Here is a 288,358-nt window from a genome sequence, read left to right on the forward strand (position 1 = left end):
TTAATTTGCTGCTGTCCAATAGGGCGGGGAGGACTATATCTGGGACCTCCAGCATTTTCCAAAGTGCTTCTTCATACTTCCATGTTCAATTCTAAAAATTAATGGAATATTACAGCAACCCAGTAAAAAAAAGAGATCATTGATGTGTCAAATCTCAAAAGTTTAGATTTCTGTCTCCCACTGGGTAAAGAATACCAACCTACATTCTATACTGAACTGAACAGAAATTGGAAGATGATCTGGGAGGTACAGTGTGAGGAAAGTCATTTATGGAAAAAAAAAAGTCAGTTCTAGCCCTGAATCTGTCACATTATATTAGACCAACTCTAGCAGAAAAAAATATAGGTTTGGGAGCCAGATAGAACAAAAGTTGAATTTTAGTCCCTCTGCAAACAGAACAAAATTTTAATTCTAGTCTCTGTGCTAGCTGTGTGGCCTGGGGCAAGTCCCTAAATTTGGATTAATCCTACCTGATCATGCTGTTATACTACTGAGTTCCATTTGTCAATATATTTTTTTTAAATATATTTTATTGATTTTTTACAGAGAGGAAGGGAGAGAGATAGAGAGTTAGAAACATCGATGAGAGAGAAACATCGACCAGCTGCCTCCCGCACATCCCCCACTGGGGATATGCCCGCAACCCAGGTACATGCCCCCGACCGGAATCGAACCCGGGACCTTTCAGTCCGCAGGCCGATGCTCTATCCACTGAGCCAAACCGGTCTCGGCCATTTGTCAATATTTTATTTAGGATCTGTTTTATTAATAATTATAAGATTGGCCTGTCGTTGGCTTTTTTATACCGTTTACTTATTAATTTTGATACCAGCATTATACTAGTTTTATTAAATGAGTTGGATAACTTCCCATCTGCTTTGATACTTTGGAGCAATTTGTATAAATTAGCTAAAATTTTTTGTATATAAAATAGTTATCTATTCTTGATGTTTTGGTTCAGCTGGTCCATGAAGCCTCGGGCTTGAGAGGTTTTTCCAGGAGGGTCATTACCACTGTTTCAATCTCTGACTATTGATCTACTCAGGTTCTCTTTGTTGAGCAATTTTGGTCTTTATAGTTTAATGTGATTGATGTAAACAATTGTTATCTGGGGCTAGCTTTTTCCATTCTTTCTGTTATGTTTATGCATTCCTTCTTTCTTTTTTCTAGGTTATTCTTGTTTCAGGTTTGCCTTGAAAAAACAAAACAAACAAAAACCTTCTGGTCTTTTGACTTGCTCTTTCTGCCGCTCCCTTTATCATTTCCTTCCCACTGTTTCCTTTAGGTTTATTTTTGTTGCTGCTTTTCTAGCTTCTTAGATTATAAGCTTAGTTTATTGTCAAACTTTCCTGTTTTCTAATAAATGCTTTTTTCTTGAATAATGATGGTTTTAGTATTAAGTGCTTTCATTGGTATTCAATTTAAAATAGTTCTCAATTTCCACTTACTTCCTATTTAATCCAAGACTGTCTGTGTGTTGGTTAAATTCCAGTGGTCGTGATGATTTTATCCTTTTGTTAATTTCTAATTTCATGAACACAGCTTATATGTTAGTAAGTTTAAAAGTTTTTTTTGAGATTTCCTTTGAGACCTAATATATGGCCATTATATAGTGAATCTTCCCTATGTATTGGAAAATAATATGTATTCTTATTTGGGTATAAAGTTCTTTATGACTCTAATTGTTAAAATTGAAGGCTAGGGTCTGGAGGCAGAATAGGGAAAAGGAATATCCTTTCCTAGTTACCAGTAAATTCAAAGTGGGGGTCCTCCCAGTAAGATACATGAGGGGAGCCTGCCTGTCCCCCCTTACAATCCAGTGCTGCTGGCATCTGCAGAGGATATGTGAGAGGTAAGACCAGGTGATATAAATTGATACTCTTTTTGTAAATTAACTTTCCTTCCACCTTGACTGGGGCTACACGCTCTGACAATGGCAGGCAAGCAGTACCAATGTTATTATTGGTCAAGTTACCTGTGAAAAACTGAGTTCTGCATATAGAAGGCAGTTCCGGTCAGGGCACATGCCTGGGTTGCAGGCTCCATCCCCAGTGGGGGATGTGTGGGAGGCAACCAATTAATGATTCTCTCATCATTGATGTTTCTGTCTCTTTCTCTCACCCTCCTCTCCCTTACTTTCTGACATCAACAAATATATATATATATATATATATATATATATATATATATATAAAAATATATATTTTTAAAGTTTAAACACACATTTGAATGTTGACATTCTAACTAAGGATATGATGACACAGGGCTAGAACTAGGGTGTGGGGAGTGTGTCCTTGGCACAAAATTTAAAGAGGCACCCCCAAAGTGTCATTAAGATAAATACGATTTTAATGTAGTTATTTTAAAAATCAAAATTAATGCAAAAAAAATGCATGATGAACAGAATACCAACATTTTAAATAAAGAAAAAATTTGACCCTGTACGTCAAGGATTCACCTCACTTCACCTACCAGAGCCGTGGCTATGGGACGGTCAGCTGGTCAGGGGATGTCAGATGAGTTAGGCAGGACACAGGAGCTGCCATATCCCAGGACTCAGCGCAAGGTGGCTGGGCGGCCTTCATCGCGGGGCGTGGCTGATGCTAGGTCTGCTGCGGGCCACGTGGACCCAAAGACTTCCCATGATCTAACAGAAAGCCTCCCATGCTTCTAATTTAAACCAACAGGGAAAACCCCACAAATGCCTTTCAGCCCTACAAGTGAATTTGCAAAAGCAGTGTGAAACATCTACAACTCGTTTCCTTCGTGACAATCACCACAACAAAACCATCAATGACGCCAGCTTCCTCACTCTCAAGAAATGTGACAGTCACCACTTAAAAACCCACAGCAACATCTAAGATGACAACACGGGTCTCAACAAATATGACTTCTACCACCTTAAAGTCAACACCCCAAATCACAAGTGTTTCATAAAACACATCCCAGATGTCAACATCCGCCATGACCACAAACCCACAATAGTTCGGCAACATCTGTTTCTTCATCAATGGCAATCACAGCAACTATAAATTCTAAAGAAAATATAGGATCGAAATTTGATATTGGCAGCTTTGTCAGTGGTAACGCATTAACACTGGGAATTCTTCTGTCCTTTACTTTGGGTGCAAAATGCATCATTCAAGAAGAGGCATTTGGTACAGAACCACTGATGAACATGCTGCCATCATTTAAGGTCATCCAAGGACTAGGGGAAAGAAGATTGATACAACTCTATCAATAAATTAGGATTCCCTTTTTGAAAGTAGTATAAACAGGCCATGCATATAATGTACACTCTATTATATAAATGTGTAAAAATTCCTCATGATTACTAAAGGTAAAAAGGATTTGGTGTTGCCTGGCCAGTGTGGCTCAGTGGTTGAGCATCGACCTGTGTACAAGGAGGTCACAGCTGGATTCCCAGCAGGGCACATGCCCGGGTTGTGGGCTCAATCCCCTGTGGGGGGCATGCAGGAGGCAGCCAATGGATGATACTCTCTCATCATTGATGTTTCTATCTCTCCCTCTCTCTTCCTCTCTGAAATTAATAAAAACATTTTTTTTTTTTTAAAAAAAAGGGTTTGGTGTGGGTTTCAAATGAATATTTGGAGCATACAGTTAATGTGATGGTTATATTCACTTTTAGAAAATATGTAGTAAGACAAGTCGTGTCCCATTTTCTTGTGGTATTGGTCCCAAGGGCCAGTAATTGGCAGACATCATTAGGGAAGGGCATGGTGCCATCTGCGTGTACAAATAAGGAGCTTGCCACAGCACTGAGGGTGTTGATTGTCTTGGTTGCTCAGACAAAGAACTTCAGTGCTATTCAGAGCTGGACGTATCCTACTTACCAATGCCACTCTGCAGAAATTGTATGAGTAAACCAGGTCTTAACCATAATTTTAGTTTGTGTCTCTTCAGAAAGCATCAGTATTTTATGTTTTAAAGTTTAGTACTTGGTTTAGAAACAAAATGCACACCACTCCCCATCCAAAAAAATCAAATAAAACCAGAACCAATACCTCGGCTTAGCCCTGTCAGAGAGCCACTGGCAAGCCTGAGTTTTTATTAATAACTTCTTTCAAGCTTTCAATGACAGTTGATATAATTATCTTTTCCTCCCTTTGCAATTGAAATGTTGAACATGTAATGTTTTAAAGACTTAGTTGTGCCCTGGCTAGTGTGGCTCAGTTGGTTGAGTGTCATCCCATGCACCAAAAAGATGCTGGTTCGATTCCCAGTCAAGGGCACATGCCTGGATTATGGCTCAATTCCCTTTGGGGGAGTACAGGAGGCAGCCAGTCCATGTTTGGCTCTCACATTGATGTTTCTCTCCCTCTCCCATCCTCCCTCTCTAAAAACCAATAAGAGATATATATTTTTAAAAAGACTTAGTTGTAAGTGCAGTAAGTAATAATAAATTAGATTATTTGCTAGATTATTGGCTACTGTGAGAATATGGTCACCACTGGAAATTGCTTTATTTCAAAATCAGCCGTTATGAATCCAATCGAAAGAAGAGTCATAGAAACAGTAAGTAAAATTATTTGTTTTATGATTTATCTTCCGTGTCCAGTTTGGTTAGCTTATTATGCAATAGAAGTGAACTATCAGGTTTTTACTCTTGTGCCCTTTTACCATTAAAATTACCACGAAAATGGCAACAACAAAAAACCAGCTATTATGTATTTAGTGAATATTTTTAAGAGATGTAGAGCTGCTTTCAATATCTAGAAATGTTTAATGTAGTGAAAACACGCCTAACTTGAAAATAAAAACCCTTATATGATTTTCAAGGCAATGTTTAGAACTCCATAGTCAGAACTATAAACCCATTCTCTGTTTATCAAGCCAAGGTTTGTGGAGCTCCCTTTAAGCTCCTAAACATACAAGACGCATTTTTCTGCACTGTTGATTTTACTCAAAAACTTGGAGAAATGGCATTTTTACACTAAATCATCAATGTATTTTGGAATAAAGTCTGATGAAGTTTTAAAACAGGAATTGTTAAGAACAGGAAACTTCCTGCTTGCTTATTTGGGTATTCTTCAGACCACGCCTCTTCCTCCCCTGCTGAAGGGGAGGCACTTCGATGTATTATGTTAACAGAGAGAAAAAAGCACAGAATTGTAAGGACAACTATATCAGCAGACATATTTTGGAGTGTTTTCAGTTTTACAGTTTATATTCCAGCACTCAAAACAGGGTCAAGGTTTTTTCTGTGTGTGTGTGTTGTTGTTTTTCTTAATCTTTACAGAGTCAAGTTTTGACAAAAGAGGTTTTTAGTCATTGTAAATATTAAGATAATATTTCTATCTTAGATTGGCCAAAATGAGTCATGCCAAATTCTAATAGCCTAAAAATGGACTAAGATGTTCTAGTAAACATGCACCTACATTTAGTTAAATGTACCTTTTGTGATCAGCATTTGGTTTACAGAGAATATTTATATATTGAGAATCCTATCTAATAAAAGAGAAACATGGTAATTGGCATACAACCGCTACCCTTCCCATTGGCTAATCAGGGCGATATGCAAATTAACTGCCAGCCAAGATGGTGGCTGGCAGCCAGGCAGCTTAAACTGAACATGAGGCTTGCTTGATTCAGTGACGGAGGACTGCAACGTTCCCTGCCTGCCTTGCCGGCCTCTGAGCTTGCAGTTTAAGAAACATTGTAACAAATATAGAAGCTAAACAAAACCCCAGAAACCAGCTTTCAGACGGCTGGGATCTCAGAGCTGGAGTTGATACAGAGTTTCGATTATAGAACCTAAACAAACCAGATACCTACTTTCAGCAGCAGAGGCCTCAGAGCTGGAGCCACAGAGCTAAAGCTGGTCCAGAATAAAAGAAGAAAAAAAGGAGCAGTTGGGAGCTTCAGTTCCAGCCTGAAAACAGCCCTCAGCCCCTCACCCAGACTGGCCAGGCACCCCAGTGGGGACCCCCACCCTGAAGGGTGTGTGACCAGCTGCAAACAGCCATCATCCCCTCATCCAGGCTGGCCAGGCACCCCAGTGGGGACCCCCACCCTGATCCAGGACACCTGGCAAACCAGCCAGCCCCCACCCATGCACCAGGCTTCTATTCTATATAGTAAAAGGGTAATATGCCTCCCAGCACCGGATCAGCGGAGCCGAGAGGCCTCCCGGCACCGGGATCAGCGTGACAGGGGGAAGCGCCCAAACCCCCTGATCGCCCTGCGGCTCTGTGTGTGACAGGGTGCAGGGCCACAACCTCCCTATCCGCCCTGCTCTGTTCATGACAGGGGAAGGCGCCCCAACCCCTTGATCAGCCCTGCTCTGTGCCTGATAGGGGGGAGCACCCCAACCCCCTCATTGCCCTGTGGCTCTGTGTGTGACAGGGTGTGGTGCCTCAACCCCCTGATCAGCCCTGCTCTGTGTGTGACAGGGTGCGGTGCCCCAACCCCCCCACCCCACAGGCCCTGCTCTGTGTGTGATGGGATAGAGCCATAACCTCCCCATTGGCCCTGCCCTGAGTGTGAGAGTGGTGGCGCCCCAACCCCCTGATCGGCCCTGCTCTGTGGGTGATAGAGGGCGGCGCCCCAACCTCCTGATCCACCCTACTCTGTGAGTGACAGGGGGGAGCTCCTCAACCCCCTGATGGACCCTGCTCTGTGTGTGACAGGGGGGAGCTCCCCAACCCCCTGATGGGCCCTGCTCTGTGCGTGACAGGGGAAGGTGCCCCAACCCCTTGATCGGCCCTGCTCTGTGCGTGACAGGGGGTGGCGCAGCAACCTCCCCATCGACCCTGCCTTGAGTGTGAAAGGGGGCGGTGCCCCAACCCCCCAATTGGCCCTACCCTGAGCGTGACTGAGGGTGGCATCGCAACCTCCCAATCCGCCCTGCTCTGTGCATGACAGGGGGCAGCGCCCCAACTCCCCAATTGGCCCTGCTCTGAGCCTGACCAGGGGCTGCACCTAGGGATTGGGCCTACCCTCTGCCAGCCGGGAGCAGGCCTAAGCCAGCAGGGCATTATCTTCCGAGGGGTCCCAGACTGCGAGAGGGCACATGCTGGGCTGAGGGACGCCCCCCTTCCCCCCGAGTGCACTAATTTTTGTGCACCGGGCCTCTAGTTTTTATATAAAAGGATTATTCCTACTCTCTGCATTATGGTCAATTGAGATGATGAATCTAGATAAAAATTGTCCAAAATATTGACATGACAGGATGTATGTGACACATGCAGTATGGAGGAAATATTAATGAAACACATGTGTTTACATTCGTTTGAAAAAAGATGTGGGCTGACAGTTAAGTTCTCATTTACTAACTTAGATCTAACTGGTCTTTCAACTACTGCTTTCAGATCTTTGCAAAATATATTTAAAGATGTATTGTATAGAATGAGGCTTTTTACATTTAAATTATTTTGTCCCACCCTAGCCGGTTTGGCTCAGTGGATAGAGCGTCGGCCTGCAGACTGGAAGGTCCCAGGTTCGATTCTAGTCAAGGGAATGTACCTTTGTTGTGGGCACATCCCCAGTAGGAGGTGTGCAGGAGGCAGCTGATCAATGTTTCTCTCTCATCAATGTTTCTAACTATCCTTTTCCCTTCCTCTCTGTAAAAAAATCAATAAAATATGTATTTAAAAAATATTTAAAAAATTTGTTTTGTCCCTGCATTCTTAATATTTCAGTACTTCAACTCAGTCAGAACTTTGTAGATAGACCTGAAATTCTCTTGAGTACTTGTTTCTTTAGCACTTGAATATATAAAAAACACTTTTCTAAGTACTAAATGCCGTATGCCTTTAACATTTCCTGTGCTTTGGGTTTAAAATAATTTAGTTATGTCTTTTCTGTGTATATAAGTTTATAATTTGTTACTTTCATATACCAGTATATATATATATATATATATATATAGAGAGAGAGAGAGAGAGAGAGAGAGAGAGAGAGGGAGAAAGAGAGAGAGTCAGGTTTTGTTTTGTTATTGTTGTTTGTTTTGTTAATGTAAAAAACCATTGAAACCTGTAACACATTTTTATGAGTTTATTTGAGCCACACTGTCGACATATGCCAGGAAGCAGAACCTCACCGAATTGAGATAATGCTCCGGAGAATGGCGGGTTACATCTGTTTTATACATTGCAATTAAAGGAAAGGGATGTAGGTGGGTTACATGAAATCCATTGGTGATAGACTAGAGAGGTGGGAGAAAGCAAAGTGGGGAAACCCCTGGGATTGGATAAAAAGCAAAATGATAGACACATACTTAGGTGGGTGCAGGAACAATTAACATGATGATGAAGGAATTTGTGGCATCTGTCCTGATGCCCAGAATATTCGGTTGTGTCCCAGGGGCTCCAGAAAAAGAGAAATTACAAGTTACCCAGACATTTCAAAGGGTATCCTATCTAATAATAGACAAACATGGTAATTAACCGTACCTCCGACACACTTCCCATTGGCTAATCAGGGTGATATGCAAATTAACTGCCAACCAAGATGGCGGTTAACCGCCAACAAAGATGGCGGCTAATTTGCATACTTCAGGCAGGGCAGGACAGCGCCATCCCGCCTGCCCCGCTGCCATCTGGGCCTGCTACCTGTGACCCGGGCGGCAGGCAGCCCATATGGGACCCGACCCAGGGCTGGCCGGTGGGACCACAGCGATCCGCCACTGGACACGCCCACAAATGGCCCTCCCACAGGGATCCCTGGCTGGCGGGTGCTAATGCACCGATCCACCACTGGCCACGCAAACGACCGGCCCTCCTGCGGGGATCCCATGTTGGCAGGTGCTAATGCACCGATCAGACACCGGCTGCGCCCACAAACGGCCTTCCCATGGGGATCCCTGGCTGGCGGGTGCTAATGCACCGATCAGACACCAGCTGCGCCCACAAATGGCCTTCCCATGGGGATCCCAGGTTGGCAGGTGCTAATGCACCCATCCGTCAATGGCCACACCCACAAACGGCCCTCCCACGGGGATCCTGTGTTGGCAGGTGCTAATGCACCGATCAGCCACCGGCTGCGCCCACAAACGGCTTTCCCACGGGGATCCCGGGTTGGCAGGTGCTAATGCAGCAATCGCCACTGGCCACGCCCACAAATGGCCCTCCCACGGGGATCCCGTGTTGGCAGGTGCTAATGCACCGATCAGCCACCAGATGCACCCGGAAATGGCCCTCCCGTGGGGATCCCGGGTTGGCAGGTGCTAATGCACCGATCAGCCACTGGCTGCACCCACAAATGGCCCTCCTGATGGGATCCTGGGTTGGCGGGTGCTAATGCACCGGTCAGCCACCGGATGCACCCAGAAATGGCTCGCCTGGTTGGCGGGTGCTAATGCACCGATCCACCAATGGCCACGGCCACAAACAGCCCTCAGGCTTTTGACCCAGGCGGCAGGGACAGCGTGGCTCCTCTGTCATGCCCGCTTCCTCATGACAGTTTTGGAAACTGACAGCAGGAAGGAGGAAGTCCCACCCCCACAGAATCATCCAGAATCAGCCGTTAGTCACACAGCCCTCAGTGGCCTGACAGGCAGGACTCTCATTCACCTGCATCTCAGACCGTGTCAGTAGACAGATAGGACTATGTCCAAAGAAAAACAGTTGATACAAGGTAGTTCAATAGTAAATGGGGTCTTTGTAATGGTACCAGATTTATTATCAAAAGATTACTACCTAACATTATCGAAGCTGAAGTATTAACCGGATCTTCAGAGGGAGAGGTTGTATTGATTCCAAGAATTGATTTGTCCCCATCTGACAATGGCCTCCCATTTAAATTGATTCGACGACAGTTTCCTGTGATGCCAGCATTTGCAATGACTATTAATAAATCACAACAAACTCTAGACAGAGTAGGAATATTCCTACCTGAACCCGTTTTCGCACATGGTCAATTATATGTTGCTTTCTCTCGAGTTCAAAGAGCGTGTGATGTCAAAGTTAAAGTTGTAAATACTTTATCCCAAGGGAAATTAGTCAAGCACTCTGAAAGTGTTTTTACTCTTAATGTGGTATACAGGGAGATATTAGAATAAGCTTAATCACTTTATCAGTCATTATTTGCATCAGTGTTGTTTTTATATCATGAGTTTGTTGTTGTTATATCATTTTATTATTGTTTATTTATTAATAAAATTATGTATTATTTTCATATACATTGTACTCATTTCCTTTTATCTCTCACACTTTTATTATAGAGAAAGGGCAAATAGCAATATTAAAATATTTCCTCTAATTAATTCCCTTTCAATGTGCATGAATTTCGTGCACCGGGCCACTAGTCCTATCTAATAATAGAGAAACATGGTAATTAACCCTAACTTCGCTACCCTTCCCATTGGCTAATCAGCGAGCTATGCAAATTAACTGCCAACCAAGATGACGGCCGGCAGCCAGGCAGCTGAAGCGAACAGGAGTCTTGCTTGCTCCAGTGAAGGAGGAAGCTAAGGTTCCCCACCTGCCGCTGCTGGGCTCTGAGCTTGCACTCTAAGCAACTATGTTGCAATTATAGAAGCTAAACAAACCCCAGAAACCTGCTTTCAGCCGTCAGAGTTGGAATTGCAACAGAGTTTCAATTATAGAAGCCAAACAAACCCAGATACCTGCTTTCAGCAGCCGAGGTCTCAGAGCTGAAGCCGAGCCTCAGAGCTAAAGCTGGCTCTCAGCTCCAGTGACAGCCATAGAAGGTAAATAAATCCCAGAATAAAAAAGAAAAAAAGAAAAAAAGGAGAGGTTGGGAGCTTCAGTTAACTGCCAGCCTAAAAACGGCCCTCAGCCCCTCACCCAGACTGGCCAGGCACCCCAGTGGGGACCCCCACCCTAAAGGGGGTGCGACCAGCTGCAAAAAGCCATCATCCCCTCATCCAGGCTGGCCAGGCACCCAAGCGGGACCCCCACCCTGATCCGGGACACCCTTCAGGGCAAACCAGCTGACCCCCACCTGTGCACCAGGCCTCTATCCTATATAGTAACAGGGTAATATGCAAACTGACCCTAAGAGCAGAAGGACTGGGAATGACTGGTCACTATGACACACACTGCAGGAGCTCAATGCAGGAGCTGCCCCTGGTGGTCAGGGCACTCTCACATGGGAGGAGCTCTGTTCAGCCACAAACAAGGCTGATGGCTGCCAGTACAGCGGTGGTGGTGGGAGCCTCTCCTGCCTCCTCAGCAGCGCTAAGGATGTCCGACTGCAGTTTAGGCCTGCTCCCCGCTGGCAAGTGGACATCCCCCTAGGGCTGCCGGGCTGCCAGAGGGATGCCTGATTGCCATCTTAGGCCCAATCCCCTGGGGAGCGGGCCTAAGCCAGCAGGTGGTCATTCCCTGAGGGGTCCCAGACTGTGAGAGGGCACAGGCTGGGCTGAGGGGCCCCCTCCCCCCCGAGTGTACAAATTTTTGTGCACTGGGCCTCTAGTGTTATCATAGATGCAAAAAGACAGATAGGCTCAGTTAAGGTAAAGGTTGACCTTGTCAGTGAAGATACTGGCCTAGGATGTAACTACCCACCATAAAAGTTTTTAGTTAAAGTTTAATTTCAGGCCATCCTTTGTGGTTACTTTAGGTCTCTGAGTTTGCAAGACTGCCATGCAGGCCTTCCCTGAACCTGTCAGATTAGCATGTGGCCCCTTTTGTCCACAGTTATGTGTGGAAAACAGGGATGCAGACCAGTAATTTGCTTTGGAGTACATTTCCTAAGCATAAATTTATCTTTTTAATTATGTTACTTAAGCAAATGTCCAATTGTTTGCATTCCTAGAAAATGTATTTACTTGAATATAAAAGCAATCCAGATGTATATCTATATTAGGCAAAATCCAATCAATGATTTATAATTTCTTTGAAAATGAAATTCAAATACAGATAAATGAGAGTTGTCAGTATATTACAATGATAATTTTGTATTTCTCAGAAAAAAATTAAAGCAAATTTTTCTTTTTTCTTTTTATTATAATGACCAACTTTTAGTACTTTATTGTTCCTGAGATCTATTTTTAGAATAAAATTTTGTTCTCCAAGAATAGAAAAAAAAAGAAAGATAGGCTATGCAAGGTCAAGGCTTAAACCTTGGGGTCGTCTTCTATCTATATAAAAGGCTAATATGCAAAGTGTCCCCTCAGGAGTTCAACTGGGAGACCAGGAGTTTGATCACTCGCTATGATGTACGCTGACCACCAGGGGGCGGCACAGAACAAAGGAAGGCCCCAGCCAGCAGCCAGAAGGCCACAATCGGCCCTGATCGCCAGCCAGGCCTAGGGACACTCCCCATGCATGAATTTCATGCCCTGGGCCTCTAGTAGTTATATAATTAATTCCAGGCTTGAATTCTGACGTATGACCTTAGATAAGTTACTTAACCAATAAGATACAGCTTTTTCATCTTTAATGGAGGACTAATAATATAAAGTGTTTGTAATGATTAAACAAGGTAAAACAAAGTGCTTATGCATGGGCAGATTTAGGTTTGATGGAGCCTGAAGCTTATATTGAGAAGGCTAAAAAGGGCTAATTCCAATGTAACCCTGATATTTGGGGGGCTAGCAATTGGAATCCATGCCAGCAAGCTCAGTGTACATTCTTGATAACCTATAATTAAGTCATTACCTCCTTCCCAGAAACTGGTCTTGCAGAACCTGTTACAGAGGCCATAAAACTGTAAGCAGTACACTGCCCCGGAGGGAGGGTTAGTAACGCTGGCGCCAGGCCCTTGAAAAGGACCGAAAGCATAATCCATATTTGCGGGACAAAGACCACAGGGAGATATAAAAAGAAGCCCCCTGCATGTTTCGGTACTCAGATTTGGAAAGTTATTCCCTGAGTCCGCTGGCGTATTAAACAGTGTCACTCCTTTTCTCTAAAGCGTTGTTTGGTTTTCCTTTGGTCTTCTGCAACAATATAATTTGAGGGACCCTCTTTAAGAAAAACAATAAAAAATTAGAAATACAATATTGGCATGGTAATGATATGTATTTAGAATGAGAAAATAAGTCATAAATTACACATTTTATAAAAGCACATACCCATAAAAATAAAATATTTTTAAAAATGGGTTGCCCCTACACATCATTGTGATACTTGCCCCCCCCTGAAAGTTTCTTGGCTATATTCCCTTCAATTGCCTTTTCATAGGACAACAATTTTGTAATACTTTCTACAGAGAAAATAGAAAAGGTAATTGTCTTTTCTCAAACGTAACTGATTTACTTTTTATCATTGATATAAATTATATACTATATTTACATAAAAGTTTACATATATTGATATAAAAGTTTTATATTGATATAAAAGTTTAGAAAAATGTCTCTAAGCTTTAGGACTTGCTATTGATAATGTCATGTCAATTCTTATGATTATTCTTAAAATGGGGAAAACTGAAAACTTCCATCAAGCGTTTTTCATATACGAGTGGTAATATTTGGAAGAATACCTTGCACTGGCTTCTGGGTCCATTAATTTCAAATGTCATTTTTTTTTCACTAGCTACATACTTCTGGTAACTAGGGGGTCCACAAACTGCTGCAAGAGAACCTCTGGCCACCACAGATCAAAAGGGCTTACTGGGGACACTGTCCACACAGTGGCCCAGCACACATAGATCTTTTGGGTGCACAACAAACTTCACCACAGTGTAGGGGAACAATTACCCAACATGAGCGAGTTCATAAATACAGTACAGCCCCAGCCAGGTGGCTCAGTTGGTCGGAGCATGGTCCTGTGCACCAAAACGGTTGCAGGTTTGCCCTAACCAGTTTGGCACAGTGGATAGAGCATCGGCCTGCAGACCGAAAGGTCCCAGGTTCGATTCCGGTCAAGGGCATATACCTGGGTTGTGGGCACATCCCCAGCAGATGGGTATTTCTCTCTCTCGTCAATGAAACATGTCCTCATTCAGGATTAAAAATAATAATATAGCCCTAGCTGGTTTGGCTCAGTGGATATAGCATCAGCCATGGGCTGAAGGGTCCTGGGTTCGATAATGGTCAAAGACATGTACCTAGGTTGCAGGCTCCATCCTAGGCCCTGGTTGGGGCATGTGCAGGAGGCAGCCAATAGATGTGTCTCTCTCACATCGATGTTTCTCTCTGTCTCCACCCCTCCCTTCCACTCTCTCTAAAAAGTCAATGGAAAAATATCTTCAGGTGAGGATTAATAAAAAGAAAATAATAATAAAATAAGTACAACTTACAAATTGTACATTTGTAATATGTGTATACTTTGTATTATACATGTATATGGCCTTTGAACATTTGAATCTCTGCTCTCACTTTTCAGGAAAAAAACGTAAACAGCTTTATTGAGGTATAGTTTACATACCATAAATTTCACTCATTTAAAGTGAAATGATCTTTAGCAAGTTAACAGACTTATGCAACAATCACCACAATCCTCTCCCGAACATTTCCATCATCCCCAAAGATTCCTCATGCTCATTTGTGGCGCTGCCAATTCCACCCCTAGCCTCAGGCAATTACTAATCTACTTTCCATCTCTATAGACTTGCCTCTTCTGGACTTCTTATATAAATGGACTCACACTAGTTTTTGTTGTAAAGGCCCTTCCTGTGCTTGCTTTGCGTTTCTCTTTAGTCCTGAGGTCTAGGCTTTCCCTAGAGCATTTAACACAAGCACTTCCTGTCTTTGCACATTGTTCTTTCCTATCTGTAACCAGAGCTCCCACATGCTTTCTCGGGCACATTTCCCTTAAGCTGCTCTTGCAATATCTCTTCCTTTCCATTAGCATAATTTTATTTGCTGGTTGTCGACTGAGTCTCTAATGTGAAGCAACTACTGTGCTAGGCACTCGGGCACAAAGATTAATAAAGCCAAGCACCTGCCTTGCAGTTATAATCTAGCTGGAGAGCCCGATGTGAGTATAAATAAACAAAATGTGATACGTGCTGCAAAATCGGCAGGTCTTAAGTGCTATGAAACGGTTTGGAGTAATAGTAATAGCATTTACTGAGGAATTCTGTGTCATCAAAGTTGATTTAACTTAAGCTTCAGGGCTCTTCACTTGCACAAGCCTCTTCTAAGGCATTTGGAGGGTGTGTTCCTAGCAGTGTGTTCACCTGGTGAGATGTTTTTGTGATATTTCTAAAAGTAAGATATTTTCACTGAAATCAGTTAAGGCCACGATCTCCCTCCTGTATAACGACCCTCTGGCACAGCCACCCATGTATCAGGTGGCTCAGTGAACAGGGCCATTTGCAATATCCAGCAGAAAGTTGACTCAGAGACACATTTAGTTTGCGGTATTTTATGTGCCTTCCTGTCATTTCCAGTATTATTAAGTTATTGGTAGCCATGCCCCTGTAGAAATGCCTTCCAAGGATACCTCTGTCACCTACTGGACCAACCAAAAGTGCAGGCCAGAGACTGTACTGCAATATGCATGTTGCCAGAAGTATGTGGCTAATAATTAAGAAAGGACCTTTGAAATGAATGGACCCAGAAGCTAGTCTGTGGAATGCTCTTTCAAAGATTGCTGTTCTTATGTGAAAAACACTTGATGGAAGTTTCCCCAAATTTAAGAACAATTGTAAGAATTGACACAACATTACCAATAGTGAGCTATAAAGCTTAGGAACACTTTTCTCAACTATCAATGACATAAAACTAATCAGCAGGGGAGAACAGTTAGGGGCAATCAGGCAGGCAGGGGAGCAGTTAGGGGCATCAGGAAGGCAGGCAGAATGGTTAGGGGTGATCAGGCAGGCAGGCAGGTGAGTGGTTAGGAGCCAGTGGTCCCAGATTGCGAGAAGGATGTCCAACTGCCGGCTATTGGACATCTCCCTAGGGGTCCCAGATTGGAGAGGGGGCAGGCTGGGCTGAGAGAGACCCCCCCCACACACACACACACAAATTTCATGCACCGGGCCTCTAGTATAACATATAATAGACATGGTTATATGTCACATTTTCTCTATCCATTCTTCCTTCTGTGGACATTTAGGTTGTTTCCATATCTTGGCTATTAGAGAAAGGGGAACCCTGTACACTGTTAGTGGGGATGTAAGTTGCTGAAGTCATATGGAAAACAGTATGGAAGTTCTTCAAAAAATTAAAAATAGATCTGCCATAGATCCAGCAATCCCACTACTGGGTATATATCAAAAGGAAATGAAATCCGTATCTCAAAAAGATAGCTGTAGTCCCACTATTCATTGCAGAATTATGCATGACAGCCAACATAAAACCCTTCACTTTCTTTTGAAGCTCGAGCTAATAAAAGGAAAGAACTCAGGTAAATTACTTCCCTTGTGGACTTCCTGTTTAATGTTTCACTATCTGCCTGGGGCAATTTTATTTTGAAATGCAAAGGCAGTCCTGGCTGGGTAGCTCAGTTGGTTAGAGCTTCTACAGGGTATGCCCAGGTTTCAGGTTTGATGTCTGGTTAGGGCACGTACAAGAAGGAATGAATGCATAAATAAATGGAACAAGTTGATGTTTCTCTCTCTCTCCCTTCCTCTCTCTCTCTCTCTCTCTCTAAAAATCAATCGGAAAAAAGAAATGCAAATGCTAGTTAACACATGCATCTGCCTTTGAAACATTGTTTACAAAGTTTTTGCAGTCATAGAACCCTCCATCTGTTTTCAATAAAGAAAGGAGCTCGTCATCCGGAGAGCTTTGCCACTTGTTGCGTTGTTTGCCAGCATTGACTCATTAACTCAAGCCTCTTGCAGCTTTAGCAAATAAAAAACACAGGCTGCCCGGTTACATTTGAATTACAGATAAACAAAAATATCTCAAACGTTTCATATTTTTTTTTAAAAAGAATAAGTGTGACCCATGCAATAGTTGAGACATGCTTACATTTAAAAAATTAGTAGCTGTTCATCTGAAATTCAAATGTAACCGGGCTTCCTGTGTTTTATCTAGAAACTCTTTGTAAGATATGTGATAGCTTGGATTACGTTGCTATTAATTTCTTTGGGGGGGGGGCAGCTTCCAGCCTGGACCATTGAGAATGAAGCCCCTGATCTGGGGAACGCGAGCGGTAGTTCTGGGGGTGTAGCCCAGAGCAGCACTGCAGGGGCAGCGGGCACGCGGCTGGGCAGCGTTAGAAGACGAGGCCGTCAGATTGCTCCTAAATGCCAAAGCATCGGATTCCCCAGTTGTTGGGAAGACTAATTTCCAGTTCCTTAGCTCCTTCAATCAGAAGCATGCTTCAGCCCTAGCTGGTTTGGTTCAGTGGATAGAGCGTGGGCCTATGGACTGAAGGCAGGTGCAGAGGCGGCCTGGGGCGGGGGACCCCGCGCTCACAGCAGCCCCGCACAGCCTCCACATCAACTGAGCGCGGGAGGCTCCGCCGAACTTCCAGAGAGACGCCAGACGCCCCTTCAAGCCGCCCCCCCGTCCCCCGCCGCTTCCCCCCTGGAGAAGTCCGCTCTTAGAGCCCCGAGTGCCTGAATTAACGGCGGCTCCCCAATGGAGAGCAGCTCGCCAGGTGCGGTGGCCGCGGTGCCCCACCCCGCGCCGCCCCCGAAAGCCGCGGTGCGTAGGGCGCTTCGCTCGCCCCCCCCCCTTTTTTTTTTTGGTCGGAGGAGAGAAAACAGTCTCGCGCCGGGATGTGCACAGACGAGAAGTGGAGAGGGGCACACCCTCCGGCAGCCCGCCCAGCGGCGCGGGGGAGGCGGGCGGGGCGCCCACGCTGACGAGGCCGGCGGACGCGGACGGCGCCCCGCGCGGGCAGGATGCTGCTCCTGAGGGGCTCCCGCTGGTGGCGCCCGCGGCGGCCGCCGACGCCCAGCGCCCCGGGCCGAGCGGGGCCGCGGCCGCCGACGCCCCGGGTAAGAGCCGGCTACGCGGCGGGGGACTCGGGGCGGGGGGCGGCGGCTGGGAAAGTTTGGGGTCACTTGTGTGGAATGGAAGCCGAGCGGCCGCGAAGTTCACTTCGCCTCCGCGCGCGGGAGGACCCCCCGGTGGTCGCCGGGCCGCAGACGTGAGACGGGGAAAGCGGGGTGGGGGGGAATGCGCCGGGGGCCGATGGCGGGGAGGGCGGGAGGCGCGCGGGCCATCACCCCGACCTGATTGGGGTGCGGGGACCCCGGGGCTGCGGCGGGGACCGGCAGGAGACCCCGGAAGGCGGTTTCTCCGCGTCCCAGCCGTGGTCCCGAGGAAGTTTCCGGTGGTCGGTGCCCAAGGGGCTCACGCCCGACGGCCGAGTGCGCACGGTCCGGGGGACATCTCCACCCGGGAGCCCGAGCCTCCGCGCCCCGGGAGAGGGAGGGTAGCGCGCGCTGTTCCGGTGAATCACGAGCGTGTGTCGTGAGTAACAGTTGGCCTGACCCTGGCCCCGGGGTCTGCGTGGACCGTGGCGCGGAGCGAGGTGGGGGGTGCGCCCTGGAAGAGAGACAGGAAGCGGGCGCCTGCTGCGCGGGGCGCCCTCGGGGGCCGGGCGAGGGCCGCCCAGCAGAAGCCCCTCCCTCCAGCTGTGCAGCTCGCAAGGGCGTGGCTTCTGAGGTTCAGCCCCCACCCCCGCGTGAAATTAGTTTCCGATTGTTAAAAATATGGTTTAGCTTTTAGCCGTGCCGTTTGAAAGAAAAGCAGAAAGTATGCCATGCCGTTATCTTGTCACTTTCACTTCCTGTTTATTTCCCCCCTCCAGGCTCTCAAGGGCCTCCGAGTTCCGGATAGATGCAGAAAATATGTGGTGTGTGTGTGTGTGTGTGTGTGTGTGTGTGTGTGTGTGTGTGTCACGTCACACGGGTGATGAGCCCATGTTGTAACAAGGTTTGCGGGAGGCACATCTCACACAAGAGCGCGAACACGCAGTCATCACGCTTTTGAAACTACAAAAGGATCTTAAATGCATTTTTAAAACGCCTTCCCTGAGTGTTTGAAAGAGAACGAGGGAGGAGGGTGTTATGTTACTAATGCCTAGGAAAAGGGGCTAAACTCCTTAAGGTGTAAAATGTAGATGTAATAGAGTAGTTGGAGAGAGAGAGAGGCTCTTTCCACTTTGTAAAATGCATTTTTATGTGTCCCGCTTTACGAAGGTATAACAAACAGTAAGACAACACAATAGAAGGAGCACCCTTTAAACATATACACCCTTACCATATACACCATTTAAACATAAATGAATGACGCAATTTTTTTTTAATCAAATCTGACATTTTGAGTAGAATTTTTATGGAACCCAAGACTGGTTGCCCTTTCTGAAATGATCAACTCTAAGCCTCTTTTCCGGATTTCCCATCTGGTGTTCTATCTAGGGTAGTGCCATCGCATGCCCCAGCAAGAATGCAGGTGCTCTTTTAAAAGTAGGAAATTACACAGTGAGGCTTATTAGGCCTGATGTAGGGGAACAGTGGTTAGTACTTTGCCCCTAGGTAATCATTTTAAGAAGCCTTACATTTGACTGTTTCTAATTCGCAGGTTTTTAAGTCTTGACTGTCCATGCTATTAAGTAAATTTGCTGAACTTTAGAAGTGGAAATACTTCATTTTATTTGTCTGGTAAAAGATTCCCTACCCGGTTTGGCTCAGTGGATAGAGTGCAGGCCTGTGGACTGAGGGTCTTGGGTTCTATTCCTGTCAAGGGCACATGCCTGGGTTATGGGCTCAATCTCCAGTAGGGGGCGACAAGAAGCAGCCGATCAATGATTCTCTCATCATTGATTCTCTCTCTCTCTCCCTTTCCATTCTTCTCTGAAATCAGTTAAAAAATAAAAAGACTCCCCGAAGGACTAAAGACAGGCCTGTGAATTTGCTTCTATATATGCCTCTTTGAAATTGTACCATAAAGAAACTGATGGGAATATACTGACTGCTTAGGAGTTTTACCTAGGATTACTAAGATATTTCCTGCAAATCAAATTAACTGGCTGTAAGGACATTTTTCATCCTAAAGTCTCACTGTTTTGTGGTTGTCCCATTTGATGTGAAAAGCCCTGTGGCTAAAGATAAGTACTGCTTCTGTACATTTTTGCTACAAATATTCAGAACCCCTAGAGCAGTGGTTCTCAACTTTTTGGCCCTTTAAATACAGTTCCTCGTGTTGTGACTCAACCATAAAATTATTTTCGTTGTTACTTCATAACTGTAATGTTGCTACTGTTATGAATCGTAATGTAAATATCTGATATGCAGGATGGTCTTAGGCGACCTCTGTGAAAGGGTCGTTTGACCGCCAAAGGGGTCGCGACCCACAGGTTGAGAACCGCTGCCCTAGAGCCTATGAAAACAGCAGGGGGGCCGAAACCGGTTTGGCTCAGTGGATAGAGCGTCGACCTGTGGACTGAAGGGTCCCGGGTTCGATTTCGGTCAAGGGCATGCACCTGGGTTGCGGGCATATCCCCAGTAGGAGATGTGCAGGAGGCAGCTGATCGATGTTTCTCTCTCATCGATGTTTCTAACTCTCTATCTCTCTCCCTTCCTCTCTGTAAAAAATCAATAAAATATATTTAAAAAAAAATGAAAACAGCAGGGGGGAAAGACCAGTGATGTTTGCAACCTGACAGCTTGCAGTGATTTGTCAAGTGAGTATTCCCAGTTGTAGTCGGCCTTTTCTGAAATTATGAGTGTGCTTTATAGGACTTTACTAACTTTGAAAAAGATATAATGTTCATCCTTCACATGATCTGCTAGTGTTTTGTTTTTTGTTTTTTTTTGTGTGTGTGTGTGTGTGTGTGTGTGTGTGGAGGGGAGTTGGTTGAAATTGATATGTTAGTGTAACAGAATTGCATTTTGAAGAATAGATTGCACCTGAAACATAAGAGAGAAGGACCGTGTTGTCTTACCTTTCAAGGCTGGCCTGGTATCCATGGTTACGTTTTGGTGGCAGCATTTCTGCTTGTCAGCACTCTAGCTGCAGCGGTTGTCAGGGCAATCTGGCTCCTGCTGGCCTTTCCATACTCGGACTTAGGTTGGAGTGATTATGGCACCTGCTGAATTATCTGCTAAACAAAAACACTGGCTTAATTGCACCTTTCTCAATTTCAGTTTTTTGCTCCTTAGTTTGAGAAACTCCCTGATATGGTTTAAAGCCCCTAAGATAGCATATGAGTCTCCACATAAGCTATGTTTAAAACTTAAAATAAATTAAGTGTACTTTGCAGAAACGTTTAAGTATTGAGTGTGCCATTTTAAACTTCTAGAAACAAAGCATGTGCCTGTTTTAATCCCACCACAAAATGTTGATTTAGAAATTATTTTCATCTTTTGAATTTCACAGACATGTCATTCTTGTTTGATACTTTCCTGTCTAGTGTTTATAATAAGCACATTGTATTCCCTCTTTTGAGGACAGTGATTGGTTGTATGAAGCTGTGGTCTCAAAGGAATTCTAGACAGGTTTGTCTATTAAATATTAAACATTACCATCCTACCAGCACTTAAGTATTATATTAGTACTGGATACTTGTTTGTTTGTTTGTTTTGATTTAGGTTCTACTATTTATTGCAGCAAACTGTAAGCAAGGAAGTTATTTTGTATCTTGGCAGATACATATTTGTTGAATGAGGTACCTGTGAAACTAAGGTAGAAAACCTGAAACCATTATTAGTTGGTCCAACAGCTATATAAACTAAATGTGTTTACATCATAGAGTAGAAGTGGACAGCTTAGTTAGTTGGTATTAGACCAATTGGGACATCTGAATGCCGAACTGGCCCTGCCACCACTTAGCTCTGTGAACTTATCTAAGTCATTCAGTCTATTTGGGCCTGTTTTGAAAACAATGGGACTGGATTAAAAATTGCAACAAAAACTACAGAAAAACCATCATTCAGAACCACCTGAAATCTAGCTGAACAGAAGTCCTACCACTAAGGATATAAAGAATAGGCCACATCAAGACTGATAGGGGCGGAGATTCAGAACTGGCTGGCCCCACACCCACGTGTGGTGGATAAAAGTTGGGAGGGATATCTCACCTGCGGAGGTCCCTGCTGAAGATAGGGGTCCCAGTACCACAACAGGCCCTTCAGCCCAGGCTTCCAGTGCCAGGAAGAGAAGGCCCCGTAACTTCTGGCTGTAAAAACCAGCTGGGATTGTGGCTGAGTGCGACAGAGGGCTGCTGGAGTCCCAGCCATTCCTTTAACAGGCCCTGCACATGGATTGACTCAGACTCATTGCCTCTGAGCTCCAGCACTGGGGCAGCAACTTGAAAGGCACCAGAGATCTATGGGGAGGAACTGAATTATTTGGACATCAGGGAAAGAGCTGGGGGCCAATTTTCTGTTAGAAATGCTGGCAGAGGCCATTGTTCCTTTGATGAGCTCTTACCACACAGAACTGGCAGGTGGGTGCCATGGCTGAGTCTCCATCAACTTGGCTACCACTGTTTGCCCTGCCTTGGTGATTCCCTGAGACCCTGCCCCACCCAACTTTCAGGCCCTCCGAAGTTGTTGGCAGTGGCTTTTCCATACAAATGGCTTGTCTTGGCTCATGCTTCAGACTTTCTTAAAGTATCTCAAACAAGCAGCCCCTGGTTTTGGCATATTCTGTACCTTTCGCTCAGTGGCCCCAGGCCCAGCACTGGTGGCAGCTGGCCTTGGTTCACTGCTTGGCCTCTTCTGGGCACCTCCAAGCCCAGCACAAGTAGCAGCCATCTTCAGACCACTTTGTGACTCAAGCACGGTGGCCCTGGGCAGAACACAGGCAGTAGCTGACCTTGGCCTCACTTCCTGGGAGGCCCCAGAGCCAGCACACCCAGAGGACAGCTTCAGACCACATCAGAGCACCACCCAACCACTCCACAAGCGACATACTCAAGGGGAGTATGGTACCTACTCAGTAGGTACCAGAGTCCCATTGAAGTAAGTCCTGCTCTGTAGGGTGGGCCCCTGCACACCTTATCCTCCGCAGTGGTCACAGCTGATTGGCCTGGGGATATATCCCTCAACTTGATGTGCCAACAGCAATCCCCAAGGCTCAACTACAACAGGAGGGTACAGCCCCCACGGAGAGGGAGGGTGTACCTGGAACACCCAGCTCCGGGGAACAGGGAGGATGTGCCACTGGACCCTACAGGACACCTACTACATTAGGTCACTGTACCAAGCCTAGGAGATGTAGCAGCTCTACCTAGTACATAGAAAAAAACACAGGGAGGCTGCCAAAATGAGGAGACAAAGAAACATATCTTAAATGAAAGAACAGAACAAAACTACAGAAAAAGAACTAAACAAAATGGAGACAAGCAAACTACTAGATGCAGAGTTCAAAACACTGGTTGCAAGGATGCTCAATGAACTTAGGGGAAGAGTAGATAAATTTAGAACTTCAACAGCATAGAAAAGGACATGGAAACCATAAAAAAGAATCAGAAATGGATACACTAACTGAAAAAAGAATAATTTATAAGGAATCAACAATAGAGTAGATGAAGCCAAGAAACCAAACAGTGATTTGGAATGTAAGGAAGGAAAAAACATCTAATCAGAAGAGCAAAAAGAAAAAAATAATTTAAAAAATGAAGATAGTGTAAGCAGCCTATAGGACAGGGGTCCTCAAACTTTTTAAACAGGGTGCCAGTTCACTGTCCCTCAGACCGTTGGAGGGCCAGACTATAGTTTAAAAAAAACTATGAAAAAATTCCTATGCACACTGCACATATCTTATTTTGAAGTAAAAAAAACAAAACGGGAACAAATACAATATTTGTATTTGCATGTGGCCCGCGGGCCGTAGTTTGAGGACCCCTGCTATAGGACAACTTCTAGTGTACCAACATTTGCATTAGGGGGTGCCAGAAGGAGGAGAGAGAGAGAAAAAAAAATTGAAAACCTATTTGAGAAAAGTAATAACAGAAAACTTCCCTTTCTGGGGAAGGAAATAGTCCAGGAAGCACAGAGTGCCCCCAACAAGATGAATCCAAAAAGGCCCAGACCAAGACACAACATAATTAAAATGCAAAAGGTTAAAGACAGAGAACCTTAAAAGCAGCAAGAGAAAAGCAGTTAGCTACCTACAAGGGAGCTCTCATAAGACTGTCAGCTGATTTCTCAACAGAAACTTTGCAGGCAAGAAGGGATTGGCAAGAAATATTCCAAGTAATGAAAAGCAAGGATCTACAACCAAGATTACTCTATGTAGCAAAGCTTCATTTAGATAATTTAGAATTTAAAGACATATAAAGAGCTTCCCAGACAATAAAAAATTAAAGTTCATCACTACCAAACCAGTATTACTGAAATGTTAAAGTCTTTAAGAAGAAGAGGAGGAAAAAAAACCATACAAAACTTTGAACAATAAATGACAATCTACACTAATAAAAGAGAAACATGCAAATTGGTGTCACTCCGCTATGCCCACCAAGCAATCAGAGCGACTATGCAAATTAACTCAACAAAGATGGTGGTTAATTTGCATACACAGGCGTGGAGCGAATACTGAAGGCTCCAGCTGGAGTGAAGACTGAAGGCTGAAGCCAAGCCTCGCTGCGGCCGGACCAAAGGCCTGGGTCCCAGGTGCCGGAGGAAAAACGGTTCCAGGAGCCAGGGGAAGGAAGGCCTATTGTGCGAATCTTCGTGCATAGGGCTTCTAGTAAATATATACTTATCAACAGTTGAATCTGTAAAACAGTCCCTGGTCAGGTAGCTCAGTTGGTTAGAGGTTCACCAAGGTTGCAAGTTCAATTGTCAGTCAGAGCACATGCAAGAACCAACCAGTGAGCCCGGTTGGTGTGGCTTGGTTGAGCATCATCTCAAGCACAAGGGGGTCACCTAGGTTTGTGAGCATGATCCCCAGTAGGGGGCACACAGGAGGCAGCTGATCCATATTTCTCTCATCACTGTTTCTATCCCTCCCTCTCCCTTCCTCTCTCTGAAATCAATGAAAACATATTTTTTTTTAAATTGAGATTACAAAAAAAAAGCCTTGATGTACTATAAAAGGGCTGAACTAGAGAATTTTCAGAAGAAGTAAAATGCTTGGTACAAATAAAAAACAATCCTTAATTATAAAAAGGACCCTAGCCAGTTTGGCTCAAAGGATAGAGCATCAGCTCATGAACTGAAGGGTCCCAGGTTCGATAAAGGTCAAGAGCATGTACCTAGGTTGCAGGCTCCATCCCAGGCTCTGGTTGGAGCACTTGCGGGAGGCAGCCAGTTGATGTGTTTTTATCACATCGATGTTTCTCTTTCTCTGTCTCTCCCCCTCCCTTCCACTTTCTCTAAAAATTAATGGAAAAATATCTTGGGGTGAGGATTAACTGGGGTTGGGGGGGGGGATTAACCAATGAGTGCATAAGTAAGTGGAGCAAATTATCTGTTTCTCTCTCTTCCTTCCTCCCTCATTTCCTTTCTCCCTCCCTTCTTCTCTCCTTTACTCTTTCGTTGTCTCTAAAATCAATAAAAATTAAAAGTAAAATAAATTTACAAGCAGAACAGAACAGATTCATAGATACAGAGAACATTTTGAAGGTTGCCAGATGGGAGGGGGTTGGGGGTTGGATGAAAAAGGTGAAGAGATTAAGAAGTACAAAATTGGTAGTAACAGAATAGTCATGGGGATGTGAAGTACAGCACAGGGAATATGGTCAGTATTCTAATAACTGGTGTCAGGTGGGTACAAGATTTATCGGGATGATCACTTAGTAAGTTATATAATCTAATCATTTTGGTGTACACCTGAAACTAATATAATATTGTATGTCAACTGTAATTGAGCAATAAAAAATGATTAAAAAAAAAAGGGGGCTTATCTAATTGGTCTCAAAAGCCCTCTCCATGTCTAAAATTGCCATTTTGTTATTTTACCAGGGGATATAAGTATACCATTAAATACAATATTGTCAGTGTCAGTATGGTTGTCTTAATGGTTGAAAATCCTCTCTTTTATGATCTTAGGCAGTCAGTAGAGTGGCAGTTTTACCCAGTAGTTGTAATATTTCCTTTTCAAAAAAAAATAGAAATTTGTTTGATAGGTGAGCATTCATAATAGAATAGATTTAGTCTCACTTTAATACTTCATTCTGTCATTATCAGTGTTCTCATCTATGAAATGTTGCTTTTCAAGAGTATCTAGCATTAGAATTCTAAAACCATTATATAATAGCTAATCTATAGGCTGTAAACCAATCCTATATAATAAAAGGCTAATTGCAACTCAACCAAACAGTGGAATGACCGGTCACTATGATGCACACTGACCATCAGGGGGCAGACGCTCAACGCAGGAACTGGGAGCACACTGGGGGAGCACCACTCAGCCAGAAGCCAGGCTCACAGCTGGTGAGCGCAGCAGTGGTGGCGGGAGCCTCTCCCACCTCTGCAGTAGCACTAAGGTTGTCCCCTGGAGAGTGGGCCTACACCGTCAGTCGGACATCCCCTGAGGGCTCCCAGACTGCAAGAGGGTGCAGGCTGGGCTAAGGACCCCCCCCCCCCGCAGTGTGCAAATTTCGTGCACCGGGCCTCTAGTGCAGCGGTTCTCAACCTGTGGGTCACGACCCCTTTGAGGGTCGAACGACCCTTTCACAGGGGTCACCTAAGACCATCGGAAAACACATATATAATTACTTATTGTTTTTGTGATTAATCACTACGCTTTAATTATGTTCAACTTGTAACAATGAAAATACATCCTGCATATCAGATATTTACATGACGATTCATAACAGTAGCAAAATTATAGTTTTGAAGTAGCAACGAAAATAATTTTATGGTTGGGGGTCACTACAACATGAGGAACTGTATTAAAGGGTCGTGGCATTGGGAAGGTTGAGAACCACTGCTCTAGTGGATAATAAAACATGATCTCACATGTACAGTAGGCCCTCGGGTTACGTCCGAGTTCTGTTCCTACGGCACAGCGTAATGTGATTTTCACCGTAAGTCGGAACCCACCTACATAAGCACCTACGTCACTCACATGGAGCACATACACAGCAGTAATGAAATGAAACAGTAAAAATTTAAAAGATAACAATTCCTGACCTTTACTTGTGGTAAATAAATAATAAAAAACATAAAACACATATGTAAATACGTTGAAATGACAGAATTTTTTTTTTTTTATAAATAAGTGGGGATGGCCCTGACCGGTTTGGCTCAGTGGGTAGAGTGTCGGCCTGCGGACTCAAGGGTCCCAGGTTCGATTCCGGTCAAGGGCATGTACCTGGGTTGCGGGCATATCCCCAGTGGGGAGTGTGCAGGAGGCAGCTGATCGATATTTCTCTTTCATCAATGTTTCTGACTCTCTATCCCTCTCCCTTCCTCTCTGTAAAAAATCAATAAAGTATATTTTTAAAAAAATAAAAATAAGTGGGGATGGCGAATTAACCACAAAACGATGTACGTCAAGGCCAACGTAACCCAAGGACTGTCTGTATTCTAGAAGTATCTTCTTTTTTGATCCTGTTTAATTTACCACAGTATTAATTTTCTTGGATCTAAAAACATACCAGCTCTCTGTTCTCTGAGCTATATATCTTTTTGTTGCTGCTGTTAATCCTCACCCAAGGATATTTTTCTATTGATTTTTAGAAAGAGTGGACGGGAAGGAGAGAGAGAAACATCATTCTGAAAGAGACACATTGATTGGTTGCCTCCCGCACACACCCTGACCAGCAACCGAAGTACGTGACCTTGACTGGAATTGAATCTGAGACCCTTCAGTCCATGGGCTGACACTCTGTCCACTGAGCCAGACCTGCTAGGGCTGAGCTGTGTATGTAGATTGTGTGGTATGGGACCCTCCACAAATGTTCCCACTGAATTTTTCACACTGGCATTCCTTCTAAGAAACAGCCCTATGAAACATGGTGGTCAATTAAAAGGTGCCCTTTAAAAGGACCCATAGGACAGATTTCTGTCTAGTATTAGAATTGTTGAGTTCCTCCTGAGCAGATGTGGGGTTCATTGTCCAGATAGTGAAGTGTATAGCCAGTGGGGTTCTCTCCCTGCACTTGCTGCCAGGAAGATTAGGGGTCAAATTTTAGACCCACCTTCTAAAAAAATGTGAAAGACATTATGATATATGCATTTTATGTATTTGCTACACTCCTGGTTTCATCTACTCTACCTTCAATTTTTCTCCATTTGTGTCATCGTCCATTTTTCTGTGATCATGTTTTAATGGAACAAAGTGATATTTAAATAAGGATTGTAAGAAAAACTTAAAACCAGCTCTTTGGTGTTTGAACAAATATATTATTTTGAGTAGTTATGTGTCAGAGTGTGGCAAACTAATCTCTTTCTTGTTCAAGCAGTGTCCTTGGTGTTTTGCCCATAAAAAGTGCCCAGTTTTGATTGCACCGAGTTGAATTGCTGTGAGAATTTAATTTGAGGCTGTCTCCCTTAAAGAAATGTGATGGTATCCAAGTTGTCCACTCTCCTTCCACCCTCCTTTTTTCTTCTTAGTACCCTCACCTGCCCGAAGTCTTCCTGTTACTTTGCTACCTCTGCCATCCCCACCTGAATTAAAATATAGTTTGGGACAACTGCCAAGACCTGTAAATCTTTATTCTGAGAGTTTCCTATTTTTTTAACTCACAAATGGTGTTATTTAATTTTATTTATTATTTTGTTGTCATTTGATTTTAAATTATTTTTCTTTAGCTACAAGTTCATCATAAAGGGAATAGAAAGCATTTCAGTATAAGTTTCTGTTTGGCAGCTCTTTTGGGGATCATTAGATTTCTGTCTAGGATTTACAGTATTGGTGAGAAATGATATTGGTGAGAAATGGTATAAACTCTACAATATAAACAAAGCCCACTGTAGATAATTTCTCTGAATAGATTTGCAAGCAAGAAATAGGGACCTATAGGGAACTGTGAAAAGGAAGGCCAAAGTTGGAACTAGAGTTAAAATACGTGTAGCTGTGAGCAGAAACAAAAAGTGACATAAAACACTAAACCTCATATCAAGAAACCAACAGGTGTACAAAGCTATATTGTGTCAAACTTTAGGGAGAAAAGTCTGCAAGATTGACAAGGGTCAGCCCACAATGTGAGTTTTACCTGAGGGTCTTAAGATTTCAAGATTGAGTAGATGGTTCTGTTTGTCCAACTGCAATGGACACAGGTAGTAATCCTATTATATTCAACTCTACTGGGAACTCTCAACTATTTGGTTGTGGTAGGAGTATTTTTATAATGAACGCATTGCTTAAATCACAGTCCTGGGGCCTAAAGAGGAATTAGCTTATTTTCAGCCTCCTAGGCATAACAGTAAATAATAAATGCCCTGAACCTGACTGGAGGAAGGAAGAAGGTATCATTCTTTTTGACAAATCCTGTTGTTTCCCTCTCTTTCTCTCTCTCTCTCTCTCTCTCTCTCTCTCTCTCTCTCTCTCTCTCTCTCCATTAATGTTCATGTATGGCTGTCTTTTTTGCTAAACATTCTGTTTGTTTTGGGTATAGCGTTTCCTTCAGAGGCTGAATAGGATATTTAAAAAGGGGATTATAAAAGGTGTTGATAAATAACTGCTCTTTTTGCCAGTAATGCAGCTAGAATACAGCACGCATTTTTATTAGAGGCGACAGTAATGTGACCATAAACCTGGAAAAAATTAGTTTCAGAAAATGTTTCACAAACAGATCAACATAGCATTGGCTGACTAAGCCCTTGGTAGAGGATATTTGTCTTTAACATTTTATAATCTGATAACTCATTTCTGCAACTCTGCTTTGGGAATGTTTCAGATAATGTATAATAAAGCAATTTTTACTTTTCAGGAGAAAGTATGGTTTCTTTTGACCTTGTAAATACCTTGTTGTAGGTTTGTTAATAGTGAAACCATGCTGAACAAGCTTTAGAACAAGCTACAGTTGATTCCAAAATCATGTTCTGGCCTCATCCCTCCAGTCACACTTTATGTTCCATGCCTTATGCAACCCACAGTCAGCCATGCTGGACTAACACCTCTACCTGTGGCTGGTCATGTATTTTCATCCCTTCTTCTTACTATTTACGGTGTTCCCAGGTAGCATTGTCTCCCTTCCATCACCTTCTTGAATTCTATTCTTGCTCCAAGGCTGAGTGAGTTCCAGTACACACTCACCCTCACCGCACCCCAGTTTTGATGAGGCCTCTGTAGGACTCTGCCAGCAGAATTAATTACACGTTCTCTATATGTTCTCTTCAGGTCTTACCTTCTCAATTTCCTCTTCTCCACTTAATCTAGCCAGGGGATCACCTGAGGCATTTTTATCTCCTTTTTATCATATGAGCCTTGAATAATTAGAGATTTTTTAAAACGTTAAAGTAATCACACATATTGTATTTTTTTATAGAAAGAAAGCAGTAGTGTTAAATTATATGTTGGTTAATTGCTTTATTTCCACATCAGGATTTTTTGAAAGACATAATTAACATAATTTAATGAAAAAATTCTGTAAGGACAGCCTGTTGGATGAGTCTTTTCTTGCCCGTTTTAAAGTGTGATGACATGGAAAGGCAGCACTTGTCTCCACAGACAGGGGCTTCTCTAAAGGCAATTCTCAGAGCATTAGATCCTACTGGTTTTAGATTTATGAACTGCTGCAGTTGCCAAAAATTACCTGTGGTAGTACTAAAAGCTTAATCATTAAAGCTTAAATAATTTAGAGCATTAATTTTAAAATCAATTATAAAAGTGCTTATTTGTAAGATACAGCTTCTGGGCAAAATATAAAATTAACCTTTTGGAAATTAAACCCCCCAAAAGGAAAATAGATTTTGATTAGAAAACACATAGGTCTTCTCTGTAATAATGCCTCGGTTACCATGTAGAAGTGGAGCATGCTCCCCTTTGGGGCGTGATGCACACAGTGGGGGAAGGGAAAGGCTCTGGCTAGAGTTCCACAGGTCCTCTGTCTGAAGGTATTTATGTGGAGGCCTCAGGGGAGGATCCCAATAGAATATTCATCAGCTTCCCAGGTGTGTCCTCTCAGGGTTGTGGCCTCTACTGATTGATTGGCACCAGAACAGGGGGGTCGTTAGTCAATGCAACTGGTCCTGATGTCACCCATGGTGTCACTTGTTTGGTTTTGCTGCTTTTCTGGGCCTGAAGCTGAGGTTTTTGCCTTTTTATCCAAGCCTTGAGATCTCAGTGGAGGAGTTTTGGTGGCTCATGCTAAGTCTGAAAGCTTACTTCCAGTTGGCTCATGAGGGTCAAATAAATATCAGATAATAAATACTAACAGAATTCAGAGAAAGGACATTGTTATAAACTAGTGACCTGGTGCATGGATTCATGCACATTGAAAGGAAATTAATTAGAAGGTGGCCGGCGGGGTGGGACTGGCCAAGAGGGCCAGACACGCCCTAGAGCCAACCTCCCACCGTCCCTCCCTGGTGTCTGCGGAGTGAGCAGGGCCCCTCTGGCAGGTGGGGGCCCTTGGCCTGGCCTGGGAGGATCGGGCCGAAATTGGCTCTCTGACATCCCCTGAGGAGTCCCAGAGTGCGAGAGGGCACTCTGCAAAGTTGCTGTCATACAGGGTGTGGAACACAAATGCACGTAAGTGTGCAGTAAACCAGATTCGTGCTGACAGTGCCCCAGCAACAACATAACCCATGGCCGAAGGTGGAATTGTGCTGCCCCGCGAGAAATTGGACTTCCTTCTCTCTGGTTTCAGGGTGTGTCACCTGAGAACCGCTGCTGCCAAGTCACTGCAGCTCAGCAGCTCCTGTGTTGAGCGTCTGTCTCCTGGTGATCAGTTTGCATCCTAGCGACGTGTCAGACAGTGGGAGGACACCTAGCATATTAGCCTTTTATATATATAGATTGCAGAGTTGAAAAGAAGTGAGATTGCCCTAACTGGTTTGGCTCAGTGGATAGAGCGTCGGCCTGCGGACTGAGGGTCCCAGGTTCGATTCGGTCAAGGGCATGTACCTTGGTTGCGGGCATATCCCCAATGGGGAGTGTGCAGGAGGCAGGTGAATCAATGTTTCTCTCTCATCGATGTTTCTAACTCTCTATCCCTCTCCCTTCCTCTCTGTAAAAAAAATCAATAAAATATATTATAAAAAAAAAAAGTTCAAGGGAAAAAAAAAACACAACTAAAAAAAAAAAGTGAGATTTCACCTAAGCTCTGAGAGCAGGCCAAGGGTTTAGCAGACATATCTCAGTGGGAAGAATGGGAATAAGCGCAGAGTAGAGTCTGGAAAGGGTTTGGGGGTCTGGTAAGAACTCTGGCCAGTCTGATCAGGCTGCAGGAAGTATTCCCTGCAGCTCAAGTGTGGTCCTTGATCTGACTTAGATTGGAGTTTTAGATAGACCTCGTTATAAAATCTTACAGGAATTATGTTTACTGAATTAAACTCTGTCTCAGACTGCTATCTTGCAAAGCATTGTTTCCAGAAAAAACAAATTCTTTGTTCTTATCAGTTTGAAGAATTCTGGACTAAGCCACACCAAATTAAATGGGTTTCTTTATCACAAACTTTTGGGAACTTTACTTTGCTAATGGGCTTTGGGACAATCTGAGAGTGGGAAAAAGTTTGATCACAGATCTCTTTTGTTCTAAAGCATTCCTAATAACTCCTCTCAGAATAGTGGTCCACAGAATACAGTTTGGGAAAAATGTTTAACAAATTAGATTGGGGATGGATTCTGTTAAAAGATACATGAAATCCTGTTACTTCCTAGCCTTTCTTTCTCAGGCATAACTAATATTGCCCCTTTGGCTCTAGTGTATTGGACCATTTCTGAATGCTACATTCTTCAGTCTTCTTTGCAGCCAGTATGTGACTAAGTTCTGCATATCCTGCATGAGGAACCTGATTTCTCCTTTCTACCCTTTTGCCCCTCCCCTGGGCTGGAATGCATATGTGGAAGAGGTGAGCCAGCTGGACCCTGAACGGGCATATAGCCCTAGGGCAGTGATGGCGAACCTTTTGAGCTCGGCCTGTCAGCATTTTGAAAAACCCTGACTTAACTCTGGTGCCGTGTCACATACAGAATTTTTTTGATATTTGCAACCATAATAAAACAAAGACTTATATTTTTGATATTTATTTTATATATTTAAGTGCCATTTAACAAATAAAAATCAACCAAAAAAATGAGTTCGTGTGTCACCTCTGACACACGTGTCATAGGTTCGCCATCACTGCCCTAGGTGATGTGGAACAACTAGATAGAAGGGCCCTGGATCCCTGGACAACATGAATGTCATCTTACTTGCCCTCAACTGCCTACCTATTAGGAAAGCAAACACATCTCTTATTTGATTCCTATGTATTTTTCAGCAGATTAGGGTTATACCTAACCATGGGGCCACAGTGCCTGGCAGGTATGAAAGAAGGAAGAGAGTGGGAAGGCTGGGACTAAGATAATGAGTTTCTGCCCACAGTCAGAGGAAGAATCAGAATCCTGTGGTGAGTTCTCCTTACGGTGGGAGAAGTGACATGGCGGTGTGGTGAAGGTGAAGACTCGGCTAAGGAACGTTCAAGAAGCAGTGCACGGGCATAGGCGTTTATTCTGTGGGTTTATTTCTCTTTAGAATTATCCTTAAACTGTGGTACTATTTGTCTTTCATCTGAATTCAGCATTAGAACTTAGTATATATATGCTTTTCTTCCCTTTTCCTTTCCCAAACCTCCTCCTCCCCCTCCTCCTCCCTCCTTCTTTCTTCTTTCTTCTTCTTTCTCCTTTTCCTCCTCCTCCTCCTCCTCCTCCTCCTCCTCCTCCTCCTCCTCCTCCTCCTCCTCCTCCTTTTTAAAATGAATTTTCTGGTTAGAGTAAGCTTGTTGCTGAAACAGAAGACCCGACAATAATTAAACTTCCATATTTTTTAAAGCCAGTTTTTTTCTCTCAGGAAGTGGCTCTGAGGTGAACTTTTCAGGTTAGCAGTAGCTGTTCCACAGTCATTCAGGGACTTAAGCTGACCAGTTCTTCGATCATCTTCTATCAGCTGCCAGAGTCAAAAGAGCATAGAATATATTTTTTAGGCTTGCAAGGTGTTATGGGCTAGGCCTGGATGTATCACATAACACTGGTGCTCTTGTTCCATTGAATATTTCATTGAATATGTCAGATGACCACATTTAGCTACAAAGGGGCTGAGATATGTAGTTCTGGCTGGGAGTCACATTCCAGCTAAAACTTGATGACTGTGGAAGAGGGAGAATGGATTTTAGTGGAATTGAGCTGTTTCTGCCTTAGTCCTTTTCTTGGGCCAGAAACAGGACAGTTTTGTTGTTTTGTGGGCACTGAATTTCCAAGGCTCCAGTGAGCTTCATTTATACGTGTTCCATAGCAATAGATGTTGGGAAACAGGAAAACTTTATTTCTTTCTAGAAAACTTAAAAAGGAAATGGTGGAAATGCAGCATTTTAAATTTGGGCTGGAATAGGAACATTTGACACCTTGTTGGGCTCATTATAAACTGCCCTCTGGGCTGTAACTTAATAGGAAAGGGTGCATAGTCTCACTTGTACACTTTAAGCTAAGGAAGGGAGGAAAATAAATTCTAATGCTTCAGTTAGAAATTGAAGCCAGAATTCAAGTTATGCAACGATACCTGATAAGGAGGAAAAAAAGTGTAATTCAGAGAAGATGCTGATGATACGGTTTTAGGAAAGGACTTTCTTTAGAGGACTTGTAGTTATTAATAGATAAAGAAGAAAAGGAGAAAAGTAGAAGTTAGAAAAGTATCATGCATATCTAGTATGTGAATTTAATGACACTTTGTAGGCTAGCCTGTTATAAATTTAGTCTAGAAAAGGAAATCTTAAATTGATACTTAGGGTACTTGAAAGATGCTGTCTGTTAGTAAGAAATATGCCGTAGTACATAACACAATTTCACTGTAGTTCAGGGAATATTCAGAAAGAGATTTATTAAATGACCTTGTATAATGTCTCCTAATCACATTATTAATGACATCCTTTTGGCTTGAGGTATTAGAAATTTTTTCTTTACATTGCTTTTCATGTACTTCAGTATAATTGTTGTTCTATATAATGAAATGGCTAGATTGCCATAAAATACATTCCTTGAACTTGGACACTATATGTAATTGTCCATGAAACATAAATAAGACTTTAATAAGAGAGTTGTCCAAAGGGCTTTTATATATATAGTAATATACAAAATATATACAATAGGCAATATCCTATCTAATAAAAGAGAAACATGGTAATTGGCATACAACCGCTACCCTTCCCATTGGCTAACCAGGGCGACATGCAAATTAACTGCCAGCCAAGATGGCGGCTGGGAGCCAGGCAGCTTAAACTGAACATGAGGCTTGCTTGCTTCAGTGACGGAGGACTGCAACGTTCCCTGCCTGCCTTGCTGGACTCTGAGCTTGCAGTTTAAAAAACATTGTAACAAATACAGAAGCTAAACAAAACTCCAGAAACCAGCTTTCAGAGAGCTGGGATCTCAGAGCTGGAGTTGATACAGTGTTTTGATTATAGAACCGAAACAAACCAGATACCTGTTTTCAGCAGCTGAGGCTTCAGAGCTGGAGCCAAGCCTCAGAGCTAAAGCTGGTCCAGAATAAAAAGAAAAAAGAAAAAAAGGAGCAGTTGGGAGCTTCAGTCTCAGCCTGAAAACAACCCTCAGCCCCTCACCCAGACTGGCCAGGCACCCCAATGGGGATCCCCACCCTGAAGGGTGTGTGACCAGCTGCAAACAGCCATCATCCCCTCATCCAGGCTGGCCAGGCACCCCAGTGGGGACCCCACCCCGATCCAGGACACCCTTCAGGGCAAACCAGCCGGCCCCCACCCATGCACCAGGCCTCTATCCTATATAGTAAAAGGGTAATATGCCTCTCAGCACCGGGATCAGCATGACGGGGGCAGCGCCCAAACCCCCTGATCGCCCTGCGGCTCTGTGTGTGATGGGGTGGGGCCACAACCTCCCTATCCGCCCTGCTCTGTTCATGACAGGGTGTGGCGCCCCAACCCCTCCCCCCCCCACGGGCCCTGCTCTGTGTGTGATGGGGTAGAGCCATAACCTCCCCATCGGCCCTGCCCTGAGTGTGAGAGTGGCGGCGCCCCAACCACCTGATCGGCCCTGCTCTGTGGGTGATAGAGGGTGGTGCCCCAACCCCCCCCCCCCCACGGGCCCTGCTCTGTGTGTGATGGGGTAGAGCCATAACCTCCCCATCGGCCCTGCCCTGAGTGTGACAGTGGCGGTGCCTCAACCCCCTGATCGGCCCTGCTCTGTGGGTGATAGTGGGTGGCACCCCAACCCCCTGATCCGCCCTGCTCTGTGTGTGACGGGGCGGTGCCCCAACTCCCCTATTGGCCCTACTCTGTGAGTGATAGGGGGGAGCTCCTCAACCCCCTGATGGGCCCTGCTCTGTGCGTGACAGGGGGGAGCTCCTCAACCCCCTGATGGGCCCTGCTCTGTGCGTGACACAGGGGAGCTCCCCAACCCTCTGATCGACCCTGCTCTGTGCATGACAGGGGGCGGCGCCCCGACTCCCCAATCGGCCCTGCTCTGAGCCCGACCAGGGGCTGCACCTTGGGATTGGGCCTGCCCTCTGCCACCCGGGAGCAGGCCTAAGCCAGCAGGTCATTATCTCCCGAGGGGTCCCAGACTGCGAGAGGGCACAGGCCAGGCTGAGGGACCCCCCCCCCCCCGAGTGCACAAATTTTTGTGCACCGGGCCTCTAGTACATATATAATTAGAAATATATAATATTATCACTGATATGAATGTATTATGATATTATGAACTGTGCCTGTGCCTGTGCCTGACCTGGCAAGGACAAAACATAAAAGACGATGCCAGGCCCTGTGGAACTGTCTTTTTCTGGAGGTTTACTGTGCTCCTTCCACACTGCAACAGATTAACCTGGCGGTGGTAAGCACGTGTCCCCATCGCTGTAAGAGTAGTAGAGGAAAACCAGTTGAGCAGTGCTGGGAGAAGGCAGTTTCTCTTAATGAAGACAATAGTGGGATGAGTAAATCCTCGCTTGGACGTTAGTCGTGTGCAAAGGATGTGAGGGTTTCAGTTGATCCACAAGCCACCTAGGAACGCTGGATTTCCAGAACCCCGGTGTGGCTCTGACTGACTGAAGGGAGGTACAGCTATCTGATCACAGCAAGTGACCGTCCATTACGTTGTATCGGGCCTGTCACACGCGTCAGGGGTCTTGTGTTTTATGACTGGGGCAGTACTTTAGAAGGACTCTGACGAGTTGGTGGGGCAGAGGTATATGCAGAAGACAATTAAGATGTTGAGTGTTTATATAGGAGATGATTAAAGTGGCAGGATATTTTTTAATCTGGTGAAAAGAAGACAATGAAGAAGCAAAATGTTTGTTTTCAAATACGTGTGAAAGTATTACAGGATTTGCCAAAAGTAGGCTTATGTGAAAGTTTGTTTTTGTATTTATTTGTTAATTATTTTATTATTTTTCATATGAACAACTGTAGACCTACTTTTGCCCTACCCTGTATGTGAAAGAAAGTTGTCATTCTTTGTTGCTTCAGAGCAAGGATCACTCCTAAGAGTGGCAGAATTCCGCCCTGACCAGGTAGCTTAGTTGGTTAGAGCACATCCCAATGCGCCAAGGTTGTAGGTTTGATCCCCAGTCAGGGCCCATACAGGACTCAACCAGTGAATGCATAAATAAGTGGAACAACAAATCGATGTTTGTCTGTCTGTCTCTCTCTCTCAAATCAGTTAAATTTTTTTAAAGGGTGAGCAGAATTCAGCTCTATTTAAGAAACTATTTGTACATATTCTGATGATTCACCAATGGGTAGACCACTTCTTAAAGTTTATGACTCTTTAGTCACTAGAAGAATCGGGCAGCAGCTGGAGAAGCCGCCTCCCATGCTGCAGGAGCTTGCTCAGTGAACGCACCAGAACCAGAAAGCCACGCTCTTTCCTCCTGCAGTGTCTCCAGTGTCCCTAACAAAACTTTAGTGCCAACAAAAAAAAGGACATATTTTTGGGGCCAGTGACTATGCAATTAATGTGGAAATAACAAAGTGTGACCTCTCTTGGACAGAAATTTTGTCACTATAATGGATCTTTGGAACTGCATTAGTTTGAAATATCTTAATATTTATAATGTCCTGTTTACTTAAAGCGATTACACATTAGAAAAGGTCTTCTTTTAAGAGCCCAGATCCATTTTCACAGAGAAGTCAGAGGGTGAATTTGGAGCTTACAGGCAGTAAATCGATAACCACAGGGGGATGAGGCACTACCTGTGCAGTACGTGGGAGTGGCAGCTGCACGCACAAGCTTGGCCAACCTGGGCAGGCCACAGTGGAGGGAGACCGAGGCCAGACCAGGGCTGGGGCACTCGGTGGTAATTCTGATACACTGATGTAGTTTAGACCAAAAATCAGGGAAACAGTATTTAAATGTCCCAGGAGCAGAGAATCCAACCCAAAGGGGAAGAGAAATCTGGAGGGAAAAAAAAAAAGACACGAGACTTACAAGTAAATGACTAAGTTAGGTATGAAGATAAGGGGTGGATTATTGAGAAGCCAGGAAGTAGACTTAGGTAGGGGTGTAGGGACCTGGGTCAGGTCCAGATAAAAAAAATAGGTCAGCTAGGGTGACCTAAAGTACCTTTCGCCGCCTAATGTTCTCTGAGATCTCAGGTACACAGTCTTTTTTTATTTTTAATATATTTTTATTGATTTCAGAGAGGGAGGGAGAGGGAGAGATAGAAACATCAATGATGAGAGAGAATCATTGATTGGCTGCCTCCTGCACACCCTCTGCTAAGGATCGAGCCTGCAATTGGGCATGAGCCCTGACCCAGAATCAAACCATGACCTCTTGGTTCATAGGTCGATGCTCAACCACTGAACCACACTGGCCAGGCGTCTCTCTGCCTTTTGAACGGCATAGTCAGTCCAAGGGTAATGTCAGCCCTCCAGGAGTACTTGTCAACTTGACTTATTCCCAGACAAAACTATTGGTCAGGTGTGGCTCTGTCTCACTAGATGAGAAAATTCACTTCTAAATTCACTAGATCCCTGAGAATTTGTAAAGCAGAATATTGACCATAGGATGCAATCTGTGTGGGTGTTGAGCACTCAGTATATATGTGCCTAAAAATTGCTTCTTAGGTTCTGTGCAGGTTGTTGAAAAGTGTGGTTCTGTTGTGAGGGTTACAGTGGGGTCCAGCTTGCATGTGTTCTGCAGGAAAGTCACAGCAGTCTACCTGGTGTCCTGTTTGCATGAGGTTCTAAGCCAGTGGTTCTCAACCTTTTGGCCCTTTAAATGCAGTTCCTCATGTTGTGACCCAACCATAAAATTATTTTCGTTGCTACTTCATAACTGTAATGTTGCTACTGTTGTGAACATAATGTAAATATCTGATATGCAGGATGGTCTTAGGCGACCCATGTGAAAGGGTCGTTAGACCGCCAAAGGGGTCGCGACCCACAGGTTGAGAACCGCTGTATAAGCTTTCCCAAAGAACTGTGCGAGGAGGCACTGTGGGGCATATTGTTACTAGACGCTGGCATTATAGAGAGGGAGGGAAAGGCAGCCCTCTAGTCCCTGGAGAGAGTACCCCAGAAAGACAGAGCAGCTCAGCCTGAAGTGCGGATGGACGGGGGACTGGACAGGAAGGACAGGCGTCCCTGACTGGGACAGGTCAGGTGTGGTGGAGTATTGCTACTGACGTAGATATGAGTCTTTTGGAGTGAGTTTAAATCACAGGAAAATCTGGGTAAATTCTCTTAATTTTGATGTGGGCCCTTGATTTTCCATATTGCCAGTGACGCCTGATTAGAAAAGAGATTTGTTTGAGAACTTCACATTGACACTTCTCTCATTGAATTCCTTTTACTTTCCATAGCCAAATGGTTAATTTTATTTTGTTTTCTGAATTGGCATCAAAAGAAATAACTGTGAAGTATTTCAGTTGAGGAGTATATATTCAGTTGTTTAGAATATAGCCAGTCAGCTCTTCTTTATCAGCCAAAAGTTGTGCCAGGATAAGTAGGTTGAGTATTTATCATCTCTGAAGAATGTTTAAGTTTTAACTTTTGGATAAAAAAGCATGGAATGTTCTTGACATCTAAGGTCCCCCCCCCTCCAAAAAAAAAAGAAAAGAAAAAGAAAAAAGAAACCAGTTATCACTTTATATTTTGGGAGGGGGGGGGTTGGAATGTGAAAGTGGAGAAGGTAGAAGGTACTCTTAATGATGGATATTTAATTAAGTTATGTGGTCCAAGAACAGACTTGGATACCATGGCTTACCAGGTACAGTGGAATTTGAAGTTTTACTTCAGTGCTGAGCTTTGTTTGGGATTGAATGTCAAATCAGGTGAAACTTGTTTTGGAATGAAACTAAATTCATTCCACATTCCATCATCCCTTCCAGTTTTGATCCTCTTCTACCTCTTTTGCTCTGTGTCTTTTTAAAAAAATACGTTTTCGTTGATTTCAAAGAGAGAAAGCGAGAGGGAGGGAGAGCTAGAAACATCAATAATGAGAGAATCATCCACTGGCTGCCTCTTGCACACCCCACACTGGGGATCAAGCCCACAACATCAGGCATGTGCCCTGACTGGGAATCGAACCCTGGTTCACGGGTTGACGTTCAACCACTGAGCCACACCAGCTGGGCTCTATGTCTTATGTGATAGGAGAATCTTGGGAGTTATGGAAAACATCTGAACTATAGGAAACATTGTAGCCTTTATTCTTTTTTCCTCTGAAGTTAAGTATTTAAGCATATGTTTTTAGAATACCTAAGGTCTTGTACTGAAGTAGTTTTGAGGAAATGCTGTCTCAAAGGTCCTTGTTGGCGGCTCTGCCTTAGCATGTTCTCGGCTGAAACCTGGGAGTGGTGTTGAGGATTCACAGTCAGTTCACTGGGCTGGGCTGGCCCTGGGAGACCTGAGCGGTGCTGGCCAAACTTATACCTCCTGTTAAAACCATGTTAATGTTAATTTACAGTTGGAAATGTATATCATACGCAGGGCAGTGTTTTCCTGGTATGGAGGTATCTTGGAGATGCACATTGGGCAAGGACTTAGGGATGTATTATCTAGGCCAGTGGTCGGCAAACTGCGACTCGGCAAACTGCGGCCTGCAAGCCACATGCGGCTCTTTGGCCCCTTGAGTGTGGCTCTTCCACAAAATACCGACTTCTGCGCATGGGCCACGAAGTTTCAATCCCACTGTACATGCGCGCCTGCACGTGGTATTTTGTGGAAGAGCCACACTCAAGGAGCCAAAGAGCCGCATGTGGCCCGCGAGCCACTGTTTGCCGACCACGGATCTAGGCTATGATGAACAACTCATTTCCACTGTAGGAAATGCAGATTTTTGGTTATTAAATAGAAAAGGTGCTTTATTGCTGTTGAAGAGATCTAGATTGTAGATCTAGCTCTGCCACTTGCCTGTGTCCCCTTAGCAGTTCTTTTCATCTTTTAGGGCCCTGGTGCCTGCATCTGAAAAAGAAGAGATGCAAATAGGTGACTTATAGTCTGGGCCTTTGCACCTTCTGCAGCATTTTCCTTTTTTTTTTTTTATGCTTTTTCTTTTTCTTTTTTAAAAAATATATTTTATTGATTTTTTACAGAGAGGAAGGGAAAGGGATAGAGAGTTAGGAACATCGATGAGAGAGAAACATCGATCAGCTGCCTCCTGCACACCGCCTACTGGGGATGTGCCCGCAACCCAGGTACATGCCCTTGACCGGAATCGAACCTGGGACCCTTCAGTCCGCAGGCTGATGCTGTATCCACTGAGCCAAACTGGTTAGGGCTAAAAGCTATTTTTTAATTTTTTAAAATTAAATGTATTGGAGTCACCTTGGTTAATAGGATCATATAGGTTTCAAGTGTACATTTCTGTGATACAAGATCTGTATATTGCACTGTGTGCCCATTACCCAAAGTCAAATAATCTTCCTATTTTAGAGATAGTCCAACACAGTCATCTATCTGATGCTTGAGGGAGCCCACAATGATGTAAAAGTGATCAGCTCTTTGGGGCTGAAATATTGTGTTAGGTCCTTGGACATCCTTGGGTCCTATCAGCTATTGGTAGGAGTAGGTCTGGAGGGGCTGAGACAAACCCTGATTTCTGAACTTAGCTTTGAGAACAAGATCTGATTAGGATGGGCTAGAATTGAGAGCCAATGCCCCACCCCCAGGGGATTTGGATAATTTTGAGACATGTTTTTATTATATATTTTTTTAAATCCTCACCCTAGGTGATGTATTTTAATGAGGGGAGAGAGAGAGAGAGAGAGAGAGAGAGAGAGAGAGAGAGAGAGAGAGACTGCGATATGAGAGAGAAACTTTGATGTGAGAGAAAAACATTAATAGGTTGACTCCCATATGTGCCCTGACCAGGGATCAAAAACACAACCAAGGGCCCTGACTGGTTTGGCTCAGAGGATAGAGCGTCGGCCTGCGGACTCAAGGGTCCCGGGTTCGATTCCGGTCAGGGCCATGTACCCTGGTTGCGGGCACATCCCCAGTGGGGGGTATGCAGGAGGTAGTTGATCGATGTTTCTCTCTCATCGATGTTTCTAACTCTCTATCCCTTTCCCTTCCTCTGTAAAAAATCAATAAAATATATATTAAAAAAAACAACAACAAAACACAACCAAAGTATTTGCTCTGACCGGGAATCAAACCTTTTGGTGTTTGGGACAACACTTCAACCAACTGAGCCACCTGGCCAGAGCACGTTTTTATTATATTTTTTAACCTAAGGTCCCATATTCATCTCTCACCTCTGAGGAGGTGTTTTCTGTAAGACTAAATTATACTGAGGTCTTGTTAGCTTCCTAATGGGTGTTTCTTTTCTAACTTGCTTGTTGCTCTTATGTCTGTTGTTCTCTGCTATTTTTGTCAAGAACTATGAAGGGTTTGAGATGTTAGTGTACTTGTATAGTTATGTGATTACAGGCATATGTTGGCAACATTGGGGTTTGGTTCTGCAATAAAGCAAGTCGTCATCTTTTTGCTAGTAGAGGGTCTTGCCTGCAATTTGTAAAAAAAACCCCAAAAATGCAACATCTGTGAAGTGGTAAAATGCCTGTGTGTAGATGCAAACTGTAGAAAGATGAGGCATCTGGGTCAGAGTTGTTTATTGATAACAACCAGATCAACAACTTGGATACCATTGCAGCATTGGTACCCCATACCTGGGCCACAGGCAATGTGGAGAGAGGGCATGGAATGTCTCTAGGCAGGTGTCAGGTTTCCCCCATAGACAAGAGACAGAGAACAATGTCCCAAAAGGAAGGAGAAAAACCTTTCCTCCTTTGCAGTAGGGCGGAAAGGACCCTAGGTTCTTACCTTAACTTTTTGAAATGCAAATGCCCCTTTCTGAGGGCCAGATAAACATTGTAGGTTTTTATGCCTAGGAGACATCTCCAAACTCTTGGGCTTAGGTATATCTTCCTGGCTCTTTGTGAACTTAGCCTAGGGCAGGGGTGGGCAACCCCTGGCACGAGTGCCAAACATGGCACGCCAGTAACTTTTGCTGGCATGCGAAACCCTCTCTTATGATCTTCCATTTACATTTTTTTTCTTAATATCAATTTTTTAATTTTTCAGATAAATTCAGTGTAGGTGCATCTTAGATAAATGGATAATTTTGCTGGGGTCCAACCCCAGCAGGTCCAGGGGTCCCCAAAGGTGTGGACAGAGTCGGCGAAGAAGGAATGACACGGAGACAGCTGTTCAGTTGATCAGCAGCCTAGCCAGGATCTCTAGCCAAGTTCTGGTCAGGATCTCCAGCCACGTTCTGGTTAGGATCTCCAGCCAGGTTCGGTGTCCATGTTCTCTTGCTAGGTTCTCCAGCCAGGTTCTCCAGGTTCTCCAGCCAGGTTCTGTAGCCATGTTCCCTCGCTAGGTTCTCCAGCCAGGTGCAGTCACCAGGTTCTAGTCAGGTTCTCTTGCCATGTTCATCCAGGTTCTGTAGCCAGGTTCTGTCTCTAGGTTCTTCAGCCAGGTTCTCTTGCTAGGTTCTGTCTCTAGGTTCTGTCTCCAGTTTCTGTCCAGGATCTTTTGCCATGTTCTCTCCAGCGAAGTTCTTCTGTCTCTAGGTTCTGTGTAGGCTCTGTGTCTAGTTTCTGTCTTCTGTTGTCTTGTTACATCTGTATTTATACCAGTTGATTCCAATCCTATCAATCTCTATTCCAAAGGTTAGGGCGTTTCTTATCTCCATTCCAGGGAGTAAAGATTATGTAGCTTAAGCATGATTGTTCGTAGTTAAAGTGATTAATTACCCGCTTGGCACTTAGTTAAGGGGTTTTATTCCCTCCCTAACTTCAGGGGAAAATCCCTACCTGGGGAAACAACCTTTCTCAGAGAGGTGACCTTGGTTAAAACACATAGTGCCAAGAAGGTGAGCAAACATACTAAGAACAGTATGCCATATATGCCAGGTCGCTTGAAACAGCAAGGATGGACCGGCTCCCGGCATAATTTCACATAACAAGATATCTTAAAGACCATAGACATGGCTGACTTTGAAATGCAGTTGATTGAACTTCAGAGTAGCTCAATTTGGAAGCAGAAATTTATTGACCTTAGAGTTGACTTGGAAAACATTGAAAAAAAGCGATTAGAGACAGGAGTACCAGAGAGAAGTGTCAAAAACGAACTATTGAGGACTTGGAATGCCATTCCAGAAAATTTTTTCTATTTAAAAAACTTTGCAACAGCGTTACTCTCCATGTTTTCATCCATATACACTTGTGAATCTTTGTTCTCAGTGATGAATTTTCTTAAGTCTCATAATAGGAGTAGCATGACAGATGAAAGTAGTAGCTGGTGCATATCTCTGAAGGTCACAAAATATAAACCTGATGTAAAATCTCTGTCATCAGTGGTGCAGCAGCAAAAGTCCCACTGATAATATCAAATGGAGTCATAAAGTTTTCTGTCGGACTATCAGTGTACATGTATACATTAAAACATAATAAATGTATTTTTCATCATCATATACTGTGTTTTTGTCACTTGAATGAATTTTATTATTTCTTAAAAGTTCTTCACATACGTACACCTTAAGAGATATCAAGTAGGCGTAACATGTTCTCAAAGAATTAGGGTTGGCACGCAGAAGAATTTTGAGTCAGAGATTTTGCTGGTTTTGGCACGCACTCACAAAAAGGTTGCCCACCCCTGGCCTGGGGGCCCAGTCTGGGCTGTAATCGTTGGCCCTCTTGTGGAGAAAAGTTTTATCATTCCTTCCCAATCAGACCAATAAACTAGACAAATGGCTGTAGATCTAATCCTCATAGTATATGAAGAGTAAAAGGCATCTAGTCCAGTGATGGCGAACCTTTTGAGCTCGGCGTGTCAGCATTTTGAAAAACCCTAACTTAACTCTGGTGCCGTGTCACATATAGAAATTTTTTGATATTTGCAACCATAGCAAAACAAAGACTTATATTTTTGATATTTATTTTATATATTTAAGTGCCATTTAACAAAGAAAAATCAACCAAAAAAATGAGTTTGCATGTCACCTCTGACACGCGTGTCATAGGTTCGCCATCACTGATCTAGGGGAAGTGAAAGCAAACAGTCTATCCTTTTTCTTAAAAAAACAACAAATGTTTTTATTGATTTCAGAGAGGAGGGAGGGTGGGAGGGGGAGAGAGAGAGGATGAGGAAAAAACATCAATGATGAGAGAAAGAGAGAAACATCAATGATGAGAATCATTGATCGGCTGCCTCCCCTACATACCCCAGAGAGAGAGAAATATCAATGATGAGAGAGAATCATTGATCGGTTGCCTTCCCTGCACGCCCCACACTGGGGATTGAGCCCACAACCCAGTATGTGCCCTGACCAGGAATCGAACCGTGGTCTCCTGGTTCATAAGGTCAACACTCAACCACTGAGCCACTGGCCAGGCCAAACAGTCTTTATCTTTATATCTTACACTAGAGACCCAGCGCACGATTAAATCGTGCATGCATAGGGTCCCCTAGGCTTAGCCTGCCATCAGGGCCATGTCTGCCGCCCCGCGATGCCTCACACGTTCCATGGACGCTGCTGGTGCCCCATGATGCTTTGCTGATGCTGCCAGTGCCCGGGGGTGGGGGGTTGGGGGGCTGGGGGGAGGGCCTGAGAAGTGCTCCATGCACCTCCTGATGACTGGTTGTTTGGTCATTATGATCACTGGCCTTTTATAATATAGATATTTCCATGTCTCAGGAGGCCAGGGATTTTTACAGGAGCACTGAGAAATCCAGGGAAGTTTTAGTTCGCCATATCCACCAGGGATGCTGATACCATTCTGACACTCACTCTTTAATCAGTAACTTCATAGAGAAGCAAAAGGGGTAATTTAGTTGCTTACATATGAGTGAGGATTTCTTGAAATTGGGGCCAAATCTTGCTGTGAATTCTGTTTGATTCACATAGTCCTCACAGTCTAGGCATGTATTTCTTTTTTATCTCCGTTAAAAAAGGGCTGATGGTTTGAAGGCTGTTTCTTTGCACTGGTATCACTCATGCTGGAGAAAATGAAGCAGATGGCAAACTGGGGCATTTTAAATTCCACTGCTAGCTAACACTATCAAAAGGAAATAAAGCCCTGTGATTATGCTGTATTGATCAAGTGATTAAAATGAAAAGGGCGCATTTTGTAACAGACTTTTTCCTGTTCTCCTTGACTAGACTCATGACATGAAATTTTAGAATAGAATTACTATCATTTAGAATCAACTGCTTAGTAATTTTTCTCTCATTAATTTTGTTGGTCTTGTGCTAGATTAGTCTTTCCTGGCTGCTCTAACAAAATACCATAGACTGGATGGCTTAACCAACAGATACTCATTTCTCACAGTTCTATAAGCTGGGAAGTCCAAGATCAAGGAGCTGGCAGATTTGGTTCCTGGTGTGAGCCCACTTCCTGGCTTTCAGATAGCCGCCTTCTCTGATGTCTCTAACTCATCGTGTTAGGGCGCTAATCCCATTATGGAGGCTCCATCCTCATGACCTCCCAAAGGCCCTGCCTCCTAATAACATCACATTGGAGTTAGGGTTTTGGTGTATGGATTGCGGGGAGTGGGGTGGGGGTGGGGGTGGGGGGTTTACAAGTATTCAGTCTGTAACAGACGATTTGAGGGTGATTTCCAGTAAAAGATGGAAGGTTCAACAAATGCATATGCTTTTCTTCCTGAAATCCTAACAAAATAAGAATACAGGAATAAAAAGAGATAGAAACCCACGAATAAAGAAATTGGTAAAAGAGACACCAGCAACAAAGTGTTGGAGCTAGAAAACAGGGACAGATAGTGAGCCTGTATTGTTGCATAACAAAATTCACCAAAACGTAGTGGTTTAAATTCCCAGTTTCTATGGGTCAGGAATCCAGGCATGCTTCCGGGTGTTTCCAGGCGGAAGGCATGTTGTTGGCTGGAGCTGGAGTCGTGTCTCCAGGCTTCTAAGCTCACTTAGTGTTTTCTTCAGCAGGATTCAGTTTCTCACAGGGAATGATCTTTGGGCTGCATTTCTCCCTGGCTAGTGGCCAGAGGTTACACTCAATCCCTTGCTACATGGACCTCTCTAACACAGCAGCTTGCTTCATCAAAGCAGGCTAGCCAGGGGGCTGCAGGGCCAACCCAGCAGTGAAATCCTATCACTGTGACCTTATTGCATTTATTAGAAGCAAGTCACTGGGTCTTGCTCACAGGTTAACAATGGCAGAAATGCCAAGAACGGGATCACAGAGGGCCATCTTTTTTTTTTTTTAATTGAAATAGTGAGATAACTGCAGAGTCACAGATAGTTTGTAAGAAATAATACAGTGAGATCTGTGTACAGTTTACCTATTTCCCCGCAAAAGGCATTATTTTACAAAACTGGTATAATAGTAAAACCCAGGATGGTGATATTAACATTGATATAATCCATCAGCCTAATTCATATTTCCCATTTCTACTTGTGCTCCTATGTGTGTGTATGTGTTTAGTTCTATACAAGTTTGTACAGTTTTATCACATGTAGGTCTGTGTATCTATTACCACAATCAAGGATCCCTCATGTTAGAGGACTGAATTTAAAATCATATACCACAGTCCACCTAATGACCTTCATCCCTCCAGCATTCAAAAATACATCCACTCTCGCTCAAGGCCCCAAAGTCTCGTCCCATTACAGCATCAACTCAAAGTCCAGAATCGTGTCCTCTGAGTCATGTCCTGGCCTTTGAGTGCAGCACTTTCATCTGCCGGCCTTTGAAACAAAACAGACAGGCTGTCTGCTCCCAACACACTTGGTTGCTGATCTGATGACACCTCATTGGTGTGAAGCAGCAGCTGGGCCTGCAACTACTCCACCTTACTCTGGATCTTTCTAAGCTTCTCTGACTCCTGGGCCAGGTGTGTGTGTTTTGCTTTGTGAGGGAGGGTGCAGCTTCTGCAGAATCCCCATGTCATCAAGCTCAGAGGCAGCAGGGACTGACACGGATTTCAGCTCATCTTCATGGGCCCCAGGTTGTACTTGTGGCTTTTAGCTTGTTTTTTCTCTCCCTGCTTTGTATCTGTCTTCCTTTCCTGCCTGCCCTGCCCTGTGAACTTCAGCTCTAGCATCAGACATGAAGATGACAGCCCTATAGAAACCAATTAACCCAGCGGTTCTCAACCTGTGGGTCGTGACCCCTTTGGCGGTCGAACGACCCTTTCACAGGGGTTGCCTAAGACCATCCTGCATATCAGATATTTACATTATGATTCATAACAGTAGCAACATTATAGTTATGAAGTAGCAACGAAAATAATTTTATGGTTGGGTCACAACATGAGGAACTGAATTTAAAGGGCCAGAAGGTTGAGAACCACTGACACCAGTTCCCACAGTTGTTCAAAGCCAAGTCCTTGTAAGAAATCTCTGTGTAATCACACACATACACACACACACACACACACACATTCACAGTGGTTTGTTTCTTTGGTTGAACCCCCACTAATACACAGTTCAGAAAGCTGATGATGCCCAACCCAGCGATTCTCATCCTGTGGGTTGCGACCCCTTTGGGGGTCGAATGACCCTTTCACAGGGTCGCCTAAGACCATCGGAAAACACATATATAATTACATATTGTTTTTGTGATTAATCACTATGCTTTAATTATGTTCAATTTGTAACAATGAAAATACATCCTGCATATCAGATATTTACATGACGATTCATAACAGTAGCAAAATTACAGTTATGAAGTAGCAACGAAAATAATTTTATGGTGGGGGGTCACCACAACATGAGGAACTGTATTAAAGGGTCGTGGCATTAGGAAGGTTGAGAACCACTTCCCTAACCGGTATGGCTCAGTGGGTGGAGCATTGGCCTGCTGACTGAAGGGTTCCAGGTTTAATTCCGGTCAAGGGCATGTACCTTGGTTGTGGGCACATCCCCAGTGGGGGGTGTGCAGGAGGCAGTTGATTGATGTTTCTCTCTCATTGATGTTTCTAACTATCTCTCTCCCTTCCTCTCTGTAAAAAATCAATAAAATATATTTTACAAAAAGAAAGCTAATGATTAGGCAGTTATGGGGAAAGCCAAGAAACAACTAATTTATACCATTTAACTTAGGATTTGATGGAACAAGTATCTCTATAAATATGGGGTAAGTCGTGGGCTGTAAACATAAGCATTGTTTAAAAAGCTGTTTAAGAAGCTATTAGAACCCCAAACTCTCCTCTGTACAGCTGGGCAGGTGCCTCGTTCCTACCTGGAAGGAATCCCAGAGTTGTATTTCTTTGAGTTTGGGGACATCAGGCACAGAGGAGAACTAGCATATCCTATGGGACACAGGATAATTGAGTGAAAGTTAGCTTACTGAAATTGAGACTTCAGCCATCTTTATCGTATTACAGAATGTCGGCCTCCAGGACTGCATCCTTCAAGCGGATTGGAAGAGCCTCTTCTGGGGAATTTGGCCAACCTAACAGGAGAGACTTGATGCTGGTGTTTTATAAAGGCTTGAACGATATGCGGCATCCACAGCCAATAGGAGGGGATATGCTAACTGACTGTCCCACCCTCAAAGATGGCAGCACCCACAGCCCATAAGGAGGGAATATGTTAACTGACTGCCCTGCCCTCAAGGATGGCGGTGCCCACAGCCACAAGATGGCAACTCCCAGTCCCCTCAGCCCCCCAGTCACCCAGGGCTGGCCGAGGCTCAGGTAACCAGGGTCGGCCGAGGCTTGTGCTGCTGGCAGTGGCAGCAGCAGAGGTGTGATGGGGCATCGCCTTCCCCTGATTGCCGGGTCGCCTCCTGCCTCTGAGGGCTCCCAGACTGTGAGAGGGGGCAGGCCGGGCTGAGGGACCCCCCCTCCAGTGCATGAGTTTTCATGTACCATGCCTCTAGTATTTTGATATTTTCCTTTCAGTCTTTTCTCTGTGAAACAATCATGTTTGTACATAATTGTTCTTAAAAACATGTGCCAAAGTCTAAAGTACAAATGTGTACAGCAAGCGTGTTAAACTTACCGCCCATGGGTGGCATGCAGCCCACAGTGAATAAATTACAATTACAATACCCAAAAGAGAAATAGAAATTATTGTGGGGCAGTTGCCGGGGACAGTAAGAGTAAGGGTTGTTTACACACAGTATAAAACATGTTGCAAATAGGCTTTAACTCTAAAGGGACTGGGTCAGTCACATGTGTCTATGGGTCCTCAATGTCCAGAGCAATAGGCTGGTGATATTTGAAGAAGTTATTAAAGGGATTCGTAAATGCATTTGTACACTTTGCCTGAAGACAGAAATAAACTATGCCTCATGCATTTATGTATACTATCTTTCCAAAGTATGTAGATCAAGCATGTCAAACTCGAGGCCCGCGGGCCACATGTGGCCCACAATGAATATTTCTGTGGCCCTGCCAACATAATGGTATGTAAGAAACGTTTTAATAAAAATTTCGTAAGTTAATTTTTACAGTATCCTGTTATGCATAACTAGAGGCCCGGTGCACAAAATTCATGCTCTCGGGGGGCAGGGGGGAGGTGGGTTCCCTCAGCCTGGCCTGTGCCCCCTTGCAGTCTGGGAGCCCTCAGGGGATGTCCATAGGGAGCAGGCCTAAGCTGTTGGTTGGACAGCCTTAGTGCTGCCCTGCGGAGGCGGGAGAGGCTCCCACCACCACTGCTGCGCTCGCCAGCTGTAAGCCCGGCTTCTGGATGAGTGGTGCTCCCCCTGTTGGAGTGCACTGACCATCAGGGGGCAGTGCGCATCCCAGCAACCAGTCATTCTGCCGTTCAGTCGATTTGCATATTAGCCTTTTATTATATAGGATGATTAATAACAAACTACAATGTTCGTTAATGACTGATTACTGTAATTGTGTTGCATTCATTTCCCTTCCACGCCGGTGCACCATTTCACTCCACTAATACTAGCAGCAAGTATTTTAGCAGCCAATTGTCACATCATTAGTCTTGTACTGACTTGTTTGGTGTGCACAACAGGAAATATTTCACTTTCAGAGAATAAGAAAAATAGGTTTATTTGCGTTACACTTATTAAATTTGTGCATTTATTGAGTGGTAAGTTACTGTTTAAGAAAAAATATTAATTTTTATTAAAATGTTCTATTTTATGTTAACGATTACACATTTATTTCAGCCCTTTGTATTCAGCATGTCTCTATCGAAATAAACCTACATTTCTATGAAAATTGAAGCATTTGTTTTTTAGTGGCCCACATAAACTTAAACCTTGTTTAATTGGCCCATGTTAGCCTTTGAGTTTGACATGCTTAGTGTACAATATACTTTATGTATACTTTACATAGATTTGTTCTCTTCCAAGAAAGCAAGAACAAGTTATAAAATTGCAAATTATACATTTAAAAATATTTTTATTGATTTCAGAGAGCAAGGGAGAGGCGCAGAGAGATGGCAGCATCGATGATGAGAGAGAATCATCCGCTGCCTCCTGCACGCCCCCTGTTGGGGATAGAGCCTGAAACCTGGGCATGTGCCCTGACCGGGAATTGAACCCTGACCTCCTGGATCATAGGTTGATGCTCAACCATTGAGCCACACAGGCCAGGCCACTATATATAGTTTGGGACCTAACTTTCAAAGTATCATTATCATGAGTCTTTCCTTGTGTCATTAATATATTCTTGAAAACAATTTTAATGGATGCATAATAATCATATTACAGGTTTATAATTTATTTAACTCTTCAATTATTTTTGTACAGTTGAGTCGTTTCAGTTTTTGGCTGTTATAATGTTGCTTAACCTCTTTCTAGAGACAGAGTATAATTAGGTACTGTTGAGCCCACAATAAGGAATATGCAAAGATTTTCTTTTCCTATATTTGATCTACTTTTATATCTACTTTAGATAAAGATGCCCTCAAAACTATTTGGGGAAGGTCAAGATAAGTGTAACTTCCATTTAATCCTTGGAAAAGCCTGGGGAGACTTGTTTACACAGTTGTTTCTTGGTATTTTACATGTAGCAGATGCCTCTGGTCCTTGCACATCCACTTTGCCAGCCTCTAATTTCAGCCGTAGCTGTGGTGGCTAGGTTCTCGCAAATTCAGACTCACCTTCCACTGCTGGTGCTCTGCCTCAAACTCGCTTGTGCCCAGTCTTTCTGCATTCTGCTCCCGTGCGTTCTCCCCAGCACAGGAGCTAGGGAGCTTGCTGAGCCTGTGCACCACGTACAGTCTGCAAGAAGATCCGTGAGGATAATGAACTTCCCCTGGCCCCAGCGGCAGCCCTCAGCCAGGCTGAATGAATGCTCTGGCCTCCTGTCTTTCCGATGGACAATTCTGGGAGATATTCTAGACCAGTGGTTCTCAACCTGTGGGTCGCGACACCTTTGGGGGTCGAACAACCCTTTCACAGGGGTCGCCTACGACCATCGGAAAACACATATATAATTACATATTGTTTTTGTGATTAATCACTATGCTTTAATTATGTTCAATTTGTAACAATGAAATTGGGGGTCACCACAGCATGAGGAACTGTATTAAAGGGTCATGGCATTAGGAAGGTTGAGAACCACTGTTCTAAGTGCTTCTCATAGGTACTGTTGTCTATAGCAGTGACCTCAGTAATGCTCTTAGTTTTTTTTTCCTTCCCTGTGTCATGCCTCCCATTCTCTCACTCCTTAGTAAGATCACCTCCAAAATAAATGACTGCACCCAAATTCTTATCCTCTGCTCTACTTCCAGAGAAACCCAAACTAAGATTTATGTAATAACTGACTTTTTTGGTTACTATGTCTCTTATTAAATGTATACTCACTTTCACCTAAATAAATAGCAAGTGAGAAAATAGCTTGCTAACAAATTATGATTAGCAAAGATACAAAATCACTGGGCCAAAGTTAAGTAGGTCTGGTAGGAGAAATAAAATGTCACATGACTTACCTGATGGTGTGATTTTTCTAGTAAATACCACTAGTCTTTAAATAACTGCATTGTTTTAAAATGTACTTAAAGTAATGGTCTTTTTCCAGAACTCTTTCTTGCTGATGACGTACATGCAGCAAAGAGAATTGTCAACTTAATAATAAGCTTCTTACAGGACCTACTTATTACCATCCCCAAGCTGACTTCAGACACACCAGTAATCCCAGTTGTTTTTAAATCCATCTTTGAGAATTGGATCTCTTTCAATGTTGTATTGTTCCTCCTGAAATTATCAAAACCTTCAAGTCATAACTGGAGTTAGTCTCTGATTGTGTTTGGGGTCATCTTGCTTCTGCCTGAGAAATTACAATAATCTTAATAAAAGAGCAATCGTGCTGTTGTTGCACTGACTTAGTGCTAAGAACTTCACACGCCTAATCATCTTTAATGCTTATGTCATCCTGTGAGGTACTCTCCTGTGAGGTTATCTCCACTGTATAGATGAGGATACTTGAGGTTGTGAGAAGTTAACGTACCTATATCACATAGGTATTAAATTAAGTTTGGATGCCCATCCCTGCCTGCCCAAGGTAGCTGTGCCTTTAAATACTTCGTACTTCATTTCTCATCAGATAGTTTCTGAGGCCTTTAGGAAGGCCTGATGTCCCTGAGGTCAGTGTTCTAGGCACTGCTAGGTAAATTCATGGTCAACTACCAAGCATTATGTTCTTTTACTTTTTGTGCACAGATCCTGCAAGAGCCAGACAGATGCTTTGATAGCCTCTAACACCAACACAAATTTAAATTCTGGAACCCCACAGCAGAGGTGTGCAGAGTGACTCCTTCTGGCTCATCAACCCCAGTAACAGGTCAAGAGTGAGGCCTGTCCAATATCCCTGACTAATATAAATGCCAAAAGTCTTCAGCCACATATTAGAAAACCAAATTCAGCAATACGTTAAAAAGATCATACACCACGATCAAGTTAGATTTATTCCTCTTGGATGCAAGGCTGGTTCAATATCTGAAAGTCAATTGATGTGACATACTGCATAAGTAAAATGAAAGATAAAAATCATATGGTTATATTAATAGATGAAGAAAAAGCATTTCAAAAAAGCCAGCATCCACTTATGATAAAAACTCCCAGCAAAGTGGGAATAGAGGGAACATACCTCAACATAATTAAGGCCATTATGTGACAAACCCACAGCTAACATCACACTTATTGACAAAATACTAAATACGTTTTTCTTAAGATCAGGAACAAGACAAGGATGTCCAATGTCACCACATTTCTTCAACATAGTAGTGGAAGTCCAAACCACAGTAATCATACAAGGAAAAACCCCACAAAATCCCTGGTCGGGTAGCTTAGTTGGTTAGAACATTGCCCCAATATGCTGAAGTTGTGGGTTCACTCCCCAGTCAGGGCACATACAAGAATCAACCAATGAGTGCATAACATGGAGCAGCAAATGTTTATCACCCTCCGTCCCTCCCTCCCTTCCTTTCTCCCTCTCTCCCTTTCTTCTCTCTCCCTCTAAAATCAATTTTAAAAAAAGAAAATGCATCCAAATTGGAAAGAAAGAAGTAAAACTGTCATTATTTACAGATGACATCCTATATAATAAAGAGATAATATGCAAATTAACCCTCATGCCCTCACAAAATGGCTGCCTACTACCAGGCCGGCAGGGGGGTTAGTGAAGGACGACCAAACAACTGAACAAGCAGGTTGCATGGAGCAACCAGGCTGGCAGGGGTGTTAGTGAGGGACGACCAAATGACTGAACAAGCAAGCTGCGTGGGGTGAGCAGGCCGGCAGGGGGGTTAGTGAGGGATGACCAAATGCCTGAACAGGCTGTGTAGGGCGACCAGGCTGGCAGGGGATGGGCAGTTGGGGGCAACCAGGTCTGAGGCGGGGGGCAGTTGGGGGGGCCAGACAGGTAGGCAGGTGAACGATTAGGAGCCAGTGGATCAGGAATGTAAAAGGGATCCCAGGGATCGGGCCTAAACCGGCAGTTGGACATCACCTGAGGGGTCCCGGATGGGAGAGGGTGCAGGCTGGGCTGAGGGGACCCATGCATGAATTTCGTACACTGGACCTCTAGTAATACTATATCAAGAGAACCCCAAAGACTCCACCAAAAAACTGTTAGAACTAATAAATGAATTCAATAAAGTAGTAGGAAACAAAATTAATATTCAGAAATTGGTTATATTTTTATACACCAACTAGAGGCCTGGTGCACAAAATTCCTGCACTGGGGGGTGGGAGTCCCTCAGCCCAGCCTGCCCCTTCTCATAGTCCAGGAGCCCTAAGGGGATGGCCTAAGTTGCAGCCTGGCCGTGGAGGCTCAGAGCAGGTGCCCCGTGTGTGTGTGTGTGTGTGTGTGTGTGTGTGTCTGTGTCCGTGTCCGCTGGGGCCTTCCCTCCATCGCGTCAGAGGCTGGAGGCAAGCGTCCCATGTGTGTGTGTCCGCTGGGGGACTGCCCCCAGCCGTGTCACAGACGCTCGGAGCAGGCACCCTCTATGTTGATCTCTCAGGCTCAGGGCTGCATCCCGCCTCTCCTCCTGAGCTGGTCATGACCGTTAATGGAGTCTCGTCCTCATTTGCATATTACTTTTATATATCCTATCTAATAAAAGAGAAACATGGTAATTAGCCGTATATCCGCTACCCTTCCCATTGGCAAATCAGGGCGATATGCAAATTAACTGCCAGCCAAGATGGCGGCCGGCAGCCAGGCTACTGACACGAACATGAGGCTTGCTTGCTTCAGTGATGGAGGACTCCAACGTTCGCCGCCTGCCGCTGCTGGGCTCTGAGCTGCTAAGAAACATTGTTACAAATATAGAAGCTAAACAAAACCCCAGAAACCTGTTTTCAGTCAGCCGGGATATCAGAGGTAGAGTTGCAACAAAGCTTCAAATACAGAAAGTAAACAAAGCCAGAAACCTGCTTTCAGCAGCGAGGACTCACAGCTAAAGCCGGCTCTCAACTCCAGTGACAGCCATAAATCCAAATAAAAAAAAAAAGGAAAAAAGGAGCGGTTGGGAGCTTCAGTCACCTGCCAGCCTGAAAACGGCCCTCAGCCCCTCACCCAGACTGGCCAGGCACCCCAGTGGGGACCCCCACCCTGAAGGGTGTGTGACCAGCTGCAAACAGCCATCATTCCCTCACCCAGGCTGGCCAGGCACCCCAATGGGGACCCCCACCCTGATCCAGGACACCCTTCAGGGCAAACCGGCTGGCCCCCACCCATGCACCAGGCCTCTATCCTATATAGTAAAAGGGTAATATGCCTCCCAGCACCGGGATCAGCGGAGCTGAGAGGCCTCCTGGCACCGGGATCAGCGTGACAGGGGGCAGCGCCCAAACCCCTTGATCGCCCTGCGGCTCTGTGTGTGACAGGGGGTGGGGCCACAACCTCCCTATCCGCCCTGCTCTGTTCGTGACAGGGGAAGGCACCCCAACCCCCTGACGGCCCTGTGGCTCTGTGTGTGACAGGGTGCAGCCCCCCAACCCCCCGCATGGACCCTGCTCTGTGTGTGATGGGGTGCGGTGCCCCAACCCCCCCCCCCCATGGGCCCTGCTCTGTGTGTGACGGGGTAGAGCCATAACCTCCCCATCAGCCCTGCCCTGAGTGTGACAGGGGGTAGTGCCCCAACCCCCTGATTGGCTCTGCTCTGTGGGTGATGGGGCGGCGCCCCAACCTCCCCATCGACCATGCCTTGAGTGTGACAGGGGGCGGCGCCCCAACCCCCCAATTGGCCCTACCCTGAGTGTGACTGAGGGTGGCATCATAACCTCCTGATCGGCCTTGCTCTGTGCATGACAGGGGAGAGCTCCCCAAACCCCTGATCGGCCCTGCTCTGTGCGTGACAGGGGAGAGCTCCCCAAACCCCTGATCGGCCCTGCTCTGTGCGTGACAGGGTACGGAGCCCCACCCCCCTGATCGGCCCTGCTCTGTGTGTGACAGGGGAGAGCTCCCCAAACCCCTGATCGGCCCTGCTCTGTGCGTGACAGGGTACGGAGCCCCAACTCCCTGATTGGCCCTGCTCTGTGTGTGACAGTGGGTGGCGCCGCAACCTCCCCATCGACCCTGCCTTGAGTGTGACAGGGGGCGGCGCCCCAACCCCCCAATCGGCCCTACCCTGAGCGTGACTGAGGGTGGCATCGCAACCTCCCAATCCGCCCTGCTCTGTGTATGACAGGGTGCGGCACCTCAACTCCCCAGTCGGCCCTGCTCTGAGCCTGACCAGGGGCTGCACCTAGGGATTGGGCCTGCCCTCTGCCACCTGGGAGTGGGCCTAAGCCAGCAGGTCGTTATCTCCCGAGGGGTCCCAGACTGTGAGAGGGCACAAGTGGGGCTGAGGGACACCCCCCCCCCCCCGCCAGTGCACAAATTTTTGTGCACCGGGCCTCTAGTGTGTATATATGTGTGTGTGTGTGTATATATATATATATTTACATATATATATATACATATATATATATATATATATAGAGAGAGAGAGAGAGAGAGAGAGAGAGAGAGAGAGAGAGAGAATTAACTATCAAGAAAGGATGCCCTAACAGGTTTGGCTCAGTGGATAGAGCGTCGGCCTGCAGACTAAAGGGTCCCAGATTCAATTCCGGTCAAAGGCATGTACCTTGGTTGCGGGCAACATCCCCAGCAGGGGGTGTGCAGGAGGCAGCTGATCGATGTTTCTTTCTCTCTCATCAATGTTTCTAACTCTCTATCCCTCTCCCTTCCTCTCTGTAAAAAAATCAATAAAATATATTTTAAAAAAAGAAAGGGAAACTATGAAAACAATACCATTTATAATTGCATCCAAAAAATAATATAACTAGGAATAAATTTAAGGGGGTCAAAGACTTGTACTTGGAAAACTATCAAATGCTAAAGAAAGAAATTGAAGAAGATACAAATAAAGGATATATTGTGCTCATGTATTGGAAGAATTAACATCCTTAAAATGCCCATGCTACCCAAAGCAATCTATAGATTATTCAATGCAAACTCTATCAAAATGCCAGTAGCATTTTTTTTGCAGAACTTGAACAAAACATTTTTGAAAATATTTTTTAAAATATATTTTTATTGATTTCAGAGAGGAAGGGAGAGGAAGAGAGGGAGATAGAAACATCAGTGATGAGAGAGAATCATTGATCTGCTGCCTCCTGCATGCCCCCTACTGGGCATTGAGCCTGCAACCTGGGCATGTGCCCTGACCAGGGATCGAACCCTGATCTCCTGATTGATAAGTCACCACTCAAGCACTGAGCCACACTGGCTGAGCTAGAACAAATAATTTTAAAATTTATATAGAACCACAAAAGACCCTGTGCAACCACAGCAGTCTTGAGAAAGAGCAAAGTTGGAGATATCACACTACCTGATATCAAACTACTACAAGGCTCATATACCATGCAGAAATGTTGCAAGATTGATGGAGTGAAGGCTTTATTGCACTTTGAATTGCTGAGGAGAAAAAATATGTGAATTTAAATTCTTAGTATTTATTATAATACTGTGAGAGAAAGGAACCTAATGTTCTATAGTAGCTGCACACAGAAGAAATAAATTTTATTCCTCCAGATTTTACAGTACCATAATAAAATATGGGCAGAGTACATAAATAGAGCATTATCATTTTATACTTGTTTCTGCTTAATGCCAAGTCACAAAATTATAATGTCACTACCAGAATTAAGTAACAATGAAATGACTTCAGTGCACTTGTATCTCTATAGTTGATTCATAGAAAACATAAAAAAGTGGATTTATGGCATTATTAATAAATGTATGCTTTTCAATTACAAAAGGAATATGTGCTTACTGTAAACAGCTTAAAGAATTGGGGGACAAAAATTTATTCTTTATGTTCTCCCTCTTTTCCCACACCCAGTGGTATATAATACAACTTTGTTTATGTTAATGTGTTTTTTAAATTATTTCAGAGAGAGGAAGGGAGAGGGAGAGAGAGAGATAGAAACATCAATGAGAGAGAATCATTGATCGGCTGCTTACTGGGGATGGAGCCCACAACCCGGGCATGTGCCCTGACCAGGAATCAAACCGTCATCTCTCCTGGTTCAAAGGTCGACACTCAACCACTGGTCACACTGGCCAGGCCAACCAAGTTTATGTTAAACAAACAAAAGTAATAAGAATATAAAAGCATGTTTATGAAATTTGAAATGAAATATGTTAAATAACCAAATTATTTATTGGCAAAGAGTTTTGAATGGAGGGAAACTAAAGTGTTAAGGAAAACTTACTAGGAGTAAAGATCTTAAAGGAACTTTAGGATTTTGAAAAGCAATTGTGTGACTTCAGAGATGTTTCATTTTTTTTTATATATATATTTTAATGATTTTTTACAGAGAGGAAGGGAGAGGGATAGAGAGTTAGAAACATCAATGAGAGAGAAACATCGATCAGCTGCCTCCTGCACATCTCCTACTGGGGATGTGCCCGCAACCCAGGTACATGCCCTTGACCGGAATCGAACCTAGGACCCTTCAGTCCGCAGGCCGACACTCTATCCACCGAGCCAATCCGGTTTCGGCAGAGATGTTTCATTTTTAATAGAAATAGTACATGTTGGGATACTGAGATGGGGAAGAGTCAGGTGGGGCTGATATGAAGGGGAAGATGATTTTTGCCCTTCTGCTAAATTGGGGTTTTCCTGAGGCAGAGGGAGAGGAAGGTGAGGTTCGGAAGGGTTAAGAATCTGGGCAAGGGTCCTGCAGATGGAAGCAGGACTCAAACTCAGGCAGTCTAGCTCTGACCACAGCACACTTGTTTGGCTTTGTGGCTAGAATTTTAATAGGATAGAATTTAGAAAGAGGGCATTTGAGGACAAAGGCATGGAGCCAACAGAGTGTGAGACATGTGGAGCAGCAGTTTGGGGCTTGTTGCTGGAGGATTATTTGTGGGTGCTGTGTGATAGGGTCTCAAAGAAATTTAGATCGAGTTTCCTTCTTGATCCCCCTAAATTAAAATTCAGTCTGTTCTCTTGAGAAGTTTTAAGAGCTTAAGCTTTTCTCCAACCTAGACCTATGACACAACCTTATTATGAACATGACCATGAAGATGCAACACTATTATATGACCTGTATATTAAGGCTTATACCAAATGGCTCTTGTTGCGTTGGCTGTTGTCTGTTTTTTATTTGACAAGCTAAGGGAAAAGATGTCAGTACCCCTGACTACATAGTGAAGTATTGCATGTTTTAAAAATTCTTGCAGCACACAGGTTGAAAATAGCTGATCTAAAGCAATAATAGACTAGAACTCTTTGTCTGGGGTTTTAACTTTCAAAGGTTTTGCATGCTTCTGATGGAGTCCACCCCCTAGCCAATCCATTGTCCCCGGGCTAGACTGACAGACAAACACCTTCCCTGTGTCACCCTGACTTCACTGCGGATGTACTCCTCTTCCCCTTTGTTTGATCCCTTTCCCCAGTGATCTGTAGGGAATGGACCGTGGTTCCCTGGGGAGCGTGAAGCTGTAGCTTCCTGGTGAAGTTGCCCAGATGGCTATGCTTATAATGTCTGGCCTCCCCTTCGCTTTCTTTCTATTATTAATATTAATAAACTAGCTAATTGTGATGATAACTCTACCATCTAATTCCTAGACCTCATTCAAATTTTACCTTTCCCCCCCCTAATGTTCTTTATTGCTTCAAGACCTGAATCACAGTTGAATTTAGTTGCCATGTCTCCTTTAATCTGGAACAGTCACATTCTTTCCTTGACTTTCAATGATTTTCACTCCTTTGCAGACTTACGGTTATTTTGTAGAATGTCTCCCTTTGGATTTGTCTGCACTTCCTTGTGGTTTGATTCAGATGATACACCATTGTCAGGAATATCACAAAATTGATGCATGTATTATTTTTCATTGCAGGGTTTTACTTTGCCCCACTAATGATAATGTTCACTTTAATCACTTAACTAAGGTTGGTGTCTGCCAGACTTCTTCCCTTTGAAGTTACTATTGTTTCCTTTGGTGTTAATGCTTTTGTGTGGAGGCATATTAAAATGATGTAACTATCTTGTCTCTTATCAAACTTATTTATTTAAACTTGTTTCATGAGTGCATTTTCAAACTTTTTATTTACTTAACTAGAGGCCCAGTGCACGAAATTGTGCACAGGAGGTTTGTGGGGGGGGGGTGTGTGTCTCTCAGCCCTGCTTGCAATGATGCCAACGTCTTGCGCCCCGGCCTCTGGCCAGAGGCCCCTCCCTCCCTCAGCGTGGCCGGGGCACGGGATGCTGGGCTCGCGTCTCTGGGGTAACACCGCCAGCATCCTGCCCTGGCTGCTATGGGCACCGCCATCTTTGTGATGGAGTGATGGTTAATTTGCATATTACCCTTTTATTAGATAGTATTAGGATAAACTCATTGTTTCCTATTTCTTTTCTTTTTATTGCATTTATTGGGATGATGCTAGTTAACAAAATAATACAGGTTTCAGGTGCACAATTCTACACATTTCCTGTTTTTTTTCAGCCTGTTATTGTCATTTATTTTAATGCTCAGGTTGTTCCAGTTTTAACTATTGAGACTGCTTCTGAATCCTTTTGCTATGTCTCTTTTCCTTCATTGAGCACTTTCTTGCTCTCTAGTAAAGCAAGATGCTCCAGGTTTATGTTGTCCTTCTTATGCCATAATCCTGGAATTAGCCATTTCTCCAAGGAGCTCTGGTTCCTTCGGGATGAGAGTGGTATTTAGAAGCAAATATCTGGATGCTAGATATGCTCGTTGTTGGAAGTGCTACTGCTCATGGGTCCCCTCGGAAAGAGTATGTACAGTTACATAATAAGTATAAAATATAAATATATAAATTTAAAACATATATACATATATGCATCTTTGAAAAGTTTGATATTTATCTTGTTTTACTTATTTATATTTGCTTATAATTTTATATATTAAAAACCACAAATTCATACCAGTACTTCCATTATAGTACCACAGGATTCATTCTTATTTTCTTTCGTGCCATATGGTATCTCCCTTCTTTAACAGAACATATTTGACTTCCATTCTTGATATATTTTATCAGTTTTCCTAAGTGTGACAGTTTGTCATCTGTGCTACCACCATTTCCCCTTCCTCACTGGATTTGGGTTCTGATACCTTGTTCTGAGCCTACCTTTCATCAGAAGCCCCTTCCCCCCATTCAGGCTCTGCCACCCCACCCTCCTCACCATGTGCAGGCTCAGACTCCATGCTGGCTGCCCCTCTGCATGGATGCCCTCCAGCTACACTGAGACTCAGGCTCCCCCTACCAGGCCACTCCTCTCCCCACTCCATGAGTGACCTTTTCAGAATGACTCCTTAGAATGAAGAAGTTTTAAGAAGAAAAAATAAAATTAAATCTGTACCTGACACATTGTGGTGAAAGTAGAACCCCAGAAGTAGAAAGATGGGAGAAAATATTTAAATTTATAGAAGATGTGTTAATAGAGGCCAAAAGGCAAAGGATTGTCTTCAAGGGTCTTAGTGGAAATAATCAATCTGGAATTCTATATCCAATAAACTATCATTTCAACAAAATAAAGTCCGAGAGACTTAAAGAGTCTTATTGAGAGTTCTCTGGAAGAATAAAATTGAACACAGAAGAAAGTAGGATGCATGAAAAAAAATGGAGAGCAAAATAGTTAGAAATCTTACAGATGAATCTAACAAGTAATAATTATATATACCAATAGTCATGATGACAATTCGGAGAGTTCCAAAAAATAAAGTAAAATAGTTCCTTCTTAATGGTGATTAATGCAACTTAAGATCTTTATCACTGTTCAGTAGAAGGGTAGAGAAATTAACTTTACACTCTAAGCTAAGTAAGAATATTTCAAAATGTATAAGGCAAACATTAAAAGGATAGACAAACATACATGAACTTCCAAATTAATAGAGGGTGAAAGAGTATAAAAAACAACTAGTTCAATTGTCAGAAGACAAAAAGGAAGAAAGAAGCAAAGGAAAATCAGGATAAATAGCACAAAGTAAGATGGCAGATATCGAACTTTATCTGAAATAATAAATATAAATAGATTAAACTCAACAGTGAAAAGAACAGAATATATTAACATATTGAGGGTTTACTACCTATACATAGGATGTCATTGAAAACACTATTAAAAGCTGTAGTGAACAAAATTTAACACATAAGGAAGGGGTGGGAATGCAGAAGAAATGCTGAAGAAGGAAATGGGTAAAATATAAGCATAGAAAAATGAATAAAAACTCAATAATTTAAAACCCTGTTTTATGTGCCACTTAATGTGGAGTTCTATGGAATGTGTGAACCAAGCAAGTAAACCCCTTAGCTAGATCATTACTTTGTTTTGAAGCTTGTTCTTGGGTTCATTAGTTTTCCACCCTGTGGTGTGTCATGGTTTTTTTATAGAACCTCACACTGAGCTCCAAGCTTTTATCATTTATTTTGTTTTCTGTTTAAAAAAAAAAAATCTAACTGCTCTATAATAGCTCTCTGTTGATGAACTCTTCTGACTTCCCATTTATTAATTATAAATAATGTACTTTTAAGCCAATATGTTCTAATATTTCAATATGTTGGTAACAGACTGGAGTAGACAAGCAGATTAGTCTAATATCTTCTCTCTGGATTGTGATCCTTCATTATTTGCTCTCAAAAGCATTTTCTTGTTGAAATGAAAAAAGGAAAGAAGGAGAGAAGAAGGGAAGGAAAAAAGGAAGGATGAAAGAAATATTTACCAGAATATAATTTCAGGGGTCCTGCTGAGGTCAGTCTCCAGAGAATGAGGGCAGGACTGGCCTAAATGCCGAATGCTTAGAAGGGAGATAAATGTGACCCGGCTGAGAGAAAGATGGCTGAGATGTGGAAGTTATTGTCAGTTACTGTATGTAATGCTGTATGTATCACTTCCATTTCTGTTCTGCCTTAGTCATGTTGTGGATTAACTTCTTCGAATGCCTAGATCAAAAAGGTTTATTTCAATAATGATGATTCACGTAGTACCTGAGAGAGACTGAAGTATTTGTGTGTGCTACAGAATGGATTTTAATAGGAAGATTTAAAATCTAGAAGTCAGAAGAGTTCATCAAAAGGGTGGTAGTACATGAGTTCTGTGGGTTTTATGGTAAGAGAGTTAAGAGTTGACCATAGGTACACTGGACAGAGCTTTCCAGGCAAGGGTGGGAATAAGTACAAAGGCAAGGAAGTATGCAACAATGTGCCAAATTCAAGAAACTGCAATATGTTTGGCATCTAGAATACAGGATTGGCAGGTAGGTAATGCTGGGGAAGTAGGAATCAACTCATGGAATGTTTTATTTGGAATTGGTCTTTTTGCAAGAGAGAGCAAATAGAGGGCTTTAAATTTAGAAGTGGTTTGCTTAATGTGATTTTAATAGATCAGGGGTCCTCAAACTACGGCCCGCAGGCCACATGCAAATACAAATATTGTATTTGTTCCCGTTTTGTTTTTTTACTTCAAAATAAGATATGTGCAGTGTGCATAGGGATTTGTTCATAGTTTTTTTTTAAACTATAGTCCGGCCCTCCAACGGTCTGAGGGACAGTGAACTGGCCCCGTGTTTAAAAAGTTTGAGGACCCCTGGGATAGATCGTAATCTGGACGGGCTGGTGGGAGAAGCCAGTGAGGAAGCTGTTACAATGGTTTAGGTGAGATGGTGAGGATCTGAGCTAGGGCAGTAGAAGTGGCGCTAGAAAGGAGAGGTTGGATTTGAGGGCTCTGTGAAATAGAATCAGTAGGCCTTAGTGACAGTTCAGTTTTAACTACTGGTCTACCAGTACATCGAGGTAAGGAATAAAGGAGAGGCTCAGGTCTATGGAGGAACAAGAAAAACTCAGTTGAGATACCTGTGGCCTATCAGGGTGAGTCTCCAGCAAGAAGCTTGTTGCTCGTGATGCCAAAATATGTCTTTGTTTGATTCTGAACCTTTGAAAGTCTGCTTGGTTAGATGCAGAATACTACAAATCTGGGATTGTATTGAGTAAAGCAACATGAAGCAAAGAAAATATTCCTGGCCCTAGCCGGTTTGGCTCAGTGGATAGAGTGTTGGCCTGCGGACTGAAGGGTCCTGGGTTCGATTCTGGTGAGGGGCATATGCCCAGGTTGCCAGCTCAATCCCCAGTGTGTGTGTGTGCATGTGTGCGTGTGTGTGTGTGTGGGGGGGGGGCGGGGGGCTGCAGGAGGCAGCTGGTCAGTGATTCTCTCTCATCATTGATGTTTCTATCTCTCTATTCCTTTCCCTTCCTCTCTGAAATCAATAAAAAAAATTTTTTTAAAGTGGGGAGGGAAAATATTCCCCAAAGAAGTTTGAAAATACATTTTTAGGATCCTAAAATTGTTACAACTTTACGATTCAGTCATTCTGCAGTCTATCCTAAAGGAAAAAATGCAAACAAGGATTTATGTGCAAAGATGTTTGGAATCAGTTTAGTTGTAATGGTAAAAAGTTGAATACAGTACATAGAAAATAAACTGGAAGGTATACATCACTGTTAACTGTAATCATTTTAGATGATGGCATTTTTACTTTTGGCGATTTTTACTTTTTATTTTGAGAGTATGTGATTTATGGATTTTCTAAAATGATCATGCATTCATTTCTGACTAGGAAAAATATGTAAAAGTAGTATATAAAATGGAAATGTCCAACAATAGGTAAGTAGATTCTGGTACACCCATAGGATAAATGGTTATAGAGCTGTTTAAATAAAATAACTTAAAATAATGAGACATTTTTAATCAGGCAGATAAATCTTATAAAACATTAATGATCAGCTCTCAAATAACCCATTATGATCTTTTATGATATATATATATATATATATGAATGCATGCTGGCATAAAAGAATTCAGGTTGGTGGGATTGTGTATGCTTATTTTCTTTATTCTTAAAAAAGTTTCCTGGTTTATATAGGGCTTTTTGCTTCTTATTTTCTACTTTTAATGAAGTAGTCTGTTTTATTCTTTCTTCTTTTCTACCACTTTAGAAACTACAGACTAAGTGGTTTCCTTTCCTTAAGTGTTTAACATAAACACATATTTAATTAGTAGAGGCCCTGTGCACAAAATTCGTGCACTTGGGGGGTCCCTCAGCCCAGCCTGTGCCCTCTTGCAGTCCAGGGGCCCTTGGAGGATGTCCGGCTGACGGCTTAGGACCGCTCCTCCCTGGGGGGAGCGGTCCTAAGCCATCAGTCAGACATCCTTATCTCTGCCGTGGAGTGGGAGAGGCTCCTGCCACTGCTGCTGCACTCGCCAGCTGTGAGCTCAGCTTCTGTCTGAGCAGCTCTCCCCTTGTGGGAGTGCACTGACCACCAGGGGGCAGCTCCTGCGTTGAGCATCTGCCCCCTGGTGGTCAGTGCGCATCATAGAGAAAAATAGTTCCGCCGTTGGGCTGAAACTGGCTCTTTGACATCCCCCGAGGGGTCCCAGATTGCAAGCGGGTGCAGGCCAGGCCAAGGGACCCCACCCATGCATAATTGGGGCAGGGAGGGATGCTGGAGGGCTCCAGGGTGTGGCTGGCCTGCCTCACTCAGTCCCAATTGGCCAGACCCCAGCAGCAAGCAAACCTACCAGTGAGAGCATCTGCCTCCTGGTAATCAGTGCATATTATAGCAAGTGGTTGAGCAGCCTTAGCATATCATTAGCATATTATGCTTTGATTAGTTGAATGGCCGACTGGACGACCAGACACTTAGCATATTAGACTTTTATTATATAGGATAGCTTTTTAGACAAAGTCTCAAAGTTTTCATTATCTTTTCCCGCCCCTGAACATGACAGGGATTTTCACATGTTGTAGGAGTCCACTGAATATAATATACCAAATATTGTTTAGTATTTTTGTACTCATTTTAACACACAAACTGGCCTAAAGTTTTTTAACAGTAAATAGTTTATTTACCAACATGCTTTACAGCTTTGGTGTTTGTGTTAGTTTCCTGAGGCTTCCATGAACAAAGTACCTCAGACTGGGAGGGTTAAACAGATTTTTTGACTCACAGTTTCTGGAAACGGAGATGTCAGCAGTGTTGGTTTCTTCTAAGGCCTCTCTCCTTGGCTTGTAGATGGTCATTGTTAGGGTTTGGCGGTTGATGCGGGCTGTGAAAGAATTCACAACTCAAAGAGATGCAGAGGGGGAGTTTATTTTCCTTTCCAAGAGAGCTGTCAATACAGGGCAGGCAATAAAGAGTAGCCTGCTCTTTTAAGCAGAGGCTGTTGCTAAGTGACGGTGAAGGCAGGGGAATTCTGTTGAGGTCCAGTAGATAGAAATCTGGGGTTGTCTTGAAAAGTTATAGTTTGTTGCTTTCCAAGAGACAGTCCAGCAGTACTTAGGAGCTATCGTAACAGTATTTTTCCCAAGCCTGTAAAACATGCTTAGAGCAAAAGTTCTGAAGAATTCAAAAAAGGCTTATTTGAAGGGGAAGGAGGGAAGGGAACTTTCTACTAACTAGAAACTCCTTGGTGCAAATTATCCCTGAGATGTGAAAACAGTCGGGAGGAGGTGGATGCAAGAATGTGGCCTTGCTTCTGAGAATGACAGTCTGCAGCTTCTTTTATGCGTTTGGAATGAAGAAGGGGAGGTAAGGAAGATTACAGAAGTGGGAGGAAGGAAGGCTGGAAATTCCCTAGGATTGGATTACAGGATAGTTAACAGGATTGTGCTCTCTTGAGGGGGGGGCGGGGGTGGTCTGAAAAAGAGGCATTTCAATGGACAGGGCTAGCTTAAGGCAAAGATAAACCATTTACTAAAGAGGGTATATGCCTGAGGCATGACTACCCACTATGACCTGCCCAGGTAGAAATTTATGATCAGATCACCCTTTAAGGTTACTGTTGGTTAAATTTCTTATAGACCTCTTTTTCTATCCACAACCTTATGATATGAAGGGACCAAGCAGATGTTACATCCAATTAAAAGGAAAAATAAAACAGCACAGAGTTATATGGAAAGAAGAATGTTAAGATGAATTGCAAATGGATATAAAACTGGTATTTCCACAGTGGGGAGAAAGTCAGATCACTACCAGGTTGGACAGAATTTACATACCTATCAGTTTCCTACAGTTAACAAATAGTTGCTAGTTGCAAAATGCCTCCAAACCAATGAACAGGGATAAACTGTGATCACTTGGAAACATGTGCTGTGGACAATGCATAAGTTTGCACTGAAACATTTTCTTTTTTCCTGCAGGACTCAGAACCCCCTTGGCTGTCCACTTGAGCCTGCTTATCACATTGTGTTTCTCTTTTGTTTTTGGGAACGTGGAAATACATTGTGTTTGAGCATGGAGCACAGGGGGCCCTTAATCTTGACTGAAAATTGCATCTTTGTTTTCTTAATAATAAAAAAAGGTATTTAATCTAAATGGTGACATCACTCTAGAAGCAACCTGATCTTGTTGCTTGGCCCCAATGTGTAATCATTATACAGCTCCTTTCCACTAATGGCTGCTGTCCTTTTACTTTGAAACTCAAACAGATCTCTCCCATATTAATATTTTCCCTCTTGTAGTCTTCTAATCATAGCCCAGGCTCTACCCTCCACCCCCACCCCCAACATGTTCCCTTCTTTATCTCACAGCCCATTTCTTCTGAACCCTCTGGCTGTCAAAGATCACAGTAGCTGGTACATCTTTTTAATAGTTATTTTATTGATTTGAGAGAGAGAGAGAGAGCGAGAGATCGATTTGTTGTTCTACTTATTTACGCATTCATTGGTTGACTCTTGTATGTGCCCTGACCAGAGATCAAACCCACAACTTTGGCATACCAGGAAGATCCTCTAACCAACTGAGCTACCTGGTCAGGATGTACTTGGTATATCTTGAAGCTGGAATCCCATCTTAGTTCTGACTGCAAAGCCTGTACTTTTTCTGATGTCGTAGCCAGCCGGAAAGAGGAAAAGGCATTTGAGTTGGACCTTGAGAGGGAATGACAGTTAGGTAGAAGTAGATAAAGAAAGCACTTTAATGACACAAAGCACATTTGCCTGGGGCCCAAGTTCCTCCTGCATGGAATAAATAGTGATAAAGCTGGGAGGTGAGTTAGCCGTTAGGCATGTGTTATGCCTTGCTCTTGCTTAATGCTTTGTTTTAATCTTTACATCAGCTCTGCAAGAAAGCTGTTGCTATCCTCACCTCACCCTTGAGAAAACTGAAGCACAGAGTGGTCCCTCTTACAATTTACCTGGAACCACTCAGCTGTTAAGTGGCTGAATTAAATTTAGAATCCCCTTCTTTTCAACCCTGGGGTCTTTATTCTTTCTACTTCATATAAGGCTAAGGGGTTTTAAGCAGGGGTATGAAGTGGTTAGAATTATATTTAGGAAAGATAGTGATGAAAGGGAAGCCGCAGTCAGCTTTTTGACCTGATACTATCATTTGAAGGCCTGAACCCTTAACCCAGCACTAAAATGTGGAATTAAATGCAGAAACTTAAGTGCCTTGAAAGCCATTGAGCGTCAGCTACTCGTAATGTGGTCTACACATCTGCAACTTCAGTATAATCCTGGGGTTTATTAAAAATGCAAATTCTAGCCGAAACCGGTTTGGCTCAGTGGATGGAGCGTCGGCCTGCGGACTGAAGGGTCCCGGGTTCGATTCCGGTCAGGGGCATGTACCTGGGTTGCGGGCATATCCCCAGTAGGAGATGTGCAGGAGGCAGCTGATCGATGTTTCTCTCTCATCGATGTTTCTAACTATCTCTCTCCCTTCCTCTCTGTAAAAAATCAATAAAATATATTTTTTAAAAAAATGCAAATTCTATATACACTCTTACCTTAGACTTATTAGAACAAAAATCCCTGGGCGTGGAGTCCAGGGATCTGAGTTTTAAGCCCTCCCTCCAGGTGATTGTTAGTCACACAAATGCTTGATAAAGCCCTGATAATTTTCCCTGGCCTCTCTGCCTTTCCGCATTTCCTGGTGTTACCAGCAAGACAGCAAGATCTCAGTTCTTGTCTTCTTGAAGGAAAGAGTTCAGTCAAGAGACAAAGTGCAGCAAAACAAGCAAGAATTTATTGGCCACAGCAAAAACACATTTAGAACAGTGAACTAAGGACAGGCATGGAAGAAGCAACAGGGGAGCCGAGGGGGGGCTGCTTTGGCTCACTGGGAAGTCAGAGAAAAGAGGACCTTGGAGATCGGTTCAGGGGTTTAGCCCAGAACAAAATGCCTCTGCCCATTGCTCCTCTGGTTGCAAGTCTTGAGGGGCCTGTTAGAGTTTACACCTGTGTGGAGAGGTGAGGGGAAAGGGTTGGCACAGGCATGCTCACCTGGGGGAGTGGGAGGGATGCGTCCTTTGTGTTGAGGGTGTTCATCTCTCTCTTGCAGGTGGAAATCTTAGGGGAGGTCTCTGGGGAGGGTCTCACTATAACATCAGCTTTCCAGGTGTGCTCTTTCAGGGTTATGTTCTCCTCTGATTGGCCGGCACCAGGGCTGGAGTCATTAGTCACTGCAGCTGGTCCTGAGGCAGCCACGGAGTCACTTGTCTGGTTTTGCTGCTTTTCTGGGCCCGGAGCTGAAATACAACTGAGGCCTAGATGTTATGTGAACACTTTTTTAACTACTTATTCATCGTTTTAAACATGTAAAGGAAACCACTCAGTTTGTGATTTCTAAACTAGTAGAAAAGCAGAAAGAATAGGATGAACTTTTTCATAGAAAGTAAAAATAAGAAGCTAAAAGCCCTATCTACATATATAAAAGACTAAGCGACCATCCTACCGTTCGACCGGTTGACCATCTGACCGGTAGCTATGACGTGCACTGACTACCAGGGGGCAGATTCTCAATGCAGGAGCTGCCAAGCTGCGGTGACTTGGCAGTGGCGGTTCTCAGGTGACGCACCCAGAACCAGAGAGGAGGGAGCCCAATTATGGGATGCACCACCTGAGGACCGCCCTCTCGAAATCTGGGACCCCTCGGGGGATGTCAGAGAGCTGGTTTTAGCATGATCCCCGCAGGCCTGGCAGAGGGACCCCACCTGCCAGAGGGACCTTGCTCTCTCCGCAGATGACCTTTGAGCCACAGTGCCACCCCAGGTGCGGCCAGTCAGGGAAGGACCGTGGGAGGTTGGCTTCAGGGCATGTCCAGCCCGTCTCGCCCAGTCCTGCCCTGCTGGCCACCTTCTAATTAATTTCCTTTCAATGTGCACGAATCCGTGCACTGAGGCACTAGTAGAAACCAGAAGACCGTCAGCAGAGCTTTCTGTGATGAAGAAAATGCTCTCTTCCTGTGCTGTCCAGCAGCAGCCACTCTGCACAAAGAGCTATGGAGCACTGGAAATGGGGCCCAGGTGACTGAGAAACTGAATTTTTAGGGTTACTTAATTTTAATTAATTTAAAATAAATGGCCACATGTGACTAGTGACTACCAAATCGGACAACACAGACCTACCAAGAGCAGTACTTATCAAAGTGTGCTGTGCAGGAGAATCACCTGGGGATCTTGTTAAACTGCAGATTCTAATCCAAGCAGTCTGGGTGGGGTCTGTGATTCCGTATTGCTAGTCAGCTCCTAGAGCGTGCTGATGCTTCTGGCTCGGGGTCCCGACTTGGAGATGCAAATACCTAGAACATACTTGCATCCGTTTATTTTAGATGATCTACTAAAAGGAAGAACCAACTTTAAAAATTGCCTCAGAACTCTAGCGTTTTTCAGAGTCCTCTCACCCCGAGGGGAGAACCTGGTCCTGGTGTCAGTGCTGCAGCTCACCCGTGTAGCAGGCAGCCAGCCCTGCGGCCGGAAAGGGTGAGGGAGGTCCCCCAGGGCGGACCCAGGCCTGTGCAGGAAGCTGGGCTTTTCATTATGCTCGCCTCATAAGGTTAAAAGGAATCTTGCGGCAAAGGTACTTCCTCCAACTTTCCCACTTTTTCTAAAAGAAAAAATAATCTTTCTTACAGGTTTTGTGTGTGAAGCCGTGTGGAAGTCTGAAATGCTATCGAGCACATCTTTACAGCACAGTGGCGCCACCTGATGGTAAGCTTTCAGAGCACTTCTTTGATTCCTATGCTGATTTAGTGCCATTCTTCCAAATCAAATGAGAGTGTGAGTTTTGAGCAAAACCGACTTTTCTTGCATTCCCCCACCCCATGCCACCCTGCGTCTGGCTCTGTTCAGTTCCTCCCTTTTCTGTTCCCCTGATATCGCTGATGTCTTTTGGCAAACTTCCACCCCAGCAATCAGAACACTTACAGATGAATGAGAAACGTTTCTGCCCTCAAAAACTTAACTATTTACCTAGGAAGACCCTAAGATAATCATAATAAAGTGTGATATATGCTATGATAAAACATCATAGAATGGTAGGGAAATTTGTAAACCATAGTATGGTGAAGGCACTATAGGAGCCATGCAAATGATTGCAGGAATTCAGGAGCTTATGAATACATGGTTAAGCATTCCTTTTAGAGGTTTTGTATTTTAAAGTTACCTTTATAAAAAGTAAATTTTATCTATTTTTATATTGTCTTTTTTTTTCTTAACAGAAGTAACAGTTAGTTATAGACATGGACTGCCCTTGATAACACTCACTCTACCATCCAGAAATGAACGCTGTCAATTTGTAGTCAAACCAATGTTATCAACAGTTGGTTCGTTTCTTCAGGACCTACAAAATGAAGATAAAGGTGTCAAAAATGCAGCCATCTTCACAGCAGGTATATATATATCTATATTTTTTCAACTTTGTCTTTTTCTCTTTTTCCTTCTTTACTTTTTAAGGAAGAAATTGATTCTTTAATTATTCTTTCCATCACCATTTATCCCCACTATACACTTTCGACCTCCAGCCACCGCAATCACCACACTGTTGTCCGTGTCCATGAGTTCTTCCTCTTTTTTTTTTTTTCTCAATCCTTCCATCTCCCACACAATACTTCACTAAAGCTGTCTGCCTGCTCTCTATCGATGAGCCTGTCTCTGTTTTGTTTGATAGTTCAGTTTATTAAATTCCACATATGAGTGAAATCATAGGTACTTGTCTTTCTCTGACTGGCTTATTTAATTTAGCATAATGATCTCCAGGTCCATCCATGCAGTTGCAAAGGGTAAAATTTTCTTTCTTCTTACAGCTGAGTACTATTTCATTATATAAATGTATCACACTTTTTTATCCACTCATCTACTGATCTACTAGGGCTGCTTCCAAATCTTGCTATTGTAAATAACTCGGCATATATTATTTCAAATTAGTGTTTTGGCTTTCTTCAGATAAATTCCCTGGAGTAGAATTGCTGGGTCATAAGGCAGTTCCACTTTTAATTTTTTGAGATGATTCTTTATATCATAAACTAGAGGCCCAGTGCATGAAATTCGTGCACGAGGGGGTGGGGGGAGGGAGGAGGAGTCCCTCAACCCTGCCTGCCCTCTCTCACAGTCCAGGAGCCCTCAGGTATGTCCTCCTCTGCGGGAGGCGACCGGGCTGATCAGGGGGAGGCGCTGCCCCCATCACCCTGCTGCTGCTGCCACTGCCAGCTGCTGGCCCTCGGCCCTTGCTTCTTAGTGCTGGCCCCGCCCTCCGCCCACTGGTGGGTGGGGGGCAATCTGGGGCCAGGCCGGCTGGGGGAGGGGCTGTAGGTGGTTGAGGCACAGCAGGTTGCACCCCATCCAGCTTCTGTGGACTGGGCCTGCGCTGCTGCCTCTGTGGCTACCTCTGCGAAAGGGGCAGCACTGGGACCAGGCCGCACTATGGAAGGGGGTGTGGCACCACCTTCTCGCTGCCTCTGCCAAGGGGCCGTGGTGCTGGACTGGCGGTGCTGGCTCGGCCCGTCCCTCCTGTGTGAGCGCCAAATCTGCCTGCCCTTCCCGCGTGGTGCTGGCTTTAGGCCCTCACAGCCGCTGTGGCTTTGTCCGGATGGATGTCCAGAAGACATCCACCCTAATTAGCATATTACCCTTTTATTAGTATAGATGGTTGGTCTTCACTGAGACCTTTTAGAATCAGTAATATTAATTAGTGCACGTTTTGATTACTTATTTCATAAACTTAGCCCTGAGTAAATTTTATTTCATTTTATTTTGTTTTTGAATTTTTATGGGTTTATTTGAGCCAAAACTCAGCCCTGAGAAAATTTTAGTGACATGGTCATCAGTGTGTAATTTTCAGCAAAATTTGAATAACATTTTATATTTCTTTGCCATCAATAAGAAATTTACTTGTTTTAAAAAAATTCAAATGCTGGCATTGTCCTGAATAATGTTTTAAAATGTAGTTTCAATGATTAAAATATCCAGTGAACAATTAAAATACACAAATGGTTTATTTGTCTTTGTTATACAGCAGTTTCAATCTAGTATGCTTTTTGACAGAATTGGTTCTCAGGAAGAATATACTTTTTTTTAAAAATTTCGTTTTATTGCTTAAAGTATTACAGAGAGTATTACATATGTCTCCTTTTTATTTTCCCCCTTGACCTTCCCCCAGCCTCCCCTACCCCCCAGTGTCTTGTGTCCATTGGTTATGCTTATATGAAGAATATACTTTTTAAAAAAATGGAACACTTACCGAATTTGTTTGTCATCCTTGTGCAGAGGTCATGCTGATCTTCTTTGGATCATTCCCATTTTAGTCTATGTGCTGCCAAAGCGAGCACTACATATTTTTAAAAACCAGCATAGGTGGTTAATCATTTAGAAATTTTAAATTTAAAATATGGCTTTTAGCCTTGTTGGTGTGGTTCAGTGGTTGAGTGTCGACTTATGAACCAGGAGGTCACGGTTCCATTCCCAGTCAGGGCACATGCCTGGGTTGCGGGCTTGTGCAGAACATCATCATTGGTGTTTCTACCTTTCTTCCTCTTTCTGAAATCAATAAAATCATATTTAAAATGTAGCTTTTATGTCCTTGTGCTCTGATATGGCCTTAGACTTACTGCCCCTAAAATAGAATAAAGGATTGTTTATTATTTATAAATGAATAAATTGGCATTGTTATTTTATGGTAGTACTGGAGGCCTGGTGCATGAAATTCATGCACTCAGGGTGGAGGTGTCCCTCAGCCCGGCCTTTACCCTCTCACAGTCGTGGAGGCAGGGGAGGCTTCTGCCACTGTTGCTGCATTCCCCAGACATGAGCCCAGCTTCTGGCTGAGCAGCGCTCCCCCTGTGGGTGCACACTGACCATTAGGGGCAGCTTCTGCATTGAGCATCTGCCCCCTGGTGGTCAGTGCACATCATAGCGACTGGTTGTTCCGCTGTTTGGTCGATTTGCATATTAGCCTTTTATTATATAGGATTCCATACTTAGAATAAGCTTATTTAAAAGTTGAATACTGGTACAGTTTTGAAAAGGAAATAAACATTCTTCTCCCCTATCAAAGTTCAGAACTAATAAAAGGATAGATAGAGAAGTTGGAAAATCAAGATTAATTACTCAACAAATATTTATTGAGCACTAACTTATACCAGGCACTATTCTAGATGTGAGAGGTAGCACAAAGAAAAACTCCTGCTCTTGTGGAGTTTACATTTTAAAGGGAGAAAGAAACAAGGTGAAGAAATAAAATATATAAAATATTAGGTAAGTGAAATGGAGAAAAATAAAGCAGAGTGGGGTGGGGAGTGTGTGTGTGTGTGTGTGTGTGTGTGTGTGTGTGTGTGTGTGTGTGTGTTGGGGTGGAAGGCTTGCTAAGGTCACATTTGAAGAGGACCTGGAAGAGATGAGAGAGCTCTGTAGGTGGGAGAAGAGTCTCCAGGCAGAGGCCCTGAGTGGGAGCCAACCCCTCTGCTGCGAAGGAGGGAGCTGGATGGAAGTAGGTGGAGAGGGGCAGAGTGTGGAAAACTTTGTTGAATGTTATTGTGAGGACTTTGGATTTAAGTGGAAGAGGAGCTTTTTTCCTGGTAAAACCAGAATCAGAGAGTAGGGTTTTAGCCCAATGGCCACGATGGCCTAATACTCCATCCCTGAACTTGATAGACATTCCCCCCAGTCACAGGAGCAGTGAACACCCATGGACCTCCCCCACAGGGCTTGCCTTCCTAAGCTTCTGAGAGCAGGTAGATGCAGACCTAGAGCACAGTGCCTGCCTGGTAGGTAGCATGTATTCAGTAAGTGCTTGTTAAATGAATGAAATAAAGAGGTTAAAGCAAGGATGGTTGTGCACCCTGCTTATTAATAAAAAATAGGTTGAGCAGCTTTGAAACATACTAGTAAAGCACAAAGAAAAGACTAGAAATCTTAGAGAAAGGGGACTTTTGGGTTGAGTGAAAACACTTATTGGGGTTAAATCAATACTTGCTCAGGAATAGGGGAAAAATTTTGACACTTTATCATTATTAGCTCCTTCAAAGTATTCCATGCCAGCCTTTTGCTGTTCCCACATTAGTATAAAGGATAATGTAGTACTTCAACTGAGAAATCATATGCAGTTTGTTTTTTTATAGTAATGCTTTAAGGAGTTGAAGTCATTTTGCCCGTCAGTTTGGCTCGGTGGATAGAGCATTGGCCTGCGGACTGAAGGGTCCCAGGTTCAATTCTGGTAAAGGACATGTATCTCGGTTGCCCAGGCCCTGGGCAGGGTGAGTGCCAGAGGCAGCCAATCGATGTGTTTCTCTCACATCAATATTTCTCTCTTTCTCTCTCTCTTCCGCTCTCTCTAAAAATCAATGGAAAAAATATCCTCGGGTGAGGATTAAAGAAATAAAAGAGTTGAAGTCATTTAAACATACATTTTTAAATGACACAAAATCAGATGAAACTATTAGTGTGTTGTTGATCTTTTTAAAAAGAGGCTCTGGTGGAAAACAGTATGGAGTTTCCTCAAAAAATTAAAAATGGAGCTACCTTTTGGAATATATCCTCAGAATCCCAAAACACCAATCAAAAGAAAGATATGCATCCCTGTGTTCATAGCAGCACAGTTTACAATAGCCAAGATCTGGAAACGACCCAGTGCCCACCAGCAGAGGAGTGGTGAAAAGCTGTGGTACATTTACACAATGGAATACTACATGGCTATAAAAAAGAGGGAACTCTTAACCTATGCAACAGCATGGATAGACCTGGAGATGCCGCATTCTTTTGCAGTGAGGGTTCAGGAATCTGGAGAAGGGGCTGCGACATAAATGGATATACTAGACAAGAAATACAAATTTGGAAGGCATGGGGAGCCAGGCGGAGGCCTCACCCTCTAGTGACGTGGGCTCCCTGAATGTCTGGACCCATGGCTTTTTATTTACATATTCTGCCCTTTAACAAAGCAGACGCACACATCAAAGGTTTGGTAAACAATAAAGGATTATCAGGTTAGGGGAATTACCCTCAGCTGTTTGGCCAGCAGCAGGGTAATATAATGCTGATATTCAGCCCTGCTGAATATCAAAGCCCATCAGCCTTTAGAGGACTTTTCACATTTATTATGACCCGCTGGGCTTGGCCTCCAGCATGGAGAGTATTATGCTAAGCCAGTCAGAGAAAGACAAGTACCATATGATCTCACTGACATGTGGAATCTAATGAACAAAATCGGCTGATGAATGAAATGGAACCAGGAGCATGGATGCATGGAACAGTCTGGCCGGTGCCAGAGGAGAGCGGGTGTGAGTGACTGAGTAAAAAAGGTGAAGGGATTAGCTAAAGAACATATATGCGTACCCCATGGACACACAGTAGTGGGGTGACAGCCAAGGGAGGGGAAGGCAGAGGTGGGTGAAGGTGGGCAGGCAAAGCAGAGAGAGAATGGGGACACCTGCAATAATGTCAACATTTAAATGTTTTAAATTTAAAAATAAATAAAAGCAGTGTGCCAAATAAAATAAATAAAACGAGGCTCAGTGGGTGGAATTTGCCTGCATTTAGTTTGGGCATGAAAAGAGTGTTCACAGTTTTGCCCATGCTGTGGGTTGAATTATTTGGCAGTTCCTCAGAAAATGATCTCACCTCAGCTGATAAACAGGAGATAGACAGCCAAATGCCAGGAACAGACGCAGGTGCAGGCTTGAATTGCTGCCTCTGGAACAAAAGAACGACAGAGGAGCAGACGGGAGGCAGGCGACCAGGGTCTTCCTGATTTCACTGGCAGTATTACTGCCGTCACACACATACTAATGTAGCTGAAATAGCTCCAGGGTAATGTAGCCAAGCAAATGCCAGGCCAGGAAAAATACTCATCCTCGACTTGATGTGACTACTTATATCACTGTTCTGAAGGAGTAATGATAGAAAGAGAAACTCCTACACAGCACCAGCCTTTTACTTACTGTTCAATGACTTTGCTTTCTTCACATCTGGGTTACATTAAAGTTTAATTCAAAAGTATAATAACACAAACGAGGCGATGTGGGAAGCTGTGCAAAAGCACACGGAGGTTAAAATTTTCCAAGAGATTTTTTTCCTGAAATGTTCCTAGAATATTTGTAATGACTGTTAGACGCTCTTTCCACCTCCATACAATACACCACAGAAATGCAGATTTACTCCTTAGGTTTAATTATGTTTATTACTATCTCTGCCACCCCCACCGTTGGTAGCTTTGCCTCTCTTTATCCTTCCCAGACTAGAAAGGGGGGGAGCCCTGTGTGTGGTGGTGTGTGGTACTGTTTGCCTACCAAGTTTTAACAAACACAAATCAATCACCTATAGTAATTAAAAATAAGAGAAAGACAGGCTTTTAAAAATGGTATGACCTGTTGGACTTGGCTGTAAGCAACGGAAATGTAAGCATCGGCAGACTCTGAGATTGGGATTGCCAGAAAGCCAGGCTCAGAAGAGGGCAGGAACCGAGGGAGACACAGCAGACCAGGTTGGCCCAGGAGCAGCCTGATGAGCTCTGTTGTGACATCCCCAGCCTACAGCTGCCACCTCACCTTCTCTGGCCTTGCTGTAACAGTTTCCACCTCCCCTGAATCTTTCCGTGACTGTCTGCAGATACAGTCTCCCTAGGGACATCAGTCTGGATCCCAGCCTGGCTGGCAGAGAGAGAGGAAGCACCTGCCTGCTCTGCATGGTCCAGTGAGATGAACAGTAGAGCAAAAGGAAAGATTCCTCCCAATGGGAACAGTGTTGGGTATAGGGAGCTCCCACTACTGTTCTATAAAGACCTGGGTTAGTAAGTATTTCTCTATATATTGGGGAAAGGTTCTTACTGCTCTAAAACAAGAATATATTTTTGCATTGTTTTCTCTTTCAGATGGCAGCGAGATTGCAACTTCAACTTTGATGGGATTTTTGCTAATGAATGATTTTAAACTTGTCATTAATAAAATAACATACGATGTACAATGCCCCAAGCAAGGTAAGAAACACAGTTATGCAACCATCTTAACATTTCCCTGGAAGCTGTGGGACTTTTATAGGAAGGTAGCTTATCTTAACGGATCTTTTAAAATCACCAAATGACCAAGAAGCTTTGGAGAGCCGTGTTTAAACTTTTCTAGTAGAGGTGTTAGTGATCAGTAGAAGTTGCCTAGCAGGACATTTAGTCTCATACACTCTTCTTAGACTTTTAAGACTTGACTTTAGGAACTTGACATTAATAATCTGACATTATTGTGTTAGAAAGTAGGCTGGAAAATCATGAACTCAAATGTGTATTGTTGCACAGCTCTTAACTCTTTTTTAAAAATAGACTTTATTTTCTAGAGTAGTTTTAGGTCCCTAGCAAGATTGAGCAGATAGTACAGAGTTCCCATATACAGAGTGCCCACCTCCCCACAGCCTCCCCTATTATCAAGCACCACAATGGTACATTTATTACAACCCATGAACCTACATTGGCATGTCATCATCACTCAAGTCCCACAGTTGGCATTAGGGCTCACTTTAAATGTTGTACATTGTGATGTATATCCATTATTATAGAATTACTAGAGGCCCGGTGCACGAAATTTGTGCGGGGGGGGGGGTCCCCTCAGCCCTGCCTGCACCCTCTCCAATCCAGGACCCCTCGGGGGATGTCTGCTGGTTTAGGCCTGATCCAGGGATCGGGCCTAAACCGGCAGTCGAACATCCCTCTCACAGTTCTGGACTGCTGGCTCCTAATCGCTCACCTGCTTGCCTGCCTGGTTGCCCCTAACTGCCCCCCTGCTGGCCTGGTTTTCTCCAACTGCCCCCTCCCTGCCGGCCTGTTCACTCCTAACTGCCCCCCCCACCCCCCCTCCGCCAGCCTGGTCGCCCCCAACTGCCCTCCCCTGCCCCCACTGGCCTGGTCGCCCCACGCAGCCTGCTTGTTCAGTCATTTGGTCATCCCTCACTAATCCCCTGCCAGCCTGGTCGTAGGCAGCCATCTTGTGAGGGCATGGGGTTAATTTGCATATTACCTCTTTATTATATAGGATTTTAATGCTTTTGGTTTATCCACTATTGTAGTATTATACAGAGTGGTTTCACTGCCAAAAAAAAAAAAAAAATCTTCTGTGTTCTGCCTATTCATTCCTCTCTACACCCCCAACCCATGACAACCATTGATCTTTTTCTGTCTCCATAGTTTTGCCTTTTCCAGAATGTTATACAGTTGGAACCATACAATATGTAATCTTTTCAGATTAGCCTTCCTAAATAAGTACTATGAATATAAGTTTTCTCCAAGTATTTCATGGCTTGATAACTTATTTCTATTTAGTGCTGAATTCTATTCTATTGTCTGAATGTATCACAGTTTATTTATCCATTCACCTACTGAAGGATATCTTAATGTTTTCAAGTTTTGACAATTTTTAAAAACTTTTATTTATTGATTTGAGAGAGAGACATTGATTTGTTGTTCCACTTATATATGCATACATTGGTTGATTCTTGTATGTGCCCTGACAGGGGATTAAACCCCCAATCTTGGGGTATCAGGGAAACACTCTAACCAACTGAGCTACAATTATGAATAAAGTGGCTGTAAACATTTGTGTGCAGGTTTTTGTGTGGACATAAGTTTTCAATTCATTTGGGTAAATACCAAGGAACATGATTGCTGGATTGTATAGTAAGAGTATGTTTAGTTTTATGAGAAACTGGCATATTTTCTTCTGAAATAACTGTACTATTTTGCATTCCCATAGACAGTGAATGAGAGTTATTGTTGCTCCACATTCTCATCAGCATTGACTGTTGTCAGTGTTTTGGATGTTGCCCCTTCTAATAGATAGTATAGTCATAAATCGTTCTTTTTTTTTGTCATAAATCATTCTTGTTTTAATTTGCAATTACCTATTAACATATGATTTCAAATGGTTACTTGCCTTCTGTATATCTTTGGTGAGGTGTCTTTGGCCCATTTTTTAAGCAGGTTGTTCATTTTCTTGTTGGTTTGACAGGGTTGGGGAACCTTTTTACTGCCAAGGGCCATTTGGATATTTATAACATCATTTGCAGACCATACAAAATTATCAACTTAAAAATTAGCCTGCTATATTTGGTCAAACATTTAATCAACTCCCCCCTAATGCCTTGGCGGGGCCAGACCAAATGATTTATTGATTTTTTACAGAGAGGAAGGGAGACAGATAGAAAGTCAGAAACATCGATGAGAGAGAAACATCGATCAGCCGCTTCTTGCACATTCCCCACTGGGGATGTGCCTGCAACCCAGGTACATGCCCCTGACCGGAATCGAACCTGGGACCTTTCAGTCCGCAGGCCAACGCTCTATCCACTGAGCCAAACCGGTTTCAGCAGACCAAATGATTTAAGGCCCTCGGGTTGGATGTTCTCCACCCCTCCTTTAAGAGGACACCTGGGTTGACAGCAACCCTCAGTCTCACCTGGACAGAATCCCTGCTCGTTTTCACAGCCAGATGTTGTGGGGACTCTTCTTTCTGGCACTGGTGCTAAGGGCTGGGGAGCCTGGTGTGGGACTGGGAACCCCTCATTCCTCTGGGGGACCTCTGCAACCAAGATACCCTGCCCTGTTCTTAACCGCTACATGTGGGTCTGGGACCAGCCCATTTTGCATCTCCACCTCTGTTACCAGTCTCAACATGGCTTCTTCTTTAAATCCTTATAGTTCTATTTAGCTGGTCATCAGGTGGATTTCAAGGGTGATTGCTTTATAATTTAGCTTTAATATTGATGTGGTCATGGGAGGAGGTGAGCACAGATTTTACCTACTCCATCATCTTGACCAGAAGCCTCAGTTGCTATCAACCTCTGCCTTACCAGTAGTCACCGGCCTATTTCTTTCTTAATACGTTTGTCTTTTTTGTTCCTTTTTTTTATTTTATTAGCTAAGGCTTGTGGTATGATTTTGAAAAGAATGGTGAGAGGAGACATCTTGCTCTTTTCCTTGTTTTAGTAGGGAATCTTCGAGTTTTCCACCATTAAATACTATGTCATATGTTTTATCAAGTTTAGGAAGTTCCCCTCTCTTCCTGATTTGCTGATTTTGTCAAATGCTTTTCTGTTGATATGATCATGTGATTTTTCTTCTTTAGCCTGTTGATGTGATGGATTGCATGATTTGATTTTCAAATGCTGAGTCAGCCTTTCATATCTGCGATAAATCCCACTTGGTCAAGGTGCATAATTCTTTTTATACATTGTTGGATTTAATCTGCTTATATATTGTTGAGGATTTTTGTTAATGCTTTCTATTTGTTGCCATTGTTCTTTGTTTCTAATTTTGTCTTTCATGGGTTCTCTGCTTTTTGTGGTTTTTATTGAACATTTATATTATTCTATTGTCTTAGTATATCAGTAATGCTTTTTAAATTTTTCCTAGTGGTTGCTCTAGATTTTGCAATATATATTTAAAAATAATCCAAGTCTACTTTCACAGGCATTGCAAATACCTTATAATAACCACATATTTCTTTTTTTTTTTATAAGTATTTGAATTGGCTTTGGTATATTTGTTAACACATTTTATTTTATTTTTTAAACCCATGTTTTTATTGATTTCATAGAGGAAGGGAAAGGGAGAGAGAGATAGAAACATCAATGATAAGAGGCAATCATTGATCGGCTGCCTCCTGCACACCCCCAACTGGGGATTGAGCCCATAACCCAGGCATGTGCACTTGACCAGAATCGAACCTGGGACCCTATAGTCCACAGGCCAATGATCTGTCCACTGAGCTAAACCAGCTAGGGCATAACCTCATATTTCTAATTCTTCTCTCCCACTCATTGTCATTCATTTCATGTATATATAAGCTATCACTATTGAATATATTTTTGCTATCATTATTTTGAACAAACTGTTCTGTTATATCTATATATATAAAAGGCTAAGTGACCAACTGTACATTTGTCCAACAGTCCGACTGACCGGCCAGTACATATGATACCCACTGGCAATTTAAAAATAAAAGTTGACTCGCACATGCATGATACATATAAAGCTCTTGCTGGCACCAGCCAGCAGTGTGTTTCGATCTGTCATTGTCTATTGTGAATTTGGTTGTTTTTGTTGACATTTGAGTGATGATTCCATCAATTCAACGGATGATGTTGAAAAGGAAAATTTTCCCATTGAATTTCTTAATAGTATTACTCCTTCGGGAATGCCACATCATAAATTAAAATTGAAAGTAGGGCCCTAACCGGTTTGGCTCAGTGGATAGAGCATCGGCCTGCAGACTGAAAGGTCCCAGGTTTGATTCCAGTCAAGGGCATGTACCTTAGTTGCAGGCACATCCCCAGTAGGAGGTGTGCAGGAGGCAGCTGATCGATGTTTCTCTCTCATTGATGTTTCTCTCTATCCCTCTCCCTTCCTCTCTGTAAAAAATCAATAAAATATATCTTTTTAAAAAAATTGAAACTAGGTGCAATTATCATGCTACTGAGAAATCTTAATAGTAAATGGGGTCTTTGTAATGGTACTAGATTTATTATCACAAGATTGTGACCTAACATAATTGAAGCTGAAGTATTAATAGGATCTGCGGAAGGAGAGGTTGTTCTGATTTCAAGAATTGATTTGTCCCCACCTGACACTGGCCTCCCATTTAAATTAATTCAACGACAGTTTCCCATGATGCCATCATTTGCGATAACTGTTAATAAATCACAAGGACAAACTCTAGACAGAATAGGAATAGTACTACCTGAACCTGTTTTTGGACGTGGTCAGTTATATGTTGCTTTCTCTCAAGTTCAGAGAGTGTGTGATGTTAAAGTTAAAGTTGTAAATACTTCATCACAAGGGAAATTAGTCAAGCACTCTGAAAGTGTTTTTACTCTTAAGGTGGTATACAGGGAAATATTAGAATAAGTTTAATCAATTTATCAGTCATTGTTTTTATCAATGTTTTTATATCATGTTTTTATTGTTTTTATATCATGTCTTTGTTATATCATTGTTATTGTTTACTTAATCAATTTACATATTACTTTCATATACATTTTACTAATTTTCTTTCACCTCCGACACTTCTATTATAGAGAAAGGGTGAATAGCGATATCAAAATATTTCTTCTAATTAATTTCCTTTCAATGTGCACAAATCCGTGCACCAGGCCACTAGTCAATTAAGAATAAGGAAAAAAGAAAACTAAGTTTTGATTGTATCTCCCCTTATACTTTCTTTAATGTAGAATTCCTTTCTTTATGTAGATTTAAGTTTCTGACATGTATCATTTTTCTTCCCTGAAGATCTTTTAACATTTCTTGCAAAGTAGATGTACTAGCAACAAATTTCCCCTATTTTTGTTTGAGAGTCTTCATTTTTCTTTCACTTTTTTTAAAAAAATATATTTTATTGATTTTTTACAGAGAGGAAGGGAGAGAGATAGAGAGTTAGAAACACTGATGAGAGAGAAACATCGGTCAGCTGCCTCCTGCACATCCCCCACTGGGGAAGTGCCCGCAACCCAGGCACATGCCCTTGACCGGAATCGAACCCGGGACCTTTTAGTCCGCAGGCCGAGGCTCTATCCACTGAGCCAAACCAGTTTTGGCTTTCTTTCACTTTTGAAGGATACAGAATTCTAGGTTGGTGGTTATTTTCTGTAAACACTTTGAATATTTCACTCTACTCCCTTCTTGTATAGTTTCATAGAAGTCAGATGTATCATAACTTTTTTCATTTTTATTAAATATTTTTGTTTATTATTTATTTTTTATTTCTCCGTATACTCTTCTACTGCCCCCCTTTCCCTTTGTAGATATAACTTTATCTTTGCTCTTCTATAGGTCAAGGAGACAGTCTATGTCAAGTGACACAAAATGTTTATCTGAGTTCAATGGCAAGCACTTTTGCCTACACTCTTTCAGAAATGTGGGCATTGCAGAATTCATATGTTGCATTATAAATTTAAATGTTTGTCTCTGGTATCTCCTAAAAAACGCCAAAAATGAGAGGGAATTATTGGTAAGGTGTTTTTTTCCTCTGCCTTTTTTCAAGATTTTTTCTTTCTCTTACTGATTTTCTTTAATTTGTCTCCTTGACCAAACTTTAGTCCAGCTGGTCAGAGCCCTCTCCTTAGTTAGGCCTCACCTTGGCCTGTAAAAACTGGACACTCTCAGAACAATAGATTTTGCCCCCCACATCCCCCCTAACCCTCCCCCCCCCCCCCCCCCCACACACACACTAAAAGACTTGAATAAACACCAGCATAGTTTCTAACAGCTCAAGGCCATATCCCAGGGATGATGAAATGTTTGCCTGAGAAAGCTCAACACTTTCAGGAGAATTTACTGTTTGTTCCAGTGAAAGCCTGTTGATAGTCAGATAGGTCTGAGCGCCCTCTCAGAGCAATAACTGTAAGAAGCTTGCAGTTATAAACCCTTTCTCTACTCCTATCACCGGAGCTGTCTCCTTAGGAACCAGAGAGGCTATTCTTTGCAAAGCAGACATTCAAGGAAATAACTCTCGCTCTCCCAGCCTGGTGGGCCCCTTGCTCTGGCAAGCGCCAGTTAACAAATCCAAATGGCCTCATTAACCACCTCCCATTCTCACTTTTTGTAAATTTCCACTTCCATGACTCTGCTTAAGCCCCTGATGCTCCCATCTCTCCCTTAAAATGCTCAGTCACCACCCTGACCGGTGTGGCTCAGTGGATAGAGCGTCGGCCTACGGACTGAGGGGTCCCGGGTTCGATTCCAGTCAAGGGCATGTACCTTGGTTGCGGGCACATCCCCAGTGGGGAGTGTGCAGGAGGCAGCTGATCGATGCTTCTCTCTCATCGATGTTTCTGACTCCCTAGCCCTCTCTCTTCCTCTCTGTAAAAAAAATCAATAAAATATATTTTTTAAAAAATGCCCAGTCACCTCTGGGCAAATAGAAGTTGAGTTCAGTTCCCGCGAGATCCTCTTCCCTGTGCAGTGGTTACTGAATAAAGTCTGTCTTTACCGTTTTTAACTAGTGTCTGGCTTTTTTTTTTTTTTTTTTGTCTTTGATACACGCCACAGCTTTGGACACAATCATGGCCCATCTATACCTTTCTTCTGTATGGAGACCTTTTAAATATCAGTATATTTTTCATCAAAACAAAAGGGCCCTGACTGTTCTGCAAATCTCAAAAGCCTAGAAGGGACCTTCTGGTTTTCACCTCTTTGAGGCAGCGTTAACTTATAATGTGGAAGGGATTAAAGACCACAATAAGTCTGGAAGAAATGGGTGGAGGTGGAAGAGAAATAACTGCAGGCCTCTTGGCAAAACCTGAAAAATCGCTGGGCTAGTAGTGACTCCAGGAGCCTAAGCCTCTGCAGTTGTTGGCTGCTGCTTGGCGGGGAGGTCCTTCCTCTCACCTTGTCCCCTCCCTCAGGTTCTCTCCCTCGCCGAGGAACAGTTACAGTCCTCGGAAAGGTATCATGACAGCCCAGTTTCATGTGAATTCCTAGATCCGTAGAGGTGAAAGGATGAGAGAAATCCATAATCAAAAGAATCAACGCTGTGTTAAAGACTTGGTCATGGCGACTTGTCAGTCTGAACCTCTTGCTGTAAAGAGCTTACACTTGAATTGCTTTTCAAATGTATATTACACATCTCTTTACATGTTTGTACACCGGCTTCCCTCCCCTGTGGACCCTAAAATAATTTTTGGATAGTTGGTTGGAGGGTGGGGGGAGGGGTCTTGGGTGGAACTCAGGAATAAAAGCGAGCCCATGAACGAATGTGTTACAAACGAAGGTGAGGTATTCACCTGGGTCCAGCTCATGGATGTTCCCCTTACTCTTCCTGTATGAAGATTTTTAAAGAAACAGCAAGTCTTATAACAAAGAAAAAAGCCAAACAGAAACATAGTGATTTTAAGCCTACTGTCTGGTAATTTATCGTTCCAAATTGTCTTTGTGTGAGAGGGACGAGCGCGATCACCTGAGATGGGAAGAAGGGCCCATCCAAACGCTTCCCAGGAGTAAGGAGGGCTGATGGGCCAGCCGCGGGGGCCGGCCGCAGGGAATCAGATGTGGGTCCCTGGACTTGCAGACTCTGGAGGGAAAAAATGTGGTGACTGCCTTATGTTTCCCTTGTGTCTTTTCTCAGAAAGACCGAGTAGTGAGCACGCCACTGAGCTGGAAAATATGAAATCCTTGGTTCACAGACTGTTTACAGCCTTGCATTTAGAAGAGTTTCAGAAAAAGAGAGAGCACCATTTACTGGAGGAAATCGACCACCTGAAGGGACAGCTGCAGCCCCTCGAACAGGTTAGGAAACATCACAGTTGAGTCTGAAAAATAATACCCAGCTTTTATTGAGTGCTGTCCACGGGAGCATTTTTCTACAAACTGAGGTGAGCCATTCACCTGGGTTCTGGCAATGGGTAGTCCCCTTCCTCTTCCTGTATGAAGATTTTTAAAGAAACAGCAGGTCATATTACGAAGAAAAATCTTAGTTTGAATGATTTGCATGTACTCATGTTCTCCTTTAATCCTCACAGTGAGCCACGAGTTTGGTAGTGTTATCTTTCTCATTCTTCAGATGGGGAAACGGAGACAGCAAAGGCACATAGCTAGTCCGTAGAGCCAGAACCTGGACTCCGGTGGTCTGACTCTAGAGCTGCCGTCTTAAACTCAGCCCTGCTTCCTCCACGGAGGGCCGTGGTGTCTCTGTAAATGAGTATGATGGGAGCTGGGATGCACTAGCTGCACTGTTACCCCAGCTTCTCTATCGGAGAATAGGCTCAGGGCCCCAGCTCTGCTTAACCGAACTGCACGTGGAAAGTTAGTGGTGGCTTCCTAACATCTGAGGTTAATCAGTGGTGGAGAAAAAAGTAACTTTTCGGGGGAGGAGGTGGTGGAGTCTGTTGTAATTGAAGGGAAAAACTGCATTTCTTAAATCTGTGATTCTACTTGTGATTTTGAAAAAGAGTAGGTGTATGTATAACTTTGTATATGAATAGAAAATTTCTGGAGATAAAATAAACTTAATAGTGATTAACTCTTAGGATATTTAGGGATGGCAGAGAGGGGGACTTTTTACTATTATTTATTAGATTATATACCTACATTTTAATTTTTCTTTTTAAAAAATTGGTGATATGTTTATCAAGATTAAAAAAGTTGGCCAAAGGGAAGTTTTCTCCCACTGTCCTCCCAGTACCATATCCCCACACCTGTGAACCATCTCAGATTTTATGTGCAAATGCAAATATGTTATTTTTTCCCTTTTTCAGAAAAGGACATGGGCTATTACACACTATCCTTACATTTTTTCACTAACAGTATCCAAGCATACTTCACTTTATTTCTCTTGGTTTTATTGTGCTTCACAGATACTGCTTTTTTTTTTTTTTTTTTTTTTTGGAAATTGAAGGTAAGACCCTCTACCAGCAAAAAGATAACAATTTGCCAAAGGCTCAGGTGATAGTTAATAATTTTGGAAATAAAGTGTTTTTAAATTAAGGTATGTACATTGCTTTTTTAGATGCAATACTGTTGCACACTTAGTAGACTGCAGTATAGTGTAAACATAACTTTTATATGCACTGGGAAACCAAAAAATCCACGTGACTCACTTTATTGCAGTGTTCACTTCATGGTGGTGGTCTGCAGCTGAGCCTGCTATATGCTGGACCTGTGCCTACATCCTGGAGAGAGCGCCATAGGGCTGCATAGAGGGCTTCTTCATTACAACTGCATAGTAGCTTGTGGATAGATGGATAATTTTAGGTCTTCTCATCTTAAAAATGAACCTGTCATGAATCACACGTGTGCAGGAGCACCTGTAGGATGAATTTCCAGAAGTGAAATTGCTGGGTTGAAGGAAATCAGCATGCAATTTTAGGGAGGGTTCAGAGGATGGCTTTTGAGTTTTCATTGTATACTCATCTATTCTATTTAAAAAATTTTTATGAGCAGGTATGACTCTTATAATTCAAAAAGTAATTTATTAGTGAACTGATTAATGTATATGGTTTATAAATTCTGAGTTTTCATAAATCAGGCTTCTTTAAAGTAACAGACATGCATTATTTTTGTCCCTTTTCTTGTAAACTGAGTTAGCCATCTTTTTATTTTTCTCAGATGAAAGCTAAAATTGAAGCTCGCTCAGCAGCTAAAACCAGTGGACTCCTGTGGGCTGGATTGGCGCTGCTGTCTGTTCAGGGTGGGGCCTTGGCCTGGCTCACTTGGTGGGTGTACTCCTGGGATATAATGGAACCAGTTACATACTTCATCACATTTGCAAATTCCATGGTCTTTTTTGCATACTTTCTAGTCACTCGACAGGTGAGTACTTTGTTAGGAAAATGGTAAGTTAGCACATCTGCAAATAATTCCTTATCTAAGTCAAGTAATGAGCAATAAAGCCTTTTTATTTACTGAGTTATTGCTATCTGGGTTGTTATAAGCTGATAAATTTTCTTGTTCTTTGTCATGAGGATAGAGATTTATATTCAGCCCAGAGAAACTATATGTAACTTCTGTAGAAAAATAAATATTACAACCCAGAGATTCCTCCATTGAGATAACATATTAAATGTATGATCTTTGTTCCCTCATCTAGAAATAAAATTGAATTTGTATTGCAAAACACCCAGTGTTAGGGTCGCCGAAGGAAGAATGCACGAGGCCAAAAGGGGTAAAGAATTATTAATTTATTGTTACATCTGTGAGCAGAAGGGCTGAGACCAAATGGCATCAGCGGGGCAGAGTAGGGGGAGCGAGATATTTATGTCTCTTGTAAAGGTCAGTCACAGTAGCTGGTCAGACCAGGTGCAGGTGGGGGCCAGGTGTAGGCAGTTCACTGGAAACTGAATTTCGTTAATCCTGAAACCTATAATGAGAATAATAGGAAAATCACCGGGAGGGGCAAGAGCCCCCGGCAGGGCATAATGGAGCGAAAGAATGTGCCTAACACCCAGTAACTTCAGCTTTATCTCGTGATTATTTTGCCAGAAATCTCCATTTCTCTCTTTCTCCCAGTATGTGTGATTCGCTTCCCAGCTGGTTTGCTTTTGAAAGTAGCAGCTGATTCCAAATGAGACTAAATGTTTTCCTTGTGTTGCCTTATGCTTGCTCTGGTAGCTACTGCAAATATTTTACTCATCTGCCTTTGCTTTAGTGTTGCTAAGGCATGTATCTTTCTTGCAGAGGCATTATGTTCATTTAAAACATGTTCTCTTTTTTTAGGATTATACTTACTCCGCTGTTAAGAGTAGGCATTTTCTGCACTTCTTTTATAAGAAATCAAAGCAACAGCATTTTGATGTGGTGCAATATAACAAGTTAAAAGAAGATCTTGCTAAGGTACTTTACTGCAAACACAGCACCTTATAGAGCTGGTCTTGTATGGGAGCCAGAGCTTAGTGTCAAGAAAATATAATTGGTGGTTTATTGTCACCGGTTAAATTGCGGTTTGTTCTGTGAAATATTTGACTTGTCTGATACTATTCCATATCCTACAGTTTTATTGTGTTCTGTATTTGACATGGTGATAGCTTTAAATGTGTATGTGAAAATGTCTTAAATGACTTTGAGATAGTAAAATAATAGTTTCCAGTAGAAATCTTTTTTCTAGGTGAGTGTGTGTTTTTAAAGAAAACAACCCAATATCAGGCTCATTTGCAATTTGTCACCTATTAAGAACATAAAAGAAAGAATTCTAGGAAAGTGGACACTATAAAAGAATTTTAAGCTCTTAAAGGCATTTGCATGTTCTCCCTAAAACTAAGAGAATCAGTGTGGTATTCCTCCTTCAATGTTTTCCAGCTGTCAGATGAGCAAATAGAGGTGCTTACTGGTATACACAGTTAGAAAGTTGGGAAACCAGGGTATGAACCAAAACATTGTCTCCGGAGCCTATTTCTTAGGTAGCTTTTAGGCCTATTTTTTAGGCCTCCCAGTGGACTCATTAGCTTGTTCAGATGGCAACTTCTCAACATGTAACTAAATTTTAAATTTCTCTTAGTAATTTTATAAGAAAAAAGTTCTGATAACAATATCTTCTATTGCTCAATGTATACTCATTTAATAGCCAGTAAGCATCATATCTTTTGTTACCTGTACCTTCTCAACTATCCATTCCTCAATTGAGAAACACACACCAGATATTACTAAAATTAAATTAATAATCCAAAAATTAGAGTTAAAGAGACTTATTTTTTATTTCATATTATCACTACTTAGGAGAAATATAATGATGCTTTAAAAAAATTAGTGGATACTCTTCCATTTGAATGATTCAATCCAAGAAGACTAAGGAAAGTTCTTCCAACTAGTTTATATATAGAACTGGGCATTTTAAGACTTAAAGGAGCACTCTGTAAAGTATTAATTTTTTAAGGTAATAAAGTTGAAGGGAAAAAGGGAAGCTGACAGGTTACAGAGTGGATTCTTTTTTGGTTTTGTTCTCTTTAAATTTTTTGTTAATCCTCACCGGAGGATATTTTTTTCCATTGATTTTTAGAGAGAATGGGAGGGTGGGAGGGAGGAAAAGAAGGAGGGAGAGGGAAGAAACAGAGAAACATTGATGTGAGAAAGACCTATCGATTGGTTGCCTCCTCCATGAGCCCCAATCAGGGGTCAGAGATTGAACCTGTAACCCAGGTACCTGCCCTTGACTGGGAATCAAACCCAGAACCCTTCAGTCCATGGGCCAGCACTCTCACCACTGAATCACACTTGAAAACCCATTATAAATGGAAGAACTAGTATAACAAGAACTGTAAGAACATGTTAGAAACCTTAAACTCACCTCTTAGGAAAGGATCCATATAAATTGAAAGATTGTCGGCATTTGTCACTAGTAATTTAGTATATCTATTGACCTAAGCAGTGGTTCTCAACCTTCCTAATGCCACGACCCTTTAATACAGTTGCTCATGTTGTGGTGACCCCCAACCATAAAATTATTTTTGTTGCTACTTCATAACTGTAATTTTGCTACTGTTATTAATCGTAATGTAAATATCTGATATGTAGCTTGTATTTTTATTGTTCGCGACCCACAGGTTGAGAACCGCTGAAAGGAGACATTTTCTCCCCAGCAGTCATGCTGATGTGTTTCCTATCCTTTCTGATCAAGGACTTTTTCTTTTCTTGTTGACAGGCTAATGAATCCCTGAACCGGTTACGCCGCTCTCTCTATTTGCAAACACAAGTAGAGGAACTCAATGAAAAGAATTAATCTTACATTTTTAATGTCATTGAATTTTTTCATTATGTGTTGATTTTACAACTTAGAAACTGGAACTTTTTGAGTTTTGAATTTGACTGTTTCAGTGTCTTTTCTTAATAAAAGAAAATGCTTGCCAAATACTGGTATTCTTGTGAGTTGTACCTTGAGATTTTTGGTTTGTGGATTTTCACTGCTTGTTGAGGTTTAATGCTAGAAGGAGCTTGGATGCGATGCGATCATCAAAATCAAAGTGGCTGCTGGTGCAGTTGGCACTTAACGCTGAGAGTCTGTCCTGAGTTCACTGGCTGTGTGGAGGGGAAATGGGCATGTGTTTGACATTCACTTTTATTCTTAGGCTTTACTTAGAATCATCTTGTCATTTATTTATTTTTAAAAAGTTATTTTTAGCCCTAACCGGTTTGGCTCAGTGGATAGAGTGTCAGCCTGCGGACTGAAAGGTCCCAGGTTCGATTCCAGTCAAGGGCATGTACCTTGGTTGCGGGAACATCCCCATTGGGGAGTGTGCAGAAGGCAGCTGATCGATGTTTCTCTCTCATTGATGTTTCTTACTCTCTATCCCTCTCCCTTCCTCTCTGTAAAAAAACTAATAAAATACATATTTTTAAAAAGTTATTTTTATAATAATTGACATATTGTATTGTACTAGTTTCAGGTGCACAACATAGAGACTCAATGTTTAAATACTTTATAAAGTGATCACAATAAGTCTAATAACCATCTATCACTGTACATTCATTTCATTTTAAGTACATAGCTGTTGGAAGATTTTTATCATTATATTATAAAATGTCAGTTGAAATGTTTCATCTTAACTAATATTTATGGAGATAGATATTTTTATATGTTGCCAAATACTGTACTAGGTGCTTTACATATATATTATCTATAATCCTATGAGGTAACTAATTTTTATTCTCACCTGAGGACATGCCTTTATTGATTTTGTTCTATTGATTTATATTGCTTTTATTTGATTTTAGAGAGAGAGGAAGGGAGAGACAGAGAGAAACATCAATGTGAGAGAGACACATCGATTGGTTGCCTCCCACACAAGCCCCAACCACAGTTATGTGCCAATGACTGGAATCAAACCCGGGGCCCTACAGTCGCAGGTTTATGCACTATCCACTGAGCCAAACCTACCAGCACAGTAGCTACTTTTTAATCCCAATTTAATAATAAGGAAACTGAAGCTTAGGTTAATTTGCCCAAGTGCACACATTGCTGGAACATTAGGCATCAACCTATAGTAGGTCATAAATCTTTGTAAATTTACAACTAATAGTATTTAAGCTATTATCCAGGATTTCACTGTTTCAGTGTTTGACAAGGGTAATGATGACAGCCTGATATCATAGATTTGCTTAAAACAAACGACACCCTCAATGTTTTCAGGGTATATCTTTCAATCAGATCAGAGTCAGACTTACTGTATCTTAACTGCAACACAGTGATCACTTGCTATTTGTATCAGTATCTCTGAAACACGGAGATTCTGAATTAGCAATATATTAGGGTTTTATTACTTAGCTAAGAATATACACTAATTTTTTAAAATATATTTTTATTAATTTCAGAGGGGAAGGGAGAGGAAGAGAAATATCAATGATGAGAGAGAATCATTGATCAGCTGCCTTCTACACCTCCCCCTTCCCCCCCCCTCCCCCAACTGGGAATGGAGCCTGAAACTGGGGCATGTGCTCTAACCGGGAATCGAACTGTGACCTCCTGGTTCACAGATCGAAGCTCAAACACTAGGCCATGCCAGCTGGGCACACTAATGTTTTTTTTAATGAATATCACCTGGGAACTGAAAAGGGCTCCCAGATCCCAATTCCTCTGTGTGTGTGTGTGTGTGTGTGTGTTTTCCCACATCACAGATTCTTGGACACCCCCAGAGTGTCTGAGGACTCATCTCAATTCTGACACAATCTACATGGGGATAGAATGTGACTACAGCTTTAATAAACGCTCCCTCAAAGTCACCTGGCCTTGTGAAATTTTTTCTGCACAAAGTCAAGAACCCACATGTTAGTCGCCGGGCTGAGGGAGACCCATAACAGGGCCAGACTCCCTTTCCAGTGACAATGGCACATGGACGCTTTCTGGTTCTCCAACATGGAAGCTCTCTCCAAAAAAGGCCAACTGGTTGTCCTCCGGGTTTTTATATTTTTTAATTGATTTTTAGAGAGGAAGGGAGAGGGACAGAGAAACATCGATGTGAGAGCTGAACATTGATTGGCTGCCTCCCATACATGACTGGGAATCAAACCAGCAAGCTCTTGATGCACAAGACCCTGTCAACCAACTGAGCCACACCAGCCAGGGTGGGCCTCGTCTTTTGGGTGGAATTTGGGAAGGTGGGCTTCTCAGTCAGGGGACATATAACAGGTGGTGGGAGGAGTCCAGAAACTGGCCTTAGCTGTGTTTTGGTGGGATGCTTCTCTAACCAGAACTGAGCACATACAAAGAAAAGAAGTTGATTTCTTAAAACAGGTTGAACTGGGAGGATGGGGTCAGAATATGGAGGTGGGATTCTGGATTTAATATAGAAAACAGTAAATCCAGTGCGGGAGAGAAAGTGTGTGGGCTTTGGGGTCAGGCAGGTTCTGTCACTTATTAGCTAGAGATTGTAGGCAATTAACCTGACCTCTCATCAAAATAATTATAATACCATTGACTTGCATGAGAATAAAGTGAGAGAAAGTACTCTGAACATGCAAACCCAAGATAGATATTCTATAAGTGTCACACCTGAATGTAAGTTCCAGGAGAACAGAGATGGTGTGCTTTGTTTGCTGATGCACCCACCCCCGTGCCAATAGTATCTGGCCCATATTAGATACCCAAGAAAGAGGGAAAAGGCCTGTGGCATTTTCAGGTTAGTGCTGGGAGAGTAGAATGTGGAAAGGATGGCTTCTGAATTCTTGCACAGTCTAAAGGAACATCTGGGAAGAATTAGAGTAGGAACTGGCAAGCTATTACCTATGCCTATTTTTATAAATAAAGTTTTATTGACACACAACTGTGCTCATTTATTGACCATGGCTGTTTTTGCACTATAGTAGCAGAGTCGACTAGTTGCGATAGACAGTGTACCTGTCAAGCCTAACATATTTACTCTCTGGCTCTACAGAACAAATTTGCTGACCCCGGACAATTACCAAAGAATACTTCTATGTTTTTAGGGCTTCAGAAAATTAGTCATAAGAAAAATGAATTCTTACTAAAAATAGCTTCCTTTGATTTGTATCTTCCCACTTTACAAGGTAAAATACAAAGTTTAATTCGTATTCTTCAGAGAAGGAGCTGTGTATACATCACATTGCACTTTATGACACTGATTTCTGAGTACTGAGGGGACAACAAACAGTTCAGTGATAATAGACAGGACACTCTGACCTTTTCAATATTTAAAATGTTTCTCCAAATGGCACACGTCATTTGTGTTAAAACCTTAGAGATCAGTTATTTAAAGACAAAGAGCATATTATCTTTCTATTCATGTTCCAAGCTATAAGTCCAAATGGATTGAAACCAGAATTAAAGGCACCTAAACACATTACATGTTAATCTATATATATAAAAGCCTAAGCAAGCGAACGACTGGTCACTATGACACGCACTGACCATCAAGGGGCAGATGCTCAACACAGGAGCTGCCCCCTGGTGGTCAGTGCGCTCCCACAGCCAACCTCCTGCAGCCAGGTAACCTCCCACGGTCCCTCCCTCCAGCCAGCCAGCCCTGATCAGCCCCATAGGGCCAACTGGCCAACCCCCCCTGGTTCCTCCCCCCAGCCAGCCAGCCAGCCCCAATGACCCTGATTGAGCTGTCAAACCTCCTGCAGCCCCAGCTCTCCCCCCAGCCAGCCAACCTCTTGCAGCCCCTCCCCCACCAGCCAGACAACCTCCCATAGCCCCTCCCTCCACCGGCAAACCTCCCATGGCCCTGATCGCCAGCTAGGCTGAGGGACCCCATCTGTGCATGATTTCGTGCACCGGGCTTCTAGTCCTATATAAGCCTATCTAATAATAGACAAACATGGTAATTAACCATACCTCCGACACACTTCCCATTGGCTAATCAGGGCAATATGCAAATTAACTGCCAATCAAGATGGCAGCCGGCTGCCAGGCAGCTGAAGCAAACAGGAGGCTTACTTGCTCGAAGGAGGAAGCCAAGGTTCCCCACCTGCCGCTGCTGGGCTCTGAGCTTGCACTGTAAGATAAACAATGTTGCAATTATAGAAGCTAAACAAACCCCATGCTTTCAGCCAGCTGACTGAGCTGGAGTTGCAACAGTGTTTCAATTATAGAACCCAAACAAACCCAGATACCTGCTTTCAGCAGCCGAGGTCTCAGAGCTGGAGCCGAGCCTCAGAGCTAAAGCCGACTCTCAGTTCCAGTGACAGCCATAGATGGTAAATAAATCCCAGAATAAAAAAGAAAAAGAAAAAAAGGAGAGGTTGGGAGCTTCAGTTAACTGCCAGCCTGAAAACGGCCCTCAGCCCCTCACCCAGACTAACCAGGCAACCCAGTGGGGACCCCCACCCTGAAGGGTGTGTGACCAGCTGCAAACAGCCATCATCCCCTCATCCAGGCTGGCCAGGCACCCAAGCGGGACCCACACCCTGATCCAGGACACCCTTCAGGGCAAACCAGCTGGCCCCCACCCGTGCACCAGGCCTCTATCCTATATAGTAAAAGGGTAATATGCCTCCCAGCACCAGGATCAGCGGAGCCGCGAGGCCTCCCAAACCGGGATCAGCAGAGCCGCGAGGCCTCCTGGCACTGGAATCAGCGGAGCAGTGAGGCCTCACTGCCCCAGTGTCAAGCAGAGCCGCGAGGCCTCCTAGCACTGGGATCAGCGGAGCCGCGAGGCCTTCTGGCCCCTGGAGCAGCGGGACAGGGGGCAGCGCCCAAACCCCCTGATCGGCCCTGCTCTGTGCCTGATAGGGGGAGCTCCCCAACCCCCTGATCGGCCCTGCTCTGTGTGTGACACGGTGCTTAGCTCCAACCCCCGCATGGGTCCTGCTCTGTGTGTGACGGGGTGGAGCCGCAACCTCCCCATCGGCCCTGCCCTGAGTGTGACAGGGGGGAGTGCCCCAACCCCCTGATCGGCCCTGCTCTGTGGGTGACAGGGGGCGGTGCCCCAGCCCCCTGTCCCGCCCTGCTCTGTGGGTGACAGGGGCCGGTGCCCCAACTCCCCTATCGGCCCTACTCTGTGCATGACAGGGGGGAGCTCCACAACCCCCTGATCGGCCCTGCTCTGTGCATGACAGGGGGGAGCTCCCCAACCCCCTGATCGGCCCTGCTCTGTGCATGACAGGGAGGAGCTCCCCAACCCCCTGATCAGCCCTGCTCTGTATGTGACGGGGTGGCGCCGCAACCTCCCCATTGACCCTGCCTTGAGTGTGACAGGGGGCGGTGCCCCAACCCCCCAATCGGCCCTACCCTGAGCGTGACTGAGGGTGGCATCGCAACCTCCCAATCCTCCCTGCTCTGTGCATGACAGGGGGCGGTGCCCCAACTCCCCAATCAGTCTTTCTCTGAGCTCGACCAGGGGCTGCACCTAGGGATTGGGCCTGCTCTCTGCCACCTGGGAGCAGGCCTAAGCCAGCAGGTCGTTATCTCCCGAGGGGTCCCAGACTGCGAGAGGGCACAGGCAGGGCTGAGGGACCCCCCTCCCCTCCGAGTGCACAAATTTTTGTGCACCGGGCCTCTAGCCCTATATAATAAAAGAGAAACATGTAAATTAGTTATCCCTCCACTACGCTCAAGCCACACCCCACCAGCCAATGAAGAGTGAGTATGCAAATTAACCCAACAAAGATGGTGGGTAATTTGCATACACAGAGCAGAGTGGGAGAGCTGGAGGCTTGGGGGGACATGGCTCCCTTGGTTGGGGAAAACCCAGAGCATGGGGGAGCACCAGGAATGCTGGGAATCGTAGTTCTCCCAAGACACTAGAGCAAAGTGAGCCTGGAGCAAGTTACTGTTGTGGTTGGGGATGGAGGGAAAGCAAAGGTGAGAGACGTAAGTAAAATCAGAGTGTCTAGGAAAAATTAAAGGGAAGATATCCTAAAACTTCTAGGAAATCTCCACCAATGGAGCAAAGAAAAAAAAAGCCTCTATTATTCTGTGAGCAACAAACCAAACTGGGTTGGGGGTCTCAGACAATTCGTTCACATAATTGCAAAGACAGACAGAAACTCCCAGATTGGAGAGGGCTCCCCTGAGGGCTCCCAGATTGGAGAGGGTGCAGGTCGGGCTAAGGGATCCCCCCCCCCCCACTCCAACCCCTCCCACCCCCAGTGCATGAATCTTCATGCACTGGGCCCCTAGTTTTATTATAAAAGGTTTGTCTTATTCTGAGACAACTGTTTTATACCGGATTTGATTGTGTTCCCATTGCTTCCACAACCTCAGATTTGATGGCATATTGGAGCTCAGATTTATAGGAACCAAGGTCACTGCATCTGAACAAGAGGATTTTATTAAAATAAACCCTTTAGACTAATCGTATTCAAGGGGGCAGGGGAAACTTTTTTTAGAGCTTTTTAATAACAGCTAATTTCTCTTAGATAACCAGAACTGTACAATCTCTGCCTACTTGAACACAGGAGTATTTTCGGGGTCATCAGCTCTTAAAAATAGAGACGTGGCAATGGCTACGCCTGTGGTAAGGAGTTAAAGGAAAGTAAGATGTTCAACTGACAGCAAAGCCTATCATGACCACAAAAAAGGCATGAATGTCTCACCACATTGGCACACTTTTTGACCTGCAAGTCATAAGTTTCAGTTACTAAATGCCCAAACATTTAACCATCTTCAGCCTCTGGCAGGTTATTAACAAAACAATATTACTCAAATTTTATATATCAGATTAGGAAGAACTGAGCCTTAAACGGAACACCTATTTTTCCATTAATATGATCGCCTGTAAGTGGGAATGATGACTGCTGGACAATGGATAGCAACTTAACACGGAAGATGCTGACAGAATGAAGTTCTGCAAGTGTTTTGCCTAAACTAAGAATTGTTTACATTCTTCCTCAGAATGCCACGCAATAGTTCTTAAAGGCTGATTATTTTAAGTGAGAGTTAAAAGTCATGCGAAAAGTGGTAATTCATGTGTAGATGAATTTATATGACCAACTAAAGCCTATCCTAATATATATAAAGAGCTAGGTGCCGTCACGACCGAACAGGCGACTGGTCACCATGAAGTGCATGGAGCACCTCTCAGTCCCCCTCCTTCCCCCGCCCCCGAGCTGCTCACCATGAGTGGGGGCTGGCAGCGGGGTGGGACGGGGGACTGTGGAGAGGCGGTGGCGGCTGCTTCGCAGGGTAACCGGGAGCTTAGCGGAGCAGTCACCTGGACGGCAGCAAGTTTGGCGAAGCAGTGGTGGGCGGGGGAGTTTTGCGGAGCAGTCACAGGGCAGGGGAGTTTCGCAGAGCAGTTGCAAGTAGGGGCAGGGGGTAGTTTTGTGGAGCGTCCAGTGGCGAGCTTCGTCCAGTGGCGAGCTTCGTCCAGTGGTGAGCTTCTCGGGGCGGCAGCAAGCTTCGCAGAGCAGTCGAGGGGCTGGGGGAGCCTCGCAAAGCAGTCGCAGGGTTCGTGGAGCGTCCTGGGTGGGGAGCTTCACATAGCGTCGCAGGGTGGCAGAGGCCATGCGATGGAGACCAGGCTGGGCCTAGGGACCCTAACTGCACACGATTTCATGCGTGCTGGGCCTCTAGTAAATTATATAAATGAATAAAAATATGAATTAGAAAAATCTGATAAAAACATGAATTATTCTTGGGTTTCAAAATCTTTAAAAACATTATAAAACTTTATTTAAAAATTCACAAAATACAACTTAAATCAGCCAGATATTTTGAGTAACCCTGCAACTTAAAAAAAAAAGTATTACAAATGTTTGTTGATTTTTATTTATAGTAATTCCCTAGGATTTAGTTTCTCTATCTACCAAACCCTTTCACCATGTCCAATATGAACTATTTTTTTTAAAGTTCTCTCATTAAACCTTAAAGAATTTTAAATTGCTTTACCATAAGCTTCAATCTAGTGACACTTATTTATATAAAAAGAGAAATCTATTTAGACTACAAATAGATTAAAAAAAAAACAGCAGCCTTATTTCTATTTTGGAAAGAAATGCAGCTTTTTAGTTAGCATGGAGGCAAAGCAGGGGACCTGCTTCTTTCCAATTGCACTTAGGTCTTTGCAAAAGTCCACTCGGCGCAGAGAAACTTTCCTGTTCACCAGTGTGAGGAGTTCTGTGAACTCTAAGGAGGAGCCGAATTTTCTCAGCATCTCACACAAATCTTGAATGTACCATGAGCCATTCACAGTTTCCCGATGAGAATAATAACCTAAAAAAGAGAAGGAAATGGACACTGGAGTTTTCTGGCATTCAGTTACTGTGACTTACAACACCTTTATAATATCACAGAGGTATAAAGTCTCAAAAAACCTTGGAAAAGACAAAGATGTATCCATGATACCGTTTTTTATATTTTTTCCTGTTGACTATTCTCATGTGGGAAAGGGATTAATTCTATATAGTTCTATAAAAATGGGGTTAATTTTACTTAATTACCTAAAAGTTTTCAAGATACTAGTAGCCAGGTGATGATTGTAAGAGACAAGAGATTAGAAAGAAGAAAATCATAAAATTACTGCAAACGAACAATCGTCACCAAATATTTTCAACAAAGCTTCCCATGAGTATGACCAAATGACACTATTGCCATCAATAATTCCTAGCAGGAGAGAGAAACCAAGATGGCGGCATAGGTAAACACCGGAAATTGCTGTCTCGCACAACCACTTCAAAAATACGACTAAAAGACAAAAAGGACATCATCCAGAACCACAGGAAGGCTGGCTGAGTGGAAATTCTACAACTAGAAGGAAAGAGAAAAGCACACTGAGACTCAGAGCAGGTGCGGAAGTAAAGTGCAGAGGTACGGAGGCGCACGTGGAAAGGGCTGGCAACTGAGGACGCGGCTGTCTTTTTCAATCAGGAGGGAGACACAAGCTCCCGACATCTCTGAACTCCAGTTCAGGGCGAGTCTCTGGAGACCCAGACTCATACGGGGAGAAACTGGACTGTCTGGCATCGGTCGGAACTCAAGGGCGGCTTTCTCTCAGAGGTGCTTGCAGCGATTACTGGGACACTGAGACGCGGGGCCTCTTAGGGTAGGACTGAGGAGCAGCCATAGCTGTTTGCTCCGCCCTGTTATCCCCTGAGACCCCATCCCACCCAAGCTGTGTGCAGAGGCTTTTGCATATGAAAGGCGTGGCACTTTGCAATCTGAAAATTACCTAACAAACTCCAGCTGCGTCAGAGAGACGCAGAACTTCCAAAAGAAGGCCCAAGGCCCCACAGCAGCTTGCATTGCTTCACAGCTGAGCCTCATTTGGGCACCTCCAAACCCCAAACAAAGAAGAGGAATCTGCAGATCTCTCCATAGCTCCTGCTGGGTAGCCTCAAGAAGAGGCTAAATTAGCACCTCCTTAGAGATCCAAGAGCCAGTGTACCCAGTGGTCAGAGTGGGACCATCCAGATTACAACTCCTCAGATCCATAAGGGACACACTCAGGGGGCAGACTCAGTGAGCACCAAAGCCTCACTGAAGCAAGTCTTGCCCCAGAAGGGGGTCTCCAGCACAGAAGTTCTCCCACTGTAGACACAGCTGATTCTCACAGCCAATTGGCCTGGAGGTCAATTCCTCCCAGTGATACCTACAACAATCAAGGCTTAACTACAACAAGGCTGAGCACACAGCCCACAAAGGGTTGCACCAAGAGTGTCCACCTCAGGTAATTGGGGAGGCTGAGCCACTGGGCCCTATAGGACACCTAGCACAGAAAGCCACTCTATCAACACAGGGAAGCATAAAAAAATACAGAGACAAAGAAACAAGTCACAAATGACAGAAATGGAGGAAAGCAAACTACTGGATATAGAGTTCAAAACCATGTTTATAAGGTTTTTCAAGAATTTTCTAGAAACTGCTGATAAATTTAGTAAGACCCTCAATAAGTCTAGTGAAACCGCCAATAAATTTAGTGAGACCCTCAAGAAATCAAATGAGACCCTCGAGGTTATGAAAAAGGACCAACTAGAAATTAAGCATACACTGACTGAAATAAAGGATATTATACAAAGTTCCAACAGCAGACAAGAGGATCCCAAGAATCAAGTCAAAGATTTGAAATACGAAGAAGCAAAAAACACCCAACCGGAAAAGCAAAAAGCAAAAAGAATCCAAAAATATGAAGATAGTGTAAGGAGCCTCTGGGACAACTTTAAGCATACCAACATCCGAATTATAGGGGTGCCAGAAGAAGAGAGAGAGCAAGATATTGAAACCTATTTGAAGAAATAATGTCAGAAAACTTCCCCTACCTGGTGAAAGAAATAGACTTACAAGTCCAGGAAGTGCAGAGAACCCCAAACAAAAGGAATCCAAAGAGGACCACACCAAGACACATCATAATTAAAATGCCAAGAGCAAAAGACAAAGAGAGAATTTTAAGAGCAGCAAGAGAAAAACAATCAGTTACCTACAAGGGAGTACCCATACGGCTGTCAGCTGATTTCTCAACAGAAACTATGCAGGCCAGAAGGGAGTGGCATGTAATATTCAAAGTGATGAATGCCAAGAACCTACAACCAAGATGACTTTATCCACCAAAGCTATCATTCAGAATTGAAGGTCAGATAAAGAGCTTCACAGATAAGGAAAAGCTAAAGGAGTTCATCACCACCAAACCAGGATTATATGAAATGCTGAAAGGTATCTTTTAAGAAGAAGAAGAAAAAGGTAAAGATACAAATTATGAACAACAAATGCACATCTATCAACAAGTGAATCTAAAAATCAAGTGAATAAAAATCTGATGAACAGAATAAACTGGTGAATATAATAGAATCAGGGGCATAGAAAGGGGGTGGACTGACTATTCTCGGGGGGGGGAAAGGGGTGTGGGAGATGCGGGAAGAGACTGGACAAAAACTGTACACCTATGGATGAGGACAGTGGGGTGGGAGGGTGAGGGCAGAGGGTGGGGTGGGAACCGGGTGGAGGGGAACTATGGGGGGAAAAAAGAGGAACAACTGTAATAATCTGAACAATAAAGATTTAATTTAAAAAAAAATTCCTAGCAGGCTGCTAATCCTATATAATAGAGGTAATATGCAAATTGACCATCATACCCTCGCACAAGATGGCCGCCCCCATGTGGTCACAAGATGGCCACCATAAGATGGCCGGCAGGGGAAGGTAGTTGTGGGTAATTAGGCCAGCAGGGCAGGGCAGTTAGGGGCAACCAGGCCAGCAGAGGAGGGCAGTTGGGGGTAACCAGGCCAGCAGAGGAGGGCAGTTGGGGGAGACTGGGCCTGCAGGGGAGCAGTTAGGCATCGATCAGGCTGGCAGGGTGGTTAGGGGATGATCAGGCTGGCAGGCAGAAGTGGTTAGGGGCAATCAGGCAGGCAGGCCGGCAAGCAGTTGGGAGCCAGCAGTCCCAGATTGTGAGAAGGATGTCCGACTGCCATCCTTCAGTCGGATATCCCCTGAGGGGTCCCAGACTGGAGAGGGTGCAGGCTGGGCTGAGGGACACCCCCCTCCTTCCAGCCTCTAGTATTCAATACAATTAGACTGGTAGCTTTAGACTTGGAGTTCTCAGGGATGTCTTTTCTGTAAGGTATTTTTACATTTTCATCTATCACTCTGTGCTACTGGATCAAAGAAATCCATTCTGTGCCTGTGAGCTTCAGGACCAAACCACCGTGTCCCAAGAGAAAGACGTGATCCAAGTCAAGCCAAGATGAAGCTTACAGGAACGTAGCCAGGAGCGCCACGTCTATGTTTGTATTAAACACCCACACACCTTCTGCAACAGAGTAGCACATGAGGAAGTCTGCTCCTGCAGGCAGGGTGTAAACGGAGGCCGCATCCACCTGGGTGACATTGGCATCCAGCTTGTCTGCCGGATGGTCCACGACATCCAAAGGAATGACTGGCACGTCATGCTGGTTTCCCCGACATGCCTACAAGACAAGGAGGAAAACCCCCTCACTTACTTACCTACCCCTTTCTTCCCAATGCTGTTTACAGTGCATATATAATTCAGTACACCTTCATGTTGACACCAATAGAAGCCACTTTACAGGCACTTCAAACCATAGCATTCAGGTTTAGAGCAGACTAAAGTGGAGTTATTCCCCCCTACTTATGTTTTCTTTTAGTTAACGTTTTAAAAAATATTGGCATCTTCAACTATACAGTAAATTCTGTTGATTGAAAGAAAGGTACACTCTAGAGGAGAAAGTGTCTGTGATTTAAAAAATTCCTCATACCATAGCACCAAGAGTCATCCTTTCTTTTAAAAGCTATTGTATTTGCCCTAGCTGGTTTGGCTCAGTGGACAGAGCATCCGTCTGGGACTGAAGGGTCCCAGGTTCGATTCTGGTCAAGGGCACATGCCCGGGTTGTGGGCTCGATTCCCAGTAGGGGGCATGCAGGAGGCAGCCAATCAATGGTTCCCTCTCATCATTGATATTTCTATCTCTCTCTCCCTCTCCCTTCCTCTCTGAAATAAGTAAAAATATTTTTTTTAAAAAAAAGAAAAAGCGAAAGCTATAGTATTTGCCTAAATAATATGTTCCCAGATTGGGTTTTGCTTGCTTACTGACTGCCATAAACTGTTAAGGGTTAAAATGACAATATTTCACTTGAGAAGTGTGCCTTCTTCCTTTTGCTCCTACTTGAAAGTGAGGTCTCAAATTCTTAGCCACTAATTCTGACTCACACAAAGGCTAACACTAATTTCTATTCATAAATGGCTATTATGAACTCAATTTTGTCCCTCCCCTTCTAAAATGTATATGATGAAGTCCTAACTGCCAGTACCTCAAATGTGATTGTAGTTGGAAATTTGGTCTTTAAAGATGTAATTAAGGTAAAATGAGGTCATATGGGTGGCTCCTAATCCACCATGACTGGTGTCTTTATAACAAGAGATTAGGACACACACACACACAGAGGAGAGACCATGAGAGGACAGAGGGATGGGACAGTCATCCACAAGCCAAGGAGAGAGCAACCCTCGTAACCCCTTGATCTCAGACTCCTCCACAGCCTGTCAGAAAGTAAATTTCTATTGTGTAAGCCACCCAGTCTGTGGACTTTGTTCTGGCAGCCCTAGTCTACTTACTACAGTGACCTGACAGATGGTTTATATTATAAATGCACCATCAACTATGAAATGGTTAAAGAATGAAAAGCTTTAAAAGGAACAGAAAGTCCTTTAAAAGGAACAGAAAGTCTTGAGTAATTTCAAAGTTTTCAGATATTAAAATCTGGAGATTTTAACCTTATTTAGAATTATCACACTTATATTCAGACTTTATTTCCTATTGTCTTCCTAGATATAATGTAGAACATCAGGAACTTGATGCCATCAGTTGCCAAATCAATTGCAGTAAGAGCTAGCCTTTATTTTTAAGAGATTAGTTATGTATTTATTTTAACTTATTGATTTTAGATAGAGAGAGGAAGGGAGAGGAAGGAAGGAAGGGAGACATTGATCTGTTGTTCCACTTATTGAGGCATTCACTGGTTGATTCTTGTGTGTGCCCTGACCGGGGATCGAACCTGCAACCTTAGCGTATAGGGACGATGCTCGAACCAGAGGTAGCCTTTAATTGCTAGGCACTAAGTGTTTTTCATTTGCTAGGCCAGTTTGTTTTAATCTCACAACCACCCCATGAGGAGGTGCCATTTTATCTCCATCTCATAGACGAAGAATCTGAGGCAGTGAAATGTTTTCCTCCTTTGTGGCTATCCTCCCATAGGAGAGCTCATTAGTAATTTCCAATCCTCTTGTCTTGGACAGTGTTGGCCCTCCCTTTTGCATGAAGCAATAGCTGTCATTTTTCTACCTCTCTGGGCCATTCTCTTCAGCATCTCTCCTCTGCTCATTTTTCAGGCTATACTTGCCGTGGGCAAACTCATTTGCTTCCATTACCAGCCATCTCCTCATTACTCCAAAATTTATTTCTCCAACTCTGGCTGCCTCTTAGGTTCTAGACCTGTCCTTGCAACTGCATGTCCCACAGACACCGCAACACAGTTGTCCAAACAAGAAACCAAGGAATTATCTGAACTTCTTTTCTTATAGACCCTCACTCCCTCCCCTCTATGTTCTATGGCAAGATGTAGAATGTGGTCATGGTGCTCCATGCCATTCAGAAATATAGAACTGCAGCACTGGGACATCAGGAATTCTCTTTTTTGTTCAGAATTCTTATTGATATACCAGATGATGTTATTCAGGCCTAAAAATATTTTTATCCTAATACCAATTGGCAGGGGGTACACAGCATGTCGGTGTAAGGGAGAATGTGAAAGGATGAAGCAAGCTAGGTCTAGAACTCTTCATGCCTGCACCCCTCCCACTGGCTCAGCTCACACGCTCTCCAGCTCCCAGAGGACCAGCCCGTCTGAGCAGGCGCCTTGCTCCTCACTCCCCCAGCAGCAGGTACTACCTCTGGTGGCTCCACCTGGATACCAGGCTGGCCATGAAGTAGCACATGGGTTATTCCGAGTCATTTCTAATGTCAACCCACGTGATAAAGATGCCGAGAGTCTTTATTTTTTATGTTAAGAAAGAATTACTACCAAGAATTCAAATTGTAACTCTGGCTAGAATTCACAAAGGGCCTTTCCAGTACTGGAGAAAGTTACTTTTGAAGTTGGCTTTAGTCCTTAATAATCCCATGTACAGGCCCTGGGCTTTATAATTAAGATGGTAACATCATCAGTCTTACCTGAATGATAAATATCTTGGGTTTTCCAACCAGGCTCTTACACTTGTCTCCTTTGAACAAGCCAGTCAGTGTTTGAATTTCAATTTTGGCATCATATGCGTAAATGTGATTGCCTTCGCCATGACTCAGGAAAACGCATAAAAAGCAATCGGCATCTACATGGCTAGAGGTTGATGCTAGAAAAACCCCCCAAAATTCAGACAGAAATGAAAACCAGATGCTTATTATCTATGTATTAAAATTCAATGTACTACTACTAGAATAAGTTACATACAATGATTGCAGGAGGGAGGAAACCTGTTATTCTTAGAATAAATGTAAAATGTCTATAATGAAACATAACTTTATTTATTTATTTATTTATTTTTTAATCTTCACTTGAGGGTAATTTTTCCATTGCTTTTTAGAGAAAGTGGAAGGGAGAGGGAGAGACAGAGAGAAACACCGATGTGAGAGAGACACATCGATTGGTTGCCTCTGGCATGCCCCTGACCAGGGCCAGGAGCCTGCAACCAAGAGGTATGTGCCCGTGACTGGAATTGAACCCCTGACCCTTCAGTCTGCAGGCAGACACTCTATCCACTGAGCCAAACTGGCTAGAATCACAAATTATTTTAAAAATCAAAACTGTTCAAGTTCAAAATAGTAGTTTGAACAGATTTCATTAGTTTTTCTAAAACACAGAAAATGACACAAAACAAAGGGGGATATTATGGGGAACTCCCTTCAAGATCCAAGTCATTTTGGCAATAAAAGTTACATGAATCAGCAGAGTGCCTAGGTACACACACACACACACACACAAACACATTTAATATAAATATATAAAATAGATTATTATTCAGTCATTAAAAAAGAATGAAATCTTACCATGCAGCAACATGGATGGACATATTATGCTAAGTGAAATAAGTCAGAGGAAGACAAATACCATATAATCTCGTTTATATTTGGAATCTAAAAGATGGTAACTAGACATTTCGAAATGTACACATATATCGAATCATTCTGTTGTACACCTGAAACTAACATAATGTTATATATCAATTATACCTAAAGAAAGAGTTCTGCAGAAAGTTTAAATTATATAAATATTATAATATTCCATTGGCAAATGACTTGAAAATTCATGGCATGCAGTGATTATTATGATAAAGATAAATTGTTAAAATACCTATTACACACTGATATAGAAATTAAGAGATAAAGTATTTAAATCACCAGTATTTTGAAGCCAGTAAAAGAGTATGGAAGGAGTCAATTAAAAAATCACTAGTTTAAACTTTTAAATGCCAAATGAAAAGGCCATTTTATTCGTTTCTAGAATAACAGACTGGAACTAATGGTATGCTGAATAAAAGCTTTGGAGGAATAAAACTGTGCCAGGGTCTCTAAACCTGGAGGGTAACACATATGCAGAGATGCACAACCGAAAACCTATAACCCAGGCCACATTAATAGTAAGACTTTTCACTACGCAGTTAATTATTTGGATCTGTCTTTACAAACAGGGCATTTGAAGCTCTCAGTGCCATCAGAGGAAGGTGAACAGGAAAACTACTTACCCTCATGAATTTTGAGCAGTAGCTCTTCTGCTTTCAGATCGTTAAAGCATTTCACTTCAAATCCGAGATCTAAAAACCTGGCGGCAGAGTAAACTGAGTATTAGCTTATGAGCTACTCAAGGCTGTCACATACCCTGCTTATTGGAGGAAATTTACATACTTCTTATGACACAAAAGTTGTCTTTTCTTTAAGGGAAAAGAAAACTCAAATAGGACTGTGACGGTTTTCCTGGGTCACCCACGATAGGAGAGGATTTACTAGTAATGATAACGGATTCAAGTTAGAATATCGTGTCTACTCTTACTCTGCAAATACAGGTGACCCTTGAACAACAAGGGTTTGAACCGCAAGTGTCCACTTACACAGATTTTTTTTTGTTTTTTCAATAAATACCTGTACTGTTTTCGAGCCTCAGTTGGGAGTTTGCGGATGCAGAGGGCCGGCTGTATGCATTATCTATGCCATCCTACAGAAGGGACTTGAGCATCTGTAAATGTTGGTACTCACAGGGGGCCTAGATCCACTCCCCTGTGGATACTGTGGGCGGGACAACTTAGTTTTGGAGGAGTCAAAAGTTAGGTGTGGGTTTTTGACTGTGCGGGGGCTCAGCAGTCCTAACCCCTGAGCTTTAGGGTCAGCTGTGTATCTGTAACAATGCAGAGCCTGTTAACACTGAACAGAACACGGCTAGGAAGAAAACTCTGGCAAGTTCTTAAGGGGGGGCTGTGCCCAACTGAGGCTCATCCTCAAAAGCTCTTGCTCTGTTACTTCTTCAGTGCGGACGAGTTTCCACCAGTAGTTACCACCTAAATACCTCACCACCTTGACAGGTGGGTGAAACTGCTACCTGCGCGTAAGATTGTCCCTGTCTGCGTTGGTGCCTCGCCTTTCCGGCAGCGTTAGGTGCCAGAAGAACCTCTCATGGTTGAAGATTAAAGCGAGTCCTCTCCTCTTGTGGTCCATTTTGTACTTTTCTGCTGGATCCAACATTTCACTGTTGATGAAAAATTAAAAAAAAACAATGAGCTCCTCCAAGCCCAAGGTCCACGTGTAGCGTAGACAGAGGTCTGCTGTTTCCTCCTCCGCAGGCTGACCTGTGTGTGCACTGAAGGCGTCAGGGCCACGCCAGCAAGGACAGCCCTGAAATATGTCCGTACAGTTGGTAAACAGCGGCCACTGTGAGCACCCCCCCACCATCCATCTACATGGGTGTCTCTCCCCCGGGTCTCCAGCATCCAGCAACCCAGGCCTGGCCGAGGCCCGCTTTAGCTATAGGGCCCAGCCATACCAACTCTTTAATATTTTGAACATCTCGCTAAGTCCTTTCACAACCAGGGGCAGGCACTAACCTGTATATCAACTAGAAGTTAACTTTCCAAATGTGAAACCTGCCATTGTTCTACCTTCCAGTTCCCAGGCCCCTTTCCCGCTTTGATTTTTCTAGTCTGATCATGACCACCATAGGAAGAGGCCTTTATTAGAAAAGACAATATTCTTACCTCCTGTAGAAGGCATCTGTTTCTGTCATGTTTTGTTCCTCACCTATTAAAACGAAAGTTGATTTTTGTTAATGTACTTTGACTTCTGGTAGTGAAACAGCAGGAAACCCCATGTGGATGCCCTTGACGCCCACACGCTAAGGGTAAATGAAAAGAAGGAAGGGAAACTGCTGCATAATAAGCAAATGAACTATAAATCGATGGCTTAATTCTTTCTCACCCCCAATTCTTACCGGCAAAATAGCAAAGAATATCACACAGAGAAGCGGAGAAAATATTACGCAAATGCATTCACTGTAAAATATGCCTAGGTTTAACAGTCTTTTGATTATGGAACTCGAAAGAAGTAGGAAATTGCTTTGACTGTATCTGTTTTTGTTGTTAATTCTCACTGGGGGATATTTTCCCATTGATTTTTAGGGAGAGTGGAAGAGAGAGGGGAAGACAGAGAGAAACATCAATGTTCGATTGGTTGCCCTGGCCTGCAACCAAGGTAGGTGCCCTTGACCGGAATTGAACCAGGGAACCTTTGGTCCTCAGGCTGATGCTCTCTATCCACTGAGCCAAACTGCCTAGGGCCCCTGACTATATCTTTTTTTTTATTGATTGATTTTAGAGAGAGAAGGGAGGGAGTGGGGGAGAGAGGGAGAAAGGGAAACAGGAAGAGGAGGAGGGAGGGGGAGGAGGAGGGGGAAAAAGGAAAAGAGGAAGAGAGAGAGAGAGAGAGAGAGAGAGAGAGAGAGAGAGAGAGAGAGAGAGAGAGAGTTTGTTGTTCCACTTATGTATGCATTAATTGGTTGATTCTTGCATGTGCCCTGACCGGGGATCAAACCCACAACCTTAGCGTATTGGGACGTCGCTCTAACCGACTGAATACCCGGCCGGGGCCTGAAGTTGCTTTGTTTTACAGAAAGTGTTTTTGTAAATGTTCTTCCAGTTCTATCACTGATGCAAGCACTTCTTTAACTTTTCCTTGTGAGAAAACAAAAGCAGATCCAACCTCCAAAAGCCAACTTTTCCTGCCCAGGCGCCCGCCGGGCCAGCCCTTTACCGTGCCAGTGACCCGACGCCCCGAGGACAACGAGGCGGGGCCCGCCCGGCGCTGGGAGCCAGGAGGCGCCGGCGAGCTCCCCGCGAGGTTTTCCAGGACCCAAAGCTACGCTGCCCCCACCGAACCTGCGCGCTTCCCTCCAGGACCCGCATCTTCCTCGGGCCGCCCAGCAAAGCCCGGGGAGCCCGCGCCCTAGGCAACCCCTACCTGCAGGGCCAGCCTCCCGGGGCCCGGGCACCGAGCTCATCGGGGCGAGCGCAGCGTCCATAACCCGTTGGTCTCCGCTTCCTAGAGCCCGTCTGCAGCACCGCCCCTTCCTCCACCGTCTCCGCCCCGCCTGGAGCCTGGGGGGATAAGGTTTCTCCTTTCCCAGCAGAGCTGGGGGGTGGAGTGGGGTGGGGTGGGGTGCACAGCGCCTCGTGGCGGGGCGGGGACACGCAGGTTAGCCGCCTGGCGCCTGGAGGGACTAACCTGCCTCTGGGAAATGTCAACAGGCGACATCAGATCACCCGCGCGCGGTCAATCCAGCCCCAATGTTTGCTCTCCCTGACTTGTGTAAAGGGTAAGAATGTTGTGAGTCTTCCCTTTTCGGGTGTGAACCCCGAGGACTAGTAAGGGCTCCTGATGTTTAAGCAGGGGGCTGGGGGAGCAGAGCCTAGCAGCCATTTCTGCAAGAGGCCCCTCACGCAATCTGCACGTCGTGAGAAGCCTCTGAGGCCCCGCACTGAACTGCCGCCTGCATCGCCTCTGGCCCCCGAGCCAGCCCTCATAAAGGAGACCCTGGGGTCCTATTTAAACCAGCGGGACTGAGCTTCCCCACCCAATCGGAGCTGCGCGCAGCCCTGACCAATCAGAGGCCCGGGTGGGGAAGGCTGTACGTCAGCTGGTCCCGCTGGTTCCCTTGGGGAGCGCACTTTCCATCAGAGACAGAAGGGTGCGTTTCCTCGGGAGGCCCTGCGGTGGCGCTGCCACCTCGGAGCTGCCTTCACAGCCATCCCAACGGTTCACTGGTTCTCAACCTTCCTAATGCCGCGACCCTTTAATACAGTTCCTCATGTTGTGGTGACCCCAATTTCATTGTTACAAATTGAACATAATTAAAGCATAGTGATTAATCACAAAAACAATATGTAATTATATATGTGTTCTCCGATGGTCTTAGGCGACTCCTGTGAAAGGGTCGTTTGACCCCCACAAGGGGTCGCGACCCACAGGTTGAGAACCGCTGGTAGCTGTTTGCCAAGGTGAGGACTCCTGCTGGCGATCGAATTGGTGCTGACCATGGGATGGCAACGGGTAGTTCTTTTCCCAGTGAGTTGCTTATTGGATTTGTAATAATTTATCTCAAACGCTCTGTTTGTGTAGTGAACTAGAGGCAACTGCAGGATTTCTAAGTCTGGCTTTTGTAGGTAGAGCTTGTGAAAAGCTGACATAAGTGGAGTCATTTTAAAACAGAGCCAGAGCAGCCATTCCAGATGAGCCGCTTGCACATCCTGCTCCTAGAACCTTTGCAATGTTTGAACTGGGCAGAGTAACCTTTGGAGTGGGCCAAGCAACACTCTTACAAACAACCGGAAAGCTAACAGGAAAGCAGATATTCTGCCCATGAGGACTGAGGCGTATGGACATTCTTTAAAATTCTTTTTTTCCCTTATTTTTCTTTTTCTTTAAAATTCTTTTTTTCCCTTATTTTTATTTTTCTTTAAAATTCTTAAAGTGAGTTATACTTTTTGCTGGTGGAGTGTCTTGCTTTGATGTTGATGAAGACAACGAATCACAATAAAGTGGATGCAATGAAATGAAGTATGCTTGTATGTATAAAGAGTAACACAGCTTGATAACACCAATAGAAAGTCCTTCCTTCTATTTATATAGTTATTTCTCTTCCTTTTGTCATAAAAAAAGCTATTGCCTTCACCCTGAATTTGGAACACAATTTGGGTTTTTGCCAGAATTCTATGATTGTAATTCTGTGGTCTCGAATAAATACTTGTTGCCTCTCACTTTGACTTATTATTTTTAAGTTAACGAGCTGTTGATTGGGAATCAGAATCCACTAGTTATTGTCACTAAAAGAACTTATTTGGGAAAAATAAAGAATTGCAACCGATGCATGCAGACAATGGTGAGCCACATGCACACACTGGACTGGACCAAGATGGAGGAGCTTAAGGGACGAGGATGTTAAGGGGAGGCACGGTTACATCCATAGAGCTCTGTAGAAACAGGGTCCTGGAGGTGATACGGAGTACACAACTCCTCCTGTAAAGCCTTAGCTCCTCCCTCCTGATTGACTGTGTTCAGGTTAAGTCTCGGTCATAATTTTTATCAAAGCTAATTTGGGGAAGGAATCATGTAAAAACTGGGAGCCTGGACTTTGCGGGGGAGGAGGGAAGTCCATAAATTATGGTTTTTCTTGAGTCAAAGCATGTTGTCCTCACTCATAAAATGCCGCCCAGTGTGCAGATCAGTGTGATGGGGCGCGCAGTGTTGCCTTTAACTGAGCTCTTCCTTGGGTGGTTGGCTATTGTGTACATTTGCTTCAAGTAACTCTAAGAGTGGATAAAAAGGTGGCCTTATCTTTTGCACCTTCTCCTGGTGGTGTGACTCTCCAAGTAGTTTGCCTTAACCACTGTGGCCACAGGCTACCCAAAAGATACAGGTGGCTTGGCATTCGGGGCTCAGGCAAGTCAACAGCCAGTGGTACGCGGAGAGCATAGAGGACACAGCCCAACTTTCCAAGGGGTTGAAGAGCCGTCAACACTCCCGTTTTCAGTGGCAGTGGAGGTTGTGGGATTTGCTCTTAAACATCTGTTAATAATTTTTCATGTAAATGAGAGATCTATAAAACATGGTTCTTTGTAAGTTGCGTTCCATCCCTTTTGATCTCACAGTTAGACTTTAGAAAAAAAACACACCCAACAATATCAAGAACAATTTTTATTAAGACCACGATTAGTGAAAGGTTACTGTCTTTTCAAAATATCCCAGAATCTACTATGAGGAGCAAGCTAGGGAATAAACATCAAAGCATAACAGCATACAATGCTCTGACGTGTACACAACTTCTCATTTATTTTATTAAATTCATCTTTTCTCCAATTATAACAAAATATGACATCTGTCATATGAATGGTTTATAATATGGGAGTGGCCGTGCTTCTGAATTCTGTTCACGTCACCTTCTAGGCACATTACATAATACCTACATATTCTGGTTTTGCTCCTTAAGAGGTCACCAGCTAATGGTTCCAATTTTATAAGCGAAACAGACATGGAAATTTTGACTTTGTAATTAGTCTTGTCATTAATAGAAGTGTGACTTAGTCATATGCTCAATGGTCTACAGAAAAACAGCATATTTCCCATTAATTAAAAATAGAGAAAAAAATAGTCAGACCCTTCCAGGCATAAATGTATTTTTAAATTTTTATGGTAAACAAAAATACACTTCTGAGTGAAGGTCTCTCCTTATTTCCAAATAAGATAATGTTGAACATACCTTATAATGAATTTTACATTTGACCTCATTTTGGGGAGTAAATGCGGTTGTGAAAACGAAGTTACAGAACTTTCTTTAAAAAAACAACTCACCCCTTAACGCGCACCTCTCCCCGACACTGGTCAGGACAGCCTGGCGCGCTACGGCAGCGCCATCCAGGAACACAGCCTCCCCTTTCCTCTTTAGTTTGAAGCTTTACTGTCAAAACAAGGTCTTACAATAGCCCTTTCACAAAAATAAGGCACCTTTGTGCTGTAAAAACATCAGTTCTTTGCCAAAGGTTGTTCTGTGCTTTCATCCGCATCTGCTGTCACCTGCAGCATCTTCTTTAAAGATCAGTTTTTTCTTCGTAGCGACACCAACACGCGGCTCGTTGGCTGTCCAGGTACGGCTTACAGCCCAAGTGTATCACACTGTCAAACAGGAGCTCCACTGTTGTTTCACACGCTGCAAGGCAAGGAAGCGCCATTACCGGGGGGCAATCGCAAAGGATCGCTCTCTCTTCACCCACATCACAGGTTCCCGCACAGTGTCCAGCACGGCCTTTGTGGGCACTTCAACGTGTGCTATGTGAAAGTCCCCCCAAACCCCCGGAAACCAGTGACATATATCTTTATATACAAAGGCTGTTTCAGCCTCGTTACCATGTACCAACTTTGTGTTTGCATGCAAATAGTCAATTTTCTGTGCCAGACAAATGAGTCTCTCGCAATAGCACTGAATGATCAGTTCAACACTTTTAATTTTCCTTATTTATTTATTATCTTACTTATGTATTTTTGTTAAGCCTGAGGATATTTTTTCCATTGATTTTTAGAGAGAGTGGAAGGGAGAGGGAGAGACACAGAGAGAGAAACATCAATGTGAGAGAGACACATCAATTGACTGCCTCCCGCACGTGCCCTGCAACCGAGTTATGTGACCTTGACTGGAATTGAACTTAAGACCCTTCAGTCCGCGGGCTGACTCTCTAACCACTGAGCAACCGGCTAGGGCTATTTATTATTATTCTGTATCCTCACCTGAGGATATGTTTATTGATTTTTAAAGAGAGAGGGAGAAACATCGATGTGAGAGAGAAACATTGATTGGTTGCCTCTCGAATGAATCCCCACCGGAGATCAAACACAAAACCTTGGTATGTGCCCTGACCAGGAATCAAACACTCAACCTTTTGGTGTACACAGGATGAAGCTCCAACCAACTGAGCCACCTAGCCAGGGCTCATTTTCCTTTCATCAGAAAAATATCACTGTTTGAGATGCCTGATAATATTCTTAAGTTTGCATTTCAAGGAAAGCTTTTTAGGTTCAGAAAAAAAGGTTAAAAACAGAGAAATCTCAAAACATTTCCTTCTAGCCAGTGGCAGCTAAAAACTGGTCACACATCATTTAAGATGCTTAAAATAAATGGACCCAAGTTTCTTTCTTTGGCCAATATTCAAATTTAGCTTGGGAGGGGAGACCTAGGAATCAAAGGTGTTTGTCCTCTGGTAGGGTTAGAAACATTTTTTTAAGACTATAAAAATGATAACGGGCCCTAATCAGTTTGGCTCACTGGATAGAGCGTCGGCCTGGGGACTGAAGGGTCCCAGGTTCGATTCCAGTCAAGGGCATGTACCTTGGTTGTGGGTACATCCCCAGTAGGGGGTGTGCAGGAGGCAGTTGATTGATGTTTCTCTCTCATCGATGTTTCTAACTCTCTATTCCTCTCCTTTCCTCTCTGTAAAAAATCAATAAAAATATATTTTAAAAAAATGATAACGGATTTACTTTGGAACACCCAGGTGAGATTATCCTAATATATTATACTTATAACACAGAGTGGCTTTTAGTTGTTCAAATTCTTCCAGTTTCAAATATTCACGTTAAGAAATTTTTCATTACAAAATCTTGACATGACCAAAGTTCCGCCAAAGACTGTGCCATTAAGAAACACAACCAACCACAGAAGTATAAAGGTTATGATTATTAAATAAAAGATAGCAAGAAATTTGGTTTCATCAGTTAGCTACGTTAGTATGACCTCAGGTCAGGACACAGGAACTACATCCAGCTATGCTCCAGCTGTACAAGTTTACCTCAGCCGAAAGCATGTAAGGGATTCAGAGTGTTCACTTCCTTAACAGTTAGTAGTAGGGTTTCAGAGTCAGACCTGTGCGGCTGCTTGGGGAATACTGTAGTAGACAGAACACAAGTTTTAGAGTCAGAAGCATGTAACTTGGGGCAAGTTTCTTCTTTCTGAACCTCAGTTTCCTTCCTTGAAAATGGGTAAAACTGACCTACTTTTGGACTTTTGTAGACATCAGTGAAAACATGTCGGAAGTATCTAGCACTGTCTGTTATGCAAAGTGTCTAAAACTTTAGTTTCCTTTTGTGCCCCTTCTCATTGCCCTTCTTTGTTTTCAGTGTGCGGCACACTCGCTGGCTTGACAGTAAAGAAATCTCGTAACTGATAGTAATTGTACAGTGATGTGTGCGTACACAAGTGTGTCATTTTACCCTTATGACAACTCTGAGAGGGATGTTACCATTCTCATTTATACATGAGAGAGTGAAGCACCTTTTCCCTTAGCTGATTTTTGCCTTGTACCCCTTCACTGTAAGAATCATTAGCATGCGTACGACTATATGCTGAGTCCTGAGTCCTCCCAGCAAACCACTGAACCTGGGGTTGGTTTAGAGGACCCTCTTGACAGATACATATGAAGAGACAGAGTTACGACTCAAATATTCTAGAACTTTCTATTCTAAATCCAACCCTACTCTTAAAATATATATATATATACATATATATATATATACTTTTTAGATTGATTTCAGAGAGGAAGGGAGATGGAGAGAGAGATAGAAAGATCAATGATGAGAGAGAGAATCATTGATCAGATGGAGCCTGCAACCCGGGCATGTGCCCTGACCAGGAATCAAACCATGACCTCCTGGTTCACAGGCTGATGCTCAACCATGGAGCCACGCCAGCTAGGCCCAATCCTACTCCTCTTAATTCACTGGGTCCAGGGTTTGCAAGATCTTGCATGAATTCTTCTCTGCCTCACAGTCCCTCCTCCCAAGGTTCCCGAACACTTTTTGCTTCCATGGCTATAAATCATGTCTGATTACAAAACTACTGAGTTCTCGTCTCGGAAAACTGAAGGGGCTGTGTTACCACAGATAACGTAATGTAGAGTGGAAGATTTCTATTGGTAAATCCTGTACTAAAACATGAAGCATTCAGTAAAACTTGGCAAACTGCACTGGTCCCCGTCCCACCGGACCATCCTCACCCTGCACGTGCTGAGCTAGGCCCAGCGTTTTCTGCACCTCGCGGCAGATCTTGGAGAGGCAGTGCTGGAACTCCTCATCACAGTCGTTCTTGCTTTCGCCACAGGTCTCATAGCACCTGTCGTGGTGGTTGCAGCACTTTGTCAGGGAAGGGATGCCAATATTAAGCTGAAAGAGGCATTTGGATGGGTTATTACTGACGAAATTCAAAACTCTTCTGCTCAAGTTCTGCATTCAAACTATCAAAGAGCAGTCAATGACAATGACTGCTGTATAATTTCTAAAATCTATTTCTGCCTACAAATGTTTTCCATTTTACGTATCTCTCCATGACTCTCACCGCACCCACCCACACTGCTCTGCGATCTTCCTCTCAGCCCTGCCTTAAAGCTTCCTATGTGGCAATGTTAGAATAGTCACAGATACCTGCGGTAACAAACACAGCTTCCAATTGTCCAAAGCACAAAACATAGTTTTAAAAACATAGAAGTAAAGCTAAGAGTGTTAAAATTGTTCTCCAGGGGCGAGGCAAGGATGACTTTCGGATATTCCAAAGTGTTTTGTACCTCCTCTCCCAATAAAATGTACTTTATGTCATTGAAAAATTTTAAGCTCCTACAACTCAAATTTTGTTTGATGTTTTGAGGTTTAATCTTTAATTGTTCACCCAATCTCTAAAAATATTGCTCCTTTGCAGCTATAATTTACCTTTAACTATTTAAAATTAATTTCTATGCAAAACCTTTGTGTCTAGGAATCCACTCTCATAAACGTTTTTCCCCATTACACTTGGCTCCGATCCAGCTTCCCCCAGCACAAGCACACAGCTTTCACTCAGCCTCGTTCTAGTACGGAAAATATATGTCTTATCTATACTTTTTCATCCTAAGTAGTCTTACTTCTACAATTAAACCACATTTATACATGAGGAAATATCATTTAAATGGTATTTACATCTCCAAAATTAAAAAATAAAACATGAATTTTACTACATTTAGTTTTGTTAGGACTTAAATGTGTTTTTTAGCCCTAAAAGAATATAGTAAACCTGACCACTATTACAACAAGCAAAATTATTTGTGAACCTGAGAACACACTGATGGTCTTGCATGATTAGGAGTATTACAGAGCCTATCATAAGACTTATCAAATAAAAAATAATATTTACTTGAACACCAAATAGCGGAGAGCCACATCCATTCGGCGGGGAGGGTTTAAAACCATAACGTGGGACCGGCTTAGATCCTAGAAAATATAAACGGTATCATAATTAATTGTCAAATATGATAGAAAATACATACACAAGAAGGTCTGCGATGTGCCAGACTAGCCTTGGAAACGCTTCGTATTCGGATGCTGACATAGTGAGTATGTCTTTATTCTGAAGAGCTTGAGAACGCTAATTTGTCTACCTAATTGTTTTTTTATTTTTTTGAGAAATTTTAAACATGGTTTTATTGATTTTAGAGAGAGAGGGAGAGGGATAGAGAGACAGAAACATTGATGAGAGAGAAACAGCAATCAGATGCCTTCTGCATGCCCCCTACTGGGGATGGAGCCTGCAACACGGGCATGTGCCCTGACCAGGAATCGAACCAGTGACCTCTTGGTTCATGGGTTGATGCTCAACCACTGAGCCACACTAGACAGGCTTGAGAATTTTTATAAGAGTTTATTTGAGCCAAACTGATGATATATGCCAAGGAGCCAGATCTCCAATGTTCCACTCTACCTAATTACTTTTATTTCTCCTGTAGTGAAATATGTACAAATGTATACTTATACACATTTGTGGTAGTGCATAGAATGTAATTATATTGGTAAACCTATACCATACAAAACATACAAAAGCTTATTCTGGATTTCTGGAGATTTCAGAGGTTATATGCCAGATTGAGTCTGTGTGTATGAAAGAAATCCACCCTATTTTCCTGTACATTCTAACATAAATATTTAATCCTCACCCGAGGACATGTTTTTATTCATTTGAGAGAGAGAGAGAGAGAGAGAGAGAGAGAGAGAGAGAGAGACAGACAGACATCAGTGTGCAAGGGAACGGGACGTTTGCCTACCGCATGCACCCCAACCTGGGATCAAACCCACAACCTGAATATGTGCCCTACCTGCGAATTGAACCCGTGACCTTTCGGTGCACAGGAAAACGCTGGAACTAACTGAGCCAAACCAGCCAGGGCTGGTGTACAATTTAAAACTTATGAATTGTCGCCCTAGCTGGTTTTGCTCAGTGGATAGAGCATTGGCCTGCAGACTGAAGGCTCTTGGATTCAGTTTTGGTCAAAGGTACATACTTCGATCCCTGGCTCTGGTTGGGATGCGTGCAGTAGGCAACCAATCAATATGTCTCTCTCACATTGATGTCTGTCTCTCTCTCTCTCTCTCTCTCTCTCTCTCTCTCTCTCTCTCTCTCTCTTCCTTTCTCTCTCTCTCTGTCGCTCCCTTCCAGTCTCTCTAAAAATGGAAATATATCCTTGGGTGAGAATTAACAAAAAATAAAACGTATGAATTGTTTGTTTCTGGACTTTTACATTTAATATTATCAGACAGCAGTTGACTGAGATTAACTGAACTGTGGAAAGTGAAGCTGCGGATAAGGTGGTGGTGGTGGGGTCTACTCTACCTTAATATAGGACCTTTATACCATTACTAGAGGCCTGGTGCATGGATTTATGCACTGGTAGGGTCCCTTGGCCTGGCCTGCGGACATCCCCCGAGAGGTCAGGGGTCCCAGATTGTGAGAGGGTGCAGGCCAGGCCGAGGGACCTCACTGGTGCACGATTGGGGCTGGGGAGGGACTGCGGGAGGACTACAGGGCGTGTACGGCCCATCTCGCCAAGTCCTGATTGGCCGGATCCCAGCAGCAAGCTAACCTACCAGTCAGAGCGCTTGCCCCCTGGTGGTCAGTGTGCATCACAGCGACTGGTCAAACGAACAGTTGGACAGTTAGTATATTAGGCTTTTATTATATCGGACTAGTGACCCGGTGCACAGATTCGTGCATATCGAAAGGAAATTAATTAGAAGGTGGCTGGTGGGCGGGACTGGGCAAGATGGGCTGGACACGCCCTGGAGCCAACCTCCTGCAGTCCCTCCCCAGCCAGCTGTACCTGGAGTGGCACTGTGGTTTGAAAGGTGTCTGCGGAGAGAGCAGGGTCCCTCCAGCAGGTGGGGTCCTTTGGCATGGCCTGTGGGGATGGGGCAAAACTGGCTCTCTGATATCCCTGAAGGTTTCTGGAATGCAAGAGGGCACTCTGCAAAGTTGCTGTCATAGAGGGTGTGGAACGCAAATGCAAGTGTGCAGTAAATCAGATTTGGGGCTGACAGTGCCCCAGCAACAATATAACCCATGGCCCCGTGAGGAATCAGGCTCCCTCCTCTCTGGTTTCAGGGTGCATCATCTGAGAACCGCCGCTGCCAAGTCACTGCAGCTTGGTAGCTCCTGCATTGAGTGTCTGCTCACTGGTGGTCAGAGTGCATCATAGCGACCGGTTGGACAGAGGGAGGGACACTTAGCATATTAACCTTTTATATAGATAGAGAAGACCTTACAGGACAATACATTCTAGCCCAGACTCAGGCCAATCATTTCACAAATATACTCCTTTGCCATCTAAGGAAAAAGGACAGAAATAAACTTGGTGAACTATATTACTCCAGTTATACTCTCCCTAATAGTACCAATGGTTCTGTAACAAAGTGAAAGGTAACATTGCCATCCATCTTAAATTTTTCAAAGGTACTTTAGAAATAGCTCTCCTCTTATAATATAGAAATCATTTTGACAAACCAAATAGTCACCTACTTTCTCTTTGAATGTCCCACAATCGTCCTACAGTATCAAGAAATAGCCTATTCCATTGTGGAATGGCACTGTTAAATTCTGTTTTCTTGTAAATTCTACCTGTAAGCAATCCTCTGCCTCTTGGAGAACACAAAACAAGCCAATTCCCTATGAGGCTACCATTAACCTTTATTTCTAAAAATAAAATATATCCAGTTATTACAAACTAGAGGCCCGGTGCACAAAATTCATGCACTGGAGGGGGGTGTCCCTCAGCCTAGCCTGCACCTTCTCCAATCTGGGACCCCTCGGGGGATGTCCCTCTCACAATCTGGGACTGTTGGCTTCCAACTGCTCGCCTGCCTGCCTGCCTGATTGCCCCTAACCACTTCTGCCTGCCAGCCTGATCAATGCCTAACTGCTCCCCTGCCGGCCCGACTGCCCCCAACTGCCCTCCCCTGCAGACCCGGCCACCCCCAACTGCTCTCCTCTGCCAGCCATCTTGTGACCACATGGGGGTGGCCATCTTGTGCGAGGTCGTGACCGTCAATTTGACTATTCCCTCTTTATTATATAGGATACCACGTCATAATTGGATACTTGGGAGAAACACAAAGTATTTCACCAACTTTCATTCAACTAACATTTATTACTAGGAGACGTAAAGATAAGTTTAGCTTTCAAAATAAAGTGAGGGGGGAAAAAAGCAACCCTTCTAGAAATCAGCCAAAGTAAATAATCCTCTCAAAGTAATGATCTAAAATTGATTTAAATGTGTTGCTAAGACTCTCATGCTCAAATGAGATGATCAAGCAGAACCTGAAGAAGTGTACAACCTCAGGAAGATAGAAGGCTATAGCCTGCTCCACTGAATCTGAAGAGTCACATGGACAGAGGGAATGTTTATGCTAGAGCTAGAAAAGAGGAGGCCAAGGACAGAAGGTGGTCTTATTTTTCCAGCACTGTCCAAGAAGGAGGGCTGTTTCTGGGGCCTTGGAGGATGATGGCAGATCCATTCACAGTTCCTTCTTCTCAAGTAATAGCAACTCCATCCTTCAAGTGCTCAGGGAAAAAACATTAGCCATTTTTGACTCTCTCATGTTCTTATATCCCACATCCAATTCTTCAGCATATCCTGTTGACTCTCCCTTCACAATATTCAGAATCTAAACACTTACCACCTCCAATGCTATTATTCTGCTCCAAGCCTCCCTGGATTATTGCCTTAACCTCCTAAATAGTCGCTTTACTTTGGTTTCCCCACCCCATCCCATCTCCAGCTACAGTCCAATATCAACAATGAACCCGACTGTCCTTGTCTCCTTACTATTCTCTCCTTCCTCTTCCTATCTTCCTCACTGTTCCATCATACCTGACCTCTGCTGTTCCACAGACACTCCAGGTGCCATAGTACCATTGAACTGCTGTTCCTCTAGGTCAGTGGTTCTCAACCTTGGCTGCACATTAGAATCGCCTGGGAATCTTTTTAAAATCCTGATTTCTGGGCCTCATCCTCCGGAAATCCTGTTTCTTTGTTATGGGGCGGGGCCACAACATTAGTAACAAAAAAACAGAATTTCTGGAGGATGAGGCCCAGAAATCAGGATTTTTTAAAATAAGTTTTATTGATTTTTTACAGAGAGGAAGGGAGAGGGATAGAGAGTTAGAAACATTGATGGGAGAGAAACGTCGATCAGCTGCCTCCTGCACACCCCCCGCTGGGGATGTGCCCGCAACCAAAGTGCATGCCCTTGACCAGAATCGAACCTGGGACCCTTGAGTCTGCAGGCCGACGCTCTATCCACTGAACAAACCAGCTAGGGCCAGAAATCAGGATTTTAAAAAGATTCCCAGGTGATTCTAATGTGCAGCCAAGGTTGAGAACCACTGCTCTATGTGGATGCTCTTCCCCCTGATACCTAGTTACTCTCTCACCTTCTCACCAGGCCTTTTCTGACCATACCATTTGTAGCACACTGTGACTTCCTAACATACTATATCACTAAGCTATTTATTTCATTTATTATCTGCCTCCACATACTAAAATATAAATTCCTTGAGGGTAGAAATTTTTGTCTGTTTTGTGCTCTCAATGTCTAGAACAGTGCCTGGCACATGGTTAACTCCTCAGTAAATATTTGTTGATGAGCCCTAACTGGTTTGGTTCAGTGGATAGAGCGTTGGCCTGCAGACTGAAAGGTCCCAGGATCGATTCCAGTCAAAGGCATGTACCTTTGTTGTGGGCACATCCCCAGTGGGAGGTGTGCAGGAGGCAGCTGATCTATGTTTCTCTCCCATCAATGTTTCTAACTCTATCCCTCTCCCTTCCTCTCTGTAAAAAATCAATTATATATTGATTATATATATATTTGTTGATGAATGAATGAATGAGCCAGAAGACTTGGAAGGCTAATCCCCATGGCAGTTATAATACTCATTATAAACAGATAAACTGGTACTACTGTTCATCCTTCAGTCTCTTTTGAGTTTGGTGAGCATTCATCAGCCTCCAAAGACTAATCACTTCTAATGTGTCACATCTCTTTAAATGACAAACTGGACACCATTAGGTATGGATCTATTTTGAGTTAGATATAGTACTTGTATTAATACAGCCTAAGACAGTTAGCATGTTTCAGCTGTGTCTCACTATTAAGATATAGCAGAAAAAAACTTTTAGATTACAGAATTATTAGACATAAATGAAGTCAGGGGAAAACAAAAACATGCCCACTATATATAATGATAAAAGCGTAATATGCAAATCAACCAAATGGCTGAATAGCAGAACAACTGTCCGGATGACCACGCTATGACACCCACTGGCGCCAGGCCAGCCAAGGTGGGTACAATGAGATTGTCTGGGAGCCCCACCACCGCCCCATGATCACCCTGCAAAGGGAGGCCTAGGCCACCAACTGGTGGGCTGCAGCAGGTGGCAGAACCTCCCTCTGTGGGGCATGATCAGTTGCCCCAAAGAGGGAGGCCCAGGCTACCTGGCAGGAGCACTGTGGCGGGTGGGCGAGGCCTCCCTCTGTGGGGGCAATCCATTGCGGATCCCTGGCCGGGTGGGCAGGGCCTACCTCTTTGGGGTGATTGATCACGGGGCTCCTAGACTGCAAGAGGGCACAGGCCGGGCTGAGGGACCCCCACCTCCGAGTGCACGAATTTCGTGCACTGGGCCTCTAGTCCTATATAATAAAAGCCCGGCGACCAAACAGTGGAATGGCCAGGCGAACCCTTGACCAGTCACTATGATGCACACAGAACACCAGGGGGCAGACGCTCAACGCAGGAGCTGTCTTCTGGTAGTCAGTGTACTCCCACAGCAGGCCGATCCCTGCAGGCCATGCTCCCCACCAGTGCATGACTCCTGTGCACCAGGCCTCTAGTAAGAGAATAAAGAGAAACACAGATCTAGCTGGCAAAAATGAGAATGGAGGGCCGAGGATGGAGGTGGTTATCTCAAACAGGGCTGGTGCTTAAAACTGTCCTAAGGAAGGAAGTTGATAAAATGGAATAATAAAGAACCAAGTTCTAGTATACATGAAATATTGGACAAAAATACTATGAAACAAGGCTGGTAAATTGACTCTCCAGTATGAGGATCAAAAGGGGCATATCTTTGCTCACTCCATGTAAAATAGTGCCCCTTTCCTTCCATATCCATTCCATACACCTTGGTTGGTTTTATTCTTCTTTCTAACATTTATTGACCAAATTAACATAATTAGTTTCTATGAAGAGAGGAACTTTGTCTTGCTCACCTAGAAGATGCACATAGTGGACACATAAGAAATTACTGGATGAAAAAAATGGGAAACACTCCTTGCTGAAATTAAAATATTCTTTATCCACAGCAGAAACAAACAAACAAACAACAACAACACCCTCTCCCTCTGGGAATTAGTTTCCTGAAATATTTTAAAGTGTTCTGATGTTTTAAATTCACCTTTAAATTAAAATAATTATTTCTGAACCAAAAAGTTATTTATAATCTTATTTATTAAAGTTGAAATAGATACCAAAATTACAAATGTATTAATATCATTTAAAATGTTGTTATAAATCCTATATAATAAAGGCTTAATATGCAAATCGACTGAACAGTGGAACGACCAGTCACTATGATGTGCACTGACCACCAGGCGGCAGACGCTCAACACAGGAGCTGCCCCCTCGTGGTCAGTGCACTCCCATAGTGGAAGCCTGCTCAGCCAGAAGCCAGCCTCCACAGCAGCACTAAGGAGCAGTGAGCCGAGTGGTAAGGAGCAGTGAGCAGGTGGGTGGTAAGGAGTGAGAGGTCCCAGACTGTGAGAGGAATGTCCGACTGCCCCTGAGGGCTCTCGGACTGCAAGGGGGTGCAGGCCTGGCTGAGGGATCCCCACCTCTCCCCAGTGCACAAATTTCATGCACCGGGCCTCTAGTGTTGCTATAAGCTGCTGAACATGTTAGCATTTCTACTGGTGGCAGTTTCTGCAAAGAGCTTTGTGATCTGAACTGTGTACCTGCCTCGCTCCCCTGACCCCGCCTAATCCTTTGTTGGCCAAACCCTAATCTTAGGTTTTCCAGCCTCCAGAATTGTAAGAAATAAATTCCTGTTATTTAAGTCACCCAATATTTTGTTATGGCAGCCTGAGCAGATTACTATGCAAAGCAAGCAGAAACTCAATAATAGAAGAAACACCATCAGAGTCAAACCAAAGCAATAATGTATTGGGGCCAATGTCCCCCAAAATTTATAAGCGGATACAGAAAGCTGAGGGAAAAATTAGATGGAAGAATTTTAAAAACAAAACAAATCCACTCCCCAACCACATGGAAATACTATTCATTGATTTCACTTTTTGACGTAAGCAACTGCTCCTGTCTTGATGCTTTATGTTTTATCACCCATATGGACAGCTGAAATCTGGAGTTGCCTGGATGGCGACGATACTTGTTTTCTACAGATTTTTCTTAATTTGATGTAAATACTTCCAAACAGACCAATATGTTTCATCTGAAAGACAGTGAAGCAGATGAGAAGCCTAAGGGGAAGGCTGTTGGGTCCTACAAAGGTCTTAACCACTGTTTCGTAGGAAACACAGTCTAAAATCCAACCTGCTTTCCCAAACACCCGAGATTTTAAATTCATGATTATTAATCTCATAGGGCCCTTATGCGACTTTATTTTTCTAGTCCACCACTTCCTATCTTCCTCAAATTTCTAACAATTCCATTTCCATCTTCCCTCCCTCCCAGCTCATGAACTTGATTTCTACTTCACTGAGAAAAACGAGGCAACCGGAAGAGAACCTGAACATCTGCCTACCTGTTCGTATACCTGTCCCCGTATCCTCTACCTCTGTTCCTAGTAACGGGACTATGCCATCTGTGCTCTTGGCCAATCTATTTATGAACTAGAACGCAAGCACATTGAAAGGGTTGACCTGAAGCACCGGCAGAAAGGGCAGGCAGGGGTCCAGTGGACAACAAAGGCAGGTGGGACACAGGCAGGGGCAGACATGGCAGTTTGAGCAGCCTAACCACAGGAACCAACCAAGCAGAAATAATAAAATGTTTCTGGACTCAAAGCGGGAGGATGAGAAAACAAGGGTGGGCCTGTTGCAACAAAGGTGTACGAACCCATAGAAACAGAGAAAGTTCAGCAAAGGAACAGAGAAGGAACGCATAGAAACAGGGAAAGTTCAGGCTTGCTGCTGGGCAAAAACAATTGAGGGAATCAATCAGGCGGTGATACAGGTAGACATGGAGCAGGCTTGTAGCAAATATATACCCTTGGACTACAAGGCTTTACTGGGAAGCCCATTATTGGGTCCCCTCCCCTTGTAGGGAGTCTGAACCTGCTTGTAGCTCATTCTTCGGCGTCTCCAGACACCACCCCAGGAAAACACCTTGGCTCACATTCTGGTCATCAACATGACTCCAATAATTCTTCTTTCTCTCTCTTTTATAATTTTTTTAACTCACTACTGAATCATTCTCAAAAGCATACATATATGCTATTATTTCTACTAATGACCCCAAAATTGTGTGTTTTTTTTTCACATGGTCTTCCCATTTCAGTTAATGGCAACTCCATCTTTCCAATTATTCAGGCCAAAAACTTTGGAATCATTTTAGACTCTACTCACAACCTCCTTCTAAGCCATTAGCAAATACTTTCAGCTCTTCCTTCAAAATATGTCCAAAATTCAAACACTTCTCACCACCTTTATTACTACCAACCTGGACAAAACCACCACCATCTTTTGTCTAAATTCCTGCTCCTGTCACGCTGCCTGCATTCTTTTTTTTTTTTTTTTTCCGCTGCCTGCATTCTTGCTCCCCCATCTCCCTGGGTCCTTCTTATTCTCAGCACAACAGCCAAAGGGATCCTGCTGAAACATAAATCACTAAGTAAATGACTTACTCATAATTCTAAAAACATGGTACAAACCAATTTTGCTTTGTATTTTTCAAAGGAAATTGGAAAGTTTTCTTCCTCAAATCTTCTCTGCTGTCCAGGAGAAAAAAAGTAGCAACCATCACATTTGTCCTCTAAATAAGGTTAGCTCACTCTCAATAAAGCCTTGTCCCCACTTAGGGAGGATGGCCAGAGGGAGCAAATCTCTGAAATGCCACTCCTTTCTATCAAGCAAGGGTAACTGTATGCCACAAGTCTGTGCCCATTAATCTGACCACCCCCTCTCTACCATTAAGACTTTTTCTTTTTAAAGCTCCCTTGATATCACTATTTAACACCATGTTCTTCTAGCTCTGGGGTTTGTCTAGTTTTGTTTGGCTCTGATTAGGTCACTTGTATTCCAAAATATTGGAAAGGTTGAAACAGTGTTCCAAGGAGACTTCTTCCAGTAACAGCAATGAAAGAACAATGTTCATTCTGCTGGAATTATCAATGTGGTGACTTGGAAACCGCAGTCCTATGCAGACAGTACTTACTAAGACACAAGAGGGTTTTCACTGAAGCATACCACTTCCCAAATCATCACGTTCATTTGCGTTTTTGTGCTGGAGACGTTGCTCTAAACTCTAAAGGGCAAATTTAGTTAGGCTTGTGGAAGAATAAAAAAAGATTAAGTAAAAGGAAAGATTAAAATAATCTTCTTAATAGGAATAGTATCCACTCAACATTAGAGCTATTTTAAATATACAGTGAGGCCTTGACTTACAAGTGTCCCGACTAATGAGTTTTTCAAGAGACGAGCCGTCTCTCGGCCGATTTTTTGCTTTGAGTTGCGAGCTAAAATGCGGTTTACGAGCCAGATTCAGATACTCCACTGCTAGTTGGCGCAGCGAACGTCACAGTGAACGCCACAACATCAGCCCAACATCACGTGTCTCACTCATTCACTTTAAGTGGTTAGCTCTTAATTGAAGCATCAGTGTTGTGCTCGCATTTGTGCTTGCAGTTACTTTGCAAAACTTCGTTTTTTCAACCATGGATCTGAAGAAAGTAAGTGCAAAGGACAGTGCTAAGAAGAAGCGGATGATGTGCATTGAATTAAAGAAATTATCGAAAAACATGACCAAGGTGTGCGTGTAATCGACTTGGCGAAGCAGTACGAGCGCAGCACTTCTACGATCTGCACCATACTGAAGCAGAAGGAGTCGACAGGATACAACTCCAGCCAAGGGCGTTAAAATAATTTCTAAACAGCGGACATCTATCCATGAATATATGGAGAAGCTGCTAATGGTGTGGTTAACGGAGAAGCAGCTCTCAGGAGATACCGTGACGAAGGCTATAATCTGCAAGAAGGCACGAGCTCTTTACGCTGATTTGCTGCAGCAGAGCCCAGGCACTTCAATGGACGAGGCATCAGGCGAGCCGTTTAAAGCCAGTCTGGGCTGGTTTGAAAATTTTAAAAAGAGGACCGGCATTCACTCCGTTGTCAGAGATGGTGAGGCAGCGGCGGATATAAAGGAAGCTGACATCAACGAGCTCATCGAGGAGCACTCCGAGGAACTGACAACGCAGGAGCTAAAGGAGCTACAGATGCAGCAGCACACGGAGGTTTTGCAGGAAATAGATGACGAGGAGGACGAGGAGGAGGAGGAGGAGGAGGAGGAGGAGGAGGAGGAGGAGGAGGAGGAGGAGGAGGAGGAGGAAGAGGAGGTTATCTCTGTAAGTGAGATAAAGGAAATGTTGGGAATGTGGGAGAAACTTTCAGACTTTATTCAAAAGAAACACCCAGAAAAAACTGCAACTGGGTGTGCGATGGAGCTATTTAATGACACTTGCCTAACTCATTTCAGAAATATTCTGAAAGGGAGGATGAAACAGATCTCATTGGACAGGTTTTTATCGAAAACTCCTGTAGATGGAAGTGATGAAAGCGTGGCGAAAAGGGCAAAAATCAGCAAATAAGATTCAGTTATTCAGTTATTCAGTTCAGCCTTTCTCCTCCAACTCCATCAGCATCTTTAAGTCGCTTGATCTCCAAGGTAAATGCTGTACATTAAACTTAATAAAACAAGTTTATTGCACTACATTCTATTGTTCAGTATTGTGTTTTTATACAATATTCGTTATTTTTAAATACATTTTTCTTATTTAAAAACATTTAATAAAACAATTGCGGTGTTTTTTTGGGTGTCCGGAACGGATTAATGGCATTTCAATTCATTGTAATGGTAAAAATTGATTTGACAGACGAGTAATTTGAGTTACGAGCTCCGTCACGGAACGAATTAAACTCATAAGTCAAGGCCCCACTGTACATACACTCTAGCGTTGACCTATGAACCAGGAAGTCACAGTTCTAGTCCCCGTCAGGGCACATGCCTGAGTTGAGGACTTGATCCTCAGTCGGGGGCATGCAGGCGGCAGCTGATCAATGATTCTCTCATCATTGATGTTTCTCTCTATCCCTCTCAGAAATCAATAAAAATACATTAAAAACTAAATAAATAAATATACAGAAACTCTAGAATCCTTGACTCAAACAGTAAGTTTATGAAGACCACACCTTCCAAGTTTTCCTATCTCTCTAAATGGCAGCTGTATCCTTCCCCTGGCTCAGGCCAAAACCTTCAGAGTCACCCTCCACCGGTCTTTCTCCCCGGGTCCTTTACATTTGCTGTCCCTCTGCCTACTGTTCTTTCCCCAGTTCATCACCTCCATTTTCCAGTTTCTTCTCAAATATTTTCTTATCAGTGCGTATTTCCCTGAACGACCCATTTAAAAGAACAAACTCCCTCCCTATACTGGTGTTTTCTTGGCTTTATTGTTCTCAAAGCACTTCAGACCTACACACACTGCATATTTGGCTTATTTTACTTGTTCATTAGTTTACTGACTCTCTCTCCTTCCAAGTTTTCCAGAATGTAAGCTACAGGGACAGAAATTTTGTCTGTTTTGGTCAATGCTAAATCTCTACCTGGTAGAACACCTAACACACAACAGGCACTCTAATATTTGTATAATTAATGGGGATGAGAAGTAAAACTTTGACATCAGCCTGAGTGAGGAAAGGCGACCACTTAACCTTCAAATTATTTACTTATTCTTCCTAACAAGCTCTACCAGAACAAAAACATCTTCCCTGATTACATACTGATGGTAACATTTAGGCAACACTTTAGGAAGGAATGCAACATTTACAACTTCAAAGCATATAAGATACAGCTCATGCTTTAATTCCATTAACATAAAACTAGAAATTATTTTGAGAGTCACAGGCAGCAGGGGGCATCATGACATAGGTTCCTTGTAAATTCACCTACACACAATCTGGTTTCACCATTCAAGTCATTGAGTTCCCTATTCTTTTGTGCTGCTAAGCAGTAACTAGACCGAGACCTTGTCTACTCTTACTGGAATTTTGAATTTCCAAAGAGAAGCCCAAGTACGTTATTTGAACTAGTACAAGGAAAATCTCTGCCGGAAATGCTGTTTATTATTACCAAGAATGCTACCAAACAAGTTCTCACACTCAAACATAAGTTTAAAAATATGAAAAAGTAAAATAATTATGTTATAACCAAAATAAGGAAGAGGCACCACTGATATTTATCAAAACTTAACAGAAAATATATTAATTTTCTAGAAGAGCTGTCGGAACTCTTTCTCAACAACAGAGTACACCAAAAGTCTGTACAAAGGTCGGAACTTATTTTCTTTAGCTCTGCAGGAAAAAAAAAAAAAAATTAAACCCACTCTTGAGAAAGTTAAGCCATCGTGACTTCAAAATTCTCAGCATGTTTGGCATCTTCAGCTGATTTATTTAAGGAGCTAATTATAGAGCTAAAGCGCACGTGTTCCACTCCATTTCCATGATGCGTATGGCACTAAGTTCTTAGGCAAACCTTGTGCAACTACAAACAAAAAAAGCAGCAGTGAGTACAGGGCGGAGAGTGGCTCCCTCACATTCTAAGCCACACAGAGGTGCGACCTGAAGCCAGGGGGGAGGTGTCCCCACGGCCAGAGGACGGCCTTGAGGTCTGCCTCGCATCTCCCTCTCCACGCCCCCCGCGCCCCCAGCAGCCCGAGCTGGCCTCGCAGAGGGGGTCCCCTCTCACCGTCACTGCACTTATACTGGCAGAGCCCGTCCTCGCCCCCCAGGAGGTCCAAGGCGGCGTTCAGGTACGTGTCGATCTTGTGCACGCCGTTCCGGATGGTCTTCAGGGTGGCCCTCCAGTCGGTGGACTGGGCCTCTTCCTGGCACCGGAGCGCGGCGGTGAGGACCAGCAGGAGCACGGCGAGCGCGGGCCACGGGAGCAGGGCCATCCGCAACGCCCAGCCGCGCCGGGACCCACCGGTCCCCAGCGCCGCGCGACGGGCGCGCCCCCACCGAGCCGCTGGGCGCCCGAGGCAGCGGCACGGGCTCCGCGCTCCCGGGAGGCCAGCCCCACGCCCGCGCCTCCTACCCCGGCCGGGAGGCGGGCCCTGGCCGCCGTCACTGCGCTCCCGCGGGAGGCGGCGCCCCTGTGCGCCTGCGCCCCAGCCCGGGGCGCCCGGGAGGCGGGGAGCTGCGAGCGCGCGGCCGCGGCTGGAGCGGCGGTCTCCACGCCCACCTGGCCTTGCGGCAGGTCCGGGCGGCCTGGCCCAGGTTCCCGTTAGCGCTGCTTGAGCGGGTCGTGCTGACCTACATACTCACACAGGGCCCCCCGGACCCCGGCAGGCTGAGCAAGTGAGTCCCGGGAGGCAGGCGGCACCTGCACGTTTAAAAAGCTCCCCGGGTGCTTGCAGGGTGCCGCGTGTGGAGAACCCCCGTGAAGAAAGCTGATCTGCTGGGGGTCAGCCCAGCGCCCCCGAGGGACAAGCTTAACTAGGTGTGGACAAGGTCGGAGAACTGAGCCCCCTTGAGGAGATGGCTGCGGGGGGTCCAGCTGTGCTCCTCCTGCCCAGGTGGCGCAGGAGGGGGAAAGGGGGACCCAGACCGGTCACCAAGGCTGGGGCGGTGCCTGACTCGCGAGAGTGAGGGTGAGCTAGATGCTGGTTTAGAAATCCTGGAGGAAGAAAATGATTTGGCGGTTAAAACCGTAAGTCTTTTCGGACAGGTGAGGAAGAAGCGGTTTTAACACTTGAATGCAGTTTTTTAAAAAACCTTATGGAAGTCAGTTTTCCTACTCGAGATATTTTGTAACTTGATAGCTCCAGTGACGTTTCTCTGTATTATCACTACCCCCCCCCCCCCAGCGCTGTGCAGTACCTTTCAATAACAATTGCAATAACTTTTACCAGAGCTATAAATATCCGGTTATCTTAATATCCTGGCAGTTATCAAGAATCTTGCGGTAAGACCCAGGGCAGTATTCCAAGTGTTGGGAGTGGGTGTGGCCTTTCTGTAAGAATTATGGATACATTCTGGGTTGGCAGTTTGTGTTTGTAACAAGCTTCAAGAGTTTATAATAATTGTGCAGAGTTCTGAAGAATGATATCCTTCTGTATGGAGCGCTTACTCTGCCATGCACTTTACCTACACGATCTCTCACATTCAGAGCACTGCTTTACAGGGATGCAGCCTTTGGGCCAGTGAGAAACCGGCGCCCCTCTCGGCAGATGGATGTAGCCCAACCCCAGGCCCCAGCTTTACTCAGCCCTTCAGCAAGGTGCCCTTGAGCTGTGATCAACTGGCACCACAGAGGAGGAAGATGAGAAATGTGACCAGGTGGTGTTATTCTCCTTCTCCAGGGAAGGAGTGGAGGTGGGAAGTCACAGGACACTGCCCAGTCAAACCAAGGCCTCTTTCTGCCCTCACAAGATGCCAAATACTGTTTTTCCTTTACTTTGGACAGTACGTTTCAACACATTTGGAAAAGGAATGTATATAGAATTGTCTTCTTTCGCTTTCTGGAGTTTTATTGTTGGGTGTTTTTTTTTATCTCTACAATGTGGATGTTGGACTGGATTACTTCTGAGGGCCTCCCCTAACACCAATACCAGAACCCTTAAACCAGGCTTGGTTCTTTCCAGTCTTCAGAGAAACTGCCTGGTAGGGACGAAGTCTCCCAGAAAGAAAGACAGAATATAACAAGGTAACCTGGTTCCAGCCCCCAGAAGGCCTCCCTTTTTTCCCTTTTCTCTGTACATTTGCTCCTTGGTGAGCTCATCTAATTTCTTTCTTTCTTTTTTTTAATCTTTATTGATGAGAGTATTATAGATGTCCCTCTTTTTTCCCCCCATTGCCCCCACCCACCCGCTTCCTGACCCGCCCCAGGCCTTCACCACCCTATTGCCTGTGCCTATAGGTAATGCATATCCTATCTAATAAAAGAGAAACATGGTAATTAGCGTACGACCGCTACCCTTCCCATTGGCTAATCAGGGCAATATGCAAATTAACTGCCAGCCAAGATGGCGGCCTGCAGCCAGGCAGCTTGAAACTAACATGAGGTTTGCTTGCTTCAGTGACGGAGGACTCCAACGTTCCCCGCCTGCCGCTGCAGGCCTCTGAGCTGCAACTCTAAGCAACTATGTTACAAATATAGAAGCTAAACAAAACCCCAGGAACCTGCTTTAGTCCGCCGGGCTTCAGCCAGCAGGATCGCAACCTTGTAAACAAAGTTCAGCAGCAGAGGCCTAAGAACTGGAGCCAAGCCTCAAAGCTAAAGCTGGCCCAGAATAAAAAAAAAAGAAAAAAAGGAGCAGTTGGGAGCTTCAGTTACCTGCCAGCCTGAAAACAGCCTCAGCCCCTCACCCAGACTGGCCAGGCACCCCAGTGGGGACCCCCACCCTGAAGGGTGTGTGACCAGCTGCAAACAGCCATCATCCCCTCACCCAGGCTGGCCAGGCACCCCAGTGGGGACCCCCACCCTGAAGGGTGTGTGACCAGCTGCAAACAGCCATCATCCCCTCACCCAGGCTGGCCAGGCACCCCAGTGGGGACCCCCACCCTGATCCAGGACACCCTTTAGGGCAAACCAGCCGGCCCCCACCCATGCACCAGGCCTCTATCCTAATATAGTAAAAGGGTAATATGCCTCCCAGCACCGGGATCAGTGGAGCCGCGAGGCCTCCCGGCACCGTGACAGGGATCAGCGTGACAGGGGGCAGCGCCCAAACCCCCTGATCGCCCTGTGGCTCTGTATGTGACAGGGGGCGGGGCCACAACCTCCCTATCTGCCCTGCTCTGTTCATGACAGGGGAAGGTGCCCCAACCCCCTGATCAGCCCTGCTCTGTGCCTGATAGGCGGGAGCTCCCCAACCTCCTGATCGCCCTGCAGCTCTGTGTGTGACAGGGTGTGGCGCCCCAACACCCCTGATCGGCCCTGCTCTGTGTGTGACAGGGTAGAGCCATAACCTTCCCATCGGCCCTGCCCTGAGTGTGAGAGTGGTGGTGCCCCAACCCCCTGATCGGCCCTGCTCTGTGGGTGGTAGAGGGCGGCGCCCCAACTCCCCTATCTGCCCTACTTTGTGAGTGACGGGGGAGCTCCTCAACCACCTGATCGGCCCTGCTGTGTGCGTGACAGGGGGCAGCTCCCCAACCCCCTGATTGGCCCTGCTCTGTGTGTGACAGGGGGTGGCACCGCAACCTGCCCATCGACCCTGCCTTGAGTGTGACGGGGCGATGCCCCAACCCCCCAATCGGCCCTACCCTGAGCGTGACTGAGGGTGGCATCACAACCTCCCAATCTGCCCTGCTCTGTGCATGACAGGGGGTGGCGCCCCAACTCCCCAATTGGCCCTGCTCTGAGCCTGACCAGGGGCTGCACCTAGGGATTGGGCCTGCCCTCTGCCACCTGGAAGCAGGCCTAAGCTAGCAGGTCATTATCTCCCAAGGGGTCCCAGACTGCGAGAGGGCACAGGCCGGGCTGAGGGGCCCCCTCTCCCCCCCGAGTGCACAAATTTTTGTGCACTGGGCCTCTAGTCCTATATAATAAAAGCCTAATATGCAAATTGTCCCCTTGGGCAGTTGTTCCACTGGGAGTTTGACAGGGAGACCAGGAGTTCAATCGCTCGCTATGACGTGCACTGACCACCAGGGGGTGGCATGGAACATGGAGGGTGTCAACAACATGGCGCTGGCAGCAGGTGGCAGTGAAGGCGCTACCCATGGCGGGATGGTGGAGCAGGTGAGTGGGCAGCATCAGGCCAAGGCAAGTGGGTGTGAGTGGGGGCCTGATTGCCTCGCTGATTTTCCCACAGACGGCGACCAGTGGCAGCAATGATGGACGGGGCTGCCACCTGGCTCCCAGGCACTGAGGGAGCTGGGCGGGTGGCCCGGCCCCAATTGATCGCCCCATAGGCAGGATGATGGAGCAGGTAAGGAGGCGGTGCCAGGCCAAGGCAGGGTGCCAGGCGGGGCTGCAGGGCTTCGAGGCTGGGGGTGCGAACTGGGGCCTAATCTCCACAGGCCACCATGAGAGACCCCACCTGTGCACGAATTCGTGCACTGGGCCTCTAGTATGTATGTATATAAGTTGTTTGGCTAATGTCTTCCCACCCTCTCCACCCCCCTTCCCTCTGAGATTCATCAGTCTGTTCCATGTTTCCATGCCTCTGATTCTATTTTATTCATCAGTTTATTTTGTTTATTAGATTCCTTGTTGGTTTATTTTGATTTTTAAATTCAATTGTTTATAGATTTGTCTTTATTGCTATTTTATTGTTCGTATTTTTGATTCCTTCTTCTCCTTCTCCTTCTTTTCCTCTTTCTTCTCCTCCTCTTCTTCTTTACCCTTCAATATTTCATGTAATACTAATTAGGTGGTGATGAACTCCTATAGCTTTTTCTTGTCTATGAAGCTCTTTATCTGACCTTCAATTCTAAATGATGGCTTTGCTGAGTCATCTTGGTTGTAGGTCCTTGCTATTCATCACTTTGAATATTTCTTGCTACTCTCTTCTGGCCTGCAAAGTTTCTGCTGAGAAATCAGCTGACAGTCCTATGGGCACTCCCTTGTAGTTAACTAACTGCTTTTCTCTTGATGCTTTTAATATTCTCTCTTTGTTTTTAAGCCTTGGCATTTTAATTATGTGTTTTGGTGTGGGCCTCTTTGGGTTCCTCTAGTTTGGGACGCTATGTGCTTCCTGACTTGTAAGTCTTATTTCTTTCACCAGGTAAGGGAAATTTTCTGTCATTATAGGTTTTCAACATCTTGCTATTTCTCTTCTCCTTCTGGCACCCCATAATGTGAATGTTGGTTTGATTGAAGTTGTCCCAGAGGCTCTTTACACTGTCTTCATATTTTTGGATTCTTTTTTCTTTTTGTTCTTCTGATTGGGTGTTTGTTTGTTTTTTGCTTCCTCATATTCCAAATAGTTGATTTGATTCTTGGAATCCTCTGCTCTATTGTTGAATCCCTATAAATTATTTTTTATTTCATTTAGTGTATGCTTAATTTCTGACCGGTCCTTTTTCATGTCTTTGATGTTATCACTAAGGTTCTTGAAATTCTCACTATGTCCCTTGAAGCTCTCATTAAGATCCTTGAGCAACCTTATAACCATTGTTTTCAACTCTGTATCTAGTAGTTTGCTTGCTTCCATATATATATATATATATATATATATATATATATATATATATATATATACTAATACTAGAGGAATATGCAAATTGTCCAGGATGCCATCACAGTAACAGTAACGACTGAACAGCAGGCTGCGTGGGGTGACCAGGCTGGCAGAGGGGGTTAGTGAGGGATGACCAAAAGACTGAACAGCAGGCTGCAGGGGTGACCAGGCCGGCAGTGGGGGCAGTTGGGGGTGACCAGGCCGGTTGGGGGGCAGTTGGAGGCAACCAAGCTGGCAGGGGGGCAGTGAAGGGCATCCAGGCTGGCAGGGAAGGGCCAGTTGGGGGTGACCAGGCTGGCAGGGGGGCGACCAGGCCAGCAGGGGGGCAGTTTGGGATGACCAGGCCATTGGGGGGGCAGTTGGGGGTGACCAGGTCAGCAGGGGGGACAGTTAGGGGCAACCAGGCCAGCAAGGGGGCAGTTGGGGGCATCCAGACTGGCAGGGGGTGGGCAGTTGGGGGCGACCAGGCCAGCGGGAGGGCAGTGAGGGGTGACAAGGCTGGCAGGGGGGGAGTTGGGGGCAACCAGGCCAGCAGGGGGAGCAGTGAGGAGCAACCAGGCCAGCAAGGGGGGGCAGTTAGGGGCAACCAGGCTGGCAGAGGGGGGCAGTTGGGGGTGACCAGGCCAGCTGGGGGTGCAGTAAGGGGTGACCAGACTGGCGAGTGGGGGGCAGTTAGGGGAGTCCAGGCTGGCAGAGGGGCAGTTAGGGGCGATCAGGCTGGAAGGCAGAGGTGGTTAGGGGTGATCAGGCTGGCGGGGGCGGGGGTAGTTAGGGGCGATCAGGCAGGCAGGCAGGTGAGCAGTTAGGAGCCAGCTGTCTCAGATTGTGAGAGGGATGTCCGACTGCTGGCTTAGGCCCGATCCCTGGGATTGGACCTAAACCAGCAGTCGGACATCCCCAAGGGGTCCCGGATTGGAGAGGGGAACCCTCCCATGCATGAATTTCATGCACTAGGCCTCTACTGTGTGTGTGTGTATTTATATTTATATTTATTTATATTTATATTTATATTTATATTTATATTTATATTTATATTTATATTTATATTTGCATTTATATAAAAGCCCTGGGTGTAACACAGTGATGGCGAACCTTTTGAGCTCGGCGTGTCAGCATTTTGAAAAACCCTAACTTAAGTCTGGTGCCGTGTCACATATAGAAATTTTTTGATATTTGCAACCATAGTAAAACAAAGACTTATATTTTTGATATTTATTTTATATATTTAAATGCCATTCAACAAAGAAAAATCAACCAAAACAATGAGTTTGCATGTCACCTCTGACACGCATGTCATAGTTTTGCCATCACTGGTGTAACATCACGACCCGAGGCGCGACCAACTGGAAGGAAGTCAGTCCTGCAGGGGTTGTCTTGGAAACGGCTGCGCCCTTCCCCAGCTGTTTCCCCGGAGGGTGAGGTTTCAGGCAGGAACCCACCCTCGGATCAGAGCATGGAAGTACTGAGTCCTGTGTTGCCTTGCCAAGGGCTGTGCCCTCCCCCAGCTGTTTCCCGCGAGGCCTGAGGGAAGAACCCACCCTCAGAGGGCCAGGAGTGCCCAGCAGCAGTCAGTCCTGGGTTGCTGAGGCGGAGGACACGGTGTGGTATAACTCTGGGTCTGGCCCAACAGGGGGCGTGGCAAGCCTTCAAACCAGACCCTGACAGTAGGGAGGAGGCAGCCCCATTCCTCACAGAATCTGCTGTTGGATAGCTTGCTGTCAGTGGCCTGCCAGCCAGGAACCCCATTCATCTGTAGCCCGGACCCTGACAGGAGGGAGGAGGGAGCCCCATTCCTCATGGAATCGACAGGTGGCCAGCTTGCTGTCAGGAGCCTGCCTAGGAATCCTATTCACCTGCATATCTGTGTAAAAGTTTTAATACATTATATTAGAGGTTGTGGTGGTACTGTTTTACCCACAGCGTCTACAGGAATTGCTGCAAATTTACTTCTTGGTGGAAGCACCTTTCATTCCCAATATAAATGAACAATTCCATTAAAAGAAACTTTAATTTTTAGACTCGATATAAACAGTGAAGTTTCTAAAACTATTAAAAAGGCCCAACTTTCATTATTGATGAATGCATCCAGTCATGCTATAAATGCCATAGGCAGATTACTAAGAGAAATTATGGATTTGAGTGTTGTATTTGGTGGGAAAATTCTCCTTCTCGGAGGGGATTTTCAACAGTGTCTCAGTATTGTACTGCATGCTATGCGATTGGACATAGTACAAACGAATTTAAAGTACTGCAGTGTTTGGGGATGTTTCAGAAAGTTGTCTCTTACAACAAATATGAGATCAGAGAATTCTGCTTATAGTGAATGGCTAGTAAAACTTGGAGATGGCAAACTTGATAGCAGTTTTCATTTAGGAATGGATATTATTGAAATCCCCTGTGAAATGATTTGTATGGATCTATTATTGAAGCTACCTTTGGAAGTAGTATATCTATAGATAATATTAAAAATATATCTAAACATACAGTTCTTTGTCCAAAAAAATGAGCACATTCAAAAATTAAATGAAGACATTTTGGATATACTTGATGGATATTTTCACACATATTTGAGTGATGATTCCATTGATTCAACAGATGGTGCTGAAAAGGAAAATTTTGCCATCGGATATCTTTTTTTCTTTTTTTTTTAATTAAATCTTTATTGTTCAGATTATTACATTTGTTCCTCTTTTTTCCCCCCATAACTCCCCTCCTCCTGGTTCCCGCCCCACCCTCTGCCCTCACTCCCCACCCACTGTCCTCATCCATAGGTGCACGATATTTGTCCAGTCTCTTCCCACATCTCCCACACCCCTTTCCCCCCCCCAAGAATAGTCAGTCCATTCCCTTTCTATGTCCCTGATTCTATTATGATCACCAGATTATTTATTCACTTGATTCTTAGATTCACTTGTTGATAGATGCATGTTTGTTGTTCATAATTTGTATCTTTACCTTTTTCTTCTTCTTCCTCTTCTTAAAGGATACCTTTCAGCATTTCATATAATACTGGTTTGGTGGTGATGAACTCCTTTAGCTTTTCCTTATCTGTGAAGCTCTTTATCTGACCTTCAGTTCTGAATGATAGCTTTGCTGGATAAAGTAATCTTGCTTGTAGGTTCTTGGTATTCATCACTTTGAATATTTCTTGCCATTCCCTTCTGGCCTGCAAAGTTTCTGTTGAGAAATCAGCTGACAGTCGTATGGGTATTCCCTTGTAGGTAACTGAGTTTCTTTCTCTTGATGCTTTTAAGATTCTCTCTTTGTCTTTTGCTCTTGGCATTTTAATTATGATGTGTCTTGGTGTGGTCCTCTTTGGGTTCCTTTTGTTTGGGGTTCTCTGCGCTTCCTGGACCTGTAAGTCCATTTCTTTCACCAGGTGGGGGAAGTTTTCTGTCATTATTTCTTCAAATAGGTCTTCAATATCTTGCTCTCTCTCATCTTCTGGTACCCCTATAATTCTGAGGTTGGTACGCTTGAAGCTGTCCCAGGGGCTCCTTACACTATCTTCGTATTTTCGGATTCTTTTTTCATTTTGCTTTTCTGGTTGGGTGTTTTTTTCTTCTTCCCATTTCAAATCTTTGCCTTGATTCTTGCGCTCCTCTGGTCTGCTGTTGGGACTCTGTATAGTATTCGTTATTTCAGTCTGTGTATGCTTAATTTCTAGTTGGTTCTTTATCATAACATCGAGGGTCTCATTAGATTTCTTGAGGATCTCACTACATTTATCGACGGCTTCTAGACAGTTCTTAAGAGACCTTAAAAGTGTGGTTCTGAACTCTATATCTTCCATTGACAGTTTTGTCCTGTTTCTTTGTCTCCGCATTTTTTTTTTAAAATATATTTTATTGATTTTTTACAGAGAGGAAGGGAGAGAGACAGAGTTAGAAACATCGATGAGAGAGAAACATCGATCAGCTGCCTCCTGCACATCCCCCACTAGGGAAGTGCCCGCAACCCAGGTACATGCCCCTGACCGGAATCAAACCCGGGACCCCTCAGTCCGCAGGCCGACGCTCCATCCACTGAGCCAAACCGGTTTCGGCTGTCTCCGCATTTTTTATGCTTTCTTGGTGCACCCCCTAGTGGTCTTTGTGCGCAGTCTTGCTGTAGTTAAGCCTTGATTTTTGTAGTTAATACTGGGGTGATTTGACCTCCAGGCTAACTGGCTATGAGAGTCCGCTGTGTCTGCAGTGGGAGAGCTTCTGTGCTGGATCTCTAGGGCGGTGCTAATCTAGCATTTGCCTGAGGCTATCCGGCAAATGGCTCTGCGAAGGGCTTGGGCGGGGCGGGTCCCCGGGGATCTACAGGGTGGGCCGGAGTGAGCAGTTATGGCGGCTCTCAGTTCCGTCCCTAGGGGCTCTGCCTCACAGAGTCCCAGCAACCGCTGCAAACCTCGGAGAGAAAGCTGCCCTCGAGTTCCGACCGAAGCCAGACAGTCCCGCTTCTCCCGTTTGAGTCTGGGTCCCTAGAGACTCGCCCGGGTCTGGAGCTCAGAGTCTGAAACTCCCTCCCGATTGAAAACAAAAACCGCGCCCTCCGCCTCCAGCCCGCTCCGCGCACTCCGCACCTGAGTATTTCACTTCAGCACTGCGCCTCCAATGAGTCTGGGTATGATATTCTCTTTCCTCCTAGTTGTAGGATTTCCACTCAGCCAGCCTTCCTGTGATTCTGGATGATGTCCGTTCCATCTTTTAGTTGTTTTTTGAAGTGGTTGTTTGAGGCAGCAATCTCTGGTGTTAACCTATGCTGCCATCTTGGTTTCTCCCTCTCGCCATCGGATTTCTTAATAGTATTACTCCTTCGGGAATGCCGTGTCATAAATTAAAATTGAAAGTGGTGCAATCATCATGCTATTGAGAAATCTTAATAGTAAATGGGGTCTTTGTAATGGTACCAGATTTATTATCAAAATATTACGACCTAGCATTATTGAAGTTGAAGTATTAACAGGATCTGCAGAGGGAGAGGTTGTTCTGATTCCAAGAATTGATTTGTCCCCATCTGACATTGGCCTCCCATTTAAATTAATTCGATGACAGTTTCCCGTGATGCCAGAATTTGCAATGATTATTAATAAATCACAAGGACAACTCTAGACAGAGTAGGCATATTCCTACCCCGTTTTTGCACATGGTCAGTTATACATTGCTTTCTCTCGAGTTTGAAGAGCATGTGATGTTACAGTTAAAGTTCTAAATACTTCATCACAAGGGAAGTTAGACAAGCACTCTGAAAGTGTTTTCACTCTTAATGTGATGTACAGGGAGATATTAGAATAAGTTTAATCACTTTATCAGTCATTGGTTGCATCACTGTTGTTTTCATATCATGTTTTTGTCGTTTTTATATCATGCCTCTGTTGTTATATTCTTTTGTTACTGTTTATTTATTAATAAATTTATATATTATTTTCATATATATTTTACTAATTTCCTTTCATCTAACACACTTCTATTATAGAGAAAGGGCAAATAGCAATATTAAAATATCTCCGCTAATTAATTCCCTTTTTAAAAAGTATATATATTTTGTTGATTTTTTACAGAGAGGAAGGGAGAGGGATAGAGAGTCAGAAACATCGATGAGAGAGAAACATTGATCAGCTGCCTCCTGCACACTTCCCACTGGGGAGTGGGAAGTGCCTGCAACCAAGGTACATGCCCTTGACCGGAATTGAACCTGGGACCCTTGAGTCCGCAGGCCGATGCTCTATCCACTGAGCCAAACCGGTTAGGGCAATTAATTCCCTTTTAATGTGCATGAATTTTGTGCACCGGGCTACTACACACACACACACACACACACACACACACACACACCATTCCATTTTATTTAGGTGTGTTTTTTTTCCTGGAGATTTTTTTTCTGTCCTTTTATTTGTTATGTTTCTTTTTGTCCACATTTTGGCTGCTTCTCTGTGTTTGTTTCTATGGATTAGGTAGAACTGTATGTCCCCTGGAATTGGTAGGTGTCCTGTAGGGCCCAGTGGCTCAGCCTCCCCAGTTACCTGAGCTGGGCACTCCAGATGTGCCCCTGTGTGGGCTGTGTGCACAGTCTTGTTGTTGTTGAGCCTTGATTGCTGTTGGCATCACTGGGAGGAATTGACCTCCAGTCCAATTGGCTGTGAGAGGACTAGCTATGTCTACAGTGGAAGAGCTGCTGTGCAGGAGACACCCCTATGGAGCAGAACTTGCTTCAGTGGGGCTTCGGTGCTCACTGAGTCTGCCCCTTGCGGGAGGGTGAGATTGGCTTCTATTGTCTGCAGCTAGGAGCCGTCACCCAGACCTCTAAACTGGGCTAGCCCTGGAGCCACGTCATCCCACTCCTCCTGCTGTTCCCAGTCTTTGCCACATGGAGTCGCTACAGAGAAGCTGACTCTTCACTTCAGGCCACCACCTTGGTCCACTGGGCTGCCAAGCCTCCAGGTCCCACGTCACTGTGCATACTTGCCTGGGCCTTGGAGGGGCCACAATGATGCTCCTTCCTAGATCAGCCGAGGGTACCCCATATATGCTGGGTTTCCCAGCTTATAGCTCTTAGTACTTGTCTCATACACAGATATCTTCTAAGGTGCCACATGCTCCAGATTTGCTGGATCAAGACAAGATGGTGGTTTTAAATTGCCACAGCCCTAGCTGGTTTGGCTTAGTGGATGGAGCACTGGCCTGCAGATCAAGGGTCCCGGGTTCGATTCTGGTCAAGGGCATGTATCTCAGTTGCAGGCTCCTCCCAGGCCAGGGCTCTGGTTGGGGTACGTGCAGGAGGCAACCAATCGATGTGTTTCTCTCACATCAATATTTCTCTCTGTCTTTCCTTTGCTCTAAAAAAATCAATGGAAAAATATACTCTGGCGAGGATTCAAAAAAAAAAAAAAAAGCCACAAATTCTTTGATATCCCTCCCATAAAAGATTAATTTTATATCCTCCCCTTGAACGTGGTCAGGTCTTTGTGATGGAAGGCTAAATGACTTTCAAGGTTAGGTTTAGAAAGGCTGTGCAGGTTTTATAGGTTCTCCTGGGACATTTGTCAGTAAGAAATCAGGCGACTCTGAATTGAAAACCCATGTGGAGAGACCCTGTAGAGAAAGGTATGAAAAAAGCCCCAGCTGAGTCTGCTCAGCCCAGGCACCAGGCACAGGAGTGAAGAAGACTTAGAGAGGATCCTTGCCCCAGCCTTGTTGGACAGCAACTGCATGAAAGGATGGAAGAACTGCCCAGCTGAGCCCAGTCAATCCCCAGACAAAGGAGCAAAATAATGGACCATTGTTATTTAAATGACTATTTAGGGTTCTTTCTTGCACAGCCATAGGTAATCAAATACTCTCCAGTATTCAAAGACAAAAGGAATTTAAAATCTGGGCAGCATGGGAGAGGAGGAGGAGTTATGTTTATTGGGCACAGAGAGTTTCATTTGCAGAAGATAAAAAATTTCTGGAGATGGAGATGGTTGCACAACAATGTGAATGCACTTAATGCCACGGACTGTATACTTCAAAATGGTAAAATTTTTATGTGTATTTTACCAAAATTTTTAAAAAGAAAAAAAATTTGAGCAGTAACCGATTTTGGAATATATGTAGAAATATGTAGGAGGCATTTCTGTTACCAGAACAGTTGGGCTCTGCCTAGGACTGGACCCCAGGAATTGAAGGTAATATTTTTAAAAATATATATTTTTATTGGTTTAAGAGAGGAAAGGAGAGGGAGAGAGATATAAAAGCATCAATGATGAGAGAGAAACATCAATTGGCTGCTTCCTGCATGCCCTCTACTGTGGGGATTGAGCCCACAACCTAGACATGTGCCCTGATCGGATTCCTCCTGGTTAATAGGTCGACAATCAACCATTGAGCCACACCAGCTGGGCTGAAGGTAATATTTATGTGAAAAACATACCCATATCTTCAGGTTGATGATAGCTGAGCTTTAAGAAACTAATAATAGGCCCTGGCCAGGTAGCTCATAGAGTGTTGTCCCAATACACCAAGGTTGCAGTCGGGGCACACACAAGAATCAACCAATCTATACTAATAAAAGGGTAATATGCTAATTAGGGCAGACGTCCTTCTGGACATCCATCTGGACAAAGCCACAGTGGCTGCAAGGGCCAAGGGCTGGCAACCATGCTGGCTATGAGGGCCAAGGCCCGGTCCAGCACTGCGATCTCTTTTACAGAGGCCGCAGGAGAAGGTAGTGCCATGAAGAAGGGAGAAGGTGGCAGGGCGATCAGGCCAGGAGGGGAGAGCAGTTAGGCAGTTAGGGGGATCAGGCTGGCAGGGGAGAGCAGTTAGGGGGACCAGGCCGGCAGAGGTGATTAGGAGCAATCAGGCAGGCAGGCAGGTGAGCGGTGGTTCTGGATTGTGAGAGGGATCCTGGATTATGAGAGGGTGCAGGCCGGGCTGAGGAACCCCCATGCACGAATTTCGTGCACTGGGCCTCCAGTGAATATATAAAAGTGGAACAAATGGATGTTGCTCTCTCTCTTTCTCTCTCTCCCCCTTCTCTAAAACCAATCAGTCAATAAAAATAATAATAAAGCAGCTAATGTTTATTTACTGAGCCCCTTCTATGAACCAAGTAATAGGGATGCAGACAGAGGAACACAGGTGGTCTCTTTTCTCTTGTTTCTTACAGTGTAATGGGAAGAGGTAGACAAACAGATAAAAACAGAATATGTTGGGTGATGGCAAGTGCTGTGCTGAGATTACAGCTGTACTAGAGACTGGGTGCCTACTGTACACTGAGTGGATGTTGGTGCCGTTTACTAAGGAGGGAGGAACAGGTTTAAGAAGGAGCAGAGTCCTGGGGTGGCCATGTTTCTTTTGAAATGCTATGAGGTATCCAGGTGGAGATGTACGTCTGGAGTTCTAGGAAAGGTCATGGCTGGAGATACGATGTTTGAGTCATTGGACTGCAGGTAGGATTTTTAAAGTGAGTCTAGATGAGGTCACCAGGGGAAGTGCAGAGAGAGAGGAGTGACCAGAAGGAGAAGGCTGGGGAGGGGGCTGAGGCCGAAGGCTGGAGGCAGCCAGCTCAGCAGAGGAGTGTGGTGCCCTGAGGGGTTGACCATGAGGTTTGATACCAAGGAGGTCAGTGGTTGTGTTGTGCTGTCTGTGGAGAGGTTTCAAGAAAGAGTCAAGATGAACTTGTGAAATGAGAAACTAAAGACAATTTTTTCAAGAACTTTTAATCTGTAAAGAAGCAGGGAAATGGGATGAGAGCTGTGAGGTCAGCTATTTCCCTGTGACAGGCACTATGGGAAATATTTTATTCCAGTATGTAGAATCATTTTCTCAAAATTCCAGTTTTCATTTTAAAGATGGAAAATGAGACACAAAGTAGATATTAAATTGCCCAAGTTCAAGTAACTAGTAGGTGATAGAATTAGGGTGTGAAAGTAGGCTTATGTGACTCCAATGTCACTCAACTAGCTAAACCTTTAGTATAGTCAATATGTCGCCCCTGTATGATGAGATCATTTAATCACATTTCTAATAAAACATGCATGCTAGACTAAAATATTTATTTGAGAATTATACAGCAGAATTCCAATATGGCATAAACTTTGCAGTGACCTTTAAAAAGATTCAATAAAATTTGCTCCCCCCCCCCCCCCGAGAAGTACTAGTTATGCAGTATCATTTCAATTAAAATGGAACTCCTGAAAGAAAAAGAGTGGAAAGAAGAAGAATCACAGCTTTATACATTGTACTGAGAAATAACAGCTCTTCCCACATGATGGCTAATCCAGTCAAAATAATTGGCCACTTTGGTGTAAACACCTGGGAAATCTGGTTTTCCACAGTTTTCACCCCAACTCACAATACCCCAAATATATGTCTTGTTGTTGGCATCCTGACAGACTAAGGGGCCACCAGAGTCCCCTTTACAGGCATCAATGGAACCATCATCTGTACCTGACAAAGACAAAGGAAAAAGGAAATCACACATTTACTTGCATTCGTCAAGGCCACCATGCTGCCTTTCTGCCTCTCCCATCAAGGAATGCAAACGACTTCGCTTTCTCACACTTTCTCCCTTGCATAACCCTGCTAGGCCCAAGGAGTTGTTAGCATACAGGCTGGGAAATGCTTGATCTACTCATTCTCTAAATGTATCAAGTGCCCTCCCTGCCTTCCCTACTTTACGTAGGTTTATACTATGATAAGATTGCATTCTGAAAATAGCATCAAATGTTGAGTGTGACAGGTGCTATGCCAAATATTTTATTTCAGTAAGTAGTATCATTTTCTCAAAATTCCAATTTTCATTTTAAAGATGGAAAATGAGACACAAAGTAGATACTAAATTGCCCTGGGTTAAGTAATTAGTAGATGATAGAATTAGGGTGTGAAAGTAGGCTGGGTGGGAAAATAGGAATACCTAGTGCTTATGGAGTGTTTATATGCATTAGTCATTCATTGCTTTAATCTTCAACACAACCCCAGGAGGTATCATTATTATGCCTATTTCAAGATGAAACAAATAAGGTATGGAGAGGTTATAAATATTAACCTCTCTGTTGTCCAAGACCATACATAATAAGTGTCAGAGTCTGGACTTGGGCAGCCAGACCTCAGAGCTGATAGATTTGGTGCTATTCTCCCCTTTTGTCCTCTATAATCCTGAACTTCATTTTAATATGGGAGGGCACAGGAAATAGTCTGCTTACTTTCTTCTCACTCTTATGACTTTCCAAACTTTTAAAATCACTGTATCCAAGAATTCATAGGATACCAGTAACTTGGCCTTTTTCAGTAATACACTACTTATTGGTGGCTTTGATAAAACATCATAAATGCACTACCTGGCCAGAACCCTGCCTTTGGGTCACCACCAAAAGTAGGAACTGCTGAATTGTATTAGGTAGGGGCACTGGCATCACTACAATATCAAGGGAGACAGTGGCAGGTATTGTAAGAAGTGCAATGGGATTTCTAAGGAGGGAGAATTTCATTCCAATGGGATGCATTCAAAATAAGATCATTAGATCATTTGGATTTTTATTTTGAAGAAGGTTGCGCTTTCATCCTGGATATACGAGTTGTCTGTAAGACTTTGGCCAAATTATGTAACTTTCTGCATCTCAGTGTCCTCATCTACTAAGATCCTCAATTTTGTGGACTGAGGAAACTTGCTCAAGGTCACGTGAGTACTAGTGGGTAAAAACGGGATGTAAACCCAGGAGTCTGGTTCCAGAGTCTGTGCTCTTAGTCACCTTGCTATACTGCTGTGTGCTCGCTTAAGGAAGACTTTTCCTCTTAGTATTTGAATGAGGGGACTTGAATTAAGGGGAGGGGCCTGAAAGTGTGATAATGCAACAGCCAGGAAACCACATGAAAGCGTTCAGGGCCCAAGGGGGCTAATTCACTGGGGGGTGGGGGAGGATACACTTTTGTTGGGAGCATGTAGAAAAATACATCAGAAAAACCACTTAGTACTCACCTGCACATATCATTTCTTCTTCAAAGAACCGACCTGGGTAATACTTAGAGCAATTAGCTATTAGGTGAACTTCACCCCATAGAAGTGAATAGACTTTTTGGTTATCTAAACAAAGTGAGAGAAAAAAAAATACACATTTAGAAGACACAAATGAGAAATCTAAATAAATATTTAGTCTCATAGTTTAGTACATCATTAGGAAGATATAAGAATCTGTATATTCTCAAACAGAGTCATACACTTTTGAGGCTAATTCATTAGCATATTTAATCATACACTGCTCATATCCCCATTTTCTACATTTGCCTTTCTAAAAATAGTCTAGGGACATTCTGAAGTCATACTGGTTTAATCAAGAGCTGAGTACTCTGAGATGAATGAGAAAAACTCCCCCCTGATGGCCTGGTCTTGTGGGGGAGTTGGACAGGAATTGGGACCAGGGTCTTCCCACCTAAATAGCTTCTAGTTTCTTATAGTCCCCTCTTTCCTTCAAAGTGCTTGTTGAGTGAAAACAACTTTTTAATGTCAGAAGTTAAAATAAATGCATATGAAGTTATCAGTGGGTATGTTTTTTTTGTGTCTGTGAGGAACTCCATCTCCGAAGTGATCTGAAAGTGATTAAAAGAGGGTTTAGGATTTCCTTTCCATTTAAGCTAGAGATTTGGGACTTGAACAAAGGACCAGGTAATGTTGCTAATCCATAGTCCAGGAAAGACGAGAAAAACCTAAGAATACAGGGTGAGCCCTGACCGGTTTGGCTCAGTGGATAGAGCGTCGCCCTGCAGGCTGAAGGGTCCCAGGTTCGATTGCGGCCAAGGGCATGTACCGTGGTTGCAGGCACATCCCCAGTCGGGGGTATGCAAGAGGCAACTGATCGATGTTTCTCTCCCATCGATGTTTCTAACTCTCTATCCCCTTCCCTTCCTCTCTGTGAAAAATCAATAAAATATATTAAAAAAAAAAAAAGAATACAGGGTGAGATGTCCCAGGTAGAGAAGTGAATCTTTGCCCAGCTCCCCTCCTCCTCCTTTTTCCCAGCTTGCAGTAACTTTTATGCTCCAGGAGGGCAGGGCCCAGGCCTGACTCACCCACTGCTGCACCAGCACCCAGCCTCATGCTAACACGGTAGTTGCTTAATAAAAACTTATATAATTAACCCATGAACTCAGTAATTAAATTATATATTAAACATCTAATGGCAAATGGCTTAACTTCTCAGTTAACCCGTAAACTACCTGGGGACAGAGTTCTCTGGCTTGTCCTGAGAGGATGACTCCGAAGACCCTAGCACTGTAGTGAGCACGTAGGAGTTAACTGCAGAACTGATACTCTCTTCTGGGAAGTGGAGGGAGACAAAAACCCACCGAAGTACGTGGCAAATCTGGGAAGAGTTTCTTTTTTTCCCCTTCAGGTCCTATCTCAAGTTAGTCTTAGGATGGCTACTTTCCTCAGGATAAGAGCTTTTTAAAATTAGTAGTTTATCGTTTCCCCTAAGTCAGGAGAAGCCTTTAAAAACTGGGAGCTGCTGTACCATGGGAGAATTTTAATGACTCAGGAGATAGCTCCCTTCCCTAAATTGTTTTGTATCATTTTTGAGGCACTGTCACATTGTTCTGTCTGAAGGTAGCATTCCCAGCTGGTGGCTCCTGCCTGCCTAGGAGAGGAATCCCTTGAGAGCTGTAAGTCCCTTGAGAGCTGGCCTTTGTCTTTCTACCTTGTAGCCTCTGCAGCTTGAGGAATATTCCTTGAGAAATATTAAACATGGGCTGGTTATTAGATGACATTGTCAAATCACTTTCATTTTGTTGAGTATAAAAAATACTCTAGATTTTTACTAGAGTATTCATTGGTGAAATTACATGATATCTGGGATTTGACTTAATATATTCCAGGAAAAAATAAGCGTGTGTTGGAAATGTGCTTAATAGCTCTACAGATCCACTCTCTACTCTTTAATGCCTTGCTCACTGCCCTAAGAGCCTGACCTGGAGGTAAAGGGATACTTCAATAGGAATCCATTAGCCTCTGGTTTTCAGTTGCTTTCTAACAGAAGACCTAGCAGAAGGGAGGGAGGGGAGAAGAGAAGCTAGCAGGATTAGGGCTGGCTGTAACCTTCAACTCAAGGTCATTGCTATACCTAAAGCTGTTTCTCCTTCTGGTAGTTTCTCTGTCCCTTTACACATTCAAATCTAGGAAAGGTGTCAGTTCTGGTACTGTTAGTACTGGGTTTCTGCATAGCCCTTGTGGTTCCCCAACCCCACACCTACATCTGTGTAATTAACCCCTTTAAAAATAAACCTTCGCCTGGCCTGAGTGGCTCAGTGGTTGGGCGTGGACCTATGAACCAAGAAGTCATGGTTTAATTCCCCGTCAGGGCACATGCCCAGGTTGCACACCCATTGGGGGGTATTCAGGAGGCAGCCAAATGATTATCTTTCATCCCTAATGTTTCTGTTTCTCTCTCCCTCTCCCTCCCCCTTCCTCTCTGAAATCAATAAAAATATAGTTTAAAAAATAAAATGAAAAATAAACCTTCCTGCCCTTGCTTGTTTGGCTTAGTGGATAGAGCATAGGCCCATGGACTGAAAGGTCCCGGGTTTGATTCTGGTCAGGGGCATGTACCTCGGTTTTAAGCTCGACCCCTGGCCTTGGTCAGGACTCGTGTGGGAGGCAACCAATTGATGTGTCTCTTTCACATTGATTTTTCTCTCTGTTTCTCCCCTCCCTTCCACTCTCTCTAAAAAAATCAATGGAAAGTTACCCCCAGATAAGGATGAACAAAAATAAAAAAAATAAACCTTCTTAATTATCCTATTGAAATAGGGATTGATTCAGAGAGATAAAACAAGAATGGTAGAATATTGATAACTGTGGAAACTAGGTGATAAGTACGTTTATTATATTCTTTTACCTGTATTTTTGTGTATCCTTATAAATGTACCTAAGTATTCTAAACAAATAACAAATATAAGGACATAATGCTTTCTGGATGAATTAAGTACTAATAAAATTTAGTATTTTGTAAGTGTTGGGTATTCAAACATACCACAATCCAGGTTAATTCATACATATTTTATACTTTTTAGTGTGGCGGTTATAAAGGACATATTGAAATATGAGTCTGTAAGACCAATGCAATGAAGTTATTTACGAAGAGAGTTTAAGCGGTCATAAGGAAGCTAAATTTCAAGGCTAACTCTTTAAGATGAAAAAAAAGTATTCGCTAATTTAAATCTAACCTCTCATTTAGCAGGTCTTTTAAATAATTTGTTCATAAGTGTCCACAGCTCTTATTCATATGAATGTTCATCTCAAACCATAGGGGCTGAAAGAAGGAATTTTTCATGTCTTTTTCTTTATGGGATGTGGGGGTGTGGGGCATGGAGAATGGGGGAGAGGAGAGGAGAAAGCAGAGGGTTGTGGGGTCACTGTCTCAGCATATACTTTTTCTATCCCTATGACAACCTGTTCATCTTCCACCCAGATCTCTCCAACAAATCCAAGCCATGCTACATGTCCCCCTGACACTATACTTTTTCTTGGTAAATGGTTGCCTATCAATGTTTGCTTTAGGCTCACAGAGAGTAGGTATCCTTTGAAAATGCAGATCAGGATCTGTGAAAGTCAGTGGAAAAGGAAAATGTGAGGTGGGACCCCTGCAAAAAGAATGAAGAATTTCATGATGGTGGCAGTGGAGCAGGAAGCCAAGCACGGGCACCGCAGAGCCCAGCATGCTGGGCCGGGACACAGGTCCCACACACAGAAGCCAGCCTCGCTGGATGTTCACTTTCCTGGATTTGATGCTCCATTCTCTCTGAGCACTAGGAGATTAGCTCCTAGGCATTTCTATTCCCATTCATTTTCAACCCCTAGTTTCTGATTATAACAAATTGTAAAATGCATACCTCTTTCTCGACCCAAGCCAGAAATGATGCATTTATCATTAGGTGCGAATAAATATGGAGACCAGGGGACACAGGCAGGGATAGTACTAGGCAGCACACAATCAGTTTGTGTTGGGCGTTTTTTCAGTTCAATCAAAGCTATGTCGTTTTGGTAGGTGGCTCCATTGTAGTTTTCGTGGATAATAATTTTATTGGCCATATGAACAGTTATCCCAGAGTTCGGGTTTATCCAGTCTAACAATGATACCCATATTTGGTAACGGTGAATTTTACTGACCCTATAATGGAATCAAAGGGAAATAAAATACGTTAATAAAACAGAAAGCTATGAGCAAGGACTTCTGATGCTTTATATATTTTTTTCCAAACATATATTTTTTTATTGATTTTTTACAGAGAGGAAGAGAGAGGGATAGAGAGGTAGAAACATCGATGAGAGAGAAACATCGATCAGCTGCCTCCTGCACATCTCCCACTGGGGATGTGCCCGCAACCCAGGCACATGCCCTTGACCGGAATCGAACCTGGGACCCTTCAGTCCGCAGGCCAATGCTCTATCCACTGAGCCAAACCGGTTTTGGCAGCTTTATATTCTTTATATTCTCCCTTCTAAAGAACTTTTATCACTTTCCCAGATTTCTTTGTTTATCTTTGCTCTCATGAAGCAGTGTGATTAAGTTTAAGGACAGTGTTAAAATAAAGTCAGTGGGTAAATGAAGAGAGGAATACTCTAACTGCTCAATATCAGGGACATCCAGAGAATCCCACGGGGGGAATGAGTTGGCTGTCTCTGGAGTGAGAGCACCATCACTGAAGGTGTTTGCAGGTGTCTAGCCCAGAACTGGGAAGTCAGAGTACACACCTCTCATTACTCTGCTAACCCAGAGGTTCTCAGAGCGAAGAACACAGCAGTTGTTATCCTGACCTTTAAGACTGCATCCTAACCTTGCTATTGACTTGCTCACAGCCTTGAAGTAAAAAACAGTGTCTTGTTAATCTATGGGTAGATGTCCATGCCTAGTATTGTACATGAAACATGGCAGCTGTTTTAAAATCTGGTTGAAATGGCGAATGAGCTAAATATTGCCTGTTCTTATGCCTCACTCCATTTCATACCAATTTTCACTTCTTGGTTTCCAGCAAATTGGGCACCTACCATCATTTTTCCCAGGTAATCTCCTTAAACAATGATGTCCTAGGAGATAATGAGGCATTCAGGATGCTTTTATTTAATACTTAGTGTTCAAAAAATGCTGTTCTTCATATTAATTTTGGTTGTTTTTCAGGATCAGAGGTCCTGAATATTGTTGAAAGGTTAACCCTGTTTATGCATTCAATTTACTAAACAAATACTTAGTGTGCACCTACTGTATACCAGGTACTATGGTAGCCATTGGGATACAGAAATGAGCAAAGTCAGAAATAGTTCCTGACTTCATGGAGCTTAGGGTTTATGGAAAGATTTAGCATTAAATAGATAATCACACTAATGAAGGTATGTATTCTACTGTGAAAAGTGAAAGGAATGAAAGCATATGGATTCTAAGAACTTACCAAGAGGGCCTCTTTGACTTAAGGGAGTCAAGGAAGGTCCTGTGAGGAAGTGAAAATTAAGCTGAGATCTGAATAACGAGTCACACTAACTAGAGAAACAGGGTAGGAAGGACCATTCAGGCAGGGGAAACACATATGATGGTCTCTTTGCAGCAGGGAGAGAAGTGCACTTGAGTAGCTGAAAGAAGTCCAGAGTGGGTGGTGCAGAAAGCAGGAGGTGAAGCTGTGGAGCAAGATGTGTTTGACTAAGGTAAGCAGGGCTCAGGCCATATGGGGCCTAATGGGCCATGCCATTTTTTTGTTTAGTTTTTTGTTTTGTTTTGTTTTTATCCTAGGAGGAATGCAAAGCTATTGAATTTTAAGCAATAACTGATCAAAACCAGGTATGGAAATATTGCTCTTGATGCACAGTAGAGAATGGATAGATGGGGGAGGAGGTGGGTAAAGTGAATGTAAATAAGCCAATTGGGAGGCAGTTGGTATAATCCAGAGGAGAGGAGAAAGCAGGGCAACCATGGAGACGGAAAGTTTTGAGAATTAAATAATTAGAAATTTAAAATGCCACCTAGAGTTGGTGATATATTGGCTGGCCTGTGGTAAGGTTGAGGGAGAGAAATGTGATGATGCTTAGATTCCTGCCTTGTGTAACTAGATGAATGGTGGTGTCATTTGCTGAGATGGGAAACACTGGAACAGACCCATATTTGGGGCAAGGGGCATATCATGAGTTCAGTGTTAGAGATTCTGAATTCAATGTACTTTAGATATAGCCAAGAAGTATTGATAGACAGTTGACTGTAGATAGTCAGTGGTTGGAGGAGAGGTCCAGGCTGGAGATATCATTGTGTCAGCATATAGCATTGTTTTAGCATAAAGCACAGTTAACTTTAAGGAGAAAAGTAAGAAGAGAAGGGGAAACCAGGCTCAATATTGGAGAACTCCAGAATTTCGCCTGAGCAATAATGCTCAGTCACAGGAGGGGGAAGCTGCAAAAATGGCAGGGAAGGTGTGGCCTCTGCAGAGGATGAGAGAAAACCAGGAGAGTGTGTACCACAGAAGCCAAGAGAAAAGGGTCATTTTGGAAGAAATTACATTTTGGCTCATTGCTCCAACCCATAAGGATCTTCATGGGTATCACCCAACATATTTAATCATTCAACATGTTTCTCATCCCTCTCCACTTTGGGTCATCTGCAGATTTGTTAAGTAGGCCTTCATCTAAGCTACTGTCAGATATGTCGACCTTGACTTTATCCTGGCTCTGCTATTGGCTAGTAGTGTAGCGTAAGTCAAGTCATGTAACTTCTCAGTCTAAGTCTGCTTATCTATATAAAGGAAGAGTAGTATTTACTTCTTAGAACTGTGAGAATGTTAAAAAAAGACACATGTGAAAGTGCCAGGCACAGTATTTGATCTGTAAGAGGTGCTCGATAAATAATACTTCATTCATTCTAATGAGCAGAACGGAGGCCAGAATTCCAAACTGTGTTCTCCTCAAAGGTCACCTTTAGTCAGGACCAACACCTTTAGGTGTTTTCCTGCAGTCACTATTTTGGACTGAATTGTGTCCCCCTAAAATTCACATGTTGAAGCCTAATCCCCAATGTGATTGGATGTGTTTGGAGATCGGGCCTTTAAAGAGCTTTAAATGAGGTTATAGGAGTGAAGCCTGAATCCAGTATACTGGTCTCCTTATAAAAACAGAAAGAGTCCTAACCGGTTTGTCTCAGTGGATAGAGCATCAGCCTGTGGACCAAAGAGTCCCAGGTTCGATTCCAGACAAGGGCATGTACCTTGGTTGCAGGCTCCTCCCTTACCCCCGGGCCCTGGTCAGGGCTCATGCAGGAGGCAACCAATCATTGTGTTTCTCTCACATCGATGTTTCTCTCTGTCTTCCCTCCCTCTTCTACTCTCCCTAAAAATCAATGGAAAAATATCCTTGGGTGAGGATTAACAAAATGCATACATACATAGACATCAGGAATTCAGGCTCATGGAGAAAAGGCCATGTGAGGACACAGTAAGAAGATCATGATATCAGTAGGGATTGTTTCTCCACAGCAAGCCAAAGAGAAACCATCCCTACCGATATCTTAATCTTGCACTTCCAGCCTCCAGACTGAGAAAATTAATTTCTGTTGTTTAAGACACCCACTCTGTGTTTAGTTATGACATCCCTTTTGAATGAATCCAGACACTTATTAACTTGCCTTATTGGTCCTGCATAAAAGTTATATTTCCGGCCCTAACTGGTTTGGCTCAGTGGATAGAGCATCGGCCTACGGACTCAAGGGTCCCAGGTTCGATTCCGGTCAAGGGCATGTACCTTGGTTGCAGGCACATCCCCAGTAGGGAGTGTGCAGGAGGCAGCTGATCGATGTTTCTAGCTCTCTATCCCTCTCCCTTCCTCTCTGTAAAAAATCAATAAAATATATCTTTAAAAAAAAAGTTATATTTCCGATCTGTAGTTAATTATAAGACATCTTTTGTCACATGCTAATGTTAAATCCAGAAACACTATGCCTCCCCTACTTCTCTGACCCAAGAATCTCAAAACCTTGTCAATGGAGGAGATAAATGTATGGAGTACCAACCTACTTCCCATCATGCAAATGAGCCAAGTGAAGTCACTTGGTACCTGTACAGGTTTGATCTGCCCTTGCCAGCTGGGGTAAACAATTTGGTTTGTGGTGAGCACAGTAGGGTTTGGGGGTTTGGCCTCTGAGGTCCCTGTTGTGATATCAGAGGGTGTTTAGGGGTCAGTAGGGTGGAACTTGTCAATGACTTTTCTCATATGTTTTTGTTTATCATCTGTCACAATCTCTATTACTCATTTTCATGTTTCAGGAAATTCACAATCGAGTGGAGACGTATGTTACCTGACACAATGTGCAGCAGTCAGGACCCAACAGCCACCAATATAAATTCCTCCACAGCTGAATTTATCATCTTCCCTAATTGCCACCTGCCATGGGAAGTCTCCCTGTAAAGACAAGTGTGTGGTCACTGCCATTCTACAAACAGGCGGCTCTAAGAAATTTCCATCGCAAGACTGCCACTCCCCCCACCCCCCACCCCACAAACTCATGCTGTTCCTGGGAAGGAAGGAACATTAGGACTTCCATGCAGGTTTACCGGTTGTGCTGGTATTCCTCCTACGACTCGTTTCCTTCGAGTGGGTCCACTGCGTTTGACTCCGCAGGATAATTTAGGGAGCAATGACTTTATCTGTTTTCTTTCTTCAAGAAAAGAAGAGATTATATCATGATTTTGGACCCATTACCTTGTGGGCAGACATTTCTGGATTATCTATGCCATCAAAAAAGCAGAGTCACAGCTAATATGAAAGAGGCCAGATTCATTAGCAAATTATTTGGGATGCTAAACTGTACTATTCATCTTGTTTAAAAATTCTGGCTTAATATTAAAATTGGATCAATTCTCCCAGAAATCTTCCTCAAGGTGAACTAGTGGCAGAGAGAGGCTGACCAAAGGGCTAAATATTTATCAACCTCTGGCCAATGAGAGATGCCACATACCCAGGCATTACTCCTGGGTCAGCTCAGGGTAGTCTCAGAGAAAACCCTTTTCTTCTCACTTTCATAGTTTTTACTTTTTTTTTTTAAATGTTTTTATTGATTTTAGAGAGAGAAGAAAGGAGAGGGAGAGAGAGAAACGTCGATGTGCCCTAATGGGGATCAAATTGGCGACCTTTTGGTGCATGGGACAATGCTCAACCAGCTGAGCCACACTGGCCAGGGCATTGTTTTTACTTTTTAGAGGCTGTTTATATGGAAATATTTTCAATACTTTCTGTGTGTCAGACCCCATGCTAAGCACTTTGTATGAGGTTAACTCATTTAATCATCATATTAACCCTGAGAGATAATGTGCTGAGAACCCTAGACTACTCCCGGTCAGTTGGCCAGGAGAGGGGGTATATGTATAGCCGCTTGACACGCGGTGATGTTTCCTTCCTCTGTGAGCATTCAGATGTGGCACATTTGTTACTGGGAAGAAACCACGGTAGAGCCAGGATGAAGATGTGAATTTGCAAGAGAATTCATGACAAAGGAAGAAAGTAACTGTGTAAGATGCTCTCCTTATTCTCTCTCTCTCTATTTCACCATGACATGAACATTTTTTGCAGATGTGCTTCTTAGCTCCAAATTAGAAAGGAAAATTAATATCACTGTCAATTGCTTTCAGCATATAAGGAGGTAGGTCCTCAAGGGAGAGATATTGTGAACAACTTCCCACTCCTCCTAAGGTGGGGGAAGAGTGTCATAGCCAGTTTTAAATGTCAGCTTGGGCTTTGGGAAAAAGAGACACCTCATTCATTGTCTGTGGAACCAGCTTGGGTAGTATCAGAAAATTAATGTTATCTTGAGTAGAAAATAAAGGGCCTTTGTTGAAAATCCCTTCTGAGTAGCTGTAACTTTGAGATCTAAATTCTTGATTTATTGCCTGATTTGTTTCAATGTTCATTAATTTTGTAGCGTGGCAATTAGAAGGGAGTCTCGTGTGAACTTCAGTTTAATATATCCCTAAAATAGGGAGCTATTTTATTCCCAATTTGTATTTGAGGTTAAGTGACTCATCTAAGGTTATATAGCTAATAAATAACTGAGTCAGGATTTAATACAAGTCACTCTGACCTGAAAGCTCTTATGAATTTTCCAGGAACTTAATACTTAAATTTAATTTGGTTGATAGTGCACAACTGGCCAGAGCACAGATCTTCACAGACCTTCTAGTATCATGGTTTAAAACATTGAAAAATAATAGCTTGTTCAATCAAATCCATTATTTTTCTATTTCAAAATGTCCTGGGTCATACTTGAAATTTTGTTGTTTTCAGCAAAACTGACCTGACAAAGCTCAAAACAAATAGAAAAACTTTATGTAGGACCATAGTATTGTTTCACTTCAAAATTAGTCATATGCATTAATCAATTTTTAAAGCAGTTCTCAAGAAGTATTTATTAAAGAAAGGAGAGAAGTAATGCTATTTTTTCTACTTAAATTTAAACCAAAGGTAATTGTTGCTTGAGTTATTTATAGTACACACACACACACACACATACACACACTCGACATTAAAATTAAAATTAAACCAGTGCACCAATAGAAAAAACGGTAATGTTAACGTACCTGCATCCATATTAGCAGTCAAAATTTCTGTTTCTTCTATAATAAAACAAATTTTCAATGCTTAAAATTATGTTAATAGTAAAACTCAAATCATTACAATCATTAAACTTGGATAATAATTTTCTGTCTTAAAACTTGTCCTCCCTTTAAAAAGGACAGTACAAAATCCCCAAAGCACATCATCTCATTTCCTTTTTTTGGCTACATAATTCTGAAGGCTCAAAATGAACTGTGTAGAATTTGGCAGGCATAAACTTGAGGTGTCTGTTGATATAAGTGAATGGTGAAGATCATGGTGCTGCAGTTTCCTGCATTTAGAGCAAGCAAAATGCCCGGATCAGAGAAGGAAAGCTTCTCATTCAACTCTGCACTCACAAGGTCCTTACCTAGGTAGGGAGCTGTCACTGCCACTGACCGAAAGAGTCATTGAAAAGGCTCCTCTCCTTTTGTACATAATAAGGCACTTTTTTCAGTGGTCATGCAAACAATGATATTTCATTGGTTTCGGTGTCAGGCATGGTTAGTATCAGACATTGGGATGCAGAAGTCAAAAGCAAAAAATAAAACAGAGAGAAACCAAGATGGCGGCATAGGTAATCATCTATACTTGCTGCCTCTCACAACCACATCAAAATTACAACTAAATGGCAGAACAACTACCACCCAGAACCACGGGAAAGCTGGCTGAGTAGAAATTCTACAACTAGCAAGGTAAAGAAAGCACATTAAGACTGATAAGAGGTGCGGAGGCGTGGAAAGTGCTGGCACCTGGATGTTTTGTTCTTTAAAACGGGAGGGAGATATAAGCTCCTGCTTACTCTGAACTCCAGTTACGGGCGAGACTCTGGGGGACCCAGGCACATATGGGTAGAAACTGGACTGTGTGGCATTGGGACAGGAAAGTGAGGGCGGCTTACTCTTAGAGGTGCTTGCAGCTATCATTGTTCCTGCATGGGTGCTCAGGATGTGAAGAACCAGGGACTTCTCTGGTTCAGGGAAGCCATTGCTGTGTGCTCCGCCCTGGTGATTCCCAAGACCCCGCCCCACCCAATTTACAACCCCACCCAAGCTGTGTGCATCAGCTTTTGCATATGAATGGCCTGTCCTTTTGCCTAAAATAAACTGCAGCTGGGTCAGAGAGCCCAGAGATTCCAAAAGAAGGCCCACTACCTGGCAACAGCAGCGGCCTTGTTTCACAGCTGTGCCTCGTCTGGGCACTTCCAAACCCCATACAAAGAGGAGGAATCTGCAGATGTCTCTGTAGCTCCTGCTGGGAGGCCCCAGACAGTGGCTGACCTTACACCTCCTTGGAGATGATAACGGATTACAACTCTTCACATCCATAAGAGACACACTCAAGAGGCAGGCTCAGTGAGCACCAAAGCCCTACTGAAGCAAGTCCTGCCCCATAAGGGTGTCTCCTGTGCAACAGATCTTCCAGTGTAGACCAGCTGGTCATCACAGCCAATTGGCCTGGAGATCAATTCCTCCCACTGATACCAACAGCAATCAACGGTTAACTACAACAAGACTGTGCAAACAGCCCACAAAGGGGTGCACCAAGAGCATCTATCTCAGGTGACTGGGGAGGCTGAGCCACTGGGCCCTATAGGGCACCTACCACACAAGGCCACTCTATCAACTCAAGGAGACTTAGCAGCTACCCAGTACATAGAAACAAACACAAGGAAGCAGCCAAAATGTGGAGACAAAGAAGTCACAAATGAAAAATGGATGAAAGCAAAATACTGGATACAGAGTTCAAAACCACGATTATAAGGTTACTCAAGAATCTTCTAGAAACCTCTGAGAAATTTAGTGAGACCCTCAAGGATATGAAAAAGGATCAATCAGAAATTAAGCATACACTGACTGAAATAAAGAACAATATACAGAGATCCAACAGCAGACTAGAGGATCCCAAGAATCAAGTCAAAGATTTGAAATATGAAGAAGCAAAAAACACCCAACTGGAAAAGCAAAAAGAAAAAAGAATCCAAAAATATGAAGGTAGTGTAAGGAGCCTCTGGGACAACTTCAAGTGTATCAACATTCAAATTATGGGGGTGCCAGAAGAAGAGAGAGAGCAAGATGTTAAAAACATATTTGAAGAAATATTGACAGAAAACTTCCCCTACCTGGTGAAAGAAAAAAGTCCAGGAAGTGCAAAGAACCCCAAACAAGAGGAATCTAAGGAGGACCACAACAAGACACATCATAATTAAAATGCCAAGGGCTAAAGACAAAGAATCTTAAAAGCAGCAAGAGAAAAACAGTTAGTTACTTACAAGAGAGCACCCATACTACTGTCAGCTGATTTCTCAACAGAAACTTTGCAGGCCAGAAGGGAGTGGCAAGAAATATACAAAGTGCTGAATAGCAAGAACCTCCAACCAAGATTCCTCTACCCAGCAAAGCTATCATTTAGAATTGAAGGTCAGATAAAGAGCTTCACAGACAAGAAAAAGCTAAAGGAGTTCATCACCACCAAACAAGGATTATATGAAATGCTGAAGGGTATTCTCTAACAAGAGGAAGAAAAAGGTAAAGATAAAAATTATAAACAACAAAGTGACAACAAATACATATCTATCAATAAGTGAATCTAAAAATCAAGTGAATAAAAAATCTGAAGAACAGAATAAACTGGTGAATATAATAGAAGCAGGGGCATAGAAAGGGAATGGACTGACAATTCTCAGGGCGGGGGGTAAGGGGGTGTGGAGGGTGCGGGAAGAGATTGGACAAAAATCTTACACCTATGGAAGAGGACAATGGGGTGGGTAAGGGCATGGGGTGGGGTGGGTACCAGGTGAAGGGGAGCTATGGGGGGGGGGGAGGCGGAAAGAGGAACAACTGTAATAATCTGAACAATAAAGATTTATTTAAAAAAATAAAAATAAAATAAAATACAAAAAAATAAACAAAAAAGATTCTTCTTTCTTCCTTAGATTTTGCTTTAAGTTCTGTGGAATGATTTCATCTTATTCTGCTGCCCTTTTCGGTCACTCACAGGATCCTGATGTCTTTGACACGGGACCCAAAGGTGGATTCCCACCAACATGTGGCTCTATTTTGGATGAGGTTGCTTCCCAGAGGGCAGTGTTACTCTGCTGCAGCAATCCTGTGTCTTAGCCCTGGATTCCCCGAGTTCTTTTTAGAAAGGACATACATGTATCTGTTATGTCACACACATAGGTTATTTTCTGGGCAGAGAGAGAAAGAGAGAGAGAGAGAGAGAGAGAGAGAGAGAGAGAGAGAGTGAGAGAGAGAGTTCTCTGCTCGGAGCTTTCACAAAATCACTCTCATGAATCAAAGAGAAGTCTCAGCATTCATACTAACCTCTCAACAAAGGAAGATGGGGAAGTGCAGTGTAGCTGACGTGTACTAGATGTCAGAAGAGCAGCACGGAGCCTGACAGCACTAACCATCAGAAAAACAATCCATGACTTGGATTATATAGATGAAAGATTTCTATTCAGCAAAGCTCACTACAAGAAAACTCAACAGATGGGTAGCAGAATGGAAGAAGACATCTGCAATGTCTTCAACTGAAAAATGCATTAATATCTGGAATGCAAACCAACAAGAAAGAAGATTGCAATCCCGACATGAAATGAGGCAAAATATGTTAACTGGCAAAAGCAAAGATGAAAGAAAGAGAAGAAAAAACTCAAACAGCTGGCATGCCTATTAAAAGAGATTTAAAATTATTGGTTATTACACACTTTCAAATTAAACAGTGCCATATCGTCCGACAGTGTGAGGACAGCAAAATTAGAGAGCTGGGTATTGCTGAATGTTGGTGCGATTGAGGAGAATCCTTAAGCATGGCTGGGAGAGATGAGGACTGGACAGCTCTGTCGGAGAACACGCAGATGTGTACCTCGAGACCTCCGTTTCTTGCCAGATAGAGGTCTCAAAGAAGTCCTCCTACACACCCCTCAGGAGAGGCTATTCAGTGCAGACTGGGGGCTGCGAGTCCGTTACTGAGACGGCGGAGAGCAAATTACGAAAGACGAACACCACAGAGTTTCATGCAGCGTTCGAAGCAACAGACTCAATAGCCACAGAACAACATGGACAGATCTTGAAAACGGAATGCTTTGTGAAAAGAAGAAAAGGAAATATGAGATCTACGACAAAATGCTATATGAATTAAAAATGAATGCTCACAGAATAACCATGCACATTGGGTGAGAATGCATGTAAACAGACATTCATGTTAAATCCCATTAAAATGGTTGCTGTGGTGAATGAGAGTAAGCAACGGGGGCAAAAGAGAATAAATAAAACAAGAGTAGGGTCTTTCCTAGACCAGGGACAATCATGTGCGATGAGCTGAGGAGTATCATGAACTCATCTCTCTGCCCTGCGGTCTGAAGCTAGGTTGGAAGGAAGGGAAAGAGGGAGGGAAGAAGAAAGGGAATAATGAAGGCTGCTGGTGGTGGGAACAACAGCGGTCTCAGAAGCAAGATAACAAGAGAGGAGGAACACAAAAAAATAATTGAGTTTAGTCCCCAGGAATCTTAACAAATCCTGAGAGTGCGGCCAGGGGGTGGGGGGTGGGGTGGAGGGGGGGGCGGGGGGTGAACCGTGAACTTCTGGTAGTCATTCTATATGAATAAGAAAGAAAAGGGTGATCCTAAAGAACCAGATTGGGGAACTTCTGGATTATAAAATAATTAAGAAAACACTACCTATCATGCAAAGAGATATCTTTCCTCTGGTGGCAGTTTGGTCGGGAGCTGCCGGGTGTTGAGGGAAAGGTGAAAAAGAGGTTTTGAGGCAAAGGTGGCATGTGCGGGAGACGCCCTCTGTGGGTGGTTTTGGGCAGCAGGCTGTGGAGGGGTGTGAGAATGAGACTGAAAGTCTATCACACTATGAAAAACAGCCTCTGTGCCTAAACTAATACTAAAGCTGGGCTAGCGGTAACGCATGTTCATATCCTCCTCAGTTAAAATAGAAGATAGCAGTACCTTTGTTTCCTTCCAATTCTGTACCATCCCGACGTGCTAATAAAGTGCCTGAAAAAATAAAAAACAAGTAATGTACCACAGCAAAAGACACTTTTTAAAATATATATATATATTATTGATTTTTTTACAGAGAGGAAGGGAGAGGGATAGAGAGTTAGAAACATCGATGAGAGAGAAGCATCGATCAGCTGCCTCTTGCACACTCCCTACTGGGGATGTGCCCGCAACCAAGGTACATGCCCTTGATTGGAATTGAACCTGGGACCCTTCAGTCCGCAGGCTGATGCTCTATCCACTGAGCCAAACTGGTCAGGGCGACACTTTTTTATTTGAGAAAAATGCACACTGTAGCAATATACTATACATATATCACAAAAGTTATAATACTTCATTCTTATCTTCAATCCTGTAATATAAATTTTCTATTATAAAAATACATTTACCTTTTCTTTTAGGATGTCCAGCTCCTGAAAACAAACAGAAAACATCACTGTAGCAAAAAGATAATTTTCACTTGAATAAAATATACACAAAGCATTTTTATTTTAGACATTGTTTAAAAATTTAAATTTCTATTTACAAAAACATAAAAGTAGCCCTAGCCGGTTTGGCTCACTGAATAGAGCATTGGCCTGGGGACTGAAGAGTCCTGGGTTCGATTTCGGTCAAGGGCATGTACCTTGGTTGCAGGCACATCCCCAGTAGGGGATGTGCAGGAGGCAGTTGATCGATGCTTCTCTCTCATCGATGTTTCTAACTCTCTATCCCTCTCCCTTCCTCTCTGTAAAAAATCAATAAAATATATTTTTTAAAAAAACCAAAACATAAAAGTGGACCACAGTATGCCATCTTCCTTTGATTTTTAATACTGCATTACAAATGTTTCATCTTCCATTTAACACACCAATTTCACCACAGCAAGGAAATCATTTTAACTTGAGATTTAAAAAGAGATTTATACTTGACCTTCCTTAGAGGGGGAAAAAATTAGACCCTTTACAGAAACAGAAGTAACAATGACAGTTGACTATATATTTTTTTAACAGATTCAAGAAATTGATAAGAAGAGTAAGCATTATGTTGTAATCATTCCCTTGTAGGGGATTTTTAAACATGTATTATATAGTGTTCTTTGACCTTAAACTTTAGAGTTTTGAATCAGGAGGAGAAGGAGGAAAGAGAGGGAATAGGGAAGAAGGGGGAAGAGGAAGAGAAGAAACAAAAAAATTATTATATGGAAAGAGTGAACTCAAATAGCTTCAGAAAAAGATGAATACTGTATGATCTCATACCGTGAATCTAAAAAATCCAAACTCATTGCACAGAGATTCAACTTGTGGTTACCAGAGAAGGGGTAGAAGAGGGAGAACTGGGTGAAGATGATCAAAAGGTACAATTTAGTTATATCTATTCATAACTACAAAAACTTATATTACCTTTACAACCAATTTCATCATCTCCTGTAATGCAGTCCACCTCACCATTGCACTTATGCTGTTTTGGAATACAAACACCTGATTTACAAAGGAAACTTCCACCTTGGCACCCTATGCAAACATAAATAGAAGAGATTTGGTTTTCTTTATTTATTCTTAAAATTGAATGAGGTGGAATCTTAATTCAAACACATTAATTCTACAAAGACATTTTTAAACAGTTGGGAAAATGTACACTTTTTTAGTCGACAAAAAGTTCTTTTTTAGTTAGAAGGATGCATTTTGGGGGATTTAAAGGCTAAATTGATCTCTACCTTTACAGCACAGCTCATCGCTTTGGTCTCCACAGTCATTGACACCATCACAGGCCTTATTTTGAGGAATGAGTTTCTCATTCACACACTGAAAGAAGTCATTTGTTGAAGAAACTGTAAAGTAAGAATTGTCTTTGTGAAATTTTTTTGTGGAGTTGTGGGTGACATGCTACTTACAATTTTGGAATAATGGGGACATGAAGATAAAGTCAGGCATTAAATAAAAATAAATATAAAATGTATCAGTAGCATCAACATCGTCTATATTAATAAGGAAAATAAATACCAAAACTGGCATATGAAGGCCCTGCCGTTATCTCTGAAAACCAATACTTCCTGTGTAGGTCTGTATTTGCTGAGATTGGGGCCAGGGTTCAGGAATCAGGAGCACTTGCTGATACTGGCAAACATTAGTCCTCATCTTTCTTTTCATACTACTACATTCATCCTCACCCTCAAGTTAATTTACATTTGGTGGTACATTTTTAGCACCATTGAAGGCTTTGGCCTTTAACACCATATACTAGTATACAACTAAAATATTCCCATGTCAGGATGAAGGAGAAAGAGTGGCCTGGAAATTGAAACATGGATGCGGTCACAAATATTTTAAAGGAATGTGTATTGGCTGAACATCCCAAAGGAGATCCTGAGGTTTCTTCTGATGTTTGATGGACTTGTGCTTGCTGTGTTAACCTTAATTCAGATGTTCAAGGAAGCAAAGGGGAGTCAAGAAACTCTGCTTCCCATATAGAAACTTGGACAGAATGAATATTTGAGTGGCAAAAAGGTACAACAAGGGAAGAACACCAATTTAGGTTCATTCCAAAACATGATTTTGCCTCTGTGACTGGTGACTGGGTATCCATCATTTGTTTGTTTCTTACAGGCTTGGTTTGAAATAAATAACCTTGAAGAAAGGAAAAACATCAGGCAAAACACTCTACCAACCTGCATCCCGTGTGTAGCACACCACACCAGCTACACCCCGGGGACTGTGAGTTTTTCTCTTAGTAAAAGTACATTCAGTCAAGCTGGACTCGAATCCTTGACAATGCACCTGCAAACATTCAGTGGCCCTAGTATGGAGATCTTCAGGAAAATGAAAGCTTCCTTGAATATCATGAGCTCCTCTGCAAATAGAATAAATGAAACATTAGGGTAAAGTAATGAATACTTTGCATTTATAACCTTACTCTAGCAGCGGTTCTCAACCTGTGGGTCGCGACCCCTTTGGCGGTCGAACGAACCATTCACAGGGGTTGCCTAAGACCATCCTGCATATCAGATATTTACATTATGATTCATAACAGTAGCAACATTACAGTGATGAAGTAGCAACAAAAATAATTTTATGGTTGGGTCACAACATGAGGAACTGTATTTAAAGGGCCAGAAGGTTGAGAACAACTGCTAGAGGAAAGGGAATAGAGTTTTTTCTACATATGAGAAATAGCTTGGACAAGATGCGTAAAAGCATCAGCATCTTCACCTGTAAATGGGAATATAACTATCTCACCAAGTTTTGTAAAGATTAACTATAAAAATCCACTTAAACTGACTAGCCAGGTTTCTAAACATGGCAAGCACTCAGCAAAGACTGGTTTCCTCTCCTGTTTCTTGTTAAGGAGGATGGCTTCTTCTTCCTCACCCTTGATGTTCCTTCCAACTTGAATTGTGCCATTCTTGACCTCTCTCCATCTTCAATTCCTCTGCACTCCAGGAAAGGGAATGGATTAATTTGATCAGGGAATTTTGGAAATATAAATCAGGCAAGGTGAGCCCAGCTTTTCCATTTGGTGGGCAGGCGGGGTGGGCCTTTTTGCCTGCCCCATGCTGGAAGGCTTACCATGTTGGCCCCATTGTTGCCTAGAATTTGGGAGGTTAAATTGGGTTAATTTTAGCAGGTCCATTTTGCCTTTACACCAAGCTGCACAATTAATCTTTAACAGTATTAAGGTGATATTTTGGCATCTATATGCCATTTCTTGGACTTCTCAATTTGTTCAAAATTTGTGTGGGCAGGAGGCTATATATCCTAGAGGTGATGATTTACAGTGAACTATTCCAGGACAGTCAACTGCTCTCTACTTCTCTTTAGAAGCAGATGAGAAAAATGGATATAAAAAATAATGTTGAGCAGCCTGGCTAATGTGGTTCAGTGGTTGAGCATTGACCTATGAACCAGAAGGTCATAGCTCAAATGCCGCTCAGGGCACATGCCCAGGTTGCGGGCTCGATACCTAGTACGGGTCATGCAGGAGGCATCTGATCAATGATTCTCTCTCATTGTTGATGTTTCTATCTCTCTCTCCCTCTCCCTTCCTCTCTGAAATCAATAAAAATATATTTTAAAAAAAGGTACTTCAGGCAAATACTAGCATAAACAAAACTAAAGCAGCAATGGCAACATAAATATCAGATAAATTAGCATAAAAGGCAAAACAAAGAGAACAAGGCGGGTATTTTTAATTATTTCAGATCCATAATGAGGTAACAGTAGTCATAAAACTGTGCCAAACAGTATCATAATATGAGAACAAATGGGAGCTCTTTGGGGTAACCTGACAGGTGAATAATTTGAAAAAGCTTTCAACCTAAAACTATCTAAAAATATTAGATAAACTGTAATAAACGCCTACAATGGGCTCTCAAGGAAGTGAGGGAAATACCCACTGGCTCAAATCAGAGAAGTCTGGCAGTTAGCTTATGCAAAATATGATAAGAACAAAATAGTGAGAGATCAAAGACTAAGTTTATGATTAGGTTGAATCACAGGTTGTGGGTCACAAACTGTTGAAAATCACAAATACCCTGTCACTCAATTTAATGATAAGAGACTCTCATTGAGGAACGATTAACAGATACAGTTGAGGAGGAAGAAAATGGAATCCAGATTTACGGAGTGAGATGCAAGAAGTAAGAAAAACCAAGAAGTTGGTAAAATCAAGTCAATCTGAGTAAGCACTGACTGAACAACAACAATAATAATAATTGCTTATTCTATGATAATAGCAATTAACTTCAAGGACGTATTAAAATAAGGTGGAACTAAATACTGGAAACTTGCTAGGGTAATGCCATTCTTTGTATTATTCCCGATGAAGGTGAGGCCTTGCTAAGTCAAGGATTCACAGTGTTAATGTAAGATAGACACTGAAGGAATAGAAATAGAATGTATAATTTCCAAATCACATGGAGGAAAGACAGGGGAAGATTAAAAAAGCAACAACTTTATTAACCTAATAGATGTTAGTAAAAGAAGAAATAAGAGCACAGAAAAGGCAGGATAAATAATAAGCCCAAAATAAGATAAGAAAAATAAATTTAATAATGTAAATAATCACAACAGTATAAATGGACTCTTCAGATAGTGATTGTCATGTTCTGTTAAAAAAAAAAATCTAGATATATGCTGTTTGTAAGGGACATACTTAAAATATAAAGACACAGAAAACTTATAAGTGGGAAATGATTAGAAGAAGGCAGTTACAAGCCTGCTTATTCTAATGAATAACATATCCTATATAATAAAAGCCTAATATGCAAATTGACCAAATGGCAGAATGACCAGTGGAACAATTGGTTGCTATGATGCAAACTGACTACCAGGGGGCAGATGCTCAACACAGGAGCTGCCCTCAGCCCACAGGACCCAGGCCAGCCAAGGCGGGTGCCAGAGGAGCCCCCAATCACCCCACCGGTAGACCTGCAGAAGAAGGCGACCAGCGAGGGTGGTGGGGGGTGGGGCCGGCAAGCAGGTGGTGCCAGGCTGGCCAAGGTGGGTGCCAGCGGGGCCCCCCCTCACCTCACCAGGCACCCCACAGATGGGCCCTGATCACCAGCCAGGCCTAGGGACCCTACTTTGCATGAATTTCATGCACCAGGCCTCTAGTCTATTATATAGAACCCTGCACATGAAGTATTTAAAATATATTTGGCACAAATCAAGTCTCAACAAATATTTAAACAATTGTCATTAGATAGAGACATTCTCTGACTACAATATAATTAAATAGAAAATCAATAACAAAAAGCTAACTAAAAGCAAACTATTCATTAGGAAAGGAAAATAACTTCTAAATTATGCATGGGTCAGAGATTAAATCATATTGAAAATTAGAAAATGCTTTGAACTCAACAATAAGTAAAATACAACTATGGAGGCCAATGGCATGCAGATGAAACATTAGTTAGGGCAAAATGTGTACCTTAAATGCCTATCTTAGAAAAAGGAAACATTGAAAATTGATGAGTTAAATATTTAACTCAAGGAATTAGAAAAATTACATACAGAAAAGAAGATAGAGCCAAACATAATAGCAGCAAAAGTTAATGACGTTGAAAATAAAGAAACGGGACAATTTACAAATATAAAAATAAAAAACATTAATCAAATAGACAAATCTATGCAAAGTTGATCAAGAAAAAAGGAAGAATGCATAAATAAATAATATTAAGTATGGAAAGTAGACACCAAATAGATGAGGAGAGACAGACAGTAATAAATGTTTGCAGCTCTTCAAATCAGGGAAGAATTTATATCCAGATACTTTAACAAACTTCCAGTTGCTCTGTGCTCAGCAGTGTTCTAAGAGCTAGTCCATTAGGAGCACATTTAATCCGTCTAACAATGCTGGATTGAGGCAGGCAGTCCATATTCTCAGGTTGCATATGAGGAAGTTGTGTCAGGTAATCAAAAAACAAATAGTTGGAACAAGAAAATCAACTCTGAGAAAATCCCCTGACACAGGCACTCACTGTTTGAATCCAAGGTCGAGGCAGGCCACGTTGGCCTGTGTTATGCTCCAGCTGTCATTACATATGAACATTTTCTCATCTTGGTCTACAAGTTTTACTTCAACAATTCCCTCTGAATCTCTATTGCCATGCTTCAAGGAAATGTTAAATTGTCCTAAAATAAAACCAAAAGAATGTACAACGTTTAGGCATTCACTTTTCTCCTCTTGATGAAAAGCCTTTAAATAACAAAATACATAATTTCAAATTAACTTTAAACACCATGAAGATTTAACAAGGAATGGTAAGCAATCATTTTATGAGGGCTTATTATGTGTCACTGGCTGTGCTACACAGTTCTTTAGAATATTACAAAATCCCCACATCAATCCTATGAAGATTAGGCCGATTTATCCCCATTTTTAGACACGAGGAACCTAAGTTCCTCCATTTTTATACATGAAGTTAGCTTATTTACTCAAGTAGTGAAGTCAGGAATCTGAACCTACTATGTCAGCGATTTTCAACTGGTGTGCTGCAAGAATTTGTAAAACATGCAATACCTGACTATTTAGTCAGGGGCACTGACCTCTTCTTTTCCCTTAGTCAAATAAAAAAAGTGACCACAGCCAACACAACAGCTGTCTGGTGTAAATGAGTCAAAAATATAGCTATTTTTTCTGTCAGATAGACAAAAATTTTACTTTTTTGTGTGCCGCAGAATTTCATAATTAGTTTATGTGTGCCATGAGATGGAAAGGGTTGAAAAATCACTGTACTATATTGAGCTCACTCCAAAGTCCATGCTCTTAAAAGTACACCAAACAAATAATGAAAATGTAAGCCAGGTTTGTAAACTCCCATATATTTAAAGTCTTTAATGGTTCAAGAGAACAAAAGTCTGACACTGACAAAATCTCTACTATTGCTTTCCTGATTTCCAACAATAGTAGAGATGGGCTCAAATAATGAGCTTTATTTCTCCTTTTCCACAGTACTTCAGCATTTTAACCCAGCACCACAAAAATATCTAGGTGACTGCAAACTGGTGTATATCATGATGCCTTTAAAAAGAATGTTTTCTTGTGTGGCTGTAAGAAGGCGGTCTAGTGATATATATATACATTTTGCATGTAGCTGTCCAATTTTCCAAACACCATTTATTGAATAGACTATATTTAGTCCATTGTATGTTTTTGCCTCCTTTGTTAAATATTAATTGACTATACAGGTGTGGATTTAGTTCTGGGCTCTCTATTCTGTTCCATTGATCTATATGTCTGTATTTGTACCAGTACCATGCTGTTTTGATTACTATGGCCTTATAGTATAGTTTGATATCAGGTAGCATGATTCTTCCAACTTATTCTTCTTTATCAAGATTGGTGTTGCTATTTAGGATCTTTGGTGGGTCCATATAAATTTTTGAAATATTTGTTCTAGTTCTGTGAAATACACCATTGGTATCTTGATAGGAATTGTGTTGAATCTGTAGATGGCTTTGGGTAGAATGGACATTTTAATGATGCTAATTCTTCCTACCCATGAACACATTTTGCAACAGAATGGATGGACCTAGAGAACATTATGCTAAGTGCAATAAGCCAGTCGGAAAAAGACAAGTACCATATGATTTCACGCATATGTGGAATTTAATGAACAAACTGAACTACCAAGCAAAATAGAGACAGACTCACAGAGAGCAAGCAGACAGGAATTACTATTATTCACATCTCGCAGATGTGGAAACTGGGGCCCTGAGAGGTCACATAATTGGGGCTTGGAGGGGCTTGTAGTTAAATCTGTCTGACAGTGAGATTCCTAATCTTAATTACTCCACTAATCTACATATTAGCATCCCAGCCTTCTTACCACATTAGGCACCTGGATGTAGACAAGCTCTCTGTTCTGAGGTGTCAAGTGTGAGAGGTTGGAGTATGTCCTAGGTCAGCAGTGGCCTGAGCTCCCCTTGGATCAGGGCTGGTGGGGTTGGGGCCAGAGGCTGGTGGGATGAATGCTGGAAGAAATGACGGGCTGGAGGTCCAGAGGGGAGCTCCATATCAGTACCAATCTCATGTAAAGACTTTTTCACTGGGTTCTGAACCAAGTCAATGACCTTTTAGGTGGGGACAGTTCTGAAGGGCTGGGCAACAAAGCATTGCAGGAGCATTAAGGGGAAGACTGGCCTCGAGTCCTTGGGCTATGGACCCAAGTTCTGGCTACATTCTGATTTCTTTAGTTATCACCCCAATTGTTATTGAGACTAGAGAGAATTTTGAATTGTCATTATAACATTTAGTAGGAAAAGTTTTTTCTGATAGAAAGTATGGTAGACAATTTTTAAAAAAAAAAAAATCTTTTTTTTTTTTTTTTTTTTTTTTTTTTTTTTTTTTTTACAGAGAGGAAGGGAGAGGGATAGAGAGTTAGAAACATCAATGAGAGAGAAACATCGATCAGCTGCCTCCTGCACACCTCCTACTGGGGATGTGCCCGCAACCAAGGTACATGCCCTTGACTGGAATCAAACCCGGGACCCTTTAGTCCGCAGGCTGACGCTCTATCCACTGAGCCAAACAGGTTAGGGCAACAATTTCTTTCTTATATCATAGAATAAACTAGGCTTTTCCTGCCCAGGCTGGTGTTTCTCAGTGATTAGAGTTTGGGCCCGTGCACCAAAGAGTGTCAGGTTCGATTCAGGGTCAAGGGCACATAGTCTGGATCACAGGGATCCCCAGCCCCTCTAGGGCAGAGTGTGGGAGGCAACCAATCGATGTGTCTCTCTCACATCCGATGTTTCTCTGTCTCTCCCTTTTACTTTCTCTAAAAATCAATGGGAAAAATATCCTTGGGTGAGAATTAACAACAACAAAACTAGGCTTTTCCTACCTGTTGCTGTACATGCTCCACTGTTTAAAAACTTTGCCTCTGGATAAAGACATTCGTAACTCTTTTGCTGGCAGTAAGTCTGGAAGCTTCTCCCGTTGGTTGAACACACTGTGGTGCCATTCTTTGGGCACTGGTAAGGGAGTTTACAGATGCATTTCCCCTTGAGGCACCTCTGCCATGGATGGCAGAAGACTTTATGGCAGAAGAGATGTGTGTATTTTTCAATTAAGCACTTTCTGTCCACCAGATCCTCCTGAGATGTGTCGGATGCTAAGCTTACCTATAAAACACAAATTAAACATTAACAACAAACCAAAATCTTCTTTTTTGAAGATGAATAAGTGAAGAAAAGGAACAAAACAGACTCACTTACCCCATAGTACAAGGGGGATGTGGTCTGGCTGTTTCCAGAATTAGAGAAGCCCAGCTTCTAGTGCAACTTGGGCACTTACAGTTGCCCTCATGAATGTGAGTTTCCTCATCTATAAAATGGGGATGAGCTCTTCTATTTTGCAAGGTTATTACAAAGATTAGAAATATGCATATAATGCTTGACAGGTAGTAGGCATGAAATCAATGGGAGCTATTATTATCCTAAAGCCAGCATAACATTCTGCCTTTGAAGAAATCAACAAATCTCATCAGTCATGTTAAGGAGGAAGAAATTTGATGCTAAATACAGTCTTACTAGTGGCCTGGTGCACAGATTCATGCTCATTGAAAGGAAATTAATTAGAAGAAATATTTTAATATCACTATTCGCCCTTTCTCTATAATAGAAGTATCAACCAAATTAACTATCAACAATGACACACATGCAATTGGCACCAGCAAGAGCTTTATATGTATCATGTATGCACAAGTCAACTTAGCCTTTTATATGTATAGAATAAGCTTGCTTAGTTAGACCTGCTTTCTGGTTTAGCTAAACTTCTTCCAGCCCAGTGAAGCACCCCAACTTCTCTTTCAGGTCATTGTCAGCAATACAGCAGTAAATATCAACATGAAGCAGATTATTATTGTAGATCACGCAGGGAGAACAAAGGGTAAAATATTTTACTGCAGCAGTGTTTGACTATATTCTGTGCAGTGAGAAAACCTGAAGTCATTCTCAAGTTCCACCATTTCTTACTTCTTGTCATTCGGGTCAAGTTTCCAAACTTTCTAAATCTCCGTTTTCCAGCTAATGAAAAGAAAATAGGATTCTATTGAGTCTCCTATCTACCTACTCCAGGACTTCCGTGAGGATCAAATGAGATGAGGCACGGGAAAATGCTTCACAGACATTTGGTTAAAGTGTAAAACGTTTGCACCTGGCTATAAAGTAAGTTATGTTCCTGGGCTAAAGAAACAACAAGGAGGCTAGTCGCTAGAGAGAGGAACCCGGGTGTTGCTATGTGACGTCATTGCCTGGCGCCCACAGCCACTGTTTCTGGGCTGGGCTAGGCTGTAGGCCGCATTTTGTGCCATGGGGTCTCAGCAGCATTGACTGCGATTTGGTGGGCTGTCGCTCTGGGATGGTGATGGGGCCTGTGTCCCACATTGCTTTGTCGGCACCAGATCTGCAGTGCTGTTTCTTGTAAATGGCCAGTGCGTGTCACAACAGCTCCTCATTGAGCGTCTGCCCCCTGGTGGTCAGTACATGTCATAGTGACCGGTTGGACAGTCAGAGGGGCACTTAGCATATTAGCCTTTTGTATATATAGATGGGAATGAATTGATGAGTGAAATTGATCGTTTCTATTAATAAATGCAAAACTACCTATAAAACTCCTACTGTGTGCAAAATCCTTCTCAGATGAACATGGCATGGATTCTGTCTTCTAAGTGGAAGAGAGTCTTTCAAGGGGGATTTTAAAAGGCCTCATGGAGGTGGTAGCAGGTGAGCAAGGGGAGGAAGAACAGGTGCTAGCAGAGGGCTGGTGCCAGCAAAGCCCAGGAGGGATGGTGCAGACTGTATTTAGGGAATTGTGAGCAGTCCCAGCTGATGGGCATGCAGTGGTGTGTGTGTGTATGTGTGCTTCAGATGGGTGGTCATTAGGAAATTGGGGAGGAAGAGGCAGTAGGAGTGAGAGTGAGAAAGTTTGGAAAGACACTTGAGCAAGCAAAAGCAATGGGATTGGACAACTTATTGCATGTAGTGGTGGAGGATGGTCCTAGGTTTTGAGGTTGAGTGATAGTAAGGATGTATAATGACAGTAATCAAAATAGATATTAAGTTAAATTAGAGCACTATGAATTTTTAAAAAAATAAAGGTTCATTTATTCTTTTAAAAAATTTGTTCTTATTGCTTTTTTTTTTTGAGAGAGAGAGAGAGAGGAGAGAGAGAGAGAGAGAGAGAGAGAGAGAGAGAAGTAGAGGGAGAGAGAGAAACATTGATCAACTGCCTTCTGCACATCCCCTACTGAGGAGCAACCCAGGCATGTGCCATGACCAAGAATCGAATCTACTGAGCAGCACCGGTTGGGCAGTACTGTGAATTTGGTTTGAGACCTGTTGAGTCTGAGGTGCCTGAAGGACACGTATCTGGAGATATTATGTAGGAAGAGATAATGTGTGCCTGAAGCTTAGAAGACAGATTATTAGCTCATTTATCAATTAATTCAATAAATGAGTTAGTAAGCATCACCCTGTGCCGCAGGCCAGGAGAATAAATGTGCTGGTCCTACCAGCACACTAACCTGGATGAGGAAGCTCTGATCCATGTGGGCCAGGTGCCTTTAGGACAGTGTTCCAGGCCCCTGGCTGACCAGGAGACTTGGCAACATTTCCTGGAAGACCTGATGTCTGGGTTGAGTTCTGAGGGCGCTGAGGAGGAGGCTGCTGGCAGAGGGGTGGTGGGTAGGCACTCCAGGCAGGACTGGGAGAAAGAACAGTGCGCTTGAGGCTGGAGAGTAGAGTGAGAGGTGGTGGGGAGATAAGAGCAGGTCCTGAGGCAGTCACCGAGGGGCTTTAAGCTGGGAAGCAAATTTGCATTTGAGGAAAATCTCTCTGGAGATGGATCAGAGAGGGAAAAAGCCAATTAGACCTGCAGGAATCCAGAGAAATATGATGAGGGCTGGGAACAGGCCAACTGGGCCAAAAGTCAGTTGTGGAAAGCCAGTGTTCTTTCTATGCCTTAGTCACCCCCTCTAGAGATGGGTGCTCTGTCCTCTAGTCTCCCCAGCCCCCAGCAACTCAAACCCCCTCTCCTCTCAGTGCCCTCCAGCTGTGGTCATAGCAAGCTGGTGCAGAAACAAAGCAAACCATCTTTAAGTGTTATTATGAAGACAAATAAAAACTAGTTGATTAAAGCCATGCAAAATTTTGTATAAGTCGTGCAAGTCATCTTACCTAATGTGCTTTTCAATAAACTATATTAAATAGCCATAGAAACAAGAAAATTGGACAAATAGGTCATTCAATACACAGTCTTTTGAAACACTAACCTCGAATGAAATCTACCTGTTACACACTTTCCTTTTCTTTTTTTAAAAAATTATATTTTATTGATTTTTTTACAGAGAGGAAGGGAGAGGGATAGAGAGTTAGAAACATCGATGGGAGAGAAATATCTGCTGCCTCCGGCACACTCCCTACTGGGGATGTGCCCGCAACCAAGGTACATGCCCTTGACTGGAATCGAACCTGGGACCCTTCAGTCTGCTGGCCGACGCTCTACCCACTGAGCCAAACTGGTCAGGGCTACACACTTTTCATGGTTCCAGGTACCACTTAGTAGAGTTGAAATTTTATGGTTACTTATCTCCTACAGCAGAGACTGTCACTCTTATATGTATCACCCTTTTATTGAAGCAGTGGTATTTTAGTTGGGTGCAAAAAGAAATCAACTTGATTTCCCCTTTATCCCTTTAGATCTTTCTGAGGTCTCATTTTTCCTTGATGTTTTGGATAGAAACTTGGACAAGTGCCATAACTTTTCAGTCACCCTTAGATTAGAGCAAAAACAAAAAGTTAAAAGACTGTTTGTCCCAGGAACAATAATATAACAACAATTACAATGCCCAGCTCCGTGTAACCATTGAAACGCTAACCTTCATTTTAGTTGAAAGCTTCTCCCTTTCTCCTCGCTGAGACTCATGTTAGGGGCTGATGGGCCTGATATTGATGGAGGGAGTGGTGAAAAACTCACAAAGACAGAACATGGAAGAAAATTTACATTTACGGAGCTGAGGATGTGGGGAAAGCCAGAGACTTTTTGCTTCCCTTGCTCAGTGTGTCTAATGTTGCAGAGAGCTTCTGAGGATGAAGACTGAAAAAAGGCCACTGAATTGGACGAGCAAAGGTCATCAGGATCCGTCAAGGAAATAGTTAGTTGAGTGGTAGAGGCAGAAACCAAATCTTGGTGAGTTGAGGCCAGAATGGGAAGTGAAGAAATGGAAGCAGAGTATAGGCTAACGCTTTTCATTCGTCCTGTGCTTAGACATGGGAGACTGAACACAGGCTTTAAAAAACAAATCTCTGCCAGTTCCAATAAAATGAGAATAAAATATTTTTTTAAAAAAGACATAACCAATCAATCTAAAGAAAATGGGAGAGTACTGCAGACTTCAGATGTTATCAAAATGTTGGAAGCTAGAAAGCAGACAGGTTGGTTGGTTGTAAGGGGTTTAGCAGACCTGAGAAACGGAAACCCACGCATAACAAGGGAAGGCCAAAAGAAGGAAGCAAATTCATCCCAGAAAAGCTTAGAAATTAGAGCAGTGAGTACCTCTGAAGAAGATGAAGCAGCTAAAACACCAGGGGATCGGTTAAAAGGATTGGTTGTGTGAACATGTTATTAAGGAATAATTTGAAACTGGTTGTCACTGGACAGGGAGAACCAGGAGCGAGCAGCAGTATGATAGAGGGGTCTTTTATAGAACAAGCAAAGGTAATTGATTGGTGATATTATCTGACTGATCAGTATCTGTGCACAATGAATTGTTAAACATTTTCAATGTCATCATGGTTTTAAGCTTTGTGGTATTATTTGCCTTTGTAAACTATACATATAAATTAATTTGATAAAAGTAATTAAAATGAAAAAGAATGTTATACTTTCAGTAGAGAAAAGATTAGGCTTTGAAGGAGAGAAAAATGCATGGCATGGCATAAAAGGACACGAAGGAAAGAGATTTTTGTTGTCAAGATAGAAGAGATTTCATCATGATTATAGGCTAACGTTGGGAATCTAACAGAATGGGAAAGATTGAAAGTTTAAGAAGGGGGTGCAAAATTGTTGAAATAAGGTTGAGGAGGGGGATATGAAATATGTAATCAGAGCACGGTGGAGAAGATTGCCTTAGAAATTAATCAATTTCCTGTTCTTACAATTTCTTATTATAGGTTGGAATCAATTTTATGATAATATCATTTTAAACTTCAGTTTGATGGTAATGACTGACACCAACACAGTGACTGTTGACAATTGCAATACTAAAAGAGACATAGAAATTATTGTGGGGCAATTGCTGGGGACAGTAAGAGTAAGGGTTATTTACACACAGTATAAAACATGTTGAAAATAGGCTTTAACTCTAAAGGGACTGGGTCAGTCACTCGTGTCTGTGAGTCCTCAATGTCCAGAGAAATAGGCTGGTGATATTTGAAGAAGTTATTAAAGGGATTCATAAATGCATTTGTACACTTTGCCTGAAGACAGAAATAAACTATGCCTCATGCATTTATGTATACTATCTTTCCAAAGTATGTAGACCAAGCATGTCAAACTCGAGGCTCACAGACTGCATGCGGCCTGCAATGAATATTTCTGTGGCCCAGCCAATATAATGGTATGTAAGAAACGTTTTAATAAAAAATTTTAAACTTAATTTTCACAATATCCTGTTACACATAATCTACACTAATAAAAGAGAAAACATGGTAATTGGCGTACGACCGCTACCCTTCCCATTGGCTAATCAGCGAGATATGCAAATTAACTGACAGCCAAGATGGCGACTGGCAGCCAGGCAGCTTAAACTGAACATGAGGCTTGCTTGCTTCAGTGACAGCGGACTCCAACGTTCCCCGCCTGCCGCTCCAGGCCTCTGAGCCTGCAGTTTGAAACATAGTAACATATAGAAGCTAAAAAAACCTCCAGAAACCTGCTTTCAGTGAGCCGGGATCTCAGAGCTGGAGTCAGAGCTGGAGTTATACATTGTTTTGATTACCTACTTTCAGCAGCGGAGGCCTAAGAGCTGGAGCCTCAGAGCTAAAGCTGGCCCAGAATTTAAAAAAAAGAAAGAAAAAAAGGAGCAGTTGGGAGCTTCCGTCACCTGCCAGCCTGAAAACAGCCCTCAGCCCCTCACCCAGACTGGCCAGGCACCCCAGTGGGGACCCCCACCCTGAAGGGTGTTTGACCAGCTGCAAACAGCCATCATCCCCTCATCCAGGCTGGCCAGGCACCCCAGTGGAGACCCCCACCCTGATCCAGGAGAACCTTCAGGGCAAACCAGCCAGCCCCCACCCATGCACCAGGCCTCTATTCTATATAGTAAAAGGGTAATATGCCTCACAGCACTGGGATCAGTGGAGCTGAGAGGCCTCCCAGCACTGGGATCAGTGTGACAGGGGGCAGTGCCCAAACCCCCTGATCGCCCTGCAGCTCTGTGTGTGACAGGGGGTGGGGCCACAACCTCCCTATCCGCCCTGCTCTGTTCCTGACAGGGGAAGGTGCCCCAACCTCCTGATCAGCCCTGCTCTGTGCCTGATACGGGGGGGCGGGGGGGGGGGAGCTCCCCAACCTCTGATCTCCCTGCGGCTCTGTGTGTGACAGGGTTGCGGCACCCCAACCGCCCCCACCCCCTCACGGGCCCTGCTCTGTGTGTGATGGGGTAGAGCCATAACCTCCCCATCAGCCCTGCCCTGAGTGTGAGAGTGGTGGCGTCCCAACCACCTGATCCGCCCTGCTCTGTGGGTGATAGAGGGCGGTGCCCCAACCCCCTGATCTGCCCTGCTCTGTGTGTGACAGGGGGCGGTGCCCCAACTCCCCTATCGGCCCTACTCTCTGAGTGACAGGAGGCAGCGCCCCAACCCCCTGATTGGCCCTGCTCTGTGCGTGACAGGGGGTGGCGCCACAACCTCCCCATCGACCCTGCCTTGAGTGTGACAGGGGGCAGTGCCCCAACCCCCCAATCGGCCCTACCCTGAGCATGACTGGGGGTGGCATCACAACCTCCCAATCTGCCCTGCTCTGTGCATGATGGGGGGCGGTGCCCCAACTCCCCAATTGGCCCTGCTCTGAGCCCAACCAGGGGCTGCACCTAGGGATTGGGCCTGCCCTCTGCCACCCAGGAGCAGGCCTAAGCCAGCAGGTCCTTATCTCCCGAAGTGTCCCAGACTGCGAGAGGGCACAGGCCAGGCTGAGGGACCCCCGCATCCCCCCAAGTGCACAAATTTTTGTGCACCGGGCCTCTTGTGATTAATAATGAACTACAACGTTTGCTAATGACTGATTACTATAATCATGTTGCATTCATTTTTCTTAGGCGTCTTACGCACACGTGCACCATTTCACTCCACTAATACTAGCAGCAAGTATTTTAGCAGCCAATTGCCACATCATTAGTCTTGTACTGACTTGTTTGGTGTGCACAACAGGAAATATTTCGCTTCTGGAGAATAAAAAAATAGGTTTCTTTGCATTATGCTTATTAATTTGTGCAGTTATTGAGTGTCTGGTAAGTTACTGTTCAAGAAAAAATATTAATTTTTATTAAAATGTTCTATTATGTTAACAATTACTCATTTATTTCAGCCCTTGATATTCAGCATGTCTCTATCGAAATAAACCTACTTTTCTATGATAATTGAAGCTTTTGTTTTTTTGCGGCCCACATAAACTTAAATCTTGTTTAATTGGCCCGTGTTAGCCTTTGAGTTTGACATGCTTGATGTAGATGCTATTAAGATTAGTAAGTAGCAGAATTATTTAAATCATCAGTGATTTAACTGTGTCACTTCCATCCCACAATAACAGACAGTAAAATAACAACTACTATTATGTGTGTAGTTGATGGTATAAGATGGGGTGGTAGATCTAAGTGTTTTTTTAATGTTTATATTTGTTGTAAACATTAATACTGTTTACAAAATTTTATTTTACTCCACTTCCAGGCAAATGAGAAGATTACATTTTCTTCTTGAGATATGGTGGTGACACGCTTTGGCTAATAAGATATAAGCTGAAGTAACCTGTATTGGTTTCAGGTTGAATCATTTAATTGCCAGTGATCAATGACCCAGCTTTCTCTTGCCCGGCCAAGAATAGAATACTATGTGTTTCATTGAATGCTTCATAATATTTTGTTGAAGACTGGACATTTTTAATATTATAATGTAGTTACTCTTGAAATCAGATTCTTCTCAGGGTTTGCTTTTCTTGCTTATTGCAGACTATAGCTGTTTGTTTAGTGACTTTTCTTAAGTTTTTGTGAACTTTGTTTTTTGTGTGTTGTCTTTGAAGTCTCTGTTCCTTTATCTTGTATTCAGTTAGTGTTTAGACAAAGATTTCCTTGATCATAAGAAGCCAGAGAGAAAGAGAGTGAGTGAGAAATAGAGAAAGGGAGAGAGTAGAGAATAAAAGAGAAAGGAAGAAAGGAAAAAAGGAAGGAAGGAAGGGCATGTGTGTTGCTTTCTAAAGTCCTGAATATATACGGGTGCTGTTGAAAGTCCTAATTTCCTATGGATACTCTTCCCCTACCTTTTCCTCCAAAGCTTTAGCATCCTATTGTGTGTCTCAACTGTGGTATTTTGTCCCAGATGGCTGTGGTTGTTTTCTTGCCATACAATGCTTTTGAGGAATGCCTGCTGCCTTTCCTCCTCTGAATGAGGTCTGACTTAGGTAAAATAAAGACAAATACATTGTGTTAGGCTTTCAAGCAGCCCCAAGGCAGGTTAGAACAGACAAACAATTATTTTAAAATAAAGTCTGCTCTGCTCCTTCTAGAGCTGGGGACTAGAGTTCCACACTGGGAATGCGGATTGCCATCCTCAAGACAGCCACTGAGCTGGGGACACGGTGGGGCAAGGGCAAGTAGAAATGCCACAAAGCTTTCCTACCATTTTAAAGTTTCCTTTCCTGTCATCCAGAGTTCACTTAGGTGCCACTGACCTTTGACTGATAGCCAGAGTTCTAAGTTAGTTCTGACAGTCGGCTTGATTTTTTCTGTCTTTTTATGGAAGGACAAGTGCCCGCATTTGCCTACCCTGCCATTTTGGCTGACCTCCTTCTCGGCACAGAATGTAGCCTCCTGGCCATATTCTATTCCCAGCATCTTGTTACTCAGCTGAACATTACTCTAGTCCTTCCTTTCTGAAATGCTACCCATTTATACAAAGATTTATGATCAACTTTAAGAGTAAAAGAGACATTTAAGATCTCAGGGTGGGATTATACCACAGCACAGTGCCACCCCAGTAGACAACTATGTTGAACGGAGCACTTGGCTTCCCTGTTCTTTAAGATCCCTTGGTTATTCCTACAGCAGTCTCTCCCTCTGTGCTCTGGAGTTTGTCACCGTTCTCTCCTGCGTCTCTTTACCTCTTTGCCTGAGTAGGTTCAGTAACTTCTTATTTCACTATTCAGGACAATGCAAGTCTATCCCACTCCCAGCCACCTCTGCCATTAACATATCCATGGCCAAATCAGTTCATCAGAATGCTTTGATATAAAACGGGAGAGGAGATCTTTATTACCTAGAAGGAAATCTGCTCCCAGCTTTCAAAATAACAAAGATTTCTTGCAGCTGTATATATTTTGTTTTATTTGAAAATTTAGATACATTTTAAAACTTCTTTGAACACATTTATATTGTCCCTATGGTAACCTCCATTTAAAAGTAGTTACTTCCCAGATTCCATTTTCTTTTATAAACTAACTAGAGGCCCGGTGCATGAAATTTGTGCATGGGGGGCGGGGGTGTCCCTCAGCCCAGCCTGCACCCTCTCCAATCTGGGATCCCTCTCACAATCCAGGACTGCTGGCTCCTAATTGCTCACCTGCCTGCCTGCCTGATTGCCCCTAACATCTCCCCTGCCAGCCTGATCGGTGCCTAACTGCTCCTCTGCTGGCCCGATTGCCCCTAACTGCCCTCCCCTGCTGGCTTGGTCACCCCTGTCCTCCCCTGCAGACCTGGTCACCCCTAACTGCCCTCCCTTGCCAGCCTGGTTGCCCCTAACTGCCCTCCCCTACAGGGCTGGCCCCCCCCAACTGCCCTCCCTTGCAGGCCTGATTCCCCCCAGCTGCCCTCCCCTGCAGGGCTGGTCTCCCCCAACTGCCCTCCTCTGCTGGCCATCTTGTGTGTTGGAGTGATGGTCAATTTGCATATTACTCTTTTATTAGATAGGATATTTTAAGAAGTTCTGAAAATTTCACAAATATGATAGTAACTCCTCTCAGAATGCTGTTTGTTAAATGAATAAAGACAACTTTATTGTTGGATTATTGTTTAGTGAAAAAAAAAAGAGGCATTTTTTCTTTTTGTAAGTGAAAACTACTATTTTTAGTTTTTTGAAAAATAAAATTCTGTTTTTGTTCCAGGAACTGAAAATATAGCTGAAATGTCTTTTTCATTCCTTCAAAAAACAAATTTTTCTTATTATAAATCAACACACTTTTTGGTATTTAAAAAAGAAAAGTGAAGGATGAGTAAGACAGAATTTCTGAATTCTGAAAATTCATAAATGTATAAAACAGAAAATAAAAGTCACCAGTAATCCCATCACTCAGAGATACCAACTGTTATCTGTTTGATATATACTCTCCTAGAACTTTTAAAATGACATTTATTTAAGCAGCTACATTTGTGTGTGAGTGTGTATACACACAGATACATGTACATATGTGTGTGTATATATTTTATTTAACAAGCAGATTTTAGTAAGGTCTTTTTTTAGTAAATATAGAATGCATTGTTTTAATGGGTACATGGTAGTTCATTTATGGATGTGCAATCATTTGATCAGTCTCTTATAAATGAGTATTTAGTTTATTTTCATTTGTTTTCTGCTATAAACGTTGCATATATATATATATATATATTTATTTTTTTTTTTTTGCATATATATTTTAGAAGTTATAGGAAATTTAAAATATGTAATTCTGATTTCTTAGGTAGTTTTCTTTAAGTATTTGCTTCTATAAATTGTGCCAAGACAAAGACAGTTTTTGGAATCATATTTTAAAATGCTATGATCACAAAAGTAGGCAATCTTCAATAAATATCTAAAATGTCTTAAGATGACCTTCCAACCTGGCTACAATCTGTCATTTCAGCTTTAACTCCCCGAATTGCCTATAAAATCTCCACTCTGATCAAATGGGTTTATTCATCTGGTGATAGAAAAGAGCCTGTACTTTGCTATCTTTCTGCCATAGCACTTGCTGCTTCTGCAGGCTGGGAAGGCTGGAGATCACTTTCTCTTTCTCCCCACGGATCAAATCGAATTCAGAAATACTGGTAAGTCTAGCTCAAATCTCAGTCCATAAACTCTTCCTGACCTCCTAGCAGGAAGGAATTTTTCCTTCCATTGAAGTCCCTTGGCACGTGGTATTTGCACCATTTTGAGGGGCAATAAAAATATACTGTCTTGTAACAATTCCTTGTCTTGTTTTTTTTTATTTTCAAATGTTATTTAAATCTTGTTTCTTACTTTCCCACTGGCATATTTCTATCATCTTGCTACAACTGTACCAAAAGACGACTGAAGGAAGAGATCAGCCTTGCCATTTGTTCAGCACTGTACTTTGCATATAGAAGGAACTTGGTAAATATTTATTTATTTAAATATGTTATTATTGATTTTTTTTTAGAGAGAGAAAAAGGGAGAGAGAGAGAAACATTGATGTGAGAGAGTAACATCAATCTGTTGTCTCCCACAGGAGCCGGACCAGGGATGGAACCCAAAACCTGAGTATGTGTCCCGACAGGGAATCGAACCTGTGACCTTTCCATGCACGGGACGACGCTCAACCAACTGAGCCACACAACCAGGAAAATATTTATTTATTTAATATGATTACTATGAATTACAGATCTATATTACTAAAATTCTCATTCAGTTTAATTTCTATACACAGATAAAAGCATACAAAACAGCAATTTCTTAAAGCTCTTTCAACAAGATAGTAACAAAAATCTCTGTTATTGGCTATATCCTGCCATTGTTGTTAACTGAGCTGTGTAATCTTTGAATCAAAGTGATGTCTCAAGATTTTTATATATTTTTACAATATTTAAAATGTTTTCTTAAAATAGTTTGCATAAACATCGAATCACTTACCTTACAAAAACTTAAGTAGAAGCACAAAAGTAACAGGAGAGCATGGGCAAGCTTCATGGTGGAGACATGCAGGGTCTGCGTCTCTACTGTGGATGCTTCTCTGCCCCAGATAGTTTTTTCAAATTTAATTTTTAACCTCTGAAACAATATTTAAAAAGATCAAGCCTTCTAAAGGGCTTTGTACTTTTGAACTCAAAGAGAATTTGGCTACAGTTCAAATAGTTTACCGTAACTGAAACAAAAAAAAAAGGCCTTTCAGCAAATAGAAGAAGGAGGCGACCAATAGGGACTGCATTTCCTCCAGAGGAAACTGATTTCCCACCTCATTATTGAACAATACCTCTATTCTGTTTCCTAGGGAGGACAGAAACTACACTGCAAGACAACTTTTTGTGCTTGTGGTAAAATAAAATTATAACATGCCCCCTCTAGGTTGAAGACCAGGCGACGGCAAGAAGTAAAAGTGCATCAGATTAAAGGCTATTCGGAATACGTTAAATCCTCCACCAAACAGTTCCTTTAGCACGCATCAAGTCCTATTTTCTGAGCACAACAATAAATACTTTTTAAAATAAGTATTCTTGCCCTGGCACCAACGACAATGCAGGACTCATGTGTGTTTGTAAAATAAATTTGTGACCGCATTTCTGCTGTCACTGTTTGACTTCTCCTGAAGCAGACGTGAGACAGAGCTGTAGGGGTCCGGTGGGGGTTGGGGGTGGGGGGGACGGTTGGGAGGGGTAGGGGGGCGGGAGGAGGAAAGGGGGAGGCCTGTGGGTGCAAGATGCCTGTTAGGAACGATCCAGTGAAAGGAATGGGAGAAGGAGCAGGAATGAGCAGAGAGAGAAGTCGGACTGCAAGGCAGGTTTGTCAAAGCCTTGGCCCGCTTATGGGAGCTCTGGAGTGAGTGTGCCTGTCACAGGGTCCCTGGGTCACAGTGTCCCTGGGTCAGGCAGAAACGCCTGGACCATTAAACCCTGTCTTGTTCAGTCACTCGGTGTAGGTTGTCCAGGAAAGACATGCCTTCGGGTGAGGCAGTTTTCTGTAGCTGAGGCAGACCCTGAAGGAACTGACAGATTCTGTTAGAACAAAGTGTCAGCAAAACCTTCCTTGAAGAAGGGATCTGGGAAAATCCCTTCTTTGGTGTGAGAGATGTTTCCTTGTCTTTCAGAGCTCACCATTTACACCTTTTAGATCTACTTGCCATATATGCACCCAGTGACTCCTTCAAAATGTCAGTGGGTCTCCCTTCTGGAAGGAAAAGTTAGAGGGAGGTGTCCCTGTCATTGATCTTGGGGCTGCAGCTGCTACTCATCTGGTCCATTCTAGATTCCCTTCACCCCGACCTCCGACCTCCCGGCCTCAGTAGCTTACCTGATGGAATAACCTCTCCCAGAAGTGGTCAGTGGTCTGAGGCCCTGGTTATCAGGCCTTTCTAGTTGCCCTTGCCTGCCACAAGAGGCACCCAAGTTGTTCATATGGCCCCATACATACTACATAACAGCTGTCCTTCCTCCGAATGACGGGGGCCAGTAAACTCTGTCAAGATGACGACGCCTCTTCATTCCTGTTGGTCTCTAGACACCAGGAGCCCAATGTGCAATGGGCAGAAGGCTTAGCTTATAATCCAGTGTGATTCTTGCTGTGCCTTTTGGAGAACAAGACCTCTAATCCTGCAGTCTACGGTTGTGGAGACAGAAAGCAAAAAGCCCCCAACTGGTTATTGGGAAGAGAGAATCAAGAAATTATCATGGTAAAGACAGTACAGTGGGGCCTTGACTTACACGTGTCCTGAGTAACGAGTTTTTTGAGATACCAGCTGTCTCTTGGCCGATTTTTTGCATTGAGTTGACAGAGTAATTTGAGTTAACGAGCTCCTTAACAAGCTCCTTAACGAGCTCAGTCTGGGAACGAATTAAACTCATAAGTCAAGAACCCACTGTATATGATATAGTTTAGGAAGAAAGAATGACAGGGAAAGAGCTTTGGGCACCTTCTAAATATATATATATCTACTAGGGTCCCAGTGCATGAAATTCATGCACTGGGGCGGGGGCGGGGGGGTGATCCCTCAGCCCAGCCTGCCCCCTCTCACATACTGGGAGCCCTCAGGGGATGTCCTACTGACGGCTTAGGCCCGCTCCCTGCTCCCCTTGGGGAGCAGGCCTAAGCCGCAGTCTGGCCTCCCTTTGTGGGAGGCGACCCGGCTGATCAGGGGAAGGCACCAGCCCCCGTCACCCCGCTGCTGCAGCCACTGCCAGTCACTGCAGCCACCAAGGTGTTTTCGTCAACAAGGACTCCAGTCCCTTCACCATGAAAAAATGACAACTTTCTTTAGGCATTTTCAAGATGTGTCTTTCATAGGATATGACATTTCTTTCTTTATTTTTTTTTTTATCCTCACCTGAGGATATGTTTCCATTGATTTTTAGAGAATGTGGAAGAGAAAGGGAAAGACAGAGCGAAACATCAAAGTGAGAGGAACACTTTGATTGGTTGCCTCCTGCATGAGCGCTGACCTGGGCCCCAGCCAGGGAAGAGCCTGCAACCTAGGTACCTGCCCTTGGTCAGAATTGAACTCAGACCCTGTGGTAGGCAGGCCGAGGCATTATTTACTGAGCCAAACTGGCTAGGGCAGGATATGATATTTCTTAGCCCCTCCAGCAGCAGACCTTCATTTTTTCTCTAGCAGTGTGGTAAAAAACCCTACATCACCTTCTTGGATTCTTATTACCCAAGTTACTAAGAATATTACCAGTGGCATACAGGGAGCTTAGCCAATGAGTGGTCAGAAAAGATGTTTCCTCTGTAGTTCACACTGATCCCCAGCTCAGCCCCTGCCCAGGCCTCAGGCCTCTGGCTGGGGCGTTAGGCCTGGGCAGGGGACCCCCATTCTGCTCAGATCACCTAAGACCTCTGTCCAGGGCCTTAGGCCTGGGCAGGAGACCCCCAGCCTGCTCTGATCACAGGCTCCCCCCCTGCCCAGGCCTCAGGCCTCTGGCCAGAGCATTAGGCCTGGACAGGAGACCCCCAGCCCACTCTGATCGCCTACCCAGGCCTCAGGTCTCTGTCTGAGTGTTAGGCCTGGGCAGGGGACCCCCAACTCGCTCTGATCACAGGCTCTGCCCCTGCCCAGGCCTCAGTTCTTCTGGCCAGGGCGATTGCCAACTCCGCCTCCCCGGGTGGCATCTAGCGCTGCCCGCCCCACTTCCCCGGTCCCCGATCTGCGGCCTGGATCCCGTGACATCTGGAGCTTCCCGCCCCACCTGAAGTATGCAAATTTAATGGCCATCGTTGTTGGGTTAATTTGCATACTCTTCTGATTGGCTGGTGGGCAGTAGCAAAGGTACGGTCAATTAGCATCTTTGTCTTTTATTAGTGTAGATTAGTGAAGACTGAGAAGTAATTGGCAATAAAGGAGAAGACAAACCAGGTGAGTTTCATAAAAGTGATGGTGAGTGTGGCTATTCCTGATTCTATTAATTGGTTCCCCAGTTTGGGTCTTCCCTCTCTTGGGGATGCAATGCCATATGAAGGTCTTTGATTCAATGTGTATAACTGTTTCCAGGAGGATAGCTCCTGGTCTTCAGAGTAGTGCCTTTAAGTAGCAGCTCAGTGAAGCATGGTCAGAGGCCAACACTCACATCTTCTTTGCTGTAAAGTGGGTCCCCTTGTCTGATGTTATATGGGATCATATGGGATCCCCTGTTAAAAGATTACTTTGCAATCCCTTGAATCATGATCCTAGCTGCGGCCCATCTAGGGTCATGATCCAAGGGGACATTCTAACCTGGGACATATGTCTGTTCCTGTAAGAATGCACCACTAGCTCTTTTAAGATCAAAAGGACAAGCTGTGTCAATTTACCACCAAGTGGCTAGTTGGTATCCTTGATGAATTGTGCTATCTTGGGGGTTCCACGTTGGTCTCTGCTACTGTCAGGTTGAACATGTTGATGGTAGTAGCTAATAAACCTTGGGGGTTCATGCTAATGGCCTCACGGGAAGCCTCCATTGCTGCTGCCATGGCCACTTTATTCTTGCACCCCTTGGGCTAGCATTGGGGTGGCTGATGGCTGAAACTGGCTGATATCAATCGGCTGAGGCATTTGTTGGTTATTTAGTGTCTTTTCTCTGGTAGGTGTTAACATGTGATATTAAGATTTTTACACTTTATCCCCACTCCTATATGTACATCCACATGTTTCTACTGCAGACCTTCTTGTTCTTACTTTTAAAATATGTTTTATTCTAGAAAAAAAAAAGATGGTCAATCACTATTGCCTGTGCTTCCATGTATCAAACCATGGATGGAAAAGTGGATGGTCAGGTGTACTACTGAAGCTCTGCCATTGGCAGGAATTTCCCTCACCACTCTGTTTTTTTTTAAGAATAGAGTTTTGAGAGAGAGAGAGAGAGAGAGAGAGAGAGAGAGAGAGAGAGAGAGACCTATGTCGATGTGAGAGAGAAACATCAATCAGTTGCCTCCTGTCTGTGCCCCAACTGGGGGGATCAAACCTGCAACCTGGGAATGTGCTCTGACCAGGAACCAAACCTGCAACTTTTTGGTGTATTGGGCCATACTCCAACCAACTGAGCCACCCAGCCAGGGTCCTCATCACTGTCTTTTAAAACTGTTCCTAAGTGTGGCTGTAATGTGCTGCTATTTTTGGCTTGCGTCTACATAGGCGTGAGCTGAGAGAAGTGCACAAATTGTTTCTCAAAAAGAGTACAACTCTCTGCTGCAGATGGCATGGCCTTGCTCCTGAACCCTAGGGTCCTCTGTGGTAATCCTCCCACTGGATCTTCCTTAAACCTTATGCAATGTGTTTCCCACCACTGACACCTCCAACACCGTGGAGTCTTCTGGATCAACCCAGAACCCTTTCCTGCTCTGGCTGCCAGAGCAGTATTCCTCAGTGTGAAACAGTCCCTGAGAAAGCAAATATTCTCCAGAGGGAATATTCCCCGAAACCTCACTGGCTTTTGTGTTTTCTTCTCTATGAATGGAAGTGCAAGATGAAATAATTTGTCTTTTATTTTAGAGAATATGTGCTGGCAGATTCCTGAACACTGACTGGTTTCCTAAAGTTTTTACTTATGTCTTGCCCTCTGGACCATACGTGTCTTATGAAGGCATTCAGCACACTGGGCCTTGGAGGAAGGGCTGGGGAGGAAATGTATGAATCAAACAGAGACATCTGGTGTCAGGAAGTAAGAAAGCTATCAGAGGCCAGTGAGTGGTGTTAAAAGACATAAGACCCAACTTGAAGGAGCTCTCACCAACCAAAGATGAAACAATTTAAGCACTAATAAAAACAATAAAGGATTGAAATAAAAATTTAAAAATAATAATGGAAAGTTCTTTATTTCAGCTAATAATTTTCTGAAGAACTGATAAAATTAGCATATTACCATCATGCAGGCCCTTATGAACCAATTAATCTAGGTGATGATCATCAACCATCAAGTGAAAAGCTGACAGGAAGGAAGCTTTATATATATTTTTTACAGTGAAAACATTTTCATATTTAGAATTAGCCAGCTGAACTCAGTTTAGATGGTTCCATTCTGTTGACAACATCCAGAGCATCATAATCGGGAACTGGCTGAACATACACCTTCTTCTCTCCATCAGGCCTGATAGAGCTTCTCCACAGCCCCTTGATCTGGTGTTTGTTGGCCTGGACGCCTGCCATGAACACAGTGCATTGTGGTCTTCTGTCTTCATGGCGGACTCGGTGGTCAGGGGGAACTTGATGATGGCATAGTGGTCAAGCTTGTTTCTCCTGGGGGCGCCCTTCCCAGGATATCTGGGCTGTTTTGGGAGCTGCAGTCTCTTGGGCCGTAGGAAGGTGGGCGACGTGTAGATCATCTTCCTCCTTTTCTGCTTTCTTTATTTTGGTGGCTGTGGACATCTTTCATCACTGCTTTCTTTGCCTTCCAAACCTTTGCTTTGACTTTGGCTTTGGGAGGGACAGGAGCCTCCTATTTCACTTTCGGCACCATCTTTGTGAGAAGAAAAAAAAAGTGGGAACTATCTGATAGATGAATCAGGATGATACTGATCCCACGGACCAATCTTAACATTGCCAAAGGAGAGACAACCAGACATCATGCTTCCTCATGTGATGCCATAGGAGATATTTGGGGGGGGGGGCAAAATTGATCCTGAACGTAATTAATTCTCCATATCTCACTACCATATCTCACTAGCAGTTTATAGGAAATACAGAGGATAGAGACGCATGGTTTATACCACCAAGAGGATGGGAAATTCTTTATGATAAAAGACAGGCTCTTCAACGAGTAAATGCCATGGGGGGGGGCAGAGAGAGGAAACTGATAAGGAATAAAAGACACTTAGGAGGCGTATCAACCAAATGTAGCGCATGGACACAGTTTGGATCTCCATGTGATCAGGCCAACTGTTAAGACATTTTGAAATAATTTTGGAACTTTTACGGACTGTTGTTAGCTGATACTAAGGAATTATTGCTTTTGTTCGGTGTGGTAACGGTATGATGCTCATGCTTTAAAAGTCCTCTGTTGGAGATTTATGGGTTAAATGCTAACTAGGGCTTACTACAAAACGCTCCAGCCAAAATATACTCTAAAACATATAGGGGGTAGATAAAACAAGGTCTGCAAAAAGCTGGTAATTATTGAAGTTGGATTATAGGTACACAGAGGTTCATTCTACTGCTCTCTCAACTTTTGGTTATGCTTGAAATTTTAATTAAAAACTTTAAAAAAGAAATGAATGAGTTCATATTAATGTTTCCAATTTAATGGCAACTTGGCTAAGGCCTTTTAAAATTTTGTTCTAGCCCTCGCCAGTTTGGCTCCGTGAATAGAGCATCAGCCTGTGGACCTCAGGTCCTGGGTTCAGTTCTGGTCAAGGGCACCTACCTTGGTTGCAGGCTCCTCCTCTGCCCGGGCTCTGGTTGGGGGTGCATGCAGGAAGCAACCAATCAATGTGTTTCTCTCACATCAATACTTCTCTCTGTCTTTCTTTCTCTCTTCCATTCTCTCTAAAAATCAATGGAAAAATATCCTCGAGTGAGGATTAAAAAATAAAAAATAAATTTTTGTTCCAATATAAAAATTTTTTTTTAAAATATATTTTATTGATTTTTTACAGAGAGGAAGGGAGAGGGATAGTCAGAAACATCGATGAGAGAGAAACATCGATCAGCTGCCTCCTGCACATCCCCCAATGGGGAAGTGCCCGCAACCCAGGTACATGCTCTTGACCGGAATCGAACCCGGGACCCTTCAGTCTGCAGGCTGACGCTCTATCCACTGAGCCAAACCGGTTTCGGCCCCATATAAAATTTTAAGCTCTTTCTCTTCTCTTTCATTTACACTATCTCCTTACCAATGATTTTAATTAGATTTCCTAACCTTTCAGTAACACATTTGGATGTATGCTTTCTTAGATCTTGTATCCTATAATTAGAATGTGTGTATATTCTTTTTCTCCCCTCTGTCTCTTTCATAATCTCTTTGTTGATCATTCTACAGTCATGTGGTGACAAACAGAATTTTAATGGGTGGGCAGAAATTCAAAGTATAGAGAAGTGTTCAGTTAAGCTCAATGAATACCTACTAGGTATCAGTGTGTGTGTGTGTGGCTGTGTGTGTGTGTGTGTCTCTCTGTGTGTGTCTGTGTGTGTGTGTCTGTTTGTGTCTCTCTGTGTGTGTCTGTGTGTGTGTCTGTGTGTCTGTCTGTGTGTGTCTGTGTGTCTGTGCCTGTGTGTGTCTGTGTGTGTGTGTCTGTGTGTGTGTCTGTGTGTGTGTCTCTGTGTGTGTCTCTGTGTGTGCCTGTGTGTGTCTCTGTGTGTGTCTCTGTGTTTGTGTGTGTATTTACAGGCACTGTGCTATGTGCTTAGGATACCAACACAAGTAAGAAGTACTTCCCACTCTTCAGGAGCTTAAATAGTCTAGCGGAGATTTCTCAGTTTGGGGCTCGCAGATATCATTAGGGGTTCTGTGAGAGCTTATTAGGGGTTCCAGAAGAGACTGGAAATTTAAAAAAAATTCCTTCTCCATACAATGCCAGCACTTATGGTGATGAATAGCTCAAGAAGCCCTGTTAGCAATTTTGCTAGAGATGGTTCACCTATAGAGCAGAGCTCCACATGACTATGCTCATTTGGTTGAGTCAGTTCTGTTTTGGACGTGAGATAGGGAAGGAAGGCTGTTGATAATTGATGAGTGCTGAACTGTACCAAGGGAGGGATGATAGGTTGATGGCATCAGCCTCTTCGCTTGAATTCTATCCCCTAGCCTTCCCCAGCCTCCCCTTACCCCAGTCAACTTAGAGCAAACAAGCTTTCCTGATATAATATCAAACCAAGGGGTAACTTTTAATTCCTAGGAAAGACTTGTAAACACTATGACACAGAAGCCTTTCTATTGCTTTATCGTGTTGTAAATATTGCAAAACAAAGGTTGTAGGTTAAAAGTGAATTGTATTTCTAAAAATTTCATTTTTCTTTTTTGATTTCCTTGTTTTGTTTGCTTGTTTTACACTTTATTAGCACCTGTTTTACAAACATGACTTAAGAGTCCAATGTGGTGATTTTTGAAGACGAAGTGGGAGATGGAAGAGAATTCTAGGCCTAAATAAGTAATTTGATGAATAATGAAGAATCACAACTTATAAATGCAGCAATGGCTCCAGAAAAATTGAAAAGACACAACTACAAATCACATTAAAGGAGCAAATAATTTTAAATGGCCTTTGAAATCCCAGAGTAAAAATTTGTTTAAAAAAAGTCAGTCACCTTCAGTAAAAAAGTCTAAAAAGCAAGTTAAGTAGCAGAACTTTTTGACTAAAAAAATAAAAAGAAAAAGCCCCAAAGTTGATAAGAACTTCACAATTCTAGTATATAAATTTATAGACAGTAAAATGCTAGAATAATACATAATGTAAGAAACTAAAAAAGGTTTCCCTCTGGAAGTTTGATAAATTGATGTGATTGATGACATGCTACAAGGTGCTGAAGAGATTTTGTGTAATAAACCAAAAAACAACTTTTTTTCCTCCCTGATGGATTGATTTCAATAACAAATGTCATATGGTAGCATTTGTAAGATATGTTAATTGTGGTGAAATTGAATTTTTTCCATGATAATAAAATGTTGCCCAAAACAAAGGCCAAGATACATGCACTGTTTTGTCTTCATATTGGAAACAAAAGGCACGTTTTGGAGAAAGTGTGTTGGTGGTGCCCTATCAATGATTTCAGCATTGTTCCCTGAGGGAAAAAATATCCTGACGTATTCACAACATACTCACCCCGCTCCCCCGGCCCCCCCCCCCCCCCCCACACACACACACCCGGCGAGAGAAATGGTGGTGTCAGACATTTTTGAGGCTGAAATGAAAACAATTCTGGCTGATACTACAAAAATGGCTCAACTTACTCAAGAATGGCTAGTTCACGCAAGAATGTTTAAAAAAGTATGTAGAAACCTGGACAAAGGTCACATAAATCTGCCATGTGCAAACCATCTTATGGCTCACCATGGTCGGCAAACTGCGGCTCGCGAGCCACATGCGGCTCTTTGGCCCCTTGAGTGTGGCTCTTCCACAAAGTACCACGTGCGGGTGCGCACGTACAGTGCGATTGAAACTTCGTGGCCCATGTGCAGAAGTCGGTTTTCGGCCTGGGCGAGTCTATTTTGAAGAAGTACTGTTGATATTTGGCTCTGTTGACTAATGAGTTTGCCGACCACTGGTTGGGAGATCACTTGTTCTCAGGAAAGCCAGCTGGCAGGTCGTGAATATGCTTAAGCATTCTGTAAACAGGCCCATGTGGCTGAAAGGACAGAACAGGACTGATAGCTGTGTCCTTATCCCCTCTTCCAAGAAAAAGCCGCTGAATGTATCAGTTACTCAGCCTGCCCTTATCTCAGCCAATGGGAAAGCGGGGGAAACTAGCCCAAGGCCAAGAGTATGCTAGCCACCCCCCTGTCTTTGTGTAACCAGACCCTAGCTGCACCCTGCCCTTGCGTCACTAGCCCCCGGCCTGCACTCAACCAACCGGAATCGGCCAAATCAGTGGTCAGAGTGTGCCCTCACCCCCCGACCCCAAGCCCTATAAATTCTTTGTTCCCTTGGGACTCAGGGCTCTCTCTTGCATCCAGTAATGGAGGCATGGGGAGGACCAAGTCCCGGGCTTGAATAAAAGACTCTATGCTTTTGCATCGGACTCGGCTCCCTAGTGGTCTGTCTTGGGGGATCTTGAAATCTGGGCATAACAGTGGCAAGGACCTGCGTCCTCTTGGCAAGAGACAGCATTAGCTTGCCAGGCACATGAGTGAGCAACCTTAGAAATTTACCCTCCATCTCCAGTTGTGCCTTCAGATTACTGCAACCCAGTCAACATTTTGATTGTAACCACATGAGAGACCCTAAACCAGAACCATTAAGCCAAGCTGCTCCTTAATATCCGACCTACAGAGATTGTGCAAGATAATGCTTTTTTTAAGCCACTAGGTGTTGGGGTAACATAAACTAATACAGATTTTTTTTTAATAGAATGTTTGAGCTAACAAAGTGAACGGTGGGGATACATTCAAAGAAATAGTAGGCTAGATTTTGCCAAATGCTCTGAAGATCAAGAATGGCTGCAGAAACTTAGCCTATTTAGTAGACATTTTTCATCACATGATGCAGTTGCACAAGTATCTTCAAGGACCTGGAGAAAATATTTTGATTTCAAGTGACAAGATTATTGGTTTTAAGTAGATATTGAATCTTTGGAAAAATCATACAACAAAAAGAAATCCTGAAATAGTTACACTGCTGCTTGCACTTGAGAGTGAAGAAGTGTCAAGTGTCAAGGTGAGACCAAATCACTGGTGGAAATTGCAGAACAAACCTGAACAGTATTTTCCCTCCCTTTCAACACAAGTGTATGGCTGAATGAGGGCTCCTTTCTCTGAATCTTCTTTTCAGCCTGATCACCTAACTGTAAAAGAGGAAGAACTTTGTGAGTTGATTATTATAAACGTAAGATGAAATTTACTGATTTGCAATTCTACAAGTTCTAGACTTCTGGGAAAGAAAGGCATTCTGCCATTCATAGGTAAGTAATAAACATTTTACTATAAGTTTCAATTTCTTGTGTAAGCTTTTTGTCTAATAAGCATTAAGAACAACTACAGAAATCATCTCATTTTGGTTGCAAATGAAATTCATGCATGCCAGTCTTTTTAAATAAATACATTTAAAAAATATGTTTTTATTTATTTTTAGAGAGAGAGGAAAGGAGGATAGAGAGAGAGAAACTTCGATGAGAGAGAAACATCATCAATCGGCTGGCTCCTGCAACCCCCACTGGGGATTGGGCCCAAACCCAGGCATGTGTCCTGATCTAGAATCAAACCAGTGACCTCTTTCATGGGTTGCCGCTCAAACACTGAGCCACCCCGGTGGGCTGTGTATGCCAGTATTAAGACTGACTCAGAACTGAGAATATACAGAGCAAAAGAGAAGCAAAGATTTCATACTAAATGGGTAAATTTCATTATTTTTAGTTTCAAAAATAACACACACACACACACGCCTGTCAACATAAGAAACATTCAAACTTGTGAAGAATTTTGTGAGTTTATTTGAGCCAAAACTATTGACAATTGCTGGGAAGCAAAATCTCAATGGATTGAGAAAATGCTCCAGAGAATGGCAGTTTTGCACCTTATTTTATACATTATAATAAAAAAAGGAGACGTAAGTGGGTTACATGAAATCCATTGGTGATAGATTAGGGAGGTGGGAGAAAGCAAAGTGGGGAAACATCTGGGATGGGATAAAAAGTAAAATGATAGACAACACACTTCTTTTACTGAGGTGGGTGCAGGATAGTTAACAGCAACAATTAACTCAATAACAATGAGGGGATTTGTGGTCTCCGCAGATTGGTGCCTGTGCTTTGAGGGGTCCGGTAAAAGGACAACCACTTTGACATTCCAAACATATTTTATTGTAGATGCAAAAAGACAACAGACAGGCTCAGTTAAGGTAAAGATTGACCTTTGTCAGGGAAGATACTGGCCTACCCACCATAAACTGCTTTTAGTTTTTTAAAAAAGTTTTAATTTTAGACCATCCTTTGTGGTTACTGTAGGTCTCTGAGTTTGCAAGGCTGCCATGTAGGCCTTCCCTGAGCTAGTCAGGTTAGCATGTGGCCAACTCCTTTTTGTTCAGAGGCCTATAAAAAGAGATGAACATTTAATAAAATCAATTTTCAACATTTACTAAATTGAAAGAAAAACTAGTTTCCTTTTCCACTTAATTTGCATGAGACTTGATATCCTTTGTGAGGAGGAGAAAACTACAGAGTACAGTAATAAGTAGGGCAAAAATAGATTCACAGAGAAACATTCTCTACTCAAAAGAGCACTGAGTTGCACAACAATGTGAACCACTGAACTATACACTTAAAAATGATTAATATAGTAAAGTTTCTGTTACCTGTATTTTATCAATTAGAAAAAAGCATTGACAATTATTATTGGGTCATTATGTCTACAACTTTCTAAATATATTTATATATATATATATATATATATATATATATATATATATATATATATACTTATGCAGAGGTTTGAGACCTGAAAATTATTTCAAGAGCTCCTCCAGGGTAAAAAGATAGAAAAAGCTAGTCTAGTGAGTGGGAAATGGAGCTTTTCCAAGCAGGAAGTGTTCAACAATGGCAGAGAAAGAGAAACAAGGCAATAATGTTGGCCTAATGGTGAAGCATAGTAACCTCCATCTTATATAAAAACTGTTTGAAATTTTAAACCTGCTATTTTAGCTTCTGTAAATGCTTGCTTGCTTAAATAATAGGGAAAACAAGACTACTCCCCATTCCAGAGAGGCCGTAAACTATGCCCCAGACAGAGTTGTCAGTGTTGGCGCCAGGCCAGGCTTAAGATATGGTCTCATGGCCCCTTCCCAGCACACAGGGCTTCTTTCTCAGGAGGTCTGGAAATCTCATTGCAAATTTAGAAGACAAAGAGCTGGAAAAAGTATAAAAAGGGAAGACTTTCTCCATGTCGGGGCTCAGAATTTGAGAGAGATATTCTGCTCTGAGCCCGCTTGCTGGGGTCCAACCCCAGCGGGTCCAGGGGTCCCCAAAGGTATGGACGGAGTCGGCGAAGAAGGAATGACACAGTGACAGCGTTCAGTTGATCAGCAGCCTAGCCAGGTTCTCTAGCCAAGTTCTGGTCTGGATCTCCAGCCAAGTTCTGGTTAGGATCTCCAGCCAGGTTCTGTGTCCATGTTCTCTTGCTAGGTTCTCCAGCCATGTTCCCTCACTAGGTTCTCCAGCCAGGTTCTGTCCAGGTTCTCCAGCCAGGTTCAGTCACCAGGTTCTAGTCAGGTTCTCTTGCCATGTTCTATCCAGGTTCTGTAGCCAGGTTCTGTCTCCAGGTTCTGTTGCCAGTTTCTGTCCAGGATCTTTTGCCATGTTCTCTCCAGCGAAGTTCTTCTGTCTCTAGGTTCTGTGTAGGTTCTGTCTTCTAAGTTCTGTGTCTTGCTGTCTTGTTACATCTGTATTTATACCAGTTGATTCAATCCTATAAATCTCTATTACAAAGGTTAGGGTGTTTCTTATCTCCATTCCAGGGAGTAAAGATTATGTAGCTTAAGCATGATTGTTCATAGTTAAAGTGATTAATTACCCGCCTGGCACTTAGTTGAGGGGTTTTATTCCCTCCCTAACTTCAGGGGAAAATCCCTACCTGGGGAAACAACCTTTCTCAGAGAGGAGACCTTGGTTAAAACACATAGTGCCAAGAAGGTGAGCAAACATATTAAGAACAGTATGCCATATATGCCAGGTCCTTTGAAACAGCAAGGATGGACCGGCTCCCAGCACCCGCTAGCATAATAAAGACTCATAATTAATTGGCTCATTAAGGCATCCTATGTTCTGCTCACTGATTTACAATATAACAATGGGGCAGAGGAAAGGTGTGCAGTAATTATAGATTTTACTTTAGAGATGTTGCTAAAGGAAACGGGGAGCTTTTGAGGTCCTGAGGCTGTGGGATAAGGAAACTGTTTTAATAAGGTCAGTATGTCATCAGATGAAGTACAGATGGGAGGAAGAAAAGTAAAGCTTGGAAGTATTTATTTTGAGGCAACAAAGATGCTCAGAATGTAAGAGGTAGTTCACTCCTATTATTTCAATACTTTTGAATTCTTGTAGATTATCTTGGGTGATTTAGGATAGGAATAACACAAGAAAGTGTGCTAGTGAAACAGGAATTTTTAGGGGTGAAAAAGACAGGTTTAGGAAATTTTAGAAATTAAGGGGACCATGGAAGAAGCACAGGGCTGTAGAGCAGCAGAAGGTATATCTCCATAGACTAGGGAAGCTGAAAAACTGCAACTGGCATATTTCCATAGAATGAGGGAGCTGGGAACAGCAGGTCTATATTTACAAAATAAAGGGAAGGAAGCCCCTCATCCAAAAGAAGAAAGATTAAAGGGAAAACAATAAGGAAGAAGGGGAGGAAAACCTCCTAAGTCCCATGTGAGGTTGACCTTTGAGCTCAGGAGTTACCATAGTAACCAGTCAAGGGAATAGTGACCAATCAGAGGGGATATCAAGGCACAAAGATCTGCAGCCTTTATAAACCTGGGGAAAGGAACTCAGTGGGACCCTTTCCCCCTCCCCACATGGGAGTCTGTACTATGAGATTCTTTCCTCTTCCCCACGTGGGAGTCTTTACTTGTTCTTCAATAAATTTCCACCTTTGCTATATCACCTTCCATCCGTGGATTTATTCTTCGATTCCCAAGGACAAAGAACCCGGGAACCAGTCTGCCCAGGGGAACACCATGTGTTCCAGTCCAAAAATCCCACTTCAGTAGTGACAACAGGAGGCCTATAATAACAATGCAAAAATCTACCATTGAAGGAAGTAATAGAAATTGATAGCTTTGGGTAAAAGAGACTGCAACCAAGGCTGGGGTAGGGATGTTGCTAATGATAGAGAAGGAGAATGCTCAACTGTCTGAGTGAAAAGATTCCGAAACCCAGAGAATGATGCCACCACGAGGACAGACGGAGCACTGGAATGATGGACAATTGGGAAGTGTAAGAGGAGGGGGCCAGAAAAGGACTGAGGCCATGAGAATCCAGTTCTAGGCTGCCCCTCTAATGAACTGGGGAAGTTAGCGCACTTCTCTGAATGTCAGTTCCTTACGTGTAAAATAAAAGGGAACCCGGTAATCTTGAAGGTACCATAAAAGTTCAATGGTTTCATCACACTGACTTGGAGGTAAGTGCAACACCAAATGGAGAAACACAACGTAAATACATATTAAATGACACAACGCAAAATAGAGCAGGTGAGTTGTGAATAATTCCACCGCTGTACGCGGTATGGAATTCAAAGTAAATTTATCAAATTCCTTTTATATGTAGGGCTGTTAAGTGCTTTCTAAAGCAGCTTATACTTTCGTGTAGAAGGCACGTTGTGATTCCTAATATTTCCATAGTGAAGTTTACAACGTTCTTTCAAAATAAAAACCCTATGTAATATGTACCAACCCCCAACACTCTTTCAGAGGAGGCTGATTGTGTCAAATGTATTTCTTTTAAAAACATGTTATTTACTTATTTCAGGGAGAGGAAGGGAGAGGGAGAGAGAGAAACAGCGCCGAGGAACATCCGTGGGCTGCCTCCTGCGCCCCCCACCAGGGATCAGCCCACAGCCTGGGCTCCCGCCCCTGGATGGGGAGTGGAACCAGCAACCTTTTGGGGTCCCCGACGACCACCAGTCAGGGTTCAAATGTCAAGGTAAGGTCTCAGAAGATTCGGGGGCAAAAGAGACAAAGCAAATTTAATCAACAGGAAGTCACTAGCTTTCTTTGGGGGAGAAATTTTAGCGGAAGCTGAAGTCAGGTATCAAGAAGGGGCGAGAGGAATGGAGGAGAGCCGGTGCCCCGCCTGGCGGTGCTCAAACGTACTTGACACATGAATAAACTACCTGACACAAAAGATAAAGATATGGCTTGGTTTCCTATCAGGTAACACAGTTCTTTAAAAGTACATCGGCCCCGGCCGATTAGGCTCAGTGGATAGAGCGACGGCCTGCAGACTGAAGAGTCCCGGGTTCGATTCTGTCAAGGGCACAAGCTCAGGTTGCGGGCTTGATCCCCAGTGGGAGGCGTGCAGGAAGCAGCCGATCAATAATTCCTTCTCACCATTGATGTTTCTATCTCTATCTCTTTCTCCCTCTCCCTTCCTCTCTGAAATCAAAAGATTATATATATACACACACACACACACAGTACATCGGGCATCTCTTCTAGTGAAACCAGAGGACAAAAGTATAGGCACCGTTCGGCCCATAATCGTGCAGACAAGGACAACGGTGTGCTGACTCTGGAGGTGGAAGAGGGTACAGGGTGGATAAACAGTGATGGGGAAAAATAAAAGACACGGAAGGAAAAAACAACTCGAAAGAACGCAGACAAGCCCTCCTCCCGGTTCCGACGCGAGCAGACCCCGCCTGGGCCGAGCGCGGCTCGGAGCTGCTCAGAGCTGCGGCGGGAGCCCGCAACGACCACCGCGCAGCCTGAGAAGAGGACCGCGAGAGGCCGGCAGACACCTCCCCGAGACCGACGGGCGGTCGGGGGAGGGCCGGTCTCCACCCCCCGGGATATCCCGGGACAAAACCGCGGTGACACTTCCTGGAACGTCAGGATGCGACGGACGCGGCTATTTTACGCCCCTTCCTTGGCTTGTCGGAAGGCACGTTGGCCTGACTGTCGTAAACTGTCGTAAACAAGTGGTTGAAGTTGGGTATGATAACTGTTCTTCCCGCGCTGAAGGCTGTTTTGGGAAGTTGACAGCCTTGTTGTTTCTGCCGGTGAGTATTTTTTTTTTAAATAAACTAGTTATTTGAACTTCTGGTCGTTTTCTCCCTTCGCTTGGTGCCGGGACGGTGGCCGAGGAGGCCCGACGTGCGTCGGAAGTACCGGGCGGGTGGGCGTGCGCGCGCAGCCGGGCCAGAGGTGCACGTGGAGCGGGTGAGCGGCGCGGGAGCTGGAGCGGCGGTGAAGGCTGGGCGCCGAACCCCGCTGGGGAGGGCGGGAGGCGGGGGGATCGGGACGGCGGCGTGAGGACCATGCCGCCGGCAGGGGGAGGAGGTGCTCACCGAGGCGACATGGCTGCTGAGGGTCGGTTGGCGCTCACAGGACTGTGGGGAAGCCACACTGCTCACCCTTCGGGTTCGTCGCTGGCGGCTGGGCAGTGGGGTGGGGGGCGGCGTGGCTGTCGGTGATACCGCCCCCTTTACGGTGTTCTGCCCGAGGTGCGGGAAGGTTGGGGGCTGTGCCCGGCGGCCACAGTGACCGAAGGGCGGCACGCCTTGTGTTTCTCGCCAGGTGGGAGCGAGCATGTCTTTCCGCGGCGGAGGTCGTGGCGGCTTTAACCGAGGTGGTGGCTTCGGTCGCGGCGGCAGCAACAACCACTTCCGAGGCGGAGGGGGCGGCAGTTTCCGCGGCGGCGGCGGCAATTTCCGCGGCGGCGGCGGCGGCGGCAGAGGCGGATTCGGTCGAGGGGGTGGCCGCGGCGGCTTTAACAAAGGCCAGGACCAAGGACCCCCAGAACAAGTCGTTTGTATGTCGGTTTCTAAGCTCAGCCTACTTGGCGGCGGGGGGCGGAGCAGGGGTGAGGTTGAGGTTGTGGGCTTGTGTTTTTATTTTTTAAAATAACATTGATTTTTTTACAGAGAGGAAGGGAGAGGGGTAGAGAGTTAGAAGCCTCTATCAGCTGCCTCCTGCACACCGCCCACTGGGGATGTGCCCGCAACCAAGGTACACGCCCTTGGCCGGAATCGAACCTGGGACCCTTCAGTCCGCAGGCCGACGCTCTATCCGCTGAGCCAAACCGGCTAGGGCCGGGTTTGTGTTTTTAGGAAGTTTGGGAGTCGGGTGATGTAAAATACAGACCCAGCAACTGACGTGCAGAGGTGACTGCCGGGTTGGGGTGGTGAGGCAGACCCCTGGAGGTGCTGTGAACTGGCTGACAGCGATGCCCTGGCGTGTGAGGGGGAGAGTAAGAAAGCCGAGGACGCTTAGGCTGCACCGTGGAGGTGGAACTTGAGCTTGGGCTGGAAGGAAGGTATTAACTAGGTAGTATTTTATGCTTACCGCTGTGGTCCCCGTTTTACAGAAAAGGAGGCTGATTCAGCTAAGTTTTTCTGCTGGGGTCATAGTTAGGAAGAAGTGATCATCAGTGAGTGATATATTGGAGGTCCAAGGCAAGTTTTGAGACTCCAAAGCCCAGACGTTATCTTACTCTTCAGTAAGAGAAGTGGGAATTTTGCTTGGAAGGGAAACGACAGGGAGGAAGTCAAGGAAAAGACCTAATGAGCGCAGTTTTGGAGTAATTATCAATGAGGTAGAATGGAAGTCATAGAAAGTGAGGCAGAGATTGACGGTAGAAGCCTGTCAAGGAGGAGGAAGGATGCGTACAGTCTAATATAAAGAATAGGTTGGGTCAGTATGCAAGATGGTTTGAAGAGGGTAATGGGTGAGAGTCCGAGGTCCCAGCCCAGAAGCCATTTCAACCGTCCATGCACGAAGGAAGCATTGAGGGCATGGTGGGGGTGAGAAGAAAAGGGAAGGGTTCGACTGGGAGAGAGATTCCAGAGGAAACAAACTCAGTAGAACTTGGCTCATCTTGGGAACTGTTAAAAGCTTCCAGGTTTTGAGCCTGGGTGATAGGGATGGAGAGTTGGTTTTGCTGCGATGCAATGAGTATTTTAGTGTGGGGTGACAATAGTCAATTAGAAATAAAGGTAGTTATTTTGAGGTTCCACACTTTTCTGGAAAAGATGGAAGTAACTGGTGAAGAGGTGGTAGTGGGAAGGTATGAAAGGGGAGGAAGAAAAGACAGGAGAACGGCCAAGCCTGGTTTCGCAGTTAAGGGTTGGGGAGAAGGAAGAACAGACAGTAAAATGCAACATCGTGTTCAATCAAATAATAGTAGTTATCGTAATAAAACCACTGTTCTAGGTTGAGGAGTCTCAGTGCGCCAGGCACTTTTCCGAGCAGTTGACATTTAGTATTGCATTTACTACGCACAATCTGTATGTTGGGCGTTGGAACTGTTGTTAGCGTATGTTAAAGGCGAGGACCCTGAGGCAGAGAGAAGGTGAGACCCTTTCCCCAGGTCACATAGGTCGTATGTTGTGGATTGATACACCCACTCAGGGAGGCTTTTGTGTCCCAGAAGAACAGATATGGCGAAATCCCAGGTAAACAACGCTTCCAGAAGAGGTTGGTCAGTATACTTTGAAATTGTTTTATATTTTAATGTTTTCTTGTCCTGTTTCAGTATTAGGAGAGTTCCTGCATCCCTGTGAAGATGACATAGTTTGTAAATGTACCACAGATGAAAATAAGGTGCCTTATTTTAATGCTCCAGTTTATTTAGAAAACAAAGAACAGATTGGAAAAGTGGATGAAATATTTGGACAACTTAGAGATTTTGTATCCTTTTTAATTGGAAGGTGTAGTGATCTCATTGAAAGGTTACTGTTTGCTTTTTATGGAGCTAAGTAGTAATTAAATTAAACTTGTTGCTTCAGACTATAACGGAGGATCAAGAGAGGGAGAAATGTATTTCCATATATACAGGGATGGACAGAAGTACAGTTTGCAGCTCATATGGAAAATACAATAACAAATAATAATACAAGAGTAAACTCTGTGGTTTGCATACTCACAACTGTAAATCTACTTTGCCCACCCCTGTGTTGTAAAGATAGGTCCTTTTGGGAAGGTTTTAGAAATGATTGCCACTTGGATAAGTGCTGCAGGATCGAGGTACTTTGCTTTGGCTATGATTGTGCCACTGGAATGGTCCGGTGGAATTCGTGGTTTTAAAGGAAAATATTAATTTCCTCTTGGAAACGCCTGTCTTACTTTGCCTAGACATTTCCATGTATTCTAACCCTTGCTTTTAAAATTACACTTGAATTCAGAAGGTTACCTTTTTAAAATCTTAATTGCTTTTCCTTAATAAAATTAATAGTATTTTTCAGTTAAATTGTCAGAAAACATGAAGGCATCTTCCTTTAAAAAGCTACAGAAGGTGAGTCAAGCTCATGATACCTAGGATCCTTGGTTTTATAAGTGAATGGCCTGCCTCAGAGCAGCCCTGCTTAGGGCACTTGAGACTCCCTCAATATATCACCAGTGAAGCTCTTCAGTTGAGATATTCTGTACCTCAAACATTGAACTTACTTATCTTTAAGACTAACTTATTAAATACAGGCTTTCAGAAAGTATTCCTTGCTCATATGAGCAAATTCTGTAACTGCTAGAGTCTGTTTTTTAGTTTATGTAAAACTGTCTTATTAAAAATCCTTGCATGACCAAAATTCTAAGCAAATCATTAAATCTTGAAACTTGAATTATTTGGAAAAAGTCAGATATTAAATATGTGCAAGAGGTAGCTATGAAAATGTTAATTTAATAGTGGGACCAAATTTAGTGTATTGGCTTTCTGAGGAAGTGAGCTTGAAGCTGAGACTTGAAAGTTGACTAGCAGTTATTCCCAACCCTGGCTTCACATCAGAATTATCTGGGGGTGCTTTTAAGGAGATGTATGTCTGGGTTGCACTCCCAAGAAATTTGACCCAGTATGTCTTAGGTGGGGACCAGGACTCAGTGCAGAAAGGAAGGCTCCTGGATGACTGATGTAGTGAGGCCAGCACTTGGGAACCAGTGCACTAGTCAGTGAGGAGGAGGACGTGCATTATAAGTAGAGAAAATAGTGTGTGCAAGTCTGAGAAAGTGAGCCACTTGAAGGATCCAGAAAAGGCAGAGGTGTAGCTTGGACAGAGAACATTTAGAGTGAGAAAGCTGTGAATTATGGCTAGAGGTAGGCAGGAGCTAGATTACTTAAGGCCTTCAGGTCACAAGAAAGAGTTCAGACTTTCGTTTTAGTTTTGTTTTTAAATATTAGGGAAAATATGGTTAAATTTATACCTAAAAGTACTGGAAAAATAAACTCCCTGGGAAGGGTTCAGTGCTCTTATGTGAAGGGGCCAGGTTGGAAGAGAGATTTTGGACTGGGGCAGTGGAAATGGAGAAAAATAGATGAATTTATGAGAGAGAGAGGAAGTAGAATTGACAGGTCTTGATAATTGATGAGCTGTTGAAATTAAAGTAAAACATGCCACCGTCTTTCAGATGTCTTGATTTCAGCATCTTTGTGGATAGTGTCACCATTCACTGAAATGGGCAACACTGCAGAAGAAGGGAATTGGAGGAGAAAGGACAGTTTTGGACATAATGAGTTTGAAGCATTTGTGAGATACTCACTTAGGCACTGAAAGGAAGAGTGGACTAGAGGTAGAGTTGGGAAGTTGTCACTGTACAGACGGTATATGATATAGTCTAGGAAGAAAGAATGAGAGGAAAAGAGCTTTGGGGTACCTCCCAAATTTATGTATCTATTAGTGGAGATTCAGAAGTAACTGCCAAGAAAGAAGGCAAAGCAGCAGAGTTTTAAAAGTGATATCACAAAAGTCAAGAGAGAGAATGTTTCCGAGAAGAAGTACTTAGCAAATGCTGTTGCAAAGAATTCATTGGATTTAGCAACATAAAGGTCAACAGATCATGGAGCTAAAGGAGTGGTGGGCCCAGAAGTCAGCTTGGGATAGGAGATGAGATGGGGAGCATGCCTTGTTGCTAGGATATGGCACCTGGTTGTAGAAACCCTGACAAGTACCCAATGGGAAATTGCACTTCTTTGGATGGGCCTGAGAGCCAGGCTTCTCAATTTGGTGACCTGCGATTTGGTGGGCTGTTGCTCGGGGTGGTGGCGGGGCCTGTGTCCCACTTGGGGGAAGCCGAGTGTTGCTTTGTGGGCGCCAGGTCCGTGGTGCCATTTCTCTGTAAATGGCCAGTGCGCGTCACAGAAGCTCCTGCATTGATCCTCTGCCCCCTGGAGGTCAGTGCTCATCTCAGCAACCAGTTAGATGGATACTTAGCATATTAGCCATAGATATATAGATGTATAGATATAGATATATAGATATATAGATATATGTGTGTGTCTGTGTGTGTGTGTGTGTGTATATACACATATATATGTATATTATAGTTTTGAAGCCCTCATATCTGTTTTGTGTAAAATTGTGAACTATACCTAATTATGTTTCATTATTGTGAAAAAAATAGTTCTTAGTTCTAAATGTAGGATGGGTTTAGTTTCTACAAATCGTCCATTAGCTATATGTCAATGTTTTATTTTTTATTTTAATTCTAAATTTTTAATAGTTTCCTTTTTCTTATGGCAGGCTATTCTGTTAAGTTAAAATGTAGTTAATTTTTGGAAGGCATTATCTGTTTCTAAGGAGATTGAATTGGTCTTGTTAGGTGCCAAAGTTTATGTGCTTTATGTACATTATTTTTTTGATCTGCACAAGGACTATGTGAGGTAGGTACTTTATTATGTTGATTTTACAGATCAGAAAACTAAGTTTTTGCCTAGGGCTACACAGTAGTATGTAGTAGAGTTGGGATTTGAACCCAGGTAGTCTTGAGTCTAGGTATAATTATAATTATATAATCTTAATACTATGCTACCCAAGTCATCACACTAATTGTTTCTATTTTACTTCCAGTTTTATATAGACCCATATAAGCTGTTGCCACTGCAGAGGTTTTTACCTAGACCTCCAGGTGAAAAGGGACCTCCAAGAGGTGGTGGCAGGGGCGGTCGAGGAGGAGGAAGAGGAGGTGGAGGTGGCAGAGGTGGTAGAGGCGGTAAGTTACTTGTGGGAGAAAATTTCTAATGAGATTTCAAAGTTTCAGCCAATTCAAATAGTAGAATTAAATTTTGCATATAGGCAAATCTCCCAAATGTTTATTTATTTACTAGAGGCCCTGTGCATGAAAATCCTTACACTGGGTGGTGGGGCAGGGAGGGAGGTTGCTCAGCCCGGCCTGCGCCCTCTCACAGTCCGGGACCCCTCAGGGGATGTCCGACTGATGGCTTAGGCCCGCTCCCTGGGGGGATCCGGCCTAAGCTGGCAGTCAGACATCCCTCTGGGAACCCGGGAGCCCTTGGGGGATTTCCACCTGCCTGCTTCGGTCCGCTCGCCGGGGGAATAGACCTAAGCTGGCAGTCAGACATCCCAATTGGCAGCCCAGAAATAAAATCTATATCTTCCAATGTCATGTCAAAGACCATCTATCTATAATATTAAAAGCGTAATATGCAAATTGACCAAATGACTGAACAACGGAACGACCTTCTGGACAACCACGCTATGACACACACTGGCGCCAGGCCAGCCAAGTTGGGTGCGATCCAATTGGTCAGGGGGCCCTGCCATTGCCCCATGATTGCCCCACAGAGGGAGGCCCAGGCCATCCTCTGCAGGGTGATCGAGGGGACGGGGGAGGGGGGGGGCGGGCTCCTCAATCAATTGCCCCGCAGAGGGAGTCCCAGGCCACCGGGGCAATCGATTGGGGATGGGGAGGACTCCACAATTGTCCCAAAGAGGGAAGCCCAGGCCACCTGGCTGATGGCTCTGCAGCAGGTGTGTGGGGCCAACCAACGATCACCCCACAGAGGGCGGCACAGGCCAGCCAAGCGATCACACCCCACACCTGTCACCCACAGAGGGAGGCAACCGGTGGTGGGGTAGGGGGGGCAGCGCCACACAGATTGCAAGCAGTGACAGCGGCAGGACGGGGCCAGCTGCCGGCAGCCGGGGAAAGGAAAGCCCGATAGGCCCTGATCGCCAGCCAGGCCTAGGTACCCTATCCCGAGGGTCCCGGATTGCAAGAGGGCACAGGCCAGGCTGAGGAACACCTCTCCACCTCCCTGCATGAATTTTGTGCACCAGGCCTCTAGTCCTATATAATAAAGATGTAATATGCAAATGGTCGTTACATAACGACCAACCGCGTAACAACCGGATCATGGATCAGCCCAAGGGTGGGGCAGCGAGCTACAAGCCAGTGACAGAGCTACAGGAGGGGGCAGGGCAGCAAGCTATGATGGGGGGTGCGGAGGGAGCTATAGAAGGGCAGGGCAGCGGGCAGAGAGCTACTGGTGCATGGATTTGTGCGCAGGGCTGCTAGTATATAATAAAAGGGTAATATGCAAATTGACCCTAATGGTGGAATGACCAGTCCCTATGACATGCACTGACCACCAGGGGGCAGATGCTCAATTCAGGAGCTGCCCCCTGGTGGTCAGTGTTCTTCCACAGGGGAGTGCCACTCAGCCAAAAGCTGGCTCATGGCTGGCCCGCGCAGCGGCAGTGGCGGGAGTCTCCCGCCTCTGTGGCAGTGCTAAGGATGTCTGACTAATGGCTTAGGCCCACTCATTAGTCGGACATCTCCTGAGGGCTCCCAGGCTGCCAGAGGGATGTCTGACTGCCAGTTTAGGCCTGATCCCCTGGAGAGTGGACCTAAGCCATCAGTTGGACATCCCCTGAGCAATCCCAGACTGCAAAAGGGCACAGGCTGGGCTGAGGGCCCCCCCCCCCCCCCCCCCGAGTGCACCGGGCTTCTAGTCTGTATATATAAAATAGCAACTGGAACAGAATGACCGGTGGCTATGACTTGCACTGCGGCAGCCAACCAGCCTGATCCAAGCCCCGATTACCCCCGCCCCCTGGCTGGCCCAGCCCCCAACTGGCCCCCAACACCCTAATCGAGGGCGGGGCTGGCTGCCAACCGCCTGTGGCCCCTCCCCTCGGCCAGCCTGGTCCCTGTCGGCCCCCATCACCCCGATCAGGTGCGGTGCCAGCCAGCTGATTGCCCGCGGCCCCTCCCACCCGCTGGCCCAGCTTGATGGGCCCCCTTTGGGGTGGGCCGGCCGGACCCCACTGGTGCATGAATTTGTGCACTGGGCCTTTAGTTACCAATAAACTAGAGGCCTGGTGCATGAAATTTGTGCACTTGAGGGGGTGGTGGTCCCTCAGGCTGGCCTGTGCCCTCTCGCTGTCTGGGAGCCCTCGGGGGACATCCATAGTGCGCCATTGAGGTGGGAGAGGCTCCCACCACCACTGCTGGTGCTCACCAGTTGTGAGCCCGGCTTTTGGCTGAGCTGGTGCTTCCCCTGTGGGAGCACTCTGACCACCTGGGGGCAACTGCATTAAGTGTCTGCCCCCGGGTGGTCAGTGAGCATCATAGTGACTGGTCAACTGGTCATTCAATCATAACAGTTGCTTAGGCTTTTATATTTATAGATTAACTTTTTAGTTCAGTATTTTGACATGTATTTCCTCAAAGCTTTGGTACATTAATTGTTATGGGCATCTAGATGATGAGCAGGGTTGGTGATGAGATGGGGTTAGGCCTGTGAATGGTGTGGCGGACGGATGATGGGAGGATGGGCAGAGCCAAAGTGGTGAGGAAGAGATGCTGAAAATGGGGTTGGAAAGCTTCTGTTACTGGATCAGAAAAGAGACAGAATTCTTTTCATATTTGCCTCTCTCAACTTAATTATCATTTCACTCTGCAAATGTACTTTTTGGGTCTAGATAGCTTGGAGATAATTTGAAATCAAACATATTTCTTTCTTAAATACTTTGGGAGTACCCCTTTGGGTATTTGATGAAGGGAGATCCTCTCATACTTATTCTGTGTTTAGTCTCATATATAATATTAAGAAAAATCACAACTCCAGTCTATTTTTTTAAAACCTCTACATATATATACTTTTTAATCCTCATCTGAGGGTATGTTTGTTGATGAGAGAGAGAGAGAGAGAGAGAGAGAGAGAGAGAGAGAGAGAAGAGAAGAGAAGAGGAAGAGGAAGAGGAAGAGGAAGAGGAAGAGGAAGAGGAAGAGGAAGAGGAAGAGAAGAGAGAAGAGAAGAGAACATCGATTTGCTGCCTTCCGTATGTGTCCCCACTGGAGATACAGCCTGCAACCTGGGTATATACTCTGGGAATAGAACCAGCGACCTCTTGGTATATGGGACAACTCTCCAACCAACTGTGCCATACTGACCGGGGCAAACCCTTTATATTTTTACACCAGTATTTGGAAGTATGTATTTGTCTTTTCTCTTAAAATTTTTTTTGTCAGTTACAATTGACATTCAATATTATTTTATCTTAGTTTCAGGTCTAAAGCATAGTGGTTAGACATTTATATAATTTCTAAATGACTCTCCAATAAGTCTAGTACCCACCTGACATAGTTATTGCAGTATTGACTATATTCCCTATGCTGTACTTGACATCCCTGTGACTGTTTTGTAACTACTTATTTGTACTTAATCTCTTCACCTTTTTCCCGCAACCTCCCAACCCCCTCCCATCCGGCAACCATCAAAATGTTCTCTGTATCTGAGTCTGTTTCTTTTTTTTTTTTTCTTTTTTTTAAATATATTTTATTGATTTTTTTACAGAGAGGAAGGGAGAGAGATAGAGAGTTAGAAACATCAATGAGAGAGAAACATTGATCAGCTGCCTCCTGCACACTCCCCACTGGAGATGTGCCCGCAACCAAGGTACATGCCCTTGACCGGAATCGAACCTGGGACCTTTCAGTCCGCAGGCCGACGCTCTATCCACTGAGCCAAACCAGTCACGGCCTGAGTCTGTTTCTATTGTTTATTTTGTTCTTTAGATTCCACATATAAATGAAATCCTGCAGTATTTGTCTTTCTGTCTGACTCACGTCACTTAGCATAATACCCTCGGTCTGACCATGTTGTCACAAATGCTAAGATTTCATTTTTTTGGCCAAGTCATATTCCATTGTATATATGTCCCACATTTTATTTATTCAATTGTCCATCAAGCGACACTGAGGTTGCTTTCATATCTTGGCTATTGTAAGTAAAGCTGCAGTGAACATAGGGGTGCATATATCTTTCCTAATTAGTGTTTTGGATTTCTTCAGTTTAATACCCAGAAGTGGAATTGCTGGGTCCTAAGGTAGTTTACTTTTAGTTTTTTGAGGCACCTTCATATTGGCTGGTTTTCCGTAGTGGCTGCACCAATTCACAATCCCACCAACAATGCACAAGTGTTCTCTTTTCTCCACATCTTCACCAGCACATGTAGTTGTCGGTTTATTAATGATAGCCATTCTGACAAGTGTGAGGTGATATCTCATTGTGGTTTTAATTTGTATTTCTCTGATGATTAGTGACATTGGGCATTTTTTAATATGTCAATTAGCCATATGTATGTCCTTTTTGGAGAAATGTCTGTTCAGGTCCTTTGCCCATTTTTTAGAATGTTTGTTTTTTTATTTGGTGTGGAGTTATATGAGCTCTTTATAAATTTTGGGTATTAACCTCTTATCAGGTGTATCATTGGTAAATACAGTCTCCCATTCTCCATTCTTTAGGTCTGTGGTTGGCAAACCAGCTCACAAGCCACATGCGGCTCTTTATCCCCTTGAGTGTGGCTCTTCTACAAAATACTATAAAATACCACGTGCGGGTGCGCACGTACAGTGCGATTGAAATGTCGTGGCCCATGCGCAGGAGTCGGTATTTTGTGGAAGAGCCACACTCAAGGGGCCAAAGAGTCGCACGAGGCTCGCGAGCCTCAGTTTGCCGACCACTGCTCTAGGTTGTCTTTCATTTTATTGATGGTTTCATTTGCTGTGCAAAAACTTTTTATTTTGATGTAATTCCATTTGCTTATAATATTTATTTCTTCTATTGTTTATCTTGCCCGAGAAGATATATCAGAAAAAATATTAATAAAAGCAGTGGCCGAGAGCTTACTGCCTATGTTTTTTAGAAGTTTTATGGTTTCAGGTCGTACATTTAAGTCCTTAATCCATTTGAGTTTATTCTTGTATACAGTGTAAGAAGGTGGCCTAGTTTCATTTTTTGCCATGTATCTGTCCAGTTTTCCCAACGCCATTTATTGAATAGACTAGGGGCCCGGTGCACGAAATTCGTGCACTGGGTGGGGGGGGGGGGAGAGTGTGTCCCTCAGCCCAACCTGCCCCCTCTCACATACTGGGAGCCCTCAGGCGTCGACCCCCATCACCCTCCGATCGCCTGATCGGCCCCTTGCCCAGGCCTGACGCCTCTGCCAGAGGTGTCAGGCTTAGACAGGGGACCCCCATCTCCCCCCGATCACTGGCTCTGGCCCCCGCCCAGGCCTGAGGCCTCTGGCCCAGGAATCATGCGTGGGCAGGGGACCCCCATCTCACTCTGATCGCTTGCTCCACCCCCCCCCCCCCCCCCCCGCCCAAGCCTGACGCCTCTGACCCAGGCTTCAGGCCTGGGCAAGGGGACCATCATATCCCCCCAATCCCCGGCTCTGCCCCCCACCCAGGCCTGATGCCTCGGCCAGAGGAGTTGACCCTCATCACCCTCCGATCACCAATCACTGGATCGGCCCCTTGACCAGGCCTGAGGCCTCCGGCAGAGGTGTCAGGCCTGGGCAGGGGACCCCCAGCTCCCCGCGGTTGCAGGCTCCGCCCCTGCCCAGGCCTAATGCCTCTGGCCTAGGCGTCTGGCCCGGGCAGTGGGGACCTGCAGTGGCAGCGGGGGGCGCCGCGATAGTGGGCTTCGCTTTAGGCCCAGTCAAGGGACCCCTAGCTCCCGGGACTGCCAGCTTCGACCGTGCCCAGCTCCCATCGCTGGCTCCACCCCTACTTCCTGCTATCACTGGCCAGGGCGGCAAAGGCGCCTGATTCTCCGATCATGGCTGGGGGGCAGGGCAAAGGCGGCCCCAGGGCCGCCTTTGCCCTGCCCCCCAGCTCTTAGCTCCCCCCTGGGTTTCCGATCACTGTCAGTGGCAGGGGGCTTCTTCCTGCTTTCCCTTTCGCCTCCCTGCATTGTGCCTACATATGCAAATTAGCCGCCATCTTGTTGGCAGTTAACTGCCAATCTTAGTTGGCAGTTAATTTGCATATAGCCCTGATTAGCCAATGAAAAGGGTATCGTCGTATGCCAATTACCATTTTTCTCTTTTATTAGTGTAGATTATTTTTACTCCATTGTATACTTTTGCCTCCTTTGTCATAGATTAATTGACCATATAGGTTTGGATTTGTTTTTAGACTCTATTCTGTATTCTCCATTGATCTATGTATGTGTGTTTATGCCAGTACCGTGCTCTTTTTGACTACGGTAGCCTTGTAGTATAGTTTGATATCATGTAGTGTGGTACGTCCAACTTTGTTCTTTCCCAAGATTGCTGTGGCTCTTCGGCATCTTTTGTGGTTCCATATAAATTTTAGGATTGCCTGGCTGGTATGGTTCAGTGGTTGAGTGTCCACCCATGAACCAAGAGGTCTCATTGGTTCGATTCCTGGGTTGTGAACTCTATCACAGGAGGCAGCTGATCAATGATTCTTTCTCATCATTGATGTTTCTACCTTCTCTCCCTCTCCCTTCCTCTCTTTTTAAAAATCAATGAAGATATATTGTTAAAAAAATTTAGGGTTAGGTGTTCTAGTTTTGTGAAAAATGCTATTGGCATTTTGACAGGGATTGCATTAAATCTGTGGATTGCTTTGGGTAGTATGGACATTTTAACAATGCTAATTCTTCCTATCCATGAGCACAGTTATGTGCTTCCATTTATTTGCATCTTCTTCGATTTCTTCAGTGTCTTATAATTTACCAAGCACAAGTCTTTTACCTCCATGGTTAAATTTATTCCTAGGTATATTTTTCAATGCAATTATAAATGGGATTGTTCTCTTAATTTCTTTTTTTTATAGTTCATTATTGGTGCGAAAAAAATGCAACTGATTTTTGAGTTTTAATTTTGGATCCTACTACTTTACTGAATTCACTTATCAGTTCTAATGGATTTTTGGTGGATTTTTTAGGGTTCTCTCTATATAATGTCATCTGCAAATAGTGAGTTTTACTTCCTTTGCAATTTGAATGCCTTTTATTTCTTTTTCTTGGCTAGGACTTCCTGTAATTTCTCTTTTTATAATTCAGTATTTCTTACAAAGTAAGCCCCCCAAAATAAGTTAAAAAAAAAAAGAGACTGAAAAAGGAAGCCATTATATGTTGGATAATAGAAAAATGCTTAAAAAATTTAAAATTTCAAGGCTAATCAGCATGTATCAGTGATAGTGCATAGGCAGCGTAGTTAACTTTAAAGGATGTGTTTATGGTAGATTTCTTAGATGAAAGTCACCCATATCTGTGTCCCCTTGTTCTTAGGGTAAACAGCCTTTGTTCAATCAAAAAATATTTAGTGGAAAAAAAAAAGTATTTCGTGTAATCAAAAGTTAAGATGTTCATACATTTAGCAAGAGGGCAAAATCAAACTATAAAGTAATAAGCTTTTCTAATTCATTAAAACAGAATACTTGTTTAAAAAATGGTAGTCTAGGGTTTTAGCTTTCTACTCAATTGGGAAACTTCTGCAGTTTTTCCATTTTTATCTTTTAAAAAATTGTGCAATATACATTTGTGAAATTTATGTTATAACTGTAGAAATTGTATTGATATTTGTAGGCCTACCAGAATAGGATAGGCTACAGTTACTTAATAAATGTTTCCTTTATTTTTAGGTGGTTTTAGAGGTGGAAGAGGAGGAGGTAGAGGTGGAGGCTTCAGAGGAGGAAGAGGAGGGGGTGGTTTCAGAGGTAAGTATGAAAAAAACACACCTTTAAATGACTGAAATTCTAGAATTGGTATTATCTGCCATTTTATTTATTTTTAAATATTTTTTATTGACTTTTTAGAGAGAGGAAGGGAGAGAGATAGAGAGTTAGAAACATCGATGAGAGAGAAACATCAATCAGCTGCCTCCTGCACACTCCCTAGTGGAGATGTGCCCGCAACCAAGGTACATGCCCTTGACTGGAATTGAACCTGGGACCTTTCAGTGCACAGGCAACGCTCTATCCACTGAGCCAAACTGGTTACGGCATATCTGCCATTTTAAAATTGTTATTTAATTTTATATTTGTTTGCCAGCAAGCCTGTAGAACATCGTGGTGTTCTTTGTTTTAGCCCAATTTCTAGCTTCATTTTATATCACTCTTCCCTGCTTTTCCCTTTGAGTTTTATCACCTACTTCCAGTTTATTTTACTGTATTTTTAATTAGAAAAAAAGGTGTAATATGAATGACAGTTAAATTTAGTAAAGTAGGTTTGCTAAACATTACAAGAACTAATGCTGATTTTAAACTTAAGATTTGGGTAATAGTATTATTAATTTCCATACCATTAATACTTTCATTTTCTCTTAATCAGGGAGAGGACATTAAGTGTAACAGTTGACAGAGGAACTTCACCAACTGATTTCTGTGTTAACCTGCGTGGTCTACTTCTGTGGATCAGAAATTTGTTTCTTGAGCAAGTCTTGAAGAACCGGTTACTACATGACATGACACTCAGATGTCAATGTCACACAAACAGAGTGCAACAGAATAGGCACTTATGGAGTTTGGACAAGTGTTTTAATGTTTTATATAATGCTCGGAACTGTGATTGCTTAATAAATGGACAATTTTCACATGAAGCATATTTGAATTTTTACAATAAAATGTTTTATTTCTTTAAGTTACTTAGAGCTGTGTTTATTAAACCAGAGCTATTTTTGAAGTTAAAATGAACAACTAAAGCTTAAGTCCAGTGGTTTTCATGTAGAGAGAATGATCTGTTTACATATATAACTCATCTTTAAAAACATAATGCTACTGAAGGAATACTTTAACATTAACATTATTTATAAACCAACACCCCTTTCCAAATGTTTGCCTTTTATATATGAGGACATTAGCACCCTTTATTGTATTTTCCTTTTGTGTGTTAGTAAAGCAGTTTCTTTAATTGTAATGATTAATTGCTTACAAAATTTTACTATTGATTACGACCCTATTAAAGTTGGGATAGCTCTGTTCAAAGAGAACTAAAGTTCAAGAAATTTCTGAAGAAATATTTAATTTTTCAACATTTAATATAGATTGAATGTTTAAAGTTTTACTGATTATTCTTATTTTACATTTTTATTTTTTTATTTTTATTTATTTTTTTTTACAGAGGAAGGGAGAGAGATAGAGAGCTAGAAACATCGATGAGAGAGAAACATCGATCAGCTGCCTCCTGCACATCTCCTACTGGGGATATGCCTGCAACCCAGGTACATACCCTTGACCGGAATCGAACCCGGGACCCTTCAGTCCGCAGGCCGACGCTCTATCCACTGAGCCAAACCGGTTTCGGCTTATTTTACATTTTTAAAGTGGATCCAAAGGTTTAAGATGTTATTCACCATAAGCAAATATTTGATTTCCTGCTACATGTTCAGATTCCTGGGTAGAGATAGTACACATGAAATTGGTGTTGATCCCTATTGCTGTAGTATCATGCAGTAGCCATGATAGCAAGTTAGAGTACTGTGATATGGGACCATTTGCTCTGCATTGATTTTTCCCCCTTGTGTTTTTTTTTTAGGAATGATATTGCCATACCTTTTCCTAAATTTTTCCAACTTAATGCTCATTTGAGTAGCATATAGTATTGCCTGTGTCAGTATCGTGGGTTTACTACTCTTTTGATGGAATTGTGGCAGGATTAGTAAATATGTAGGCCATAAATATATATGATGAACAAATATGTTGAAAATTACTGTTTGCCAGTAAGCAGTTGTGCTTTTAAAACATGGAGATTTCTTTCACCTTTTACTTGAGTAAATCTTTTGGTCATTGGCCATCTTGAATCTTTTATTTTTCCTGTTTTTTCCTTAATGTAGTTCATTCTGGGTTTCCGTTGGGGCATTTAGTTTTGAGTCAATTTCACATATTTAGGGAGCCTAACACGAATGAATATAGTACTGAGGTATCACTGAGTTCCATTGTGAAAGGTATTTTCATGCTTATTCAAACGTTAAATCTTTTGAGTTTACTGAATAACATTCTGATTGCCTGCATCATATTAAAATGCATTTGTTGCCATAGTAATTAAGCAGTTTAATGGAATATAAGCAATATTTGCCCATTTTCCTGAAAATTTGGGAAGAGTTAGGAAAAGCAGATTGATTTTAGGCAACTGAAGTTTATGAAATTAAAATTGTGAACTATATGAACATTTTGATAAATAATCATATTTCTTAGTATTTTAAGCCTCATCCCAATATAGGTTTTCTGTATCACTCATGAAGGAAGCATAAAAAAGTACTTTGAATACATTTATCTATAGCAGGTAGGTGGCCATCTTTAGAATTATTATTTAGTTTTTATAAAAAATTATTTCTGGGGAATTTAAGTGGCTGCTAGAGCTAGGTATAGTCAATCACAGGAAGGGAAGGGACTATGAACCAAAACATACTCAACTTTTTTAAATTCTGCATACTGAATGGAAAAAAAAAACACCCAACAAGGGTTTTAAAAAGGAGAATTTCACTTAGGTATTCTGTTCATTGCCTTGGGGTTATTTAAAAGTATTTTGTTACTGAAATACTGTTGAAATTCACTTCACTGGCATTGATACTCTGCAGTATTTACATTTATTAGAATTTTGAGTTCTGATAGCTATAAGATCTGGGATAGGTCACCCAGCCTGGTTCAATTGCTTCAGTTTATATACAGCTGAGAGAATTGAGACAAAACAATGATCTTAGGTCCCTTGCTGTGCCATTCTAAGATTATATAGTTAAATTAAATGGGGAAATAAAGCCCTCTAGTGGTTCTGTCATGCTTACACTATTCGGTGCATGTAGCATTTCTAGAGTTTGATTTTAAATTCATTGTTGAGAAGAATCCAGTAATATTACATGACAAAAGTATGGGGGAAAAGGTGTTAGGGTTATCTTAGTCTACCAATAAATGTATATGATTGTAATCCACTTATGCAACCTGTTTTTTGAGTTACAACAAGGTGGTTCAGAATATTAGAATTGCCCGGTACAAGATGAATGAATCCAGGTTCTTGGCTGATATGTGCTGTGGTTATGATCAGATAATTAATTGTACATATTAAAGTATAGGGTAAATTAACTGAGGTAGATTGTGAAGTAGATCATGCGATACCTATCTATGCTATGAAATATATAACTATTAATAAATTAGATTTATTGACCTGGAATTTAGGGGAAAACAAGTTGCAGAATGATTTTATATAAATATAGCTCCCTATTTTTGCTTTTAAGAAAGTGGGAGACACCTCAAACCCTTTTATAAATACGTTTGTATAAGCAAAGGAAAGCAAAAAGGGTATAAACCAAACAATGCTACCTTTACGGGTGTGACATTTGGAAGGATGTGGAAGATTACTTCTTTGTCTCTATGAAATTGTTATGGAAAAAAACCAAAAGTATCTGAAATGGAAATACTTTAAAGGATCAACTGAAAACAGGGACTTTAATCTCAATGGTTTTAGGACTAAGCCTGGCTCTTAATTTCAGAACTGATTTCCAGCAGAGAACAGTTAAGTCAGCTCCTGCACTGATTTTCTGAGTTTGTTTATTGTTTAAATGGGATGTTTGATAATCTCTAGACATAAGGCTGATGCCCAAATTGGTTAAAATGTTTGGCCTGGTATTTCTCTTTATTTTGTTAATAAGGTTTTCCCTTGCTCTGGGGATTAAAATCCTTTTCTCTTTAGCCCAATCACATTTGTTAAGGGAGGGCCTCTATGAAAAGGCTATTCTTTGAGACCTTGAAGTGGAAATGATTAGTTCTGAAAATTCCTCCCTCAGTGGCATTTACAGCATTTTATAATTATTAAAGGCTGTCTCATATCTTCCCTCCAGAATGCTAAAGAATAATTTAAGCAACAGTTCAGACTTTAAAAATGAAGATGGCTCTGTCTTTTCACAGACTGAACACAATATTGTTGCAACTTACTTGATTATGGCAGGTATGGATGTTTAATTACTCCCTTAATAGTACTTTTACTTTCAAGTGGGTGAAGAAAAGCAGAGGATTTCAGCATAAGGCAGTAGAAAAAGCATAGGTTTAGAGATGATTCCAGTGTCATATGGTTAGCCAACCTCCCAAAATCACTTGCTTTCTGAGTTGGGGTGGTCAAGTAAATGAGGGTGATGATTGTTGCACTGTTTCCGGCTGTAAAGGTCCAATAACAATGTCAGTGAGAGGATACGTGAAACATTGCTAATGGTGGTTAGTATCATAAGTTACTTTGGATATTTATTTATTTATTGGTTGATTTTAGAGAGACATAAAAAAGGGAGAGAGAGAAACATAGAGTTGTTGTTGTACTTATTTATGCATTTAAAGGTTGATTCTGTGTGCCCTGACTAGGGATCAAACCCACAACCTTGACATATTGGGATGATGCTCTAACCAACTGAGGTACCTTGCCAGGGCAACTTTGAATCTTGAAACACCATGTGAGAGAAGTGACATGGGGCTGAGAAAAGTTTTCTATAAAATTAATAATTCTTTTATAATCCATACATTTGATTATTATGTTCTCAGGTACGATAAGTATTCTCAGCAACATAATAGTTCTGGGCATCTTCATTACGTACAAGGAACTCCGGACACCCACAAATGCAATTATCATGAACCTGGCTGTTACTGACATAGGGGTCAGTAGCATTGGCTATCCCATGTCTGCTGCTTCAGATCTGCATGGAAGTTGGAAATTTGGGTATGCAGGATGCCAGGTATTGGAGATCTTCGGAATTAAAGTTAAATAAAGTAGATTAAAGGGATATAAATTTAAATGTCTAAAAAAGTCCCATGGGCTTTAATCAAATAAGATCCTAGATAATAGGTATAGTGCTCTTTTTGAGAACAATTTCACGAGTATTGGAAAACATATTCTTTAACCAGAGAAATGAAATTACTAGCCATAATTATATTTAAATTTTTTTTCAACCTAAAAGAAAAAAACCAAACTAACAACATTCAACTAGAGAAGAATAGTGAAAACTTGCATATTCAAATGCAAGTTCAAAAAGAAATATCCTGCTTTCATTTGAAATAAATATTAAAGATATATCTAAGTAATGTAGTTAAGCTATCACATTGATAGGTAAATTAATATTACAAGAAAATAAATTAGTATTAATTTATGTTAAGATAGTAGGCAAATAAGACTTTTTGCCTGATTTTTTAAGTTTACCATTTTAAGCTATAAAATCATAAAGAGCAAAATAAGTCTAACAGAATAATAAATATCCATGCATACATGAAACAGTTTTGTCAAGTCTTAATGTTTTCCTTTTTTAAAAAAATCTTTATTGTTGACAGTATTACATTTGTCATCTTCCCCTCCTCCCCCCCAATGTTTTTCAATATGTACTTCAGGTTGTTTTTCTTTCTAAAGATAAAAAACTGTACAGATGTGGTTGAAGGTCATTGCAAACCATCCCAATGGTTTATTCCATTCTCTCCCATGAATGTTTTCTTAATCTTACTACATATTTATGTGTACATAAACTAAATACTTAATGCTTTAAATTTTGTATCAACATATTGTTTGCATTATGCAACTTTCATTATTCAATATTTTTAAGTTTTAGCCATTTTATAAACACATGCCAACATATTTATTTTTCTATTATTGAACATTTATTCCCAATCCTTTTCTGTCATAAAAAAAGGTTTCAATGAATGTTCTTACCCATGTTTCTTTAGATACATTGCTTAGGAGAAGTTGGTTAGAGAATGTTCATCTTCAACTTAATCAGATGCGGCCAAATTGCTCTCCAAAATGATTGTGTCACTTACAAGAACTTCTGTTACTCCACATTTTCCCCAACACTTGGGATTGTCAAACTTAAATTTTTACCATTTTGATGAGTAAAATGGTGTCCATAGTTTTCACTTCTTTGAATACATAATGTGGTATACATTTTTTTAATGTCACAAACATTCAGTTTCCTCTTTAATGAATAGCCTATTTTTCTGTTTTTAGAGTTTTTTCCCCTGTTTATCGAGTATACTGGTTAGAAGCTTTACTTCAAGTCTTAAACTTTTATTTTAATTAATGAAGTCTCAAAACAATTTCCATTAAACCAGTTACACTTTGACAATGGAAGATGTATTTTAAAATTAGTATAATACTAGAACGTTTAATATATTTATATTCTAGCACTGGGATAAAAATGTAACTGTCTCTTGGGAGGTGTAGAACAGTGGGTTCTTTACAATTTTGATTTTCAGATTTATGCTGGATTGAATATCTTCTTTGGAATGGCAAGTATTGGATTACTCACAGTTGTGGCCATGGATCGATACCTGACCATTTGCCATCCTGATGCGGGTACAGCATTTTTCTCAATGAATTCCTATCTTGTCTAAGTACCACTTGACACACATTCACTTTAGAATGTAAATGGGTTGCAGTCGTGATCAGTTTTATTTCTCTAACAATCATTGTTCAAAAGTTTAAATGATTTACTATTATACTTAGAATAACATCCAAATATCACAACCACCTCCAAGGCCCTGCTTTGGCTTGGGCCCTCTCATTTTGGGGTCCTGGCCACTCCCTTTCCCACTCTGGGGTCTTTGCAGATGCTGCTCCCTCAGGTCTGGAAAACACTTCTCTCTGCGTATCTTCCCAATGATCCTTTTATCTGTTGGATAGGCTTTGAGTGAGCTGAAGTGTTCTATAAACAATCTACTTGAGAACAACTTTGAATAATCAATTAAAACAAAGTAGAGATATGAATTTCATTATGGGAAAATGAGGCTAATATTTCATATGTTTGTTCATAGGAAGAAGAATGACCACCCACACCTACATCAGCATGATTCTGGGGGCCTGGATCAATGGCCTCTTTTGGGCTTTGATGCCTATCATAGGGTGGGCTAGTTATGCCCCAGACCCTACTGGGGCCACCTGTACCATAAACTGGCGGAAAAATGATGTGTAAGAGACACTTTCACACTTTATAACGAAGTGCTTCTAATGTAGACATTTTCTCACCCTTTCAAGTTTAAGCTCAGATCAAATGTTTTCCGTACAGAGTGGCGACGGGCTTCCTTGTTGGTGGTGATGTGATTCCAAGCTTTGAATTACGCTTGTTTGCAAGTAAACGCCATCCAGCTCCCCTTGTCCCTTCCTCCGTGCCCTACTCCTACCCTGTCCTTTCTTCTCTCTTCTTTGGTGGAAACGGGGATACCAAACACCCTTCTGATATTTGCACATTGGAGGGAGAATCTGGGAGGGATAAGGGAGTGTCAATATAACTAGACAGCATGTAGCTCGGGCTTTCACGGAGGCTGGCTCCTTCCTATCTTTTCAAACTCACTTGGTGATAAAGTATCTTCAGAGAGTCAGGAAGCAAAAGCACCATCACGGCAAGAATTTGCTTGCTACTTGGTGATGCTCTTCTCTATTTATTAGGGAAAAGAGGATAATTTAGCTTCTTAAAGAAAGTGAAAGATCACTCAGAAAAACAAATAGAAAATTTCTAACTCTCAAACTAAATCTAACTCTAAATCTCTTTCTGTACAGGGTTGACAAGTGAATATTTTGAGGCTTTAGGGTGAGATTGTCTCTGTTATAACCATTCCACTCTGCCTGTGAAGCAGTCATAGACAGTATCTAAATGAATGTGGTCCCAACCCCTAGTCTAAATGGGCTAAAAGTCAAGTATACATTCTAAGCCATATAATGATATAGTGACTGCTGGATGGTGCCAGTATTATCTATATGTATAAAAGCCTAAGTGACCGTTATGACATGTCGACCGAACAATTGGTCGACTGGTCACTATGATGCGCACTGACCACCAGGGGGCAGACACTCAATGCAGGAGCTTCCCCCTGGTGGTCAGTGTGCTCCCACAGCCAACGTACCACAACCAGCCAACCTCCCGAGGTCCCTCCCCCCAGCCAACTGACCTCGATCGACCCTGATCAGACTGACCAAGATGACCCCTATCAGTCCCGATCGCTGGCCAGGCTGAGGGACCACACCCATGCACGAATTCATGCACTGGGCCTCTAGTTTCAAATAATTATGCTGTTTCCCTTCCCCAATTAAATAAGTAGTGATTTAGATGCCCTTTTCTTATTTTCAGATCTTTTGTTTCTTTCACGATGACAGTTATTGCGATAAATTTTATTGTGCCCTTGACTGTGATGTTTTACTGCTATTACCATGTCACTCGATCCATTAAATGTCATGCTACCAGTAACTGCACTGAGTACCTCAACAGAGATTGGGCAGATCAGGTAGATGTAACAAAGGTAAGACATTAAAATCCTTAAGATATTTTTGCAATCAAGCTTTTATACATATGTGGTCCCCTGGCCCCTGCAGTCACCTCTCCTCACCCCCACGATTCTTACTCTCTGGCTCTTTTGTCTGGTGTTTGCCTCCACAGTGTTGAACAATGTGCTTATCTGTTGTTTTGGATATTTTTGTTTACCATTACCTCTTGATTTCCTACTATGGACAATGAGAATTTATTTCTCTTACACCACCAATCTTTTCTATTCCCCCCACCCACTTTTCTCTCTCCTCATCTTCTTTGGTTAAATGAAGAGTCAATTTTACATTATTGTGATTCTCTACATTTTATTTATGCCAGATCTCTGTAGGAGTCAATGATTTGTATTTCATTTGAAAACAATTTTTATTATTCACTTATAGTTGATATTATTCACAGCATTGTATTAGTTTCAGGTGTCCAACCCAGAGATTAGACATTTATATAACTTACGATTCATTTTTTTTTAAATTAAATCTTTATTCAGATTATTACATTTGTTCCTCTTTCCCCCCCCCCCCATAACTCCCCTCCTCCCAGTTCCCGCCCCACCCTCCGCCCTCACTCCCCACCCACTGTCCTCATCCATAGGTGCACAATTTTTGTCCAGTCTCTTCCCGCATCTCCCACACCCCTTTTCCCCCCAAGAATAGTCCATTCCCTTTCTATGTCCCTGATTCTATTATAATCAACAGTTCATTCTGTTCATCAGATTATTTATTCACTTGATTCTTAGATTCACTTGTTGATAGATGCATATTTGTTGTTCATAATTTGTATCTTTACCTTTTTCTTCCTTTCCTCTTCTTAAAGGATACCTTTCAGCATTTCATATAATCCTGGTTTGGTGGTGATGAACTCCTTTAGCTTTTCCTTATCTGTGAAGCTCTTTATCTGACCTTCAATTCTGAATGATAGCTTTGCTGGATAAAGTAATCTTGGTTGTAGGTTCTTGGTATTCATCACTTTGAATATTTCTTGCCACTCCCTTCTGGCCTGCAAAGTTTCTGTTGAGAAATCAGCTGACAGTCGTATGGGTATTCCCTTGTAGGTAACTGAGTTTCTTTCTCTTGCTGTTTTTAAGATTCTCTCTTTATCTTTTGCTCTTGGCATTTTAATGATGATGTGTCTTGGTGTGGTCCTCTTTGGATTCCTTTTGTTTGGGGTTCTCCGCGCTTCTTGGACCTGTAAGTCCATTTCTTTCACCAGGTGGGGGAAGTTTTCTGTCATTATTTCTTCAAATAGGTTTTCAATATCTTGCTCTCTCTCATCTTCTGGCACCCGTATAATTCTGATGTTGGTACGCTTGAAGCTGTCCCAGAGGCTCCTTACACTATCCTCACATTTTTGGATTCTTTTTTCATTTTGCTTTTCCGGTTGGGTGTTTTTTGCTTCCTCGCATTTCAAATCATTGACTTGATTCTTGCGCTCCTCTGGTCTGCTGTCGGGAGTCTGTATAATATTCTTTATTTCAGTCCGTGTATGCTTAATTTCTAGTTGGTTCCCCAATATAACATCGAGGGTCTCATTAGTTTTCTTGTAGATCTCATTAAGTTTATCGGCGGCTTCTAAACAGTTCTTGAGAGACCATAAAAGTGTGGTTCTGAACTCTATATCTTCCATTGACAATTTTGTCCTGTTTCTTTGTCTCCGCATTTTGTTATGCTTTCTTGGTGCACCCCCTAGTGGTCTTTGTGCGCAGTCTTATAGTTAAACCTTGATTGTTGTAGCTAATACCAGGGACGGTTTGACCTCCAGGCCAAGTGGCTATGAGAATCAGCTGTGTCTTCAGTGAGAGAACTTCTGTCCTCTAGGGAGGTGCTAATCTAGCCTTTGCCTGAGGCTATCCAGCAAATGCCTCTGTGCAGGGCTTGGGTGGGGCGGGTCGCACAGGATCAATAGGGTGGGCCCGAGAGAGCAGTTATGGCGGCTCACAGTCCTGTCCCCAGGGGCTCTGCCTCTCTGAGTCCCAGCAATGGCTGCACACCTCGGAGAGAAAGCTGCACTCGCTCTGACCGAAGCCAGACAGTCCCGCTTTTCCCGTTTGAGTCTGGGTCCCTAAAGACTCGCCCGGATCTGGAGCTCAGAGTCTGCGACTCCCTCCCGATTGAAAACGCCAACCGCGCCCTCCGCCGCCAGCCCACTCCGCGCACTCCGCACCTCAGAATTTGACTTCAGCATTGCGCCTCCTCTGAGTGTCCGTATGCGTTTCTCTTTCCTCCTAGTTGTAGGACTTCCACTCAGCCAGCGTTCCTATGGTTCTGGGTGATGTCCCTTCCGTTTTTTGGTTTCACTTTTGAAGTAGTTGTTCAAAGCAGCAAACTCTGGCGTTAACCTATGCCGCCATCTTGGTTCTCTCCTGATTCATTTTTTTATAAAACATTTTTCTTGCCCTGGCCAGTGTTGCTCAGTTGGTTGGGTATTGCCCCATGCACTGAAAAGGTTGCTGGTTTGATTCTTGGTTAGGTCACAGGTTTCGGGCTTGATCCCCAGTAGGGGGCAAGCAGGAGGCAGCTGATTAATATTTCCCTCTCACGTAGATGCTTCTCTGCTTCTCTCTCTCTCTCTCTCTCTTCCTTTCCTTTGCTCTCTCTCTAAAAATCAATAAAAAAAATCTTAAACACACGCACACAAACTTTTTCCCCATGGAGTTAATAATTTATTTTTTCTTTCTTTCTCTTTCTCCCTCCTTCACTCTCTCCCTTTCTTGTCCTCTCCCTCCCTCCCCCTCTCTTTGCAGTTTTGTTTGCTTCCTGTTCTGTGTACCTGTCACTAATTCATCTCTAATCTCTCCACCAGCAGCGTCAATTTACTCTCAGTATATTTAAGTGCATCAGGGACTTTCTCCTTTTCTTGGAATTTTGCTTCCTGGCACTTCTAGGCCTCTTGCTCTGCTCTGCATGGGCAGTTCTCTAAAACCACAGCCCTGAAAGCTGGCACCTCGGGTCTCCTTCATCACCAGCTGGGAGTGCCTTTGGCCTCTCTCAGTTGGATCGCCTGTGTCTGGGTTGCCTGTCTTCCTTTTCCTTGGTTACTCCCTCTCATTGGGTGGAGCACATTCCCAAGAAGATTCCCGAGAAGGTTATCAGGAGGTAAATTTCAAAGGATTTTGCCTGCTTGAAAATGTCTTAAAATTCTATCATATTGGACTGATTGTTTGATAGTATACAAGTTTAAGTCGAGAAATGATTTTCAAAGAATTTTGAAGGCATGCTGTGTAGTCTCCTAGCTTCTGTGTTGCTATTGATAACAATGGCTGACAGCATTCTGCTGCCTGAGCCTTTGTAGCAGTCTGTGTGTGATCCCTGGAAGCGGTAGGAGCATCTGTGTCTCCGGTTTTCTGGAACTTCATGCTGATGTGCTTGGAGTAGCTCTTTTTTCAGCCATGTGCTGGTGCTGGGTAAGTGCTTGGCAAGTGAAGAACCAGGTCCTGCCTTTAGGGGGTTCTTGTATCATTTCTCTGGTGACCTCCCACCTGCTTTGCATTCTCTGTTCTCTTTTCCTGGATCTTTTATTTGGATATTTAGTCTCCTGGGTTTATCTTCTAATTACTAAAACTTTTCTCTCCTATGTTGTCCCTGTTTTGGGTTTATTTGTTTGCTTGTTTTGTTTGTTTGTTTTTGTTTCTACTTTCTGAGAGGTTTCCTCAATCTTGTCCAGGTCTGGGATTAGGTGAGGAGAGTGAGGCTCAAGCCTTGGGTATAAAATTTAAGTAGGCCCCCAAAAACTCAGTAATAAGAAAAGTAGTTAATGCAATACTAAAAAGATCAGAGTTAATGCAAAGCTTAACTTTGCATTGAACATAATATCAAATTTTAAATAAAGATAGAATCTGACCCTGCACTTGCATGACTCAACTCATTGATCTTACCCTTTCTATTGTCTTTAAACAATTCTGCTCTCTTTTATATATAGGGTAAAAACCATTGTTATAGATAAAAAAATTATTTTATACTTTATACTCTTTTTAATAGTCCCTTCTTGTTTTATATCTTCTCTCACTTCTGTGATGTTATTATGCATATATTTCCATTTTCTGCCTGTTCACATATTTTTTGTTTCTCCTGATTTTCTGAACCGTTTTGAACTCTGCCTGTGAGTTTGCGTGTTTCCTCAGTGTCTGGTGGCCAGTGATTGTCCTTGCGTGTTGAAAGTGATGCACTAGAAAGCTGACTGTAGGCTCTGCATGGGCTCTTTTGTTGGGATGCTTCTTTGGGGGCTTTCTGACAATCTGATTCTCTAGGCATTTTCTTCTGGGCTGGTCACTTTCCAAGGAGAAGATTCTTTTACGTTCCTAGGTGGAACATACAAGTCTGTCTACCTGTATGCTGTGGCTCAGAGCATGAAGGGGACAGCATGCAGCACCCCTCTTTTCAGTACAGTACTCTGGCTCTCAGCTGAGCCCAGTGTCCTCAGACCTGAGTTCCCCTGCTTTACCCCTCCTACACTTCTGGGTGCTTTTGGGAGAGGACAGGCCTGAGTGCAGAGGGAATTCGAAAGTCTAGGTGCTGCTTTTTGCATATTTCAGTGAGCTGTTTTAAATTCCATGGGCAGCCCCTCCTTCATAGCTAGCTGTCACCACCAGTTCCTGAGACTTTCTGAGTTCTGAACAATGTATTAGTTAGTCTATACGGGTATATGCCAGGAGTCCATAGCACAGCTACTAGAAATGGGTTAGGAGTGGGTATAGATCTACTTTTCATCAAAGCCAGCTTTTGTATTCTCCCCTAGCACACCAAAAGAAAGGAGGCCTTCTTTACATTTGTTCACATTGTATCCTCACAAGCTCTTGCTATCATAGGTGACTTCTTTATTTGCACATGAGCAAAGAGCAGTGTGGGGCGGGGGTGGGGGGAAGGGTTCAGTTTTTCCTTTATGTCATCAATAACATAAACTTACTCAAATTCTAATATAGATAATTTTATGCTATTTTAGATATATTATCTAATTAAATATTCGGTTTGGCAAATGCTGATTTCTTTTACAGATGTCTGTGATAATGATATTCATGTTCCTGGTGGCGTGGTCCCCTTATTCAATTGTGTGCTTATGGGCTTCTTTTGGGGACCCAAAGAAGATTCCTCCCTCCATGGCTATCATTGCTCCACTGTTTGCAAAATCTTCTACATTCTACAACCCCTGTATTTATGTGGTTGCCAACAAAAAGTAAGTAATGTCTAAAATGCTTCTGAACAAAATAATAGATACAGAAAGGATGTTAAAAAGGCAGCAGATAATATTGTAAGACGTCTGGGGAGGTGAGTGACAGAAACTCACTTTGAACTAGTATGAAAGTTATTTGACTCATGCAACTGGAAACTTCAAATGCCCAGAGCTCCAGTTCTGTGACAGGTTCTTCTGACATGGAGGCAAGATGGTCACAAGCAACCCAAAACCAAGTTCTACCAGCTAAGCAGCTCCAGATTTGAGTTTCACCTCACATGCTCCTTGGCAGAAAAGCTGCTGGAAGGTAGGCTCAGCGAGTTCTCGTGGTTATCCCTCCCAAAATACGTGCAATTGGTATTTCAAAGAAAAGAGTGATTCTGTTACTAGAACATGGACAAGGTAAGGCAATATTGGGCTCCCTAAGTGGTATGTCTTCTTTCTAGTAGATATACTAGATGCAAATGCAAGATGAAAATCCAGTGCTAACATGAAGGGCTTCTGGAGAGTACAGTCATTCAGGATAACAGAGGAAGAACCCTACTCCCTTTGTTAGGGGTCTCAGTAAGGATCTCTTTCCTGCGTCCTCCCTGAAGCTTTGGTTATTTTGTTTTCTGTTGCTGCTAAAAGATGGAATGAACCAATCTACTGTGCTTAAATATTTGACCAGAAAAATCTTAGTAGAGTTCAAGTAATTTGATGCTGGAATGCCAATGCTGCTTCTATTAAACCTACGCATTTATGCTCATGTTTAGGAGAGCAGCTTTAGTTACAGGTATGTGAAGAAATGGGAAAACTTTTAAGACCATTCAGACCATATAAGAAGAATAAAGAACACATTTTAAATTCAGAACTTATTAGTAGTTCTTTTGGAAAGACCGGTCATTCTCAAACTCCCTTTAATTTCAACTGACCTTGCTCAGAACAGATGCATGAAATGCATATCCTTAGTTCAAATAGATACATTATTGTAATTGATATTAGAAACATCATTTAAACACATAATTATTGATTTTTACTAAATACCTTCAATGTTTATAATCAATGTCACAAAATTGGTCTTTAACTGTCCATATACTTTCTACATTTATGAAGGTTTGCAACAGGAGATGTTAAAGTTGGAGATGTCAATTGGCAGTAGTGGCATCTTAGCCATATTTGAAATTATTTTAAAACTAGAGACCCGGTGCACGAAATCCAGCCTGCACCCCCTTGCAGTCCAGGAACCCTTGGGTGATGTCCGACGGACGGCTTAGGCCCGCTCCCTCTGGAGAGCGGGCCTAAGCCATCAGTTGGGACATCCTTAGCGCTGCTGTGGAGGCGGGAGAGGTTCCCGCTACTGCCACTGCACTTACCAGCCATGAGCCTGGCTTCTGGCTGAGCGGTGCTCCCCCTGTGGGAGCGCACTGACCACCAGGGGCAGCTCCTGCGTTGAGCATCTGCCCCCTGGAAGTCAGTGCGTGTCATAGCAAACGGTCGTTCCGCCGTTCGGTCGATGTGCTTATTAGTCTTTTATTATATTGGATTCTAAGCCATTATAGGATAATACCAGCTTTCCCCCTTTATATTGTAGGTTTCGGAGGGCAATGTTTGCCATGTTCAAATGTCAGACTCATCAAACTATGACCACGATGAGCTTTTTACCAATGGATGTACCTCAAACCCATTGACTTCTGGAAGAATCTGAAATAAAAGGAAAGCACAAGTTATCAATATATTTGTTTACTTTTTTTTGCAATATTTTAATTTTACTTAAAATATGAAGCCATTTAGATCAAATGCAGACATAGATTATTATCCTAATAGACTGAATTCCTTAAATGTAGTTTATAGTTCTGTTTGTGCATTGGCTATTGTAGAGAATGCTTCTTTATTTCTTTATATGTAATCTTATTGCTCATCTCTTTTGATGAATCCCGGTACATAATTCTCTTTTTCCCTATCTTGGCATGTGATACTCTGTACCGATGGCCTGGTATCTTGCCTGGGCCCTCCATTAGACCAGAAGTAGTTGCTATGTTAATGTTAAAAAAAAAAAGTTAATAAATAAATAATAATTAATTAATAATTACTGAAATGAGTTGTTAGCATTTCACAATTTTAAAATCTTAATGTAATTATTAACATACTATTTAACAAAAGTGATCAGAGGACTATTAAGTCACATGCCAGTTATTGCATATATATTTTATACAGCAACATAATCTCTGTGCATGTTATTATATAGTCTGCTTTTTAATTATCATTTTTCTATATATTCATTTCTATATATTTGCCACTAGAATTAAGTTTAATCAGAGTGGGGGTTTTTGTATGTTGTTTTTTTCCCCCCCTCTTTTTTGTTTGAAATTTATTTTATTGTGGTAAGAACATAACATGAGATCTACCCCCTCAACAAATGTTTAAGTGTATAATACAGTATAAGTACAATAGTGCACAACAGATCTCTAGAACTTATTCATCTTGCTTAACTGAAACTTTATGCCTGTTGATTAGCCGTATGCTTGTTATTTGATGTGTCCTGAGCATGCACACCCATTTTGCCTGGCACATAGTAGGCACTCAATAAATATTTGTTGAATGTTGAATAAATTTGTAGTCACATAATTGTCACTTTAAATAACTATTAAGCATAGCAGGATAATACACGATTATTTAAATAGTGAACATTTAAAATCTATTGTATTTTGTTTTAATTGAGCAAATTCTTCTGACTGTTGTTTCTATATGCATCTTATTATTTTTATTTTTTTAATTATTATTTTTTATTTTTAAAAAATATATTTTTATTGATTTCAGAGAGGAAGGGAGAGGGAGAGAGAGATAGAAACATCAATGATGAGAGAGAATCATTGATTGGCTGCCTCCTGCATGCCCCACACTGGGGATCGAGCCTGCAACCTGGGTATGTGCCCTTGGCCGGAATCGAACCTGGGACCCTTCAGTCCGCAGGCCAACACTCTGTCCACTGAACCAAACTGGCTAGGGCCATCCTGTTAGTTTTAAATAATATTTCCCATAGTATTCTTACTTTTATAAAATTGATTCTTTTAAAAGAGTTTTTTGTTTAAAGATGATGGATAGAACCACCTAATAGGAAGATTAAATGCCATATATATTTGTGATATATGTTACCTAAACCCTGATTGTGCCTGTGGATTCTCCCCACCTTAAGAGTGTTCAGGTTATTTTTTAACTATTCGATTTACTTTTTATTTTTTGATAGAGCTTTACTTTACTAAGACATATCAGTTCATCTTTAGCTATGGTTTGATGCCCATAATTTGGGAAACGAGCTTAAAATAAAACATATTCTTAAAGAGAGATAGTAGCTTTGAGTAGAAATAAGAGCTGGGAGGAGCCTTACACTGTGCTGAGATGCTCTGCAGAGCCACAGGACACACTCACTGGAGCCCTAGGTCCACATTTCAGTGGTGAATTGAAGCATTTAGTCTAAAAACAAACAAACAAACCAAAAAACCCCACTAGGTTCCAGACTTTGTCTACTTTGTTTTTGGAGATAGCCATTACTTGGCAATATTGATAACTCTATTCTAAATCAATTTTACATCATGTGCTTCTATCTTTAAAGCTAAATTTTGTAAAACTGATTGTTATGCATGCTGATAAAAAGAAAATGCACAAAATAAAATTTATAATGTTATAATGTAAATCATCTGCTAAATGTTCTAGTATCTGCTAAGACATTGAATTGTTTTTAACATTGCGTGTAGCTGCAAGATGTATTAGCAATTACATCCATAGGAAAGGAATTTAATAGGCATTTCCTTGCAAATCTAGATACGAGCAACTACTGAAATTTTCTTGACATGTGTTTGATTTTCACTTTCTTTATAATGTGTTACTTTGCTGAAACCACATTCAAAGGCTAGGAAGATTGAACCCCTGCAAAATACACTTGAAGGTTAAGTAACTACAGATCTCAGCTAATCCTGTGTAATCTGCTCTTACTAAATTGCTGTTTGCGTTCCAGGCACACCAGTCTCTGAATGCTTAGGATTTGGTTTTTACCTGTTGTTCCAATAACCTCTAACAGGAGCAATGCGTCTCTTAGCATGTCTGGGCGTTGTGCTTAGCTTTTTGGAAGGAGTGAGTTGTTTATGTCCGTCACAGTGCACCTGCGATTATCACGGCAGAAATGATGGCACGGGATCAAGGTATGCTACTAAGTGTTCTAATGATTCTGAGGAAAGGGACCCCCCATCAGCCTTATTTGAAAGCAAACTGTTGATCAGAAATCAGAGGAGAGAAGGTTTAATTTACATAAGCATTAACTTAGTTGTATTAATACTGGTTGCCAATGCTATGCTTTTATCTTGAGCAGTTTAGCTCTTAAAAACCCCTCATTTTTATTTGAGACCTTCAAACACATACAAAAATGTTCATTGCACTTGTGTTCAGAAAATGTTCATTTCAGGAGGTCAAGCTGAAATGTGTGTGTCCCACTCAGCCTGATTGCAGAAAGCAGGGCCGATCAGGAGGTGCTAACATTCCCAGATCATTTGCTTCCCGAGTTTTCCATTTCATTTCGAGGGTTGTTCATGCCAATTGGATAGACCTTAGAAAGCAGAAATGACTCTCATAAGAGTGAAATTACAGACGTTCATAATTAGAATTTTTTATTTTAAGATATTGGAATTTACAAAGAAAAGCGGTTTGAAAGATATGGATCAACTCTGTCAGTTGCCATCACTGTAGAAGTTATTTAACCTCTGGGTTGCTTTCACATCTACCTGTGAAGTAAAAATAATTGCATACTCATAATATACATGAGTCCTTTGAGATAGAAGTTAAATGCAAAAAGGAACTTTTGTTAGCTAACCATGGTAGACCATGATTTTTTAAAAAGGATATTTAATGACAAAATCAGATTTTTTTTGTGACTTGGTTGATGGACTTTTGAGGTTATTTGAATAGTGAGCCTCTTAAAGTAATTTGTTAAGAGCCACTCAAGTTATGTTCTACACCTTTAAACAAATTAATAAAAATTAAAACATATTATTGAGTAATTTGTCTTGTTATTCTATAAACTTTACTTAAGTAACTTGGTATTTTTTTGAAAGATTTACTAGGTGGTGTAAGACAGTGAGAAGAACATAACAAATTAAAAAGCCCTACTTGGCAAAAGCTAGGTAGCAGTTAACAACTCACGCCAGGGTACTTGAGAAACAACACAGAAGTGTTTCCTTCCCCCTGGTGGCCCCATTATTGATGGATTTTATGAAAACCATAGTGTATTATTCTTGGCAAGAGCTCTAGAAAGAATTTAGTTCTGCTGTTATTTTGTAAATGAAGAAACGAAGCCACACAGAGGCTAAAGGACTTGTGCAAGGTCACAGCACGGAGTTGATACAGTGACTGGTTGATAAAGACACTGGGTCTTTCAGCTTCCAATGCAGGCTTTTCTCCATTACACTGGACTGTTAACTTAATGAGTAGAAATTGGATCATTCTGATCTACAGTAGCACTGAAATTTGTGATAGAGAGTAGAGATGAAGAATAGGAAGTGTCGCCCTAACCGGTTTGGCTCAGTGGATAGAGCGTCGGCCTGCGGACTGAAGGGTCCCAGGTTCGATTCCGGTCAAGGGCATGTACCTTGGTTGCGGGCACATCCCCAGTGGAGAGTGTGCAGGAGGCAGCTGATCGATGTTTCTGACTCTCTATCCCTCTCCCTTCCTCTCTAAAAAAATCAATAAAATATATATATTTTTAAAAAACAAAAAAACCCTGCTCATTGACAAGGTCTTCCTTGGCCCCCTCACCGTCCCTGTTTATCTACCTCCACTAGCACTTTTCGCATTGCTGTTTGACATCTACAGATTGATCTGTTCCTATTGGATGGTGAATTCATAAAGCCATTTCAATATCTCCAGTGTCTTGCACAGTGTCTGGCCTAATGTTGGTTGAGTGGATGGATGATTGGACTTTATATAAAGGCACATGGGGAGTGTGCAGGAGGCAGCTGATCAATGTTTCTCTCTCATGGATGTTTCTAACTCTATCTTGCTCCCTTCCTCTCTGTAAAAAAATCAATAAAATGTATTTTTAAAAAAAAGAATGGGAAGTGTCCTTATAGAATTCCAATGCTTCTGTATGGTCTTCCCCTGAAGTTACAGACAGGAGATGCTATTACAAACAGGAGATGCTAGCTAGCAGGACATCGCAGCTTTATGCTGCATTTACCCCTCTTTGCCTTGTGGGCTGCTTTTAAAGTTCACCCACTTAATGTGATGTATTTCACTGAATGGCTGATTTGTTGACTACATGTATAATGCATTATAATTTATGTTTCATTGTTCATTTTCAGCAATCCAGTGGAAATGAGTGTACAATGGGAGATAAATACTTTTTCAAGTTACAATGCATCTAAATTCTCTGATTCTTCATACTTTACACTCACACATGGGACAGGCTTGTTTTTCTATGCCTATTTTACATGTACCACTAAGCAAGGTCCCAATGTGACCTGCTCAAGGTCACTTACGTTAGTGAGTGGTGAACGGAATAAACTTGCAGTTTCTGGTTTATTCCTTGGTATGGAAGCAATGCACAAGTCACGTTGTTGAAATAGAGCTCAGCTTTAAACATCTAGTGTGAACACTTGCTCCTTTCTTCCTTAAAAGAGATCAATTTATAACTTCAACAGGGGATTCTTTAAAAATGGGCCATTTTGTAAAGAGGTTAAGTGTGCACTTTAGAGTTGGACCAATGTGGGTTGGAAGGTGGCTGTGTGACCCACTAGCTATGTAACCTTGGAAAGTTACCTAATGTGGATAGGCCTCAGTTATTTTACTGTAAAAAGAAGATTGATGGTAAAAATAGCAGGCACCCACCGAATGCCTGTTACGTGTTGGGAAGTTATAAAACTTCACATGCATTTCAATGAACCACCCTAACGAAGCTACATGGGAAAATGAAGTGGGGCAATTGGTGAGGATGGGCTTTGCCACAAAAGAATGGCATGAGCTTAGATCTGAGCCAAGATTAGACCAACTACAGAGCTGGTGCCTTTACCTCTTCCCCAGCATCTACCTCATAGGGCTGTCCGACAACTAAATAAGGTAATGAATATGGTGTGTGTTGGACAGGCCTGACTTATAAAGAACTTCATCAATATTAGGTGAACCATATGAAAATTCTTATATTTGATCATTTTTAACCTATAGAAATGGCCATTTCATATGGTTTAACATAGAAGAAGATAATGATGACAAATTATTAATGAACAGGTCAGCCAGGCTCCACAAATATTTCGTGAAAACCATTAAGGAATTTTCAATTGATGCATGTTTCAAATAAGCATTGTTTTTTCAAATGCGTCTCAGAACACAGGTTTCCTCCCACTGCTCTTGTTGTGACACTAGGTCAGTGCTGTGTAATGACCAGGATATGAATGAGCTCCCCATGAACTTCCCCGTGGACACTGTGAAGCTTCGCATAGAGAAGACTGTCATCCGCACGATCCCCGCTGATGCCTTCTACTACCTGGTGGAGCTCCAGTACCTCTGGGTGACTTACAATTCTGTCTCCAGCCTTGAGGCCAGCAGCTTTTACAACCTGGGGCGGCTGCATGAGTTGCGCTTGGATGGGAATTCTCTAGCTGCCTTCCCTTGGGCATCTCTGCTGTACATGCCCCATCTAAGGATCCTGGATTTGCACAACAACCAAATAACGAGTGTGCCAAACGGGGCAGCCAGGTACCTGAAGAACCTCACCTACTTGGATTTATCAAGCAACAGACTAACCACACTGCCCCCAGAATTCCTGGAGAGCTGGTCCCATGTACTTACAACACTGTCCAGAAGCCGGAAGCTTTCAACAACAAGAATTATTCTTGGTAAGCTCACAAGCCTCTGCTCCTCTCAGGTCCAGATAATTTGCTCAGCATATTGCTCAGTTGTGCAATCTTTTCATCTTTTTGAGTTTGGTTTCTTACTCTGTACTTGCACTTTGCATGGAATAGCACTTCATCAGTTGATAACTAACTGCTTTTCTCTTGCTGCTTTTAAGATTCTCTCTTTGTCTTTAACCTTTGGCATTTTAATTATGACATGTCTTGGTATGAGCCTCTTTGGATCCCTCTTTTTTAGGACTCTGTGCTTCCTGGCCTTGTATGTCTATTTCATTCATCAGGTAAGGGAAGTTTTCTCTTATTATTTTTTCAAGTAGATTTTCAATTTCTTGCTCCCTCTCTTCTCTTTCTGGTACCCTCATGATGTGGATGTTGATATACTTGAAGTTGCCCCAGACTCTCCTTAGACTATCTTCATATTTTTGGATTCTTCTTTCTTTTTGCTCTTCTGAGTGGGGTTTTTTAATGCTTCCTATATTTCCAAATCATTGATTTGGTTCTCAGAATCCCCTATTGAATCCCTGTAAATTATTTCAGTTAGTTTATGCTTAATTTCTGACTGGTCCTTTCTTGTCTTTGAAATTCTCACCAAGATCCTTGAAAGTCTCCCTTGAAGCTCTCATTAAGATCCTTGAGTAACCTTATAACCTTGTTTTGAACTCTGTATCCAGTATTTTGCTTGCTTCCATTTTTTTTTTTTAATTTGTGACATGTTTCTTTGTCTCTGCATTCTGGTTGCTTCCATGTTTGTTTCTATATATTAGGTAGAGCTGCTATGTATCCTGGAATTGGTAGAATGGCCTTATGTAGTAGGCATCCTATAGAGCCCAGTGGCTCAGCCTTTCTATTCACCTGAGCTGGGCCATCTAGGTGCACCCATGTGTGGCTGTGTGCACTGTTGTGTTGTAGTTGAACCTTGATTGCTATTTGGTCACTGGGAGGGATTGACCCCCAGGCCAATTAGCTATGAGGACCAGCTATGATTATAGTGCAAGAGCTGCTGTGCAGGAGACACCGCTATGGAACAGGATTTGCTTCAGTGGAGCTTTGGTGCTCTCCAAGTCTGCCCCTTGAGTGGGTCATACGTGGATGTGTAATCTGGCATAGTCTGAAGCTGACCACCAGGTATACTGGCTCTGGGGCCTTTCGGGAGATACAAAATCAGCTATTGCTTGTGGCCTGCATGGGGCCATGTGGCATGAGCTACAGAGTGATTTGCAGATAGTTACTACTTGTGTTGGGCTTGGAGGTGCCCCAGAGAGGCCAAGCTATGAACCAAGGCAGGCTGCTGCTAGTTCTGGGCCTGGGGCCACTTATTAAGAGGTATGGGACATGCTGATGCCAGCTGCTGCTTGTTTGAGAGATTTTAGGAAAGTCTGAAGCCTGAGCAAGGACAGGCCATTCATATGGAAAAACCACTGCAAACAGCTTGGGTGAGGTGGGGTCTCAGGGAATCACCATGTCCGGGTGAACAGTATGGGCCAGAGACTCAGATATGGTGACAGCCTGTCAGCACTGTGGTGGGGAAGTCTCAGCAAAGGAACAATGACTTCTTTTAGCACCTTTGTCTGGAGAAAGCTGCCCCCTAGTTTTTGACCTGATGCCAGACAAATTAGTTCCTCCCTGTATGTCCCTGGATCCTTTAAGAGCTGATGGGGCTCAGAGGGAGTGAGTCCAAGTAAATCTATGCTCTGGCCCTTTAAGAGGAATGCTTGGTTCTCCAGCAGCCTCTGTCACTCAGCCACAATTCCCGCTGGTTTTTATAGCCCAAAGTTATGGGGACTTCTCTTCCTGGCATTGAAACCCTGGGCTGAGGGGTCTGGTGTGAGGCTGGGACCCTTTGCTTCTCATGAGACATCTCCACAGCTAAAATAGCCCTTTCGATTAAAAAAAAAAAAAGCCACGCTTGGGTGTGGGACCAGACTTTTACATGCCTCTGCTCCTCTTACCAGACTCAATGTGCTTTATTCTTTAACTAGAGGCCCAGTGGACAAAATTTCTGCACCGGGGGTTTGTGTCCCTCAGCAAAGCCTGCACCCTCTCCAATCTGGGACCCCTTGAAGGATGTCCGACTGCCCGTTTAGGCCCAATCCTGGTGGGATTTGGCCTAAACGGGCAGTCGGACATCCATCTCACAATCCAGGACTGATGGCTCCCAACTGTTTGCCTGATTGCTGCCTGATCAACACCTAACTGCTCCCCTGCTGGCCTGATTGCCCCTAACTGCCCTCCTCTGCAGGCTTGGTCACCCCCAACTTCCCCCCCTGACAGCCTGGTCACCCCAAACTGCTCTCCCCTGCCAGTCTGGTTGCCCTTAACTGCCCTCCCCTGCAGGCCTGGTTCCCCCCAACTGCCCTTCCCTTCAGGCCTGGTCTCCCCCAACTGCCCTCCCCTGCAGGCCTGGTTCTCCTCCCAATTGCCCTCCCCTGCAGGCCTGGTCCCCCCTAACTGCCCTCCCCTGCAGGCCAACTGCCCTCCCCTGCCAGCCATCTTGTGTCCACATGGGGCCGGCCATCTTGTGTGTTGGAGTGATGGTCAATTTGCATATTATCTTTTATTAGATAGGATTCTCTAGTACCATTCATCCAGATTTCAGGCAGTTCTGAATGATGGTTGTTCTCTGGATTAGTTGTAATTTTGATGTGGTTGTGGAAGATGCGAGTACTGCATCTACCTATACCGCTATCTTGACCCGGTCTTTCTATCTTGGGTTCTTAAAATGTATATGCCCTCACAACAGTAAGGCTGTGTTGTCAGTTCACAAAGTGTGTCCATCAGGGCTGAAGATGAGGCTGTACTTCTAAATAACTAGTGAGCCTTTGGCTAGTGAGGTGACTTATAATCCTTTTGGAGTGAGAAGCAACTAGAGGCTAAATTCGTGCCAGGAATCCCTATTGACCATATCAAATATTGGCTGAAGTCAAGTATGAAGAAAAGATAATTTGAGATTTTTTTTAATAAAAAAGAAAATGCTGTAACAGCATATAAATGGATTTAGCATTGCTTTTGTTGAAATGTAAATGCTTTTTGGTGCTTATGAAACTAAAACCATGAGTAATCCTATCTAATAAAGAGGTAATATGCAAATTGACCATCACTCCAACACAAGATGGCCGACCCCATGTGATCAAAGATGGCCACCACAAGATGGCAAGCAGGGGAGGACAGTTAGGGGTGACTGGGCCGGCAGAGAAGGGCAGTTGGGGGCGACCAGGCCTGCAAGGGAAGGCAGTTGGGGGGACCAGGCCTGCAGGGGAGGGCAGTTGGGGGGACCAGGCCTGCAAGGAAAGGCAGTTGGAGGGTACCAGGCCTGCAGGGGAGGGCAGTTTGGGGTGACCAGGACTGCAGGGGAGGGCAGTTGGGGGTAACCAGGCTGACAGGGGAGGACAGTTAGGGGCAATTGGGCCGGCAGGGGAGCAGTTAGGCATCTATTAGGCTGGCAGGGGAGTGGTAAGGGGGTGATCAGACTGGCAGGCAGAAGCATTTAGGGGCAATCAGACAGGCAGGCAGGCAAGCAGTTGGGAGCCAGCAATTCCGGATTGTGAGAGGAATCCCAGATTGGAGAGGGTGCAGGCTGGGCTGAGGACACCCCCCCTCCCCATGCATGAATTTCATGCACCAGGCCTCTGGTAAGAACAAGATACAAAGATGAAAAAATCACATAAGCTTTTCTTATATTGCTATTTCACGTTTTGCCCATTGTTTATATAGTCATTGAATCATTTTTATTAGAGAATAAAAGAAATATCATAGGGTGGGTTAGAGGAAAAAAGACATTAATTTAATAATAGCTTTGGAATATTTATTATGTATACTATGAGGCACCATGTAAACCTATTCTGTGGTATTTCTTTATTTTAGCTACTAATCTGTACTCCTTATGAGTAAGGCTAATAGCTAGAAATTGTCTTAATTTAAACATTTTGATTCTATTTCTTTATAGTTTTTCTATGTTCCTTTGGAAGCAATTCTTGGTTCTAATAGAATTAGCCAGTGGAGACATGAAGTAGAAAATAAAAACAAATTAACAAATTCCTATTAATAGCTCTCTAAGGATTAGTTACTAATATTACTATGAAGAAGTAATTTATAGGACATCAGTATTTTTCACCTATAAGTTAAATCTACTTGAGAACTTAGGGATCAAGGGTTATGAAATTTTACCGTCACATTTTAAGGTTCAGACTCTTCAAAAGCAGGTTCTTTAAAGGTAGTAACATGAAAATACTTTTGATATAACATTAAATTTCAGAAGCAGGATATGTAATTGTACATGAAGCACCATCATAACTCTTTTAGAATGGATGAAGAAAACGACTGAAAAGATATACTAGTTGGTGAACTGTCCTTTTTGGGTGGAGGGCCACTTTTTCACTTTCTTATATTTTTAAATCGTTCTGTAATGATCATGCATTACTTTTAAAATAATGATAATATCATGATAATGAATAATAAAATATATTTTGAAACATGTCAAGCCATGGCAGCCGCTGGCCTTCACAAAGTCTAGGGAACAGAAGGGGAAAGAAGGGGAGGACTGACCTGTCTTGCTCATAGGACTGTAATGAGCACATAATGAGACATTTTCTGTGATAGTTCGTTAGCTGAGGTGGACAGCCTCTGAGGTTATGATTTTAGATCAACAATAAACCTCAGCAGCTGGGACCAAGATGGCAGCATCTTATACAGAAAGGCCTCTCTACTTTGGCTTGTTTGTTAGTCTAATTATATTTGAGTCTTCAAATTTCATCATTAAACTAAGGTGATGAGAACCAATCCTAGATTTTCTAGAACTCAGTGTTTAACTGTAGCAGATATATCTTTCTAGGTGCCCTGGAGAATTTACTTGTGTACTATTAGAGTGGGATGCAGTCTGCTTCTATTTCATTTTTATTGTCCAGTGTTTATTACTGTCAGCAGATGGAGGTTCTAATTGTAATAAAAATAGAAATGGTGAACATTGATGGAGTGCTTACTCAGGGCCATGCCTAGTTCTTATATTTTACGGGTATATCTTCTTCTAGTCTCATAGTAACCCTGTAGTAAGTACCATTTCATCCCCATTTTATAGATGAGGAAATGAAGTGCAAGGTAAGCCACTTGACCAAATTCACACACCACGTAGCAATGGAGCTGGGTTATGAGTGCAATCTGTTTGGCACCTGAACCGCTGCTCTTCCTCACTCCTTTGTAATTCGGGGCATGGTGTGTAATAATACCAGATTCACGTTCCTCCCAAATGCATTACTTTACTGAGCTCTTTATATCCTGTATTTAGTTAATGAAAATTTAGGCAGAGGCGTTTCCATTACTTCCTCTCTCTTCCACATGAGTAAAAATACCAACTTAATAAAACTGTCCTTTAGAGTATCCGTAAAACATAAACTAGTGTCCTGCAAGTAAGCATTTAAATTAACTATGAAACTAGATTAGATTTTTGATTTGCAGGACAGGTAAATTTCCATGGCTTCTTTCTCAAGAATAAGCAAATATTTATATAGGCAGGCTCCATAGGTCTTACACTGTTTATCTTGGAGGAAAGAGCCTGCAGTAGGAGAGGTCATACAATGCCTTTTTGGGTGTTTTTCCCTGGTACCCAAATTGCTACACTGTAAACACGGGCTTTTCTGTAATCAGAATGGAGTTCACCTGAAGGGCTGTGGCAGCCCCAGTACTTACTTCCACAGAATTTTCGGAATGGCATTCACTTAATTCAGCAAACACTCCTCAATCCCTGTGGTGTGCCTCTCCTTTGCTAGCAAGTTCCACATGGCTAAGGCTTACCCCTTGCCAGGTGCCCTTCTGAGGACTCCAGGGGTACCTTAGCTTTCGGGAAAAACCACATGAGGTGTGTCGGTAATCAACACCATCCTCTTTACCAGCTGACAAAGAGGTGGAGTCAAGCTTCTAATCACAGTCCCTCTCCTGAGATATCTTCTTTTATTCTTTAAACTTTTATTTATTTATTTATTATTTATTTGTTTGTTTTTACTTTTTGTTGAATTTATTGGAGTGACATTTTTTAATAGAATTATATAGGTTTCAAGTATACAATTCTATAATACATCATCTGTGTATTGTATTGTGTGTTCACCACCCTAAGCCAACTCTTCTTCCATTCCATTTATCTCCTCTTTACCCTCTGCTACCTTTTCCCACCTCCCTTTTCCCCTGGGAAGCACCATACTATTGTCTGTGTCTATGAGGTGTTTTTTTTTCTTTGCTTAATCCTTTTACCTTTTTCACCCAGCTCTCCAACTCCTCTCCACTCTGTCGGCTGTCAGTCTGTTCTCTGTAACTATCAGTCTGTTTTTATTTTTTATTTTTTTGTTAGCCCATTTAATCCAATTACTGTGATGCATGGAAAGCATTACCCCTTTAGAAAAAAGGTAAGGCAAAGTCCATCTGGCCCTGGCCAAGAATAGCAATATAAAATAAATTAATTAATGCAAATTACTGTGACTGCGGTTGGCACGTTGCTTTGAAGGAATGCAGTACAAGTAACACTTTAACTTCAGAGGGCTCTTGTACCTTTGTCCCCAGAAGAAAAAACACTTGATGAATGTGTTCAGCACTTAGATGGCTGTTATTCAGGTTTTTAAAGTTGTACCTTTGACCTCAGATATTCCAGAGCTGGAATAAATGTATGTTTTGTTCTTAAGGGATTTGAAGATATTTCCCTGGTTTACATAACTTTTAGATATAGCAAGTTGGATTAATTTTTAAAAGAATTTTATTTCATTGTTAACACATTTTTATAACAGTTTCAAAGCTCGAATGAAACTGCTAAAGTTACAGCTCTTTGATCTTTCCCTATGTAGACGTTAGTACTCCAGATATCACTGCTTTGACATTGGTAATTTGTAGATAACAGCACTTCTAACGGCCACCTGTGGCTTTAGCTGTTTTTAGGTGATGAAGAAATGAGTTATGGTAGAAGGAGTATTAGATTAGGAGGCTACAGCATGTAGCATTAGGACTACTTATGAAACCATGAAAGTGATCTCGGTGCTTTAATGTCCTTTGGTGTGAAATTGGAAAAATCATACTAGCTTCCTGAGGTCCCTGTAAGACATATACACGGTGGTGGAGAATGAGAGCTTGAAGATCTGGATCGTGAGGTTCAAATCCTGACTGCATTCCAGTTGGGCAGACCCCTTAACCCTCCAGAGCATTGGTTTTCTGCTCCTTAAAGTGAGGATCATACTAATATCATCCACCTCATGCTGTTGTCAGACAGATCCTTGGGCATGCTGAGCACTGTTGGGAGACAGTGTCCCGTTGTCCCTCACATCTCTGCATGTCTGCTGAGCAGAGGCAGGCACTGGCTGCCTTTTGTTCTGAACGATCTTTTCAAGAATATTTGTGTAGAGAGCTGCTTTGAAAAGTAGAGGATGCCCCCCTCCAGAGCAAAGGGTAGGCATGGTTACTGCCCAGTGCAATAAAGATAATCTCTCCCTTCAGAGCTGTGAGTAATAAACTGTCCTTCATCTCTGACCAGGAGTCTTGTGCCTTCTACCAACATCTAAGAAATTGGTGAACTGGGATGAGTTGGTCACTCTTGAGTAGGGTAAAACTCAGACTTTACTATTCTTGACAAATACAGTCTTTGCAACATAGGAGGCAATCAATAACTGTCAACTTGTATTGTTATCTTATAAAGAAAAAATCTTGGATAGCAGGTGTTTTGAAAGTATAAAGTATTCTACACATATTAATTATTACATGATAGGATGAATTTGATGTTTGTTGGCAGGTTGAATAGAATTCAAGTCAATATTAGGGAACTGGTCATAGATTCACAGGACTAATTATAAGAGGAAGAAGTCTAAGGTAATTGACCATGAAAGAAAAGGAATTTCTAGGATAGTTGAAAAAACACACACAGTAAACACTTAGCAATACTGGCAGAAAATAACAATCAGTCATGAAGTGCTATTATAATAAAAACTAGAGGCCTGATGAATGAAATTCATGCAAGAGTAGGCCTTCCTTTCCCCCAGCTGCCAGCACTGACTTCCCTCTGGCACCTGGGACCTGGGCTTCCCTCGCAGCCCCGGCTTCGTCCGGAAGGTCATCCAGAAGGATGTCCAGTCTAATTAGCATATTATGCTTTTATTATTATAGATAGGCATAAATAGAAATCTAGAATTTATAGTGAACAGTTAAATCTTCCACCGTGATTAGAATTTTTTAAAATTGCAATTCTGTCGTTTCTCCTTAGGAATCATTGTATAATCCACTCCATTAGTAAAAAGTCACAACCACAAATCTTCCTGAGGTAAATCCTTTCAACCTTGGGCTTGGAGGCCGCTACGGGACATCACCCTTAAGATCCTTAGAGGGACTTTGTCTGACTGCAGGCTCTGAAGCACCATCTTAGATCCCTCTGAGATCTTAGCAAATGCTATTGTAATCTCACCCACACTGGATTAATTTTCACTCTGAAGCTCTTTCTTAATTTGAAAATTTTGGAGAGGCTCAGTATAAAAAAACAGTTTTATTATTTTTTATTTTTCAATTATAGTTTCCATTCAATATTATTTTGTATTAGATTCAGGTGTACAGCATAAGGCTTAGACAATTCTATACTTTACAAAGTAATCCCCCCAATATTTCAAGTACCCACCTGGCACCATATGTAGTTATTATATTATTGACTATATTCCCTATGCTGTACTTTACATCCCCATAACTATTCTGTAACTACTAATTTGTACTTCTTAATGCCTTCACAGTCTCCATCCAGCCCCCCAACTCCCCTCCAATCTGGCAACTATCAGTCTGATCTCTATCTATGAGTCTGCTTTTGTTTTGTTTATTTTGCTCTTTAGATCTCACATATAAGTGAAATCATATGGTATTTGTTTTTCTCTGTCCGACTTATGTCACTTGCATAATACCCTCTAGGTCCATCGATGCTGTCGCATATATTAGATTTCATTCTTTTTATTGTTGGGTAATATTCTAATGTATAAAGATACCACAGCCTTTTTATCCAATGGTCTATTGATGGACACTTGGGTTGCTTCCTTACCTTGGCTATTGTAAATAATGGGGTGCATATATTCTTTTCAATTAGTGTTTTAGGTTTCTTCAGATATATACCCAGAAGTGGAATCCCTGGGTCATAAGGCAGTTCTATTTTTAATTTTTTGAGGAACCGCCATACTGAAACAGTTTTATTATTGGACCCAACAGGTTTTGGTTCTTTTATATTAATATTAGCTTTTATATATAAAAATATTTTATACTTATACTTCATATCTTCTTTTAGCTGATGTCTCTTTACATTTTATTATGAGCAGCAAGAAGATACCAGGCAGTATCTCTGTGTGGAAATATCCTTAGCTAGAACATTTTTTTATTGAATATGTTTCCCACTTTTCCTGTTAACCACAGGTGACAGTGTTGCTAAACTTTTTGTCACTCAATAACAAGGGCCCCTTTCCCTCTAGTTTCTAGTAGCATTTTCCTCACTTTCCTTTAAGCTCACACTGACAGCCTCCTTGAAGACCAACACATTTTGGCTAATAACTCTGATAGCTGAGGCAGATCCTGAAGGCACTTGCAACAGGAGGTTGTCAACCAACTGTGTTCCTGGCTGCTGGTTCTCTCCTGAAGGGGAATTTGGGCAATATATCTTCATGGCTACCACATATGAAATTCATGCCAAGCCATGTTCTAACCTCTACCAATCTTTCCAGTCTTATCTCCTAACACTGTCTGCATCTCAACCAATGCTTTTGCTGCACAGAAGTTGTACTACCTCAATATGTCTGCAGATCACACACAATCATGAGGCAGTGCAGGCTGAGTTAGGTGCCTCTCAGCATCCTATAATACTTATCCTATACAGCAGTCCTCGGGTTATATCAGAGATCTGTTCCTATGGCATGACGTAACGCGATTTTTGCCATAAGTCGGAACCCACCTATGTAAGCACCTATGTCCCTCACATGGAGCACTTACACAGCAGTAATGAAGTGAAACAGTAAAAAAAATTTAAAAGAAAGATAACAATTCCTGACCTTTACTTGTGGTAAATAAATAAAAAACATAAAGCACATATGTACATATATCGAAATGATGAAACTTTTTTTTGTTATAAATAAATGGGAGATGGAAACGTAACCACCAAATGACCCAAGGACTGCCTGTATAATAAAAGGGTAATATGCAAATTGACCCTAACAGCAGAATGACTGGGAATGACTGGTCGCTATGACGTGCACTGACCACCAGGGGCAGATGCTCAATGCAGGAACTGCCCCCTGGTGGTCAGTGCACTCCCACAGGGGGAGCTCCACTCAGCCACAAGCCGGGCTGACAGCTGCAAGCACAGCAGTGGTGGCAGGAGCCTCTCCTGCCTTTTCTGCAGCGGTAAGGATGTCTGACTGCCACGGGGAGTGGGCCTAAGCTGGCACGTGGACATCCCCCGAGGGGTCCCAGACTGCGAGAGGGCACAGGCCGGGCTGAGGGACCTCCCTCCCACCCCCAGAGTGTTTGAATTTTCATGCATTGGGCCTCTAGTAATAATATAAGTACTTTCATAGCACCCTAGAAATATCTCTATCACTTTGTTTATGACATTCTGTGTTACTAGGATTCAAATCTTGCCTCTGACACTAATTATCTATGTGACCTTGGTCAAATTATTTGGTTTCTCTGTGTCTTAGCTTCTTCATCTTTAGAGGGGGAATAACAATACTCTCCTCTATATAGGGTTGTTGGGATTAAATGAGAAAATACTAGTAAGTGCTTAGAACAAAGTACAGAGTAAGTGCTCAATGACCGTTAACTATGAACCTTAATGATCTGAACTGAGAGGCTTTGTTCATTCATGTGACTGGATCTAGGGAAAAACTGATAGAAAGGTGACTCCATTTCATCAGAAGTGTACTTCTGTTTTTAGGGAGACAGTGCAGACACCTGCTTCTCCAAGAGGCTGTGATATAAACTAAAGCCATCAGAATAAACTTTATCAGCCTTTTCCTCCTTCTGGTTTAGGTCTGCAGGACAACCCGTGGTTCTGTGACTGTCACATTTCCCAGATGATCGAGATATCCAAAGTTGCTGATCCTGCCATAGTACTTCTTGATCCACTGATGGTCTGCAGTGAGCCCGAGCACCTGACAGGGATTTCATTTCAGCGGGCTGAGCTGGATCAGTGTCTGAAGCCATCGGTGATGATCTCGGCCACCCGAATCACGTCTGCTCTGGGCAGTAATGTCCTGCTACGGTGTGATGCCACTGGCTACCCCACCCCGCAACTCACATGGGCCAGATCTGACCACTCACCTGTTAATTACACAGGTATTTTTTAAATTTGGGCCTATGTTGAAACAAAGTTTTCAAAGATCTGTATTTAATCTCAGGTTTGGGGAATAGTGGCAATTTGCTCATTAATTCTAATAAAATATGCCAAGAGTGTTAGGTAAAAGGGATTTGAAAGTTCATTTTCTTAGTTAATATTTTCCTCAGTTGGTATCTGACTAACTACATGGATGAAATTAGAAAATCTGATTTTTTTCTTAGAAAACATGATCCAGTGCATGAATGACTACAGAGAAGGCCTTTGTCTTGCTATGTCATCTTGGATATGACTGACTTTAAAATATATAATGATTACAATTTCCTCAGAAAGGATTTTAATATCAGTTTCTCATTTTAAATGATGATTTAAATAATTACATGCAAACATTATTGTGAATCAAAAAGTATAATTTTTGGAGATATTGTTTTCATAGACTTTTCAGATCCTACTATGTCTAAGCCAGTGCTTTGGCCTTAGTTTCTATAGTGATATTCTGATGACTAAAGCAATCTGTTCTTAAAATTCCTGAAAGTTAAATTAAATCAAGGTTCAAATAATGAAACCTGATAAAAAAAAAAAGTCAAGGCTTAATATCCTTACATATAGACAGTAAATGGTCCATACCTTGAGGTGTGAGTTAAATTTGGGGCTCTTGGGATACTGCTTAGTGTATTAGTTTTCAGAAAGCTTCAAAAATCAAGACAGAATGGAAATGTGTTATATTTAAGTGTTTAGGAAAGTAAAATTCCAATTTTTCAAAAACTATATATTATTCTGCAAATAAAAGAACCTGTGGTTTACTCATTTATGTAAACTAAATATAAAATAAAAGATTGAGAATATAAATTATGACCCCTTCATGCCAGAAAATGATCTGCTGTGCCCTCTGTAGGTAGATAGCATTTTATTTCAATGAAGAAATATTTGTGGAAATATTAAATTAAGGCCTTGTGATAAACATTATTTTGTGAGAAACATTTTATAGGACAATAGTGAATTAAAATTAGAAGGGATCTTTGAGATCACTTTGTCTTATCCCCTTATTTTAAAAATACAGAAACAGAGGCCTAAAGACACTAATTGACAAGTCTGAAATTACATACTACTTTATGGACAAAAGTTTACTAAAATCAAGTCTCCCAATTCACAGTCCCATGTCTCTTAAAAATACTATTTTCTGTATAGACTCATGGCACCTGGCATGACCTAGACCAGGGGTGGGCAAACTTTTTGACTCGAGGGCCACAATGGGTTCTTAAACTGGACTGGAGGGCCGGAACAAAAGCATGGATGGAGTGTTTGTGTGAACTAATATAAATTCAAAGTAAACATCATTACATAAAAGGGTACGGTCTTGTTTTTTTTTTTTTTTAGTTTTATTCATTTCAAACGGGCCGGATCCGGCCCGCGGGCCATAGTTCGCCCATGGCTGACCTAGACCTTCATGTAGGCAATTTATGGAACCATCATTGCCATTAGGGACTTACTGTATGCCACTTCCCTCTTGGCGTATGGAAAAGGGACGCATGTAGAACCAAATAGTTGCTTCTTTTTCAGTGGGCATGTTGCCTTTCCCTCCTCACAGAAGTACATATATGTTTTTTCTTCCAGTAATTCAGGAATCTCCAGGGGAAGGAGTCAGATGGTCGGTAATCAGCTTGACAGACATTTCTTACAAGGATGCTGGGGATTACAAGTGTAAGGCCAAAAATTTGGCTGGGATGTCAGAAGCCCTGGTTACTGTGACAGTGGTTGGTGTTGTCACGACCACCATAGCACCAGACAGTTCTGAAAGAAGGAATGGAGATCACCCTGGGCTAGAAGTCCAGCCAGGACCTAGAAGATCTATATCCATACCTGGTTCATCGCCATCTCCCTGGCCTTCTTCCTCCTCTCCTTTCTCTCCCTCTTCTTCCACTTTTCTTTCTACTTCTACTTCATTTCCTGCTTCTGCTGCTTCCTTCTCCTTCTACCCTTTCTTCTCCTCCGTTGTTTCTCCCACCACAACTCCAAGCACTAAAATTTCAGCAAGCACCACCATGGCCAGCCGACAGTCACTCCAGCTCCATCCAGATGGGGAAAGAAACTTAAAGGTGGAGATGGGTGGAAGTAAGCGTCCCCCAGCTAGTGCAAGTAGAAAAGAAGAGCTGGCATTATTGGATCGAACCACAGTACAAAACCTCAGGGCAGTCAGCAAGACCAAAGAGAGTGTGACCTTGATGTGGAACACCATCAACACCACGCATAGCTCTGAGGTGACCGTGTTGTATTCCAAGCATGGGGAAGAGGACCTGATGCTACTGAACGCAGACTTCAGCAAGAACCAAGTAACCATAGATGGCCTGGAGCCTGGAAGGCAGTACATAGCATGTGTCTGTCCAAAAGGAGCACCGCCCCAGAAAGACCAATGTATCACCTTTTCTACTGACAGTGTTGGAGAAGGTCATTCTCAAGAGCCCTTCCTTATTGCGGTGAGCGGCGCTGCCTGTGTGGTTGTCTTGCCATTGATTTTTTTCCTGTTGTATAAAGTTTGCAAACTGCAATGTAAGTCAGAATCCTTCTGGGAAGAAGATTTGGAGAAAGAGACTTACATCCAATTTGAAACCCTGTCCACAAGGTCTCAAAGTATAGGGGAACTTTGGACACGAAGGCACAGAGATGATCCTGAAAAATTGCTGCTTTGTTCTGGGTCAAGTGTGGAATCTCAGATGACTTTTAAAACTGAAGAGATCTAGACCAGATTATTATTGCTAAGATTATATAGCTCAGGCACACAAGAACGCACAAAATGTCTTCCAAAAATAAAATAAAATGAAGAATGAGGGTGTATTTGCCTCTTTGTTTGGATGACTTTTAGACAGACTTTCATATCTTCCATAAAAATCACAAATGGAGTGATTTTGTGTTTTAAAAAACTACCATCAGACCTCTGAACTGAACAAGCTTTTTATTCTTTTTGTTTTTTCAATCACATCTTTATTGTTGAAAGTATTACTTATGTCCCCGTTTTCCCCCCCATTGACCCCTTCTAGCCTGTACCCCCCACCCCCTACCCCAGACCTTCACCACCCTTTTGTCTGTGTCCATGAGTTATGTATGTAGGCATACAATGAGCAGACAATCTTGATTTTTTTGTATGGAAGGTGTACATGGAAATAATCTTTGGAACAGTGCGTATTAACACATTGCAGACGCATCACGAGAATTCTTGTGTTTTCTGTTCTAAGGCTTGTGGTCAATCATACTTTAAAAGATATTATCTTCTAAGAACATGTAATAAATAACTTCAAAATGCAATGGGTATTTAATTTTAAAGAGTGCCTTTAACATTTATGTGAAACGTTTTTTGTACTTGTTCAATAGAAACTTATGGGACCACTGGGTAAAGCAAGCAATAAAATTACTAGTCTGTAATGTGTTAAGTTAGACATATGTTTTAGGGCAGTGGTCGGCAAACTGCGGCTTGGCAAACGGCAGCTCATGAGCCACACGCGGCTCTTTGGCCCCTTGAGTATGGCTCTCCCACAAAATACCGGCTCTTCCACAATACTGACTTCTGCACATGGGCCATGAAATTTCAATTGCACTGTACGTGTGCGCCCGCACGTGGTATTTTGTGGAAGAGCGACACTCAAGGGGCCAAAGAGCCGCATGTGGCTCGGAAGCCGTGGTTTGCCGACCACGGTTTTAGGGTAATGTTTTAGTTGTTAAAAATAATTTCATGGAAAAATAGTTGTAAAAAACTAAAGTCTGAATTTTTAAAAGATAGATCTGGGGGCAGTGAGGAAAGAATAGTATAGCCAGCCAATGGCTCTTGCTGTGGACATTTGATGCCATTGCCTAGCGGGCCAGAGTGGAATAGTGCAGAATTTTGCACTGACTAAGGCTGAGTTCAACCCAATGGAGAGGGAGGGCTCCAGCTCTTGGTACCATTGTGCATTACTACATTGTATGGTTGTATCCATATCCCAAGTGAAACTATTTCCCTTGTCCTTAGAAATACAGGTATTAGCAAAAACATGTTTACAAAGAGGACATGATAACTAGTAAGGCCATTTAAAAAAATAGTTACTGCTGCATTCTTATACATTTGCTAGCAGACTGTGTGGGTCTTTTTAAGAGCTCATTTTAAAACAACTTCTTTAGTATTTTGATATTTACTCTTCTTTTTTCCCTCCCTCTCCTCTTCTCTCCCTGCTCCTCCTTCTTTTCGCCCCTTCTGCTTTGTCAGGAGACATTCAGGTAGTCAAAGGACCATATCTAAGCTGTTTTAATTATACTATGTTATATTTTGACCTCTTTGATAAAAGAAAAACTTTGAAAGTCTTTTTTTTTAGAACCAATAAAATATGTATTAGGATTATGAAAGAGCAGCTTCAGTGGATTTATTTGGTCAAACTTTCTAGGTTAAAAACATACGGGAAATTGAATTGGAGTGGGTTACATGACTAGAAAGAAAAAGGGCTTTAAAAATAAAATTTAGTTTTTTTTTAAAGTGTTCATCACCTTTACTAAAAGTTATATTCCTTTTGCATCGAAGGTTTTGGAGTATAAATCATAAAAAATATACACATTTGAATGGCATCAAGGTTATACTGATGACATCATGGCTCTTACGTTCTTACTAGACGCCCGGTGCATGAATTTGTGCATGGGTGGGGTCCGGCAGGCCCCGCCCCCTGGTCGAACGCCCAGTCGAACTCCCAGTTGAGGGGACCATTTGCATATTAGCCTTTTATTATCCTATATAATAAAAGAGAAACATGTAAATTAACCGTCCCTCTGCTACACTCACCAGCCAATCAGAGTGAGTATGCAAATTAACCTCATCGCCTCCATGGAGACTGACAGCAGGTAGGAGGCAGCTCCCAGCATGGCCTGCTTGTCCGTCGCCGTGGCAACCCAGGAGCAGGGAAGCGTGGCCCACAGACAACTTCCAGCACCACCCGCTTGGCCATCGCAGCGACCAACTGGGAGCAGGGAAGTGTGGCCCGCAGGCAGCTCCAGCACAGCTGGCTTGGCCATTGCTGTGGTGACCAGGGAGCAGGCAAATGTGGCCCCCAGGCAGCACCCAGCACGGCTTGTTTGGCAGTCACTGTGGTGTGGAGCAGGCAGGCCCTGCAGAGAGCAGAGAACCACGGGAGCGGGCCTAAGCTGTCAGTAGGACATCCCCTGAGGGCTCCCAGATTGGAGAGGGTGCAGGTCAGGCTGAGGGACACCCCCCCTGCATGAATTCCGTGCACCTGGCCCCTAGTATAGTATAAGAGGTGGCATGGAATGCTACATAATCTGCAGCTTGTTTATCAATGTCACCAAATGACTGTAGAGAGCAATCATAACTGACATATAGCCAATATAGGTGGCAATTAAATATGATTTTACTTTTAGGCGAAAATATTCTTGAGGTTTTGTAAAACTTGGGATACATGTGAGGGTGATGATTGTCACATGGGAGACTATCATCAGTGAAGTGCTGTGATGTAAAAAATTGTTGAGAACCCCAAGCTAATAGTTTATGATGGCCAGAGGAGTGCACCCTGGGCTTCAGAGTCAGACTAGTGCCTTGGACCTCGAGAAAGTTTTATAAAAAGTTCAAGGAAAACAGTTCTTGACCCATGACTTGAGTCTCAAAAAGGGATTATGGCTACCAAAGGGAGATTAAAAAACAACCACAACAAAACTTCTAGTTGAATAATTGAGAAATAATTCAAACGAAATGGGAGGCAGCTCAGGAAAGTTGAATGGCTGTCTAGTAATCTAAAATTTCATATGTATGTATAAAAGATACAAAGAAGGGAGAGTAACCAAGGATGAATGTAGAAATCTATTATAAAAGTGTCAAATTAAGCCTCTCAATAAATGGAGGATAAAGAAAACAATAAAGTTGACAAGGAACTGTAAGGCATGTTTGTTTTTTTTTTAGTCAAAAAGAAGGAAATAATAAGTGTACTGCTTAGAGATGATAACAGAAAGCATATTAGAGAAGTAGCAGAATCATTCAACTCCTATTTTTTTTCCTTCTCTTTTCTAGATATGTTTTTAAACTGAATATAGAAAAAAACTATGAAAAGTGGTAATTTTAAGCCCAAAATAGATGAGAGATTAGTAAACTAACACCAAGATGTTTAAAATGAGGCCAGATGAATTAGGTACCAGGGTGGTAACAGAATTTTCATCCATAATCTCAGAGCTACTCTTTAGTAGTCTTTGAACAGTCATGGCAAATAGGAGAGATACCACAAGACCAGAGATGGGTAACTTTTATCTTATTTTTGAAGAAGGTAATAGGATGGATTCCAGAAATTATAGAGAACTTGATTGAGGTTTGCAGGTTGGACAACCGATGGTTAAAAGGCTGATTTTTGAGCATGCAGAAATGAATGTGATGGTCATTAGCAGCCAACAAATGACAAATAAGGAGAAACTTTGATAAACTAATATGGTTTATTTTTTATGAGGTTACTAGGCAGATAGATTAAAGCACTGCTTGAAAAACAAATGGTAGCTAGGAATTGCTATTTGTCCTGACTTGATGGAGTAATATGGGCTGCCTCCTCTTAATAATGCCTTGTAATGGCTTTAAATAAGTTGAGAAAGTGTCTAGTAGGATGTCTTTACCCTATTCTATTTAGCATTTTTATAAATTACTGGATGAACATGTACTTTCCAACTCTGTGGATGACATAAAAATGGTATCTTTATATCAGTGCTTCTCACGCTCTCCCCTGAACGATTCCTAATGGAAGGGGAAAGGCAATGTGCATCTGGAGAAGCCAGGGTAAGTGTCCTACGTGGCTGCCAGAAGAGAGACATTTGTCTGTATTATTTCCTCTTAATTAAAAACCATGTGAATTTTCATATTATGCCATAATTTTAAAAAATAGAAAATAAACCTCTCGCTAATCAATCTCATTTATTTAGGTAAAATTGGCATTTCTGTACCTATGACTATCTTGGCAAATGTTCCCCCAGAGGTGTTCTGCCTATATTCACCCAAATCTATATATACAAAAGGCTAATATGCAAAGTGTCCCCTCAGGAGTTTGACCGGGAGACCGGGAGTCCGATCCCGCCCTAGGACGTGCGCTGAACACCAAGGGGCAGTGCGGAACGTGGCAGGCGGCCAGCGGCGGCAGTGGGGCGCTAAGGGGGAGAGGGAAGGAGGAGGCAGGGAGGCAGGGAGGCAGGGAATCTGATCAGTCTGGTCACTGGCCAGGCCTAGGGACCCTACCCTTGCACAAATTTCGTGCACTGGGCCTCTAGTCAATTATAAAAATCTCAAATGGACATATGTAATACTTTAAACAATAAAGAATTTAAATTAAAAAAATCTCAAATGGAATAAAGGACAGAGACCTGTGGCTCTCTATCAGAGACTATTTCATGCTATAGAAAGCTAACAATAGACACATTTATATGATAGGTGAAGAAACCAAATTTTGAAAATTATCTTAATGAGATAGCATATTAACAGAATTAAATCTAAGAGAGATACTGGTAACTATAAATTTTGTGTTTGCATTAGCTCAAATATGGGTGTTCAAGTGAAAAAAAAATCCGTGACTTTAGTTGGTTACAGTCACTTTATGAACTAAGAGTTAGGTAATTGCTAAAATGTTAGCATTATGTTATTTTAACATAAGTAATAGTTAGATAAAGATATGAGTCCCTCTATCCTCTGTATTGACAAACAATTTCCATAAGGGCAGGTGTAATTTTGGAAGCCAAATTTAAATAGGGACCCTGATAAACTACGGAGTATCCATAGGAAGCAACTAAGATCAGCTAGCAGCTAGAAACTTGATCATTCAAGAAAGGTTAAGAATCTGGAGCATAGACTAAGGGAGACCAGACTAGCTTTGTGCAGTGCATGACACTGACTACTGCCCTCTAACACTGTGCTTAGGACCATCTGTCTGGGTTGTTAAAATGGAGACTTCTGGGTTCCACAGGTAGAAATGCAGATGCAGCAGCCTGGGGCTCTTCGAAACTGCCTTTTGACACTCAACCTGGGGGAATGATGCAGGTAATGCAAAGACTTTGAGAAATACTGTTCTGTGCAATGTACGTAAAGGCAATGTTGGATTAAAAAGAAGCAGAATGGATCCACCTTTTAAAAAATTAACAATTTTGGGGGGTAGCAACCAGAGGTAGAAAATAGTGCAGCAAGCCATATTGTAATGATATTACTCAGGACATGATAGACTAAAAGTCCTCTGGTCAACCATTGGATTATAGCAGAAAGAAGGAAAAATTAATAAAAGTATATTCATTGGTTTTAGTGGAAAGAGGATACAAATATTTGTATTGATAAATAGCCTCCTTTTTATTTAGAATAAAATTGATTTTATATACAAACATTTAACTCTTGATTTGTTTAAACAGCCAAAAAATTAGGCTATACTCCCAATAAATATATTTATGGTATTCCTTAATTTAAAGAAATTATTTTTAAATTAAATTTGACATAAATATTATATTAGTTTCAGGTGTACAACATAGGGATTAGGCATATATGTATAACTTAAGAAGGCATCACCCGATAAATCTAAACATCTGACACTATACACAGTTATAACAATATTATTGACTATAAAATTTACACATATTAATCCCTTTCCCCTTTTAACCCATACTGCTAATGCCCCTCCCATCTGGCAACTATCAAAATGTTCTCTGTACTTATGAATTTGTTTCTGTTTTGTTTATTTTGTTTTTTAGATTCCACATATACGTGAAATCATATGGCATTTGTCTTTCTCTGTCCAACCCATTTCACTCAACGCAATACCTTCTAGGTCCATGCATGTTGTTGCAGATGGCAAGATTTCATTCTTTTTTATTATGGCTGAGTTGTATTTTATGGTATACTAAAGGCCTGGTGGTGGTGGTGGGGGTGTCCATCAGCCTCTCATAATCCAGGACCACTGGCTCCTCACTGCTGGCCTGCCTGCCTGTAATTAATTAATATAATTAATTAATTAATATGATTAATTACACAATGATCATTTCTTACCACTTGCCTGCCTGCCTCATTGCCCCTAACCACTCTGCATGCCTGCCTGATCACCCCTAACCACTGCCTGTCTGCCTGATCACCCCTAACTTCTCGACTGCCTGCCTGATTGCCCCTAACCACCTCTGCCTTGGCCCCCGCCACTGTGGCTTTGTTGGGAAGGAAGTCCAGAATGTCGTCCAGAAGATCATTGGCTGTCTGGTTTAATTAGCATATTCTGTTTTTATTATTATAGATATTCTCTGGCAAGGGGAACAAAAGAAAAAGTAAACAAATGGGACTACATTAGACAAAATGAAAGGACAACCCACTGGATGGCAAAACATATTTGCCAATGATACATCTGATAAGGAGTTAGTATCCAAAATTTATAAAGAACTTAGAAAACTCACTGCTAAAAACATGCAAGCAATCCAATTTAAAAAATGGGCAAAGAGCCTGAATAGACACTTCTCCAAAGAAGACATACAGATGGCCAATAGACATATGAAAAGATGATCAATATTGCTAATCATCAGATAAATGCAAATTGAAACCACATTGTGATATCACCTCACACCTATCTGAATGGATATTATCAATAAATCAACAAGCAAAAAGTGTTGGCAAGGATGTGGAGAAAAGGGAACCCTCATACACTGTTGGTGGAAATGCAGTCTGGTGCAGCCACTGTGGAAAAACATATAGAGTTTCCTCAAAAAATTAAAAATAGAACTGCTTTATGACCCAGCAATTCCACTTCTGGGAATATATCTGAAAAAACCCCAAATATTTGAAAGCAGCCCGAGTGTCCATCAGTAGATGAGTGGATAAAAAAGCTGTGGCACTTTCATACAATGGAATACTATTCAGCCCTAAAAAAGAGAAACCATTTGTGACTGCATGATGGACCTGGAGAGTATTATTATTTAGGTGAAATGACCCAATCAGAGAAAGACAAATACCATATGATTTCCCTTTATATGTGGAATATAATGTACAAAATAAACAAAATAGAAACAGACTCATAAATATAGAGAACAGACTGACAGCTGTAATAGGGGAGCGGGGCTGGGGACCTGGCTGAAAAAGGTGAAGAGATTAAGAAAAAAACCCTCAGACACAGACCAGTGTGGAAAGAGGGGAGGTGGAAGAGGGTAAACGGGTAATAAAGGATGAGGAAAGGAGAGTCGACTTTGGGTGGTGAACAATACAGTATACAGATGATGTATTATAGAACTGTATACCTGAAACCTGTATAATTTTATCAACCAATGCATTCCAACAAATTCAACAAAAAATTTTAAAATATAAGTATGTCATTAAAGATAAAGAAAGGTTGGAAAATTACTACAGATTAAAGAAGACTAAAAACTAAATGATGGTTAAATGCGATGCTATTCTTAACTAGATCTTGGAGACTGAAGAAAGAAAAAGTATAAAAGACGTTATTGAGAGAATTGACAAAATTGGGATAAGTATATCACTGTTTAATTTCTTGAATTTAATAACTGTACTAAGTTTATGTAAGAAGATAAATTCATCCCAGCTGGTGTGGCTCAGTGGTTGAGTGTCCACCTATGAACCAGGAGGTAGATTCGATTCCTGGTCAGGACACATGCCCGGCTTACAGGCTCGATCCCCAGTGTGGGGCATGCAGGAGGCAGCCCATCAGTGAATCTCATTATTGATGTTTCTGTCTCTCTCTCCCTCTCTCTTTCTCTCTGAAACCAATAAAAATATATTAAAAAAAGAGAAATTCAACAATTGTCTTCTTAGGAGTTGCACATGTAATACTGAGGAGTGAAGGGATGTGATATATATCATGTATTCAAAGTATACTTCAATATATATTTGGAGAGAGCAAGAAACTGATAATGCAAGTGTGGCAAAATGTTAACAACTGGCAATCTGGATAAAGGTTATTTTGGAGTTCACTGGCCACATTTTTTGTGGGTTTGATTTTGTTTCCAAGTAAAATAAATACAGGTTAGTAGATAAAAAATTAGAATGAAGGCACGAAATGGAAACCCTGCGAAAGCCCCATCTCTGAATCTGGAAATCTGTAATGAAACTGTTTTTGTTCATGTTGGCAGAGCTTATGATTATAATTATTTTTCATATGTTCAACATGCAGTGGACAGGACACCAGTGGAACATAAGTGACGAGATCAGGTTGTGGAAATTAAAAAATTGGGAAGTAGTGACAATTAAAAAGTTGAAAATTGATATTAATGTAATTAAGGTGTATCTTTAGATAAAATTCAGTGGTGCATATATACTAGTAGAATATGCCTGCTAATTTAGGCAGGCATTTTTGGTATTTGTTTAAACATGATCTATCCCTTATGTCCAAACACACCATATATATATATATATAGCCAATGCCCAAACACAGCAGCTGATTCTCTTCTGGACAAATGGAGTAGTTTCCTTAGCCCAGGGAAATACTTACAAACTCAACATTCAGTACATTCTCTTTCCTTAGTCCTCCTTCCCCACCTCCCCGCCCCACCCCACCCCACCCCACCCCTGCAGCCTCCCCACACACTCCTGCTGATCCTGATATGCTTTTACCCTGAGCAGAATCTTATGTCACTTCAGCAATTTGCACATTTATAAAATTGGACACCTAGGGTTTTAATTTTCAAAGCACTGACATTACTTAGGGGCTGCGTCCTAGCTTCTTGGCCTCTTCAAATATGCATGTGCATCTGTGCGTGTGTATTTATGGGCATGCACAGCAGTCTGCTCCTTGAAAAACTGGCCCTCTCGAACTCTCTTGGAATTCCAATAGCGTTCTTGATGTATGGCTACAAGTTTATTGGCTGTGGTCATGTTTTAGAGGCCGAACTCAGAAGAAGGGGACCATGTGTATCAATTTTATTTGATTTAAATTTATCACAATTGAAATAATTGTTTCATTCTCAAGGGGGAGCATAATGTGTGTTGTTGTTGTTTTTTTTAATCTTGGTATTTTCTTGCAAGGAAGTTTTATGATGAGCTCTCTTGTGTGTTTTTTTTCTTTTCTTTCTATTTTTTTCCCCTCTCCCCTTCTTCTAAGGAAGAGGAGCTGCTTAGTGATTGGTGAAAGCCAGGCATTAAGTGGATCCTGGTCTCAGGCAGCGGCCTCACAAACCTGAAGTGTCCCCCTTCCACCCCCACCGCCCACTGCTGCCTCCTGGATAGACTGGGACGAGATGTCTGCGGAGGTGTCCTGTCCTGTGTGCTGCACAAGTAAGCTGGGGTGGGGCACACGCCCGCTTGTCTGCTCTGTGGGTGCCTGGGAGGCTGCCGAGGCGGCGCCTGGTCCTTCCTGTGCTTAGTCTCTTTGTTGACCCATTTTTGTCTCAGTGGCTTCGAAGGCTTAGGCTTCATTTTGGCCCGATTTCAAACCATATTTGCTAATCCGCCGTCACAGGGCTTCCTTTGTGCGGAGACTCACTGCACCTCCAGCAGTGGCTGTCCCTGTGATATCCGTGTAGGTTATCCGTGGTTTGTGCTTATGGGCCGTTGGAGCAGAATCTGGAAGGGCAATGTTAGAACATGGAGCAGAGGAGGGGTCCCTTGCTGGTCGACCCCCACCTCCTACAATAGAGGCACTGCATGCGGTGGCATCCGGCAAACCTTTATGGGGTGTCTACCGTGCGTGAAACACTTTGGAGTGGATGAAGTGCTCAAAGAGTTCACTGTCTAAAGTGGGTATAAGTGCCTGTGGGGCGAGCGTGTGTGCGTGTCTGTGCATGTGTGTTGCTTAAGTCTGCACCCAACTAATTACAATGCCGTGCGTTAAGTGCTAGAAGGGATCTTAGCAAAGAGCAAGGAGCGTGGAGAGAAGGAGCACTGGACCTCTCCGCTCCTTGGCTGGTGTCAGACGGCCCCGTTCAGTAGGGGATCTGACAACTGCGCTCAGGAGCTTGTTGTTGAAGTACCTGACAACATGGCAAGACATTTGGGTCTCAGCCTGTTCTGCCGCTAACTAGCTGGGACACCATTTTTTCTATGGGACTCATTTTCCTTTTTTTTTTTTGTAACAGAGGGTGTTGGAATCAGCTCTCCGTGGTTGCACATGAAAGGCTGTGATTTCTTCCCTCCAGTTGATGGTCAGTGAACTGTAACTGGCGGTCCCTTGTGTTACCAGTCACAGCACATACTATCTTTGAACCAAAAGACACCTTAGAAGTCAGTTGTACAACCCTTTTAATTTACAGAGAAGGAACCCAGCACCCATTTGTCCTTGGGTAAGGACAAATGTCTTACCCAAGGTCAGGGCCATTATTGGTCCCCAAGTTTCCATGCTTTTATGCAGGTGAATTGCTTGACGCCAGGTGTTGGGACCAGGATGATAGAGTTTGGCTAAGAGTTGCTGGATTAAATGCCCAATAGGATTTGACACAACATAATCAGCATAAACCAAATGCAGGCAGTCCAAGGGGATCTCAGGTGAGATTCATTCCCTTGGGCAATCAACTGGACATTCTTGGCACCAAGTCGGAAATGTGATTGGGGAAATAGCTGTGAATACCATTCTTTCTGTGCCCCAGAAATGTCACCTTTCTCAGGAATGCAATTAACCAGGTGTTCAGAAACATTAAAAATGATGTGAAATAGACAGCTAGGGGCTGAACATTTTCCTTTATTTATTTCAGAACAAATAGCATGCTATTGATATTATTTGAGCTTGGTGTTCTCTAACTCTTGACTTGTTTCTCGATTTTATCAGTAACTTGCAGGTGAAAGCTAAGCCCAGGGTTAGTGAGTGTGAATTGCTCCAAGCTGGGTGGCATGCTGGAAAAAAAACAGCAGCAGAGCCATCAAATGGAATTCTAGTTTAAAATGGATTAATTCTAGCAAAGAACAACCTGTTCGAATATTAAGCGAGTCCAAGCACCAAATGCATTCGTGTCCCCTCCGACTTTGTTCTTGGTTGGCCTCCTCCTCGTCCCCATCCAAGAGCAGCATGGACAGCTGTGGTAGTAAACAGGGTGTGACTCTGGCTACGGGGCTCAGATGCCACGCACTAGATTTTCTCTCTCATCGTGGCATTTGAGGTTGAGATTCACACGCTGGCTTTGCTCCTGGGCAGCTGGGAGGTTGTCTGGGGTCACAGGGCTTCTCGGCTGGGTGCCTGGCTTCTCCTTCCCAGGGGTCTCATTTCCTTTCAGGGTAGACGTGGTGCGTCTCCCTTCCCCCTGGGGATGTCTTAGAATTTTCCAAGTGAGCAGGTGGAGTTTTCTCTTGGACTGATACTGCATTTTGGGGATGACTTCTGTGGGGCAAAGTCCACCATCAGCTTCATGGAAGATTTTTCTGATATTGATTGTTTGGAAACTATTTGCCTGTGGGTAGATTTTTGAGTCTCTATATTTGTGTATGTCTAAACACTCTCTCTCTCTCTCTCTCTCTCTCTCTCTCTCTCTCTCTCTCTCTCTCTCTTTCTCTCTTTCTCTCTCTCTCTCTCACACACACACACACACACTGCAAGATGTTTTCTTTTGCTTCTTTTTACTTGTGGCCTGCTAGTCATTCATTTCTTCACTCAACAAAGATACTAAGTGCCTGCTCTGTGCCAGGCACTATCTCTATATTGACAAGATGTGAGGTTGGTCACATGACGTAGAAATCTGGTAGCAGCACTTTGGAGTAGCTCCCTCTGAGATAATTAACTTTAAATAAAAATAAGCCAGTAATCAAGCAGTCATAATTTTAGAGTCTCATGAAAGGAAATGAGAAATTTATAACATCCAGATACAATTTCCAGCACAAGCTTTCTTAGTTCTGTGATCACGAGTTAATTAACGTAGCTGATTTTTCCTTGGAGGAGAAGAATTCTTTGGCTTACGAAGAAGAACCTGATTCCTTAGTGCTGCAAGAACACTCCAACTGCACCAACCCCTTCAGATAAATGCAGCCTGTTATGAATATTTTTCAAATCCAGAAGACCCTATAACTTTTATACATGAATGACCATTGATAGATTAAAAATAATTTGATTCTATACTTTTGGTACTCCTCTCAGTAAATGTAGGAGAGAAAAACAAATGTATGTTTTTCCCCATAGATGCAAAAATATTCAATTTGCAGCCCCAAACCCTGCCTTTGTCTTTTAATCCCTAGGCCAATATACTCCAGATTTGATTACCCTCCGGGGGCTATGTTTTCTACTTTAGGTTCTTACTTTTTCCTCAGAGAATGGTGAATCATGAGACCATGAAGACTCAGATGTGGATCAAGATTATTATATATCTAATACTTGCTACATGTGAACATTTCACAGGGAAATTTGTTTTAAAAAGTCATAATCACATTACATTATTACTTTAACACTTATTTGATATGTTGGATGGAAATTAATTTGCTAACAGTGGGTAAGATAGAGATTTGAAATTCTAAACCAGTAGCCTTTGGAGAATCATTTTGTCTTTATTTATTTATTTATTTATTTATTTATTTATTTATTTATCCATTCATTCATTTATTTATTGTTAATCCTCATCAGAGGATTTTTTTCCCATTGATTTTTAAAGAGAATGGGAGGGAGGAAAGGAAGGGGTTAGAGAGAGAGAGAGAGAGAGAGATCAACCTGGGCTGGGGATGGAACTGAACCTGCAACCTACGTGCATACCCTTGTCCGAGAATCAAACTCATGACACTTTGGTGTATGGGCAAATGCTGCAACCACTGAGCAACATCAGCCAGGGCTTGTCTCAACTTTTAAACAGAGTGTATATTTTGGACTCCCCAGTGTTCTTGATATAAACTACTGGACTAGGATATAGAGCCCTTATCTATGAGGTCTTGAATTTCAAGTGGAATTTTGAGTCATGTAAGTGTGGCTCTGCAGCAGGCAGGCAAACATTCTAAAGGAATTACATTCTGGAAGTAATTTTCCTTTAATGAATGAGGTGAGTGCGATCAGAGGCACAGACCAGAGGGCAGGGGTTTCAGGTTATAAGAGAACCGAACATCATGCTCTTCCTCAGAAGGCTGGTGGATATCTTACTAAGTTTTCTATAAAATTACAACTTTAAACAATAAAATATTAAATTAACAAGGAAGTAAAACCCATAATCTCACTGTCTGTTAAAATAAACTATTTTCAATGTTCTGGGTTTATCCTTTACACTTAAAATAATAAATATAACTACAGGATAGAGAAGAGTTTGTATTTTCCTATTAATATTGTGATAAACACGTCCTTTTTAATGATTATATTATATTCTCATAATTTCTTAACTTTCTGTCGCTGGATATAAAAACTGTTTTTAATTTTTGCTACCAGGAATAACATCACAATACCTATTTGTATGATTATAACTTCTTTTTTTAGTAGAGAGATTATTCCTTTAGGGAGAAAGTGCCAGGAGTGAGATTACATGGTCAACGCCTATGAATATTTTTATGCCTCTGAAATGTGTTGCCAAATTGCTTGCTAAAAGGGTTGTATCAAATACAAGTTGGCTCTTAATTAAAGGTCAGATTTATTTTGATACAAGATCAACATATGTGTTACATTAAACTAACCAGTTATCAACTGGTGAGAAATAAAACCTATCACTTTTTAACATATAAAATAAGAATATAATCCAGGAATAGTGCCTTAGTCTGTCATACTGTGAATGGGCCAGGCAATCACAAATTTCACTTCTGTTCATTTTGGTTATAATTGCAAAGTAGATTCCTTCTTCTGGAAGCTACATTTTGGACAAGTTATGGTCTAAGACACAGATATGAAAATTTCAATTCTCCTTTTTGTCCCAGTCCACATGGAAGGATTGAGGCCATAATGCATATATATATTTGTGCACCAGTGGGGTCCCTCGGCCTGGCCTGTGGGGATCAGTGGACTCTGCACCGCCGCAGCCTGGTCTTACCCGCCAACTTGTTGGGCTCCAGCCCGCTGTCCTAGTGGATCCTGCAAAGCATGAAGTAGTGTGCAAAGCAGTAGGCAACCTGGGAGGAGCCTGAGCCCTGGCTGGGCACCATGCCTCTCCCGCTCATCCAGCCCCTTCACCTGCCACCACCACCACCACCACCACCACTTGGGCGCACAGTGGGAGCGTCCCTAGGAGATGCTCACACTGTGGCAGCTGCACTCGCCAGCCGTCAGCCCGATTCTGGCGCCCGTCTGTCAACTGAGCTGTGCTCCCACTGTGGGAGCACACTGACCACCAGGGGGCAGCTCCTGCGTTGTCTGCCCCCTGGTGGTCAGTGTGTCATGGTCGGTTGTCAGGTCACTTAGCCTTTAATATGTAGAGATACACACTAATATGCTAAGTGTTGGGTTGTCCGGTTGGCCATTCAACCAATCAAAGCATAATATGCTAATGATATGCTAAGTCCACCCAACTGCTCACTATGACATGCACTGACCACCAGGGGGCAGATGCTCTGATCGGTAGGCTAGCTTACTGCTGGGGTCCAGCCGATTGGGACTGAGTGAGATGGGCTGGACATATCCTGGAGCTCTCCCTCAGTCCCTCCCCAGCTGGCTAACCTCCACATCCCTCCCCGGCCCAAATAGTGTAGCGGTGGGGTCCCTTGGCCTGGCCTGTGCCCTCTTGCAATCCAGGACCCTTCAGGGGATATCAGAGAGCTGGTTTCGGCCCAACCAGAAGCTGGATTCACAGGTGGTGAGCACAGTGGCAGTGGCGGGCACCTCTCCCGCCTCTGCAGCAGCGCTAAGGATGTCCGACTGATGGCTTAGGCCTGCTCCCCATGGGCATCCCCTGGGGGCTCCTGGACTGCGAGAGGGCACAGGCTGGACTGAGGGATCCTGCCCCCCATGCACGAATTTCATGCACTGGGCTTCTAGTTATAATGTAAGGTAACATAATATATATACACACATGGTGAGTTTGATTTGATTTTATAATCTCCTTTGTTTGAGGGGATTAAAAATGAAGATTACAGCTGGTTTCCAAACTCCCTGGAAACAATGTAGTTTTCCTTTGGATAAATAAGGGTGTCAGATTCTGATGTACAGTTTTAAAATATTGCACACACAAGGTTTCTTCTGAAAAATGTCAGAGTTGCGTAATTTTGTTATTCTTGGTTTAGCAGTTACATTTCATGAAAGGACTAAAGTGAATACATGAATGTACCCAGGGAAACTGTCCACGACATAGATTTAATTCAGCTGAGCTATCACAGGATCTGAGAGTCAGTGTTCTAAAAATTGTTCCAGGATGTCTTAGTCTCAGCAAAAGTGACTAAATCCCTTCCTCTCTTCTTTCTCTCTTTAAAGTCTTTGTGTAGAATTTGGAATAACACCATTTATTAGTTATTCCACAAACAGAACACTCACCTGCATTCATTTGGGGGTTGTTTTCATGTACTTAACTTCCCCGTTTTGAGTACTGACTTAAGCTTCCTTGACGATCAGGACACCTATTTTTCTAAAGTAATGGCTGCCTCTTCTTATCATCTCCAGGCACAGCTTTATAGATCATTAAAAAGACTACTTCACTTCTCAAATGACACAAATTATAGCATTCACCAGCAGCCAGAGAGACCTGACCAGGTGGAATTTTACATGTTGGGAGATATCAAAGAAGTTGGCAAAAGAGAACAGGAGGAAGGAAGTGATAACCCATATTTTCCTGTTGGTGCCCTGGTCTCCAGGGCCAGCTGGTGGGAATGGTCACTCTCCTTGGCATTATTAGTGAAATGAAAGGAGCTCCAGAGAGCAGTGGTTCAGGCAGGCGCTCTAGAGTCAGAAAGATGTGGAGTGTGTGACCATCTCCATCACTTAACAGCTCTGAGACTCTGGGCAAGATCATTTACTTCTCTAACTTTAGGTTTACTTTCCATAAAATGGAGCTCATGCCTACTTTTCATAGGAGCTAGAGAAAGCTTTTCTTTCCACCTTCCTCCATATGGTAGCTCCTGACTGATAGCATGACTTTGTATTATCTTGCCATTTTACCTCTGGCATTGTGGACTAAAATGAAAAAAAAAAATATCCTTATATCATGAAATGCTTAGCAAGTTTGTAGGATACAAAGTCCAAAGGTAAAACTTAATTTTATTTCTACAAAAGAGCAACAAACTAGAAAATAAAATTGAAGAACTATTTATTTATAAGAGCATTTAAAAACAAAATACAAATAAATGTAACAAAAGATGTGTAGACCTGTACACTGAAAAGTTAAAAACGTTGATGAAATAAATTAAAGAAGACCTGCAAATATGGAAATATATTTTATGTTTATAGATTGGGAGACTTGTTATTGTTAAGATGTCAGTTCTTCCCAAATTGAACTATATGTTTAGTGAATATATATGTGAAGAAAAATAAACTGCAACTCCAATCTCACATAATATACAAACATTAATAAAGATGAATCACATAAAAGCTAAAACTCTAAAATTACCTTAAAAATGGAGAAAGATATTGAGAGATTAGAGTAGGCAACAATTTATTAGATTACACAAAATGTAACCATAAAGAAAAAAATTGATAAGTTGGATTTCATCAAAATTATAATCTGCTCATCAAAAGACTCTCTTAAGAAAATGAATAGACAAGCCAAGGATTGGGAGAAAACATTTTTAATACATAGATCTGACATACATATTTATATATTTTTAATGCACCAATCTGGATTTATATCTAGAACATACATAAAAAACTTCCACAAATCAATAAAAAATATGAAACCCAATAAATAAATGGGCAAAAGATTTGAATTGACATCTCATGAAAGAAGATAAGTGACTGACCAGTTAACACACGAAAAGTTGGTCAAATACCATTATTCATCAGGGAAAGGCAAATTAAAATTGCAATGTGGTATTAAGACACAACTACTAAAATGTTTAAAATTAAAGATACTGACAATACCGGTTCTAGCTGATGTGGCTCAGTTGGGTTGGGTGTTTTCTGATTCACCTGGGGGTTGCGGGTTGGATTCCCTGTCACGGCACATGCCCGGGGTTTCGGCTGGATCCCGAGTCGGGGTTGTGCAGGAGGCAGCCGATAGATGTTGTGCTCTCACAATGATGTTTCTCTCTCTCTCCCTTCTTCCCTCTCCCTTTCTCTCTCTCTCTAAGAATAAGTAATAAAATACAAATTTAAAAAAGGCTGACAATACCAAATGTGGATGAGGATGTGGAACAATTGGAACTCGCATGCATTGCTGGTGAGTATAAAATGGAGCAGACACTTGGGAAAATGTTTTGAGCTTTTTATGAAGTTAAACTTATACCCACACAATAAGCCAGCAAGTAGGCATTAACCGAAGAGAAATGAAAACATTCATTGAACCAAACCTGGAAGCAATACAAATGTCCATCAACAGAAGGGATAAACAAATTGTGATATAATCAGAAAAAAGAATACTTCTCAACAATAAGTAAGAATGAGGTAATGATACAGACAACAATATAGATGACTATCAAAAACATTATGTTGAACAAAAGTCAGATACAAGCCCTAGCTGGTTTGGCTCAGTGGATAGAGCATCAGCCTGCAGACTGAAGGGTCCCAGGTTCGATTCCAGTCAAGGGTACATGCCTGGGTTGTGGGCTCCATCCCCAGTGGGGGACATGCAGGAGGCAGCCAATCAATGATTCTCTCTCATCAGTGATGTTTCTATCTCTCCCTCTCCCTTCCTCTTTGAAATCAACGAAAATATATTTTTTTTTAAAAGAAAAAAAGTCAGATACAAAAGTGAACCTATTGTATAATTGCATTTATATAAAGTTCAAGAAGAAACAAAACTAACCTATGATGATAGAAATCAAAACAATGGTTGCCCATGGACATGGATGGGATTGACTCGGGGAGAAAGCACAAGAGAAATTTCAGAGGTAATGGAAACATTTTATGTCTTGGTTGAGGTATTGGTTTAATGTGTATATGCATTTACCAAAACTCATCAGATTGTACACTTCATATCTGGTCCCTTTATATAAATTTTACTTTAATAAGCATAAATGAATGCATCTGAGTCTGAAGTCAGGCTGGGAAAACTAAATGAAAGCAGCTTCATTTATTTTATTTCTCTAGTATTTGAAATTCAAAAAATATATTATTGACTCAAATATTTTCTCTCCACCATCTGTTTATACATCTTTGCAGTTTCCAGTGGTAGACCAGGATTATTTTTACTCAAATAATTTCAGTCCTTGAAATGTAAAAAAGGGGAAAATGATACTATTTCACAGTCCTATAAACATAATAAGAGCAAAGGAAGAGCAGCAAACTATGGTTTGTGTTTTCACTAATTTCCAGAAAGTAGTTTTATTTATGTGAAGTTTATAGCACCTCTAGTACTCGTGTCACGCCTTCAAATGCTCTATACCTATGGAATTATATTTCTTATAGACTCAGCAGAATCAAAGGTCAGGGGGAAGGTCGGATTGCAGATGACAGAAAAGCAAGAGTTCTTCCCCTAAACTTTGACAATTTTAGAAGTTACAATACCTGGGTGAACGATGAATGAGGCATTTTTGGAGAACGACCCATTGACCTGTGATCTAGACCCCTGCAATCTGAGGCCCTTCACCCGCTTCCTCTGTCCTTAAAATGTACATTCCACCCACCATTTCCACACTAAAAGCTGTTGCAAGGACACAGCCTTGAGAAAGTAATGTGTTATTGATACCATCTGGACAGTAAAAGTGCTTTGATTATTTAGCCTGCCACCTACCCAGCTTGTCCTAAAATGTGTCTAGAAACCAGGTATTCTATGATAAAATTGTTGTGTAGTGCGTGCTTTGTGTGGAATTAAGAGGACAACCCATATTCAGTGATTAACACTGGTTAAAAAAATGCAAGCTACTAGCCATTGTTTGAACAAGATTATGGCTTTTTCTCTCTTGTGGTCTTTAGACTTCTGTTGCCCTAAAATTTCATTTTATTGGGAACCCATTTTTTACCTGGTCTTTCTTGACAGGTTTTTTTTTTTCTACTTTAAACAGTTACTAAAGAAAATTCCATATTTCTTGAGTAAAAAGTAAAAAAAAAACACACAAGAATCAAATTGCCACCTACCAATCTGGTCTGCCTCTTTCTTTGGTCTCTTTGGACAAAGTATGGGGCAGTTTCAGATGTCAGCTGCTGGGAACTCCCAAGATTGCAAACAAATGGGAGTGCTGAGATTACGAAGATAAATGCAATGTAGTCTAAAATGAGCCTTTTAAAAAAATTTTAGATTCAGTTGATGCTTTAAAGAAATATAAATTACGTTATAAATTATGTCTCCTTTTTATATATCCAGTTTCTGAAGGCTTGTTTCTTCCTCTTGGTCAGAGAAAATTTCCTGGGTCCTGGAGTGGGCTGAGCTGAAAAATGGAGCATGGGAGATTCTTCTTTTATGTCTTGTTTACCAAGTGCTTTTAAACATCTTGTTTCATTTGGTAGAAGCTTGGCATCACTTAATCTGTGTATTACTTAACTGGATAATGACTCTCCTTTAAAAAAAAGTAATAGACTATTTTTTTGGTAAAAGCAGTTTTAGGTTTACAGAAAAATTTTGCAAAAAGTACAAAGTCCTCAAATATTGCTTCTGTCCTCCTCCCCCAACGCGCCCTGGTATCAACACCTTGCTTTAGTGTAGTGTATTTGTTACAACTGATAAGCCAATATTAATGCATTTCTATTTTCAAGTCCATACTTACATTAGGATTCACTAGTTGCACATTCTGTGGGGTTGATAAACTTAACATGGCACATGTCCACTTGTATGTGTCACACAGGATAGTTTCACTGCCCTAAACCTCCTTTGTGCTCTGCCTGTTCATCTCTTCCACCTCAACCACGGATCCTTCCACTGTGTCCATAGTTTTGTCTTTTGTAGAATGTCAATGGTTGTCATCATACAGTAAGTAGCCTTTCAAATTGGCTGTTTTTCACTTGGTAATATGCATTTATGACTCTTTCATGTCTTTAGTGTCTTGCTGGTTCATTTAATTTCATTCCTGAATGATATGCCATTGTATAAATGTACCAAGATTTGCTTACCCTTTCACCTGTTGAAGGACATCTTGGCTGCATCCAGTTTTTGCAATTAAGGATAAAGCTGCTATAAATATTCGTGTGCAGGTTTTCTGTGGACATAAGTTTTCAACTCATTTGAGCAAATACCAAGGCGGAAAAACAGTCCTTCTTTTTCAATAAAACTTTTACATCTGGCATTCCTATCTTTTTCTTTTTCTTTCTTTCTTTTTTTTTTTTTTGGTATTCCTATCTGGATCAATTATAATTTCCCCTCTGTAGCTGATTCCTATGCCCTCCCAATTTCTTTCCCTTAGCATCATTGCAGTTTCTGCCACATGTGAATCACAGAAATGCCGGACACATGTCAACAACTTTATCTCTAGAAAACAAAAAAATGTTTTAAAATCTTATAGGGGCTGTCCTGGCACACTTGATATTCATAGACACATGTGTACTGTTTCTGCCAGTGGATGTTAATGCTAATAGTTATTTCTACCAAAATGTACTGCCTTGTCACTTCTGGTTTCTGTAGTCATAGCCACATGCATAGTATAAGTTCTGCTTTTAAAAAAAAAGTCTATTTATTTTGAACAAAAACATGGTCTAACAATGAAAGAATAACGACTTCAAATTCCATATTCTCCATAAATATGTTTGATATTGGGAACTTTTCTTAGCCTTCCTGATCTTCAGTGGCCTGTGAAATAAGCAATAATATCCACCTTTCACAGTGGTGCTGAGGATTGGAAGTAACGTGAATAAAGCCTGGCACATTGGGGGCAATCTGTGAATGATGTGGTGGTCGTGATGTTTGTACAGCAAGCATATAACCTAGGAGAATAGGGTGCTTTGTGTTTCAATAGGGAAATTTTACCTGAATAGTAAGAACGATGATCAGGAGGCCTTCCAATAACTTCCTTTCTATTGATGTCCACTCACACTTAAGAGCATCCAGAGCTGCCTAACTCTCTTCCTGATCTGCCAGAAGGATTCCCCCCACCCAGCTGTGCCCCTCAGGATCGAAGGATCTAATAAATAAGCATCTCATTTCTTTGTCCATTCCTGTTCCACATCCTATTGTCAGCATGGCCTTCCTGCTTCTCCATGCCGATGTGAGGTGTCCTAATTTATATTAATAAAAGAGTAATATGCTAATTAGACCAGGAGACCTTCTGGAGACCTTCCAGACATCCTTCCGGACAAACTGCCCCCAAACAACCCTCAGCCCCTCGCCCAGGCCAGCCACAGCCCCCAGCAGGGACCCTCACCTGATGGGGGCCTGGCAAGCCTGCAAACCACCCCAGGGCCCTTGCCTAGGCCAGCCCCGCCCTGATCCCGGACCCCCTTCAAAGCAGACCAGCCAGTCAGCCCACACCTGTGCACCAGGCCTCTATCTATAAAAGGGTAAAATGCTAATTAGACTGAGAGACCTTCCGGAAGTCTTTCTGGACAAAGCCATGGTGGCAGGGCCAAGGCAGAGGCGGCTAGGGGCGATCAGGCCAGGAGGGGAAGGCAGTTGGGGGTGATCAGGCCAGCAGGGGGTGACCAGGCTGGCAGGAGTGGCAGTTGGGGGTAAGCAGGTTGGCGGGAGGGGGGCAGTTGGGAGTGATCAGGCAGGGAGGGGCAGCTGGGGGCAAGAAGGCCAGCAGAGGGGCAGTTGGGAGCAAGCAGGCCGGTGAGGGGACAGTTGGAAGTGATCAGGCCGGCGAGGAGGGGGGCAGTTGGGGGCGAGTGTTTAGGAGCCAGCAGTCCTGGAATGCTAGAGGGATGTCTGACTGCTGGTTTAGGCCCAATCCCATCCCCCGAGGGGTCCCAGATTTGAGCAGGTGCAGGCCAGGCTGAGGGACACCCCCCCCCCTTTGGTGCACAAATTACATGCACCAGGCAACTAGTTACTACATGAAGCTCTAACTACATGCTCCAGTCCGTGGAGTTTGTGGCAATCCCCCCTTCTTTCCTGACAACCCCAGGATACTTGGTGCCTGGCCATTCATTAGCTGATATTCATAAACTCTTTGCTGTTGTTAGTTCGTTTTTCAAGCTCTTGAACTTAGGGGACTATGACTTCTATTTCTTGTACTCCATACAGTGTCCTATCACATAGAGCTATTTAATGGATCAGTTAGTTAATTTGATTCAATCCCAGAAACTAAAAGCTATTTGGCAGCTCAAACCAGTAAAGCTTTTTTTTAAAAAAAAATAATAATTTTTTTTTATTATTGATTTCAGAGAGGGAGAGCAAAATAGAAACATCAATGATGAGAGAGAATCATTGTTCGGCTGCCCCCGTAATGTCCCACACTGGGGATCAAGCCCACAACCCAGGCATGTGCCCTGACCAAGAATCGAACTGTGACCTCCTGGCGCATAGGTTGATGCTCAAAGACTAAGCAACACTGGCTGGGTGAAACTCATAAAGCTTTAATAGATTTCTTTTTTTTTAAAAATATATTTTTTTAATTGATTTTTTACAGAGAGGAAGGCAGAGAGCTAGAGAGTTAGAAACATCGATGAGAGAGAAACATCGACCAGCTGCCTCCTGCACATCTCCCACTGGGGATGTGCCCGCAACCCAGGTACATGCCCTTGACCGGAATTGAACCTGGGACCTTTCAGTCCGCAGGCCGACGCTCTATCCACTGAGCCAAACCGGTTTCAGCAAAGCTTTAATAGATTTCTGAGCAACCTTAAAATAAGAAGGATGCTAGTTTGCCCAGGACAGGTTCAGCTTTACCTGGAAGTGAGAGTATACGGACTTAGTAGATATCTCTGGAAGTCCTTTCTAAGTGTGGCTGTGTCCTGTGATTTGCTGGGTGGGCAATCCTGAATTGTCTGTGTGTTAGTTGGGATTGATCTTTATCTCAGTCACCAGTCTCAGCTTCTACCACAGCCATGTTGAGTCCATCACGCCTTTAAGGGGCATGTGTGACGCCATTGGCCCAGGTGACACGTAATTAGGAAAGCGTGTCTTTTTACAACCCAAAGTAATAGGAGACATTCCAGATCCAAATAGAATATAGTTGTGGATTATTTCATATCTGTGTTCCTGACCTTCTCCTCTTTTGTCTCCACGAAAAAGCTTGATGCTTGGTTGCCCTCTAAGCCACATCTGTTGCTGTCGCCTGTGACACTGGCAATGCATTTTGCTAAAAGGTCAGTAACTTAGTGCAGGTTATTTGTAGGACACCCATTCTGAGTCTTGAGCCTGAGTCCAGGAAGCAGTGGAATATTCCATGTGTCCCCCCCCCCCCCCACACACACACATGACTTCTGCTGCCCCCGGGGTCTGTTTCTCCTGTTAGGGCTCAGGAGCTGCCTGGCAGAGGCCGGCTGAGATGGGAGGAATCCTGCCTTTAGCTGTTTCAGTAAAGTGACCCCAGTGTTTGAGCACTGATGAGGACGGAATTAAACATGAGTAAAAGGCTTGGAGTGGTTCCCGTTTTCCTCCATAGCGGGTGTCCACTGGTGTGACTGTTATTTTTGTGACTATCGCTTTATCTACACTCTGGCCAGCTTTTGGAACACTAACTCTGGGCAACTTAAATGAAAGATTGTTTTCCAGGATGAAGTAAACTGGCAGAAGTTTCCATTGCTCATCAAATCGGGTGTAAATGGTTTGCCTGAGCTAGATGTTTGGGTGTGCTTTTGAAATACATGCTGTTGCCCTGCCGTTGTGGCTTGTGCCGGGCCAGCACAGCCAAGGGTTCGGTGAGCCTGAGCGGGGGCAGCGAAGGATTAAAAAAAAGACAGACAAAGAGAATAAGCTGGGTCTAGGTGGATCTCCTGAGCCTGGCTGAGGCCATAGAGAGACATCCAGATGGAAAGCTGAGCCTTTATTTTACAGCCAGAGGTAAACAAGGTAGTGGTCACCATAGTTACAATGTTCTTGTGAGTTTCACTCATTTTGGCAGCACTTGCTGCACCTCCCGCAGTCCATTAGCTACCCAGATAGGATCTAGGCAGAGTCATAAGGTCAAGTCTAATTATGCTAAGAGGGCTGTGCCCTCTACCCTGGAACTTGTTTGTGGCTTTGCCAACAGGTCAGTACCAGGCTTAACCCTATAGCCGCTCCCTACAGTAGCTCAGTGGTTGAGCATTGACTTATGAACCAGGAGGTCACGGTTCAATTCCCCACCAGGGCACATGCCTGGGTTGTGGGCTCGATCCTCAATATCAGACGTGCAGGAGGCAGCTGATCAATGATTCTGTCTCATCGTTGACGTTTCTCTCTCTCTCTCTGCCTCCCTGAAATCAATAAAAGTCTTTAAAAAGGAAGAAAGAAGTGCTGCCGCTCCAAGTAGAAAGTGGTCAAGGAGGGAGTGCGTGGAGACTTCGAGCTCTTACCCTCTATCACTGTGTGAAAAGGTAGCCCCGCTGTTTCGGAAGGAACAGCAGTCAGCTCTGCTTCCCAGCTTTTGCACAGTTCGCTCATTTTTTCCCAACGCGGCTCTGTAATAACAGCCCGCTCCTTTCCCTGCACTCCTGGCCCCGCGCGCTATTTGTTATGCTCCTGCTGAAAGGAAAGGTGCCTGTGCACACTGTCTCTCTTCATTTGGCTCCGGGATTTCCCTTTGATTTGGAAAGAATGATCTTTCAAATTCCGCTATAAAATATACGGGAGAGAGAGAGAAAAAAGATGAGGCTCCAGGAAAGAGCACCGGTGTTGACATTTTGTTCAAAGAATGAGCTGAAGGTCACTTTTCGTTCGTGGTGCCCGAGCGAATGATCGATGGCTGTGAGACTGAATTATCAGCGGTGTTGCTCACCGCTGATTTATACGGCGTGGCTTAGCTTTGTCTTCATCCTTCAAGATAGTAAAACACAGCTAAGAGTCAGCAGGTACCTCCGAGACCCGGCAGCAGCCCCACCGCTCCCTAATTGCTCTCCCTGCTTCTGCCCAGAATATTTATGGTGAGTAGCCAGTTATCTCTTCTTTGGCAGCCGGCCCTGCTTTCCTGTCGTGTGGAATTGCCTGCATTCGCATTTGCAAACAGAGGCTCACTCAAGTGTCACTAAAGGAAGAGGAGGTGGAGCCAAAAGGGCTTTAAAAAGGAAAGAGGAGTCATTCTACTTCTCAACAAGAGAAACTGTACTTGGGGAGGAATCCGATCTCCATATTTCTTCTTTCAGCTTCATCAAGGGTCGTGGTTGGAACCTTCCATCAATTCTTTTCTTTTTCTTTTTTTTTTTCTCTCTCTCTCTCTCTCTGTAGCCCTTGCCCGTTGCTCTCTCTGCCTGTGACAGTCAAGTCAGCTGCAGGCCTCCACCGTGTGGCTGGGACATTGTGAAATGTGTCAGAAGGGTGTCAGGTATTTCTTGCTGGCTTCCCAAAAACGGAGATAAAGAAGTCTTTCCCGGGGTGCCCCTTTCAGGCTGCTTTTGGGGACTGTCTTGAGTTGAAGCAGAAGGAGGTGAAGGGCGACAGCAAAAGAGCCGGGGAGAAGATGCCCTGGGGCTGCCGGTCAGCGGGTGAGCACTCCTGGGGCAGACGTACCTGCCTCGCTATGCTCAGCCAAAGTCAAGTTAGCCTCTATTGACAGTTCAAGCCCAGGAAGACCATGCTGCTCTTCCTTGTCACTCTGTTGCCGGTAGCTTTTAGTCTCCCAGCCCTCCGTCCCTGGAACTGTCCTGAAGGCTCCCCCTCGGGCAATGGGAGCTCCACGTGTGTGGGTAAGTAATTCCACTCAAAGGGATTCGCTTCTTCCTGGGAACTGCCCTCAGCTACCTATTCATTTCGTCTTGTAAAGTGGGGCTTTTTTTTTCCTTTCTGATTTGTCTTTTTGCGTGTACATTTGTTTAATTTTTGTTTTTTAACGCTTGCATAGTCTCTTACTGGCTGTTAGAGCTGATCTGCTACCGGCTGTACAAACTCCTGGTTCTCAAACTGTTCTTCCATGTGTGTCCTTGTACACTAGCTGAACTTTTCACGTCTTTATTCTGACACGAGGAATAACTAAACACTGAGTTGATCAGCTTTTTATTGGAAACTGGGGGAAAAGACAGCACTTTTTTGAAATTGACTCTAAGGCATAAGAAATTGTCTAATAACTTTGTGTACGAACTCAGAAGTTGCTTAAAATCCAGTGGAAAAAAAATGGATGAGGATTGGGAACAAACGTGGTTCTATTATGAAAGCCAAGCTAAGTTTCACCTTACACCTCCTCCCTCCCCTCCCGCCCCACTCCTTCCGTTTCTGAATCTGACTGGCTCCAGGTTTTTAGTAACAGGTGCTTTGTAACGCTGTGAACTGCTAAGAAATGACAATATGCCGCATACCCCTCCCATAATAAATGGGTTTGTAATCTAGGAGAAGTGGGGTTTTACTGAACGCAAAATAGCAATCCTGCTTAAGGACATTGCCTGAAAAAAAAATCTCTCTCTCTCTCTCTCTCTCTCTCTCTCTCTCTCTCTCTCTCTCTCTCTGTCTCTCTCTCTCTCTCTCTCTCCATTTTATTTTGCTCTTGGTTGCGTCTCCAACCTGCTGTTCAAACAAGGCAGCCACTTCCATCCATTATAGAACATGAACTACCCTGACGTTCCTTTCTTGTCATTTTGCCCTTTAGAGAAGGGATCTGGCTCTCAAAAAGGGATAAACTGAGGAAAACATAGTACAGATTCCAGGAGCGAGGTCTCTGGGAGACAGCACGGAGCAGTGGGAATTGAGAGCACAGTGCGGAGCCAGTGCTGCTGCTGGCGGGGCTCCCGCCCTGGCTGCCTCATGAAGGAAGTTACCAGGAGATCAGGTGCTCTTGCTCTGGCCCTCAGGACTGACTCCAGGCCACACTCATTGTAACAGGGGAGCAGAACCTTAGGGTGTTGGAAGGAGGGAAGAAATTCTCACAATCTTTGTGACTCCAGCACCCAGAACATTTCTGCTTTCATGTTATGTATTCAGTCAAGTCTTGCTGAAGGAATGAGGAGTCTTTCCTTGACCTGCTGATCACAGAGTCCCAGAGAATAACAACAAAAAGGGGGGTGTCTAAAGACAAAAATGACCTCACAAGCATGTTGCTCGGTTGTTGAAGGCAGAAGTGAAAGCTTTTGGACAGAGTTGTGTTAAAAAAACTGGAGCCTCCCTGGGGTGGGTGAATTGTCCCAAGAGTAGTTGGCCAGTGACCAGAATTAGGCACTGCCATTTGCATGGGGCATGTGGGGAGATGGTGGGAGCCGGTCAAGAAGCAGAACTTGAGGGGGGGGGGGAAATCCCACAGACATGAACTTTTACACATAGCTGTAGAGTCTCAGGGAGCCACCGATCCCAGCTAGCAAGTGAACTTGTGCTCCTCACCACCCCTGACAGTGGCTCAGAAGTGCCCTCTCGGGTCTGGATGCACCAAATCAACTTGAAGACCAGGACAGAGGCAAGGGGTTCAAGGGACTGTGTCAGGGTGGAGGGAACACAGGTTTTCGAAGCAAATACACCTCATTTCAGATCCACGCCACCTAGTTAATACTTGAGTTATATTGGAATATTGCAGGAAATACCCCACCCCTTTCAGGATCGTTGTGCGGACCACATGAGATACCACGTGAAACACACCTAACACAGAAGCCAGCAGGCGGTGCTCAATAAATGCCCTCTTGGCTCCCTGTCTTGGCGAAGTCTCTTTGACCCGGTCACGCCCTGAGATGCCTCGTGTGGGCAGTGCAGGGACGTGGCACGGACCTCACATGGTGTGGACGCCATTCTGCGACTCTGCCTCTTTGCTCCCTTGATCCCTCATGTCACTGGTTTAAACCCCCTACTTTACACTCCATGTCTCATGTTAGCTGATAACTGCCTGGATCACACCCTGTGTCCCCTGCATTTCAGAGGCTAGTGTTTCTCCTTTCTAAATAGATATCGTGCCATCATCTCCCTCCTCTCCCTCCCCCCGCCCCGAATTCTACTTGTCTTATTTCTTGTCCTTGGCATTCAGACAGACCACCCCTGGCCAGCCTGACCCAGCAGAAAGAACGCTTTGTGGTTTGACAAGATTCAGGTAACTTTAGGCCAGACTGTCACTCATGTGACTGCTAGCCACATAAACCAAGTGATAACACTGAATTGGATACTTTTCATTCCTCCCCTCCCCCGCTCCTCTTTTTTTTTTTTTTTTAATTGACCGAGTATTCTGTTAGCTTCTATTTGAGCAACAGTAGGTGAGGATAGCAATAAAGAAAACTGCTGGCAAGCGGCTTCTGAACTTTCAAGCTTATTTGCCCTCTAGGAGAAATATCCGTTGAAAAAAGGAACTGTTCCTGTTTGCTGTCTGTACCTGCATTATTGAATGAACTTTCCTGGTAAAATAAAGGGTGAAGAAGAAGTACGAACGAGCCTCAGAGGGCTGGCTGCAGGAGGGATCTGGGGCACTCAGCCCACTGGGAGATCCCTTTTAGCCGTAAACAGTGAAATCACTGATTTCAGCACTGGCTAAGGCTTGGTCCGCTTCCCAGTCATGTGCAAACCCGAATAATTTCATGATCAGGATCTTTGTTTTTTCAGCCAGGGTTATGCAAAAGTTTTTTGTTTTTCTTTTTAGTCTAACTGCAAAGAAATTCTAGAAATGATCTTTTATGCACAGCACGGAAATGAAACTGTCCCCAAGGTACCCAGTGGTTTATGGTCTTTGAGGGATAATAGAGTTTAGTGGTAAAGAGCTTAAATTTTGGAGTCAGACCTGGGTTCAAATCCCAGTTTTGCTGCTTGCAAACCAGGTGTCTCATTTTCCTCACTGCAAAATGAAGATCATTACCCCCTTCTCCTAGGATTGTTGTCGGGATTGTGTTAATGTATTTGCTTTTGATGTTGGCCCCACATTAGAGTCACCAATATCCAGGTTACTGTCCAGTCCATCGGGGTCAGAGTTTCTTTTGGGGTGGAATTCAGGCATCCTTTTCTCTGAAACTCTCCCTTGGTGATTCTAATGGGCATGATGGGCAGCCTGGGTTTAAGCCACTAAGTTAATACATGTAGGGGGCATAAAACAGAGCCTGCTATGTAATAGGCACTCAGTAAGTCTTAGCTCCTATTGGTATTTTTATCATTGTTAAAATTATTTTTATCGGTGGTAACTGTACCAGTATTTTCTAAATTTGGCTCTGTTTCTTCTATAGTAATTGAATTTTTTTTTTTTTACCCCCTGGAAAGCATCACATTGAAAAATCTGAGATGGTTTTACATGAAAAATTATAGTCAAGATAATTTCAACATTCATAGCTTTTACTTTTGTAGCTAGAAGTAACATTTATCAAAAATACAAAAACATATCAAACTGCTTTGAGCAAGTGCCCTTGTGGTACTGCAGCTCCAGTGTTTCTTTCTGTGACAACACCTGATAAAAAACTCACTGACTGAAAATTAAATATGCTTGTTAGATTTCCTACCAGGAACAATTTTATTTGACAACAACAAAACAAGGAACTCAAAAGTGATAATTTAAATTTCATATATATTTTTCCTTATATTTTTATTGATTTCAAAGAGAAAGGGAGAGAAAGAGAGAAATAGAAACATCAATGATGAGAGAGAATTATTGATTGGCTGCCTCCTGCACGCCCCACACTGGAGATGGAGCCCACAACCCAGGCATGTGCCCTGACCGGGAATCAGACCTTGACCTCTTGGTTCAGAGGTCGATGCTCAACCACTGAGCCACGCGGCCAGGCCTGGAACCAATTTCTTTAAGATTTTTTAAAGCTGCTGGCATTTAAAGGAACGATAAAATAAGTCTTTAAATGGATTTATATGTTGGGGCTAGTTGGGAGTTGTTCAAATATATGACATTCAATTTGGTAGTCGGAAGGTGAGAATTCTCTGTGTTCAGGGGAGAGCAAATGATTGTTTCCCATCAAAAGTAAATGTACTAGTCATTTGGTTTACAATTTGCCTTCATGAAAATCCTTTTGAAATAATTTCTTGTTTAGTCTGAATGTTTTCTGTTTTTTGACATCAGTAGTCTCCACACTCTATTCCATCTGTAAAAAAATTAAAATGTAGGCATATGCTCTCGATTTGTGTTTATCAGTTAGTTACATGTCATATGTATACTGCTACTATGAACATTATACTACACATATTTCTAATATTGTCTTTCCAAACAATAGTGACCTTCTTCCAGTCTGTAAGCGGTACACATCCTACTTGGATGAGACGGTTGTAGAGAAGTAATAAAATGATGGAATACATGCTTCATCTTTCTTAGCCCTTAGCTCCCTTCACTTAGGCATGAAGAGATAAGCAAAGGTTTACTTTTTTTTTCTTTTTTCAAGTAAAGGGGAGTTCTTTATAGAATGACTTCTCTCAGAGTGTATAAGGGAAGAAATAAAAATGACTTTTCTCAGGGTGGATAATGGAAGGCATAAAAATGCACTGAGAGGCCACGCCTAAAGATGGGCTGGAGTGTCAGAAATTCCAAAACTCCATGGCCTGCTGGAGTGTCTGTATCTTAGGATTTTAAAATAAAAGATAGTCTGTGCCTTCACCCCGTGTTCTGGGGAAGCGCAGCGTGTCTCTCCTAAGACAGTGGGAATGGTGATGTGGAGGGAAGGAAGGCTCTTGTGTTCCTGCTGGCCCTTCTGCTGAATTATTGATCACTGTGCTCACCTCTCTCACGGGCTGTCCCTTTCCCACACCTCATAACCTCATGCCCAACGCCACCCTGTTTTACTTCTCGAAAAACCTGGTGCTATGACTGTGAGCGGACAGACTTTAACTGGAAGTTTGGGAGGGGGTGGGTCCTAGCCACATCCTGATCCAGCACATCAAACAACTAAAACTATTTTCCATTCTTGTTCTTAAAAGTTAAGTGATTGTTCTTTGTGGGAAAACTTACCAGCCATCTCTCTCTCGGGTGCCAGCCCCTGCCATGTTGGCTGGCCTCGGCGAGGCTGACCCACGCCCAGCCCCCTCTTTCTTGGGCCCCTTGATCTGTTTCAGATGGCCTACATTCCCACACAGAACATTTTAGCTTTTCTCCTCCTCCTCCTCCAATTCTGTTTTCCTGATAAGATCTTAGGCCTCCTTTTTAAAAATTAAAAACGAACAAACAAACAAAAAACTAAGATATTACTAAGTAGCATACTGAAGTGTTTTAATAAGCAAAATAGCTGTTTCTCAAAAGAAAAATTCTGGCCACAGGTTTTAAACCCATTTTTTCTTTTCTCTCTCCATAATGGGGGGATGTTAATTTTGAGACAGAAGCGAAGCTTTTGGAAGGCAGGTTCCAGGTGGTGGGAATACTACCTGGAGAGGAGACTTTTCCTGTGTGCTCAGGCTAGGAAGGAATTCCATAGTTGGGGAGTGGCTTTCTTGGCCTCATAAACACAAGTCAGAAGTGAGGCAGGACACTGATATCAAAATAGGCCGTTGTACGTTTGGTGTTGGCCAGTTACTGTAAGGTCTTCCTATTATAACCATTCCTTAATGAGGGTATTACTGAAAGTTAGAGGTTGATTTACTTGTGCTGAGGAAAGTGAGGAGGCTAGTCCCATGTTTCAGGTAAAATGGTACAATGAGTGGTAGGTAGGAGGGACTGAAGCATGGTGGTCTCACAGTGGGGTGGCCAGAGGTCAGATGAGAGGCACCAATGGGCGAGGATGAGGGAAGCAGAATGTGCCCCAGTCAGTGGTCAACTATTAGGAGTATTAATAGTTTGGACTCTGAATCACTTACCATATCTCCTCTCTTATTTTTTGTTATTAACTTATAGAGTTCATTGTACTACTTTATTTAGATCAGTGGTTCTCAACCTTCTTAGTGCCATGACCCTTTAATACAGTTCTTCATGTTGTGGTGACCCCCAACCATAAAATTATTTTCGTTGCTACTTCATAACTGTAATTTTGCTACTGTTATGAATCATAATGTAAATATCAGATATGCAGGATGTATTTTCATTGTTACAAATTGAACATAATTAAAGCATAGTGATTAATCACAAAAACAATACATGTAATTATATATGTGTTTTCCGATGGTCCTACGTGACGCCTGTGAAAGGGTCGTTCGACCCCAAAGGCGTCTTGACCCACAGGTTGAGAACCGCTGATTTAGATTGATTTATATGTTGTCTTTTAATCCAGATAATTTAAAAAATCCAACATTAACCTTCAGACAAAAGGTAATTAAAATTTTTTACCTAGAAAATAAGCCTTCTACAATCTGTTCAACATTCTTAACTTTTTATCACTTTGATTATAGTGGAGAAAGCTAGGAGAAGAAACTAGTAACTTTCCAATATGTGTAAGTTGCCTGATCTAAGATATTTCAGCAATTATTTTAATGAGGTAGTTTTTGAAAACTTGTTATGAGCAAAAAAATTAGAGACTCAGTAAATAACCTCAACAGGTGGGAACTACTGCATTGGAGAGTTTTTTCAGAATGTCCAGGTCAGTTTTAAAGAATGCACTTTCTTTCAAGGAATTTCTAAATATTTTTCAAGAAATTCTCAGCCTTAACCAGTTTGGCTCAGTGGATAAAGCATTGGCCTGCGGACTGAAGGGTCCCAAGTTCAATTCCGGTCAAAGGCATATACCTTGGTTGCGGGCACATCCACAGTAGGGGGTGTGCAGGAGGCAGCTGATTGATGTTTCTAACTTTCTATCCCTCTCCCTTCCTCTCTGTAAAAAATCAATAACATAATTAAAAAGAAAAAAATAAAGAAATTCTCAAATTCTATGAAGCAGCTTAATGTTCAGTTTAGTCTTTGTTATTACTCTGAATTTGAAAAATCCTAGAGCTAGGGAACAAAATGTGATTTTTATTATATGTTATATTTCCGAATGTTAGAATTAACTTTAAGAAGGAACCAGGAACAATAAAAAAAATAACAAAAAAACCCTTGGCCATTGGAATGAAATTGTCCCCATTATCTTTCTTGACTTCAGGTTAGTACTTTTATCCAGAATGATAATTCTACTCATGAAGGAAGTATTACCTGGACATTAGGTGAACCGAGAATACAGTTTATCTTGTAGAGATTATATATTAACACTCAGGCTAGGAAGGAATTTCATGGTTGGGGGTGGCTTTCCTTGACCTTGTGGACACAAGTCAGAAGTGAGACAATAATGTTAATAAATAATGGCTTTGCACATGACCATTCCAGTCCCATCCCCAACTGTTGGATTTGCTGGGGACCACAACAAGATAATGACTGATTTCTGAGTTGTGAAGTAATGTTTTTGTCAATTGTAGAAAAAGAAAAAAATTCATTAAATAGAAGGGACCTTTACACTTCTTGAAAGATCTCACTATAGCTGAAAAGACATTTCTATTTTATTTTATACTAGAGGCCCGATGCATGAAATTCATGCAAAGGGGCTTGGCCCTCGTAGCAGCCCCAGCTGCCTCAAGGTTCTACCCCCATCCACTAGTCGTTCCAGAGGTCATTCTGCCATCCGGTCTAATTAGCATATTAGCTCTTTATTATATACTAGAGGCCCAGTGCATGAAATTTGTGCACAGGGGGTCCCCTCAGCCCAGCCTGCACCCTCTCCAATCAGGACCCCTTAGGTCAGTCAGACATTCCCCTCACAATCCAGGACCACTGGCTCCTAACTGCTCACCTGCCTGCCTGCCTGATTGCCCCTAACTGCCCCCCCCCCAAGCCAGCCTGGTCACCTCCAACTGTCCCCCCTGCCGGCCTGGTCGTCCCATGCAGCCTGCTTTTCAGTCATTTGGTCACCCCTTATTGCCACCCCCCCCGCCCCACCAGCCTGGTTGCCCCATGCAGCCCACTGTTCAGTCATTTGGTCATCCCTCAATAACATCCCTGGTGGCCTGGTAGCCCCACGCAGCCTGTTCAGTCATCCGCTCAGTTGTTTCTGTTGTGACATTTGCTTGGGCTTTTATTTAGATAGATGATGGCCAATGTTTCTAACCTTTGAAAGCAATTTTGGGATAATGCATGTAAATGGTTTTCTTTAGTAGGTTTTTTTTTCTTCACATCATCGTTCAAAGCTTGCCTTTGATGCTAGAAGCTAGTTAATGTATAGAAACTTCAGTCATTGTAGCCAAATCCACGGCAGACTCTTCTGCTGTCATCACCTCTTGACCTTCTTTCTGAGCCTGGAGCTTGAATTGGTGTGTGTGTCTGTTTTCACTTATGACCTTGATTTTCTGAATCTCCCAAACTTAGCCAACCTTACTAATGTCTCTCAGTGTCCAGGTTTTCCAAGTGGCTCTCGGTTACTTGTGCACTGCAACTGTGTGCGTGTGAAGGCATTTGAGAACCAGCAGACTTCTGTGACAGTGATTCATGGAATGCACTGATTTATTTGCAAAGCCCCCTGTCAGTGGCAGGAGAGAAAAGGCCTTTTCTCTGAAAGGCCTACCTTCTTCTTCCATTCAGATCAGCCTGTCATGGTGCTGCAGACCAGCTTTGTGTGTAGTATGTGGATTTCATCCTGAGGTGGTTCTTTTTGTGGGTAGATGGTTGCTAGGATACAGACAGTTCTAATAACATCATGGCAGCTGCCTTGTTCTTCAGCACATGGTGCATCAGTGGAGCAATAGTGTTTTATTTCATTCACTTCAACATTGTTGTGGTTAACATTTCTAAAGCTTGAAGAGGATCTTTCTTCTTTCATAGGCTCCAACAGTTCAAAGATGGAAGATCAATTAAACTTAACACTGTCATAATATACGGCTGCTGACACCAATCCTGTGTATTTTGGGTCCTTCCCTTATGAGACTTAAAAACAGGCCCAGAAACAGGAGCTGCCAGGGATCTTCTGCCTCCCTCTGAAGCATACAAGTATTCTGCTTATTGTAGAATTTTCAATACAAGAGAATTTACACTCTCTTGTTGTGCAGGGAAATTGCAAAGGTTACTGTCACTGATGTTAATTTACCCAGTAGGTGGAGATGTATAACTTTTAGATTCAAGCAACATTGTTGAGAATTTTAAAAACCCCAAGTGGGTGAAAAAGCTTAGGTTTGAAAATAGATCTTAAAAATTGACTGAAACTTTTATATTTCTTGAGTAGTCTAATGAATCGTGGTAAAGGTTACATATAAGAGGGGAAAAAGGTATATGACAAAAATTTTCCATCTAGAATC

The 288,358-nt window shown here is 42.9% G+C and overlaps 7 protein-coding genes and 1 long non-coding RNA gene across 15 annotated transcripts; 5 read left to right on the forward strand and 3 right to left on the reverse strand.

Annotated features, from left to right (window-relative positions):
* The first annotated feature begins 17,621 nt into the window (after positions 1-17,621).
* Positions 17,622-92,776, forward strand: MCUB (mitochondrial calcium uniporter dominant negative subunit beta). Of its 3 annotated transcripts, none has more exons than XM_081091399.1 (8): positions 17,622-17,772; positions 72,116-72,191; positions 72,701-72,871; positions 79,339-79,443; positions 87,566-87,726; positions 89,545-89,748; positions 90,652-90,768; positions 92,570-92,776. In XM_081091399.1, the coding sequence occupies exons 1-8, from the start codon at positions 17,677-17,679 to the stop codon at positions 92,645-92,647; spliced, it is 1,008 nt and encodes a 335-aa protein (XP_080947525.1). In that variant the 5' UTR covers positions 17,622-17,676; the 3' UTR covers positions 92,648-92,776. The 3 variants fall into 3 exon arrangements, with proteins under 3 accessions (XP_080947525.1, XP_080947527.1, XP_080947526.1); XM_081091400.1 differs by lacking the exon at positions 17,622-17,772 and adding an exon at positions 67,456-67,792; XM_081091401.1 differs by lacking the exon at positions 90,652-90,768 and having other exon boundaries at positions 17,624-17,772.
* A 7,692-nt stretch (positions 92,777-100,468) lies between these two features.
* CASP6 (caspase 6) lies at positions 100,469-111,945 on the reverse strand. The gene is made up of 7 exons (XM_081091426.1): positions 111,829-111,945; positions 110,571-110,613; positions 109,919-110,065; positions 109,071-109,147; positions 107,506-107,681; positions 104,565-104,724; positions 100,469-101,038 (listed from the first exon to the last, which is right to left on the reverse strand). The coding sequence occupies exons 1-7, from the start codon at positions 111,887-111,889 to the stop codon at positions 100,806-100,808; spliced, it is 897 nt and encodes a 298-aa protein (XP_080947552.1). The 5' UTR covers positions 111,890-111,945; the 3' UTR covers positions 100,469-100,805.
* Positions 111,946-114,548: 2,603 nt separating this feature from the next.
* PLA2G12A (phospholipase A2 group XIIA) lies at positions 114,549-133,073 on the reverse strand. The gene is made up of 4 exons (XM_081110453.1): positions 132,731-133,073; positions 119,573-119,649; positions 118,407-118,572; positions 114,549-115,570 (listed from the first exon to the last, which is right to left on the reverse strand). Exons 1-4 carry the CDS (start codon positions 132,936-132,938, stop codon positions 115,452-115,454), a joined length of 570 nt encoding a protein of 189 aa, XP_080966579.1. The 5' UTR covers positions 132,939-133,073; the 3' UTR covers positions 114,549-115,451.
* A 14,273-nt stretch (positions 133,074-147,346) lies between these two features.
* On the reverse strand, positions 147,347-186,933 carry CFI (complement factor I). Of its 2 annotated transcripts, XM_081110466.1 has the most exons (14): positions 186,855-186,933; positions 174,587-174,866; positions 171,722-171,875; positions 167,912-168,093; positions 166,961-167,074; positions 166,647-166,757; positions 165,654-165,677; positions 165,211-165,258; positions 160,232-160,267; positions 158,213-158,316; positions 157,957-158,060; positions 153,524-153,801; positions 149,619-149,723; positions 147,347-148,090 (listed from the first exon to the last, which is right to left on the reverse strand). In XM_081110466.1, the coding sequence occupies exons 1-14, from the start codon at positions 186,909-186,911 to the stop codon at positions 147,873-147,875; spliced, it is 1,815 nt and encodes a 604-aa protein (XP_080966592.1). In that variant the 5' UTR covers positions 186,912-186,933; the 3' UTR covers positions 147,347-147,872. The 2 variants fall into 2 exon arrangements, with proteins under 2 accessions (XP_080966592.1, XP_080966593.1); XM_081110467.1 differs by lacking the exon at positions 165,654-165,677 and having other exon boundaries at positions 186,855-186,932.
* On the forward strand, positions 185,848-187,495 carry LOC308532845. The gene is made up of 3 exons (XR_013997009.1): positions 185,848-186,031; positions 186,272-186,338; positions 186,454-187,495. It is a non-coding gene; the product is annotated as an uncharacterized lncRNA (long non-coding RNA).
* Positions 187,496-203,665: 16,170 nt separating this feature from the next.
* Positions 203,666-218,392, forward strand: GAR1 (GAR1 ribonucleoprotein). Of its 5 annotated transcripts, none has more exons than XM_081107461.1 (7): positions 203,666-203,761; positions 204,279-204,513; positions 206,236-206,390; positions 206,935-206,994; positions 209,537-209,678; positions 217,392-217,466; positions 218,080-218,392. In XM_081107461.1, the coding sequence occupies exons 2-7, from the start codon at positions 204,291-204,293 to the stop codon at positions 218,091-218,093; spliced, it is 669 nt and encodes a 222-aa protein (XP_080963587.1). In that variant the 5' UTR covers positions 203,666-203,761; positions 204,279-204,290; the 3' UTR covers positions 218,094-218,392. The 5 variants fall into 5 exon arrangements, with proteins under 5 accessions (XP_080963587.1, XP_080963586.1, XP_080963588.1 ...); XM_081107460.1 differs by having other exon boundaries at positions 203,715-203,921; XM_081107462.1 differs by lacking the exon at positions 203,666-203,761 and adding an exon at positions 203,904-204,122.
* Positions 218,393-221,579: 3,187 nt separating this feature from the next.
* Positions 221,580-232,970, forward strand: RRH (retinal pigment epithelium-derived rhodopsin homolog; the record flags this gene model as incomplete). Its single annotated transcript, XM_081107503.1, has 7 exons — positions 221,580-221,685; positions 222,267-222,457; positions 223,962-224,061; positions 224,520-224,673; positions 225,830-225,998; positions 231,009-231,187; positions 232,758-232,970. The coding sequence occupies 7 exons, from the start codon at positions 221,580-221,582 to the stop codon at positions 232,852-232,854; spliced, it is 996 nt and encodes a 331-aa protein (XP_080963629.1). The 3' UTR covers positions 232,855-232,970.
* A 2,276-nt stretch (positions 232,971-235,246) lies between these two features.
* LRIT3 (leucine rich repeat, Ig-like and transmembrane domains 3) lies at positions 235,247-253,172 on the forward strand (the record flags this gene model as incomplete). The annotated part of the gene is made up of 4 exons (XM_081091436.1): positions 235,247-235,362; positions 238,571-239,043; positions 250,069-250,374; positions 251,987-253,172. 4 exons carry the CDS (start codon positions 235,247-235,249, stop codon positions 253,108-253,110), a joined length of 2,019 nt encoding a protein of 672 aa, XP_080947562.1. The 3' UTR covers positions 253,111-253,172.
* Between the last annotated feature and the right edge of the window lie 35,186 nt (positions 253,173-288,358).

The sequence above is a fragment of the Myotis nattereri genome, assembly GCF_964212035.1.
Source record: "Myotis nattereri genome assembly, chromosome: 1".
NCBI lineage: Eukaryota > Metazoa > Chordata > Mammalia > Chiroptera > Vespertilionidae > Myotis > Myotis nattereri.

Excerpts from the sequence above, each read along its gene's own strand:
- MCUB (XM_081091399.1), top strand. The coding sequence starts at position 17,677 with ATGCTGCTCCTGAGGGGCTCCCGCTGGTGGCGCCCGCGGCGGCCGCCG. Across the intron at positions 17,773-72,115 it reads CGCGGCCGCCGACGCCCCGG|GTTTTGTGTGTGAAGCCGTG; the intron begins GTAAGAGCCGGC and ends TCTTTCTTACAG. Across the intron at positions 72,872-79,338 it reads TGCAGCCATCTTCACAGCAG|ATGGCAGCGAGATTGCAACT; the intron begins GTATATATATAT and ends TTTCTCTTTCAG.
- CASP6 (XM_081091426.1), bottom strand. The coding sequence starts at position 111,889 with ATGGACGCTGCGCTCGCCCCGATGAGCTCGGTGCCCGGGCCCCGGGAG. Across the intron at positions 109,148-109,918 it reads AGGGACAATCTTACGCGCAG|GTTTTTAGATCTCGGATTTG; the intron begins GTAGCAGTTTCA and ends CTCTGCCGCCAG. Across the intron at positions 104,725-107,505 it reads CCAAGATATTTATCATTCAG|GCATGTCGGGGAAACCAGCA; the intron begins GTAAGACTGATG and ends CTTGTCTTGTAG.
- PLA2G12A (XM_081110453.1), bottom strand. The coding sequence starts at position 132,938 with ATGGCCCTGCTCCCGTGGCCCGCGCTCGCCGTGCTCCTGCTGGTCCTC. Across the intron at positions 118,573-119,572 it reads CTCCGCTATTTGGTGTTCAA|CTTAATATTGGCATCCCTTC; the intron begins GTAAATATTATT and ends TGCCTCTTTCAG. Across the intron at positions 115,571-118,406 it reads CCTAGCTCAGCACGTGCAGG|CGTGTGAAACAACAGTGGAG; the intron begins GTGAGGATGGTC and ends CTTGCCTTGCAG.
- CFI (XM_081110466.1), bottom strand. The coding sequence starts at position 186,911 with ATGAAGCTTGCCCATGCTCTCCTGTTACTTTTGTGCTTCTACTTAAGT. Across the intron at positions 165,678-166,646 it reads TGATGAAATTGGTTGTAAAG|GAGCTGGACATCCTAAAAGA; the intron begins GTAATATAAGTT and ends GTTTGTTTTCAG. Across the intron at positions 158,061-158,212 it reads GAGGAATACCAGCACAACCG|GGAGACTTCCCATGGCAGGT; the intron begins GTAAACCTGCAT and ends TTGTCTTTACAG.
- GAR1 (XM_081107461.1), top strand. The coding sequence starts at position 204,291 with ATGTCTTTCCGCGGCGGAGGTCGTGGCGGCTTTAACCGAGGTGGTGGC. Across the intron at positions 206,391-206,934 it reads TTGGACAACTTAGAGATTTT|TATTTTTCAGTTAAATTGTC; the intron begins GTATCCTTTTTA and ends TAAAATTAATAG. Across the intron at positions 209,679-217,391 it reads TGGCAGAGGTGGTAGAGGCG|GTGGTTTTAGAGGTGGAAGA; the intron begins GTAAGTTACTTG and ends CTTTATTTTTAG.